The 260,109-nt window shown below is 38.0% G+C and overlaps 3 protein-coding genes across 6 annotated transcripts; 2 read left to right on the top strand and 1 right to left on the bottom strand.

The window, feature by feature from the left end:
* Positions 1-1,142: 1,142 nt before the first annotated feature.
* Positions 1,143-14,189, bottom strand: STX2 (syntaxin 2). 3 transcript variants are annotated; one of them, XM_088532489.1, is made up of 11 exons: positions 14,047-14,189; positions 9,366-9,437; positions 8,595-8,694; positions 7,869-7,943; positions 6,685-6,758; positions 6,398-6,506; positions 5,637-5,710; positions 5,402-5,539; positions 3,964-4,074; positions 2,968-3,095; positions 1,549-1,664 (listed from the first exon to the last, which is right to left on the bottom strand). In XM_088532489.1, the coding sequence occupies exons 1-10, from the start codon at positions 14,074-14,076 to the stop codon at positions 3,012-3,014; spliced, it is 867 nt and encodes a 288-aa protein (XP_088388615.1). In that variant the 5' UTR covers positions 14,077-14,189; the 3' UTR covers positions 1,549-1,664; positions 2,968-3,011. The 3 variants fall into 3 exon arrangements, with proteins under 3 accessions (XP_088388616.1, XP_088388615.1, XP_088388617.1); XM_088532491.1 differs by lacking the exon at positions 2,968-3,095 and adding an exon at positions 2,792-2,830; XM_088532490.1 differs by lacking the exon at positions 2,968-3,095 and having other exon boundaries at positions 1,143-1,664.
* Positions 14,190-16,587: 2,398 nt separating this feature from the next.
* On the top strand, positions 16,588-22,182 carry RAN (RAN, member RAS oncogene family). The gene is made up of 7 exons (XM_088532492.1): positions 16,588-16,676; positions 17,532-17,574; positions 18,418-18,502; positions 18,596-18,721; positions 20,043-20,230; positions 20,779-20,949; positions 21,053-22,182. Exons 2-7 carry the CDS (start codon positions 17,539-17,541, stop codon positions 21,095-21,097), a joined length of 651 nt encoding a protein of 216 aa, XP_088388618.1. The 5' UTR covers positions 16,588-16,676; positions 17,532-17,538; the 3' UTR covers positions 21,098-22,182.
* Positions 22,183-31,305: 9,123 nt separating this feature from the next.
* On the top strand, positions 31,306-157,139 carry ADGRD1 (adhesion G protein-coupled receptor D1). Of its 2 annotated transcripts, XM_088532493.1 has the most exons (26): positions 31,492-31,663; positions 31,760-31,796; positions 35,527-35,610; positions 38,125-38,220; positions 39,897-40,019; positions 41,260-41,439; positions 42,587-42,841; positions 44,816-44,880; positions 45,789-45,944; positions 47,589-47,648; positions 48,789-48,906; positions 49,929-50,039; positions 50,971-51,046; positions 53,772-53,913; positions 95,067-95,140; positions 97,064-97,187; positions 109,342-109,445; positions 111,675-111,786; positions 115,902-116,055; positions 122,587-122,653; positions 123,648-123,714; positions 130,776-130,867; positions 153,752-153,878; positions 154,520-154,561; positions 156,474-156,566; positions 157,040-157,139. In XM_088532493.1, exons 1-26 carry the CDS (start codon positions 31,538-31,540, stop codon positions 157,133-157,135), a joined length of 2,781 nt encoding a protein of 926 aa, XP_088388619.1. In that variant the 5' UTR covers positions 31,492-31,537; the 3' UTR covers positions 157,136-157,139. The 2 variants fall into 2 exon arrangements, with proteins under 2 accessions (XP_088388620.1, XP_088388619.1); XM_088532494.1 differs by lacking the exon at positions 38,125-38,220 and having other exon boundaries at positions 31,306-31,663.
* Positions 157,140-260,109: the final 102,970 nt, after the last annotated feature.

Genomic DNA, 260,109 nt, shown 5'->3' with positions numbered 1-260,109 from the left:
AGCTTGTATGTAAACCTACTCACAACCACTGGTGAGTGTTCCAGACTTAGAGGTAAAGAAATCTGTTCATTATAAAAGCTCATGGTTTTCCAGAGCCTTCTTATGGCTGACTTGCAAAAGATAAACAAGCTTTTTTACATATTTGACATCTTAAGAGATCCAGTATATTCACAGTATATTTGGGCAGCAAAAGCAGGAGTATCCATACACACAATATATATTGTAAACTGTGCTGAAATTCATGAAGGAAATCAGGAAGACTGAATTATATCTTAGTGAGTTACTTTGATCTCAGACACTTTCAACAAAATACATTTAAACAGAGTTACTGTAGTTAGCATTATCTATAGCTGACATAATATCTGGAAATATTGACAAGTGTAGTTTTAGACTGTTGAAAAAGGCACCCATTATACTTTCTCTCTTTGTGTAAATATATCTACATATCTACATGGATATCCTTAAACAATGAGAACCGATAAGAACAATCAAAAAAAAAATCAAAGTGACATATTTTACACAGAAGGTAAAAAACCCTGTAACATTAAATGCAGTTATTTGGTTACATTTGAAGTCTTCCAAGCTTTATAAGCTATCATTACAATAGGTATGCACTAAAACACTTCATATATGTTATATAATGCATAAGTTGAACAAGTCAGTGTCTTAGTTTACATTACATTTGGGAGATTTCTGAGGGGATTCATTTGTCCCTATGTACTCTACTCACACACTAGCATAAGCAGCCTTACGAAAATGAAATCTTGATTTGGCTTTATAGATGAAAAAGTGTGATTTCTGTCATATTCATACAAACAGTAAGGCTAAACCGATCCATCAGTTCCACTTGGAAAACAAGGATTATTTGTAAAGTTACATGCTAAAGTTCTGCGTGTTTCATTATTGTATTCTTTCACCAGAAAGCATCACAACTATTTTTCTGATTATACAGGCAAAGAAGTATTTAAAGCAGTTAACCCTAGTCATGTTGAAAAAAATACTGGAAGTGTAAAAAAAGCTTTAACAAAATAGGCAGATAATTAAATAAGTCCTTTTAGAATAAAATATTTTAGCAGTGGATGCAGAAAGATTTTTTAGGTATAAAGCTTAGACAGGTTAAGGTGACTGAATAGTTATTATATTTAAAGGCATGGCTACATCTTATAAAAATGTTCACAAGAGTGCTAAGAAAAGCAGCACTGATATGGTACTAAAATTCTTAATTAGAATTGTATTAGCAATAGAGCATAAAGCCAAACAGTCAAAATTCAATAAATTGTGTCTCAACACCCTAATTAAACTGCTTAACACTGAGATATGAAAAAAATTAAGTTACTTTAGTTCAAAGCAATTAAGAACAAGTTTCAGTCTCAAAAATGTACACTTTATGATGAAAATCCATACATATCCTCATTCACTGTGATCTTCATTTAGGAGTAAACATTAAAAGTGATTTTCTTTTCATTTTATCCATTAGTAATAGGCCATTATCATGCAACAGTATAAGGCATCTTTTACAACAAATGTTTGGTTTTACTGACAAATGAATGAGTTTCTGAAGGTTCACAACTCTCGGAATGTGCTCGTTATGATAGTGTTGTTGCTAGGATAATCCCAAGTATCAGAAGCAAGACAGTTACGCATATAATTATGTACATCATTTTCTGCAAAAAGAGAAGAAACTTTAGATTAATATATCTCAGACATAGCACTTAAATAAGAGTATACTGACAGCCAGTTAACAACGTTGGTAATCCAACCATCAGAAGTGTTTGGATTTTCTTTTTGAAGATTACTTCCTGTCATAAGTTTCTATTTGTTTGTCTTTCTTTTCTAAGGTACATGTAATGACAGTGACAAGCTACAGATATCCATGTAACACTTCTGTGTTTTGTTTTATAGAATAATTAGTAACCACATGCAACTTGTTAGTATCATTAAATAAACTGATGCAATAGTAAACATTTACTTATTAAGTTAAAATCTGAGGTTTCTTAAACAGTTTACTGCTGTTCTCTTTGAATAAATAACTGGAGCCTGCTCAAAACTTGACAGTTGTGCAGTTAGTGGTATTAAGTAACATGTCTATAAAAACACTATCCACTTAACATTTCATAAGTACTGCAAGGAAAAACAAAAAGTGTTCTATATGCAAACTCTGAAGTTAAGCCAAGTATTTCTGACTATCAGCAATACAATACAGTAAATTTTGCTATCTGTCTATAAACTTAAGATTAGCTGTGAGAGCTTAAAACTCTGATAGTAAAAATATGTTAGTAAAGACAATTGAATTTCTGATTTTCTGAAATGTCTCAACCCTTTCATCTTCTTAGCCTGACTAGATAAGGTGTTATTTTCCCCACAGGAAACTTAAGTTAGTGGAGCAAACAGGAAAACACCTGGAGAATTCTGAAATGCATACTCAGGTTATTCTCTTCCACAGACATTCTTTTTATATATACACAGTTACAGACTTTCGTAAGGTCCAGTATTAAAAAAATAAAAATAAGAAATTTTAGGATGTGCTGCAAGGTAAAAGGTTTTCAGAGTTGTAAGTATTAGGTATCTATTTTTCTTGAAAGCTTTGTTTAAAAAATGCAAATAACCTTATTTGATAAAGCTCCAAATGTACCTAATATTCCATCTTACTTCAGGTTGTTTGCAAGAGTGAAGTTTAGGTATATAAAAACACTGAATGCCTTAAGGCATTCAATGGATGTTTTGTTGCTTTCTCTTATTTGTTGGCAGGTCTTACATAACATGGTTGCATGCTGTAAGTTTATTAACTTACCACTAGATGTCAGTTTTCAATATTCACATGCACAGAACTCTAAAGTACCGATGGAGAAGACCCAATTCAAGTCCACCCCCAATGTTAACTGTAAACATACTAAGCGTTAGTAAAGGAACTGTTTTAGCAAATTGTCAGAGCAAAACACGAGCAAAATTAGTTGATTAGTTACTTACTGCCACACTGGCAGGAAGGCATGCATGCTGAAGTTATCCAAGCATCACCGAGTACCAACAGCCAAACCAATTATTAGACCAATTATGGCAAGCAACACCAATAACACAATGACAATTATCCATTTTTTCTGTCAAAAAGAAAGTTACATTTTTAAAATCAAACACATTAAGACTTGCACTAGTGTAAATTTAAAATATTCTGGTTTTAGATCTAGATATTTTTATTAAAACACACAGTATTCTCAAATTGAGCTAAGTTTTTCTGTATACTCTTGCATGCTATTTATAAACGTTTCTCTAAACAGTTTCACTCCAATTTAATACTCTTATGGGGTAAAAAATGCAGTTCTCTGTAAAAGGAATAGATTACAGATGGAATTCTAAGCAGCAATGCTGTTGCAGCAAAACTAGTGATTCTACTTTTTCAGCTAACATGACAACTTTATAGCTACACCTCCAGATAAGTTTACCAGTTTTGAAGATGCAAAGCATTTACATTTATTTAGAGCTTGAATAACTGTAGGTATCACAATAGTTCATAAAAAGAACCTGTGGAATTAGAAACTAGCACAATGCATTAACCCTTCCTTTAGGGTTTTCTACTCTGTGACCTCAACTGTTTAGTTTTTGCTCCATGTGAACTACTATCTATCTTCATTATACAAGAAACTTCTGTTCTCTATCGGTAAAACAAAGTTTTAACACTAAAACTACCACACATGAATTCAACACACTGACACGTTTATAAAAATCTGCTATAAATTAGTATATGCTATGGAAAGATTTACTAAAGCAGCCCCCCACACACACATCAAAAATAAACAAACAAAAGAAGAAAACTCATTTTCTAATCTAATTTTAAATATTATAACTAAGCAAAATACATTTATTGATTTTACTTTGTAGGACTGAGTACAAGAAAAAACATCTAAATGTGAAAGTCACTTCATATGCGAAGTTAGTATGATCATTAGCAGTTACAAAGAGATAGCATACCCTTCGTGCTTTGCTTTGATATTTAACTGCCTTTTTTGTCTCTTCTTTAGCATGCTCCACGTAATCTGTTGCATTCATAACATTCTTTTCTATATTGTTGATCATTTCACCCTTAAAATGAGATTTTTAAGAAAAAATTATTACAGGAATCCTGGAAGCTCTGTTTAAAGAAAACAGCTAAAATATCAATATTAAGAATTGTTTTAAACGCGTCAATGTTTTAAGCAGTGTGGCTGAATTTTTCTGCATTGACATGTAATGGAAAACAGGAACGGGAAGCAAGATCTTGAAGTTCTAACGCAGCAAGGAACAATCATAGGCAGGACAGGCATTTCCCCCTCTTGCAGGAAATAGCACTGATCATCTCAAACACTTCGAAGAAGGCACAGATACTGAGAAAACTAACTGGGATCTAAAAATAACACACTGAGGAGTAACTTGAGGAAGCAAGATTCCTTGCAAGTGAAGGTGTAGAATGCCAGTACATAAATCCAAAATAATTATAATGAATGAACTTCGGTAATGAAATGGAGGATTGGTGGAAAATTACAGTAGATTCGTTACCTGTGTTTCTGTCCATCAGAAGAGAAAAATCAGCAGCAGTAAACAGCAAAGCATTAAATAATGATGCACAAGTAACTTTTGTTCATTTCTAGCATCATGTGAAATATATTTACTTAATTAAAAACTGCTAGCTATTTTCCTGGGCTACAAATTTAATTTTAATGATCAAGTAACATAAAACTTCTAGAACCAACAACCAGATCGGTTGTTCTTTTCAGGACAACTCAGCCTCCACTGAACAGTTCTCTCCTGAACATTAACCTTTTCACTTCATTGCAAAAGTCAGATGATTTTAAGATCAAAAGTATTTTAGTTAGAAAACTGGTATCTGAAGTCTATAATGGCATGAACACACACCTCTTAAGATAAATCTTATAACAGACTACTTGGATGATTTATCAATCCCTTTACATTCATGTGAATTACAACAGAGATGACATCTGTGTATTGTACATGGACTGCACGCATCCCTCCTGGCACACATTTAACTCTACAGTAGTCCAATACCATGTCTGTGAGAATCCCAAACAACCTTCCATGATATCAGCTTTAGCTGACATTTGAAGAAAGAAAACTCTTTCTTAGACAAATAAAAATATATTCCCTCCCTTTCCCCCGGTAAAAGCATGTTGACCTTCTTTTCAGTTGGCGATACTTCAATTACCTGTAACATACTACCAGTACAGATAGATTGCAGTTAGTCTAAAATGGAAGAAAAAACCCTTTAATGACTTTTTTCATAAGATCTACATCACTGAGATGAGAACAAAAATCATACCTACAAACCCAATGCATTTTTTAATTACCTGAATATAATTATCTCTGCATATTTTAAAGACTAAAAAATATCCCGCTTAAAGTGCATTTCATTTACCTGAGTCTCAACAAACATTGCCATGTCCATAAACATTTCATGTAGTTCCCGTATGCTAGATTCTAGTTTCATAATATCCTTGTGTCGTGACTCGATTTCATTCAGAGCTTGTCTAGTAATTTGAGAGTCTGATATAATCTTAAAAAGTACAAGAAAGAACATCGTTATGTGCTGACATACAGCTAGGTAGCAGAAGAAACAGAATGGATGATGTTACTGGAGCAGAAATACGTACATCAGAAGTAAAAATTGAAGGATTACCACTTTCTAACATTTCTTCCAGTTCCTCATCAGTGGTAGTCTTCCCAGCTAAGATAAGAACAGCACACCATATAACATCAAGTTATTTACTACTCAACATAAAATTTTATCACAGCATAAAGAGCAACAATTTGAAGAAAATTCCTATTTTGAGTATTTTTCCAGTTAAAACAAGGTAGTCTTTTACACTAGCAAGGTATCATTTTGCCTATGAAGAGTTCGGTGCTTTTCTAGTCATGAATGGCAGAATCAGTTCATGTGAATCAGTGAACAAGTGATTAGAGCCTAACAGCAGCACCGGTGACACTATCAGATGAACTTAACAGACATTCTTATTGACATAAACAGGATAAGAATGCTGTTTAACATGTAAATTTTGGATTGGTTTTAGTAATACTTGCTACAAAATATTCTGTACGCTTAAAAAGCAGTGTCTGCATGTAAGCTTAAGGTTTCTTTTAAAGTTGCAACACAATATATCTGAAACAAAGGATATAGATATTTAATAATTTTCAACAGAAAAATTGTAAAGAAAATACAGCAAACTTACAAGTACTCTAAAGAGTAACATCAGAGTTTATGTCACCCAAAAGAATTATTTCTTTTCCCTCCTATTCACATGCTTCAAGAAAGCGTCCAAGATGTTTGATGGTTTATACCATCTTTGAGCAATGGGAAATAAAGACAGACTCCAACATAACTCAGCTTTTTATAAGTAGTATTCAGGTCACTTACTTATTTCTAATTGTCTCTGTATCCGACCTTTGCTGCGTTCTCGAAAAAGAATTTGGGTCTCATTGTATTCTGTCATGACCTCCACAAACTTCCGAGCTAACACCGAATGCTGTTTTTTAAAGATAAAGAATGTATATAACAAAAGAATTTTGAAGGAAAATAAGTTTACAACAACTGCTACTGCACAAAATTAAAAATGGTATTAATATTTGAACTCAAAACAGAATATGAAGTTCTAAAACTATCTGGTTTAGTAAAAGAATTAAAAAAGGATTACATAATTATACCTGTGTTTTTCGTATCCTGAGATCCACTGATGTCCGATTAGCATTCTCACCCTGATCAAAGCTTTGTTCAATAGCTAAGAACACAAAAATACAAGTCAATGGTCAATTATTCAATAGTGTACATCAAGGTCATTACTAATTATCACTTTTTGGATATACAATTCCCTTGCAAACAAAGTTTAATGCTTCTTGTGTTTTTTTGCTGTTTTAATTCACTAATTACTAAATTTGAAACCAGATCTTAAAACTGTAAGTGCTTAAATTACTCTTAAGAGGCAGACAGCTATCTATTAACCTTGACACATTTCAAGAGGCCTAACAAAATAGATTGCTCCTGCAATTTAAATGATAAACATCATATTCTAGTGGTTATGAAAGCATAACAGAACAAAGTATATACTGATTGTAATCTCGTTGAATTGTAATTCAAACAGTTACCATATTTTAAAGTCAACGTTGATCAATTAAGGACATGCCCACAGAGCAAAGGCACAGCAAAATTAGACGGTCTGAATTTAAAAGCAATTCCCTAGGCAGGCATTTATGCCATGCAGACTCTTTCTCCAGTTCAACTTCTTCCAAAACACAGTATGACCATAAAATGGCATTTCAGTTGCAGAATACATTTGCACACAGCAGTAGTCCTTCACAGTACAATTTTCTAGGTTATTTCTCCAAGTAAACAAGCTCTTTGTGTTGCTTCACAAACTGGGCTGTGCCGAGACCTATATTTTTTTAACCAAGAAGCATGACAAGAAGGGATTAGTTGATTGTTTCTTTTGGAAAGGTTAATTATACGACAACAGCCTTCAGCTATAATGCTTAGATAATGGGAAAGAACCTGGGGTACACAAAGGAAGCACTATAGGGAAAATAGAAGGAATACAGTAAACTTGTGATCTCTAATGGTTGATATGTTCAGAAAAAAAAAAAAACAACAAAAACAAAAGTTGAAACTTTGCATTCTAGGCTCAGTATTAAAGTTGTTAAAAGAATAAAACTTATACAGCATTTTCTTAAAATTTTGGGACTACCAGGAAAGATGCATACAATACAATTTATGCATACATAATGCAGCTGTAAAATCTCAGAATTTCAGCTACAATGCAAGGAGTATATAACATTCCTAATATCCTAAAAACATATTATGTTTAATGGCAATTTGATTTCTCCTCCCAACTTACACTTTAACCTGGCTCGGACTTTATTAGCAGTCTTCTTTATTTCTTCATTTAACTCTTCAAGTTCTTCCTTTGTCCCTTAAAAAAAAAATCAAAACTATTAGTTATTGATAAGAAATTATTACATTTCTTCTAGAAGACACTCAAAGCATCATCTCTAGACATCTACTACCTATGAGCAGAAGAAAATGAGTATTTAGTAAGCAAAATGAGTAAAAGCACTAAAAAAGATATATTTTTTAGAAATTAAGTAGCCTACCAGGGCAAAGAGAAATCTGATTTGGCTGAATGTGATTACAGGACTGCAAGGCTGAGTTGAAGACCATCCCTAGCTTGGGTTACATTCAGTTCAGTGTTCAAGTTTCAACAGCAACAGCAGCTTTTCTCCAAGTGCTAATGGTTGCACAAATTTAGGTATTGTTAAATTGATCTTTCTCTGTTCATCACAGATTGCTGAGAAAACAACAGGGGCAGCTGTAAACTAGTGAAGGCAGATCGATGTCACCGGGGAGTTAAGCCAGTGTGAAGACTAGCACTGGTGTGGACGATGCAACAAATGTTTATTCAAATGAGAATTTTCCAAAAGTAACTATTTTCATTATATTTTCATCTGAAATATTTAAAGAAATATATTGCATCTGCTCTAAAGTTCTATTCTGATCCATAGCTAAAACAAAATTAATTGCCAAATACCTACTGACACATATGGAACAAAACAGTGATACTTACTTCCTTCGGGATTTGGTGCTGACAGGATAATGCTGTGCTGCTTCTTCACTTCTTCCACATTTTGTGCTATTTTTGCTATATTATTTCTAAGTTCTTCAACCTAAAGGAAAAGAAAGATATGGCAATGAAAGCACTAGAATAATTCCTTGTGAATGACTCCTTTTTGAAAAAAGGAGTTTTGGGTAGTAAAAATTTCAAACATTTTACTGCAGCATTAGTAATTGACAGAAACCCCAGCATGTGCACAGCAGTCCTATGTTGACACTACCGTAAAAAGTAAAGCTGATAAATATTTCTAGGGCAAAATTATATAGCTACATTTCTATTAGTTATCCAATCTTCAATAATGTTTAAAATAATATGATCATTAATATTACCAGCATTGTCAGCTAAGCATATACTTTTTTTTAAGCAGGATTATTTTTAATAGCAAACAGATTCAGAATGGCCAAAAATTTAAACGATACTACTCTTTTTTTTTTCCTGCTAAGAGAGTTAAGCAAATTCCTCATAAAGAAAGCATGAAACATTTTTACGACTGCACTCAAGGCAAAAAATACCACCTCTCCGCCCCCTGCCCGTGCCTGGCCCACACCTTAAAAAAAAGCACACAAGCAAGAGTTAAAGCCTTACTAGCATTACTACAATTTGGTTTTGTATATTGCACAGAATATTACTGGCGGGTAGAAGAGTACACATAATTAAAAATATTAAGAGAAAAAAAAAAGTGCTGTAAGTCTTTAGAGTGCGGCAAAATCTACACAACTTTACCTGCTGGAAAAAGTCATCCATGAAATGGTCTTTTTCAACAACAACTGTCTCTCCATCTTCATTTCTTTTACACTGTAAAAAAAAATTTAAAAAAGTAGTGAAATAAAATTATTTTCTACTCGGAGACCACTGAGACTTCTTTCTATCAATAGTCTGCAAGGTCAAAAGGGAAGTTTTCTTCTTCTAAGAACTGTAATCTAAGGACAAATAAGAAGAGAGGTCAAAGGAAGTCAGCTGACTACCACGGAGTTGTGAATCCGAGGGCACATACTCGGTAAACAACTTTAGGACGAGAGTCACCTATTGGCGATTTTCAAGTTTCCTTTACTTGTCATAAAAAATATTAAAATACAAAATTAACACCAAAAAATAAACAAGTGTTCTCTCATAACATAAAAGATACATCCAGTTAGTTCCATGTGAACCGAAAATAACATTCAGTTTCAGCACTACCTGGACAAGGACAATAAATCAAACCTTCTTAAGGAAACACTAAGAGCTGTGCTGAGACTTTCTGACTTGTGATGTGGCGAGCCAAGCAAGCAAAGGAAACCTGCAGAACAAAAAGCTGTCAACGACTACTACTTGCTGCTCTTGGCTACTTTCAGGAATCGCATTCTGCAGTGATTTTGATATAATTTTGCTCTACTAAACTGTAGATGCCTTACATAATCTAGAGCTCCGCAGCACAGCAGCCAGCAAGACAGAAGCTCCCATGACACACACTCACTGAGAGGTTACTCTGGAGATGGGCACATTCACTGAGTCATACTTCCCTAACCCCTGAGCTAGCCCAGCAGAACAAGAGAGTCTTGACGAAGATTCAAATTTGGTAAAAGGAAAAGAGAATTAACATGCATCACACAAAAGCACAGAGTTCTAGCCTTCATGCTTTCTAACTCGCACTGTAGAACACAGGCTGTTTGAACCACACTTAAAGAAGAACAGGACAAAATATTAATTACTGCACGTTACCATACAGTCTAGGGGTTAACTGACAGAAAAGATAAGCTACAGGTTTGCTAATATTTAAAGAAACTCATGATGAAGACTTCTTTTTCTCAGAAGTCCCTCTGCCTTTGATCTCGCAACACCAAATTTCAGCTCCTATTTCTGATCCTATTATCCAATAATCCCTTTGCTTCTGGATTCATTAAATTAGATGAGGTGTGGATTATTTGCAAGACAATTCTGCAGTTTAAATCAATGCCAAAATATTTCTATTAACTAAAGACTTACGTGATAATATAAGCATGAAAATATTAGGGAGTATCCCACTTTTTCAAGAAAAAAATAATACTTAAACAGTTGTGATGTTTTTCCCCCCTCTGCAAATTTAAAAAGTCCCTGCATGATAATATTAGTGCCATAAAATATTGTAGATATTTCATATATATTGTTGCACATATATTCACACACATTAATACTTTAACTATATATATATATGTATAATATTTCATTTCATTTCAGGGGAACAATAATGCAGGAATAAATAAAAACTTTAAGATGTTATTGCCATCCTGCACCCTTCTCCAGTCATCCACAATAACAATGTCTCTCAAAAGGTTTTAGGAAGTTACTCATTTGGTAGTTACTTACGTTGAAACTCAATCATCATCATCAAAAAAAATGTTCTTAGAGGTTTTCCCAATTAATAATCCTGCTTAATGAAAATAAGTGAGGAACAAAGTGCCCAAAAATTAATCACACGATTTCTATCCATACCAGAGATTACAGTGCGAGAGAACTATCAGTTGTAATTTAATATTTAAGACGGAGCTGCACTTCAAAGAGCTTGAATTTCATTAGCTACAAAAAGACCTTCCACTTACACTTACTGAGTAAAGAACCAATCTTCCCATTATTTATAACAAAATTTTGTATTATACCATTTAACTAAAATGAAAACAATTAAAGTAGTACTAGCTATGAGATTCCACATCTGTCAGTTTTTCCTTAAGACCAAACAGCTTCATAAAATATTAAACACACTTCAGTCTTAATCGAATGAATCAATTTAAGTTCTCTGTGGAGGTAAAGCTACAACTGAGCAGTTCTGATTATGCAAAATTTCACTTTCACATTCTATTGCAGTGATACAGACGACAGATCTATTGGCTGTTAACAATTTGTTCAAAGTGTTTGTGGGCAGCCTGCATCAGCACTTGAAAGATACATGATTTGTCAACCTCTATTCCTCACATTCCTTAAGTGGCCACTGGGAAGTGATCAATTTATTATTTGCTATTTTTCAGCTTAAGCAAAGTGATACACCTTATTTGGAAGAGCACAATATTCAACCAAAATGTCACTTTTCTCATCAGCAAGTTTAGCTGAAACATAGTAATTTTTTCCTACCTCACCTTCCCAGTATGAGCAGTACCACAAACAACTTTAATAAAAGCTTTATTAAACTGTGTTGGCATTCACATGAAGCCTGTTTTGCAGGTTACCTTTTGCCTTACCTGGGCATTAAAAACTTGGGCCATAAAATTCCATATTTATAGACTTATAAAATATAGCAAGTTTCTCCAGAAGTTGGTTTATATGACAGAAGCCACAGATATTTCAAGAGCAAGCAGGTTTTGGACTAAAAACATGACTTATTTGCCCATGAAATTCCCTTTGAGTTTGGTCACTTTCAGCACTGTTCATCAGCTGTATTCCAGAGGAAATATCTGACAGGCTGCATGGATAACTGCTGATCACCATTATCCCACTGAGTCAGACCCAAACTGCTGCCAGGGCACCACGCTGTATGTGACAGCAAACCCACTGCAGAGAGAACAACAGCGCTGCCCAAGCGCTGCGGTCCCGTCCAGGCTTCACCCTGAGGAGGCAGCAGGTGCCACACTGCTGCGTGCGCGTAACAAATCTTCACACTTCCTTTAAAAAGCTCTAGAGAGCTCACAGGGCAAATAAAGTCAGCTGACAAAAAAAAAAAATACATACGCTATACGTGTGTGTATATACGTGTATACACGTGTGTATATACGTGTATACACGTGTGTATATACGTGTATACGTGTATACACACAAATATATATATACATCAAGCATCTGACACAGCTTTCCATTTTTCCCACAGGCCAACTAGATGTGTCAGGCACCAATTGCACATGTTGGTAAAATTACTCCACAACATAGTAAAGGATTGTATGGGGACCAACTATCGGAAACTGCTTTATGCTGTTATGGCATGGAAAACTTGTGGCTAATTGTCAGATGATTCTGTGCTTAAAGACTAATGTAGAAGTGATCTCAAAAGAAGCAACTCAAACCTCAAAAAAATGCATTTTGAAGCTTTGTCTTACTACTACAGTTTTACCATCTTCAGAGTTGTGACATTGTGGATCTTGATCCCACTCCTAAATTGAGCTTTTGAGACATTATGTGAATGCCCAGGAATTAGTTCACCAAAAAAAAAAAAGTTTAATGCAGTGCTGTTCAAGTTATTGTATTAAAAATAAATAAATAAAATCATATGACCAAGGAAAAAATTGTTGTCCAATGATGCAAGAACGGTGCTTTTTGTTAAAAAACACTAAAGCCAGCCTAGAAACCCCTACACACAGGGTTACTTAAAAAAGCTTATAACAATATTTAAGCGAACAATTTTTATTTTCTTTTAGTCAGGCTACTGCTGCTTCTCCACAGTCAGAGAATTGCTACAACCTGGACATGTGAAGGAACTAGGAGAAGAGACCTAAAAAGAAGATATATATATATATATGTACATATATAGTATAACCTAAGAGAAAATACAGTTTCCTTTGTCATAACTCTTTTCTACCTTTCCTGGGAAAGACACTGTAACCTAATCATGCAAAGACTTTTAAAATGTCAGCCCATCCTTTTGGAGAGGAAAGTAGAGAGACTAGGAATCCCATTGCCTAAACAAGGAGCTTCTGAAGTGTATTTTCTGAAACATAAAATAGCCCAAATAAGCCCCAAATCTGCATGTACCTCAGCATAGGCCAACCCTTTATATATGCGTATGCAGAGTCCTAAAACTAAGAGACCCCTACATGCTCTCCAGTTTAATTCATTTCCTTAAAGGAGGTCAAATATTCTTTTATTTTGGCAAAGCCACGTCCTGTTGAAAGTAAACCCAGCACCTCCTCCCTCCAACTCCTTCTTTCTAAGGGTACCGCCTTTACAGTGCGAACCAGGGGAAGGAAAAGAACGAATAAACATCTCTAGCTACCATCTTGTAAACAGGCGCAAAGCAGGATCTGCAGATAGCTTTATTTGCTGATGAACTTACTGCTGGTTAAACAGTTCCAGCGCTGGTAATTTCCCCCATACGCCGGACAGAGTTCGAAAACAAAGTTATTTCCCCTATCTTAGCCAACTTTCGAATATCAGTATTTAAAGGGTGCAGGAGGTCCGGAGAAGAGTGAAAACAGCACGGATAAGAGCAGAGGCTCCCGACGCTTCTTGGAGAAGCCCCTCCACTCAGAAGCGTCTTCCCATCCCCGGGGAGGAAGTCCTCCCTCCTCCTCCTTCTTCTCCCAGCGGAGGCCGCTGGAAAACAGCGTGCTAGGCCCGGCACCTCCGTGCCCCCAGGGCTGGGGACATGACCAGGGCCACGGCGGTGCCCTCAAGACGTTCCGCCCCGACCGTTACCTCAGAGAAGGGGGCGGCAGCCTCCGGCCCCCCGACCCGGTCCAGCCCTCACCTCCGCCAGGTCGGCCAGCCGGTCCTTCATCCCCGCGGCCGCTCGGCGCCGCCCCGAGGCGCCGCCGGCTGCTCCTCGCCCCGCGCTGTCGCCCGCTCCGCGGCCGGGCCGGCCCCGCTCCGCTCTCCTTCCGCGCTGCGAGCGGCCGCGGCCACGACCACTCCCCCGCCCCCGCCCAAAGTCACCGCGGCGGCGGCAGCGGCGGGGCCGCTCCGCGCATGCGCCGCGCGGGGAAGGCGGTGGCGGCGGCGCCGCTCCGCGCATGCGCCGCGCGGGATAGGCGGCGGCGGCAGCGGGGCGAATCGCCGGGCGCGGCCACGCGCCGCGCGGCATGGCCGGGCGCGGCACCCGTCCCCGGGGAGTGACGTCACGGCCGCTGTGTGGCGGGGTATATCACGGGCACGTGAAGCGCTCGGTGCTGCTCTTGGGTCCCGGCACGCGTGTTTGCTGAGTTGTCTTTAAGCAAATTTGCCTCGGTGGTGCATCTAGAACTTAGACCTAGATCTTTTCCTTTCCCGGGTTATCATTGTGAGCGGCTGTAGTAAATTGTTGCAACGAAAGGTTCTGCAATTGCGTTTTCTGGGGAAAAAAATAGATCTGCATCAGATCTTCTTTACTGGCTTAGTAAGTGCTTATCTTTCAGGAGTGTAAAGTTTTTTAGTTAAAGCTAGAGTCTGATGTGCTTTCATTCCTAGAATAACTATCTAATGTCTTGGCAGAAAATGTCTTTCCAATATATATAAATATTAGCTATGATTAATTTTACATATCTATGTTGAAAATGACTAATTTCATCTTTAAGTACCGTGTGTCACCTTGAACACTGGTGTGCAGAGTTCTCTGTTTCCATTTGAGCAAATATTCCAGGCGTTTCCAGTCCATGCTTTAACTGAAACAGGCCTTCATTCCTTTGCATTTCACTGCTCTCACCTCCTAGGGCTAAGCCAGCAAAGCACAAAATGCTTTGCTAATATAGCAGCTGCCTTCAAAGGCAAGGTGCTGTTTAGCTCTGTGTTTATCTCCAGAATAGCCCTTTGTACCGTTCTTCATCTACATCTTCCCTGACTTCGGAAGTTCTGCCCTTTACTTAGTACATTTATCTGGGTCAGTGAGTTGCCAAGTTTGTTCACGGTAGAGCATTTCCTACATGCAGGAAATGTAAAGGTCTTTTAAAGGTAATTATTCTACTGCCTCAATAAGGATGGACCCTAATATCTTTGTTATCTAGTGCTGTTGATGAGTGTTTGGAAGTGTTTTCTTTTGCTGAATGGGGCTATCGGGGGTAGATATTTTGTAGATCCTCTGAATACTTATTTGTTTGGCTTTAAAACATGATAACAAGCAGATCCCTTATGGTAAACTTATCTTTGCAACAACTTGTACATACTTGGCAGGAGCTCCAACCCAGTGATGGGCACCATTTAATTAGCAAGTCACTTAACTATCACACAGCATTATTGTTTTGTCTGAAGGAAAAAAAGGTGCTTTTCCTAATTAATTTGTAACAACACAAGCAGCCCCCTTTGAGACCCTGAGTGCAGGAGACCAGCTGCAGATGCGCAGCTCAAGGCTCCTACACAGCCCCGCTCACTGCTCAGACCTCGCTGTCCTTCATCCCTCTTGCTCCAGGTTTCCTTACTCAACTGAAATGAGCGTTAAGTTTAGCAGCTTCTTCCTTCTCTCGCAATGAACTTCCAGCATAGCAAGCAGATTCCTTGTACATTTGGCTGGTTTGATGAACATTTCCAATTGTAAGTAATGGTTACAAAAATATAATGGACAAGGCTTCAGAAGAAAACATACAAAGCATATAAACAAAGCACAGACAATTATAAGTAATCCATATATGATCTTAATTCAAGACCCAGACCATTTCCACAAAATCCAAGCGTCTTCTTGCTGCAGTGGCCATTTTACTTTTTTTTAATGAATTAGTCAGAGATGTAAGTGCAACATACATAAGTACAATGAGAAATAGTCTCTTTGTATGTTATCACCTCATTAAAAAAAAACCTAATTATTTTAAGCCCGAGCTCTTTTTAAAATCACATATTTATCTTGGATTAAGAGTTGCAGCAACAAATGTTACACAGCCTATAAGAAAGGAACATCCTGCCTAAATACTTACACACTTAGGTTAAAAAAAAAAAAAGGAACTTGTAAGTCAGTATGGCCCTGGGGATTTGATATTAATAATTCCATGCAAATAATCTGTTTTAATGTCATCTTAAATCGATGTTTGAGCAGCTTTTCTCTTACTGAAGTTCAGATTTGAGGGGTTAAAGAACTTTTTTTTTCTAAATCCAAGGCCTACAAACCACTAATTTTTTTATTAACAGAGGTAAAGCAGTATTTTCTTGGAGGCGGGTTGTTTTGTGAGGAAGCGACAAGCCCAGCCGCACGGAACACCTAAAGAAGGCCCCGTTGGAAGCGGCGGCTCCAGCCCCCGCCTCAGCGCCGCTAACGGCCGCGCTCTCTCCCGCCCGCCGCGCGCCACGTGACACCGCGCGCGGCCCCGCCCCGTCCCCTCGGCCGCGCGGCGTCGCTCTCCGCGTATTTGAACGGCGCTTCCGCCATCTTCCCAGCGCCCAGTCACCGCGGCGAGAGGCGCTCAGAGCAGCCCGGCGCAGGTACCGCCGCCGCGGCCGCCTTCCTCGGCCGCCGCGGAGGGCGGCGGAGGGTGTTCGTTACCGCCGGGGATCGCGGGGAGGAGGCGATGGGCTGGGTGGCGGCGCGGCCGGGCCCGAGCGGCCGTTGCTGCAGCGCTCCGCGGGCACCGCGGCTTCCTCCCGCCTTGCCTCGAGTCGGACGGGCGGCAGCGCGGGCTCCGCGCGGCGCCGCTGCGGGGCTGGATGAGGGGAAACGGGGCCGCGGGCGGGCGGGCGGGCCGGGCGGCGGCGGGGGGAGGGGAGGCGGCGCTGCTCCGTCATGGTGGCTCATGGCGGGGAGCGGCCGTTAGGCCCGTTGAGGGGGCCGGGCGGGGGCTCGCGGGCCGGGGGGGGGAGGCGGCCGGGAGCGCTCCGCGCGGGCCCCGCCGCTCCAAAGGCGGATTCCCGTGAGGAATTCCCGCTCTGGGCGGGGTGGCGCCTGGCAAGGGCGGTGGTGGCGGTGGGGGGGTGTCAGAAACTCCTTCACGGAGCGAGGAGGCTGCTGCTCGGGCTGCCGAAAGCCCCGCGCAGGCGGCGGCGGCGCCGTCCGCCCGTTGCCGCGCTCGCGGGGTGGGCGGGGAGGCGCGGCCGCCATTAGCGCGCGCGCGGCCGCCGCGTGTGCGGAGCGCGGCGGGCGCTTCCTGCCCCATGAATGGGCCCGGGCCCGCGCGCGCTGCTGCCGAGGAGGAGGCGAGACGGGGAGGCGGCGGCGGCGGCCGCGCGGAGCACGCGCCTTGGGAGGCCATTCGGGAGCTGGAAAGGGCGCCCGGCCCCTTCCGGCTGGGCCTTGAACCAGCCTGCCTGTTGTGCGCTCACATGCTTCCATTTCCCCTGCAGACCCAGCATGGCCGCCCAAGGAGAGCCCCAAGTGCAGTTTAAGGTAAGCGGCTGTGTGTTTTATATATACATTCATTCATTAGAAAACTAGCATGGGCAACTCTCTCATTCCAGTGATGGGATGTTTAATTTTGAATTGTTGATTCATCCTTAAGAGTGCGCTCAGATTATTCTAGCATAATATAAAAAAGCTTCTATTGTAATACTTGCATCATCCGTGTGCTGCTACTTGCAGTTTAATAATGCCTAATGATGCTTTGGCTATAGCTTGATTGGAAATAATGTCAAAATTGAGGTTCACAGTTAGTATCACGGGGAAAAAATGTGCTTAGAGTTTCAAAAAAGCACTATTAAAGACTGGGGCAAAGGTTAAAGAATGCAGTTTAGAACCAAGTATTTTAGGTTGTGTCTTTAATAAACACTCAGAAGTTGTTAAGACCCCTCATGAGGGGTCTCATAATCTTTTATTTGTTAGTTAGATTTACTGCAGTGCTTGGTTAACAAACAAGGTACCTGGATTCTAATTGTCCTGTAGTGTAGCTTTCCTAATTGTAAAGTTATATTAAATTTCTTCAACTAAGTTATTTTTTGGTCTCTTGAAGTATTGCCACTTTTGGGGTGAATAATCCATGTTCTCAATTCATTCATTTGCTGTTTAGCAGAAACATATACAGTGCTTCTTGGTGTTCAGCTATGCAACCGAAAAACTCGAGTTAGAAAATAATAGACTTGATAATTCAGGTCCTAGTACCTTGAGTTGCTCTTTAGACGTTTTTGGTCTCATCTCAGTCCTACAAAATGCTGTAAAGAATTTTCTGTAAGTATTTATACTGAAAGCAATGACAAGCTTCTAATGCTCTGACTGACTTGTCTTTTATGCCAACAGCTTGTCCTGGTTGGTGATGGTGGTACTGGCAAAACAACGTTTGTAAAACGTCATTTGACTGGTGAATTTGAAAAGAAGTATGTAGGTATGTCTGCGTTAGTGTCTTAGATTTAATATATTATAACTAGAAGTGGAAATCACAAGTTACTAAGGAAAAAGCTGCTTTTTCTTATTACAGCAACACTGGGTGTTGAAGTTCATCCTCTGGTGTTCCATACCAACAGAGGTCCCATTAAATTTAATGTATGGGACACAGCTGGCCAGGAGAAATTTGGTGGTCTGCGAGATGGCTATTACATTCAAGGTAAGATGTGTGTAGCTGTAGCAATATTCTGCACCTTCTACAGTCCTCCTACAGTCCTTCTGCGTTCTGTTAACGTTGGCCACTGAGGAAGCTTAGAAGAGAGATTACAGTGGTGAGCCTGGCTTCTGAGTTTATGGAACTAGAGGAAACAGCCACAAACTGAAACACCAAAAGTTCCACAGGAATTTAAGGAAAAATTTCTTAACAGTGAGGGTGACAGAGCACTGGAACAGGCTGCCCAGAGAGGTTGTGGAGTCTCCTTCTCTGGAGATCTTCCAAACCCACTTGGACGCAGTCCTGTGCCACGTGCTCTAGGTGACCCTGCGTGTGCAGGGGGTTGGACTAGATGATCTCTAGAGGTCCCTTCCAACCTTAAGCATTCTGTGATTCTATGAACTCTTGTATAGGCCTGGTATTTTTTGTTGTAAGTAGTTGTAAAGTAGGAATAATCTAAGCAGTTTTTGTATCTATATGCTAATGTAGGCTTTGATATCAGCAAAAAGTAGTAATGCGCTCTTATTTAAAAAAAAAAAAAAAAAAAAAAAGCTGCCTATCACTAAACTTGTATACTTGTATGCTTTGGTCTGCATGAACTTGCCTCTATCAACTAACTGTCTTGTGGCAAGGACTTCTAACACCAACTGTAGCATTCCAGATTTAATAAATTAAACTTTTCAAGAACACTGATGGAGATCAAATTGTAAATTTTCTCACCAGAGTGCCTTTGTCTTTCTAAAGAAGTATTGACACTGTCTCTGAATTTTGACTTGACCAGGTCCTATGCTGTGTATCCCTGAAATTCTGCAAGGGATTATTAGTTTGACAATATTGCTTTTCTTTACAAATAACAGCATCAAGTCAACCACTTGTGTTTTTTGAAAAACTCCTTTTGAACCAGGACAACCCAACACGTGGACTACAACCTCTCAGCTGGCAGTCTGGATAGGATGTCTGAGATCAGTTAAATAGGTGTTAACTAATTTCAGTCAAATACTTAGGTAAATCAAAGTTAATGTTTGTAATTTGAGTCTATTCCAACTTTGTGCAACACTGTGATATTCAATAAGACACTTGTATGAGTATAGCTAGCTCATGTTTAGTATTGGACACTAAACAAGATGGCATATAATCGTGGGCTGGATTTTGTGCCCTTCTGTGTATAGAACTTCTATACAGAAGATAGCTGCTCAGAACACCTATGCTGAGGGGAAGAGTTAAGGCAGGTATTGTAACGTAATATGGAATTGCTGTACTTCTGTGCCTTGATAACAAGGTGAGTTCTTACTGCATTGGTGTAAATTGACTGCTGTTTTTCTTACAGCTCAGTGTGCCATCATAATGTTTGATGTAACATCAAGAGTTACTTACAAGAATGTACCTAATTGGCATAGAGATCTGGTACGAGTATGTGAAAATATCCCTATAGTGTTGTGTGGCAACAAAGTGGATATTAAGGACAGAAAAGTCAAGGCAAAATCCATTGTCTTCCATAGGAAGAAGAATCTCCAGGTATGATGGCATGAATTTGTAGAAATCCGAATTACTAAACTTTAAACTACATTTGGGTTCTGTGTGATAATCTGATAATGTTTGTGTTCAGTGCTTTTCTCTATGAACTTTACATCCCGTTTGTGTCTTGAACCTAACTTCAGGGAAGGGGGAATGGGTCTTGTTGAGGATTCACTCGTAACCTTGAGGAGAAGCTATGATAAGAGATTAAAGAGTTTATATGCATTTGGCTTTTGCTGTTTAGAGTTTTATCAGGTCTTGCAGAGACCCTTCCAGATAAGCAAGTTGCAAGGAAAATTAAGTAGATGCTTTATCTCCTGGAAGTTTGATCCTTGGTCAGTTACTGTGTACTTAGTTAGTATACAGTAATTATCCACCTAAAACTGTTTCTAGATCTTAAGATCTTAACTTTTTATGACAACGTAGATGAAGATCATGCAGTGGATGAGTGGAAAGTAAAAACAGAACTGATCAAATACATACTAGTTTTAGTAATCTTAGAATTGCTGAAAATGAGATCGTGTGTCTAATATGTACTATCTTTGCAGTATTATGACATTTCAGCTAAGAGTAACTACAACTTTGAGAAGCCTTTCCTCTGGCTTGCTAGAAAGCTAATTGGAGATCCTAACTTGGAGTTTGTTGCCATGCCTGCTCTTGCACCCCCAGAAGTTGTTATGGACCCAGCACTGGCAGCACAGTATGAGCAAGACTTACAGGTAACTGAGAAATGGGCAGTCGCTTTGTGTCTGTGGCCTTTGTCTGATACTATGGGGCGAACAAGTGAAGAACAATTCTTAAATGTAGCTTTTTTTCTTTCAGATTGCTCAAACCACTGCACTGCCAGATGAAGATGATGACCTGTGAGGGATGAAGCTGGAGCCCAGCGTCAGAAGTCTAGTTTTATAGGCAACTGTCCTGTGATGTCAGTGGTGCAGCGTGTTTGCCACTTTATTATCTAGCTGAGCAGAACATGTGCTTAATCTTTGGGATGCTGAAAGAGATGAATGGGCTTCGGAGTGAATGTGGCAGTTTAAAAAACAAAACAAAAAAACTTCATATTTTGGACCTGCATATTTAGCTGTTTTTTGGACTGCAATTACTTCCCCTTTGAGTTTCAAATATAAGACTGCTGCAGTCACATCAGAGTATTAAGTGGTAAATCTTGTTTCTGTCATTCCCATTCTTTTTTTTGTTTAGATAATAAAGTTGTATTTCAAATATCTCTAAGCAAGTGAACTTTCATGCATTGTTAGGAATAATTATTCCAGAAGTGTCTTCTGTTCTTTACTTGAAGCTAATAATTCATTGTCTGTGTGTCTCCTTTCCTCTTCCACAAACCTTCTCCCCTCCCTTATGCTGCTCTTACTAAATCAGAGCTCAGTTAACCTTCCCTTTATTTCCTGGAGCCTGTAACTTCGCACCTGAGGAGAGCTGAACTGTCAGGTAAAGCTAAAGCAGTGAACGGTTGGTTGGTAAGTGTGACTGAATCAACAAGTCAGCATAAACTATCCCATATGAACGGGCATGTTTATGTAATCTGCAGGGCTCCCTGAGTAGTTCAGCTTGCATATGCTACCTTAAGATATTCTCTAAAATATAACTTGCAGTATGTTCTACAACATGCCTTGAGAGCTCTGTATTAGCCTGAAACAAACAGCATCTAAGTCTCCTAAGTGATGTAAAAGCTGTATCTTTGCATGGAATGTCATTCAGTAGAGCTATAGCTGATGAAACAAATCCTGCTCATCCTAAAACTCACTAACTAGAGAAAGTTGTAGTTGAGCTAAAAAGATCTTGGCTACAAAACGGCATATCAGCTAAAACCACACTTGTATAAATATCAAGACTTTACTGTAACTGCACCAAGTTCTTAATTTGAAACTCTAGCTTATTACAGCACAAATGGTGGAAAATGTCAACTTTTAACACTATCTTGTAGAAATTAATCTTGGTCAATATTAGTACTGCTAGTAAACAATATAAGTTTAAGATTCCATTTTTCAGTAGTGTTTGAGTACATGAAGCCTTGAACTCTTCAGTTTTGTATTTTTGGTTTCTTAATAAAGTGAAGCATTTCATTTATTCCTCTTAATTTGCATGTTTGTGTACATAACTTCTGCTACTTTGATTATTTCCTAAATAACCCTATTAGAGTTTCAGATACATGGTTGTAAAAGATAGTAAGCTATGAGAGGCTTTTTATTAAACGCTATTGTAAAGGAATCAAGCTTCTGTAGGGCAAGTTCGGCAATGCTTAACCAGTTAGTGCAAAGCTGAGTTGTGGTATTTAGAATGAAACTAATAAGAGGAGTTTTGTATGCTTTTATTTGCTGCAGTTAAAAAGACTGACTCCTGCTTGGGGAATTCAATCTTGCTCCATCACCTTGCTTGAACTTTGTATTTTGGGTTCCCTCTGTGTAGCCACTAACTTACTGTGCATACAATGGCTAATGCTGCTAGCTTGATTATTTGCTGCTGCTTTACTAGGTGCAGTAGCTTTTTCTTTAAACTGGCCTGTTTGTGAAACTGCACTGCTCTAAAAGTACAAACACTGCAGAATTATTGCAGGATACTCGAATCTGTACACTTGAAGGAGAAGAAAATGCATCTCTACACTGTTTCAGTGTGTGCATGCATGGTGTGATATCTACAGCTTGCCTGATGTACAGAGGTTTGGCTTTGTAACCTTTAATTATTCAAGTCCCCCAAAATTACTCTGATGTCGGTGGTAATACATGGTTAGCTGTTGTGTAGTCTTCAGACTTCATGATGTTTTGGGGAGTGAGATTAAAGTCCATTAGCTTACAGTTTTATATTGAAGTTGTCATATCTAGAGTTTAACTGCTGATAGAAATAAGGCAAGTTGCTTAGATGGCTCATGCAAATTCACTTCAGCTGTAGTTCCCTAACTATAATACTTAAAGGACTCGGAGCTCTAGCAGGTAGTTATTTTTTTTTATCCAGGTAAGTAATGAAAAAATAAAATAATGCGTTCCAGGTACCTCCGTCTACCAAATAGTCACATCAGTCTGTGTTAAAGTGCTGCCTTAATTGAGAGTGAACGTGAGACCTTGTCCCTTCTTCCTTGCAATACTGGCTCTACTCTGTTCCACTTTCTTGAGTGCTAGATATGTGTGTATGTTTGGCTCGGGATACATTTACAAAGATATAATGGTCTCTTGGATGAGAAAAGCACCAGGGAAATGTGTGTGTGCAGACCTGAACACAGGGTGGAGACGTTAGCTGAAGAGAGTGGTAGAGGAAATGCTGCACTATTGGAAGTATGTATTATTACTGTGCCTTTTAAAGGAAGGGCTTCCTTAAGAAAAATAAGGTGGTTCTTGGTAGATCTCTGAAGACTTCAGCAGAAAGTCTTTAAGAGGAAAAAGCTTCTAATGTTTTAGTTAAAATATACTGCTTAATATGCAGCAACTGAAGCTCCTTACAGCAGGAGGGTCAATCTGTCACTGCTGCTTTCGATATGCAAGTTATGTTACAACAAAACATATGTGGACTTCACCTCAATGTGTTCTCTTGCCCTTCTGTTATTTTGCTCTAAACTGCTGGAAACCAAGTGCTGACACAAACTTCTCTTCTGTCTTCCCCTTCCTAATGTGCAAACTTAGCTTGGTTGAAGTTAGGGGCTTTTCTGACCTGGATTAGTGGTACAAGTCCCTCTTCTCCTGCCTGGGTTTTGGCAACAGTCAAATAGGGCCTTTATAGCCTAATTTAGAGCAGGACTGTGACATCTGTTTGTAAAACAGCTGTGAGAAGCTAGATATGCTTTTTGCTTCCTTTCAAATGGGTGCTTTATAAGGTGACTTTCTTGTGCTGTAGGAGTTGCCTTTAGGGGGTGTGGGTCCCCCCTCCCCCTTTCTTTCAATTACAAGCTAGTATATAAACATGCCACGAGGGAGGCTTTCATTGCATGCATCCTGAAACGTTTTTACTGTCTCTACATAAGAGCCAAAATCATCAGCCAATTTGGACTTGACTAAACACCCCCCAGTATTGGTAGAATAATTTCAGTCTAATGCTGGGAGATCATGAATGTTCATGCTGTCCCAGTTTGGTAGCTTTAATAACTAATATTGTCTCTGACAATACCCAGACTACAGTACTAGGAACAGCTGTAGTGACTTAGTTCAGGACCATGTGGCTTTTTTATAACTGTCCCTTTGGCACGGTCTACAACCCTTTCGGCAGGGGGCAAAACACCATGTTCTGTCTGCTTCAGAGCAAACTTGGCTGAAGTCATGGAAAGCTATATGTGCAAAAGCTTTATCCTTGAGAGGAAGGCTTAATATTATAGCCATTTAGCAGGTCTGAGATAGATGAACCCACCATAGTCTTTGATTAACATCAGTACATATTTGGTTATTAGTCCTAAGTGTTTAAACCTGGTGTATGTGTCCTTTAGACCAGGGATCTAATGCAGACCCTGATTTTTCGCTTAGGTTACAGATTGGGCTTGGATGAATGCAAATATTGTGACTGGATGGTGTGAGGTGGCAGCTGGAATGAGACCAGTATAAATGAAATTACTGTTTGAGAAGTGAGACTGTCATAATCATTTAAAAAAAAAAAAAAAAAAAAAAAAAGAAAAGAAAAGAAAAAATCCTTGATCTATCATTTTCTTCCTGAGTAAGAGTTTAGCATTGTTGTGTAATGATAGTTGTGTCTTTTTTCTCGTCTACATCTTAATAAATCATAAGAATGGGAATTGGTCTCCTGATACAGCTCTTGTCATTTAAGGTTGCTATGTAAAGCTTTAAGCTAAAAATAGAAGTGAGTGACTCGCATAAAAGGTTTTTGCGTCTTTCGAGATCGCTTTAATTACAGACATTGTTCACAAGTCGGTCTTATCTGATTTGCTGGTTGAATTACATCATATTAACCAGCTCCTACTGCAGCTACTTCATGCTTGTGACTCCATGAGCAAGCAGCAATTGCTGTTGTTTTTATCTGAGTGCTTATGAGAAGTCATGATGAGAAATGAAATGTGTTTTGCGTACAGTGAAAATGAAAAGCCATTTTTTTCTTAATGGCTTATATAGTAACTTTTTAACTTCCAGTTTTCAGATTTTGCAGTGCTGGTATTCAGAGAAGGGACTCGACCCAAATGAGATTCTTTACAAATAAAGATGAGTCATAATTAAATTTAACAAATCATCTCACTTTCTGTTACTTATTGAGCATGGTAATTTGATTTTAGATCTGGTATCTTTTTATTTTGGTTCAGATGCTTTGTTTTATTTGAATGCCAAAATGAAGATCTAATTGGAAAAATTGTTCCAAACTAGCCAATGAGTACACTGAGCACACTTTTTATTCCCCCTTTCCTAAAGGGTAGGAGTAGGAGCTGTTTCAGATGTATCTTCTGCCTGAGTCAGAGATGCAGAAGATACCACTTGGTAGGAGGTTTGAGCTTGGCTAAAGAAAAACTTGGCTCACTGTCTAAGCAGTAGATCTGCTTTAAACTAGGTAGATAGCTTAAAAAAAGGAAAAAACTCATGGAGAATGAGTGGCTACTCATATGGCTACTGCATAACTTTCTTTTCTTGCTGACTATTTACAAGGGGACTATGTAGCATCCAAGGAAGAGAACTTAATTCCAGGTCTGTATGGAAGTGGCCTCTCCTAGAAAAGAAAAGAAACAGCAGTTGCTTCTGTGCTTCTAGTTTCAGCCACAGGATGGGGCACGATCTCTATGGAATTGCTTTCATCAAGCGAAACCACTAAACGAAAATACCTGTTGGGGTTGCACAAGCAGCATATATTCTACAAGAAATCATCATCGGGCTCTTCTATGATCATTAACAACAGCAAGCGCTTACACTTAATTTGTGAAAGCCCACTGTAAAATTGCTGCTTGAGACATTTATCTGCCAGGACGAGAGCGGTGCAGTAGCAGCAGTGTATATAAGTTTAAAGAGTAGATCAGGATTGTGTTCTTTGTACATTAATTCTGTTTTTTGAAAAACAAGGTAAATGGAGTTGCAATTTTTCATAGGGTTATTTCTTCCTCATAAATTAAGTCTGCTAAGACTGAAATAGACCAAGAAAATGAATTACACGAAGGTTTCTTGTCAGCCTAATGTTTTCAGCATGAAAAAGTCGGTGCTGTCATACTCTATCATTTTTTTCTATACTTCAGCAATTTAGAGATTAAAAAAAAAAACAGTTCGTAAGCACAAGTCTAAAAACTACTCTCCTGCTGGTCTAAAACTGATGGAAGAGAATACTATGTTTTTGGTTTAAGTATACTTCTTCAGTTGCTTTGTATTTTAGTTGCTCTTGCCCTCTCTGTGGATACTTGCTAGCATGAAGCTGCTAGCAGAGGGCTTTCACCTGCTCTGAGTATAGGATAGATCCTCCTTCTAAATACAAGGCATGTGTCACTTCATTGAAATGTTCACTTTTGGAATGTCCCTTTCATGTGCATTGGTTTGTGACAACAGAACTTAGTGGAGTTGTAAGCAAAGCAGCAGCAGATGTGAACATTGACATGGTGGGTATTTTCTGGCTTGATCTGTTTCTTGTTCTCTATCCTGTATGCTAGAAAGACCTAGAACCCAAGAGAAAGAAGAGATGCATTTAATGTCCTGAAAAATCAGTGTTTTTATGATTAATTAAAAGAGATCTGGAAGAGGTCATATCAGTCTTCATCAGCTGTTAAGTGACATCTTAAAATGACACAGTGATTTAAGGAGGCTATGGAAGTCACTGAGATTAGCAAGCCCTTTAGGGAGGGGGAATGTTTTTGTCTTATTTCCATATCCATTTTCATATCCAAAAATCACATGTTTTGAATGATTGGTTTCAATGTAGTTTGCATTTCTGCAGGCTGCAGAAACCTGCAGTTTGGGGGAAGCATGCAGTAGATGGGGGAAAATCAATAACTCAGATGATTCGAGGAAGCAGAAATCCTTTGAAGTAACATTTTAAGCAGCAAGTGCACTAACTGTGGTTCAAATACATTGCTTTGGACATAGATAAGTTATCATTGCTGCACTAATCTCATCTGGAAGACAACTTTTGCTGCTGCATTACACACAGTCTCTGTGCCTTCTGCAGTCTTATTTAGTTGTTCCGTAGATGCTTTAATAGCATCTATAAGGGGCTCAGATGCTCTTACTGACAATAACTTGCAAATTGACTTTGGGTGCGCACTCAGTTTGTGTGGGACTGAATGATCAGCTTATTTCACAAAGCAGTTGAGTGAAACGTTCACGGGTTGCCTGAACTCAAATGGCATGAGAGAAAGGGCATGAAAGAGCATCTGGCAACAACTTTAAAGGCAAAACACCATCACTGAGAAACACATCTGTTTAAGAAAAAATGGCTACCTGAATGATGCTCAAATACAGGCAGTGAATTTTTGGCAAACAAGGCTTAGCTTACCCATATGCTAAAATTTGATAGGATTAGCCAATTTTACATAAGCTTGGTGCTCTATTGCTAAGCATTAAGGCTCAGGTTATCAAAGATTCAATTAAATAAATCTCATTTTTACAGTTTTTTGGGATTTGCAAACACCTGAAGTATTCTTGAGGGGAGGAGAAAAAAAATAGCTTTTTGTCAGTGTCCAGAGTAAGATGCTCAAGGCATTACCACAATCCAAAAAGCCATATAATGACAGTCAATAGAAAATAAAAATAGAACTGTTAATCCAATAACTATTAGTAAGTGGGACTAAACAAGCTTAGATGCATTATATGCATTTAAATATTTGTATAAAATTTATCTATTTGCTTGGTATTTGAATCAACCTCTTGATGTTTTCATGAAGAGTTACAGGTAAATTAACCACCTTCATGTTACAACTGTGGCATGGTCTAAGTATCCATCTGTCTAATTCTAAATTTTATTGCCAAAAAAAACCTATTTTGTTTTCTGGCACCGCCGCAGTGACTTCACATTTTCTTAATTAGAAAAATATTTTTGCATGATAGCATTAGCCTTCTGATTCACTCCAAGAGTTGTTGCTTTGTTCTTCAATGCAAACTGTTTTGTTGTCCTTTTTGGTGTTGTTGGCTCAAAGGAAATCTCATGTGATATTTTTCGTAATGCAGTTTACTTTCTGATTTGTTTTTGCCAAAATGTCTTTTTTTCCTACCTGTACTGCCCCAAGCTGACTGCATTGGTAGCTTTGGTGATGCTTTGCTGTTCCGAGAAACACTCGAGTCCTCATTAGGAATGGTTCTTGTGCAGCTCCTCCTGAACGGGCTCCATCGGGTCAGGCATCTTCTGCCCCAACAGCCTGGTTGTGCTCCGGATGGTCTCAGCCTCGTGAGAAGATGCTCTCTAGCAAGAATCTCTCTGTTGTTAATCAAACTGATACAGATATAAATACATACAGATGGTTAGAAGTATTTTTCATGCAAGTAAAACATCTATCTCTCTTCTGTATCCTATCAAGGGTAGGATCAATTTTTTAAATTTAAAAATCTAGAGTATTTATTGGAGTATTAATAGAGACTGTGGTTTTTACAGAGATTTAAGGTTAAATATAACACCTAAAAATATAACACCATTTTATTTAAACTCTTCTGTCCCAATTTTGCAGTAAGTTCTCATGCTTAGACTTATTGATCCTAGTGAAAACTGGGGAAAAACCTATACAAATCTTGCCTTGGGTAGTGTAAGACAACTTCTATTGTCTCTGCTTGTACTTACACAGAGATAAAGATTTTTAAATTCAAGGTATTTCCTAGTAAACATAATTATAGTATAGTGTATGCTCAATTTCTGCTTTAATAGCATAATCATCCTTAGTGAACATGAAGTGAACTAGACAAGCTGGAGCTAAAAATCAAGTTCATTTTTTTTTCTCATCATAGTTCACTGTATTTTTAAATCAAATATTAATTTTTTAAAAACCATTTTGGTTCTTTACTGCTATGATGATATTGCAACTGAACAAAATCTCACTCACCTATGTCAGAACAATTCGTTTTTATTTTTGTTAAAGTTTATTTTGTTGTTCTGGAGTCTGGTTAGGAGGTTTCCAGCAACAACAAACTTATTTTTCCCGGTTCTGGGGCATATAAATCCCCAGATTTTAACTTGGTGCTATTAGTGATAGGCAAGTACTGTAAAGGTATTTCATCTACATGTTGCATGAACTCATGTGCAGCTTCTTCAAGAAGAATTTAACAGCTTGTTTTCCAAGGGCTGGGTTGGATGATCTGGCTTGCATGCAAGATTCCCCATGCTACCTCTGGTGTGTGGTGGGAGTCGTGTGACTTCTCAGATCAATCACATCAACCTCAGAATTTTGTTTCTGCAAGTAATCTCTGTCTGCTTGCAATTTGCTGTTTCCACAAAAAATTGCTGGCAGTGAGCATGTTTGCTTGGATTCTTGCAATTGTTTTGGTAAGTGTATTCTTTCCCTTGACAGACCTCCTTGGCACATATTTCAAATTCCTACATTTCTCTTTGTAAGTTTTAGTTTTTCTCATGGTTTTCTGCTGCAGTGCTTCAGTATTTCTAAGGCGGCCCTACCCGTTTGGGTTTGATGCAGAATTCATGGGTTTGCACGGATTTTTTTCCATTCCAAATAGTGATAAGTTTTTGCCTTATCCTAGCAATGGAAGGAGATTACCAGATCTTGGAGAAGGAGAAGTCAGGCTGGTTATAATTAAGCAGAAAACTGAATTTCATTTCCTGGAAAAGTTTGAAGTTCTCAGTTTTGTAGTATAGGTCCAAAATCAGTTTTACAATCCAAACACTCATTTTCTTCCACTATTGAACTTCTCTGATAATTCATTTTTGTAATATTGAAATATTCATGCCTCATGAATATCCTGCTGCTTTCTAAATTAAATATGTTCTCTTCAGTGCTTGGAGTCCCAAAGTCCCCCTACTTTCCAGTTATATGCACAGATTTGGATACCTGCAGACACTTCAGGTGTTCAGTGTGTGTTTGAGAAGCTGGCTGGGTAGATCAGGATACGATCACTAGGTAAACCTACTGCCATTCTTGCTATATTATCTCCTTAGAGAGTGTCAGTAGAAAATTGCTTCATCAAAGAAGCAATACTCCATTCTAGCCAAGAGCCTGCTATTAAAAAAATGCTGTGATTAAGAGGACTAGTAGTGAGCATAGAAAGAGCATTGCATGCTATTTTTTTTTTCTGTACATCAGCATCTTGTGTGTTCATGGATTTCAGGTAGAGAATGCTCTGCTGCTTCAGTAAGCATCTGGGGCTGAAAACAAGATCTAATTTATTGATATATTTCTAAACTGAAGAAATGCCGAATAAAAAGGAAGGGTAGGATGGGTTGGAGGACTTCTATGATGATAGATTACATTTGTATATCTCTTCCATCTTTTTGTTCAGCATTAGCTTGTAGGGTTCGATGGAAACGCTGCTTGCTGTTTTACTTGGTTATAATCCAATTTATGGATAGTTAGTTGCTCACTTCAGGGGAGACTCGGGTTCTACCTATTTTATTTTTTTTTCACTTTTGAACTTGACTGTGATTTCCCATTCCCATGTTTTTAGCAAAAATATTTCAAATTCAATATTTTAGCAAAAATCATCAAAAACCTTCCCCCAAAAGCTGTCCTATTCCTATGAAACTGCAATACAAACACTTGTCCCAGCTGTGTTTCTCTCCTCTGCATTCAGCTTGCTGAGCAGTCAACTCCCCCATCTGTTTGCTCAACCACGTTGATTTGTTTCCACTTGTTCCCAGCTGGCTGCTGTTAGGACCCTGCAAAGAGGCGGCAGCAGCGGGATATAAATAGAGAACCAGAATGGGACAAAGTTGGAGGAGAAAACGTGACATCATCCGGGCTTGCTCTCCACCCAAGGAGATCCGCGATGGAGCTGCAAACGTGAGCTGGCCGAGCGAGCGAGGAGTTAACAACTCATTTGAGTGCAGTTACTGAGGAAATGGGGAAGAGCTCTACGCCCTGCGCTACGAGGAAGTGCACTTTTTTTGCTAGCAAAACCTAAACTGGCTTCAGATCTCTGAGAACGTGAAGGAAGGAAACTAAGAAAGAGACAACTATAGGAAGAAAGCGGAAAGCAATCTTTTGTTTGGCATAGTTTGTAACAGAAGTTTGACAACTTTTCGTGGAACAATATGATTTGGGGATCTGATGCCTGTTTCTTATAATTTTGCTCCAATCGTGACCATTTATTTATGGATAAATGAAGAGATCAAAGTGTGAAGGAAGTGGATATTATCAAAAGAATCTGGAAGAATATTTTGCCATTCCTAAGGGAACAGACTTTTTGAACCTGCGTGGAAAATGTGCCTTTTAAAACAAAAAGGAGCAAAAGAAAACTTATGACTGAAACATTACAGGAATTTGATCTCTGTTGTACTTTTAACCTTAAAAATATCATGAAGAATCTATTATCCCTACTCTGTTATCATTATTCTTTGTTGGTTTTATTGCAGTCCAAGTATCAGGTAATATTCTGAATATGGCTAGCGTCGAGATTTATTTGGATTATTCTTAGCAAATTTTACTTCACACTGTCTGATTATGTAATGTTTTATGTGCAGGTGTATGGAAAATCTTCCCAGCTTCCCGAGCACCCAGGTAAGCAATGTTCTAGTTATATTTTATGATAATATCCTTAAATAGTCATTTTCTTTTTGGGATGTAGACTCATTTTTTTTTTCTTAGCTCCAAAGAAATAGTGGTTGTTTCAGACTTTATTACATTTTCAGTATGGAACTAGCATACGAATATATCCAACTGCTTCAGACAATTTTAATTAGATGTTTTTGCTACTAAATATTCCGCATAAAAATGTGAGTGGAGGAAAACTTGATGGTATTTGCATAGGAAAACTCAGACTTAGAAAGTGCTAGTAAGTGATCATTGTATATGCGTTCTCTGAATCAGACTTCTACACAGATGACTTTCTGTCACGATTTCATAGCGTTACACACTTGAAATTCATTGATTTGCAGTTAAATATCACAGTTTGTATGCTTTCCAGTACTTTGGCTGGCTTCAGAATATCCGCCCTTCCCCTGGCCTTCTTGCTTAACTTTAAATCAATCATACAGCATATTTGGGCTCTCATCTGTTTTCAGTGCAGCAAAACTCACCGAAAGCTCATTTGAGGTCTGTGTGTCACTGCAGAATTCTTCTGCTTGTATAAATAGTTTAACCTCAAGCCTCATGGTGGTGTACGAGTACAATTTTACTGTTTTACCATTTTACATGTTTCTTTTTGTTTTTAAGCTTTAACCATATATAATTATTTTCGTAATCAAATGCAGCAGGCTGAGGAACAGCCATGCTGTTGGCCATCGGAGCGTCTTCAGCCAGGGTAGCTTCTTTTATTCTACCTTCACTTGAAAACAATGAAAATGCAGTCTAAAAATAAATTGGGATCTCTTAATTGGTGACAGAATAAGGAAAAAAAAAAAAACGGCCTCACTTATTAAGGAGGCAAGTTGTATAACACTGACACATGCATGAGAGCACAAGGGTGAGCAATCCTTTTAGGTTCAACCTGAGCAATCAACGAGTGCCATGATTTGGCTCTAAAGAGTTACTTACTGAAAGGATATTGTAAATGGAAGTGGAATTCAAGTCAGTGGGTCCCCATTCCCTGCCTGCCTCGCCAGGGTGTTAGGACTATTCACTGTAAGCGGGATGGCAGCATGATTTGCTTTATGCAGTTCAGAACCGGCATCTAGGAAAGCCGCTTTCCATGCAGTACGGCGATAAGCAGTTCATTCCTCTTCTGTATCTCTATTTTCTTTCTCATTCTCCTTTTTTTTTTTTTTTTTATATACTTCCTTTTATTCCACCTTTTGCAGCTTTTCCATATAGGGACCTTAAAATATAGCTTTTCTTTAGGTGCTTACACAGTGCGAAGTGCATTAAGGCATAAAAGCCTTTGTTGCGATGGAACTATAACTAATAGTGTTCGCATTATGTCGTTCCATCAATTTATTTTCTTTCTAGATCTTTCTGTTTTTTTTTGTCCTCTCTATTTTACTATGTATTTTTTATCCCCTCTGTAAATTTTAACATGAAAGTGGAAGCAAGAAATATTTGTACAAAAGCATACCACAAAACTGCAGGCGTGTTCTGTGCTTAGCAAAGCAGAGCAGGTAGGCTGAGATGGACGTGTGCTAGCACAGGTTGCCCATGTGGATGCTCTTAATGAGGTAGAAATTCTTCACTTTCACTTCTGCATGTTCTTGGGAAAAAATAGAACTGAGTGCATAGCCAAGTGTAGTTTGCCTAATTGAAAATCAGCTTCTTGTACCTATACCTATTTGCATCTATATTTGCCACACTCAGGTTAGTGCAGTTTGGGTTCCCTGGGATTTTCAGATCTTTTTTTTTTTTTTTTTCCTATGTGTTGGGGTTTTTTCCTTACAATTGCTTTCTCCTTTGGTGAGCAGTTGTAGCTTTTTCTATGTTTTCCAAGTACACAAAGCACATGTCACCATAGGAGCTCATCCATGTCTCTAACCAGATCTTTCTCACTTATTTACTGTCATGCTCCCTTTCTGTGGGAGAACCTCTCTGGCAACTGCAAACATTCCTAGTTAGGGAGGCCAATAACATATTCTGGTCAATTATGAATCATTTGTCAGCTATCCTTGGGTATAATTCAGTTCAAGTTTGAGTAGGTTGTGTATCCTCAGGAGATGCACGGCTGCTTTTAGTTCTGTGCTCTCATATCTACAATTGTTTGTTGTGATGTTTAGCAATTTTATCAGCTCTGTTCTCTTATTCAGAGCATCTTAGGCTTCTTTGTCACAACTCTGAGATCACACCGAGCAGCAGAGGAGATGAGGACAGCGTGGGCTAGAGAGTTCAAGGGTGCAAAGAAAACTTTAGCCCCTCCGAGTTCAGCACAAATGACCCATCTCTGTTTTCATGACACTGGAGTGGTTATCGAATAGGCAAACTCTTTTCTATTTCTCTTAAGAAGGGTGGGATAGGCTGTAGGTATCCAGAAACACTGCTTTATACTTTGCTTTAATTTGCAGAACATTCTCATTTGCAACCGCTATAATATTTATGTCTGTGTCAGCCTTCTAAAACCTTCTTTGATGTAGGCAATTATTCAGATTCTTCCAGCACAGTGGGTTAAATTAATTTTGGGAATAAAGGGTTTCTTGCACCTAACAAGATAATAAGAAATACAGCTCATGTTTTATTACATTATTAATGATATACCCTTAAAAATAGCATTGTTATCTTAACATAAAATTTAATTGCTTTGGGTAGCCTGCTTCTGCTCAGGTTTGAAAAGTCATATCTCCCTAAAACCTCTTCTAAATTCTGTCAATTAGACTGTGTAGATAAATCTGCCAGTGGGCAGACTTATCAGATCTATCATATTTTCTGTGTTTGTCAGCTTGTCCACCTGGTGCTGAGGAGGACATTAAGAAAAAAAAAACAAAATGTTCTCATTAGCTGCATAGTTTATTGATGTAGAGAAGAAGATTGTGAACAAATAGCTAATGCAGAGTAGTGAAGTCTTCTCATATATTGTTTAATATTTTGGAACAGTCTCTTGAGAAACATGGAAATTTCTTCCATTATATGGTGTATTTCTTCTATATAGTGTAAGTTATCCTATATAATGTTTAAGATGAGAGGACTTAAGACTTGTGCAGTGATTACTAGCTGTTCAGACTCTTATGCTCTCACCCACATCACAGCTCTTCCATCACTGGGTACCACTTATGACCAGAGTGTCCCCATAGAGAAGGGGTATAAAAATGCTCAGATTAATACTCCACGTTCTGATTATACTGTTTCTCCTGTGGGTTTTGAGAAAAGAATAAGACTCCTGAGAATTTACCAGCATCTTCTATTCCCTTGAATTCTAGAGCTGGGTCCTCTAAGGAGAGGTTTCTACATGAAGAAGGAGCAGAGGAAGCAAAAAAGCCCTTCTGTGTGTGTTATAGATTTGCTGTGCTGTATCTGTTAGAATCTTACAATTATTGAACAAATACCTCAACTGCTATTTCACTGAATGCTGCCTGATACCCTAGCAGAGATTTGGTCAGAGATAACTGTACCTTTCAAATGTAGCTAGTTTTATTTTTTTAAAAAAATAAAAAAAGGATTCTTTGCAGTGGGCAACCGGGCAGAGGAGGTTAAAGTCATATATCATTTTGATTTATCGTCTGCCTTTCGTGCTTATGTTCAGTGTTTGATTTACATAAAATATCTTGTTTTACTCAACCTACTGACCTCCTTTATTGTTTTCTTCTGAGGAGGCTTGTTGCACTTGGTGTTGGACCTTACTTAAATGACCTGCTCATCTGTTTTTCCTTGAAAGGGTTCCAAGTTCTGGCATCAGCTTCCCATTACTGGCCATTGGAAGATGTGGATGGAATTCATGAGTTTCGAGATTCAAATGGAGGTAGACACAGGATTTGTTGGCAATGGCAATAACATAAGTATTTGTGGCAATAACATAAGTATTTGTGGCAGTCTGTAAGTAGTAAGGCAGCAGGAGAAATAGAGATTAGTTTTTGTACAACAGCTGTTGAAACTTTTTTGGTATTTTATTACCTGGACATCCAAGCATTACTATTGCAATTGAGTACTTTTTTTTAATATATAGCCTTCTTAGAAACTTAGAGGTGTCTATGCATTGCTAGAATTATAAAGATAAATGCTTACTTAAAGTCATGTTGCTGTTAGTTGATTTGGTGCATGTTTAACAAGCAAAAATATACTCCGTGACTTCTTTGGCTGTGCCAATAGTGAGGATGCATATTTTTGGGGGGAGTTAAATGTCCAACTACTATACACACTTTGAAAAATTGTGCATAGTTTCCATAGAAAGAGACACACAAGCTGCTGTGTAAATATTTACTGTTCATTTATATTTATTCTTGAATGATTCCTTACAACCAACATTGTAACAATACTTAAAAAAAACTTTTCAAACTAATCTAAATCATGAGAGGCTTGATAAGGCAAAACTCACTAATTTGAAAGGGAAGTTCGTAATCAGGATAACAGTTCTACAGGGAGTCATTATTCTAATTATTGCTATTTATTACTCATAAATTTGTTATATCATAAGTGGAGAAAAATACTATAAATAGCTAAAATCTCTCCTTCCAAGTATTTTGAATGTAGACTTGGACTCCTCTTTCCAGGAAGTTTCTTAAAGGAATGATATTAGATGAAATAGAAATAAGTTAGGGCACTATTCTACTCCTGTTAGAGACTGATGGCAGCACTCCTGCTGACTTCAACGGGATCGTGATTTGGCCTATAAAAAGTTACCATCTGACTACTTTAACACAGTGCTAAATAATTTTTCTTGCAGTGGGCTGCACTTAGTTTCAGCTGGAGTAAAGCACTCTATTTACCGCTCTTTTGACACTTTATTAAAAATATGTTGTTTTTCAGTACTGAAAAAGATGTATGAAACACAAAATACCACTCTTGGAAAAATTATAATTGCATAATTAAGTTACAAAGAGCTTTTTAAAATAAGATATTAAAATGGCACTGTTCAGCTGAAATTCAGAAGTCTTTTACTTTAGCATTATGGAAGAGTTATAGCAGAATATACATAGTTGCTGATTCTACAGAAATTCTTACAGGAATAGGACTGGTTCCCATCACCAATCCTCTTTGACTCCTCTTAGGTCGTTGTGTTAAAGTTATTTATAAAGGAGCCAGTGACTCAAATGCTGAAAAATGGTTTGGAGGACCTTGTCTCAGTATTGGGAGATGGTGCCAGTAGCCAAGGTCTTTCTCTGCAGTGCAGTTCTGACAATGTTGATTTTTAAAATGTGTAGTGACCAATGCAGATGCTTAGTTTTCATTTGCTTATATTATGCCTTTCTTTGTTGTTGTAATGTGATGCTGATGGCAACTTTCTTGTTTTGATACCATTCTGATTATACAGCCCTTCTTTTTATTGCTGGAGTCTTTCTTGATGTTTTTCCACTCATCATATTGTCATGCAATTATTTTCATTCCATATTTCTCCTCTTAAATCCTCGAAGCATCATAATCTGTCCGTCATGTTAATCCGTTTTATTTGTTGAAGTCATTGTGTGTGAAGCCAGATTTATATCTCTCAATGCATTTGTGTGGTGAGAGTCAGTGTCAGCAAATTATTTGTTTGGTTATGTCAGCAGTAAAGCTGGTAGGAACAATTGAAGGGACACAATCAACATAAATACAGTGAACTGAAAAAATAGAGACATGATTAAGTTTTCATCTGATCTCTAGTTTTCCATGTGTTTTGTCATGCGGTTTTATGACACTTAAGAGCATTTGCCTTTTCTTTCTGTGACCTTGACTTGGTCTAAATTCTTCATCAATCAATATGCCTCCATTTACTTTTATAGGCTTTGAATCAGACTCTATTTGCCTGCTCAGGGTAAATAGTTATAGTGTAGAAGATAATCTTAAAATATTGAAGTAACGCACCCCCCCGCCCCCCCCCCCCAAAAAAAAAAAAAAAAAAAAATTGAGTATCTAACAAGAAAGTAATTCAATGGTCTTAAACTGCTGTAGATAAAACAGTTCCAAACAAATATCTTTAAGCTGAGGCTGTCCTAGGCCTGCTTATGTTATTCAGTTGTCCTTAGACTTGAATTACCAATAGGTTTTGCACCAGTATAATGATCTTCATTATAATTGTATTGATTCCTTACTGACGTAATTATGTGAGCCCTTCATTTGAATGCAGTAGTATGGTTTTATAGTTTTTCTTCTTCAGTTCCTGTTAGAAAATACAGACTTTAGTGATACTGGATCTACTTAAAAGGTATAGGTTAATGATTCAACGTTTACACGTCCACAAGTCCTTGGTGAGAAGTGGTTGAGAGATATGAACTGGTTAATTCATTACTGGTTGTGTTTATTCATTGTTTTGCCTGTTTTCTTTTGTTGTTCCACCCAGCTCTAAGAATCCACAGCTTCACTGTGCTTCCTTCCCATAACTCTACCTTTGTATATACCAATGACTCTGCCTACTCTAACTTCTCTGCAACTGTAGGTGAGGATTTACTTTTTTTTGTTCTGCATTTGTCAAGCTTGGATGGTTCTTATGCACTGGATTCAAAGTTAAAACTGGGTTTTGGTTCAAGTGATGATGTGGTAAAATTCTGTTTGTGCTTATACTGACATAAATTAAGAAGCACTCCTCCAACATTACTTGAATTACTCTGAATTAGTTGGAAAGACATCCTCACACTCAGCATTTCATGGAAGGATGAGCAGCAGAGACTCTTCAAAAACTGTTTCTTTTAAGTTTAAACTAAATGGACACTTCGGAGAAATATATAGGAACAAAAGGCTGACCTTTTTCAAGGTTAAAAGGAAAAAAACATTTCACCAATTTATAGACTGTTGGAAGGGACTAATTAGGAAAAATAAATGCAACCAATTCTGCAAAGCCTGTAAGAGCTCTTCAATCATGACATCTTTGATTAACATATAGCAAAAACAGACACAAATCTCAGAGGTGTGCTCTTTTGATGACTTTTTAAAAATGTCAACATAAGCCAGGAGATAAAATCAAGAAAAGAAAATGACAACTCCCCAGGCAGAAACATAACAGATTGGAAACTTATTATCACTACATCAGCATAAGCTCAGAGTAATTTCATTGAAGTCATTAGGCCTGCTGTAGATTTATATAAGTGCAGCTGCAATCAACATCTGACCTGTTGTCCACCTTACAACTGAGTATCAACTTGCATTTAGTTTGTGGAAAATCTGATCTAAGGAGAAGGATGAAAATGTTACAACTGTTGTTTGGGCTGCTCGAATACTACCAGGTTTATATCAGAAGACTAAAACCAACATTCTTCTTCTCTCTAACTGTAAAAACATGTTGGCAAATCTGAACTCTATTAATAATGAACTTCAAATGACCTAATTCTTTTCAGTTCTCACTTATCTGCTTTATAGGCCATTTGCATAGTTCTCACATAATAAGATACATTCAAAATGAACATTAAAGAGTGACATCAATGGCAAAGGAAATGCTATGGAAACAGGAATGCATTACCTTATGGAGTTTATTCTGGCTCAGTTAATTTAGAATTTATGTGACTCAAAGAATTTAGAAATTTTTGCTTCGGTCTGTAATACTTAAGCTCTCAAAGTTTTTAGAGAAACTAAACCTTATCTGTCAAGTAGAGATAGATCTTTTCTCTTTGTTCAGAGAGAGAGATACCTGAAAACTGTCCAATATTTTTGGTGATATTTGGGATGAATTTTTATTAGGAGAGAACACAATAGAAAATCACAATCAGAAATCACAAGACAATTACATACTAGAAAAAGAAAAAGCCTTTGCAAATGATAATGATGGCTTACCAATGCATATCTAAAAAGGACATCAGTGCCTCTTGAATACAGCTGGTCAAATGTATTTCGCTGAAATATTTTTGATGTAAATTGGCCTTGGTCATTTTGAAAAGGAATGTGGAAAATGCTCTGTGTGGCAGAAAAATCTATTTTTTTTAATGGATTGAAGATTTTCTTGACCATCTTTAATTCTTAACAATAAGAGAAATATCCATATGAAATGTCCTGTATTCTGAATTCTGGAAAATATCATTTTTATTTGGATTATTTTGAAATAATGAAGTGTATGAATATTAAAATAATGTTTCTGTTAAGTTTTAATTGGATATGTTAGAAATTTTGCTTTTTCTTCTTTAGATATTGTAGAAGGAATGGTGAACAAAGGAATTTACGTCACTGAGGAGAAAGGGGTTACCTTTCTGTTCTTTGGAAGCTACAAAAATTCTTGCATTAGTAACCCAGAAGTCTGTGGACCAGAAGGTCAGTCAACTCAATCATTACTATTTGCTTTTATTATGCAGTTTAGCTATGTCATTAAATAACAGAGCATCATTGATTTCCTAGTGGAAATGAGCTCTCTAAAATTCTAATTTTTGACACTATCTTTTGAGACAATTGAGTGCTCATTGCTGAAAAATTAGTCTTTTCTAGCTGCAATTTACGTTAGGGCTGAAAAACAACTGCTCGACAAATAGGTAAGCTGCCTTATAGGTTTCATATTTAGGATGCTAGGTTTTCCAGTACGATCTCTTAGCAGCAATGGTAACATTACATGAAATAGGATTTATTGTGAGCTGCTGTAGTAAGAATTGTGCATTAACATTTTAAGAAAGTAAAAAAAAACAAAATGGTATACAGGTACTACATGAGAGTATTGAAGAGGTAATTGAGAATCCTCCTGCAGGCATATTTTCTTATACATATCTTTTAATATTTTTTCTATACCACCGGGAAATAAAAACATAAGTACTAATACTTCTACAGCTACAGTATAACATAATAATCAGAATAAATTATTTTTATAGTACCAGAGCTCTTCCAATACTTCACAAACAAGAACATTAAACCCATAAAACACTGAAATGTTCAACAGATAAACAGTGAAGAGACAAAATCATAAACAATGAATGCTAAATCACTGCAGCAATTAAAAAAAAAAAAAAAAACCCTCCTCCTGCCAAAAAAATCCTCACCCTCTTTCTAAGAAAAACATTTTCCTTTTATGTTACAGTCCTTTTGCATTTTAGATTACAGTCTGAATGGTCAGCAAAGGGTGCTATTTGGTAAGCATAGGCAAAGATGTCGAAAGAAGGTTTGGGTTTTGAAATAGCTAAAATCATACGAGTAAAGGAGATCCCAAGAAGGTGAAACTTGTAGCGTTATAGAGAACAGAACGACAGAGAATTGAAGGGAAGGATAAATCTGTAGGAGGTGAGGAAAGACTTCATTATTTTCGTGCTCAAGGAACATTAGTTTGAACTGAGAGGACCTACTTGGGAAGCAGTGGGTTTTACTGTGTGCTGTGACAGTGCGATGCAAATCCAAGGAATAAAAATTGATTTAGTTTAAACCGTTAGAGTGTTGTTGATTCCAAGAATGTTGTCCTTGTTTATGTGATGATCTATCCTCAAAAGCATTTCCACTCTCTAATCTACGGCATCTTTCAGTTGCACTTTTTTTCTGTTTGTTTTTTCATTTTAAATGCCCTCCTCTCCATCAGGAGTCACGTTTTCCTTTTTCTGGAAGACTCAAGACCAGCAGACCAGGTTTCCCTCTGCCTCTGGTGGACAAGTAATTTCCAGTGGTTTCAAAATCTGTTCAAATGAAGGGGAAGGCTCTGTGGAATTTTACACTCGTGGAAATGCAATGATGAAGTGGAAGGCAAGCTTTAGTCCACCAGGTAAAAGGCCACCTTTTCTTCATTTATCTCTTTGTTATTTGACTTTATTACTGTATGTTAAGATTACAACTTGAGGAAAGAGAAGTGGACTTGGGGGAGAGGAGGAAAGGAGAGGAAAAAGATGCAGCTCTGAGCCCTCCTGATGTGAGGAGGGAGAAAACGTGAATTGATGCCATTCAGTAAATATCCTTGAGCCTGTACTCCAGGTGTTCCTTAAATAGATTTCTTATTGACATCAACAGATTAACAGGTGCTTATATGGAAACAGCAGAGTGAGGAATGTGCATTAATCCCTAACAGCTCTCAGTATATTCTAACACTGGATATGTGTGTTGCTATCGTGCCTCCCAGATTTAAACCTCATTTAATAATTATCTTGCTATGTGTTTAGTGGGTTGATCATTTAATTATCTGTTAAATATCAAGGTTTTTTTATACCTCGCATGGTATTAAGAAACATTTTTCTGAATGGAAAATAGCCTCCTGCTTTTATATTTCATCTAAACTGTATACTGCTGGGAAGTGGTATTACCTGATGACTGGAAGAATTTCTTGGATTCTGATAATGCCACTGGCAATCATTACATCTTCTCTTAATTAAGTTACCTTTAAATTGGGAAAATAGATTTTTTTCCTCATAGTAACATTGTTAGACAGCTTAATAAATCAGTTTTGCAATGATATTTCAAGATAAAAGCTTAAATGGTAAGAATAATTTGCATGCATGTGGATTATTGCAAATAAAAATAAATATTTTTCATGCCTCTGAACTCTAACAAAAACAGACAACTTTTAGTTATTGTATTTGACTCTTGTTCTTGCAATTTTTATGCTTTCTTGCTGAATGGGGAGTTTTGAGTCGATATTGAAGAGACTTCAAATGTTGGCTAATAGTACCCAGCAATTGTAATTTATAAAACTTCAGTGAGCCCCAATAAAAGTTCAACGAAAAGCTAACAGGCATTCTGCTGAAGCATGAACTTTTTCATGTGTATAAAGATTAATACATAACACAAATGTTCCAGAACTGTTAGCACTTTCAATATACCCCTATGGCTTTGTAAAAGTTCGCAAAAACTTTGTGAACAGGAAAGAAGCTAAATGGAATTGATTCATGGATTTTGCTGCGGCTCTCAATATTTTGCAGGTCCTTATTGGACACACATCCTCTTCACTTGGAAATCAAGAGAAGGACTAAAAGTCTATGTGAATGGAACTCTAAACACAACTGATCCAAGTGGGAAAGTTTTCTACGATTATGGAGACCCCAGTGCCAATCTCCTGACTGGGACAGAGGGGGATCAAACTAAGCGCTATGTGAATGGGGCGTTTGATGAATTCATTATATGGGAAAGGGCTCTCACTGCCAATGAAATTGAGCAGTACTTTACAGCTGCTATAGGTGAGTATTTGCACTGTCGTTATAAGTTCTTTTCTGTAAAGATGCGGAAATATATTGTGAATGTGAAACAATGGTGATTTTAACAAAGATGTTAGAAAAAGACAATGACCAGTAAACTCCATCAGCCATCCTATGAATCCTTGTTATGAACCTTTCACCACAAGTGAGGCTTCGTTGCTATAAAATGCTTGAGTGTAAATAGCAATGAGAAAAGATCCGTTTCTGAACTATGTTTTGGAGCATCTTGACCATTTGGCTTCGCTGGCAGTTTCAGTGCTTTGTTCTATGTTTACAAGGCTTTTGAGACCTAAAGCCATTAAATCCATCACTCTTGTGCTATCTGTCACTCTTGCCCTTTGAGTCCATGGGAAACAGAACCTCTCTGTGTAACACAGAACTCTTGATGAAACCATTGAAAGGAGAATGCACACTTTTGATTTTAGGGTTTGATTACAACAACCCAATATATTTAGGATTGAATTCACTGAAAAAACCTCCAGCTGAGAGCAACCTATTTGCTTTGCAACACAAATCAGTAGTCGTCTTCAAAAAAATTTTGCCTTTTAAAAAGTGATTTTTCAGGCATCCTGGTTCAGAGAGTATTCATTCAATACTAAAAATAGTATTCTGTATTTAATATATTTAATACTGAAATAGTATTCAGTTTTCAGTGGAAATTTAAAATAAATGTCTAGATTCTTAGTTTAAAATAAAGCTTGATGTGTGTTTTCTGGAGGTTTAAAATAAAAATTTGAAGTGATTCCAGGTATATTATTTCTGCAAATTTTATGAGCTTTAAGCCAGTATTTTAAATGCTCAGACAATTTTGAGCACTTGAGAAATGCAGAATATTAACTCTTCCTTCTTCTCTCATGATGTGGACTGATCAGACTTTTCTAATTTCAATCTTGGCAGATGTAATTGGCACAATCTTGGGAAGCAAGGAATATTACTAGTAATCAACGTAGTAAACCAAAGTCATTCTTGGTTTTCATTTATTGTCCTTGGAGGGCTGAAACCAGGGATGAATCTGAGCTACTGTGGTCTGACATAAGAAATTTAACAGAACAGCTTGTTTTTAATAGAATGAATTATCATATTTCTTTTGGATGCATGAAAAAGTGACCAATGTACACCACTACTGTTTGAGTTTGTATTTCAGCACATATAAATTATTGGGAAGACATAGATTAGAAGAAAATTTTATTTTGCTATCACAAATGACCCATAAATCCCTGTGAACAGAGAGAAATCAATATATTTTAAAAGGAGCAGCTGGAAACCATCCAAAATCAAGTTTATTCTTTTTTTTTTTTTCTTGACAAATCACCCATGACATACTCATATGGTAATTTGCAGTGGATATAGTGCTAGCGGGCAACATATATTACTAAAGATAAGATAGATTAATTTAAACCTCACTGTTGCTTGAAATCAACTCAAATACCTACTATAGACATTATCTGTAATATGAAACTACCAGTGGAGGCTGTATTTTGCCTCTGAGTGCCCTTAGACTGTTTATCCTTCATAAGGCATAGGGGATTTTGAAAAGTTTGCCCTAAATAGTTTACCAAAGTGTCTGCGACAGAGCAAGAGGATGAAGTTGAATGTCAGTGATTTAATTATATAATTGTTCTTTTTTTAATAGAAAGACTTGACATGAATTACAAATAATGCTTAAATTCCTGTTTGCAAGGAAAGGTTTTAACTACATGTTTAAAAATCTGGATTAGGTTGCAAAACTCAACTGTCTAACGATGAGGAAATAAAATTGAGAAAAACAATAGAGTAAATAGTTAGAAAAATGATAGAATAAACAATACTGGAAATAAGTAAAAATACAAACAGCAAGTATGATACTTTTAGTTAGAACTGCTCCAGCCTGTATCAGGAATACAGGAACGAGTTGCTAAAAGTGTATTTCTTTCGTTTCTGGTATACATGTATTAAAGCAGCCTTTATTTTTCTCAGGTGTACAAGTTGTGCTTTCTTCAGCACTTCCAGGGTCTGTGATGACAACCACTGCAAGTCCTGTGGTAGGAAACTCCTTATAACTCCTTTCTCTAATATCAGAATGTGTATATATGACAAAAAGTTACAGATCTTCTGCAGCTTGATTTTTGTTAATGGCATTTATTTTAGTACCCCGATTATAACGTTCTTCAGATACGTATAGTGAATATTTTCAGCCACTAAGTGAAGATGGATGAACTATGGAATTACTAATAAACAGTAGAACTGACCGAGGACAGATACAAGAAATTTATGTTAAAGAAAGATATATTTTCCACTTCCAAATTTATGAAATGTTTCAGTGTCTCCTGCAAATATAGGAGGACATTCAAAATTGTGGCTTTTTTTCCTCATTTCTTTTGAAATTAGATAAACCAGTTATCAAAATAACGGAACTATTTTCATCCTTTTAGAAAATCTTTAATGAAAGAGTTTACAAATTAAATAAAGAATGAACAGTCTATGTACAATCAGTCAACCTATGTGCAGGTAGCTGTTGCAATTTATTTCCGCCGGTTTAGTATCTGCGGTGTCAAAGTTCCATCTGTCGTTATCTTGCTCAGTGACTTTCAGGAAGCCACGGCAGATATGACCTCAATTTCTGATGAAAGAAGACATGTGTTTGATCCTGATTACCATATCTATTCATCTTTCTTTTTCCTTGGTTGGCTTACATAGTCGCTTCTGCATCTTCCTAGTGGTCATACTAGGCTATGCTCTATCCAGTGAGAAGAAAAAGACTGGGTTAGGAACCTGTTTTATTTTTTCACCTTACAGGCAGAGAAGGACTTAGGACAAGTCTTGAAATTGCATTTTTTGACAATGCTGTAGGGGTGTCTCAGAGAATTTAAAACTGTCATTTAGCTCCCTTGGGCCTAAAAAACATAATAATGATTGCCTTAAATTCTGATGAGATCTTTCTCTCCTGCAGCTGTCTACGAATGCTTATCACCCCATCATTACTAATCTGACTGAGGAAAGAAGGAAGTTTCATTTCCCAGATATTATGCTGAACTACCTAGGAAACATCTCATTGAACTTGCCCAACAAATCCTTGTCAGAAAACACTGCTCTTCTCCTGACTGAGGTATCTTTCCTTCAGATCTGTGTGTGAAGCCAGGTGACCCAGAAGCTGAACCTTGGAATGCAGCTTTGAAAGCTTTATTTGAATGAAAACTATGTGGAGGATCCCATCTGAAAATGGTGTATCATCCTGTCAGATACCTTACCTGTTTCCCACAGCGTTGCAGTTGCCAGTTTGTTGCTCACTGGTTCTATCTCATGCTGCTTTGTGTGGCAGGAAAATGATGTGCAGACAGAAACAGGAGACATGATTATCTTTAGCAAGGCTATTTTGGGAAATAAACACCAAAGTCCTGATCATGCAAACGGCCACGTTTGTATGCCTGATTGATAGCTTGGCTTTGCATTGTCTGCAGCTAATTCCCTGAAAGGCAGGAACTGAGTGTGCATGCTTGTTCCTCTCGTTATCTCTGTCCTGGTTGTCATATGCCTCACAGCACAACAAAAAACTTGATTTTAAATGCTGTGCAATAATCTCTCTCATTACTGGCATGTATATACTGAATTGCTTCTGAAAAATAAACAAGTTATATTTTCTGTTATAATTCTGCTCTAGTTCTCCTACTTTCCCTCCCTTCCTAGTGGTCTATGTATCCTTTTTGGGAGGATTCTGGAGACATCCTGTAGCTTGGAAAGAAATCCTTCCCAAAGAGCCTGGACAATTGAGGATGGCTCTCGGGTTTAGCATAACGTTCATAACCTTCATGCTTGGTAGAAATGCACTGGGAAAGGAGTAGCATGGGCCCTGTAGTCCCTAAGGGTAAAGCTCATCCAACAAAACTTCAGTGCGGCCCCGTACATTACGGCTTGCAATAATGTCCTCAGAAAGCACCATTGCTACTTTGTTCTCCATTTCTCAGTGAAACTTGCTTGTATCTGTGTTGATGATTTTAAGATACCTTAACAGACAGGCATTGAAACAGGGGAGAGCGGTTCCACTTTTAGGACTCCAGTCCCTGTTTTGGCCTAGCATACACAGTTTGTGAGAGTTATGTAAGTGCCTTGCCTCCAGCTGGCAGCAGTTCTTTAGGTAGGAAATGGAGCAACTTGGCTTTTGACCCTAGTTTGACTGTAGCTACCCAGTGATTTGGGTGACAGTCACTTTCTGTGCTCCAATTTCCCCTCCTAATTGTCTTTATCAGCAAGACTTCTTAGGGCAGGGACTGCACTGTGCTGAGTGCTTGAACAGTGACTGCTGTGATGGGTCCTGACATCAAAAACAACATAATGCAAAGGTGAAGTAGAGAGTCACTTTGAAATGGTGCCCAGACGCATCCCCAGTGCTGTTGTAACATCTCTTTAATTAAAGTGGTAAATGCTAGTGTTACATGAGATTCAATAGTTTAACTTTCTCTTTGTTCACTTAGCTGCACTGTAACCACTGCATTTTTGGGAACCTCACAGGGTTGTTTGTTAACAAGCTTTTACTTTAAATATGAAATATAATGAGAGAGCTGGCAGGTAAGAAATGAATTTTTGACTTGCATGAGAACAGGTCTGTCACTAATATAAGGTCTTAAAATTAATATAAGGAAATCTAAGGATCCTTAGATTTCCTTATATTAAGCAAAGATCTGTTTTATGTGCTTCCTTGAAGATGTAGCTGATGAATAAGTAATCAAATAATACAGTTTTATCCATCTTGCAGGCTTTTTTAAATGTTGTTGAAGACTTTCTTTCATTGCCCGCCTGGACTGATAAATCAAAGGTAAGACAAACAGCTTAGGCTTGTAGGTTTTTGCACGTGCATATTATCTTATGGACAGTAATGACATTGTTTGCCTCTATTATTCTTTCTGTCATAACTTAGTGGCAGTGTGACTCATTTGTTTTCTCATAGGTCACTTTCATATTTTAATTAAAATTCCATAGACAAAGATCATTCTTTTATATTGTTTTTGAGACTTAACATAAGAGATTTTCTATGATTTTGACTCCAAATTTGGCTTTATATAATTTGAGAAACACTAGGGTGGTTTTTTTGTTTGTTTGTTTTGAAGATTCACTTTTTTCCATATATATAAAACTTACAACGCTGCTTGCTTTAGGGGACTTAAACTTTGAAAGGGGGAAGAGACTTTCATCACTTTCTAGCATCCTATCTAACCTTTTAGAATGCAAAGGAAACCATCAGGAACAATTCAGGAATTTTCTGAGATCTTTTGAAGTTTGAATGCACTTAAAGAATAGACAGCTCGTATAATGACAGAAAGGCTAAAGTAAATTAAGCTCTTAATAAATCCTAAAAGGCTTTGAAGACAGACAAATGTCTGGATTTAACTTCTTGGCATAAAATCTGTGATCATTTTTGATGCAAATAATTATTCAAACAGATTTCTGTTAAGCCAGGCATTCACTGAGATTTTTATGTATCAGGTTTCAGCCTGGACAGTTGCTTTCCAGTGGGCATACAAAAACTTTGAATATAGCTTTATGCCAGGGAGCGCTGACTTGTGTTATTAAAAATGAAACAAATGCTAAACTATAGTATGTATAAATTTATGTTCTGATGAAGATCTGATGCTAGTTTGGTGTCAGGGTGGGCTGGGTTTTTTTGGTTTTTGAATTGCTAAAATAATGTGCTCATTTCTTGACGTCATTGTGCTCAGTCCCAAATATATTTGTCAAATGATGCATGGATTGTGAAACAATCTTATGACATTGGGCTCTGTGTGGCATCAATTCATGTAACGTTTTATTCACTATGTCAAGCCTGTGGAGTAACATATCTGACAGGGCAGTCGAATGATGTCTCAAGTAGGAATTTACCACGACACCTTGTCATTTTGTGCTATGAACTTCAGTTTCTTTTGTTATAGAGCCTTCTTTTTTCCCCACTCCCCCCCAGACTGCTCCCATATTTGGAGGTTTAATTGAGACTGTTGACTGTGTGATGGTGCATGTGGCTCACCATCTAGCAGAGAACTTGTTACCTGGAACCATAGAAGGCACCTCACCTGTGGCAGGTAGGATTTGGCAGAAATGTTCTCTCTCTCTGGAATGTGTCAGTATCATAAATACTTTCGTGCTTGTTAGCACCTCTGTCAACGTAGAGGAGGAAATCAAAATAGGGCATTTTCTCTTTTAAGTGCAAAATGTTGCAGAAAAGTTACTGTACAGTTAGGCTGGAATTATCAATCTCCAACAGCATCATCAGCTTCCTGGAGGTTATTTGGGGAGGTGATCAGAGTGCAAATTTTATGAAATTAGTCCAATAGGGTGTAAGCAATTAAAGTGCTGCCTAAAACTCTTATGTGGTGTTTTGAAGTCACAAATGTCTGGGTACGACAAAGCTTTAATCTGAGGACAGGGGTTTGCACGTAATAGGACAAGTTTATACCTTTTAGCAGCACTTCCCTTCTCCTCTCTCCCTTGGCTTACTGCTGTCCTGTACACTTGTTGCTCCCCAGTTTCATCCGTGTCTTTGGATGCTACAGGTAGTGAAGGTGACTGGTCTATTCTGGCATTTTGTTCTGCCTTATGAGGTGCTATGTAATCAGGCAAATAACTTGAGGAATTATTAGTGCCATGATTCAGCCCACAGTCTCCCTCAGCTGTCCTAGGCATTCTCATTTAGCCTAAAAGTCTAAAGTAAAGCCTTAAAATGTCATCTAACAGAGTGGTATCAGTCTGGTTTACTTACTGAACTAACAAGTCACCAAGTTATCTGAGCTCATGGTGAACTGACCCATGCTATATTAACACTCTACATGCTACATTTTTCCCCTGAAAAAGGTCCTCTCTCTATATAATATATATATATATACATATATATATATATATATATATATATATATATATGCAAAGACAGTTTTCTACCTGTGGGTTTCAATCCGTTTTCTGCGAACAGCTGGACAGCTGGGGCTTTAAAGTCAAAACTTGCAATAGCTACTAGAAGTTTACCCTAGTCATATAGTAAAGTAAGTTCTAATGGTTATTGACTTCTTTCTTTCTTTCTTTTCCTTTTTTTGGGGGGGTTATCACACAGATTACTCCTTGGCAAAAATGTATCCTCAGACTCTGAATTTGTCCCACTATCGCTTTCCATCTAAAGGCCAGAGTTACATTTCCATCCCCAGTGAAGCTTTTCACAAAACAGGTAAGGAAAAAACTAACACGAGGTGCAGAATTGTAAACGGGGCATCCAGAAATAGTTCTGCTTTTGGTTTGCCTTATTTTTATAGTAATTGACTTGATCCCTGTCTGTTATGTTGGCTTAAAACAGTAACAATTTTCCTGTCATATTAATGAATGATTAATGCAGTATTCTAACATGCAGTATTCTTGAAATAATGCAAGTGATGTTTCAGATGTTCTCACCATGCAAATTTTTTTCTCAGGACAGAATTTTTTCATCCTTGGCATTTTGAAATGATTAGACATTTATCTCTTCTGAAGAGGTAGAAACCAACTAAAGCTCATGTCTGAGAAAGTTTAAGCTTCAGGCCACAATTTAACATTTTACAATTGGACTAAATTAAAGATTCATTATATCAGCTTAAACATTTGGCATCCAGGAACCCAGAAAAGGGGAAAATAAAGGACATCTGTGTCTGACACTTAAAATATGAATCTGTCTCTTCAGTCAGATGCTGGAGAACTGGAAATTCAAACACGGGCAACCAGTTAATTTGTTGTCTGCCCGATGTATTAGTTTGTGAGCTGGCAGTGAATGCCAGTGGTCAAGTAGCTTGGAGATTACTGTAACAACCCTTGAGACAGAGATTCTTATATGTCATGAGGCCATTTCTAGTGACATGTAGCTCTTGTGGGGGCTTCGCAGTTGATAACTGATTGCTCTAACAACTTGTATTTTGAAGGTATAGTTGAATCTTTCTATTTTACATTTGATGTTTCCTGTGCTGCCCTGTAAGCTGTTCGTAATTTCTATGTAATGATCAAACTCTGTTGAAAATGTGAGAATTTACAGAAATCAAGGCTCTTAATTAACAGAGAGTTTAGAGACTAGCAGAGAAATGTCTATGGGAACTGCTGCTCTAAGGAATAACCTCGGTTGCCTTTTTTTGCAGCTTGGATAACCATTGTTGGCCTGCTTTACCATAACATGCACTATTTCTTTCATAATATTGACCCTATGGATACTAAGTAAGTACCCTGGAACTCTCACGCTGCTTATTTTTTATTGCCCTGGTGATATAACTTTATAACAGTCATGTCTTTAACAACTGTAAATATATTATGAGCCATAATTCTGACTTTGCAATGCTAAGGACATTTAGTCATTAACTAGAGAGAGATTAAGGCTTATATTAGATGTTTTATTTTATGCTGCTGTAAAACAGATTCCCATAGCAACGTGTTTGTCTTTCCTTGTCACCTATTTCCATTCATCAGATTGGATATTAGAATTTTATAATTCTAATCTTTGTCTCGTAAGACCCAAATTATATCTTTTCCCGTGACATGCTTAAAGAAATGTTTTCACTTAAATGAAACAAGAAAACATAACATTCCTCCTAAGAAAGACTCTGAATCCTAATCCTATAAGCCTGTGAGATAATTTTACAACAATAAACCATGTAATACTTCAAAGACCTCTTGCTTTATATGCTGTTACTAATGAAATCATTAGCAGATAAGATAAAGTAAACGAAGAGCTGCATTCCTCTTAGCAAGATAGTTCCCCAGGGAATTTTGGAAGGCCATTTATGTAAATCATTACACTTTTATTTTAAGCTTGTATTAATTTATCTTTTTATTTAATCTCTGCTACATGATATAGATTAGGTTACATTGATTCTTAGTCTTATCTAGTCTGCAGCTTTTTGTCAGGTTGTGTGTGAGAGCAGAAAAAAGGATAGAGCATCTCAGTTCCCATGTGTTTTAGGGACTGCCTTGCAGGAAGCTATGTATAAAGAAAGGAAGGTCACAACTACACTGGAATTTACTTATGAACTCCGGAATAATGATGCCTGGTTTATGACCAGTCTAATCATGCTGAGCTAATGATATAAGTATTACTAAATAGCATTTTTAAATCAAGTAGAGAGTTGTACTCTTTTGTACTCTCAAAAAGGGGCTGTTAGCAGGTGTATGCAAAGGAACCCTATCATTAGTGTGAAGCATTTCTTACAGATGGCAAGAAATAGAGGTAATAATTTATGACAGCCTATGTTTTTCAAGCAAGAGGATTGGTGCAATTTATTAAATAGAAACTGTAATTTCCATTTCTTCTTGAGAAAAAGAGAATTAGTAGGGTCTTGATGTAAGTCAAAGTTTAGTGAGGATAAACACAGCTCTAGGAGAATGGGTGAAAAGAACCTGCATGTCAGAACACACTGCTCTAATGGGTCATCTTAGAGCTACAACTTCTGGGGCTCTGACATAGGGAACAAACACACTTGTGTCCTCTTATTCAATAATTCAGTAATTTTGTGGATGTGGAGATGTATCCCTCTTCCACAAAACTGTATAGATTTGTAGTCTTCCCATTTGAGAATGAAGGAACTGCCCCTGCTGCATGGCTAAAGAAAACACACAAAGACCAGAGCAAAAATGGCTCATAGTTTTCATTATCTGGACAGAAATCCATTTGGATTGTTTGCAGTGTATATAGCATTGGCGAACCATGTCTACATGCAGATCTGTCCAAAGTGTGTTCTAATAATAGGCACAATGTTAGCTGGGTGCTTTTCCTTTCTTGAATCAAATCCTAGGTATCTGGAAAATGTTTTAAAAATAAGTATGCATGTCTTGTATCTGTTTTGTTTGTTTCACCTAGAATAGCAATGTTCTCCAAGCTAGGAAGAAGCTTTTAGGCTGCTTCTAGCTTTGGGTCACTTGAACACCTGTAATTTGAAGTCTGCCCATTTTTGAATATAAAAAAATCATTTTCTTGTGGTTGAAAATAAATTCCTGGAACTTTCATGCTGTAGTACCAGATGAGTTTTCTATTTTCGGGCTGTGTAACCATCAGCCTCCCAGAGGGAGTTAAGTTGTGTTTTTTCCTTTAAAAAACAACAAAAAGGCTTTGAGCCCAAATCTACTCCTAGTCATTTGTTTGCATAAATGTGTAATAATCTAACTACAGGCAATAAGGTGATAGATGTGGCATTCAGGCACATAACTGTGACTGTGCCACGGTGAGAAAAGACTGACGTTAGTGAGCATGGAACATAGAAATACTATTTCCTGTGTGTGCTGAAGTTCTTTACGTGTATCCCAATTCATCTAGCTTTTTAAATACAAAGTTAAGACAGCAGATAATGAGTAAGGAAAAAAAGTGCCTCTCCTTAATCCTAAAGAAAAGAAGAATCTCAAAATTCTGGGTACTGACCTTCACATAAATCCTTCTCTAATTTTCATATGAAAGTAGCAAATTCTCCCTCTGAATGAATTCAATTTACATTCTGGTTACTGGCAGTGCAAGTAATAAAAGGATTGGAGAAAGGGAAAGGTCTGGCGGTTGGGGCTGTGCAAAATAAGTTCTGCTTTATTTGACCTTGCTGAGCAGTTGAATAAAGTTATTTTAATGTCTGACATAACATTTTTTTTTCTGCCAATGAAAGAAAAACAAGAAACCCTTGTAACAGGCTGCAGATGTAAATAAGACTTTCAATGCACTTTGTAAATCAGCTCTTTCCAGTAGCATGCTATGTTTAGAAACCCACAATGATGCTTAATTCACCATGGCTTATATTATTAATTGTAAATACTATTCATTCACATACCTGATTAAGAGGTAGATAACAGAAAACATTTTATTCATGCACAGTCTGTCACTGATAGGACAAAAAACTTTACAGCCTAAGGCATAAGTTTTAAGTGCTCTTTTACTGCTTCCTTCATCTACTGTTTCTTTCTCTCCAAGGATTCCCGAGGCTGCTGCCTACAAAGGTTATATGATCTCAGCAACCAGTTACCTTATATCCCTGAAAGTGGAACCTCCACCTACGTTGTCTCACAATCTCTCAGGATCTCCTCTTATTACCATCCACCTTACCCATAAATTGGTAAGTGAAACAGAAATTTTCAGCTTAAGCTCTTACCAGTGCTGTTCAAAACTTCAGTCTCTATGATGGCTTCTTGGTATTTTTTTGTGGGCGTTTTTAGTAGCACTTCGGACACTTGTGCCTGTCATGTTACATTTTTCCAACAATTGCATTTCAAAGTTTTGTTTTTTTCTATCACAGCAAATGGCTGATTAATGCATATGTTGAGAAAAGAAGGTAAAGCAACAAGCATAGATTTAGACCCTTCTGAATGTATCATTCTATGGATATGTTTGTGCCATGTACAAAAGGTTCGGTATGAACCACTGCTTTCTTATTAGACTTGGCGAGAAAACAAATATGCATTTATGTAAACACTTCTGAGGCTTTTGCTTTTGGTCTTACTCCACACTGGGATAAAACTGAGGTGTTTTGAATCTCTCCAGGAACAAACCCAGAGAAATAATTCCTGAAGGCAGCCAGAAGTATATTGAGTAGAGCAACCTCTTGGGGTAGGAACGGAACAGGTTCAAATCCTGGATCTAGCATGAGCTTCCCTTTCCGTACTGCAGGTTCCTTTCTGAATCTGAGAAACATGGAATGAAGTTTTATTTGACCAAATCAACTTCTGTAAGGCATTTCCAGTTTTACCAAATCAGCATAATTCAACAAGAAACTTAAAAAATACTTTTTATTTGCTCTCAGGGGAAGAGAGCCCTCTTTGGTCATGTCAGACAGTAGAGAGTAGCTCAGCTCAAACTCTGAGACAGTGTCTTGAGGAACTGTGGCAGCAACCATGACCTATCCTCTATAGTGCTGAATGGAGGTATAAAGTTTGTTTGTTTATTTTTTAATTGTACTTAGAACACCTGATGAATGATTTCTAAGAAATAGCTTTCAGTTCTTTTATCCTGTCTTCTCTCAATGGCCAATTTCCAGTCAATTTATCATTCCTATAATACTTAAGGGTACAGATGGAGGGTGGGATTTTTCCCTCATGTGTTTGTTTTCAGTAAAGTGTAGGAATGGAAATTGTTGTTTTGCTGAGTCAAAATTGTGTCACCTGGTGGGGTCTTTTCTATGTTCATTCCAGGATCTGAATTCAATAATTCAATATTATGTGGTGAGAAGACCTTCTGCATAGCTTGACTTAAAAAAAAAAAAAAAAAAAAAAAAAAAAAAACATAAAACGATTCTAGAAACTTTAACATCAAAATATTTCATTTACATTGTTGCCATATTTCATATATATTACTTTTCTATGGAAGAGTAATCTAGAGTCAGAATGTGTGTGTAGAAGCACAATTACATGTAAAAGTTTGCAAACCGAATTAATAAAGGTGTAGTCCAAGATGCGGGTAACAGCAGTACATCTGGCCATCTGCTCTGCCTTTTCTGGTGGTGCTGTATCTTTCAGTTGTTGGTGTGAATTTGAAGGAAAAAAAAAAGTTATTAATCAGTGAGTAAAAGAACTACCCCAAATACCTCTGGGTAACACCTTATATACAGAACCCAAATTCTGTGAGCAATCTTTGGGAACGAAGAAATAAGGTGGGTAGAATTTCACCAAGTATTTGTCCCTGGGGAAAAATGCATGGTAGGGTGTTGTAGGTAAAATACATGAGTGGAACTGATATATATGTTCAACTTGATGGGAAGACTGCTTGCTTGTGACACCTGTGGCTTTAGGAATATAATTTATCTTCTGCTTTTAATTAATGGATATCTCGTACTAAGGAATAGTTGACTGCAACCTCTCCTCTAACCTCTAATAGTGCACTTCTAATCTGTTCTTTTACACTATTGTAGGTTTTAAATTACTCCACAGACTTCAGTGGAGCTATTTTAAACGACTTAAACTTGCACAATTTCCTCTTGCATTTACTTAGGTGTAGCATAAATCAGCAAGTGACTGCATATCTCTGAAACTGCTGATATCACAGCAGCAGCAAACCCTTTTCCTTGTGCTACAGACTATTCTGATCTATTAAACGGTCTCGTTCTGTTCAGCATGATTGCTCATGAAATAAAGGTAGAATTTAAAATATACAAGAAACTCTGGCTGCAAGATCAAGTGTTCAAGTATGTACTTTGTTTTACAGGCTAATGGTGAAGCCATTTGCATAACCTTATGATTGAATATAATGGCTAAAGCAGGATTACAGAATCCGTCTCAGAAAAATGTTTCATCCATTACAATACAACTTACTTTCATGTAATAATGAGAGAAACATTTCAAGTGGATACCATTGGCATTCAGAGCTGCCTGTTTTGTTCCACATAATGTTCTCAGCTTAACAGAGAGAAGAGGGGAATAACAAAAGCTCAAAGGGAATAAATAACAAGTTCAGACAAATAGCTTTTCCTTGAGAAAAATACAGGGATATTAGGATACGGTTACAAAGAATAAGCCCCTGAAGTAAATACTACATTTTGAATCAGGACTAAGGAAACATTTATCATTCCATGGCCTAAATGGCTGCTAGTTAAATCTTCTTAGGCAAGGATTTTGCAGGTTTCTCTGAAGCTGTGTTTGCATTTCTGAGCTAACTTTTGGAAGCTGGCGACTTATTCTTCTGAGATGATTATTTTTCTGTTTGAAACCAAGAATTTTCACATGAGGCAATATACACTGAGACTAAACTAATGGCTTGATACCCTATGTAATAACATGGGAATACCCGTGCTAATTCTTCCTTCTGTAGGCAGTGCTATGGGACCATGGGCACTGAGCACGTGTCCTAGGGGACAGGCTAGAGCATTGGTGCTGGTGCTGGGCCTGCACTGGCCTTGCTGAGAAGTCACCTCTGTTCTGTGCTGCTGATTTTGGGTGTGCAGCCCAGTCTAGAGTGACTGGACTATAGACCTACTGGGGACTGAACTATAGACTACATCTCCTTCAGAGGGGACATTGGCAATTCCACCTTTTCTGGCCTCAAAGCTATTTCCTCTGCTGCTCTTAAGGGCCACAACTGGAGCTTGGGGAGCACCATTTCCCTTTCACCTCCAGCATAACTGCCGAACCGAGAGAGAGAGGATGTTCTAGTGTCCTGGATGTGCACCAAGAAAACACATGGTACAAGAGATAGATGCAGATGCCAGCATTTTATGCACTGGGAGACACATTGCAGATAATATTTGTTCCTCACAGGCCTGTGAAGCTGGGTAGATCATCTGTGCATTGCATGATGCTCAGACTCACAGCTGGATTCTCACAGGACCAATATTGCCAGAAGGTAGTTGATAGAAAATTTTCTCTTCAAGATTTTCTTGACGGAAAAGAGTTTTCAGCCATAAAATATTTCAGTTAAAACTGCCTTCACAGATACTTCATGGGGTAGAAATATTACTTGGTCAGTTTTCATAAACTAAAGATTCCCTTTGGATAGCTATATGTGTATTTATGATATCCATGATTTAATTATGCCTCTATTCCAGTTTATTTTCTGTTACGTGACTCCTGAAGCCACTTTGGTCACTTTTTTTTCTGCTTATGAAAATGTTAATAGCAGCTTTAGTGAAACTATTTTGCAAAGATTTCAAGGATTTAAAGTCAACTTCTTTCTGTAAGAATGTAAAGTAATTAAGACTCTTACTGTTTTCGTCATTTTTATTCACTTTCTCTATCCACAGAGTCCACATTTAAACAATAACAACAGAGGGGAGAAAAGCGTTTTTAATCTTTCCTCTCAAATATAGATAGTGTCTACTGTGGTATTGGGGATTGTTACGAGGACCTTTTTGCTTGGGGCTTCATACATACTGTATTAGAGCATCACATTTAAGGGTCTTTTTAATGACAGTTCCTTTCTGCCTGCTACTTAGAGGAGGAGATCAAAGAGTTTAGTGGCACTGCAGACCTGTAACAGATCTATTCTTGTCACTCTATTGGGCTGTTTTAGTGTTGCTCTGGTTCTAAATCTCTTCAAGAATTTTATACAGTCCTTCTAGTCAATATATACCTAAACAGAGAACAGGAAGAGCTTGCAATATACATATACATTATTTTCTTTCTACAGAATATCTCAGAAACTCTCAGACACAGGCTGTCCTGCCAGAAAATTGTTGATGGTATCTGCTTTGACAGCTAACACTGCCTGTAATTGCAGCACATTTTCAGTGTGAACTTGGATTTCCCCTCTAAACTTAGCAGCAAACCGTGAGAGACCTGCTGATTTGGCAGGGTTGTAGTATGTTGTGGGCAATGTAGCTCTTCAGAGGCTCAAAAATTTCCACCCTATCAAGGCTAATAGGAGTAAGGGAATTGGTAACAGCATCAACAGCTAAAACCAATACTCTAAACTTCTTTTTATGTGTTACAGATGTATTCCTTCAAACTCTTTCTTTATGGTAGGTTGCAGTATTTATTCTAACATGAGCATTTCTATTTATCAGCAAAACTGCCTCTAACCTGTGCTCTCTAAGATAAGAATGTGATTATCCACAATAATACCTTATGCTGGTATAATGCGATTTTTAAAGTAATGCTGCTCTGCTCATCAGCAACTTAGATGAACTACTGTCTGGCAAAGCAGATAAAAGAAATAAGCCGATCCCACCAGTGCATGTGTGGTCCTGCAAAGGCTGGTGCTAGTTTGCCTTTGAAGGTTTTACTTTGACTTGTCCAGATTTTTTTTGTTAGGAAGCAACAACACATTTTGTAAAAATGATTATCCTCAAAAAAAAAAAAAAAGAGCAGTGTAAGCTCCTGACTGCTACATTCTGGGTGAGAGATGATTAGATGCAAATAGAATTCTCAGTGTAGCTGTTCTTTTCCCACAGATGTTTAATGGTAATGCTATTTTAAAGACTTGTTTGATTCTGAAAAACAAGTGCTTGACTACGATAATGCTTGGGGAGCTGTCTGCCTCACCACGAAGTGCTAAACTTTACTACCATTTTATTAGAGTGAATCATTCAAACAGCTGCTTCTCTCCTTGTTTTTGACAAAATCCTCTTTCAATCACTTCTGCTTTTTTTTTTAAATTTTATTTCAAAAAAGAATGACTCTCATTTCCATCAGAACTCCAGGGTGGCCTGCTTCCTCTAGTCTGCTCACTTGGAGTGCTTCATCAGTGAAGCCCTATCAACTCTTCCTGTTAATCCTGTCTCATTCTATTAAGTAATCCTTGAATTTCCCAAACTAGTCATCATATGTAAAGGTGAGCATTCACTATTGTGAGCACAGTTGAAGGGCTGGCAAATGCTCTCTAGGAGCACTCCTTTGGGGATGGGAGAATGCTGGGAGAAGGCAGATGTCTTCTCTGGACTCCGCTGTTGAAAATTCCCTGCAGTTCAGGGAACATGGGATAAGATTAAGGGACAGATTCACTGAGCTTTTCATGAGGCCAAGTAACCAAATTGCATCTGAAAGTACTCAAATATGATCCTTCTGTTTCTTGCTTGGTTAAGGGTGCAGTGTTGACAACCTATTGCAATTTGTACACAAGTATTTGTGGCACCACAAAAGAGAAAGAAGTGTGGAGCCAATTTATTTTTACAGCAAGCCGTGTTGACTGACTTATGTACAGATTGAGAAAACCAAAGACTTTTGCCTGTGTCTGCTAAACTCATGTTTAATTCTTCTCTTCATGGACTTTGCCAAAAAAGTATAATTAAAACTGTACCTCTAGGTACGAGCTGCATTTAAGCAGGATGAAAAAAAAAAGGACTCCTAAGAATCAATGGATTGTTACACAAGTTAAATCTTTACCATAAAGAATCCAGAAAATCCATTGAGTTCAAATGAGAAATGAATATATTTACTTACTATTTTTCTTGCTCCTGGGCAACCTTAAAGTACCAATAGTCATTATTACGATATACGGCTTCTTTTAATCATACAGCAATAATTCTATATTGTTAATGCTATTAACAAAAACATCCTAGTAGACTTGTTTTCTCATAGGAATACATTCTAAAACCCTAGAACGGCTCTGTAACAAAAAAAAATAGATTTTTGTTAGGTACATTGAGGATTGACTATTGTAATAATGAGGATTTCATTGTAATAAGTTGTAATTCATGAAAGATTTCATTTCCACGTTAAGAGTCAATTAAGAAGACCTCAGAGGCATGACACTTTTCAGATGTTATTGTTCATTTTTCAGGAAAGGTTTCCTCAATATTTCTTTGCAAATGAGTCTTTTTTTTTTTTTTTGATGTGGATATTGTGACAGGAATGAGTAAGGGTATCATGAATTGGTTGAAAAAGATATGGGGGAATATATTTTGTACAAGTAAAGTTAATTCTTTCAATTTTAAGCTCAATGACTAACTTTTATTCATTGCATATTTGGATGATTGTATAGAACAGATACTTCTTAAAATTAATATCAGCAAATTCACTTATCTTTATTTATTTTTTTAAAAAAAGTCTTAGTGCCTGGAACCAAGTGTTATCAAGTCAAGGCAGAAAGCATCTGCTCTTCCTCTTTCCGCTTTCTGCTTGCCAAACAACAGTCCATCATCACTCACAAGTCAGTCAATACCAAGCAAGGAACTCTAGAAAAATCTTGCCGAATTATTCATCCACAACTGAGCTCCACAGTCCTCCCCTTTTGCAGAGTTGTGGTGGATTGTGCTACTTTGCTCTCTGCCTTTGATTGCAATTTTCCCTTCTCCTGTGACAGATGGTCAGCGTTGATATTGGCAGCATCAACCCTGCCCGGTGATGCTGAGTTCTGTCCTAGCCCCTCTTAAATTTTCCAACTCAATCCAGCTGCCCTTGTTTAAGTTCCTCATCAGAGACTGCTTTCTCAGAGCTGTCCTGCACATGGTAATGTCTTATTGCAGCAGTGTGAGCTAGTTGTGCTGGATTTAATGCTCTGCCAGGGTTTTCTGCTATGAAATGCTATATTTCTCTACACAACATTAATAGATATGTATGTATTAAGAATGCTATGAAGTTACTGAAGAGATGATGTAGCCAGCTTTCAGATGTTAATAACTTTGATGTTTAAGATCGTAAATAATAAAATAAGAATAACATACCACCAGCCCCTAATCCCCAATATAACCAAGTATGCTATGAAATAGGTCCTGATGAGATCAAGCTGATTTATAGCAGCAGAAGTGAACTGCAGAATTCAAATCCACCAATAGCTAGCTTGCCATTCGAAGCATCCAGATTAAATTTTATTTTAAACAAGTCAGATTTTTTTGAGATTTTCAAATGAGGCACTTTGAAAGCACACTTTCAAGTGCTCACAGAGGTAATCAGAAAGTTGGAAAGGTTGAGGGACATGAGATGTATGGCAATGCAGTCCGATGGAGCCTAAGTTTATTGCCCTGCTGCAGAAGAGAATTAGTAGGGAAATAAGTGCACAGATTTTGGTATGGATTGTGCAGTTGTTACATTCAAGTAGTGATGCACAAATATTGCAGCTGCTCAACCAGTGGTAAGAATGTCCTACACCTTTGCTTCCTTCCATGGTGTCTGTCCTTGCGAAGCCAAAAAAAGTCACCTGATACTGCCCTTATTACAGGGCAGTACAGCTAAGTATAGGTTCTGCTGCAGCAGCTTTGCCCATCTAAAATAATGATTCTCTTTAGTTCACACAGTGTATATATAAAAAAGCATTTGGCTTGGAAAATAGTATTAAATATAGCTTAGATGGCAGAGCAGTCATACTGGACAGAAATCTGTAGATTTGTAAATCTGTTGGTGTTTTCATGGGTGTTTTATTCTTTTGTTTCCCCCCCCCCTACAGCTTGTTATTTTAGAAGTTTTAACTTGACTCCCTTTGCCTAGCAACAGGTCTGGTAGATAATGATATTAACAGCTAGTAATAGGAACCTGGAGTTGTTTTTCTGCTAGGAAATATGAAACTGCTGAAGAGGGATTTTCCCCTTTTTTTTTTTATCAAAAATAAATAAATAAATAAAGCTCTTCCCAGTTTAAGAGCCTAGTGCAAGCTGGGCCAGCACCAAAATTCCCATTGGGTCACAGTGTGCCAAGAGGAACTGAAATTCAGTGACTCACTCTGAAACTAGCTCTGCAGACCTCCCTCCTCTGCAGTGATTCACAATAAATTTCAGTAATCTTGATCTGCTGAAACTATCGTTTAATGACTAACATATGCTTCTAAGAGGGACGTGCGCTCTAGACCAACACAGGGCTTATATGATACTGTTTCAGTGTGTCAACCAGAGCGGCCCAGTTTGGGAGAGACAGCAAAAAATGTAACAACATGTTTTATAGGGATTACTCAACTGATTTGAATTGAGTGCATCACTAAGTGCTTTGCTGAAGTTGGTTTTAGACAGTGTTAAGCTTGAAGAGGCAGAAGAGAAAATAATATGTTGACAAGTCCTATGAGCAAATAAAAGAAATAGCTGCATGGAAATGTAATGACTGCGTATAAATGAAACTTGGATAGGCTTAGTGTTCTGTTTCAGGATATTCACTTCTTTTAAAACAAAAGAATTAATAACATTCAATTACATTACATTCTCCTTTTTCTTTCTTTTTTTTTTTTTCCTAGGTTTATCGTATTTCTGGGCAATTCTTTGTTTGGGAATAGTTTTCCTTAGGCTATAGGATTTTAGTGTTTGGCTGTTACTTCTTCTAAGATTGAGCCTGGAGACGTTTAATGCATAGAACTAATGCAAGGAGGCTATGGGACATGCTTTATCTAAAGATTAGTTCAGAAATGCATATAGAGATGTGTAGAAGGTAATGTCTCTACAACACAGAGGAAGTAAAAGTAGACTGCAGGAACATGTGTGAGCTGAAATGAAAGATGTCCAAATTCAGTTCCTGGCAAGGATGTTATGGCAGTTCAAGAGATTTGAGAATTTAAAGCTAAGTAATTTTTATGAAAGATGTGTAAAACCAACATAAGCAAGACTTGAAATGAAATCACAGAACTAATTGTGCAATTTCTTACAAGTGGAACAGGAATAACTGCTGGAGTAATCAAGAGCTATGCTTTCTATATACACACGAGTTCAGATTTTTAACAGTATGAAAGGTGCTGCCTGATCCATTATGCAACTATAGAACTGTTAGTAAAGATCCAGTGATATTTCACAACTTCTGTCAAGAGATTAGAGGGAGTTGTTGTTCAATTTTAAATAAATTTTGCCATGCAACACCTTCCAAAGTGATTCTCATTTAGAAAATGACATCTGGCACATAAGCCAGTGCACAAACGCATATTCATCTACAGAAAAACAATAATATAGATATTTTTGATAAAACTATTGGTTGAGTTCTAACAAAGAAAAAGTTCAATTGTTTAAATTAAAATGAATTAATGAATTCTAAGAGTAAGTTTAAACTTGTCATGGTTAGGTAGTGATTTTTTTGGCCATAAGACGTATGCATGTATCTTAATTGTCATCTTTACAGCCTACTGTTTACATATTTATATATTTGGTTTATATTAGTAAACTCTATACTGCTAAGATACAGGCAAGAGCTGGAGCTCAAATTTTGAGAGGTACCAGGTGGTACCTCAGAATCGTCATTCTACATAAATAGGAGAAAGGGGAGAGATGGTATAAAACATCCTAGTGCCTTTTCTCTTTGAATTGGAGAGATTATGCTGTAACATAACAAATGTGCTGGTCCTTGTCACTTTGTGGATGAATTACGATCCCCTTTGACAGTGGTTTTTATAATAGACTTCTTTATTAGCCTAGTGTTGTTTTGAACATATCAATGATGATAACTTCAGGAGTGCCACTGTCTCTATTTTCATTCTTTGTTTCTGTCCACTGTGATAACTCATATCAAATACTGCTTGAATAATCCGTGAAGGAATAAACTTAGAGAAATCACCAGACATGCCAGGGAGTTTGTTTTTCTTAAGTCATGTTTGTAATCATTCAGCTACACTGATGAAATATTACTGATTCCCACTTGTAAGGACAGAAGTGCTGTCATCTATAATAACAAGTTGTGGAATTTGAGATTTGAAAGGAATGCATCTTCTTCCCACTCCCAATCCTGAAAATAATTTTAGGACAGATAAATGATATTTCTGCATTTTGGAGTATTACTTAAAGCCCCTCTGCTGAATTTGAATGATTTTTTTTTCTTTGAAAAGAAAATCAGGCTCGCAACTTAAATGAGACTAAGTACACGCTATAACTAATTAAAAAGCCAGAACAATACTGTATTTTCATTCTAATCTCTAATTTTTCAATCTTGCTTTATCTGTAATCATCATATCTTGATATAAAACTTTGCCTGTAGAGTTATGTCACTGCTAATATAATGCAATTAGTGGAATCTGAAATGAAATTAGTGTTGTGACAATATGATAATTCATTTGTCTAGTCCAGTTTTGTTTTCTTAATCAAACTGGAGAAAAAATTGTTACAGAAATTAACTAAATTTTAATGGAACAGATTCTCATACTGAATCAATCAGCAGGAGTTCACAGAAGTTAACAAAATTAATTCAGTTTATACTAACTGAGGGAAATCTCCCAGAAGACCTTCTCAGGCATGGCCACAGTGGAGATGTGTTGCACAGCCATCCCACTTCTAATAATCACCAAGATACACCAAGATATAAAAATGCAACTACAATGAATCTGTAAAATAGAACCATAAAAATTTAGCTGGGACCATTATATCAGAATGACATAAAAACTTTGAAACTTTGTACTAAATTTGAAGTTGTGAAGTTGTTAGCTGCATGGCAGACCGGGCTTTAGGTGAAGTCAAAATGTTTCTTTTCTTGGTCCTGCAAATGCAGTGTTCTAAGTCCTTAAATGTCACCAAGGAATTGTGACTGTTTCACACATTTCTCCCATGCAAAGCAGCATGTTGGGCACTTTGTAAAAACCTTCAAGGAGCAGAAGTATTTATGCTGCAACTCTGCTAAGGCTTAGACAAAGTGTTAGTCGGGGTAAAAGAGGTGTGGGGGAAGGAAGAAAAGCACCTAGGGAATAATTTAATATAGCAAAAGAAAACATAGCACAAACACCATTTCTAGTTCAGAGAAGGATTACTTCACTCCTGGGAAAAGTTGCCAGTGTGATACAAATGGGCAGAATTTCAGCATGCTCCAAGGGACCCAGTTCTCTTGCAAACAGGCCGATTGCTGCCAATGCTTATTCTCTTCAGAGCTCAGCAGCTGATAAGGTTAGGTTAACTTTTAATGCTTCAGGTCAAAGCTTTTGCTAAGTAAAGTTCAATTAGATGCTCAAAACCCATTTATTACTGAATTTCTAGGAAAACTGGCAGGAGCAATAAAGATGTATGTTCATACATGCTGCATTCATGCAAACCAGCACGCTGGATGCTCATAAAACCAGAGGTGCATTTCTGCTTGTAGGTATCTGAGCAAATGTCCACAGCACCAAAAAGGTCTGGTTATGAAATGTTGACCCTTAAGCCCTAAATATGGGTAGCACAAAAACGTGTCTCTACTACAGAGACTACTGCAGAGACAGAGATAAACTACAGTCTATCTCATCTGTTTGACAGTGTTCTTTATATGCCATTGCCTCATAGCTGGCTTTCTGGACAGGAAATGTATTATCGAGCTCTAGCTTGTGCTAAACTTTAAAAAAAACAAACAAAAAAAAAACACTTTTTTTTTTTTTTATCTAGGTTGTTTAATTCTTGATGAATGGATCAGGTGAACTATGATACGTATTTTTTTTATTTATTTTTTTCCCTCCAACTTAAAAGACAAGCTTACATACACACTTGATTTGCATGGGACACCACTATCAAAATGGACTTGTCTGTGCAAGGGATAGGGGACTGATAGGGGACTGACTTGTGCATTGTTGCTCTGTATATCTCCCCTTTCTGTCACAGAACTTCGGCCAACTGTCAGAAAATATGCTTAAAAAAAAGTAAACTTCAATGCTTAAAAAAAGTGGCACCTATTGATTGGAGGGGAAAAAAACCCCAAAGTAATAGGATTATTATTAATTTGCAGGATAACAAATGTGATCAACACATACTGTCTGCTGTTGCAATTTTATTATGATTCACAGGCCTTACAGGAGCTTTTCCAGTCCACCCCTCTTAAGGAGAAATAACCAGGGTGATGCTATGGATGAAGGCCAGGAAGGGAGGCAGTTGTCCATATGACTCTTTGACAACAGCGATGGTTTTGGCTGCCATCCCAGCTGGCCTGTAGCTGACATGCAGATCAGTAATTTATACCACAGTGATAATATGTTGTAGTGCCAGTAACTTTTTATAACTCTCAAAATTTCTTATTCCTGTGGGGAAACATTCTTGCAGTGTGGGCAATAAAATGATCACTTTCAGATGTTGATGTGGACTTTCACATTAGCATGTTGCCAACTATCTATTAAGGCGACCAGATTTGCTAGGCAACAAATCAAGGAGATATAGTTAAAATGGAAGGAAAAGGAATGCAGAACCCACTTGGGATATTGTATAAACCTGCAGACAGGGTCAGGAGTCCCCACCTCTTTCTCACCTCCACCCCTTACTCATCTGTTGTATCTTGAATGGCAGATGGTGATTAACTATAGCAAATGGTCATTGCAACCTGCCACGTTATTCTATTTTAAGTCATTTTGGTGTATAATTTACTCCTTCCTGCACATTCCTGCAGTATAATCTCTGGAAGCATTTTCCAGGATTCATTCTGTTCAACTGATGCCAGCTACAAAAACTCCAGGCATTTAGAAAACATTAGTAATGTGAAGGCAGCACCTTCCAACCTAGATCTGCCTGGTGGTGCTGGGTAAACCTGGGGCAGGAATGTGACCTGCCAGGCAATGGGCTTGATTTTCCTCTGGAAAATCTCTCTGGAGATGTAACTTGACTAAACTTGAACAATGCAAACATCAAATAATGTGTTACCTGCTTCAATTCCATATGTATCAGCTAGTAATGACCACCCTCAGGGGAAGACACTGATGCAGATAACTCTTTGTATCCTGCATTTTTTTCTGTCTCTTCACAGAATCTTTTGATTTCAAAGAAACCCCGTTACAGTAACAAATGTGCTTATTCCTGCAGTTAAAAAGTGAAACTTAAGAAAGATTTTTAGATAGAAAATCTCCAACAACTTAAATTTAAATATTTTATATAACCAGTGTAGCACAAGGTCATGGCCTTGCCTACAAGATTTGATCAAAGATGGTGCGTAGGTTGCAGCAGAGTTAGGGACCTTGGTATTATGGATATATAACAGTTTTTTAAAATCAGTTGAAGTTGGATTCATGAAAAAAGAATTATCTTCTGTGTATAAAACCCATTAAAGAATATGGGATTAAGAAAAGGCTTTTGTAGCATCATTTTAGTAAGCTAATAGAGAAATAATGCAGTTAGTATTTCCTTTGTTTTACTATCTGCATCAATTCTTCACAGTAAATGTAATTACAAAATACACATGGATCTTTTCCTTAGTAATACAATGGCTCATCTGTTTATGGCTTTTGAAACAGAAAAGGGCTCTAATGAAAAAGCTTATACTATACAATCTTCATTATTAAATTTTGAGCAATTTATTTCTTACAAAAGTCATGAATAAGAAAGATAGATTAGATAGGGATTAATTTGAATTAGAAATGGCATTTTTGACTTCTAGCTGTTTTAAGACTTACATGTGCATAATTCTTCACAGGATCAAGGCATAAATTGGTAATTCGTCAGATTTTTAGTAGAGAAAATGCCTAAAATCCAAAATTACTATGAAACAACATGTAGCACAATTATTGAATTAGAGCTAAGGTCTGATAGATTGAGAAGGTAACTATGGAGTGGCTTCACTTTTATTCAGAGAAATAATAATATTCCTCATATTCCATTATGATGGAATATCTAGGAGGTCAGAAAAAAAAAAAACAACTTCAGATGCGAAGAAGAGTCTTCATATTCTTTTACAAATTTTATTGCATTGATTTTTTTTTTAAGGCAACAAAACCCCAAAGTTAATATATTTTTCTGTAAATGCTATAGAATGGAACTAATCTCAGGAAACAGCATGTCCTAAGGCTGAAACTTTACTGGAAATGTCCATCACAAATAGCCTTTCTGCAATGACTGTTACTCAAACCTATGTTAAAACAAAATCTTCTTTCAGAAGTGCTCTGTCTACTAAAATACCTCATGATCAGAAATAAGATTAATATAGGAATATAGTGAAAATAACAGGTTTCTCCTGATACTGGGTGTACTGCGTTTCATATTTCTAGATGGAAAATACAACAGAGTGTGAAATTTGATTGAAAATTTGGATTGCTTGATATTTTCAGAAAAACTTTAGAACAAATATGTAAAGAAATTACTTTTGCTGTGGTCATATACTACAATATTGTAGATCTATGTAAAAGATCCAGTGGATCTTGATCTAATCACCACTTGTGTAAGGAAGTTCAAGATTTTCTCTGGTTTTGCATATGGCCAAAACACTGTTTTAAGTCTTAATCCTACAGCTACAGTCCTTAAAAAGGAGAATATCTTCTCATCAAATGTGACCACTGCTTCTTGTAAAGAAACAAAGTCTTGTAAGGTCTGTCTTTAAAAAAAAAAAAAAAAAAAAAAAAAAAAAAAAGATGGAATAGAAAAATACCTTTAAAGTTATATCAGTTGCAAAAGAAAGGAAGAAACTCCCTTCCAAGAATGTTCTAGCATTCGCCACACACTGTCAAAATACATTCTTGGAGCAGGCAGTGTAAACAGGCACTGGTGAGTCAGCTACGGGTCTGATAAACTGAATTTAGGCTCCCTTCAGCTCAAGGTGGATGTAGAAGGTTGTGCCCTGCTGCCACTTAGGAGGCATCACAGTGATTTTGCATTTGCCATCTTTGCTACAGGGCTGTAGAAGACAGAAATCAGGTCCTCAGCTGGTATATGTTGGGAAGGCACTGCTTAAAGTCAGTGAACTTTGATTTACACCATGGAGGATTAGGTCTACTGTGTTTTTAGCCTCTTTTCCAACAAATAGGGTTACACGGGGTTTTGTTGACGCTTTGCTTAATAGTTATAGCTCTCTCTTTTTTTTTTAATCTGCTCTAAAAATGAGCATATTTACCTAGTTTAGGAAAAAGATCCATTCAGACTCAGTTGCTTGAAGGGACATCAGCTTGCGGTACTGCTCTACATTATACGGACGCTTTGCAATTCCAACATCAATGTGTATTTCCTGAAATCTATTATCACCTAAAGCAAGGTGGGTGAAAGTTTGTTGTCTTTGTCTCCTGTTGGCATGACATGACATGGGTTTGGGGAGTGCAGGGATTGCATAGGAATTGGGCTTTTCGAGTTATTTTTGCAAGGAGACCTATATTGTTTGGGATAGGTTTATGAAACAAAGCACTTTTCAGTGTAATATAATCCTGAATTTCTTTATAGGTTTCTTGGGCCACCCACTATAGCTATAAAGTTAGATTCTTAGATGGTGTTTTTGGAACTGCTGTCAGAATGGACTAATACATCTGGAAAGAAAAATGCCCCAGGTTAATTATTGAACTTAAAATGATTACCTGTTCCTTATTCTTTGCTTTTTTTTTTTTTCTTTCTTTCTTTTTTTCTTTTCACCCATCTGTAAAGAGAGAGCTTCTCCCAGGTGTAAGACTTTTAAGGTTTCCAGTAGCTCAGACATTGTAGGGTGTTTCCAGGATGCTGCGTCTCAGGAGACTCTTGATTGAATGTGGGAAGGTAACAAAATTGTTTTTATTAGTTTAGGAAGGATAAGGAGGGGAATAGTTAAATACAAACCTGGGAAAATAACTAGGAGCATACAGCCTGGGTTACAGAAGCATTAGACATATGTACTGCAGTTCCTATTCAGTATCCTAGAGTATATAAATCCCCTAACTTTCCAAAGGGGCACTAAAACATCTGTTGCTTGCTTTCTCGTCATCTGTATTGTTCATCCTTCAGATACAAAGGAAATAAAGAAGGCAACTTTTCTTATCCTCTCTTCAGTATAGCCTCTTGGTCTTGCCTTTTTGAGCCACTGCAGGCATGGGCCTCTCATTCCTCTTTCCATTGCTAAGAACTGACCCTGGGATGTTACAAAGAAGTGCTCTGACTGGTTGTAACTTTGTCTAACACTCAGGCATACACTCCCCCCTTTTTGCAAAATTGTTGATGGACAACAGCATTTTTTGATGCATCGTTTATTTTTTTATCTAGGTGCCAAAGGATTGGTAGTTTTGTGTAATATGCATATTACATATCCATACCACTCTGGTTCACCTGCAGATGGGAGGCTATCCGCAGCCGAATCTTAATCTTTCTCCATAATTCAAGGCAAAATCTTTAGATTTTATGAATTTCTGCCTATCATTCATAAAATGTCCATCACCATTTTTGCTTAGGTACAACAAGATACTTAAGTAGGGGCGAGGAGGCTGTCTAAATATCCTGTTATGGGACTAAGCTCCACAGACCAGTCATGTGAAAAGGGTGCTAGGGGCCCAGGGCAAGTTAAAAAGGGAATATTAGCAAAAAAAAAAAAAAAAAGCTCTTCACACAGCCATCTATTCGCTTGTGACAGAACAGAACGCAATCTGTTTGATGCATTAGAGTGCCTGTTCCCTAGGCACCTCGTTCATTTGTTTATAACGCTGAGCACATCTGTGGAACTCTCCTGGCCCCCAGATAGGATGATTTCATCAAGAGTGGTGGATGTTGGCCAAATGGGCACTCTTGTTTTGCAGTCAGCCTGGGACTTTTCTCTTGCAGATCCGTGAATTCAGCCCTCCCAAGTAGGGTGTATGTTGCTCTTTAAGGTTTCTTATGAAATGTTTCCTATCACAACTGACCATTTTTGATTACATGTGCACTGGCTATTTAAAGAACAGTAGTAAATGCAAAGAAAAGAAGGTGCTCAGCAGAACAGTAGCCTGTCATGTGCAAAGTATCTTTACTTTTTTTATATTTTTCCATGCTTTAAAATATTTCAATGACTTCTCTCATTGCAAATGAGAGTAAATAATTTTGAATTAAGACAGGTAAATAAAGATAGAGATTTTTCAGAAAAGTTTCATATTGGCCTGATTCTGCTCAAAATTTGACCTATACAAATATAGAAAGTCCCAGTCTGGCGCAAAGTAGACAATCGGGACTGTGTTTCTGCCATTCCCATTCCTCCTTTTAAAAAGAGATAGATGGGAGAATATTTGAGAATGGTCACTGGAAAACAGCATAGCCCAGGTAGCTGAATCTTCTCATTTATCATGGAGCACTCTTGCTATCAGAAAAATTAACTTAGGGTTCAAATGGAGGATTATGATAGGGGCAAGAGATGCTAAAGCAAGAACAGATCAGAATGAGCTTGAAAAAATGAAGTGATGAGTTAAGTGGTGCAGGGAACAGGAAGGACACACCATCTCGGAGACAGTCTGCCTGTGGCCACTATAAATCCAGCAGGGATGGGCCAGTTCCAACATGAAGTTTTCCAAAGTGAAAGGGTATTCGGATCCGGTACTCCATTTCGGGCTCTAGTTGCTCCATATGACTGAATACTTGGCTCACTTAACAGACAGACTCCAGATCAGCATTGAAAAATAGCATGAACATGGACATTGTTTGTTCTGGGAACGTTCCTGGAGGGATGTAAGTAGCTCGGAAGATCTCAAAGTACTCTGTATTCCTGTTGTGCTCAACTCTATGAGACCGTAATTATTGTACAAAATATACGTAGCAAGGCAGCTAAGTGAACACCTGGTGTTAATTCACACTGAGTGGGTTTGTTTTATGAAATTGGATTGTGTTTTAATGCTTCCTCAACAATTATCCATCAATGTTAGTGATCCTGGTCAAAGTCCAGCTCTTACTTAAGTGTGAAGTTAGCTGAATAACAGACCATTTCCAATAAATCCCAGATAATTTACAAGTATGTACTTGATTCTTAGAAGTTTTCAGGCCAGGACTGCCCTACCATGTTCTCCACTTCATCTCCAGCAATAGTGTGTCTTCAGACAAGCCTCTTGTGTCAGTACAGTCTAGATCATTCAGGGACTTGGGTCAGCTTTATTGAAGAAATAATGTTTTTGCTGGTATAAATGACATCTCTGCCGGGATGTTTTTCTAGGGTCAGTATATTGGCAAACTCTTTCCAGTGCAAATGGGGCGTCATACCCAGAATTGTGTTTACTGCACTTTTCTGCATACTCAGAGGCCCGTTGAGTGAGGTACTTTACAAAACAACTTAAGAAATCTCAAGAGTGACCTTTCTGTTTTTCTCTTGCAGCTGAACTGAGATCCCTTGCTTATGCTGCCCAGCTTAAAAGTAAAATTGTACTGAAAGGAGATTTTTATTTTGCCTTTGAGGAGCACTGAGCTTGCAGCTGTGCAACTATAGCAGGCTCCAAAGATCTTTGTCATCATCCTCTGACTTTAATAACTGTAATGTGACAGGGAGAGTTTGAGAGTCACATAGTGGTGTGTTGTCCTGTACTGCCTTGCAGCAAAGGTGAGGAGAGCGTCTTGGTGTCACTGCATTCAGAGCAAAATATCCCCAGCTCCCAAGAGAGTCAGCACGAGGATGCAGAATTAATTGCACTATCTGATGAGGAAATGTTTTAACTATTGTATTATTTGCTAGAATTGTAACTTCAGATAGGCTGAATCATCTGTGAATTTGTGCTGAAAGTAGTGAATAGATGGATATTTATAAAAGCATATATTCTGATAAAAATGGAAAAAAATTCAGCATTTAAATATGATATATTTATTAAAAAAATGACTGTTGTAGAACTGTCAGTATAGGACAAGTGATGCAGGGTGAAAGCTAAGGGGAAAATATTCACTGTGCAACAGTCTATTACAGAAGATGACCCACTCGATCAGGTCTAGGTGTATGTTGTACAACCTCAGAAGGCTGGTTTAGAAATGAAGTAGGGTTGAGAAATCTTGAGCACAAGATATAGTGGGCTTCTTCCTCATCGTAAATTCACTTTCTTCTGAAGTATCATCCTGGGGATGTTTTTTTTTTTTTTTCTGATCCTCTCTAGTTTAATGGAAATGAACTCATAAACCACAGCGAAACTTGATTTGAAACAAAAGCAAACAGTAGTTGCTTAGAATATTTAGGGCTTGTCAACCTGTTCCTTCTCTGTGTCATCTCTCACTGCGCTACCCAGCAGAACCCTTGAGCAGAACTGCTCTGTCTCTCTTCTTCTGCATACTTCAATTAATAGGCAACGTTGCTTCACTTAATGGCATAGGGCGATATTATTTTTTAACAACCTTTCTTTATTGCTATCAATGCTATCTCATAGGAAATTAGTCATCTCAATTGTTTAATGGGCAACAATCATAAGGTTTTAACCGATTCAGTTCTGTTTTGGAGATAGTTTCATTCATATGTGGGAGAAGTGAGTGGCTGGCAAGGTGGGGTTGTTAAGACAGCAGCATCTATCACTGCTGTGCTCTAACAATTTTTGTTGTTAATAATTGTACATTTAAGGAAGTGCTGTTCTCTCTGTGTATATGGTCACCACCATTACTTCTCTGCATAAAGGAGGTGACTGAACTGGTTTGTTTAATTACTATCCTATTTCACTTGTCTCCAGCTTGTCCGAGGCCTTAGCACAAACTGTGCGTGAACAACATTGCATAATTGTAGAACACACCATAAAATCCTAGCTGTTGTCAAGCAGATTTTCAGCCTCTCTTTTTATAGAGCAGTGACTCCCAACATCCCAAGCAACTAAGTTATCAGTGAACAGTTTTCAGTCCTAAACACAACACAGAGGAAATATCTACTGCACGCTACAACAGAAAATTCAGATTTCCAGGGCTTACAATAGGTTTTGTTGTTGAGCTAGGGCTTTCCTGGGGGACTTAAGTGTTGTATTCTCTGTTAGGTGCAAGATATTCTTGGATCTGTAGTTTTTTGCACAAGATTAAAGCATTAAAGAATAAAAGAATAATTAAATAAATAATAATTAATAAAAAATAATTAAAGAAGAATAAAGAAGAAGAATTGAAGAATAAATAACTTTGCTTTTATGGGGCCTCTAACTGCACTGAGCAAGTTAAATGAGAATTAAGTAGTGGCTCTTGGTAAGGTGTTCTGAGAATCCTACGTAACATGATTCTGAAATATTATGAAATCAAGGAATAATTTAAACAACACTTTAAGAATCAGTGAGGAGCATTGGGAGTCGAAGTCAAGGCTTTTCTTTTCTCAGCCTTGCAGGATAGGCAAGTCCTTCTTTTCCCTCTATCTCCAGTGCACATGCTGTCAGCATTACTACATTTATGGTGCGGTGGTTTGCTCCTTAGAGACACCCTGTCCCCTCCTGCAGGGACTCATGTGGACATCAGTGAGTGCTCAGTGACACCAGCGAGTCCTACACTGTCTTATGTAGGACAAGTTGTCTTGGCTCTGGGGTGGCGAATCTCTGCAGTTTATTGACATGAGGAAGCAGCACAGGAATTGACTGTGTCAATGTAAAGATTTTGTATCACTTGATATCATTTTTAAAAAAATGTTTTTATTTAATATGAAACCATATGGCGTAGACTGGATTTCAGGAGCGTTTGGAGTGTGAAGGAGGAAATGAATGAAACTGAACTCTAAATAAGAAAGTGAGCAGAAATGTGCCTGGGCAGGGGGCTGGTTCCTGGTAAGTGCCCAACTCCCCCGTGGGAACTGTTTGGAAGAGGGAGACAGTGTCAGCCCGTTCCTCCCTGAGTCCTTGTCCTCTCTCAGGCAGTGAGTGGCTGCAGAGGATGGTCAGGAAAAGGCAGGGATTATTCTGTCTAGACGTGTGTCAGCTGTTTCCAGGACCACAGCTATTGATCCGAGGGAAATAACTTTTTTCAGGAATTGTGATAGTGTGTGATTTAAAGCATAGTTTACTCTTGTTATTGTGTGTTTTTTCTTCAAGATCTTCCAAGACCTTCAAAGACCTTCTTGCCTCTAAGCCTTAGAGGTCTTCTGTTATTGCTGCTTATAAGAATAGATATGACCCCAACCTAAGATTAGGTCTGGGAGCCTGGAATTCAGTCCCTTGCATTTCCATTTCTTGCTCTTCCTGACTGTTTCTTATCCCTAGTATATGAGTATAAAAGAGGGAATCCCTGCTTTATGTTTCAGGGTTGAAATTAACTGGTAGATCTGAAGAGGATCTTTTAAATAACCAGGTAGGGTGTGCTGTTTTTTTTTTTTTTTTTTTTTTTCTTAATAAGACAGCATTGGCTACTTATGTCATAGTATTAAAAAAAGTAAAGATCATGAAGGGGAAAAATCCCACTCATCCCAGTCTTAATTCATTTTAAACATCAAAACAAATGAAACCAAAATAAGCTCCTAAATCAGAGTGGGAACAGAGTCCAGAAAAATGTCAGCTCCAATAAAAAGTGTCAGCTCCAATAAGTATGACAAATAAAAGCATTGGCATAAACTCCAAGATCTGATACCATTGGAACCACCGTAAAGCCTTCCTCAGTGGATGTTGAGACATGACTCAAGATGTGAAGAATGAGAAGACAAATACAAATATTTTTTTTCTAAATATAGAAAGGGTTATTTTTAGCACAGTAAACAGTTCATTTCAAGTTAATGCCAATCAGTGCAATTAAAAGGTTGTCTTAGTGGGATAGCATAACCAAATGAAGTAGTCAAGACAATCTGTATTGAACCTGGCCTTGGAGATGAACAGATTATTACACTAATCAGGGTCTAATATAACCAAGAGCATGGTTCATAGTCTTCATAATCAGCTCCTGATAACAAAGACTGCACTGCTGAAATGGTGCATGTGCTGCTTTGATCTTCTGCACTGGCAACCTGACATCAATGAAAGAAAACTGGGGAAGGGCTTCACTCTGCCTGTGCTTTTCCCCGTATAACTCCATGAGTTCCAGGAGAAATATTTTTGATTTTATACCAGGGTAAATGAGATGATTCTCAGGCCTCAAAGGTGACAGGTACAGCAGCACATGCTTAGAATTATACTCATTTAAATGTCTTTCTGGCCTAAAGTATCTGAGATTTTCTTTTCTTCTTTGGTTAGATTCAGTGTTCAAATAAGAAATACTGGAAATGAAAAGATACATTTATAATCTCCACTAGAATAATTGGTCTACAGTAAAGTTGTAATTTAGTCTTTCAAATACTTTGAATGACCTGGATTGAATAAAAAAAAGGAGCTCCTTTCATTTTAGAAAATATATGTTAATTTCACATTCCACATTTTAAAAAATAATTAATCATGAAAGGTCATTTAGCTAATCTAAAAGAACTTCTGACATAGATGAAAGGAATTGGCATGTAGCATTTAGCCTATAGCTATGCACTTTCTAACACCCATGGCTGTAAATTAATCGTAGTCCCTGTGGCCTTACTTATAATGAGATTGGGACGGTATGAAAAAAGGATGCGTAGAGAAAAACCTAAAGCAAACAAAAGATCTGGCCAGTAAGTTAAATTACAAGGCTAAAGCTTCAACCCAACAGTTCCAGAAAACCTTGGAAGTTTTTCAGAACAAGCTTACTTGTGCAGTTCTGAAGGACTGAATATAAGAAGACATAGGAAATTTGAATGCAATTACTTTGGTGAGATTTCATGTAGACTTCTGTTCAAACTCTGAAGTGAGCTTTTAATGAGATTCTGAAAGACATCGTAAACTAAAAAATATAGTGTGAGAATCTGCACTTCTTGGTTTGTGTATAAACTTAACATAAACACTTTTTTTTTTTTTTTTTTTTTAAAGTCTTTTCATGTGGCATTTCTGGTTCATGGCTAGCCAGGCAGCTTTTTAAAGCTCAAGTAAGGAAGAAGGGGGCTGCAAAAGGTCTGCTTTTGGCAGAGTTCGTCTTTGCTAACTTTTATCTCTTTCCTATGATCTGCCACTCCGATTTGATATACCCCTTGTGATATAGCTCAATCAGGCTATTAAAAAAAATCTCTCTTCATCCTAAACAGGTGTTAGAATCAGGGAGTTAAAAATTCTGGTTCTGTCAGAGAAAATTGGATGGTTGGTGCCTTTCCAACTGAACACAAAGCTTCTCAGTCTCCCGGGTTTTTCCTAATTCTTTGAGGCAAAAGCACTTTCTATCAATCTAATACAGGACTGAGTTGTTTTCATTCTCCTTGCACATAGTTTTCTAGGAAGAGTGTTACTGAATTCATGTATGAATTGCTTTAGTTCAAAATTGAACCCTGAAGGTTCAAATCTGCTTTCTATAAGGGATAAATATAAAGGTGAATCTCTTTGTCCAAGAAGCTTATTTCATATTTTTTATCCTTTCTTGCCTTTTAAAAATCTTTGTGTGTGGTCCCTGGATTAGGGATGCTCTGCTATCCTCATTTTTAAGCTGTCAAACTTCAGCTGTATAACACGAGTGATTGTAATTACAAATGGAGACTGTGTTTGATACTTAAAACCAATTTTTGGAGTTGGAATTATCACCAGTTATCTCAAGGAGAATTATTCCATGATAAATCACTGCCTCAGTTTCTCCAACCATAAAATGGACATGCTCACTCTATTTTTTTAACCTTTAATTTCTGTTTTCGTATTCAGCTCTTCAGGGCTGAAACCTCATGTGTGCACAGTGCCATTTTTCCTGGCACTTAATAAGACAATTAAAGACTTGGAAGAGCAATTTTGAGGTAAATTCCAGGTGCATCCTTGATAGACATTAATAGGAAGATAATGTATCACATTGTTTGGAGAAGCCTTCCTGGTCTGCATGTATTTAAGAAAAGGCAAACATCTTGCCATCCCTTCAAAAACCAAAGCTCAGGAAAGCCACATTTTGGTCCCACTGAAAACAATGACAAAGATTGTGATTTCAAACAGACCAGGAGTTGGCTGTTTGAGTGTATATGTGTTATTTTTTTCAATAGAGCTAGCCAAAGTAACTGAAAACAATTTGGGCAGCTCTCGCATAGTTCCTGGTTCCCATATGCCGCAAATATTTTACTATTTGGTATGTGTCCATTTCTCATCGCATATTTGAATCAGCTTTTTATTATTTAGCTTGCTAGTAGAATCCTTGGAGAGGAAGCTGTTATGCAAAAAATATCAATAATTTCTGTCTAAAATTATTTCATGACATGTTTTTAGCTAGTCCTCTTTGCATAGCAAATAATGTGATAGGAGATAGCATATATCAAAGAAGTAGACTCAATTTACCCCAAGTGAATAGGCGCTTAGTTTCGATGATTCATACAGAATTCACATATGTTTTTCTTCATTATTATTATTTATTGTATCTCTGGTCTTTTGGAAAAAAACATCAGGAGAAAATTTATTCTTCTGTTGAAGGCAACGATCCAACGGAAAGATTTAAGTGACACTGGAAAAAGCATTGCACCTTTTCTCTTTCCCAACTATTATTTACCCTGATAAAGCCCTTGTATATATTTACACACAGGTGACATGTCCCTTCCTGAGTTCTCTGGAGGGAAATCTCAGAGTTATCAACCTGTGCACAACAGTCTATGACTCTCAGTGTGCCCATAGCTAAAAGCCCGAAGGGAATGCATTTTTCTCCATCACCTCAGGCTCTGGACATCTGATCATCCTTGCCACACACAGCAGTTGGCAAGGCATTCATGACCAGGAGAGGTGCGCACATTAGTTTAATTTGGTTTTATTGGAAATAATGTCCTGGCCAGCAGCTGAACCAGGAGTGGAACCCTGCTCAAATCCAACAGTTTACAACGCTTCTTATTTTAGTCCCTTTTCTGCCAGGGATAAGACTTTGACCTATAGTTTATGAGATGCTATGGGAGAAGCAGCATTGTATATAAATGAAAGATATTATTATTACTATTACAGGGTGTTCCATGACTTTTATAGTTCAGAGGCTGTCAGCATTTTCTGTAGAAAGCCTGTATTTTAGGTGTCTGAAGTTTGGCCATGAAATTATTCTCACAGTCAAAATTTGGGACACTGGAAGCAAACCCAAAGCAAAACTGTTGTTCCCCCTCTCTCCAATTTTGTCTTAAGAAAATGGAAACAAGATCTTTAGAAACCTTTAAGTACCGCCCCCCTCAAAAAAAAAGTCTTGGTCTTTAAAAAAAAAAAAAAAAAAAGGCTTTTGTTTCTCACTCTCTTTTCTTACTGTAATGAAAATTCTGGAAGTCTTTTCCCTATTGAGACAGGTCATGTAGCTTGAGGTGAATTTAGTTGGTCTGATCTTGTTACTAACAGTATTGGTGACAGAAACTGCAAAACTGGAATATTTCTAAAAGCTGCCAAACGCAGTAGGATAGTAATTATGGAAAACAAGTAAGAAGAAAAACAACATAAATATCCTTAGAAATGAGGATCATATATGTGGTTCTTCAGATTTTTTTTTAGCTTATATGGTGTGTGCAAGCAGTTCTTTTGACATACTCTGGAGTGTGATAATGTTCCCGTCTCAGTGTTCCGAGAAATAAGTGCTAGCTAGGTATACCTCTGAGATAGCAAGGTACGTTTTCTGGGCAGGAATTTATTGTCACTGTATTTCACAAATGCTATATGACATGTAGGCTGAGAAACTGGGGAATGTGAGTGCAGAGAGGGTTAAATGTTTTGAAAATTTCATGGTAATTTGGTTTCCTAATTAGGATGCAGTGTTTTATTATTTGGTTTCTTTTGAAAAATTGTACAGAAAGCATGGATTTTTTCAATATATTTCTAAATTTTCATAGTTTTTTTTTTTTTTTTGATCCCACGTTGCTTCAAAAATGGAAAACTAATCAAAATTTAAAAGCTAAAATATGTTAAGTTTCACGTAGTTTTTCAGGGAAAAAAAAAAAAAGAAAAAAATACTTCATGAATCTTTCATGAGTTTTCTGGTTGATGGATGAAGTTAGAAATGGGTAATTCCACACTACAGAAACAATTTCAGAGGCAGGTATACAGTGATTTTCTTCTTTTCCTCTTTGCTGTGTGTGTCTGTGTTTAAGAAACCAATTCAGACCTCCCCGGTAAGATTCATTTATATTTCATCAGACTCCTGATGAGATTGAGACTGTTTCTGCACGTCTCAACCTCTGTAGTTGTGACTCTTCTTTGGATGTGATCTTTTTTTATTCTCAGATAAGCTTGAGTATAATTTAATCTAATCAAAGTGAGGGTTTTTTCCATTAAAAGAGAATGTACTTCATGAGTATTTCCCTCTTCTGCATATATCTGTGTGTTGGCATAATTTCCAAGCTCAGTCAAAATGCTGCTGGAATTGTACAGAGAATATTTTTTAGTTTTTCATGCTGTGTCCCCAAACATTGTTTTTTTTAGCTGAGAACATAGTAAAAAGTAACACTAGAATTAGATGCCAATAGCTCTGTTTGAACAAAATCCACCCTATTTCAGCCTGAAATGGAAACATTTTCTAAAAGAAATTTTTGTCACTCAGCAGAGTGTGGGGAAATAATTTTCTTCTGCTTTCACCAAGTGGCCCTCCAAGAAAAGTAAGTTTAAAAGCAAGAACAAAGCAACAAGACAAAATAAGCTTTTCCTTTGTGAAGGACATTGTAAATATTACAATCAAAATGAATAGAAAAACTATTACTTTTAATTGTGGGAAATGTGAACACATTGGCTGTTTTTTCTAGGCTATTTTAGAACTTGCCTCAGTGCATGCCAGCAAACCACTGGATATAGCTTGTGTCAGAGGAGCAACATCAGTAATTGGTGCTGGGTGATTACTATGTTCGTTGACTTATGTATGTTATTAACGGCTGGATGGAATCCCCTGGTGTAGCATACATTAAAGACTGCTTGTGTTAATTACTAGGAAGAAATAGGCAGAAGTAGATGTTTTGATGTCATTTTGTATCAGATGAAGCCAAAGAATCCAAGTCCAGCCAGAGCTGCAACCTATAATATCTAGGTACCACATAGTTGTAGGCTTCAATTTGCACAACATATATAGTTGTCTACAGTAATTGTGTTCCATGGGATATGTTACTATGTATGCTGTAATTTATCTTTAGATTTTTCAATATTTTACCATGTCCCCACCGAGGCAGACCAACTGTTAGGCACGCAGACTAGAAAGGAGCCTTGCATTCCAATTCTTCTGTATGCAGTTGACTCTAAGATGCAATTTAGCTGCCATCTCATTTATATACAATAAGTCAAGGATGAGAATAGATTACTGCTGCCTGGGCTGCCAAGGCTGGAAGTTTGACTTCATTCTATTAAGTTTAAAAAAAACCATGATTGTCATTATGGTTTTAGACCTTGAGGGCAGGGAAGAAAGAAGAGCTAGAAGCAGTAGAAGTGGGATGTGGATTTAGGGGCAAAGAGGGCTTTCATAGGCTTTATTCTTAAAGCTTAAGGCATATGTCTACAGTATGGATTATATCTCATGATTCTCAATATGGTATCAAATAACTGCTCAGGACAACTGAAAGTTTACGTTTTGTCTTCAGATGTCATCTTCAGATGTTGAGATGTGCATTTTAACTTACTGTTTTGTCCTATATCTTCTTGTGATACTTAATCATCTTCTGTCTGCTAAACAGCTGTACCAGCAGCAGTGAAGATGCTTATGTCAAAGGAGACTGAAGGATGTACATAACTTTGATTGCCTGGGTAGTGCCTTCCTTTCATGGGCAGGCTCAAGTGGGAATCATACAGATGTGTTTGCCATGTAGGATCAGTCCCTTCTCTTCTGTGACCTATAATGCATAGACTCAGTGCAGGTGGTTGAAACTTTTTCCAGACGGACTTCAAATTCTTCTTTACAGAAAGGTAGACTGTATATTTGGGATAGGGATACAGCTTGAGCCCACTGCATACAACAAAATCTTTCTGTCCTGAATAAGCCTTCCCACAAATTCCTTTTTTTTTTTTTTTTTTTTAAGCACAGCAGTGCTCTCACTTTTATGCATTTGAGCGTCTAGGTAAAGCAAGAATAAACTATGAGAAAATAATGTGACCTGGAAAAGAAAGGGGGAAGACAAAGCAACACATACCCTGGAAGCAGGCCACGCCTGAGTGCTGTAAAGTGTTCCGGCTCTGGAAGAAGAGACTGGACTATTGCTGGGCTGGCAGCACCTTCGAGTAATGAAATCTGGCAGTATCTGCAGTCTCTGAGGGTGGTAATGTGGAATTTTGTTGGCTTTATAGTAGAGACTGTGACACAAAACTCCTTAAAATCCAAAGACTACAACAGGCATAAATAGGTTTGGGATCAAGCCATGAATGATGGCTTCTGTAATGATGGTCACTTTGTAGGTTTGGATATATTTGCTGATTTATGGGGAAATGAGGTGAGTAACAAAGCTTTGGTTGTTGCTGGGAGAGTCCCTTGATAAGGCACCTCTGAATGGGTCTCAGATGGAGCAGTGAAGCTGCTGGTCAGCCTGGAGGAGCAGCTCGTGCTCTACAGCACCAAGCCCTCAACAAGTAACTTCTTCAGTCCCATTCAGTGCTAAAAGCTCATGCTGAACATCTTTAATGACCAGATTTGTAAAAGCTCTTATTACAACAGCAGGCAGTGAAGTTGCATGTTCCTGGACCATTCTGATTAGCTTTAGCCACTGGCTGTGGCCTTTTGATCTCGTTGCTTCTCCCACACTCCTGAGGCACAGTGTGGAAAGATGTGGGAGAATTTGCTGAAGCAAAGAATGAGAAATGGGACCAGACTTTGGAGGTCGCTTGGATCAATATTCTGCTGAAGGGGAATAAACAGAAATGAATCACTACTATATAAAAATGAAATAAGAGGTCTTGCTGGGTTACCAGAGTCCTGTGGTGATCCTGTGAGTGCTTTGGAGATTCCCTGAGCTGTTCTCTGCCCTCCTGCGTGCATTGAGTCATCTTGCTTAAAAGGTACCTAATGTCTATGGGGTAGCACCGAGATCTGCGACTGTTGTGAGACATCAGTGTTAATCCTGTTGGCAGGGAAGGTTTCAGATGTGCTTTTGCTACTTTTGAAAGTTGTATTTTCCTTTTTCTTCACTGTAAAGCACTCTTAACTCCATGGCATGCTCATACAGTTGCACACATTTCGGAGTTCAAGAGGAAGAAAGAGGCAGATTTCGTTTGACCCTTCTTTGTCCTCTCTTTCCATTCCCTTCCCCAGGTTCTGCTGCTTGTTGATTCAGCATAGTGCTAGGAGAGCCCAGGGAAAGGCAGCCCCTAAACACAGTCATTGCATTCAAATTATATTCCTTTTTTGTGTTGACTACCAGGGCTGTTTTCATCCTGATTATTAGCGAGCATAACCTGCACTATACCCTGTTAGTGATCGTGTTCACCACTAGGTAAATTGTGGCCTGATAGTACAGTTTTATGATGCTGTTTGTGTTTTATTTTTCTGTTGATTCCAGCAAAGCCTTTTGTGTGCAGAGTATTGCAAGAATTCTAACTATTGCATTGATGCTCTTGATAACTATTACTGTGCTGAAAAAAAACAACGCACCTCCAGGGAAGGTTGTTTTTCCTATTTCTCCTATTCTCAATTTTTAAAATTACATGTTTTTGAATTACCAAAAGTGTTTGTGGAAGAACCTCTCATCTGCATATGAAAACAGGCCCAAGAAACTAACAACGCTGTTGTGATGAATGACTTTTTAAGGATTCCTAAATGAGCAGTGGATGACATGGACTTGAGATAGAAACGGGCAGCATGTGTCACTGTTGGTAATAAGCATACTGAAAGGTCTTAGTTTATAAACACCCATTGTAAAGAATCTTTAGACCTATTTGAATTCTGTGGCAAGCCATTTGTTAAAGAATACATTTATTTCTTAAGGCTGTCTAAGCCATTTATTAAAGTATTCATAAACTATAAAAAAAAGGTCTTAATTGGAAGTGTGGCCCCTTTGGATATATTCCCATGCACACTAATATGAGTGTTTCCAAAAATAAAATGTTCTGGAAAGGAAAGAAATGTCCATGCTCTATGGCATAAAGCATCCTGAACTAGCAGTCAAGAGAGTGAAATAGTTGCTGCAATGTTCTGAGACATTGTGTTCCTAAAACTGGATGCTCCTTTTTTTAACTGTTCTTATTCACAGGGGAGCAGGAATATTGTACCCTGCGCCCATTGAAGTCACTGGGAGTTTCCCTAGTATTTTAGTAAGAACAGAATAGGTGCTCTGAGTTCTTTAAAGCTGTTCTTGTGTATCAGTTTGAGGAAGGGCTTTGCTTTTTGATGTGTGATTTTTTTTCTGAATCTATATAGAATTATCCTAGTAAATTAAATTGTGCTGTCAGCCATTTCTGTTTGCCCACGATGATAGTTCTACTAGATCTAAAAGCATTTCCCCTGTTTATATAGTATACTTAAAGAGTAGACAGGAAAAGCAATGATGCTTCCCAGGGTGGCTGTGTCACAGGAGTGTGTGCGCAGTTCGGTTGTTTCACTACTGGCCTCCACCACTTGCTGAGATGCCTAAAAATCCAGGTTTCGAAACAGTGACATTTTACTGAAGTGAAAGAAAGAGAAAGGAGGGGGGTGTAACAGCATTTGCAATGAAGGAGGAACTTAACATCCCTCCGTCTCTTCCCATTTTGAACCTTTGCACTAAGGGATTGAGAAGTCAGCGGGGAGGTTTTGGGAAGGCTTTGCCAAGCTCTCACTACTGTGGCCGCATTCCTCAAGCCATTAGATCAGTTTCCAGAGGGACCCATGGCTGATTTCAGGATTCACATGGAAAAAATGAGTTCCAGGCAAACAGGATAAACTGGGAGCTGGGTGACTTGGGAGATATTCGGATTTATGGCAGGGATGCCTTGGCACTCCAGGTGCCCAGGCTGGCAGGCAGGAATATCTCCCCAGTTTTCTGTTTCTCTTCTGGCCTTGCAGAAGAGGGATTTGAGCTTGTCTGGCCTGTCGCTGCTTTGGGCAGCAAGGAAAAGCTGCTATCATTAGCAAAAAGTGGCAAAGCATTTAAAGGTTGAAAGAGGAGAAAAGGTGACTTGGCACAGGTCCAGTGGTGATGGAATGTAAGGTTATAGACATGTCGTATACAGGTTGTTTTACAGGAAAGTTTGTTAAAAAGATGTGGTTTAAAGCACCCCCTCCTTTAAATCCCGTTTCACTGCAATTAGGCTGCTGAGAAATCATGTCCTGTAAGTTTAGAGCTCTAGCCCTGAACCAGAGCTGAACCTGTGCTGTCTTTAATGCAAATCTGAAAACACAACACAAAGCCGCCTTCTGCATCTCTGCTGTCCCAGAGAAAAACCAGCCAGCACGATCGGCTGTTTGCCCTTAATTCCTGTATCAGTAACAATATCTCCATTGAGATGTACATCTCAATGTACACGTAGATATACAAAAGCTTCACTTGCGTTTTCTGATTTTAAAACTGACCTCAACAGCTTTGTCCCTTATTACTCAACTGTGTAGCTGGAGTTAATGGACCAGGCCTAATTCCTGACTGCTTCCCAAGTCGTTGCATGTGGCTGATGCACAAATCAAATAGTTCTGACACCCCAACATTTCCTGAGAATGCAAAATGACACTAAACTAAATAGCCATGTGAATTTAATCCTCATTCATGCAGCAGATGAAAGGACAACTCATATTTGGCAAATGTAGAGGAATGGGAGAAAAGATTCAAACCAGAGGAAGAAGAATGTAAATGTTATTGAGAGTTTTTTTTTTCTTTTCCACGATGAAAAGAAAAGGAAAGAAAAAAATAAAGCGATGGAAAATCATGCGCTTAATCCTCGAAAGATCTAGTCAGGAAAGCATAATATCTTAATGGGATGCTGAGGTCTGAGAATACACAGTCTTTCACACAGCCCATGACTGAGGACTGTGGGGTAAAGACACATTGCAGAGGAGGATTTTTGTCTCAGAAAGGATTAATTAACCAGTCTGCTGCAAATTGGAACTGTATCTGAGTAGTGCAATCCTGCACTCTTTGATTTGTGATCATGCTACTTAAAATGGGCTGTTTTAGCTTATTATTGTGATATAAAAATCTTGCATTTGTTGTCAGGGTTATTGTTCTATTTTCAGATTAGTTTGGCCCTGCGGTTGTATGTTTGCTAGGGCTGAAACATATGAAGCTGTGGGAGTATGTGGGCTGGAAAAGGGAAAAAAAAAACATATTTCTCTTCTAGGTGCTAGCAAGACTTACTATGCATGGGTAACATGAAACCTGCTCTCAAATGAGAACAGTTTGCACTGAACTTTATCAGTAAGATATTACAAACCCTTCAGTTTTGCCAGCTGGCTTAAGAGGAAGAGCTGAGACCCCAGCTGGAATTTTGGGGGCTGGAGGTTGGTAGGAGCAAAGCTCCCATGTTCAAGGGTGTGCAGGTGGCTCGCTTGAGTCATGCCACATGCTTCACATTCCCCTGGCAGGGGAATTCAAAAAATAGTATTGTCTTTTAAAACAGATTCTGTACTGTTTTTTACAACTGGATTCCCAGTACAGGAGGCATAACAACCTACAGGAGGTGTAGTTGCCTGTCACATTGCAGTCTGGATAGGTAGGATAACAAATGTGAAATGAAGCACAGTGATGTGAAAGAATATGAAAAAAATCACATGGTGAAAGCACATTTGGAAATAAAACCAAGTTTCCTGCACCAAATCGTTTTTTGATTACACAGAATGAATATTCCCTTATCTCACCTAGAAATGCTGAATATTTGGGGCCTGAAGCAAGCATATGCTGTTCGTAATGTTTTCCAGAGGGTTACAACAGCATTATCATAGGAGGGTTGTGTGCTGCCTCTTCCCGAGTCTTTGTCATGAGATGTGACATTACAGCTGGAATGTTTGCCGTACTCCGTCATTATTTATACCTCGTTACTTCCATTGACTGCTTGGCCCACCCACTCCCCATAGATTAGCGGAGTCAGGGAAAGGATAAGCGATGATCAGCAGCCAGGCAAGGGCTGTAAGAGCTGAAAGAGTCAATATAAAACAAAGCCTGCCACATATAATGCACAAAGAATGTGCGGCATTGCATTTCAGAGGCGATGTTTCCATGGCTAGGATTTTCGTGAGAAAGGAAAATGCTAACATAAAAACTCAATCCTGTTTAAAAAAAAAAATTAGAAGCAAGACTACTGAATGGTAAATGCTTTACCATATTTTACTAGAATCTTTTTGGTCTTAAAGTCCACACACAACTCTTGGTGCAGTAGTGTCAGCTATATGCTCACCAGGATGGAACTATGTTGCTGAGCCCTTGTTTATACAGCTGTGCTTGTTTGAACATATGTATTTGGGAGGCAGGACTGTACTTCTACAATTCCTGGACAAAATCTTGCTGATTTAACTGAGATTACAAGGCAGGCTCAGGAAACTCCACCGTGACCGGCTGCCTTGGCCCCTTGTTGTGTCCCCATTCCTGTGGTCTTTTCCTGCTCACCCGTCAGGATTTGGCCAAAGTCCAATTCTGGCAGTCCCAAAGTCACCCGCTCCCTGTAGCTAATTTTGTACTTGCCAGTGAAATGCAGGGCACTGAAGTCTTTATAAAAAGAAATATAAATACATTATTCCCAGTAATACCATAAAAAATCCATTATTCCTATTAATATCATGCAGAGAAGATGAAATTGTAATGTTTCACTGCTCTAGGCTGTCAGAGCCCTTGTGCTCTTCAAAAGTAAGGACTCAGACTTTGGTCTTTGTTGTAGAGGAAAATTATGAAGAATTTGTCATTTTCTCCTCTTCGTCTACTTAGAAAAGGCAATACATATTGATTCTTTACTTGGCAGTCTGTCTTGGGCTAACTACTACGGTTCCCTGTTTGAGAAATTACCTAAATATTCTGTAAAGCCTCTGCCATGTAAATATGAGTAAATATTGATTGAGTGCTCTTTGGATTATGGCTTTTGATCTTGTAGGTAGCAGAGATGTTTGCTAATCCAGACTTCATCTGTGAATTGGCAAAGAAGAAGTTAAAGCTGCATCCCAACGGTGCCAGCAAGCCTTGCCTCTGTTGCTGCGTTTTGCAGCTGCTCCTTGCTTTTCAGTTCAGTGCAATTTGAATTCAGTCGTAGGGATTGGCAACTATTCCTAGGGGTTTCTGCTGAGCTCTTTGTGAAATCTTCTTATCAGAAGTTCAAGCATGTCTTGTCTGGGGCATGGGTGACGTTTTCCTGCAGAAATCTGAACGATGCCTACAGGTCCAGTTAAGTTCTTCATTTCCGAGCCCTCCTAACACAGGTGGTGTGTCATGATGGTGCACAATGCATGCACCACTTAGGGCTCATGTTCTCACAATTCCTTTTTTTCCTGATTTAAATTTTGTCTGTTTCAGTGACATGGGAATTGTGAATCATGAGCACAGTTTAAATGTTAAAGCTGAGCGTCCTGAATGGTTCACATCTGATGCAAATGTTTCTCTTCTTAAAAAAAAGAAAATGCCTTAAGGAAGAGAAGTCTAAGCACTGGTTTGGAAACTCAGAATTGTGAAAATGTTACCTAATAAGAAAAGTATTTTTCAAACTAGTTCTACTCTGTACATGTCTCCATGGGATTGTGCTTTTTGCCTGCCTTCTGATCCCTGTCATATTGCTTGTCATTGCCTAGATACTACTTCCCCTTGACAGAGCATTATAATGGGCCTGGATAGTTTTATTGCAAGCAGAAATATTTCTGCCTGTATTAAAATGCTGTAGGTGTGAAGAAAAAAGTTCTGTTTACGTCTTTCATTATGGTTCTGTTGGATTAAAAAATATGTCATTTTTAAACAGTCTTTTCAATATCCATCAGACTTGTTTCCCTTTAGAGGTATTTTCACACGTCTTAAATAAAATAGAAAGAATTAAAAAGTGTGTATAGAAGGAACATCTGCTTCTCATTTTATAAAAGCAATGCATTTTTAATATAATAATGCAGAGTAGCAGAAAATGGAAGAGAAAAAGGAAATAAAAATTCTAACAAAAGAGACTGTCATCCTCTTCAGTAACTAGTGTTGGAAAATTATCATGAATGTGTACCAACATGACCACAAAATCAACTTTACTATAATATTTGTAATTAGAGTGGAGGAAGATTATTGCTATTTCATTCACCTATCCAAAAAAGCTAGTAAGCTCCCAGCAGTTTACGTGACTAGAATAGTGTAAGGGTCTTAAATGGGCTGCACAGACAGCCTTATAAATATTTGACTTTATTCACATAAAAAAATACTGTTTTCAAAGAGTGCCAAAGTAGACATGAACCACAGGAAGAACGGGACAAGCCAACCTTGGCAAGTAAAACCTCACAAGATGACTTTTTGGAAGAGCCAGGCCAAAAGCCCAGATTTGAGGTAGTTTTGTAGTTTTGGCTTTGTATTGTCTGTGCTGAAAGATTATTTCCAGCCTGGACCATTTAACTCCATTATAATAAAAAGATCACAGCGTAAAGGATACAAATGGCATCCTGATTAGCGAAGACCAGCCCCCTGGCTCTGTGTTTACTGCCTCTCAGTTGACTCCAGGTATGTCTACAAATGGAAAGAAGAAGGGATTTCCTTGTATTTTTTATGGGCCAGTCCAGCAAACTGTTACAGGGCTCCGATAGTCAAGACAGGCTCTTTTCCCCTACGCAATAAGGTTTTGGCAGCTCTGAGTGTGTGCAGCAAGAGAGGGGAGAAGGGAAGATCAGAACAGCTATACCTGAGCTATACCTTAGGTAAGGTACTTAGATAGACTTTTTCTGCAATAAGAGGTCTGTAGTAGCAGTGCATGAAAACATAATATGTTTTAAGTAATGAATAACTGCTTCAATGTGGGCACCTTGAACAAAATAACATGCATGTTAAATTACCTGATTTAAATTAGACCTGTTTGAAGCAAGATTGCTTTTGTTTTGGATGGGTAATAGCTAGTTGGAGGTGGTGTCCCTTGTTGATTCAAATCAATGTGGTGTCCCAATCATTTTGATGACCTTGGCTCTACATTAATGATTCTATTAATAATATCCAGGAAAGAAACAAGCTTATGTTTGCTCTCTCATTTGAATTGGCTTGCTGGAGCCAGTCCCAGGTGTTTCAGTATCACTGATTTAACTTTGTTATCCTTAGTTCATCCTCAGACATCTAAATAACATGTTGGGTTTGAGGGCTGAGTACTTTAAAATTTTTCACTACTTTATGGACATATTTGTTTAACTCTAAGGATATAGCAAAATCAGGTGAGTACTATATATATTACTAATTAATTGAATGACTATATTTCTAGAGAAATAAGATCAATATTTTCCTTTTCTCATTCTTTGGAATAGAGCTGTGCTTGAAGGGACATGAGAAATCATTTTCTCACTTAAACATTAAAGCAGCTTTTGATACAGATCATCAGTTCAATCTGTGTTTACTGGTACTCACATAAGTAACAGCTGCCCTGCTGAGCCCCATTTCTCACTGACTGGCATTTAAAATTTTTAAACATCAAATATTTACTGATGTACCTTGGTTGCTGCCCAAATTGAATCATAAAGGTCCTTACCCTGCAGTTTCTATTTGTGCAAGGCTTCCATGGAAGTCAGCTCTACGTATCTCTGATGAAAATGAACCATCTTCTTTCTGTGGCTGTAATTCATTCTTCCTGAGCTTTCCATTTATTACCATGATTTACAACAATATTGTGAGCATTATTAATCCAAATTGCAGTCAATGGGAGTTTGGCATGGTTTTACACTGCAGTACCGTGTCTGAAATAGTTTTGGCTGAAAGAATTTGGCATGAAACTACTTGTCACTCCCTGGTGTTAACAAATGCATGCAAAGCACTCATCATGCCCCAATGCACCCAAGTCAAGAGAAGGGAAAATGGGAGAAAGGGATCATTGCACATTTGAGATCTCTGAAATTCAGGAATGTATTAAAGCAATGTCCCCAGAGGACATTGTCCCTGTGGCTTACGAGCCTAAGGAAGGTACGCTGTGCTCGGAGGTCCTGGAGCACAGACCTCAATGCTGACCCACTGATGTTGGGCTGTGCTGACTGCCTGAGGGACCTAAGTATCTCCTATGTTAGGGTGGGGATTTTTTAGACATTAAATTAAAACCATTTGGAAGCTGTACATATGTGTTTAGGGAGGTTAAAATTATAACTCAAAGGCTGCAGTCAGTTTCCATTGCCAAAATTGCTCAACAGCTCAGCAATTTTGCTTCAGCAGTCTTGGGAAAAAATGACTTTTACGGTATTTAGCACCCAGAAGTTGGAGGAAGAACTATGGATCATGTTTTATTACTATTATTATTAATAATAATAATACTGTTATCCTTCTCCTTTCTCTCTCTCTCTCATTCTCTCTATTTCTTTGCATTTTAAGTTTAAAACTTCTAGATAATTTGAAGAAACAGATTGTATAAGAGGAAAAGGAAAGTCAAGAAATCACATGGTCCTGATTAAGTCATGCTAACAGTGAAGATGTCACTGTGAGGATAGGCAATCTTTAAATTAGAAGCATAATTTTAGTCTCTAGTTAAAGATGTGAGTTAGAATCAGACAGACTTTTGATTCATGTACCTGTAAAACCAGTTCAGTGGGGCTGTGAACCGCACAGAAGACACACGCTTACTGACAAGAGAGTTGCCTTGTCTCAGTGCCTTTTCTTGACCCCTCAGAATAATCTATGCTGTTCTTGGAAACAGAGTGAGCAGAACTTCAAAATCCCTCATTTAAACAAAATGTTGTGTTTTATAAGCAGAGACAAGACAACTCCAAACTGATATCAGCAGGGTAAATTATCAGCTTTGGAAGATCAGAAGTCCAATATCTAACTCATTAGGCTTGGACTGAGCTCCAGAGTTTACGTCAGTGGCAGATTTGGGCCACATTCTTTTTCTTCACATATGAGGAAACTATCCACTGAATTGGAAGGTGCACACCCTCCTCACTTCATGTCCACCACTATGGAGCTAAGTATTTGTTTGCTTTTTAAATTCAGGGGAGGAGAGCAGAAACAAGCTAATCTCATAAAGGTTCACCCCACCCTGTGCTTGGCTCCTCTTTCTTGGCCATTCTCCATGGTAGCAGCTGGCTGGCTGTTTTTCTTCTGCAATTGTGTTCATGACATTTCCTGCAACTAGGTTTTTCTGAAGGTTTCCAGCAGTCGTTTCAGCCTCCTGTCCCCCTTGCTTTGGTGTCCTCTGCCACTAACCATGGCCTTGTGCCTAGTTCACACAGCTAGCATATATCTCATGCCTGTGCACATACTCTATATCTTCTCAACAGATACAATGAACTTCTGGGTCTTGTTTTCTTGTTTGACAGTCTAGTTGACTTACCAAGAGCCAGTGCCTAGTGTAAGGGATGCGGAGCAGCTATGTTGCTATAAGTGATGTGAGAGCCCCAAGCTACCTGCTCTGTCAGACAGGAATGGACATGGGCAGCATTCCCGGCTGTTGCTGACCAGTATCCTGGCTCTTACTTCATTTAACACATTATAGTTTCTTGAAGAAGCAGTGTGTATCCCTCTCCATGCCAAAGAACTCGTGTAAAGAACTGAGAGAAAGGAGAATTCATATATAGATCCTAGATTACTTGGTGTGCCCGTATTTTCACTCCCTGCTGTACTAAAAACTGCGTGCACTTTCCTTTTATAAGCTTTTATAAACACCCAAGTGACTTAATCTTTTAGTGTAAAAGCCTACTTGTATATTAAGCTTTCTACTATCAATGTCATTAAATCAATACCCTCAGTGTCTAGGGGATCCATATCATAGATCAGTCTAAGTTTAAGAAATACAGTATTGAGGCACTGTAGATTGCTTTTTTTTTTGTTGTTGTTGTTGTTTGTTTGTTTGTTTTTTGTAGATCAATGAGCCACTGAAGGTCAGTGAAGGCTTATTCCCCACTGTTGCCAGTTCCTTATATATGTTGATTTCTAATTTAATGAGTTTTTAGCAAAACTTCAATGAAGTCTAAGGAGGTGAATGTTAGATGCAGTTACCATGACTGGCACTGTACAATCTTGTGGGGCCTACACTGTGTGATATTAAAATATGGAATATATTCTCTAAAGAGAACTAAATTGACAAAATGTCATTTACTCTTCTTTTATACACATTACATATCTATTACTTTCCTGTGTGGATATACACAAACTTCTGGACAGCACATAGTCCAGTGATTATAGAGCCTCACTTGGTGTACCTCCTTATCTAATGAGTGACATCTGTGTTTAGAGTTAAAGGCAGAGAAAAACAATAATTTGTCCACTGCCAGAGACATTTAATTGAGGGTAAAACATACATCTGGGTTTTATTTGTGTTAAAAGATACACAGCTGAAGTGCGCATCTCATTCCAACCTGACCCTGAAGTGCCCTTTCCATTAGCATATTAAGAATCAAGATTTGTCTAGAACTATCTTGCAAATAGGAAATGATAGTTGTTGTATGATCCTAGCTGCTATTACAGCACCTCTCTCTCTCTCTCTCTCAGCCACTGTATGTCTGTCTGTCACACAACTGAAGTAATTTGTAATACAAACTGACGGGATGAATCCTTTCAAGCGCTTTCTTCAGGAAAGCTCTAGACATGATGGGTATAACATTGTACAGCATAATAGGCTAACATTATGCTACGTGCCCTTGCTGCTGGTGAAACAAAATGAACTCTGCCAGTGAAACTGGGTTAACTGAAGTCACTGAAGGCATTTTTCCAGCCATGGGTTATGGATTAGTTTCTAAACTGGTGGTCTTCAGAGACGGTCTGAGTATCAAGAACCATGAATAAGGAAAAGAAGTCATTTCTAAAAGGTGGTTTATATTTTGTAAGAAGTTTGCAATTTGGAAGATGCGGAGAACCCCTGCTTTTATTTCCTTGTGATGTGGGACTTGAATCTTGCCTTGTTATAACTTCCTAATACAGCCCACTTGTGAGAGTAGAAAGTGAGCAGCTCTGCACCCTGCCAGCACAGGGACTGTGCGTGGCCCAGAGTTATAACACGCTGTTGTTTTTTATTCTGTTGCGCTTTTACTGCTAATATCCCCAATATATAAATTGCATTATATGCATTGAGGCTCTGTATGGATGGTAACTACTCCTCATATCAAAAAACAAGATTTAGCACTGCAAAAATTCATCCAGTGTTGATACAGCTAGGAGTTTATAAGTAACTAAGATTAATGCTAGCAGAGTTATCAATTTATTTTTCATGGTATTCTGCCATCAGACCACTGCTTTAATTAAAAACATGTACAATATAGCCAGTTAACTGCCTAAAACATGAAGGGGCCACTTTGTCTTATGATCATCTCCAAGAGACAGCAGACAGTTCTCCATCCAGCTACACTAGATTTTGGTTCCACATACTTCAGATCACTGTTTACTTGCTCTCCTCACAGAAAAAGGCCAGAGGATCTGGCTAGAACCAAAGGGGAAATAAAGACCCTTAGCACATAAGTAACAATATCATCTCTTCATTAAGCTATGCTCTGTGAGTACCTGACCTGCAATATTAGCTGTTTCTAAGATGAGAGGAAAACAAGGTATCCAGGATCAGTCAAGGAATTAGGGTTTTTTTGAAGAGATGTTGCTCAAGCAGATGATAGGAAAATTCCATTTGTATAATCCAGCGATATGAATTAATTAATAAATGGGCTTATCTCCTGCATAGCTGCTTCAAGTGTGTGGAAATCCAGTGCAAATATTCTGGGTTAGGCAGAAATGCTTTGCTATCACTAGTAAGGAGGGAGCTGAGCTACCTCGTGCCTGATACTTCACTGTTAGACCTGTGGGAGAGGAGATGGAAAAATTGCATCAAGCTTCTTATACTTCCTTGAGTTGCAGCGTGATGTGTAGCATTAGTCGTTTCCTTGTTTGTTTGCTTGTTTTCACTAAAACAGTAAGAGTGTTGGTTATATAGTGGCTTGACAGCATTGTCCTTGTGTTGTAATGGTCTAGAGGTTCTTAATTCCCCACTGATTTCTTTATGTTGAAAACTCCTGCAATTAAACAAATGGCATTATGGTAATGAGTAACACAATGTAGACTTTATATATATATATATATATATATATATATATATATATGCACACACACAGACACACACATGTATAGAAAAGAGTAGAATGGATTGTCAAAACCCTTTGGTTTTCATGTTTTAACATTTTCACTTCTGCTTTTTTACTCCAATATTATACAAATTATTTTGTCATGAAACTGGTGTAACAGCAAAGAATGGTGTGTCAGACCTTTCCGAATGGCAAAGATGGAGTTAATGGCTAAATCTGTTCATGGAAGATAAAAATGTGGTGGTCATAATCTGTTAAAATAAAATCTTGGATTATGGCATTGGTCGTTCAGTTTGATTGTATTTTTAAAGGTAATCACTATTGTAGAAAGAAAATGTTTGTGAGTGTTCTCAGTATTTTTGCTCAATATCTTTTCTTTCTTTCAGACTTCTAAACAATACAGCCTAGCAGTAAATAAGAGCAACAAGGTCCATCTTTACTGTGCATTTCTGGACTACAGGTATGTTACATAATTTGAAGTTCTTTAACTTTGTTTAAGTTGATAGCACACATTTTGTCATCCTAGATGTTACCTATTTTCTTCTTGTACTCTTTGATCATCGAAACTGTTAAATTGTTAATGAAGCCACTGGGTTTACAACAAATGCAATTCATAGTCACCATTTACTGTAAACAGGGAGTTTTTACTCAATGACTCTTTGTAAAGTACCTGATTGAGAGACTGAAAGATTTTGAAATCAATTGCAAAATGCATGATACTGATCACGCTTATAATGGTTTGTGAGTGTGTCCATTTGGGCAGAGGACTGGCTGTTTCAAATTGGCATCCCTCCAGCAGAGCCATTGTTTTCCCTGGATCTGTGCCTGATCCACAATAAAATGAGAGAGGAGAATGGGGCCCCCTTGTTTTATTTCAGAACTGTGAGTTTTTGTGCAGAAACATTATGACCCTGAATGCAAAACAGAATAAAAGGTAAATAAATATAACCCTAAATTTCACCAGAGGAAAAAAAAAGGAATTATGCAAAAACAGTAGCTATTTTTTAGCTGTGAATATATTTCATGTGTTCTTGATTTCCAAGCATGCTGCTCTTACTGATTTAATTGAAAAAGAATACAAATAGGGAATTTTGAATTTCATGAGGATTAAAAATTTCTGTAGCGGCCTAAGCTTAATCGCTGTAGAAATGGTTTGCAGTGGTGTGATCCCTCCTATCCAGCAAGCAAGGAAGGTCAGTGTAATTGTTATATTGAAGTTTTGTTTCAAGTATGTTGAACTGTCCCAGCTGCCTGAAGTTACTCGTTGTTATGGTTACTCACAAATTATGATGAATTAGAAACAGATTTTACTGAAGCTTCTTAATGTGGTTGGGGCATTGTTCCCATATCATGTTCCATTGGGGACTGAGCCCTCGAGGCTCTGCCTCAGGATAGAAACTGTAATATGAAATCTGTCCTTCCAAATGAGTGTAATTTGTGTCAAGATGCTCTTATTCCCTGCTTCGTAGTAGCTAAAGAATAAGCAATTTGTTTCTGACCTATGAAAGACTCTCTTTGGGAACTCAAGTTGGTCCCGAAGGGTGAGGTAATACCTGACTTTAAAATCAAGACACAGAAAATTACAGACCATTTGTCTAGCTGCAGGACCCAAAATAATATTAGAAGTAATAAACAGTTGTGAAGAAGTCAGGCTGAGTGGGAAACCTGTGGTACCTGAGCCCATGGAGCTCGGGCTTGAGGTTGCCTTCCACATTCCTGCTGTGTCACAGGACTCCTGTCTGGGTTGTGTCCATGCAGTATATTCCAGGAAACCCAAATTGCTGGCTCTGAAAAGAAGCGAGCCAGTGAGGGTGACATTTCTGCAGCCAGGACCAGGCCACATGGCCAGCTCAGCTATGTTCTCAGTGGTGCAGGAGCTGCTCTTTGCTGCCCTTAAGGATGAAGTGACAAAGGACAATTGACATAGACATCATGTCACTAGAAATCATGCTCAGTCTAAACTACCTGTTTTGACAGGTAAATGGGATAGCGAGTAAGACAGCAGATGTGATACTCTTTGGCTTTTGCAAGGTTATTAACTTTTCTGATACAATGTTTTCATAGACAGTTCTCAAAATATAGAAAATTTGGGGCTAGGTGAAATGCCATAAATGAGTTGCACAGTATTATCAAGAAATGTAATTATCAGTCATTAGTTATAAAGCTGGAAAGAAATCTATAGGGTCCTTTTGATAGGAGTGCACTTGGGCTCTCTTCCAGTCAACATTTTCCTTGACTATTTTTATGACGAATACATGAAAAATCTTGTGGATGTATCAACCTAAGATGGCTTTCAAGACTTAATTTTCTGCTCTATAATACAACGCGTGGCAAAAGAACCTAAACGAAACTTATCTTGATTCCATTTTTGTGTGTTTTGCAGCACAGGAATCGGTGTTTGGTCTAATGAAGGCTGCGTGCGTGAGAGTGGGGACCTCAACTACTCAGTGTGTCTCTGTAACCACCTCACTAACTTCGCCATTCTGATGCAAGTAGTCCCTCTAAAGGTGAGATTAAGGAGTAAATCTGGCCAAAAAGCATAAATACATCAGATGCATCCACAAACCACATCAGTAAATGATTGAAATTGAGCTCATTTTTGCCCAATCAAATTTATTCCATGTCTTGCTTTCTGGGGTGTTGTTTCAATACTTCTTGACTATGCATTCTAAAACTTCTGCAAATTGAAATGGAGCATGAAATGAAACACATTGGATGTAGGTGGAAATCCTGAGGCGATGGACTTTATTCTCACACTTCTGGCATGATTTTTTTTAAGTACTGAACAGGCAAAGCACTGGAAGTCATGATGGGCAGATGGTTTCAGGATAAAGGAAAGACTAGAAGATGAACTAATAAGTACCTCCCCATTCTGTCTTAAAAAATAAAAAATAAAAAACACTGAAACAGCTGAGATATGGTTGTTTAAGCCTAGATTTTAGATTTTTTGTCTACAAATTTTTTACAGTGATGTTATATTAGTTCTTTAACTTTTGAATGTTTTATTTTTCTTTTCATAAATATTTCACACATGTGAAGTTTCACACAGAATATTAGATGTGAAAAGAGAGAGTGGGAGAAATGGGTGCATCTGCCCATATTTGAATAGTTCTATTTAAACAGCTATCATATATTTGTGGCCATATAAATAGACCTGGATTAAAATTTTCCATGTGAATAGTATTTCTGATTGAACATATACTTTATGTCTACTTTCTTTTTTTCAAAAAGTGTTGTTTTTCATGGAAAATGATAGTAACTTATTGCAAATAGAATGTCTAGAAATTGGAGAGCTTATAACCAAAAACAGTATTTTGATTTAAAAAGGTGAATTTATTCTTCATGGGAATTTGTACTTGTGGTGCATTCTCCTCCTGTGGAACGTAGCATTTCCCTTTCTTTCCATCTTACTGGCAAGAACAAATGTCAGGATAAAACATACATGCAGACCTCCTCTCCAAGGGCACTATGAGAGCCATTAACATCATGCATTACTTTTTTTTAACACTAACAACAGGCAAAAGTCCTACCATGTTTTGCAGAATGGCAGGCAAATGCGTAGAGAGTATTAAACAAAAGCAGGTGGAGGATCATGGATGACTCCCAAAGATACATGAGGCAGAGCAGCTTGTATATAGTAGCTTCAGACCAGGGAAAGCATCAGAAGAAGACAGAAATGGATGTGGAAATCCATGAGTGCTGGAGAGCAGTTCATCATGGTAGGTGGTCTGACTTTCCCAGCAGAAGCTTTCCAGGAATGACACACTGCAGGTATTTCAGGAGACAGTTGCTGTTCACAACTGGAGAGCACGAGAGACTCTCCGAGTTCAGACAACACCAAGGCATTCGTAAGCAAGAAACACCGAGAGTAAGTGACGTTCCCCAGAAGCATCCTGCTGCTAAAAACATCTGGCAAGTGATTCTAATCGTCACAGTGCTGAGCTTGTAGGACAAGCGTTTTGTCAAAGTGGGGACTTTTTCTTCTGACTTAGGCTAAATTTGAGTGGGAAGTGGAATCGGCTTTGCATGAGTGAGTACTGCAAATGGTAGTGAAATTTGCCTCGTGTTCTTTCCAGGGTGCATGTGTGGAGTTCGGGGTAGCTGCAAAATGATGTTTTTGAGCTGAAGACAGAGCTGTCTTGAGGGGCAATATCTTCTAATGGGCCCATTTCCCCACTGTGGTTTCATCAATACTGTCCCTTAAAAATGTTTATTTTAGTAAAAACTGAATTAAGAAAAAGAAAAGATGCTTTTTAAAATTTCCCCCCAAGGTATATTATTGATGTTTTAGATTCCAACACAATAATAGAAAGAAAAAGACTCCCTCTTCACACATACTATAAAAGTGTTCTAGGGCTGTTCTCAGCCTTGAAAGCACATGCTTTATTCTTGGCCCTATGCAGGCTCATATTTTCTTAGTATATAAATGTTTTTAAATTATATGTTTCACTGTGACATGCCCATAGTTAGAAAAAAACTCCTTGGTTATCATCTTCTCTTTGTCCCCTGATGTGGTCAAGTCTGGCTTTTTTCACTTGTGTAAAAATAGCATGATCCAAACACTGTCACTTTTGATACACTTTGAACTGCCATAATATCTCTCTTTTTTGTTGTACTGGTCCAGATCATTTTCACCTCTTCACCAACATTCAGCCAAGGGAAATTTCTCTCTGTATATATATTTACATAGTTTGTGTCATGAACATAAATGACTTCTTATTTTCTGAAGATCTTTTATCATTGCAATTTCATAATAAGGTAAAGATCTAGGTTAATAACTTATGCATCAGGCTTGGAGAGAAATTAAAATGCCACCTATGGAATTTATTTTGCTTTAGCGTGCCTTTTATAGGAACAGTGTTATAGGATGTCAGGCATATGACAGTGCTTCCTCTTGAAAACTTGAAATATTGTGAAAGGAAGAATGCTGACAAATTGTTGCTTTTATGGGGAGACTGTCTGGTGAGCCCAAGAATAGAAACACAAGAAGGCTGATAGGAACAAGCTGTGAGTTCTTGATTTTTCTGCTCCAGCTTTACTCAAATATAGCTGCTGTTCTACTATGTGCCAGGTGTAAATAGTCTCCGGAAACTGAAGTCTGCTTAGACAGAATAGCACTTTAATTCCAATATTTCAGAAAAAGAAATTGAAAGAAAGAGATCAAAAGGAAAATGTAAATGCTGGAAGTTTAGCTTAAGGATGACAAAATGGGTATACATCTCTGTGCCCTGTACAGTGGTTTGCTGGAGAAGAAGGTCTGCGAATTCTGTGAATTAGCTAAAACTGAGCTTGAATGATAAGTGTGGCTGAAAGCTATTCAGTATTTTCTGTTTGTTTCAGCAACAGCTTGAACGCACTCAAGTCACCCTGATTGCAAAAGAGGAGTGTTAACAATACTGCTGATTAGCTTGATATCAGCATATGCAGTCTAGCTGCCTTAATTGATAAAGGGAATTTGCAGTTGTAACGAGTTTATTTCGGGAATAACAATGTTGGAAAAACTTATAACCATGTGGAGCTCAGATGTTAGACTGGCACTGATCTGTTACTCTGCCAATGAATTTGCCTTCGTGGAGCGCCAAAATTATTTGCATCTTTTTCACTCTGCTGTTATATCTGTATTTGGCTGACTCAAATTTGGGTTTGTTCACTGAGACTTATTTATCAGGCAGGTTTTAAGCTGAGGAAGGTAATAACATTTTCTTGGAGTTTTGGAGATTAGTGATTGTCAACTGATTTTATCAATTTTATCAGATCCAAGGTAAAATGCCATCAAAGATGGGCAAAGTTCTATAAGCGACAAATTCAATCCTGTAATTAAGGTCACAACAGAATCAGAATTTAAAACTTGCTTGGGAAGTCTTTTCACACAAATCTGATGAAGCTACTAAGACTTTTATATATGCACCACAACCCACCCCATTTTGCAGCAAAATGTGTCCATGGGACGTTTTGAGCAGCCGTGCAGATATTACCTAATCCATCTGGCCCTTCTTTGGGAAATTTGTTGGTCTTTCCCTTCTTTTTGCAGGGGAAACTGCACAGCAAATAAGTCATGTCTGTCTTTCCCCTTGCTTGAGATGCAAAATTACATCCTTGCTTTCATCCCCTTGGTGCTTTTTGCCAGCAGTACCTCCTGCAATACCAGCTGCCCTGCAATTTTATAATTAGGAAGACAATGGTGTATTAATATAGCTGCGGTAGGAAAAACAAATAATCCATTTAGTGTGATGTGTTTGTACTAGGTTATGTTTGTTTCTTCTGGAGCAAGCCCAAATGCAGGGCACCCAGGGTAACCTGCTCCATGGGGCGGTTTTATTGAAGTGCTACTGTACGGTACAGGCACCCAGTTTGCAGCAGGTTTGAACCCTGGGTAGGAGCAGATGAGGATTGGAGAAAAGTTCCCTTCCATATGGCTCTTTTGCATCCTCTACTCTCACACGTCTAGGGAAATCTCAACCTGCAACGCATCTTCCCAATGGTACCTTCAAGCAGCAGGGAAAGCAGTTAGTGGAGAGAGAAGGTAACTGTGCTCGAAAGTCCTTAAACACTCATTAAATCAACACGTGAGAGATGAGAAGGATGTTTCTCTGGAGTGGTCAAGTGACTTTCACAAGGAGCTTCCTAGATAGCAGCAAAAACCGGCAGAGAGGAAGCCGCATTCCAGGAGCTCTCCAAGGAAAATTCAGATGCTCGGATTTTGCTTCGGGCAGCTTTACTCCTTCTCCTCAGTCCGTGGGGCTCTGTGCTGCTGCCAGGAAGCATTCCAGCCATCTGGCAGGTTTTATTTCTATAGTGATCCAAGCACAAAGTGTGCCAGGCTATGTGTGCCATCTGCCACCTAAGGGCCATGTCAGCAAAAGGATGGTGGACACCTAGTTCAAACATATTTTTAAAGGAGAAATCACTCCCTACAGCAAAACTGAGCTTGGAGCTTGGATTTTCCTTATTTGTTCCCCAAGTGATTAATGCAAGACACAACAGTAATATTCATGGCTCTGAGACTATACGCTTAAGTTGTTTTTTCCTGAGGGACTTAGCTCTTTCTAACTCTTCCTACTGTAAAGGTGTAAAAATGGCTATTGTAAAGTTCACTTGTGGATGAACATTTCCAGAAAAGTGCTTATAAAACACATGGCTGCAGCAGAACTGCTTTGAATTCTTTGTCCTTTTAATATTTCCAGAATTTTCCCATTTTCTACCTGGAATTAGAGTCCGGAACAATGACCACAGCCCTGGTGCTTCTCCCATTGAGGCGATGGCCCATGGTGGCCCAGGGGCAGGGCCACTGGCCAGTTCTACTTGCCATGTCCAGGACTCCCTGTTAAGGAGCCATCCAAGGCAGTCATTTCTCCTGCCCATTCTCTCTTGTGGGGATTCAGCATTTCATGTTGTTCTGAAAACCCAGCAAAAACCAGGGTATCTGTAAGTAACCCAAACTAAAGGCTTGGATTAGACTATTTACTTAATTTGCAAGCATTTTGAGTAAATTCCTAATAAAACAGGACCTAGTACTGCAGCGTTGTGGCTCTTAAAAGCTAGCACAAGAGAAAAAATAAAAATGATACTACCTTATTGTACCTCCCCACCAATAAACTACTTCTAACCAGTGGACTGGGCTGAATGTCTCAGGCTATAGTCCACCAAAGGGCTTAAGCTTACATAAGCATTGCCACAAAAGTCAGACTTAAGTGATCTTGAACTGAAATCTGCACTGATTTAGTCTAGAATAGAGCCATGGTGATAGAGCTCTAAAATAGAGTCATGTAGCACAATGTGAGCTAATGCTCTGCAAATATCGTGAATCTCTTTGTGTACATGCTACCAAAATATTTATATTTTTATTGCCCCATTTTTAATTATTAAATTGCTATAGACATAGCTGATTGTTATATTTTATAAATAAAATATGTAATAGATTTTTCTTTGCAGGGTTGCTTGAATATGAAAAATAAGAAGGAACATTAAATAAAATACACATAAATCAAACTATTAAATGAACATGATAGACCTGGATCATCCTTCTGGGGTGGATTTAATTTAGTATCTTTCTGTAGATCTTTTGATCCCATGGAAAATTGCTTGGGTGCTAACTCAAAGTAATGGTGTTATACAAGCTGTAGTAGAAATGGTTCAGATTTTTAAAGACATTCTCTGAATTTCTGAAGCCAGAAATGGCTGTTTTTCTTTGTGCTTGTAGCTCTTGTTCCATAATTCAGAAAGGAGGATCAATCAATACAGTTCAAACTGCCCATCAGTAGGCTTGAAAGAACAGAAGTGGTTACAAAGGGGAAAATTTTTAAAAGCATTTATCTTGTATTTGGAGCTATAGAAACAACCCATAGTATCTTTAGGGAGCTCAGAATTTTGAAGAAGCTTTAGGTTTTAGCTGTGGAGCTTTGGAGCTCTTACAAAAGACAAGATGTCACACTATCTTTGGGGCAATATAGGTGTTTTTATTTTATTTTATTTTTCAGCTAATATAGCTGAGTGTGACAGCAAGTTTTCACAACATATAGCTGACTGAAAAAGAACAAAGTGCCTCTATTGATATTACAAAGGCTGCTTTGAAAACAACCTAACAGTCAAATGCTTCAAAAAGATGGGCCATAGGTGTGTAACTCAAAATTCGAAACACTTTCCCTGCCTCATAGACTGCAGTTATTGAACACTGCACTCAGACCATTCAAAGAGCAGCCGGAGATCAGAGCCTTTTTCTTAAACTTTTCAGCCAGCTGCAGTTCAGATTATCTACTCCAATGGGACTATGAAATGGAAATAATATGGCAATCTCCGATTTCTACTCTCTTGTAATTTTAACGTAATTATTTTTCTCAGCATGCCTTTCATTGTTGGAAGTGTTAAAAGAATAGTGAACTAGTTCAGTAATATTTCTTTTGGGCTCCATATTTAAAAATTGGATAGGCATTGCAATTCTTTAGGTCCTTGTTTATTACCACTGACAGTTTGTTTAACTGAAGAGATCTCTGCAGACAGTTCAGACAGCCCTTACCCATCAAATGAACAGAGATAAATCAGCCCATGTTTATTCTAGGGTTGTTTTGTAAACTTTCCTCTTGCTCTTTCTCACTCTCTCCATTTCTCTTTCCATTTTATCGCAGTGAATGTTGCCCCCATAGGGGACTGCCATTAAAACGACCCTGATGAAAACAAGTAGAGATGTGGAAGTTGCATTATCTCGCTGATACATTCACAGTGTGATTTTTGCATTTGTATTTCTTTTGCCTTTGCTACCCCCTTGCTCATCTTTCCTGAACATTGAACACTGATTTTGGCTTTTGATGGCAGCCGGTGTTTGTTCCTCTGCTCTCCCATGTCTGCACCAGTGCAGCTCCGTTGGTTTTGATGGCTTTCTGGTTCCGTCCTTAAATCCACAGAACATCATGGAAAAGAAGTCCAATGCTCCAGAATACCAACACCTCATATCCCTTGGAGAATTATTCAGCAATTACTGAATTTCACTCAGCACAGGAGAAAGTAAAGTTTCTTTTATCTTGGAAAAGCACAAATATCCAAGAGCAGTGTAATGTTGAAAAGAGCTCTTCCATTTGAAGAGTACTAGATTAAAAAAAATAACCCTATTTTAATCAGGATGCCTTACAAAATAACACAGGCTTTCTTTCTATGGTGAATATGAAAGCATTGAGCTGTTTGGCAGCTCAATCTTGGTCGTGAAAGAACTTCCCATACAGCATAAAAATATTATGAGAATCCACCTTTATCCTCCCATGTCTCTGCGGAGCATCATTAAATTTAATTCCTGGGTACTCGGAGTTGAGCCTGTCTCCTTGTTGGCCTTTATATACTGCTCCTCTACACCCTGGCATAGGGCAGATTCAGGTTGGGGACCCGGAGCCTGCAGCCAGCCCCTGGTCTGAGCAGAAATGGATTTTTCTGAATCAAAGCCTAAACCTGGGCTAGGGGAATTATAGTGATTTTTCACTGGATTTTCCTGGGAGCTGGGTACTTAATTATCCTCAACTGCTTTGAAAATCACAGAGTTGAGCAAGACTGTGGTTTCTCTGCCCGCCTGACCCACATGGGGTTTCTTCTCCTCTTGGCCCTTTTTGGTGGAATATTTTGATTTGTTTCATAGCTGGAGAACAGGACAGCTCTTGCTGGAACACAAAGTACAGACCAGATGTGCAAAGTTTGAGGCATATGGGCAAAAGTTAGCTCCTTCAGCTGAATAGAGGATAATTTGTTGTAAATATATTTAACGTATTATTCAGAGAACGCTGCAAGCCTTAGGCCTGAGACAAAGGCAGGAAAACACTCCACTTGCTGCCACATAAAATGGCTTAATTTGAACTGAAACCTTGCTGTGTGTGAAGTGCAAAGAGCAGATTACCTACTGTTTGATGACATTTTGCCCAGAATGATTTAAAAAGGCAGTAGAGCCTTTTAAAAATACTAATTAATGCTTTGGTAGAGGTAACTTGTAAAATTTTAATTTTTTTCATGTCACAGTGAAAAGTTTTAAATAAGCAGCCCCTGGGCTGGGCTGGCTAGAGGAAAAGCTTCCGTGGATGCATGAGAAGCCTCTTTGCTGCTGATCAGGAGGAGATGGGGATAATAGGAGATTCCCTATTAGTTCACTAGTTAATAGGGAATGGGAATTCCCTATTACAAAGGGTGTATAAAGAAGACTGTGGTGCAAAGTGTGACACTGGGGGTCTTTTTGCTCTAAATGTGTAGATTCTGATAGAAGGTGGTTGGGAAAAAGCATTCGCTGCATCAAGGTAGGCTTTTCCCTCCTGTGAGCTGTGGGGTCTGGCCCCCCAGAACCAAATGGATGGTCTCGGAGAGGAAAATCCAACCTAAACACAGATGTTAATTTGAAAGAAAACATAACACTATGTACATAACCAAGTGCTTGGCAAGCTGGAGGAAAACAGCATTTTGTATTGTTGTTATTATTTAACATATAAATAAAGGCCTCCCTGGACTGAAATTGAATTTCAGCAGCCTTTCTGGAGGCAATTAAAACCATTAGCTTCATCAGCCAAGGCCAGTGTTTTAATGTCTCTGAAACACTCCAGCTGCCAAAGTTAATTATTCATCCTTTCCTTAATTGGATTCAGACTGTATTTAAGGGTGCAGCTTCAAAAGGGCTGGCTGAGCCTTAGTTTCTCATCCCCCTCTCTCCTCCCTTCCCTCTGCCCCACCAGAAATGATTCAGAAGTTGTTTCACTGCGTTGTAGAGGAGTTTTCAAACTCATTTCAGCCTCGGATGGCCGCTGATTATCTCACAGCATCTCGGGCTTTCAGTGGGTGAATTTTGGAGCTGTTATTTAATAGACACACAAATACTTTCAGGATCAGATATGACAACCCTTGTTTCAAGTGTTATAACTCAGCTCTTCCTCTGATGTGTTGCCTCTAAGGATGGGCCCAGTGGAATATTTTGCAGTAAGTAACAAAAAATGGTTTTTTACTTCCCCACAATGCCATTTTCCTTGGAGAGAACCCAAAGTACCCCCTCCGCCAAGAAGATATGGGCTCAGCTGACTCAGAGAAAGGAGGAGAAAAGGAGCAATAGGGCAATTTTCGTGCAAACCAAGGGGTAGGTGGAAGGGGCCGTGGAGCATCGCCCCAACGCTTCGAGCTGCCCTGTTGCTGCTGCATGTTTCTATATCCCGCTCAGCTTTCTGATGGTTGTCTGTGTTGTGTGATTCATATGGCTGCCAGTTACTGTTATAGAAGTGAGTAGGTTTCCTGATCTAGCTCTGTATTAAACAGTTTTTCATGTACAACTTACTGCAAATCTTTTAGTCACAACTGACCTTTTCCAGACTCTCTAGTCATGGAAAGTACCATCCCATTATAATAATATATTTTCATCTTCTGGTGCAATATTTTTAACTGAGGAGTTAGATGTCACTCATTTCTCATCACTAAAAACATCATAAAATAAAAATATATGTTTGGAGCCTGAACTCCAGGATCATTTCTCAGGCCATCTGGTTTTGTGTTTCAAAAATTAAAATGCTGGGCAATGCACTAACTTATTTTGTGAGTGAGAACTAAGGTAAAACACTGGACTATAATATTTCAGATGAACACAGCTAATGAAACTGTCAGATTTTTGTCCATAGTATTAATGAAGTTTTCCAGGTAAAAATTGTCAAATATAAACAAAATAGGTTAGGTTTTTATCTGGAACATGAGTTTTTCTTTTGACTGTTTGTCAAAACTGGAAGCTATGAACAGTGTTCTTGACTACTGACACTAATGACTGTATGAGCCTCTTCCTCATGTTTGGTTTTGCTGCAGAGTTAAAGAATGTCCTATGCAGTTAAAGGAGCAAAGCCTTTTAGAAGTAAAGAATTATTTTTGTGGATTAGGAAAAAAGCCAGAATCGGGCTCATGAGACTACATCACAGATTGTTCAGTGTTTTATCCAATGCTCTTTAATGCTATTGTCATCACTCATAGCATTAGTGTCTGATTAGCGTTTTTGTCCTGCCTACAATGTCATCCATTTTTATAAAATTGACTTCTTGTATCAGGCCCTTAGCCTGAAAGATTTCAAAAAGACAACATGAGGTAAGAAGATTGTGGTTAAAACCCATAGAAAGAACCTTCTTAGATGCATGCTGGTAATGACAGAAATTAGTTTTGAAAGGATGCTTATGTGATTATCCTTTTTTTTTTTTTCTTTTGCCTTTTTTTTTTCTTTTCTTTTCTTTTTTTTTTCCCTCCCCTTCTTTCGGAGCTGTAAAAGCTGTAGGACTTGTAGGACTGCAAGTCACCCAGGGCAGAAGTGGCTGCATGTCTGAGCAATCAGGAAACAGGTCCAAGCTTTCTGAACATACATATCCCTGATGGAGATGAGGAAATCTCTGATCTCTAATGAGGAAATTGCTTCTAAACTGTCCAGCACATCCCACAAGTTATTTCTGTTTCAGGATTAGCCTGAAGAACAGTTATGCATGGCTTCTCCGGGGCATGACGGGAGATAAGGGCTCCGGTCCATCACACAGAACTCTTTGTCTCCGTAACTGATGCTATCCAAGTCAGTGACAAGAAATGTGTCTCTGCCTGAGAGAGAAGAAATACTAAAGAGCTGCATCATATTTCCTAGGAACGGCAATGCCATAGCAACAGTTGTCTTTCACGGCCACTGCGTTGCTTAATAGTCCTCAGATTGCTGGGAGAGCTCGAATCTCTGTGCTATAAAGCTTGCTGCACAGGGGTTGATACAGTTGGCAGATAATTGCTATAAAAATATGTGTGTACAACACAGAGTGTTACGGTCTGTATTTAAAATGATTTTTTTTGGCATGACCACATGACATTTTATTTCTCTCCTTTGAAAGGAATTTTAATTAAAGTTTATTGGTAGGGCTGGTTGGGCTTGATAATCTCTGAAATTCATTTTTTTGGGGGGGAGACTCAGTATTATTTGGGTTTGGGGAATTATATGTAAGGCAAAACTGTGAGAAAGGATTGTTTTTTATTAGCTGCAGTTATAGTAAAAAATAAAAAAAGGGGGGGGGGGGAATATGCTGTTCCTTTCAGTATTTTTTTCAGAATGAATAAATATTTTGAACAAGTTTTCAGCTAGGAATTTAATTTATAGTGAAATGAGGTTGAAATAGAAATGCAGTATTTCAGACTTATCAAAAATAAAACTTTTGATTGACCACACTTTTTTTTTTTTTTTTCCAAACGTTCAGTTTATGAAAATGTCAACTCTATCCAAATGCAAGTCAGGATAAATGTTTGAAAATACTTCCGAGATGAGAGAACTTTTCCCAGCTTAGCACTTTTCTACTTATTATATATTAATACTGCCTGGCTCACTATGTTAGGTGTGGCTTTTTTTTGTCATTCTTTAAAGGAGTGCTTGCATGGAAAGGAAAGCATACATTCTGAGTAATCCAGGATAAGCTACACCATGTCCCACCCCTTTGAGTCTATTCAGGTTTTACCATGGATTCGTTGAATGGCTGGCTCAGTGGAACTATGGATTAAATGTCTATGAAAACCAAATGACTTCTACAAAAGGTGGCTCTAGGTAAAGCCCAGGGCTGAGACCGGAGGGCCCCATTTGGCTCCTTTGTGGCAGGTCCATCCTGGTGTTTTCTACTCTACGTGTCGGTACAGCTCCTTTAACAGGCACTGCAAACATTAAATAAAAGAAATGGACTATAAATGGCCCATGACTTATGGGTTACCTTTGCCTGTCAGTCCTCACTGTTGTGAAGAACTCCTGGTATTTGCACAGTGATGTAAATTATTGCAGCCTGGCAGTGTTAGCAAAGTGCCCACTGTGCCGTAAAGCACCCAGTGCTGATGGATGCCCAACAACCTGCGCCTTTTTGTGCTATCTAATCTCAGACTTGACACTATCGGAGCAACAGGGTTGAAGTTAACTTATTTTGAGGAAACACTGACTTGTGAGATGTAAAAGAAAAGCAAAAGCACTTGGGAAGCTGAATGCCCTGGCTGCTTGACTTGCAGCTCAGAGAAGAGCCTTCATTCCCCGTGCTAGAAACAGCAACAGACGATCACTAACATCACCTTATTTATAAGGGGATGGAGGAGGAAAGTGTACGTGCAGGGTGGCATATTTGGGGCTCTGTAGTATAATAAATCAATAGGTTTTTATTTGGTTTTTCTCCCTGTGTGCAGCTAACAAGAGAACACCAGATGGCCCTCTCCTCCATCACTTACCTTGGCTGCGCTCTGTCCATCTTCTGCCTGACGATCACGCTCGTCACATTTGCTATATTGTCGTGAGTAATTTTACCTTAATACCTGCTGAGCAACTGTGGTATGGAAAGCCTAGCAGTGTATTTCAGGTCGCTGGATTGCATCTCTTCAGGTTCTCTGAATAAAGCAAAGGCTATTATTTCTAAAATCTCCCTAATTAGATTCTACACATGCATTTGTAACAGTTGGTTGGTTATTTCTAAATTACTTTAATTTCCTGAAATGGGATAGTCTTTATATAGCAAGCTATTTACGTACTATGTGGGATTTTTTAGCGATTTTTTAAAATCTCTTCCCCATAGTGCTACAGTTCAAGGATCTTGTAAGGGGGGGAGCTATAAGCGAGCTCCAGACAAATACAGTATTACAAGGACAGCAGGAGTTTGAGGCCCAGCTAGTAGGGTTTTTTTCCCTGAAAAAACTTTCATTAATTCTCTATCCAAATTAAAAAGAGAAAATCTGAAAGGAAGTGAAGGAATTTGCCCAAAGTTGCACAGCAGATTGGGACACAGCGAAGAATGCTTCCTATCTCCTGAAGCATTAAGCCATTTTCCTTATTCAAATGTCCAGGTTTTGATGTCTGTGCCCAAGCATGTCTTTTGCACATCTGCTAAGAGGCAGTTTTTTAGAAAAAGGGGCCTGCTGCAATTTGGTAAAGTAATAGCAGTGTTTGTTTCAAAAATAGGATTATTTCCAAGACTCCAGATCTGTTTTGGTCATACTTGGATTTGGTGTCATGTGTGGCAAAATCCACTCCAAACAAGTCCCAAAGTCTGCTGATGTGGCATTGGGCTAGTGGCATGTTTAGGCTACAGGGAACAATCTGCTCCATTTTTGTCCGCATGGAAAATTGCAGATGTTAGTGCTTAAAAAGGAAAGGAGCAAAGGGAGCTACAGCTGGACGGACAAACTCTCAGAGAAACTGGAGACAAACAGAAGATTTGGAAGGAGAATTTGGACAGTCACAGGACTTAGCACCCCTCATATATGTAGGGTTGATTAAACTGCCAATTAAAAAGGAAGCAAAATTTTGCAATGTGGTGTTAGAGGTCAGTGAGGTAAGTGCAGAGGAATCTGGCAATTTCTGGGCTACTCTGCAGCCTGGCAAAGGCAGCAGTTTCCAAGAGCGTGGCCCTGGTCACCTCCTGGGTACGAGTGTTCCAGTCTGTGACCGCGTGAAGCTCCGTATTAGAAAGTCATTGGCACCAGGCAGCACAACCCGTCTCTTTGAATCACTCTGAGGGCATCAGGACTTCTTGTCTTTTCATGTTCCTCTTCACTCCCTCGTAACGAGGCTCTGCTAAAGCACCGCTGGAAGAGGGAAGCTGACAGCAAGCCATCATCTGCATCAATCTGGGTCATCCTGCTGCATAGGCCACAGACGGGGTGTCAACAGCACTGGCAAAAGTCATCTCAATTTCATGAGATGCAAAGAACAGAGAGGAGTGGGTAGTGTTGTGCAGAGGAAGCCAAACAGTCCAGGCCTCCTGATAACAGGGGCTGGCAGAAAGCATGAGTTGAAACTAAAAGTCTGTGTTACTAACACTTTTCTTTTTTTTAAAGAATATAATTATGCATAAGGTCTGAAATGTTCAGATAATTCAGATAAATGTTTTTGTTTTCTGGGTGACAACAGAAGCGAAAGGTCAGAATACTCGGAGGAAAACATGTTCTTGTCTGATTTCAGCTGGTTTTTGCAAATCCAAGCGAGATAGGTTCAACGATGTTGTGCTCAAGGTAGGCACTGCACAGACCTGTAAGTTGCTCCAGTGTCTGCACTCAGAAACTGATAATAGTCAGGTCAAAATTGTAACCCGATTCTCTTCAGGTTCACTCACATCTAATATAAGCAAATGCCAACAAAACACTAAGGAATTCTGCAGTTCTGTGTGGGTTAGTTTCTGCAAGGTGCAGAATGTTTTACACAAAGTGCAGGTCTGATTTCATTGAGAGTACAGCACCGTTCAGGATCAAACCTTTTCTAATTATTCTATCCCAAGGTGCTAGCAGAGCTAGTTAATGTGTAAATCAGTCTTTCTACTGCATTCAGTACTGTGACAAACTATGCAAGAAACTGGTTAGCTAGCAAGAACCTGACTCCATCGTGGTGGCAGAAGCACTCAAGAGACTTTGTGATAGCCCCACCAAAGCAAATGAACAAACAGTTATCAAAATACTTGAAGGTAAATCATAAATATGTTAGTGCTTCTTGGAATATTGTTTTATTCATATGTCTTTTCATCTTTTGTCAGGTCTGTCAGCACCATCCGCAACCAACGCTATCACATCCATGCCAACCTCTCCTTTGCTGTCCTGGTGGCTCAGATCCTGCTTCTCATCAGTTTTCAGTTCAGCCCTGGAACAGTAAGTGCTAGAAGGAGTGACTGTGTTTTCTGGCAAGGCATCTCCATGGAATGAGTCCCACATGCTGTGTGCAAGAAAGTGTCTCCTGGAAGATCTCCCATTTGTAGTGTGTCTAAACCATAAATGCCAACCCACAACACTGGATAAAGCCTTTTGCATATCCAGTAGTTTTATCATAGTGCACAATACAAATATCGTGAAAATGAAGGCCTATTTTATGCTACAGACTTGCTTTCTAAAGTGAAACCATCCACAGAATCCATGGATATTCCAGTTCTGCCATCTCTGTAACATCATAGTTTTATGGGAACAATGCTGTGAAGATCATGAAGATGCCACTTGTTACTTTTATTATTCAATCCCTTCAGTTTGGGGTGTTTGATTCATCTTTTTGTTAGTCTTGTGTCTTCACCTCCCGCATACCAGAGTAATATAGTATAGTATAATATAGTATAGTATAAACCTACTGTGAAAACACACTAGTTTTCACAGTAGGTTTAATACCTTTGATACTTCAGTTGGTTGGATAATGATTCTTCAGTAGAGCAGGAATAATTTTTAAACTTCTAACTACAAAACTCTGAAGTTATTTCCATGAATAGGAGTAATTTCTTTCTAAGAAATACAGGAATGTCTGTTGTTTACTTTTTTAGAAAAGCTTGTCCTTTACACCTAATATCAGTACTGCTAAAACAGTAGTCCTGAATGATCACGGCACATTCCAGTAAGACAGTTATTTCTGAAACCAGGTGATTTTTCTTCTAGAAATAGAAAATATCTGCACATGCAGCATCTTTTCCTATACTGACAAGCCCATAAGACATCTTTGCAATCCAAATGCCAGTCTAATGACTTCCCTAGAGCTTTCAGCCATAAATAGATTTGTTTCTTCAGACAGATTCACGTTCTTAGTGACATTTATTTTCCTGTTTTACTATAGACCAGAGAACACTGGTTTTATTTAATGGAATATTAACAGCAGTGTGCATTTAAGAAAAGTTACCTAGCAGCATTTTATAGGCTATGAGGAAAAGCGAAGACGTGAACTTGTTTGTGAGAGAAAGTGAAGTATTAGACATAGGAAATGAAAAGTGGAATTGTTTGGGGTGTTCTGTAGCACTGTGTTTTGTTGGCAAAGTCAATGTGTCTACTCTTTGCAGTTTTGCAATTAGTTTATTGAACAGTTTCTGACTCCATGCCCCTATATGGTGCTCCCATAAATGTGGGAAGGGGAACTTACGGTTCCAGACAGAGAGACAAAATTAGCTACTATTTTAATGCTGCAAGTATCTGCAGTAATTCAAGACTGTGTCAGATCATATAGACTTAATGGGAGGACATTTTGAGAGAGCTCTGTATAATGCAGTAACATAGACACTCAAATTGAAAACACTGTTTTAAATTGAATTTAGAAAATGCATGCAAATTTACCTGCTTTAAGGCTGTCCTTAATGTATGCTATTTTCTGGGGGGTGATGCTGAGGGAGTGTGTTACTTTCTCAACAATCATTACTATGATGGGCCTTGCTAGTGGCTGCTCTGTTTTTTCCAGTTTTCACAGACTTCTGAGCAGTAGCAGTAATGAGAACTGTCTTTTTGCAAGTATCCTGCTATAAGTAGTGTGCGTTGTGCGCTACAGCAAGGGACACCAGTTTTCCTTTAATGTATCATGTCTCACATTTTCAGTGCCTTTTTCAGTGTATAATGCCTCACATTTTCAATGCCTTTTTCTGTCAGAATGTCCTCAAATTAATAGGTAAGACATTAATACAGAATTAGTAGCAACTTAGCCATTGATTCTATATAAAAATCTGCAACTCAGTATTACACAAAATTATATGCAGATCAGCCTCCTGCTATTGCACTGCATTTTATATTTCTGCTCTTTCATGATGCATGTTGTTTGACTATTCAGAAAATGGAAAGTAGCCATTTGACAAGACTAGCTTTATGCTGTATTTATATTGTATGGACTAATCTTCCTGTAGAAATCAAATGGCATCAAAATGGATTTCATGGCCTTATGATAAAATTAACTGGAATTATTTTTCCTGTTTTTGTCAATATGCAAATCTGGCTTAGTTATATGTCATTGAACATTTCAAAATTGTAAAACACTTACAGATCTTCCCTATATGAATTAAACCCCAAGTTATTGCTTTTTAATACATGTAAACACAATGGATTTGCACTGGAATGTTCCTGCACCAGCACAGAACCAGCTGAACACAATGAAAAGGTACTGGGAGGCTTTAATTTTCATTACACTACCCAGTCCCAAGGTTTTAATTTTCATTACAGGGCCAAGTCTCAAGCCATCCACGGAAAGAATAAAATGGGAACTACGAAGGGAACTACTAATTAACATTCGAAGGCACCACTGCAGCAAACTGATTCCTACTTGTAATGCCCAGAAACCCCTCAATTCCAGCTGCAGGAATACCTTAGGTGTGATTTTTCTAGATTAAGAGGAGAAATGGTGAAGGATAAAAACAAAAAGAAAGTCTTCCCATTGGTATGGTCTGCATACAAGCAACCCTTCTGAAATTGTGTGTGTCACAGAAGGACACATACAAAGCAGACTGATCACCAGCTGGGTGCGAGTTGATGCAGACCTGAGATACAGCTGCAACTTGTTCCAAGGAAGGGTTTAAAGTGGGTCTTAACTGAAAGCCAATTAAACAGTTATCTTGTGGCACGATCCCTTGCAATCACATCTTCTCAATGACTGCACAACGAGTGAAACCACTTGTGGTGAGACATCCTCAAAAAGCAATTAGTGGTAAAAGGAGAATATGCTGTGTGAATACAGGAGGTGTGGGCAAAGAGGAAGGATTAGATCTTACTGTTTGCATTAGGGAGACTTAGAAAAAAATATATAACAATTTCTTTGAGGAATAAATGGAGAGTGCTGCTATGACAGCCCTTGGGGAAAAGCCAGGCATTAAACTTAGTCATGCATTCCCTGTAGTCAGAAGGCCACAAGCATTTCTGGGGCCAGGCCTAAGCCTGACTCAGGAGGAATTTTTTCCTTCTCTCTACACTGTCTTTGTGCTGGCATTCCTTGATGTGTTGAGGCAGCGTTTATTTCACTTCAAAACATTTTTTTTTCTAACTTAAATTGAAGCAGATGTTCCAGTTCAGTTGGACTCCCTCACTGGATGGCATTTCTCTGTTGCTTGAGCTTTCTTATTAGTTTCTATTTCCAGAATTTCAACAGCTCTTTGTACAAAAAGAGACTATCAAGGAGGATTCAAATTGTCTGTAAAGAGAAGAGTTTCAGTTCTCTGCCTTAATCACTAGATATGCTCCTTTCAAGTAAGGCTTTGAATACATACTCCAGGCTATAGGAAACAGGGATTCCTAATAGGCAAACTACACAACCAACAAAAGGCAGTTAGGGCTTGAGAGCTAATTACAGCTTATAGAATTTTTTTTAAAATGGTTATATTAGTATTGCTGATGGAGAAGCAAATGAGACTTTCACTGAATTTCCTACCTGGGCAGACAGAATTGGAATACAGTAAGATTTAATTTGTGAGTGATCCTATTTTTAATCAGAGCAGCAAGTAGGGAAGCTACTGGCAAAATGAAGTTAAAGATCAAGTTAAACATGGTACCGTATTTGAAAATTTCCATTTTTTCCTCAAACTTAGGTGAAATATTGACTTTCCAGTGTTGAAAAGGTAGCTTCAACGTTTTCCCCCATCACAGAATAGGGTATGGGACAGCATCTGGACCACTTCTTGGACCGCCGCATATTTGCTGTGTACTCAGCAGCAAATAGCTGAACCTACAATTTCAAATTCTTAAATCTTTTGTAGAATCTGGTAAGAGTACTGCTTATGCACAAATAAACAACCCATTTGGCTTGTCATAGGAGGTTTAGCAATGTTTTTTGTGTTTTGATTGTGAAATGGTAAGAGAATTTGTCACTTCAAAGCTAGCTTAAAATGCTGTAGAAAAATAAACATCCTTTAGTGCTCTGTTCTTTAAGAATGTTTTACTCTAGTGCTGTAGTGTTTAGTATGTAAAAATTATTACAAAAATTGAAAAATCCTACCAAGTTGACTGCATCACAAAGAATTAACATTTATTTTTTGATTTGTGTTTAGGTGCCCTGTAAAGTCTTGGCCATTCTCCTTCACTTTTTCTTCCTGAGTGCTTTTGCATGGATGCTGGTGGAAGGATTTCATCTCTATAGTATGGTGATCAAAGTATTTGGGTCAGAAGAGAGCAAGCATTTATACTACTATGGAATTGGATGGGGTAAGCATTTAGTAGCTTGGTTTCAGGCTCCTCACCATGGGACAAGATTATATACGTAACCTAATCTCCTGTTTTTGTAGCATGCATGAAACTGAACTTCAGAATAGTTTTTAATAATGAATACAATGTGAATGTATTTGTCATGCCATGATTCCTGTCTCAGAGTTAGATCAAAATTGATCTTAATGATCATAGTTCACCTACCGAGAGTAGGTTTATTGGAGAAAAATAGGCATTTTTTGACTGTAATCAAGCTTTAAAATATATCGTTACTAAGCGTAATCCAACTGCGGTGGATTCCTTGACCTCACTAGGCCAGATCGGATCCTTGATAAGAAATTCAAGGAGTATGGAAGAGATCTCACTGCATTGATATATTTTTTCCTTTTTTCCTTTTTTCTTTTTGTTCTAACTCATAACACTGGCTTATTCTATCTGTATTCTGCAATCACTATACATACAAAATGGGCAGAGTATTTCAGGAGAGCCACAAGACTTCATTAGTTCACATTTTGTGCCTTGAAATCCCTAAGCAGAAGAGGCTGCAAAGAAGCTCAGCGTTATTATTAGGAATAAAAATGTGGTCCTACAATACAGAAATATAACAGAAAATAAGCTACAGCTTTGTAAATGCAGGAAACAAACCATATTCTCTCTTACCATCATCTAGATGTTGTCTAATTGCCTAGCTGAGCTGCAATGCCCTTTAGCCCCGAGTTAGTTTTACTGTTGATGGCAAACAATGTTTCTTATTGACCAATTTCTCTAAAAAGAAAGGTAATAACATTTTCACTCAGAACTATTGAATGGCTGATGCTCAGGGAATCTGGGCAGAGAGAGCACATTTTTAAGTTTTTCTATTCATATAATAGTTTTTGCCTTCTTTCCATTGTTCCCCTATGTCAACCCATAATCCATCTCACTCGAGCAGTAAAAAATTACTTCTGATTCAGACACTCTCACTGGAAAACAGGTTAAAAATGAACTTCACTGCACACTACCTCAGACTAATTCAGTCAGGAGACCTTGTTGGCCTTAACCAGGCACCAAGTTTGCTTTTGAGTCTGAATTTGCAAATGTGATAGAGGCTCGCAGGATAGAAGCTTCATGGGATGCGTGTTTTGGAATGTAGTAATGCATTAACCTACTAATCCTAAAACGTCAGTGCTTATAGTGTACTGATTTAACGAGTTCTCATTCCTGCTACCTTCTTTAGTTCATAAAACTTATGATCAGCCATTTTCATGTTGCCATTTTATCTATTAGAACAACTAATGTCAAATGGTGAATTGCCATAATCATACTGGACTTAAGTAAAATTCTGTACTGCTTATAGCAAATATGGTCACCTTGCTAATTTTAATGCAGTCTAAGGTTAATAAGGTGTAAGGATTAATTTAGGTAATTCTCAACAGTCCGAGGAAATGGAAGGATTAATACTTATTAAAGGATAATGTTGAATTATGACAACTAATAAATTATTTATAACTTTATGTCAACATTCTCTTATTTATACCACTTAAAAGACTTATGGAATGTGTCCTTATCCTGACTGTCCTGACTGTTTTACCTTTTCCTTTTATTTTTTTTTTTTCACTTTTTCCTTTCTTTTTTTGTCTTAAGGAATGGCCAATTTACATGCCAATAGGATGCACCTTAGAACTTCCAGGTGCTCAAAGCATTTGAAAGCTATTTTATTGTACTTTCGATACAGTAGATTTGTATAAACAATTTTGGCAAAACCAATTCAATTTTCTTTTTATGAAATCACTACTTAAAACAGCTAAAGGAAAGTTTGTTAATCCTTTATATGCATAGAGGTCCCAAAGTAAGAGAACCTGGACACGTTCAGGGCTAAAGACATTTGAGATCTGCAGATTCTTCTAGACTCAATGCTGAATTTAGAAAAAAAGCTGATTTTAGAGAAGTTTCTTGGGATGTTTTTTGAATCTAAAGCTCATGGAACACAAATCCAAGTGGATCAACTTAGTACAATGTAGGAGTGATCTACTTTCCAGTTATTAGTCTTACAAAAACTTGACAAATTGTTTTCTAAAATCCAGTTTATCTACCATGCTGCTAAGAAATAACCTCTATTGCTTTTTCCCCCCCTTTTTTTTTTCTTTCTTTTTTTTTTTTTTCTATGCAGTTCAGAGTACTTGCATTTGGGTTAAATGTTGGATTTCCTTAATCATATTTGGCATTATGTCATTGCTAGAAGTGTGTCTAAACATCACTGAAATGATTTAACTAGGCAACTGCACTCCAAAGAGTTTGTCTCTTGATAAAATAACTGCGTAACCTTCATTCATCCGGCAGTATCACAATTCACTGTCTGGCATGTAACTCTAATACGCATTGAGCTGGTATTGCATGGTGCCGCATAACAACATTTTTTAGAGACAAAAGCCACGTTGCAATCACTGCTTTAGTAGGTGCTTGGTACTGCCAAAGCCTGGGAAAGCTTAAAAGGATGCCTAGATTTGTCAGGTAGCACCTAGCAAATTCTATTGCTAGTATATTGCCACTGAAATATGAATAGAAATGTTTCAATTGAAATGTTTAATTAGAGATCCAGACTCAGGACTGCTTTCAGCAGCAGGGTGTGCTCATTTTCGAATGTGTGCAAATGAGCTGTTGCGTCGTGATCATGATGAAAATATAACAGGGAAAATTCATATGCAATGTCATAAAATTCCTTGATTAAGTCTTGCAAGTGTGGGGAAGGTGACTAAAAAGGCTTTGTCCTAAAATTACTTTTTCTGGCAGTTAGAGTGGGAGTAAGTTAGTCTTGAGTGCTGCTGTCAAAAGAAATCCAAGCATTCTTCTGCTATCCTGAGCCAATCATAGAAACGCAGTGTCCAGTGTCTAATAGAAATGGACAGTTTTGTTACAGTTTTGCTTGGCTAATTATTATACTGACTGAAAGCGATAGGCAGTGCAAGACAAGGATGTCTCATCTCATATTAGCAGGTAGCTCATTTCTTCATCCCTCACTTTTATTTGCATTCTACTTTTGCAAACTCATAGTTCCTGGAGTAATGACAAAACCCATGCATAAAAGTTTGTGGAATCTGTGTTAATGGCAAGACAGAACCTGAGGCAAGATTGGACAGTGGATGGGAAGAAGGAACTCTAGACCAAGCATCACTGATCTCGTAACTGGGATTTCTGAGAGATGCTACTGCAGTAGGATGAGTTCAGCAGTAATCAAAGACGCGGGTTACCAAATGTGCAGAGCTGATTGAAGTTCCTGTGTATTATCTTTAGTCCCAAGGGTGCCAAAATTACCTCAAAACCTGTAGTTGTCAGTAATTCAAAAGAAGAGCAACTTGAGGAAGATGATTACATCCTACTTTTAAAACTACCTTGAGACTGATTGGGAAAAGAAAAAAAAACACTTTATTGCCTTGGTGATTCAGCATAATACACAAAGATTAATGTATCAAAACTTTTCCTACCCACCCATTCGTAGGATGCTGGTGAAATAATTTCTGATACTGGAGATTTTTCTGTAGCATTAGCCTGTTTTCCTATTTCTTTTCCTTTACATACACATGCTCAGAATAGAGATTTCATTCTGAGCGGTCAAAAATCTGAACTACGTTACTTGCTGTTGTTCGATAGTCCCAGAATTCCCCATGGATATGGCATAAACCAGTAGAAAAAAAGAAAATCATCTGAAATTAACTTCTACAAAAGAAATGAGAGAATATAGTTTTCCATAATGTCAAATAGGTAGTTTTAGGTTTTATAGAGAAAAGTACTTCATTTGTGTCTAGCGCTTCACTTTTCTCTATAAATGACATCTTTAGTCTTTTAGAATTAATGTCTTAAAATTACTTGCTTTAAATTCTCTGCTAAAGAGCTTCTATAGCCTTCAGTTTCTTACTGTGCAAAGACACAGAACCTTTCAAAAGACAGCATATAGATTTACAGGTATTTTTCATTTTATTTGTCATATAGTGCCAGAAAAATTTAAAGTAGATGGATTAGATATGAAGTTAAAGGCCGAAGAAGAGGAGGGTACTAGTAATCTATCTAAAGCTTATTTAAATTTATGCCTTAGTGCCTCTAGTTGGGCTCCTGTCTGAGCAAGGATGCTCCGCTGCAGCACGTCTTGTGCTCACGTGTTCAGAGTTTGTGCCTGCTCTGCGGGTTGTATTTGATGCAGGATTCTGGAGGGATCTTGTCTTGGCTGGGAGGCCAGAGGCACTCGAGCTGCAGCAGCACAGGGCTCCCCGTGGGATGATTTACCCCATTCCAATGTGACAGTCCATTGCTCGGGGACTAGAGGGACACGGATGTCACCCGTGCCATAGCTCGGCCACCAGAATGCTCTACAAGCACATTTTCAGCTGATGCTGTGCTCTGGAAACCACAGTCTACTGCACCATAAATTTGGCGATTCGGGGTAGAGTTGGTGAGCGTATTTGTAACGTCTGCTAACTGAGAAAACATCTCAGATACAGTAAAAAATCATAATCGTATTTCTTTCATGGCTGAAGAGCAGTGCCAGCACACATTAGGATTACCTATTATGGATATAGACTAAACTTTGCAGCTCTTATGCAATTATTACTGACAAAAGATTAAGCAAGTGCATTTACTTCTGTGTATAATATATTATCCATATAAATTTTTAGTCCAGATCAAATCTAATGATGCCCTGAGGCTAAATATGTTTTTGCAACCTTTATGAAATGTATTGAACGATTGTTTCTTAGAGGAAAAACACTCCTTTTTCATTGTAACAAAACCTTGTTGCTTCAATTGCCATCTACCTTTTAATATCCTCTTAATACCAAGTGAAGACAAACACTGCACTCCGTTTTGCTTTCTCTGACTTAACATCTCTTTCTACATAGATGACTGCATTACATTTCACCTGCATAACTTTTATTATCTTCCCAAGGAACTCTCTATTTAATTTTCTTCTTGGCTGCTGTTTAAAGTTGATAAAGAGTCATGCTAAATTCTTTGCATACCCAGCATTTGATTTGGGGGAAAAAAAGGAAGGAAGAAGAGACGTATGAGAGAGGTGCAGGTATTTTTGCTTCTGTGACAGTCAGCTAGGTACAGCTCATTGCTCAGGAAGGGACCCTGCGTCCGAAGACAAACATTATTAACCAGCAAAGTTATGTCTACTCATTAACTGAAGATCAAGTTGGAAATATGCAGATGTACCTGAGTGACTGTTAGTGCAGTTAGTCACACATTCATGGCCTCAAGGGTTTCAGCAGATGGCCTTAGTTCTGCTTAATTGCTCTGTTGAATATGATTATTCTGATTTTGTTCACACGTGCATAGAATTGTCCTTTCTTTGTAAACATATGTGTTAGTAAACTAAAATGTGGCCTTTGCTTAGGTCTTACACCAATAAAACTTCTAAGGCAAACATGGGCGAGCAGAGCCAAGTTCATAGGATGTTAAACTCCAACCTGCTGAAGGAATTTCCAAATCTAACACCTAAACAACAGCTGCAATAGTGTTCAACTATTGAGTATTTTCCTCATTTATAAATGCAAACTGTTTCTAGTCACAGTCATAAAAGAATCAACAGATTTCTTCCAAAAATTGCAGTTCGCCTGTAACTCGCCATTACAGGAGAATTTTACAGAAATTTCTGAGCACGACTCTGGTTAGAGCCAGCCGAAATTAACTGTCAAAGGATTTTGTAAAAACCTCATGCAAAAAACAGTAGAATCTAAAAGAAAACTGGTACTTTGCTTTAAGCTATCACATATAATACTCTATCTGGGGCCTGGTTATTAAATTCTGTAAGATAAGTGCCCCAAACTTCAGATTTTATTAAATCATGCAGAGATTAACAGACAATCATTTAATATTAAAAAGAGATGAGGTTTTACTATGTTCAGAACTACTGGCAAGAAAAGCCTTGCTTCCTTGCCAGCTCCTGGCTTGGAAAGCTGTGCCGAAGTGGCACAACAGGGTGTCTTGGTGCTACAGGCCAGGGACATGTGGAACCGTGACCATCCGACTCGTATAACTCTCATGTAATCCCGTCCAGCATCCCTGCACCTCCCAGGATGCAGCCCCGTGGAGCTGCCAAAGCCCATCTGGAAATGCAGGCTCCTTTAGATGCAGAAATCTTGCAGGGCTATTTTATATTTGTGTTAAAATAAATCTTGTTTGTGCTTGGGGGGAATCTAAGTGCTTGGGGGGAATGGTTAAAGTAAATGAGAACGATGTTGAGCCACAGAATACCACCTCTTGAAGAACAAGAGATAAAAATTCTATTTAAAAAAAGGTTAAAATAAACCCACAGGTTCTTGATGAGATTAGGACTAATACAACTTAACTTTTTAAATTATTGCTTTATCAAAAAGTCATTTTGTTGTTTGAAGTTAATTGATTAAAACATTATATTACACAGAAGGACTCTGAGTTAGATTCAGTTCCAAAATAACTCTGAGCTGTTCTGTTGTCCTAGTGCAATTTAGCTGAACTTGCATGTTTGCTGGAAGATGCACTTTTGTTACTAATATTGCCAACTTTGACTTATTGCAGGCTGCCCAATGGTGATCTGCATAATTTCTGCAGCATCAGCCATAAACAGCTATGGCGAAAATAACAAGTGAGTATGAAAATGTCTTCATGGCAGGTATGGTGAGAATGAAAAACGTGGTGGGCAGGATCCCTCTTGCAGACCCTTCAGTAGGGCCACAGTTCAGCACCATCTTGCTGACAAGTAGCGAGACAGGCTGTCTGAAACAGAAACATGGTGTTTTGTAGACACGTTCTTATATCTAGAAGCCTCACGTTTGCTTTTTACAGCTGAAGCAACATCTGTATTTATGCACTCTAAGCTCCTGAGTTGTTCTGTCTATTTTTCCCTTTGCTGCAGAGGTGTAAGGGCACCTACAAGGACCTCTGCTTACCCCACAGGCAGAGTAAATCACAGGCTGGAACATAGCTAATGAGATGAGAATAATCTTTGATTAAAGATATCTATTCTTCTAAAAGAACTTCATTGAAACATCTGGACATTTAGAATTGGTATTGTTAAAAATTTGCGCAGAGTTCCAGTATAAACTGAAAATAAAAACCCACTGAATCTATCTGAGAATACCGTAGTATTCAATCCTACCACAGTTTAAGGAAAAGATTTGACACAGCAGTTGTTGTTTTGCTGTGTGGTAAATTAACTTTTCTAGTCACTGATGTAAGAAAGAAGGGTGAATTTTGTATCATGTTTCCAGCGAGGCAAAGAAGAAAAGTTTTAAAGCTTTCTCTTGCTACAATGGCTGTGCTCACAGCAAACAAATGAAGGCCCCCTATACAGTGCAGGACAACAGATAACAAATAACACATGGGTTTTTTTTTCTCTTTTTCCATCCCTAATGCCATGGCAAGGAATGTCAGAGCCAGCTGCACTGGCAAGACACAAAGCAGAGATTCTGCCCCTGAGTCCTTGTGGATGTGGGGGAGCAGGAAGCCCTTGCTGATGCGCTATCGGCCTCTCTTTGAAATTCATCCATGGTGTTGCATTCTCTTTTGCTCTTTTTGTTTAAGGACATGACTAATTAAATGACTGCTCGATCTAAACTCATTCTCCTTTCTGTCTGCAGCTGCTGGCTTTCACTAGAGAACGGAGCAATCTGGGCTTTTGTGGCACCGGCACTGTTTGTAATTCTGGTAGGTGACCCTGCTCCTACAGGGCTGACTTGAAGGTTTCACGTCAGTTTTTGTGCCAGGCCATTGAACTTGATTGAACTACAGAGACGAATGGTTCTGAACTATTTTGTTTATTTTCCAGTTTTAGTGTTTTGCATGACTGTATTCATCTGTGCATATTAATTCTCACACTATTCATTCCACTGATCCAAATACAGCCCAAAATTCTGGGACAATGCTTCTTGGAAACAAGCTTATTGGGATCATTAACTAGACAGAACTGACTGAGCTTGGGGGTTTTGCTGGTTCTGAGAAAGGACCCTGAAAGGAACAAATTCTGCAGTTTGTGTTTTATATAGGACATTAAAAGTTGAAAGGCCAGTTCTGTCCCACTGGTATTTGAGGCCACCTCGGACACCGATGTCACTTATAAGGACGGACCTTTCCCAAGGAGGGTGCGGGTTCATGACTCACATACTGATACACTCATACCCTACAGCAGTTTAATTATGCCCACGCATTAAACTACAGCGAATTGTTCCCTGATGACTTAGGGAGGCAAGGTTGTTTGCAGGGATTACGTGGGCGATTACCCCTCTACTGCATTTCCAATCCTGTAATTGATCAAGTGATATGTTATTTTTGCCGTGGGCTGTAATGTCAGAGAAGTAGACTCGTTAATTAGTTGAACTGTATTTTCTTTAAAGCTTTACTTAAGATTTTAAGGACATGAGCCCAAATCTGGAGCAAAGTCTGCGCCTACTCTGCCAGTTAAGGAAGTGCAGGTCAAAACGAGAGCCCAATTACCCGCTTGGAGAAGCAGCAGCAGGAAGCCAATGACTCCGGCTTTTACTTCCCCGAGAAAGGCAGAATTCCTAAGGAAAGCCCAGGGACATCCCCAGCTCCTTCAGACAGAGAAATCCCCCAGATTCTCCTCAAAACGACCCCCCTCACAAGCCACAGGGAGGAGGGAGAGCTCTACATATGGCCAGTGCCTCTAGGCCATCAGTGTTTGCTATAGCGTATTCCTATAGCCTTTTGGCAAGCAGGATGTGGCTGCTGGGATCACCTTTGGGATCACAGGCAATTTTCAGCTCAATGGATACCCTAGAATAATTAGCCTCAGAGACAGCTAAATCAGCACTGGTCATAGGCAGCCCAGCATCTCTTCCAGTCTGGCTACAGGTGCTGAAAACAGGCTATACAAACTTGTTTTTTTTTTTGTTTTTTATTTTTTGTATTTAAGTTGGCATATTGATGTTGCAGAAATTGCTTCATGCTAGGCTGTTCATCAGATGATTAACAGCAGCACTGGAAAATCGCTCTGCAGTTAGGACAGAATATCTTTCACCTAGGTGAAAGGTAAAATAAATAAGAAATGTTGATCACTGGGTTAGAATTGACCAAACAGCTCTGGACCGTACTCCACCAAGCTTAATTTCTTGCCTTCTGTATGTAATCCTGTATTCAAAGGCATGTAGGTATTGATGACTGGAGAACATTTAAAATAACGTAATATTCAAACGTCTTCTTATCGTATCTACACTTGCTTTATGGCCGTTGTTTAGCTACAGCAGAGGAAATGAGATGCAACCAGTAAAATCAAACCTTTCTCAGCTCCTGTCCAAAGATGGTTTTAATCAAAACATGTCAAATAGTAAAGCACGTACTAGCCTGAGTGAGCACAGGCTTCAACAGTTTTCGTGCGTAGCTGCTTGCCATAAAAGCAAGGGTTTAAGTCTCTGGCTATCACTTATGATATATAATATCTGACAGTTCAAGTTATATTCTTGTAGGGATACAAATATTTTGAGAAAGATAAAGACTGAGCTCACGAGCTTGATCCACGTAGAACAATTTGTTGAATAGTCTAAACCCAGCTCTGCCCAAAATAGCAGCAAGCTGGTTGACAAATTATTCTCTCTGGGCATTGAATATGCTCGCTGAAAAATGTGTTAGTGCCTATAGGGAAATAACAAGGTTAAACACTATTTTGTGTGTGCATGTGCGCCTGAGTTCTCTAAATAGCAAATTAGCCACTCGTTGCAGGAACTAGTGTTCTGCTCCAAAAATACATCTTACAAAGAAATTTTTGACTACTTTAATCCATAATTTCTCCCTGCCAAGAAAAAGGATTATGCTGGGAGGGGAACAGGGGGAATTGCTTTTTTCAACTCCCACTCGCCAGGGTCGAGGCAGACACATTCTCCTTTCGTCCTGCCACAGCCCCACAGTCAATATAGACTTGGTGGAGCCTTCAACAGGATGATGTGTGATTCTGGGAAAAAGAATTCTCACGCATACTTCTCTAGGGAGTAGTTCACAGAACATCCCAGCCCTACATGGATTCCCATATTCAAAGGGCACTTTTCTTGGGGTTTAAGTAATGTAAGGAAAGAAACAATTCCCTCTACATGTGTATATTTTGGCTTCTAAAGATCACGTTCCATTGACCCCACACCTGCAAAAAACACCAAAGCCCAGACCTCAACAACATCCTCTCAAGGCAACTTTGCAAGAAAATTGTTGCAATTAACTTGAAACCAAATTAATCTCAGTTGAAGTTGGCCTGAGAAAACATGTCTTCAAAGGCACATCTTAGACAAAGCATCTGAATTTTTGGAACAAGATACTCAAACCTTATGGCAGAAGACTTTGTTTGTTATCAAACATCTGCTACCTTGGTGCATTTCCATAGATAGGGCAAAATTAAGGTAATTCTCCAGAAAGTGTCTGTGTCTATGGAGCAATGGATATGCTAAAGACATAAACCAGTTGATTGTGGGATACGAAAATCCTCAGCTGCAGCGGCAAGTTCTTTCTATTGCTTTCCTTGTAGTTATTTTCCTGGTGTTTTTTATTTTTTTGGAAAAATATTTCTAGCAAGCAGCAATTTTGTGGAGCTGAATGATCTCCTTAGCGTGTTGCTAACACAATTCAGTGCTTGCAGGGTCATCAGCTTTGTAATCAATAACTTCATATAACACTCCTGGGAACCTGGGGGTGCAGATTGCCATCACTGTCTGCCACACAGGACAAGATGCTCTCCCCTTATACTTGCTAATCATACATGATTTAGTAAGTTCTATTGGCTTCATGGTAATTATTCCTAGCTTTATGAGTAGCAGTGTAGAATTAGGCTCATTTTCCTATGCTGAATAGCAGCTCACTCTGCAAGTAGGTCCACAAATTTAAAAGTGACAACTTGTGTCCCTTATTAGGCATCACTCATCATGATAAAAGGCAACTGAATTGGACTCTTGATGTTCAAAGGCCTTGAAAGGAGTAGGATTCTTCAGAGTTGTTGAACCTGAGCACATACTCAAGTGCTGGGGTGGATTACAGCATAAATTAACAGATCACAAGAGATAAACTCTTAATTTTTTAGAACAAGGGAATAGATTGTAAGAAATTTAAAATGAAAGATTGATGTTAGAACAAAGGAGAAATCGGAGATCTACTTCACCTTTTATTTAGTATTCCTCTTGTGCGTTTCCTTTCGAGACTTAATGGCTTACTTTGATTTTCAGCTCTGAAGCCTGTAACATTGCATGTATTAACACTAAGTAAAAGTTGTGTACACACAAATTCAAAATAACATAATTTGGTCTATTCTTTCTGGTCTGGTTTAGCTAAGGGTGCGATCAGGCTTTCTAAAATCATTCCCAGTTTTGAACTAACTCCACCAAATAGCTTTGTATGGAAATGTATAATGCCCAGTAATGATTCGTGATGCGACCTAGCCATGGGCAGCACTGCAATAACTCACAGCATTAGTGTGCAACTAATGATGGGATAAGAAGCAAGTTAACTGATGCCATCGGAGCAGGTTACAGCTTGGATTGGAAGGGCCTGTTGTAACTCTCTGCACCGTTGCCTGAAACTGAAGTGGAGCCTAAAATAGTTTGTGGTTTTAGGAAAGCCGGTCAATGGATTTAATTAAGGCAATATGCTTTTTATCCATATTTTTAGTTCCTCTGTGCTGCCAAGCTTTTTCCTGGCTAGGACACAACACGTCAGATCAGAGGGTTTTACTCGTGGGATTTCTGCACCGCACTAAAGAAGCAATAAAAATCTCATGAGATCCAGAGAAAATCTGGATGAAACCCCTGCAAGGAAACTTAAGTGAAGGAAAGAATCTGTCTCACTGTATTTCTGTCCGAGCTCTGTAAAGGTCTGTAAAATAGGGAAACGGCTCTTTGAAAAGCAAGCCACCCTGACATGGGAGTTCAAGCTGCATTTCTGCCCCTCTGGCTTCGGTGACAAAACTACCCCTGAGTGCCTTTGTGCTGCTCTTGCAGCTAGACCTCCACAACGCCCTGCTGGACTGTTGGCAAAGGGCTGCAGCATTAAGTGTCACTACTGCTCATTCTTGTAGGTCCGAGCACATTCTCCTTTTCATGTCTGTTCCTGTAAGCAGGACTGCATCATCAAGAACACAAGGTTTGGCTCATGCACTTTGTGTTTTCCCCTGTCCAAAAAGCTGATCTGAAGGAATATTGATGAGGAAAGATAATATATAAAGGTATCTTTTATTACACATTAAGCTCTAGTCTTGATCAGACAACTTTTAGGCAGGTGAAGCTGCTGCTAGGATGAGCCAGATCCCGCTGAGGTGCTGGGCTCTTTCCATGGGCTCCGGAGGGCTTGGGATGAAGCCTGCGGTTAAGGAGAACTGGCAGCTCCCGTGGATTGCACCGAGCGTGGAGAGCGCCCGGGCTGCGTTAGCCTTGAAAGGAGCCCTGGGCACTAACACAGATGCTGTTGCAGCGAGCTGCATTCTTTGAAAAAACAGAATGTGGTCAGTGCCTGCAAGCAAGTAAAGTCTAAGTCTGTGGGTAATTTCAAGGCAAAATAACTGCAACTGCCAGGCAATCTGGCCTTTCAGAGAAGTAAGAAATAAGGGCTATTTGTCTTATCTAAATGTTTATGCTCCTAGATTGAATGTTGTGATAAAGGTTAAAATACAGTGTTTCATCAACTAAGCATCTCCTGTTCAAATCATTGGCACAGTATTTGTGCCAGATGCAAAAAAAAAAAAAAAAATCCAAGGAAACAATTCAGTGGCTGTATTTTGGTTTCCCATTATAATGACTGTGGAAATACCTCCATGATTTGCTTACTGAAACACTACCAAAGGAAGACATCCACAGCTAATCTGCTTACTTAGGAGTAATTTAGAAATTACTCTAATTTCTCATAATACTAAAACAAAAATTTTCAAGTGTTTCAAGAGATTTAAGTATAGAATTTGGGGACTTGAGTATAACAGCTCAAGGCTTATTTTACAAGTACTTTTTTTTTTTAAATTTGAAATAACACTACAGTGTTTCATTCTCAGCTGATAAATATTGTATTGATGCTTCCCAAAAGGGATGCACTGGCTGGACAACAGGAGGATCTCAAAGTATTTGTAAAGCTCCATTTTGTAAAACTCAAAATTATTTTTGCATAATCTGCATATTTTAAAAATGCTATGCAGAAAGCAAAATATAGCAGTGTCTGACGAGTCAATGGAAGAACTGTTAGGGAGATATCCACAGGGAAATGTTAGACGGGGATGCTAGCATTTTCGATAAAAAATGAATGAGGTTGCTGAAAAATATTAGCAAGGTGAGGGGTACGGAGAGGCCTTTCCTGCGAATTTCCCCTGGGAAGTTGGAGCAGTGAGGATGGTTGCTTAGTGGACATGCAGCAGAAATGACTGGAGAGTTTGGGGAAGAGAGGAAGAAAACAGAAAGTGTAACTTTTATACGTTCATGGTTTGCTGCTTCTATCAGCCTACATATTTAGCATACAAGTGAGTAGCTCAAAAATGCCCATTACTGCTTTGTAGAAGTCCGAAAAAGTATTTTCAGAATATGATTTGGTGGGAAAAGGAAAAATGACCCCAGTGCCATTGAGCATTGAAACTGTTATTCACCTTTGTAAAGCTGAACGAACAATGAGTTCACTTGTAATTAAAAGGCTGTCAGCTCCCACGGGGAACATCTTGAGCTGGATCTGAAGCCTTGGCAGGAGGGAATTCTTGCAGCTCTGCTCATGTTTACACCAGGTGATGATCAGCCTTGATGTAGCCGAAATTTAAGGAGTGGACAGATGTTTTGACATATATCAAGGAAATTATTATCATCAAATGTAAACAATTTTTAATTCAACCCCTCATCCCTCAACATTAAAATATTTATTTCAATATAGATTATGGTTATTGAGTTTTAACTAAGTAAAAGCGCCACTCAGAACTGTTCTCTTTCTTTTTGTTCTACAGTTAAAAGCTAGATTTGTTCTTTTCTTGTTCTTAACTTCATGCTAAATATTCTGCTTTGTAGCCAATATGTAACTTTGGACAGGAAGGGGGGAAATATGTCTTTCACCTTCACATTCTGTTCCTTTCTCTTTTTCTTTTTTCTTTCAACCCAAGGTCTTTTCACAACAAGACAGTGTTTGCCACATCTCCTTTAAATGGTAAAGATTCCTTTCTTTCTTCACCTCTGACTCCAGAGCAAACTTTCTTTTGTTGCATCTTTTTAGCATTAGTCTTTTCAAAATTTCCTAGATCTCTGGTGGGGATTCTTTTCATTTTATGGATGTTTCTGCTGGGTCGGGCATCAAAAAAGAGTACGTCCTTTGAAGAAGAGAGTTCAAGCCTAACATGTTTTCTTTATTGCTAGTTTAAAATATATCTCGTTTGCAAGCAAACTTTGGGAAGGAACCAGAATTATACACCATAAAGTCTAGAGAGAAAGGTGCTTTCTGAAGTATGTGTGTGTATAAGCAGAAGGGAACACCCCCATGCCTCCAGTTCATTGAAGTTTCTGTCTAATTTGCCAGATGGTGATAGATTATTGGGGTAGATTATTTGCAGAATAGGGATCCTTATCACTTCTTAATTGCTGCAAGACCTATTCAGTGCATGGGAGAATGAATCCAGTGGCAGTGAAGTCAAACAACAGCCTAAAAGCAGAAAACAGGCAAAGTCCCTATTTCCTGCTTTATTTGTACAATCCACCCTTAGGATACTTTGTACCTCTCACTTGTGCAGTACTTATTTTCCTGATCGAGTCTTTTTTGTTCCTCCTCAGGTCAATATTGGTATTCTCATTGCTGTGACAAGAGTTATCTCACGAATCAGCGCAGACAACTATAAGGTCCATGGAGATGCCAATGCATTCAAGTAAGTTTTTCTCATTCAAACTGTGCTCCAACAAGTTAATAATCTGAAACTCAATGTCATATTAAAAAGGCAGGTATCTCATCCAAGAACTTATGCAGTATCATTCTTTCTTTAGAAGAAATCAAATAGTGCCATATTATTCTCTTGAATAACTCAATGAACCTTTTTTTTTTGAAAGCTGAATGCTGCACAGGATGAAGCCAGTGGTTCTGCACAAGCTAAGGGGTTTTCCTGTCTTTTAGAGACTCCAGTTTTCACCGATTTACAGTTTCCATTTTTATTAATGGAGAGGTTCCTCTTCCTGCTATATTCAAAGATAAATCTCACAAAGTATCATCAGTATAGGGTATTACGACAATTCTACTCCTTCAGAGGATAAACCTTGTTTCTAGCCCCAAGTCAGCATAATATTTAGGCATGTACTTATCTTTAAGACCCTCTTGATACTGCAAAGCACACAGACTTATGCTGGATTTAAATGTGTACTTAAATCCAAGTATTTCTTTGTATCATAGTGCTTTGAGCCTCTTGGGATGCTGGTGTTTCTGAGTGTATCATGTTTAAATACTGTGCTGGAGAGGTGACAGGGGAAATGTGCAGTCGGCATGTAGCTGCAGCAGAACACTCAAGGACAAATTCCTTTTTCTAAAATCCAGAGAATTGCGTATGTGTAGCTAAGAGGATAATATACGGAGTTTCAAGTAAGATGCTGAATATGGCATTTCCTACCTTCTAAAGGTGCTTTATTCAAAATATAAAAAGGACAATGTGTATAACTCAAGGAATATGTAACTTAAAATGTGATGATGGTTTATGTTTTATGATTCTGAGTTGCAGGCCGTTGTGTGATAGGGATCTGTAATCTGTCACAGTCCTGAAATGGTGGCATAAAGAATCATTTCTATGCTTGGATTACTTATGTAATTTTTAAAATGCCATTAAGTTTTCAATGTTTGTGATACTTTTCTAATTGGAGTTATTTTAGTTATTGTATATTTATTCAGCAGGAATAGAAAAACAGTAAATAAGTTTACACAAAAATCTATAAGATAATTACTTTCTAGTGAAATGAAAACATTGGGAATTAAAATGGCTGTTGAATCAGGCTTGGCTGAGTACCTGTGACCTTCAGAAATACAGAGGAAATATAGAACCTTAGGAGGCAAATAACTGTATTGTCAATGCCAATTTGTATAGTCTATTAGAGTTATGAAAACAAAGGAACAATCTCCATTAAACAGAAGAGGAACTACAAAGATAGCTCTGTGTACTTAGACATTTCATTACTTGCACTCTAAAGACTTGATTCAATACACACTGTACCCTGCATACTGATACATAGATAGATGTCTTAATACAGCTATATATGTGTATATATATAGAGAAAATTTATGAGTAGTTGAGATAGAATAAGAAGAAAAGCATTTTATCAGGGCTTAATATTCTTTGTCTAAATAACAGAGCTTTAGATTTGCTGTGTCAGAGCACTGTTGAAAATGTGATTTCTGTAGAAACCCTGAGCCAAAAGATCCTTGTTCCAAATATTTTTTTTTGAAATCCAGTTTTAGAGTTTTACCTAACAAACAAAATCAAGGTAGCGGAGAAAAGTAATAAGTCGTGGGAAGATATGTATGAAACCATTCAATCATGAAATTATTGGTTAGCAGAAATATGCTTTGGTAGGACAGCTTTACTCATAGGATTAAATTAATTCAATTAAACATAATTAAAGGTAAACAGAAGATAAACAATAGCTCTTTTGTGAATATTATTACAGAAATGTGTCCTCAGGAGAAATTTGAAATGAGTAGGGAATAAATAGCTTTCCAAATCAGATCTTAGAAAGTATTTATACCCTAATTCAATATAGTACTGAAGCATGAAAAAAATTAGATTTTCATCTACAGAAGTTGTCACAGAAAATAACTGGCCTTATTGTTGGAAACAAAAGAGAAAAATAAGGCCTTTGTAAAACTGATTTCTTTTTCTTGTCACTAGTATTGCTTACAGAGTTGAGAAGTTTATATGTCTAGTATAAAGTGGTATATCATTTGGTCTGTAGTAGTTTTTCCAAAAAAAGACAAGAAAGAAGCATAAGAGGATTCTGTTCTGACAGCAACATGGGAAATGCTATTCCCAATAAACCTAAATGCCTCCAGCCCCTCAAAGCTCCGAGATGCCGATTAGATCGTGTTAATGTGCACGAGCAGATGCACAAAATGAAGCCGTGGCACGAGGTACACAGGAATCGCACAAGCGCAGTAAGCTCTGCAGGTCCCATCAAGTCACTCCTGGCAAAGGCTACAAGGCAGTTTTGGGATCAACAAGTTCAATTTAGCTTGGGGAGAAATCACCGTAACTGCAAAACGCTCTGTGTAATGTGAGCCCTAAATAAAGGAGCTGTCAGGCATCCATCTCGGTAGGGCAGTTCACTTGACATTAGCTATGGGGGAAAGCGGAATAGGAAAGAATTTATCAAACACTTCCTAGAAATGCTCTGAATTAAAATGGCACAGCATGATTTCAGGGAGACAAGAAATATATGTTGTTGCAGGGTGTTTTTTTTTTTTTTTTTTTAATCCCCTGCAGTAAAGTAGCAGATAGGCCTTTTTTTTTTTTTTTTTTCCCTTCCCTGTATTCATGGTTTCAGAAAGTAAAGACTAAAGAAAATAAGAGCCAAGAATATAAAGAAAATAAGATCCACCAGGCAAGGAGATAGAGAGGCCTGCTCAATGCTATAATCTTGAGGGGCCGGGGTGGGGGGGGCGGGTAGAAAAAAAAGCAAGGATTTCTGTGCTGTATTTTCAAGCAGGGATGAAATTTAAGTGGGAAGCACTAAGTTGTTGCCTGGGACAATTTGTTCGTAAATGGCAGCTGTAGATACTGGAGTCTAAGAAGCTGAAGCCTGTTTTGCTGAAGGGCTCCTCACGGCCTGCACCCCCTGGGCAGGCCTTGCGGCCATTAAGTCTCAAGATGAAGCCCCTTCTTCCCCTTCCACCAACGTCCAGGGAGCAGACGGAGAAAGGCCAACTTCGGCCACACAGTTCATCTCGGCCAGCTGTGACGCTTGCCCTAAAAGTGCTGATTTCTCCCCAAAAGCTCCAAGGAGGCCCCGATCACTGAGGAAGCACCGAGTGCTCTGGTGCCACCTGAAGCTGGGGGAGGTACTGAGGCCAGGAGGGGTGGCGCCCACATTGAACGAGGATTAACCCAGGGAACTGCCCCAAAAAGAGGCTTTCAGAGCCATAACAATATGGGTGAGGGAAGATATTTATCGTTAGAGGCGCGCGAGGCCTGCAGCGTGTTTAGTTTCCCCACAGATTAAGTTACTTGGCAACGCAAATGGATATTGCCAACAAGGCCTTGTTTCTCTTGGCAACAGACGGCAATAAAGTGATGTAATTATTTAGAGTCCTCATTCCTCGTTTTTCCAGATGGCAACAGGTCTTCCCGTCGCGCTGACTCAGGCGGGACTACGAGGTGTGCAGGGAACAAGCCTGACCAGGCCCCGGGTGCCTCTGCAGCGAGCGTCTGCGCGGCCGCCATGGCCTCCTGCAAGTAAAATACCCCATGCAGGAGTCCTAAATGTGCTTCAAGAGGATTTTTTAATCCGTTTTTCTCAGTTATTTTACTTTTAAAAACTTCCTTTATTTCCCAAAAGCCCAAACTTGGTCCTTAAAAGCAAAATTAAAAGAGGAAATGTTTTAGAAAATTCGTTTTTTTAATCATAAAATTTATTCATTCAAAATCTGCCCCACTTGCATTCCCTCCAGGATGAAATGCAGTACATTAGGGGATGAGTGACCTTTTCAGGTTCAGATGTTGCTTGTCACGATGAATATTTCAGATAGCACTTTGCTGATCATCTGGTTTTAGAGACATAGGAGTGGTCTTTTTCTTTGGGAGGGAGGGTACTAAATAATAATAGCCCCTAAAATAAAATATTCCAGAAGCTGAAGCACAGAAGAGTATATCTTTAATGGATATGATACATGTACTAGAGAAAAAATAGTTTAACATACAACCAATTATTTATTCAAATTAATTTCATTAATTAGTACCAGAACAGAGATATTAAATGATAAATAATGGACTCCTATGTGTGACTGCCTGGATACTAAAACATTTGGTAGATGCAGGGTTTTTTTTCTGTGCACGAAAATGTTTGCTTTTTAGCATTTTAGCATCTTCTTTAAGAACTGAAGCATATGAGCCATGTCAGTTGTGACTGATTGTATTTAACACTTTATTAGAGGAGAAGCTATCAACTCTCAGCAAAATAATTAATATATATTAATTCAGCTGCCGATTTTTGAGGATGTTTTGCATCCAGGAAACACCTTTTCCACCAAAAACCTTGTTTGAATGTTTTTTCTTTATAGAATGCTGAAGCAGATACCTTGAAACGTTTAAATGTGTATATATTTGTTTACATTATCCGTCCTTCTTCACTAGGCCCTCAGTTAGGGGGATAATTAAACATATGTTTGCATTTAAGCATATGAGTAGCCTCTCTCTGAATTTAATGCAATTAAAGCAGATTAATGGAATTGCTCATGTGCTCAAAGAGGCACATGATTACATTCCTGAGTTATGGACTATTTGAAATTTTTTTTTCCCACTTATTCCTGCTGCATCTAAATTCCTAATTCGTATGCACTCACTCTATCTTACTAGGAAATAAATAGCTTTTCTCTTGCTGGTTTATCCCTTCAAAGTCTCATTGCTGTGGTTACTTGGGAAGGAGAAAGTAGCTGGTACTTTGAGAAAGGGCCTCTATGTGACCACATGTTGCCAGCATGTGTATTTAACTGTACAGGAAGGGAACTCTTCCCCAGTTAAGTCTATCAGAGGTAGTTGTTGGACTGCATGAGTTACATGGCTCCTGGTTACTAGCCTTAAAGTATAATGCAATTTTCAGAGGCCTTAGTATTGCCCTGAGGATAACAGGAATTGTGACAGAGGAAGAAATGCAAAGGTACCATGCTTAGCACTACCACTGTGCTTCCACAGCTTATTCACTTTTGAATCATATTTGTCCAGAAAAGACAAGGTTTCATTAACTTAGATCTCGATTAAATTGCCAAGTCCACCTCTTACGGAACACTTTCTCACTGCTTGCTCTGAAATGGCCCAATGAGTTGGAAAAAGTCTGTATCATTTTTATAAAGTGTACACTTCAGAAGGTGGCGAACCAGAAGTGATAGCTATCATAACCATCCGTGGAGAAAGCAATTACAACATAATTAGAAATATTTCTTAGCTTCCCCCCCATTCTTTGTTTCATTTTACTCATTTCCTTTGTCAAAGCTCAGTATTCACTCAGCAAAATTATGAAACAGTCTCTTAGCTCTCTACTGAGAGAAAGCAATAACATTTTTTTCTGTTAAGTTAAATTAATGACTGAAAAATGGAATGAAAGGCGGTAGCTTCAGTGCATGAGAACAAAACAGGATTTCAAGAAAAGCTCAACAGAGCTCGACCAAGTAGTGTAAGCTGTTGTATCACTCTTTCCTTGTTTCTGAATACAGCATAAATCACTTTATATGATGCTGAAAAGATAACAGGGTGCATAGGTTTAATGCAAAGCCATTCCTTGTTTTGGTTATTTATTTGAGGTTGAGGGAAGGGAAGAGCTGTACAGAAAGATTTTCCTTCTGACAGATACGACCATGAGCATGCTCTCCTCCGACAGCTCATGATGCTGCAAACATCTGCACAGTTTAACCATGTAATTGGCCATTCCAAACCGCTTTACAAAGCCATCCATTACATCCCTGTAGCACGCCAAACACACTATAGCAAATTGCTCATCTATTTAATCACTGATCCATTCCATGTCATGGCTGCGTATCAGTATTTCCCGTTGTTTATAAATATACCATCTGCTTTTCAGGATGATCCACTTTTGTCCCAGATTAAAATAGTGCATACCACACCTCCAGAATTTAGTTTACTAGCTTTTAGTTTGGTGCTTTTATTGTCAACCATTACTCTGCAACGTGCTGCGCATTTGTTGCACTCTGTTCCTGTGATTCAATGCCTGTTTCATGCCATTTGGAACACAGACACATCTCTTTCTAAGGATTATTTCCAGCTGTTTGTTTTCACAGAACGCATTTGTCAATCACAGCACTGGCTTGAAGCAAGCTTTAGAAATACTTCTACCAAAGGAGACAGTACTACCTCGCGCCATAACTATATTCCAGTTTTTTATAACATTAGCAAATTTATTTTTTCCTTTTTTTTTTTTCTCCTCCCTGCACAGACAATCTGCAGCCAAACTTTTTTGAAGGTTCGTGCGGATTTACAATCCACAGCACTAGCAAATACGTTCTGTGCCTTGCTGGGTGACAGATGCTATAGCTGCAACCCTTAGAGACACTTAAATGTTCCAAGTGCCTGCTTTTCTGTGCTCTGTGCAGAAAGAAAACATCTTTTCACATTTGCTGAAGGAGAGCCATCCATTAGAAGGAGCAATCTGTCAAGTCATAGATGCTGTCAGCAATTCTTTTTCTTGACAAATTCTAATTGTGTGTAAGGAATCATGTTCCTTGAACATGGCTTCAAATAGCATGAGCTATGTACCTCAAGGAAACCCTTGGAAGGAAGGGAGTGACTGGCAATAAGGGAAATAATTAAAATGAAAATATTAAGCAGTGACAATTACTGAGATGAAGTGCTACTGCAAAAGATAATGTCTTAAGTCTAATTAAATTTTTGGCTCATTGAATATGACAGATACAAATGCAGTTGGGTATCTCCTTATTAAACTGAGGGGTTTAGACTAAAAATGCATGGGCTTGAACGCAGGCAATAGTGCATTAATGAGGAGTGCTAATCTTTTAGGAACCATAATGATAGAAACAGTAGTGCTGTCTTCACTGTAGAAGCTAACAGCTTGGGAGGAAGGCTCCAGTCCACATAAGAGTGCCAGACACATTTTGGGCACTGTCCTGTGACTGCAAGGTGGCCTCATTACCCTCTCAGGCAGCAATACTGATCATTCTTTTAGGCTGGCCACATCCTTATTTTAGATTCTTTAGTTATTCAAAGTAATCCTTATATAATACACTCTACTGAATTTTCCACATATCTCTAGGTTTTCTCCAGCAAAAACTCAAAAGTCTAAGCAACAAAATAAGACTGAATTCTAGGGCGGTGGGTTGTACCATAGCAGAGAGATGTGATCATCTCCTACAGAAATTGTTTTCCATCAGTGTCTCTCTTTAAACTTCTCAAGGATGGCAAAACCCTACTTCAAAAGACCAAGTAACTCATGTTTAGTCCTTTTTCTGTTAGGAAAGACACTAAGACACAACCTTAATCAGCCGGTGGAGAGAAGAGGATCCTGCCCCTCTGCTCAGCTCTGGTGAGGCCGCACCTGGAATGTTGTGTGCAGTTCTGAGCTCCCCAGGACAAGAGAGACATTGAGCTTGTAGAGAAGGTCCAGCATAGAGTGACAAAGACGATTAAAGGACTAGAGCATCCATCATATGAAGAAAGACTAAGCGAGTTGGGCCTATTTAGTCTGGAGAAGAGAAGACTGAGAGGAGATTTGGTCACCATGTTCAAGTACCCGAGGAGTAAATGTAGGGAGGATGGGGCCAGGCTCTTCTCCATGGTGGCCAGTGACAGGACAAGGGCTAATGGATGCAAGCTGAAACACAGGAAGTTTAATCAGCATGTGAGGAAGAACTGTGAGGGTGACAGTGCATGGAACAGTCTGCCCAGAGAGGCTGTGGAGGCTCCTTCTCTGGAGATCTTCCAAACCGCTTGGATTCCACCCTGTGCCACGTGCTCTAGGTGTCCCTGCTTGAGCAGGGCGGGTGGACTAGATGATCTCTAAAAGTCCCTTCCAACCTTAACCATCCTGTGTGATTCTGTGATTAACAGTGACCTAAAAAAACAAAGCCATACGACCTCCTGACAGTTTAGCCAGCCTGCAGACTGCCGATACCCCTATCTCTGAGAGCCTGAGTGCCTCTGAGACCTGGGAGAAGAATGACAGCAATAGGTTTCACTGTATAGAGCTGGGATTTCTGGAGTGCCCACCTTGTACCAGAAACCGAGCCAACTCCAGATGGTAATTCTAGCAGACCTCTTTGAAAAGACTACCTTTAATGCTTTAAAATGTTTCTGAGTGAAGGGAGGGTGTATGTGTGTGTATGAGCCTGTGCACATCGATTCAGGAGGGTTTTGGTTCAGCTGTTGTGAGTCTCAATTCTTTATGGCTGCTGCATGTGACACAGCAACAGCAGCAGAAGATAAATGGCCCCTTCAGCTCCATTCTGTAGGACATGGCTTGAGACATTATAAAAAAGAAGCCGCTATAATACAGTGGCTGTCATTCTTTTTTGAGACAGCATGTATTTCATGTTTGCAGTTTTAATACCTTCAACCTAGATGATTAAAATGAGTATTTGAGGCTAAGCAAATATATTTTGTATAAAAATATATTTCACATAAGAGGGTCTGCAGTGTACACCCCTAGGTACAAAATATACCATCAAAATTTGATGTTTAAGAGGTGCTGGATTGCTGTAATATAAACAGAGTCCTTTTCATTAAAGATGGTTAGGACGTATCTGTTTTTATATCTGAATGTCAAGGAGAAATGAGTTTTATAATAATGTGCTCAAATAAATCACTACGATGAAACCTTGCTAGGAGCACAAAACTGGTGCAAGGCAGCTGCTGTGGGAATTGATCTGGCAGGGACAAGCTGAGCTTATGAAAAGCCTGAGGAAGGCTGCAGAAGCCAGGTGGGATGTGCAGGATTGCTCTTAGCATCCGAATGCGATAGCAGAATCAGCAGTGGAAGGAGAGAAGGTGCCCTACCAAGCCACCGCTCAGCTATTCCTCACCTCCGGTAACTAGCAACCTGCTTTGGGCTTATTGATTCGTGGTGGGACCCATCTTCTGAAGCCACCTATCAGTCCCTGATAAATGGTAAAAGCTGTTGCTGGAGGCGAAGACGTTTCTCTGCGGGAGAACGTTTCTAGTGCAGGCTGCACTAGATAGAAGGTGGCCTTGTTTCAATCACCTCCCATCAGGCTTTATATGACATTTAATGGGAACAGATCTCTGCTGGCCCCATGCCTGAGGTCCCAGAGCACCCCGAAAGAGTTCCTGAAGAGTCCTTTGCACACACAGGAGTCAGCTCAGAGCTGCTGTTACAGGTTGACACTGTGACATATAGGAACAAAGCAGGCATTCCTTTTTCCAACATTATCTAAAAAGAATGTGACTTCTTTATGTAGTCTGAAGATTTGACATATTCAAAGCTTTATCTTTAATTCTGCACATACTTAGCTGCTAGCATAAAGGCCCTGTTCTCTCTCTTTCTCTCTCTTTTTTTTTTTTTTCCTCTTGATTGAAGATACTCATGCTGATTTATGGGCATATCTTCCTATACTTTCATGTGTGTATTTTTTTTTTCCCCCCTTCATTCCATTGAAAAGATCAGTGGTTCACCAAGCATCTCATTTATAAATAGCTTGGTGTTTTTTAGAGGAACTAATGCATTAGAACAAATTCTCTCCTGGATCTGAAAACTCAATTTTCTTGATGAAAACTGCAATTATTGCAGTTAAAATAATCTGTCTGGCATATCAATCATTAATAAACTATTATAATACCCTCATGAGAATTAATTCTCTGGAAGCATGGATATCTATAAAGGCTGCTCCAGGAGCCTACTTGAACATCTGTTCATTCTGAAATGTCTTTTTCAGAGCAATGCCATTTACAGAGCTGGATGGTTTGGAGGACATTGCCTGATGCTCCAGAGAAAACAAGTGTCTGCTGCTGACTTGTTGTGTGACCACTGGAAAGGCATTTAAACACCTTTCTCCTTCCCTGCTCCCCAATCTCTCTCTCTCTCTTTCCTCCATTCCTCTCTCTGGCTCTTTTTTTTTTTTTTTTTTTTTTTTTTTTTTTTAAATCATGCTCTGCTTTGTAAATCATGTCTCTTAGGATTTAGGGCCTCCATTCATTAGGAGTCTAAGATGACATCAATGAGGTTTAACTCTTCCTTTGTACCGATATGGATTTAGGCTCCTGTGCCTCTTAAAATAACAGAAATCCTTCTTCAGGTTTTGAAATCTACAGTGAAGAGACAGACCTTGGAAACTTACATTCTATTGTTTTTTAAAATGCCCTAATTTGTCAAAAGCCCTAATTACTTTTAGGCTTCAGTCCTTCCGTATCTGATTTGGAGATGCAAAATGCCAGTGGGAAGAGGACCGTGTTGTATGAGACACAGCTTTATGCCTGGTACCAAAGTAACAATTAATTGCTGATCGTTCATCATGAAAGGGCACAATTCACTGCGAACAGCAATAACTAAGAATTTGCTTGAAGTGCTGCATCTACATCCTTGATCCATTTGTAATCCTAAAACTTCTGTCAGCCTTATGCAGAATAATAAGACAAATATTACAGTTATGCCAATGCATAAAGTAAATGCTTATTTTAACAAGCACCTTGTGCAGAGCTGTTGGCAACTATGTAAATCACTATCCAGCCTGACAGAGCTCTTAGCTAAGTAATTTATATATTTTCCTCAGAATGCTCTCTCCAAATAAAGTAAATGAAAAGTACAAGTAATTACAATAGAAAAAAGGTCTTATTTTACTATCTAAAAGCTTGATAAGATTTTTGATTCTATCTTCAGAAAACTAAATTAAAAAAGTAATTAACTCTACCAATGTTATAGATGTCTTGGAAGTGGAAATTGCAAATTACACACAATTCTTTTCAAGTGAAAAAGAAGTGAGGCAAGGACATACACATCAGTAGAAATGGAATGAAAAGCACTTTTAATTTCAACTGATATTAAAGATAATCAAAAGGGCAGTTAATTCAGACCCTAATTAGGAGCACAAAGTTGTCACAAATAGTGAGATTTCCAAAGCGAGACATTGTAATCACCTTAGAAAGAATCACCCATGTTCTTTGATTCTACACTGTTTTATTATCCCCAGTGAGTCTTACACACACCTCCTTCAGGAGCCCTCTCAAGTTCAATGCCTTGTTTTAATAAAGGTATTAAAAAAACCCTAAGGAATATCCAATATATGGTAACAGAACAAAGAAACCCTGGCGGTTCTCATATAACCAATGATATTAATAATAATAATAATAATGACTGAGATTGCTTGTTCAAAAAGGTTAGCAGCATAAGAAAGACAAAAATATGTATGGAAGAGAATAAAGGAGGCTTGTTGTGAGCTGTTGTTCGAGCTCATATATGGAACAGGAGAATTGGCAAATTCTCAGTAGATTCAAAAGCTAGGAAATTAAAGAAAAAACACACAGCATCTAATTTCAATTTCATAACATATCCAAAACTGCGACTGTACTCAATATTGAGCACTCATAGGGAGATGTGTGAAATCAAGCCACTTCGTGAAGTCCTTCATTTTGACAAATCGGAAAACGCTCTGTTGGAAATTTCCCGTTTTTTTGCTGGGCATTTCTGTAAGTGAAGTAGCTTCAGCAGGGACATTAACTTTGCTAACCATGAGGAATGTTGTATGTTGCTGGATTTCTTTAAAATCAGCTTAAAAAGAAATCCAGTTCCTGGCATTGCAGTAGGGCTTAACTGGATTCTGCTCTGCAATTTGTGTCCTCCAGATGCACCAGGCACCAGCAGTTTTGCTAAACCAGGGAGCAACGCAGTATGACTGTCATTGTATTGTAGCAATTCTTTTTTCCCTCTTCTCTCCTTATGTACATTTGAGATAGGCAATCAAGCAAGTATATGGCTATTTATTTTCCAGTACTGCAGTTAAGGCTCATATGAACCATTACACAGAAAATTACTTTCTTTCTCGGTTTGTATGCCTGACCTTGGTAGCTTTGCCATTCACTCGTACGGTTGCCATGGAAATGGGAGAACGATCTTTCTGTTGATATCAATGCATAATTAAGGGTCACTGAGATCATTCAGGTCAAGAGATCATTTTCTGAGTTCAGCTCCTCTGGGGCAGGAATGTTATTCTACAGAAATTTTATGTACGGGCTGATGTGATTGTTAATCTGTCATCCTAAATTAAACTATGAGCCCCAACGACTTCAAGATAAGAGAGTGAAATATTTGCCAAATCTACAGCTTTCCAATAAACAGCACCTCTGCGAGGCTGCTTGCTTGGTGTGTACATAGCTATACAAAACTACCAAGCTATGAGATAGCAGCTGAAGAGTGGTAACTGCCTATGTGATTGCTCTTGCCTATTTCAAATTGTGTGTAAAATATAATCATTTATATCGATAAAAGCCACCAGTGACAAATATTTTCATCTCCCCAAGGTGTAGCTATTTCAGAGCCTTTTTACATAACGGCTACTCTTGCAGAGCCTAATATTTCTACAAAGGCTGTTTAAAGAAGGACGAATAGCACCCTGTCCTTTCTCCCATGAGCATGGGCAGGTTCTTTCTTTCTCCACTGAAGCAAACTTATATATCCAAAACCTGTCCCTTTCGTTGTGGGCCGTGCTTTCCTCCACACTGTTTCCAGCAAGACCACATTTTTCTTATAAATACGATACTTCATCCCAAAACCTCCAGCTCAGGCATGACCAGCGTAGAGCACAGGGCAGGATGCTCTTCATGTTTTTAAAATAGGATGTCCCTGCTTTGACATCCCAGAGCAGTAAGACTTTTTTTTTTTTTTTTTGCAAAGGGTTTACATCACTGATTGCGGTTTTATAAACTTAGTCTCTATTTCATTATTAATTGAGGCACACTTGCTGTGCTTTGGCCAGTTCTTTCATTGCTTAGGGAAAACATCCCGTCCACCCAATTCCACCCCCAGGGTGGTGGCCCCATCCACTCTGTCTTCCTAGTTTAGTAAGTCAAAAAAAGACATGAAAAATAATCTTGTTCCCTTTTTTCTTTTTTTGCCTTTTTTCGCACACAGATTTTCAGAAGGTCTGTCTGGGTGTCGTTTCTGGCTCTCTGAGCAGATCTACATTTTTGACGCACTTTTCTCCCCCCGTGTGTCCTTTCTGAACAAATTGTGCCCTTTCATATCAGTATTCCAGTCCTGTGAATTCTTCCATCAGCTCTCTATTATGGTGAACGCTATGGGGTCCTTTTCATAACTTCTGTAATTTGGCAATCCCCTCTTTATTAGCACAGGGTCTGTCAACTTGGTTTGCTACTGGGAAAACAAAAAGTTGCACTGCATGATATAACTGCACATTAAAAAAAAAAAAAAAGTCGGATGGCTGTAAATAGCACAATAAGACTAATTTCACTATATTGCTTCAAGATGACTCATGGAGTTTTAGCTGATTAAAAGTACAAAGGGTTGGGCTAATGTAGTCTAATATTCACGCTGAGAATATACCTCCAGGTATAGGGAAAGCTCTCAGGAGATGGAAGTCCTGTTTTGGGCTCTTTCAAACTGGATAAAACAATGGAGTCTATCCTAGAAGAAATAATTAGGTGCAAATGCTGGAGAAAAGTAGTAACCACACATATAGCCTGGGCCATCCAGCACTCACAGACTGGATCTAGCCCATAGGGACATTTCCATTGCCTTGTCCTTGGAAAAGGCAGGTAATGAGTTTTCTGGCAACAAGATTCTGTAACAAATTGCTGCTCTTGGGGTGAGTCCAAAACAGAGCTGGGCACTAGGTCCATGTTAGAAGAAGGACAGAATCTGAAGGAACATCTGTTTTCACATATACAGAACCTCCACAGCAACCAAGGTTAGATTATCCTATTAACTATATCCCATTAATATCTTATTAACTCTTCTAACTAACATTATGATCAAGTTTTATGAATTAATTATTTGATATCTTTTGCTAGTCTCCCCGAGCAGCATAATTCCAAAACCTTTTCCATCCCAGAACTACTTGATCACCAAATATACATGTTTTTTTTTTTTTTTTTAAAAAAAAAGCCCTACTTTTTTTTGGTGTCTGGTGAGGCAAAAAGTAATCTGAAAACAAAAAAACAAGCAAACTGACTCCTAATAATGGCATACTATTTAAAAAAAAAAAAAGATCCATTAAAGTAATATGATTTATTTTCTTATTAAAAATAACAAACTGATCCTTCCCGACTCCCCAGTCAATCTACATTTTTGAGACTATTGAAGAATCCCTAAAGTGAAAGTGTTTTTTTCCCCCTCTTACCCACTCAGAAGTAACTCCAGAATCAACTATTAAAGAAGAACCAAACATTGAAAGAGATAGATAAATGAATAATTTGTGTTTAAGAATACGGTAAGGATCAGTACCTTTATTTTTTTTAAATAATTTTTTTCATTTTCACCATGGGTTTCTGATTTTTTTTTTTTTTTGGAGGGGGCAGGGAGCTTCTGGCCATAGTTATCAATACCAGATGCTGGAAAATATATTCTCCTGCCACCCAGTATCAAGTTTTCCAATAACCTTTTACAACAGATGCATTAGTTTTCAAAAAAAAAAGGAAGAAAATTAACTTGTGACTGCAATAGACAGTCAACTGTCTATTTTGGTTTTAAGGGAATGGACCACTTATTGCCCATTTATTATAAATGATTGTACATTAAAAGACTATCACTGCTAGCCTATGATGGTACTGGACAGATCTTAATTGTTCCTCTAATGCAAATATTTATGTTGCTTGTTCTTTTGGAAATTATTATGGGAACAGAGAAAATACATCTTCAGTTACACTTGGGCAATTCTAGAGGGTCAAGAGGTTCTTCTACAGCAGCAGAGCATGATGGGCAGCACAGGGAGATTCAAATACATATTTTTGCTTCACAAATATACATCAAGAGCATTAACCAGCTAGAGCTCCCACAACACAACACATTTCCACGAGACACCCAAAGCTTCCCTATTGCTAGTGAAGTCTTACGTTCTATGGGATAAGTAGACTTAAACGGCAGGTCCTGTCTTTATCTCCTCATCCAAAGCAGCAATAAACACTCCTTAGGTGAATGCAAAGCACTTCTGTTGCGAGAATAAACTCTTACTTTGTTCACTCAATAGTGAAATTTGGTGGAAAATTAGCTTTAACCTTGGGCTTGGGGACTGAGAAGGAGGGAAGATGTCTCAGCACCCAGGCAATGAGGCTGTGTTGGAAAGAACAGAATTTCTAGAGAGTGAATGGAAGAAATCTCTCTGCAAATACAGTCTCCCTGGGCAAATCCTAGCTCCCAGAAATCCACTTTACAGGACATTACCAGTGAATTCTTTATATTCTTTTAATGGCTTGAGCTAAAGGAAATGGAAAGGACTTGTTTTAGTTAAGCCCTTACTACTTTCTTTGGAAAGTTTTCTTTCTGGTGCGATTTTAGGATTATGAGGTGATTCAGGAGACATGGGACTTGATCTGTGAGAGGACTCACAAGCCATGTGTTCTTAAATCCCCTGCTAGGTGCTAAAGTCAAAAGTCAGTGCTGCCAGTCCCTGGAACTGTCTTCTCAACATTAAAATTCTTCAGGTACCTCCACTTCTGGTCATGCCCTAAGTTTGTCAGGCTTCATGGGCTTTAGAAGGAAGACTTGGATTGCATTCCCCGCTCTATTGAATACTTAATATAAAATAGGAAATATTAATAAAGCAGGAATTAGATGAGACCCTTCTTTCCCAGGAGAGTGCACTCACAACTGATTTGTGGCATGACGCTTTCTCTCTGACCCAATGAATATTCAGTTATTCTATAATAGTGGAAGAGGTTCAATAGGGGAGATTGACCATCAAGCAGGGGATGAAAATGCTCATATGGAGGTTGAAAACTGCAATCACATAGGCAGAAGAATGTGTTTTAACACAGATCTCCTATATTCGGGGAAAATGCTTTATCTCCTGGAAATTTAATCAACCCAGTGATTATAAATACCTACAAATACATTTTAGTCTGTACTCTTACTTAAATAGATTTCTTATTAATGAGATATCAAATTGTTTTTCATTAGCAAATCAAAATTAGTGTTCCTTTTCCCCACAAAGCATGTTATATCACACACCAGCAAACTAGAACCTACTTGAGTTTAATTCCAGAGCTGCAGACTGGAGCAGCAGCTTGTTCATAGATCAGCCACCTTCAAATCTGAGCACTGCATCTCCTACCAGCCAGACGGTGGGTGCGCAGAGGAGGCTTTCTTATTTTCCCTGCTTATGGGATGTTAAGGCAGTTCCAGCTTTCAGGATGACTTATGAGATGTGCTATTGCTTCAGGAGTATCTGCCTTCCTGCGAGCTGGTTATTGCGCATAGAGCTTAATGGAAAAGGAAAAACCTCCTTTCCACTCTCAAAATAAAAAACAATCTGAAATTAGGTGCTGGAACAACCTAGGTTTTCCCCCATCACTACAATACTTTTCACTAACAGCATCTTTCCCAGGTTATAAGTGGCACCCACAAAAATAAACAAACAAAAAACCTCTGCAGTGTTCATGAGCATTTCTTACTCTGCCTTGCAACATCACTGTGATACTTGCACGGAAACACAACATGGATTGGTTGCTAAATTAGGTTGGGAGCTGAGATATTTTGACCCTCAGCCCTGTGCTGAGATTCTTGCAGAGCTAATCACATCGCAGAGAGAGGCCTTTCTCCTTGGGGATGAAGAAGGGACGAGTGGGGAACAAGTGCTCTCTGCAGTCACAAATGCCATGGGATCAAGAACTGCCCTTCCTCAGCCCTTGCCAGGAACAAAATCCCAAAGGTGGGTCAGAAGGGATATAAAAGCTGTGTTAGAAACACTGCTGAATTGAATGAAAAGATTTTTCATAAGCACAATTGCTAAGCATGGTTTCACAGCAGTTGTGCAGCTTTTAGGTTACTGAATGTTACTTGTAGCAAATTGGAAAAAGAGGCTAAAAATCACTTTTCATGGTATTAATCTGAGATTTTTGTTATAGGCTTTTCTGTTTGTTTTTAAATTACAACAGGTAATGTTGATAGTGCCTTGTGAAGGGTTGAAGAACCAATAGAGAAATTTCAGTCAAGTGGCCTATTTGTCAGGGTAACAATTTTGATGAATTGCGAAGGAATTTTGCTTCTATAGACAGTATTTCCTCCAACCATTATATAATCTTGACCTGTGGGTCTGAATTTAGATGTTACTTCAGCAGGCATCATGACTGAAAAGTAGATTTCAGAAGTCTTCAAAGGATTAGTGCTCCGTATATAACCAATAAAATTGATTTGTGAATGAGGGTCTCCTTTACAGAAGTAATAACATTTTCTTTCTGCAAGCAATGAAATTTCTTGTGGCTGCCAGTGTAGTTATCCTACATCAGTATAAGATATTGACAGTGTGCTCAGGGCAATAGCAGAATAGGGCAGAGATTAAATAAGAGGACAGGAGTAAGCTCAGACAGTTCTCAGCCAATTGCAAATACAATAAAACTATAAGACCCAAGTTGGCTTTTAGAAAAATGTTCCTGGTAACTGTATAACAGTCCAATAATTTTATATGATGTTAGTGATAAAAATTTGTCTCAGAAGCTCTGAAACTTGTGCTTCTTACACACCAGGATTTCAATGCAACTATGATAATTATCCAGCTCAGAAAATTTCCTTCCTCTGTTAATTGATTAGTGCGCAGACCTTGGATTCCATCTCAGACTAAGCAAGATGCACAGAAATACCAAAAATCTGCACTGCATTGAGTCCTGAAGCAACAAAACAAAACAAACAAAAAAGTCAAATGAAGAAGTTCAGAGTAGATAGTCTCTGGTGGGTAAGGTTTACTTCTAGAGCATAAGAACAGGAAAAATGGGAAGCTTTTTTCCAGCATGAGACATAAGGTACATGCAAGCTAGATGGACAGATTGGGTAAGATGTAATGAAGAAAGTTAATGCTGTTCTTGCAGATAGTGTATGTGAAGAATTTCCAGATCTCCTCCACTCCCAGCTGGCTTCACAAGTAGGTGCTCAACTGAAGCAGGACTACACACTTCTAAGGAACAGTAATGGGTGTATGGAGCAGCCTGGGCACATCTGACAGTGGGATTTTGCCACTGTGCGGTATCAACTCATTGCTGCTGTCACTGGGGTAGAGAAACAGCCCTAGCTGCAGTCTGAATTGATACCTACACCCAATACTATTTCAAAGGCTGTGTATTCCATATACAGAGTGATCACGGAATCACACAGGTTGGAAGGGACCTTTGGTTATCACCTAGTTCAACCCATCTGCACAAGCAGGAGCATACACAGAATATAAAGATGCAGTGAGACTTGAGATAGCATATTTCCAGAAGCTGCCGGTATTCTAAAGTAATAATAAGCACATACTTAAATATGGCAAAAAGAAACAATAGAAAGGAGATGCTTTTCGTTCATTCCGGGTCTGATAATTCAGCGTACAGCATTAAGGCACAGAACTTAATGCTATTAGGATGCAGAGGAGTAGCAGTGTTACCAGAGTGGGTGTAAAATGGGCTGCTGGGTTGCTTCCCATTCCAAAAGCCAGAGCACAAAAAGAAGTATACAGGAGATGTTTACAGGGGCCTCTGCAAGGCAATGGCCATTTTTTTTTCCTGTTTTCTGTTATATGAGAACAGAAGGACACACAAAGATTTTAGCAAGGTTTGGAAAGTTCTGGTGGGGACCACACTGGCCTCACTATCTCCACAGTAAGAGGTGCCCCTGCCTAGAAGCATTACTTCGTTGTGACACCAATATCATTGACAGCAAAAATGTCACTATAAACCCTTGGGTTTAAGGGTCACAAAGTCATCTGCATTTCTTATCCCAAAGCAACATGTACTTGATTCCTTTCTGCACATTGGTGTACTGTAACTAATCAACCAAAATATTCAAGCAGCAAAAATGTGAAAATAAAAAAAAAAAGTATGATATGCAGTGTGGTGGAATTAATGTGCCTAATGGAACATTAACTTTTGTATTTCTAAGGGTTTTTTTGTGTGTGAATTTTAACCATCGTTAATGGTGCTCTGACATAGCATTTTATATTTAATATTTTTCTTTTTTTTTTTCTTCTCCAAAGTTCAAAGACAAAAATGAAATGAGGAAGGGAAGGGAAAGGAAGGGGCTAAATGGAAGAAAAAAGGACAAGGAAACAAGAGAGCCGAGTCCTCTGCTCAGTGCAGAGAGCTCATAAACACCTTGAAGCAATAATTTCAAACATAGGGTGAAGCTCACAGCAGGCAGGCATAAAAAGCCATGGAATAATTAAGCAAAAGAAGGCATAATGGAATTTAAGTGATACACAGAGTTGACCCCTAGTTGTCTGAAGGGAATTTCACCCCCATCTGGGTTCTCTTTTAGATGGATGTGCACTTAAAGAGGCACACAAAGGTGCAAGAAAAGTCCCATGCATCTCCATTTTGTCTTCATTTTTAGCTGTGTATTTCTGCTGTATATGCTGTGGACCCTGTGTTTAAAAATTAATTGTCTTCATTAAGACTTTTTTTTTTGGTAATGTAAACAGTAAGGAAGATTTTTAAAACATTGAAATTAAATATCTAACCCCTTTCTGTCCAAGATCACAAGCTACAAAGCTTCTTCACTGAGATTTGAAAACATAGTTAAAGCTTATTTTTGGCAACAAACCATCGAGAGAAAATAATATTCCAAGCTTCAAGGTCTCTGGAAATTGAGAGTGTGTGAGATCAAGAGAAGAGGAGGGGAAGGAGGATTTACACAATTCTCTCTGGGATACCAATTGCAGGTTGTGTAAGGCTAGAGGGACCATCCTGACCATCATGTAAACTCGATGTACCTAATCCATCTGCAGTGGGTCCGTGGGTCCTTCCCCATCCTGCCCTGATGGATTTTCCTGGAGCCCCTCGGGCTCTGTACAGGTCCCCAGGCACAGAGCGCAGTGTCAGATCTGCTCTGCTGAGGGCTCCCAAAGGCAATATCCGCCTTACAATTACAGATGAGAACAACCACTTCCATCTTAATAGGAAAAAGAACAAAACCAAAAAGACCTACTGTCCTCGATTCATGAAAGTAAATTGGTATCACTTAGTTGCTCTAGAATGGTAACCTTTTAAATATATATTATAACTCAATAACAGCACTCAAGCTTTATTTCTTCATATTCTGGTTAAACAAATCCTTTGTAGAATTAAATTGTGTAAAAATATGCATGGTCAAGGGACATTAAGTCACTTATCAACCTGGGGGCAAGGGAACCCTGACTCCAGCTGTCTTCCCTGTCACAGATTTTCCAATAAACCTGAAGACTATGCAGTATTTCAACAAACACTTTTAATCAAGGGTATAATGAACTGTGTGCTTAGGTCGCTGAAAAGAACACAATGTCTTGGATCGAAGTATTTATTTAATATGTTTTGTTGTTGTTGAATTATATCGTACAACAACCTCATTTGCCTCAAGTTTGCTGTAATTATAGTGGTCTCTGTCTCTTCTCTACCTGTACTTTATCCCAGATGAGAGGGTAAGAGGAACAAGTGAGACATTAGTCTCCTTAGGACAGCTTTATTTCTTGTATGGTTTCCTGCTCAAAAAGAGAGATCCGTGTTTCCGAGAAATACAGTTCTTGCAAGCATGGTCTGTCCTTCAGTTTTGCGCTACCTACGGTCCCTTTACTGCCCTCTTGGCTTTTTTATCTCCAGTTGTACCATAAGACAGAATTCACTGAAATAGTTTAAGCATAGATTTAAGTGTAATTACGTGCTTAAATCCTGCAGGCTCAGCCAGAGGTCGGCATACATTTATGTAACAGGGATTATATCTACCTGGCTTGCAGATTCGGGATGTCTCTAGGCAGGGGCAGCTCCCTTCCTTCTGCTTCCTGTTTTGTTTCACCAGTGCTATTCTCAGCTGCCAAAGAGGACAAGTTTGTCCTTTGCAATCTGTCACTGAAAACGTGATGCCCGTGTGTGCAAAGCATCAACATCTATTCAGTTTTGACAGGCAAAATTGCCCCAGGCTCCCTAGTCAGTGGCGTTTTGACAGCACAAGCGTTTTGCCCTGCGGGATTCCTGGGATGCTCTAGGTGGTAACTGGATGGACAGACACCCCAGATGCTTTCTCCTTGTCCATTGTGAGCTCTGTGTGCAGCCAGGATCACTTACTGGGAGAGAGCGAGCGATGACTTTGTAATGTCATCTCCATCTCTTGGCCACCTGTCCCAGTTCTCTTATTCCTGCCTTTACCAGGTCAAACTGATGTGAAAAAATGAACCAGTGAAGCTTTCATTGCTTTAATCAAAAAACAGATGGATTAGGCTAAGTACAAAAGAACTGGTCCATCTGGCCCAGTATCCTTAATGTAAAAGGCCATGCAGATTTATTCTTGTCCAAATACCTGCTCAACCTGAAAGCTGGGACTTTAGGCATCAGTGAATGCACCTGGATTGTCACATTTAACAGACCATAGTAGAACTGTCTTCCATGACTCTAGTGAACCCCTTTTTACATCTTCAAAACATCCCAAGCCAAAGACTTCCACAATGTAAACATATTGCCTTCATATATTTTTTCCCTACGATTACGCTAATGACACTCTATAGGACTATTACTACAATACTATTGCAGTCAACGCTACAGGGCGTAAGCACACACAAAAGTACAATTCTTTAGTACTACTCAGCAGTACAAGAAAGATCTTTCAAGACAGTAAAGAGAAAAATGCCCTGAGGATTCCATAAGATAGTTGTGTAAGATAAACAATAATCTCCAAGATAAATTTTGTCCGACTTGCCTGCCTTTCAAGAAAGTGGTTGATTGGTATTTCAGTTGCAGAAATCATCATTATTTAAATAAAAGCAGGAAATGGACCCAACACCTATCAGTAACTATTGTCCAGCATCCAGGGTGCTTTCACTGACATTCAGGTGCTCTTAATTCCTTAGACAAAGGAGATGCATCTTCTATAAGAGGTTCATAGTTCCTTGGGTCTTTAATGTAGAAAGCTATGGAGATATGTAAGCTACATTTTTTCACTTTTTTCTAAATAAATTTCCTTTGTTTTCTCTATGGTTTTCTTTTACTTTTTGTATAGAATTTGATCCACAGAATTCAATTGTTGTAGAAAACTGATCATCTAATTTCCTAGTACAATACTGAAATTTCTTTTCCACTGCAACAAGCACCCTGCACATAGCTCATAATGACAGATACAGGATTTTCGCAATACTATTAGCTTTTCAGTTGTCATATCACTTAACTGAAATTCTGCCAGTACTGCAAGCTGAACAGAGTGAACATGTATCAGGAAGGACCTCCAAGACACACAAGTCACTTCAGGAGCTGGCAGACTTTTCTCTGAATCAACTTTGAAAAAGCACAGTGGTAGCAGAATAATAATGTGGTGTTAGAGGACCTGCATTTGGCAATAGGAGTAGACCAAGTTTCTTCCTATTTTCACTGATTAAAGATCCCTAGTCACTTTAACAGAAATACCACATTGCCTTGACCCAATTATTGCACTAAGCAAATATATTTTGCACACACTGTAGAGTGGTTTTCATTTTTTTCCATGCAACAGTCCCTTTGTTCTCTGCTTCTGCCCTTGACTTTCTACCCTCTCATTGTTATGCTTTAGTGAAGAATTTATTATACTTTGATACCAGCTAAAGATACATGAGCAACTTTCCTGCTCCTTCCCCACTACCCTGGTTACTGACTGTCTCGATCCGTAGTTATCCCATTTAACAGCAAAGTTCTGTTATCCCCATTTTTATAGATGAAGAATATGAAACTTAAAGATTTTACTATAAAATTATGTGGTGTTTATGGGAAAGAGCATCACTGACTTACTCAATTGTAATTAAAGCCACCATGCTTTTTTATCAACCTCCTGCTTACATTTATAGGCACACCATGCACTGACTTGGTGCCAGGAAATAATTGATAAGGAAGCTGTGTGCTATATTGCCTGAAATTTGCCTTTTTCATCATATTTCCTGTCTTTGTTTTCTCTTTCAGACTAACTGCCAAAGCAGTTGCTGTACTGTTACCCATCCTGGGAAGCTCATGGATCTTTGGTGTTCTAAGTGTCAATGACCATGCACTAGTATTTCAGTATATGTTTGCTGTATTCAATTCACTACAAGTAAGTACCTGCTATGAAAGTATACAGCTACCAAACTGCTGCTTAGACCCAGCAAATGGATCATTAGAAATGTTTCCACATGCTCATATTTATTGGATTTTTCCAATGTTCTCTCATGTGTCTTTTCAGTCTGTGATGACAATACAGAACAGCCAATGGTTAGTCTCTTTGAACAGAGTTTTGTTCCCCTCCTTAGTGTTTTCAGTAGCAATAATGAGACATAAGCTCAGGAAGTGCTGCTGGAAGAATGAATTTCAACCTACACTGTCTGTTTGAGGCCTGAGACTAAGTGAAAACCAAAGTTGTTGGGACCAACACAACTTAAGGAACACTCCTAAGGATCCTTTCTCCTGCTTTTATCTTTGGGAACACAGAGAGAGTGTTTCCTTCTAGCTAATGAAAACAGTTGGCTTCCTTTTCAACCAACCTTTCTCCTTGAAAATCCTAAGGTTTAGGGGGTGCAGGTTCACGGGAGAAGGTTCAGACAAGCCTCATTATAAAATGTGGCAATCTCCAATTTAACAGAATTTTTTTTATAGATCTCGATCTACTTGATATATACTTTTATGTCAATTACTTTATATTATACATTACTGTAAGGAATAGCTTCAGTCTTCATCCTTCTCTCTATCTGTTTTCAGGGATTTTTCATCTTCCTGTTTCACTGTCTTCTGAATTCAGAGGTATGTTTCCCTCAATCTATACCTTGAATGAGATTTTCGTAGTAGCAGTAGTAATAAAAGTAGAAACAGGACTGGAAATTTTGTAGCAGTGCAAGTGCCTTAAAATAATCTGAAAGTGATGTTTGGTATTTAGAGAGTTGTTGTTTAATGCTGCTGATTTGTGTATTACCCTTGTCCCTCAGTCACAACTTCTCAGTAACATATGTTATTTCTATGTAGCTATCTCTACGATTCATGCAGAAGGTAGGAGCTTTACCAAATTCAAGAGTGGAAAACAAAAACTTCCCCGCTGCTTCTTGCATCAATGAGTTGTTTTATTTTTATATTTGCACATAGCTATCATTTATTTTATATAGCATAAGAAAGGAGGTTCGCGTGCACGGCAGGGGCACAGGACCAGATGGGAACTCCACACTAAAGACAGAAGAGCTCCTTGGTGTTGAGGGAGCCTGGCCAAGCACAGGCTACGCTGTTAAGCAAGAGAGATTAAATTGCGGCAGAATTCACTCTGGCAGCCCCTGTTGCTAGGCCTCTGCTATTATTATATCTGGAGAGGAAAATAAATATTAATCTCAGCAAAACATACTTTTGAAGATTGCTCATGCATTTCTTTATGAGAAACCAAACAGAGTAGAACATATTCCAGGTATTTTGCTTGGCAGGAAGGGAAGGTTTTCACAAGGCAGCAAGAGGAATCTCTGCACACTCAGAGCAGCTGGAGTGAAGCCAAAGCCAGGCCCCGAGCAGGCAGCATCCTCTCCTCCCTAGACTAGAAAATGCCCAGAAGTACACATTATCCATCAAACCTTCTGCTGAAAGCCTTTGCCAATGTGCTGATAGTGAGGCACAGATCAGTGAAAACCTACATACCTTAATTTTTTCCAGGTATCTTAGAATATATGCTCAGGTCTCATAATATATACACACACACTAATAGCTCTGCTCCATAGTCTGTTTCTTCTCCCAGCACATCAGAAGCTCTCTGGCACTCTACAGAACATGGGTCCTGACAGTCCTTTCATTCATAAGCTGCTATTTATTAAGGTTTCCTAAGCCATCCAATATTAGGGTATCAATTGGATCTTTCCTGCAGTCAGTCCAGAGTGAGGGCTTGCTGTTAAAGTCTTGAACTTGATGGGACTCAGTTAAAGTTAAGCAGGCAGGTTCAACTCAAGGAAGAAAGATATTTCCTTATCCTATTTTCCTCCAGGCTCAGAAAGCCTTGTTTCTTCTGTCAAGCAGCTTAGGCTAACATCAAGTACAAATATATGAATGGTTGCCATTTTTCCATGAATGATGAGAAATGAAATTCATACATTTTTTCTGCAAAGATGCAGAATTTGCATCTTGGTCAACCAGTTTATGTATAGCTAATGTGAAAATCACCTTTGGAGAGTAGCTCATACAGGCTCTCCTGTGTGCTAGACATGCAAATCTTTGATAGCGCTTCAGGTAAACTTTTGCTATAAAGCAAAATCCATAAATATTTCCAAGTAGTTGGGGAAAACAAAATCTCATTCCTAGTGGTCCTGGGCAAGAAATACCTCGATATGATAAAGGACTATAAGTAGATAGGGCTGATGACTTGAGAGGGTACCTACCCCCATGCACGGTATGACATACTGCATCACCTTGGTAACATGAATAACCCTAAGATAACATGAATATACTGCTGGTGAAGTGAGGCAGGAGCGAGACTGTAGAACACTTTGTATTTAATGCATGTTACTTGAAAAGTGAGGCTGCAACTTGAGATCATAAGTATAAAAATAATGCAGGGGTTTTTGTTGTTTTTGGTATGGTGAGGTTAACATTGAGATAGGATAACAGGAAAATTACTCTAGGCTGAACTTGAGAAAACACAATTGTATTGAATGATACTTTCTATTTGTTTTTATTTTTTTTTCTTAAGGTCAGAGCTGCCTTTAAGCACAAAACCAAGGTCTGGTCCCTCACCAGTAGTTCAATTCGCAACGTGAATGTGAAGCCCTTCAACTCAGACATCGTAAGCAATCCCATCCCTACACTGTGTACTTGAAGGTTTTCTACAGGAAATTCAGTTAGAAAGGGCAGGACCCAAGGAAGCACCTGAGTTTTACATGGTACCTAACTTATCAGGGGTCAGCAAGTACCATATCCAAGCTACAACATTTTTCAGAAAGCAAAGGGCTAAATCCTGCTTTCTACATTGAATCAACACTTGCATGCATCATATGTCTTCCTATCTCTCCTCAAATTTTCTTGAGATGAAAAACATTTGTTTATCTAAAGAACCAGTCTTCTGAAATGATAGATATTAAGTGATCGCTGCCAATCACCTTAGAACCTGCAATAACTGTTAAAAGTCCTTTATGGCATATACCCTCAAGACTGACAGAGCAGTTGTTGAAATAAAAGCCTGAAAGCTACTGTTGACTCCAGACAAGAAGAGTTTAGCAAAACAAATTAATCTACTTCCAATGTTATTTTGTCTTCTAGATGACTGGGAACAGGCCAGGCACAAACCCCACAAAGCTGAACACCTGGGATAAGAGCACTAATTCAGCTAATCGCATTGATTTATCAGCAGTCTGACAGTGATACAGCCTCTCAGTGGAGAGAAAGAAAAAGGAAAAAGAAAAAGAAAAATCAAGCCATACTTTAAGGACTTCTGACACAGCGTCCATCAGTATTTTCTCACTGTTAAAGCCAGTAGAAAACTGCCATTTTTAATCACTGCCTAATAAATTGGCAAATGGCATATTGTTTTGTTGAGTGACTAAGTCCTCATCTGCTTGCCTTCAAAACTGTAACACAATCTACCACTTTGTTATTAGCGATATCTGTAAAAGTAAGCAGTGCAAATATACACTGGATGGTTTTGTCAGTTGTGATGAAAACACTAGGTATGTAAAATGGCTTATTGCTGGTTGAATCACTCCCAGCTTATAGAACGAAGGAAAGGCAACATGGATTTTTATATTCTAAAATGAAATGATTCTCACTGTGATGTTGTAATGGGGCTACTCTGGTCTTGCTGTGCACTCTGTTTACATTTAATAACTAACAGAATCCAATTATTCAAGTGCAACAGATCCACAGAGCCAACAGGTGATTAATTTAAATATGCCAAGGAAGCCAGAACTTAAGAAAGAACCAGGTTCCAGCTATTCGGCTCCCAGCTCTTTGCTGTGGAAAGAGCAAAGCTGATATACATGTCTCTGCACATAAACAGCATATGTAACATATAATAGTCGTATACATGGCCTGTGAATATTTTAGATATTCTTCTTTACATTGTAGCTGTACTTCTGTCAGAGTTGTGCCTGCAGTTGTATCATAGAGCAAAGCACCCATGCTGCTTTGTCCCCAGCTTTTGGGTGCAATCAACAGCCATCCATCAAGTGCATTTCACAACATAGTGACTTTTGGAAACCAAAACCTGGCACTGTGACTTACCTTCCTCCTTTTACAGCTCAGACTGAGACACTGAATTCCAAATAAAACCATAAGCCAACTATATACTGTGAAGACAGTCAAATTACAAATAAGTCTACATATTATTACCTACAGACATCTTTTAAATAGGTCTCTGCTGAGTATTTTGTGGTTTTAAACTGTGCTCAGCATTTAATAGCTTCTCCTTTATGCTGCTATGAAGTATCTTTAAGGGTCAGGGGGGAATACTGTAATTTTTCCTTTGACCATTGTGTTCTAGGCTCTCAGAAAGATATTTGGAGCACAAGGGGGTGAAATCTCTGCAGCACAAATGCAGCAAGAGCCCTCCAAAACCATTTTCAAAGTTAAGGCCTTACAAGAAGGTCTTTGCAGCCTTCTCCTGTAATTCACAGGTGTTGATTGTTTCCAGTAGCAGTTTCTCTAAGGCCCCTGGTATACCTCTTCACAGGAATTACCAAGGCAATTATATTGGTTTTGCTAGTACACAGGTCTACAAAAATATCACAACAAAGACAGAGTTAAGCAAATCTTCACTCCTCCATTTGCCCCTAAACTCTCCAAGAGTTGTATTTTTAATTTAAGGTTTGTATCTTTAACATCTTGGACCACCTCTGGTCCTAGTCAAACTAGGAAGACATCTGCAATTGATTTCTAAGGGAAAGGTATCTGCCTCCTAATACATGTGGTGAAAATTGCTCATTGGATAGTAAATCTGAAAAGAAAAAAAGTGTTTGAGGTTTAGGGAACAGGAGGTATTAGGACTGAATTTAATGAAGTGTGTCATTCGAAGGAAGTGGAGTTGAAAGTTCAGAAAACATCATTTCATTTTTGATCAACCCAAAACAAGTTTTCTCTATGCTTGTCTCCCAAGAAAATAATAATAATAATAGTTTCAGTTCGGACCAAGCTTTTCCATTTCCCTTGCCTTCTCCCCGCCCTGGCCAAGATTTGTTGGATTGTCACCAAAGTGAAAAATCCACAGATCACCTCAGTCTATCTGTGACTAGAAACAGAAATTAGTTTAGATTCACCAAACATGTGCTAAATTTACACAATTCTAACAGGGCAGCATGTGACACATTGCATATCATACATATATATTCATACAATAGATATGCTTCTAATCTTATGTTTGCTATGTTGCTAAATAATTCTTAAGCTGTTGACAGCTAACCATAAAAAGAAAGGTCAGTAAATATCTAAATGGCTATGTCTTTCTTTTGGCTTTTGTGTATGCCTTTTTTCTAGCCCTTTGAACATTAAACTGTCTTACAGCTGTGCAAACATATCTGCTTTTCTTAGCTTGAGAAATTTTTTTTTCCTCCTCAAAAGATACAACAGAAGGAGCCCTAAGAATGTATAGAGGCAGATTCCAACAGAACAGTACTGTGATAACAGAGCTCAAAGTGTCTGTATTGTGTGCAGACAACATATATAAGCATATTTTTTGATACTGGAGCACTTTTTTTTAAAAACACTGTGACCATGGATATAGCTTTAAACCCTCTGCGATAACTTCTCTTATAATCACTGTGTTGTAGTATGAACAGTTCTGTGAATGAACCAGAGAAAATAAAACTTTTTTTAAAAAAAATCTTAAAGTATATTCCTCTCTACACCCTATTTGTTGTATGCATTTCCTCCTATGCTGACTGCATATTGATCACACATGCAACTGCCCAAGGCCTTTTTGAAAATAACACGCAATATTCAAGTGATAGTATCCAGTATAAAGGGTTAAATATGTCTTTATCCAGGTATAATATATTAAAATTGATCACCAAAAATAAGTAAAGCATGAAATTTTTTATTTTATACTTTAGAATGTGACATGGATGTATTCTATATTGAGGGAGCATTTATTACTCTGCATCTACTGAGATTCACTGCAAGTACAACAGCTTTTTCTTCAGTGAATAACCTGTGACCCAGGCTTTAACATTTGCACACTACTTGTAATGAAACAATAAATCTTGTTAATGTCACTTGAGGTTAAGAGTTAGAACACTGTATTTATGACATTAGTTTAGGGATGGTGTTTCTTCTGGTTTTGACAAACTAGTAAAAACCAACAAAAAACATTTCTCATTTCCATCTACGTCTGTTCTTTTTGTTTGATTTCAATGTGTGCTTGTTGTTACTGAATGCAGTAAGTGTATTGAATAAGAAATGCTCAAATGAATCTTTAAACAATCTCTTCCTGTCCTCGTCTTTTGACATCTGAAAGTCTTTCAGTTTATTTATGGGCTTGTATATAGCAGCTTTTGCAATGTTTTTTCAGGACAGTATCATTTTGTCAATGGTATGAAATCTTAATTGAATGAGATGCGAGTTTAAAGTAGATAATGTAGCAAGAATGACTTTGCTAGTAAGTAGTGAAGTAATTTAGTTTTGTTGTTTTCCCTCCAAATAAATAAGAAATCTTAATTTCCTAAAAGGACTTTGTATTTGTTCAAATTATTTTGACATGTGTTATAAACCACATTAAAGTTATACCCTGTGAATACTAATGTTATGCTTAAGCAAGCAGATCTTTACTTGAATTAGAAGTCCTATTGAATTCTTGCATTACATGGCCTAATGCAGCCCAGGTAATGTGCAAACAATATATTTGTTTTAAAGTCTATGCCCAACAAATATTCTGGGGAAAGTCATTCCCTCCCACATCTACTCTCCACTGGATCCCGTCACAAAAGAGAGTACCTGTTAGTCGCAGTGTAAGGACACAGATTCCTCAGTCTATTTTAAATATATAGAAGTCCTCTCCATGTGTGTCAAAGCCAAGGAAGATCCATGCATGAATCGGGGATCTTGGGCCATCCTGCTCCATGTACAGCAAGAGCAGGGAATGACTCTCATGACACCAGAGTCCCCCAATAGGCAGGACACTTCAATCCCTTTGAGGGAGAGTAAATTCACAAGAATTATTTCCCTCTCCCCCGCCACCCCATCCCTTTCCATGTTACGTTCTTGCCTACTTCACTTTTATTTTAAAATGACAACATGCACACAGAAATGTTGCCTCTCAAAGCCATCTCTATCATCCCACTGTGATCATGTTTTCAAGGTTAAAGCTAGTTCTATTACAATTAGCAGGCTGCCCATAGCCTCCTCTGCCTCTCATAGCTGTGTGGACATGGGGCTGTGGTGATGGGAAGTTAAAGTGGAGGGAAATTGTGTGATGAGGAATTACCAGAGCAATTATATGCTGAAAAATTAAAGATTGAAATTTAGATGAGAAGGCTGTTTCATCAACACTCAATAGCTATTATCAAGAAACCTTTCTCCCTTTGTAAAAATTCAAATCACATAGCAATGAATATGTAGAAGAACACTTTCACTATTGTGTGAAATGGAGGGTTTATTTTTATTAAACTTTTATCATTCATGACAGAATAATAGATTAGATAATTTTGGCATTGGCTAACACCATGTTTACCTTTAAAATATTCATTCTCTCTAGGTTATGCTTGGATGACTCAGTGAAGTCTTTGCCATGGATAGTTATTGCCATAATTGCCCTTGTTCACACTATTTTCTTGCTCAATAATACCATATGTTCTTGGAATACGAAGACCATATTTCATCTTGTCAAGGATGATTACAAGACTAAGTGTACCACTGACATCTGCATATTCACCAGCTGTTGACACACAACACAGAGCTATAGAGATGGCTATCCTGCACTATTCTCAGTTTCTCTTTATCAAGCACTTTCCTTGACCAAATGCTAGTTTGCCAAGGTTAAATTCCAGCCCAGCAGTTGCAGCTGTCTGACCTACCTAGAACAAAGACAAGTGAAGTTTTCCCTCTCTGTACTTCATTTTTCTAGGGTTGCTGGACACGAGCAGGCTCATCTGAGCAGTCCGTGCATTGCATTTAATCAAGTATTTGCTTATTTCTACTTATAAATGTGAAATAACGCATACAAAATTCATACTACTTGGATCATACTGAGCAACTCTGCCAGGTTTTAGCTTGTGCTCAAAATATTTTAGGGGAAAGTTAAACAATACCAAGCTAAACTTTTACTCTTATAAAAGGCTTTAACTTAATAGCAAACATCAGATATTACATTTAAAATCTTGGCCCTATAAAAACTATTTGGACAACCTAAAATTACGTTATGGGAACTATAGCATGTCTCATTCTGGCACTGTAGTTTCAGATTCTACACTGCTCTGCCAAAATCATTTTCTCATTTTCACATTTTCTCACTAATTCAGCCACATATACTAACTTGATAGATTTTGCCTCTGAAGAAAACCAATCACATGCACATGTATGTGCTTATGGAGGGGAAAAGGGAAAAACTCAGCTCACACACTGACCATGGGGGGGTCTCACACACTGGTGATGCCTGCGTGGGAGGTGTCAGACTGCAGACCAGGAGGCTTCGCACTGGCAATATTTGCACAGCTTTTGCAGCAGAAATAAAGAGCGTAGCTTTTAAAACACACCTTGGCTGTGGACTCCAATTCACACTCAGTAAAACTAAATTTTGTCCCTTTCAACTAAATATTGTGCTCTAAAGTCTCAAAAATGTAGCTGATCGAATACAGTACAAGTTGTATATTAACTCCACCATTTAGAGATATTCCATAGATTTTTCTTTCTTTCCTCAGAAGCCTTCCTTCCACATTCTCAAAATTTTCAGGAAAAGGGAGAAACAGAGCCAGACACAATGCAAACTTATCAAAAGAGCTTACAGAGAGAAACAGAACAAGCAAATTACTTAAATACCTTATACTGAACTGTCTCAGGGTATTACAGAATTTTGGTGTTTTTTTGCATTTGTTATATGCCTTGATTTCCATTAGTTAATTGCTTCATTCATGACTTTTCTTATTTGGCACCTCCTTCCTGTCCAATGGCTCACCACTGAAATTCATGACTAAGCTTTCTTATCACAGAAATGCTTTGCATTGCATTTGGCAGCATCCTGAAGTTGCCTTGCTGCTCTGAGATGAAAGTTTCCCCAGTGTTACAGTAAAAAAATAACAAGATACTGCATGGCCAGTTCAGGCTTTGTTATGCACTGCTTTGAATAGATACCACTGGTCAACATGCATTTTATATCTAATGAAAGCATTGAATTTTATTATTTCTGAGATTGTAGGTTATTTCGGAATGTTTTATATAAACACTTACACCTACAGACCTATTGGGACATCAACTCTGGTGGCACCCAGCAGAAGCCAGGTTAACACTGGTAGCTTTATAAGCAACTTGCTTATTTTTTTCCTGTTACTTGTAGCTCTGGAGCAGCGTTTATTTCCAGCTTTAAATAGCAGGTTTCATAACGGCTTTGATTAACTTATGCACATAGGGCAAATTGCACACAGGGAAGCAGCACAATGCAGAAGGCCCCCGCAGTACAAAAAGGAAAACAGCTCCTTTCAGCTCAATGTTACCCGATAACACTAACATTTACTGTTATAACACAGGCAGCAAAGATGAAACCACACTGGTGTGTATCTAGGGGTACCTATTACATTCAGGGCAATGTCCATCCTTCCTTCACTGCCTCTGTTGTCTGGCAGCAGCCCTATCATCCTCCAGCTCAAGATTCATTCCCTCTCCCACAAACCTATTAAGGAAAATGCAGACTCACAAAAATAGTCGAGTCAATGCATTTGTCAGAGGCAAACAGCATCCCAGCAGAGAAGCAATGGAGCATTTCCCACAGCACAGGGAGCGGGAACCATCCAGGGTGTCACAAACCCAGATTTTCATACTCTGCTCTACAACATTGCCAGAAAAAAAACTTGTGAAATCAGTTCCCTACTTGCCTAAAGGGTCTCTTGCATCCACAGCATTTCTGTCCGAACCAGTTATTATCCAACCTAGTGAATTGCCCATCTCAACTCTCCACACAAGCCCCGTCTGTGCTGCAAAGCAGTCGCGCCGCGCTCTGCCATGGTAGAAGTAACACTGGCTTGGAGGGCAGCTGCCACTTCAAAGGGTTTTAGCGCAGGGTGAAGGGTCGAATCTGTGCCATGCCCTCAAGAAAGCCACTGCTTTCACATTCAGCGGTGGTTAAAATCAAAGGAACTTCTGAAATCCAAAACACATTCTAGCTTCTTGAGGGACAAGACTCAGCGAAGGGACCTGCACAGCAGGGCAGCCCCGGGGATGCTGCAGCCTGGCACCCACAGCAGCCGTCTTGACTCAGTCAATACCTCTGGAGTGGTCAGCAGCACCCAGGGACCACGTCTGTGCCTCAGGGAACCCAATCAAGGCTGCAAACCATGGGCCAAAGGAGACAGAACCTCCCCTGCACCAGCACCTCAGCATCCTCTCCTCCCCATCCTGCATGCACTCACCATGATGCTGCCACAACACATCTCCTTCCACTGCTGCCTTCCTCTTCCTCAGAGCCTAGGGAAGCTCTAGCCACCAAAGACGGCCCTTTATAGAGGGGACAGACACACAGCTGAGGTCACTTCAGGTGCAGCAAGGGGGATGCAGCTGCTTGACCCTTCAGCAGATCTCATGCAGCTGTGCAGAGCAAACTCAGTGCAATAATCGTGTTTTGTTTTCCCCTTCTCTTGCATCAGCCATAACTTGTCAAGCCAAAAGGCCGTGTATTCTGTAGTGCAATTTTTAACAACATCTTCACTTTAAGGGAATGTATTTGGTCCTGTGAACAACTGTTCGTTCCGCTAGAAAAACACAGGCGCTCCTGGATGTACAACAGTACAATAATTTCCCATGGAAAGAAACATCAGATTATTTTCTTCCCACGTATCACAGCTTTTCACTTAATAGAACTGTTTTTCAGATAATAGCTTGAGTAATGGCACTGGGGGAAGTGTTGCTTGGGAAGCTCAAAGCAGATAAACTCTAGCTAAGCTCTTTACTCAGATGAAATTCAGCTTCTGTGTATTATATTTTGGGAATACTTAGTACTTCTCAAGCAGAGCCAGTATGAGTTTCAAGGCTCAGTTAAGAAAAACAAAGATCATCAGCTCCTATCATGGCCCGAAATGCTCTACTCTCTCAAGTTATTTATGACAGCAAAAAACAAAACTCTCGTGGGCAACAGCAATGATAGCAAAGCCCAATAATGAGTCATCTGTATAACTAAGACCTATGGTCTCTCGTCTGAATAAGACACAAGCGTGCTATCATCCATGCTATTTTATGTCCATTATTGATAAATTCCCAGACTAGTAGCGTTCTCCTCTCCACTGCTGACTCCAGGCGAGTTGAAGATTATCTAAAATTAATAAGCTGGGTTTCTTGTGCCAGTGAAGTTGCAAGTCATACTAAGCCACAGTTGTTTGAGCAACCCTCAAGAGTGAGTGCTGCTGAAGACCTAGTACTTCTGTAGTTTGAGAACTACATTTTTTCAGAAAAAAAACCCAAAATGTGCTGTGTGCTTCAGGCTAATTCAGTTGTTCCTCATAGGTATATTATTTTGCTTAGCTCTGTATATTTTTGCAAAGCATGAGGGCTGGTCCAAGGTTATGGTCCTTTGCTTCAATTGCACTTAACTCTTGGTTTTGAGCAATTTAAAACCTAATTTTCGAATCTGAACATTATTAACACTGATAAACATACTATTTTGGCCACTTGTGTAATTCCTCCCACAGCTCTTGTATTTCACTTATCTGATATTATCCGTTCAAATGAACCTGGGGCAAATGTCACAGAAATTATAGGTATTTATTTCCTCTATAGCCCATATGGACTGCTGCTACTGTAATATTGATTTTGGGACTAGCACAGGGAAGAGGTTGAACTGAGCCTGCTTCTACCTTCTGCTTTTTATTCCTACAGATGGTGGGTTTTATACAACAAAATTAATTACAAGTCAAACTGTATTTGTCTAGAATGTACAAGACAGCTGGTCTCTGTTTATGGTAATGAAATTATTCACAGGTCTTCTCTCTTCATGCTTCCAAGCTGGTTACTTTCCTTTCTAAATATACACCTCTTCAGGCAACTCCTTCTCAGGCATTTCTTACTTGTTCATACCAGCACACTCACCCGATAGCGTAAATGGTCATTTTACTCTTTTCCTTTAAAGTGGCGCATCTGCCACCTTCACCTGACACTGCTTTTTCTGACTGGAGAAAATGAAGTTATGTGATAAAAACATATTTGAGCCTATAAATCCCAGGTAGTAAGTGCCTTAATTGTAAATATTCATTTACAAAAATCACTAGTTGGCCAAAAGTGTGTGGGAAAATATCCTTTTGAAGAAGTCTCTTTGAAGCAGATCCTGAAGTGAATTGACTTCACTTAAGTTACAACCACTTTCACCTAGCTAACCTAATGAATAACGAGTTCTGCATTCTTTTCAAGGGACAAGGGGTTAGGTGAGGAAAGCTGAGTCCCCAAATGAAGGAGATTTTCCCCTTTATCATTCAATAACACAGCAAGTGTGGCCTCTTTTGGGCCCTCCTTTACATCTGCAAATTGAATGAGTCTCTGCTTGAAGCATTTCTCACAGTGGCTCTTTGGTTTAGTTTCTTTCCTTGCTACCTGATAGCCTGCAAGGGCATAGCAAAAGAAGGATTTATCTGAAGGCAAAACCCATTGATTTTGCCCCGAGATTCATGACATTGTGATTTAGCCTGCGTCAGATATGCAAAGCTGTAATTTGCTGTATTTTCATCCAACTCACAGAACATGCTCCCTGTGTCTGGCTTGCTTTAAGAGCAGGTCAGCAGTCTCCATGGAAACCCAAACTGGGAGCAGCACTTAAAATTGATCTTCTTATTAATAATTTCACTGGCATTCTAGAGAAATAAAAAGGCCCCTTACTGAAGGCTCAGGGTTCCTCTGACATAAGCTACAGGAAAAGCACCTTTTAATTAGCAGCTTGCCCCAAGCCAGCAATACTCCAAATCTTATCACTGGCAGGATTCAGTCACCTCCAATTGCTAGTAGAGAACTTGACTTTCCCAATCTCATCATCGTCCTCCAGGTCTACTCCATGGGCCCCAGACTACAAGGTATTGAGGTTCAGGGCTTTAGGAGCATAGCAATAAGCATTACAAAAACGCCTTGATGGAGCCGCAGGGTAGTGAAGGCAATTAAATCTGTGGCATCTCGGTCAGAAGTTCACTCACTTCTCTTTAGTAATCCAGCAGGTATCAGGAGTTAATGCCAGCGCACTAAACTGTGCTAGAATCTACGTGAAACACTCTCTTGACCAGATTAATGCGCTGTGCTTAGTTGTTCTTTATTATTATTATTAATACAAATAATAATGTTTAAGAGAGCAGCATTTAGAGCCAGCAAGACACATGGTTGCATAAACACAAAATAATAGCTAAGCTCTTCTGAAAAGCCAGTACGTAGGATGGATACAGAAGTGCAGCACTCAAATGAACACTGTTCGATAAAAAAGATTTGAGCCTCTTCTTTTGGAGGCTCTTCTTAAGTAGAAACCTCAGTGAAGACCTGGAGCTCTGACTGTGCTGTAAGATTTCAGACGTGAGCTAAAGCCAATGGAAGATGACAGAAAATTTTCACTTTATCTGCAGTAAAATTTGATCAGGGTTTGATTCGGTATCACTGAGAAAAGACCTCTCTAGTTTTTAATAAGGAAAGGAAAGACAAAGCACTAAAGCAACCAGACAGAGCAATCAGAAATGAAGAGAATTAAAAGCTTTTGTTTCTCCTTTTTCAATACAATTTCATACAACATGAATAGATTCCAAAACTGTTTTGAAAGAACAAAATAACTCAGAACAAAAAAAAATATTGAAAAATACCCCCATAATCTACCAGTCATTATATTATTCAGTGTTCTTGGAAGAAGACAGTCCTGGTTTATGATCCAAATTACAGATAAGAGCTAGCAACAAAGTAAATAGAATAAAAAATGTTCTTTCATATGAAGAAAGTGGAAGAAAAAAACATGTGTTTGTTATCTTGCTGAGAGCAGCCCAGTTCTCTGTCAGAAAAGGTGGCATTTACAATCAACTTTATGAAGAAAAGTAGATAAAATAAAAATATCAGATGAAAAGTGACTGAGGCAAAAAAAAAGAAGAATTTTTTTTCCCTTCTTTTCTTGTTAGAAGGCCAAACCAAGGGAAGCAGCCGTTCTGTGCTTCGCATATGTTTTATTTTATGGGAATACAGGTTCAGATCCCATAATGCTGGAGCAAACACATGCAGCCCAGCTCCATGGTCCCTCTCTTCAAACATATGTCTGAATCCTTATGAAGTTAAGATGCTAAAGCAATGCAAAATAAAGCCCTGCCTATCTGCAATAACAAATACCTACCTCCTAGCATCTGAATATATAAAAGTATGGAAAGTATTTAACATTAGGTAAATGTGTGAACACTTTGCCATTATTGAGACTGTAGGATAAGACTGATTTCCTTCAGGCAAAATTAAACCTATTTGTATTACTCACTGGAAGCTCTGACTGCATCAAAACATTTATGCTTGTATTGATCTTGAGCAAGATACTGCTATTTTTCTCTGCAGCTCCTTCTACTCAGCCCAATAAGGCCAACAGAGAGGTGCCCATTTATTCATCCTTTTTCAAGCACTGCAACCAGCACAGCCAGGCAGTTACAGACTCCTCTTGCAGAAATACACCAAATGGGCAGAAGTCACCACCTTCTTCTCCTCCAGATAATTAAATTCTATAAGAAAAATGGATTGTAATAACTTACATATCTAGTATTATTACACTGGTTCCCTTTTTGTCCCTGTTATATTTATTCCTAATAAAATTGCAACGTTTTTTCTAATTTTCTGATTGCCGTCAGCTATAAAATGATAGATATTCCATTCTTAGAACCAGCAGTCTTAGAGTATTTGTTGCTGATGATGCCCCTTTCCCTTACAGTTAAGAAGTAGAATTAAGGACCTGAATCCAGCTGAACATAAATGAGTCACCGATGAGCCATTGCTGTCAGAGCCTGTCTAAGGAGTGATTTGTGACTTGCCTCTCATTCAGGCAGAAATCCTTAGAAAAGATTTAGTCAGGAAAGAGTAATGAACCTGATAGGAGCTCACCAGACAAATGAGAGAATCACTTGACTTCTGTGAAAAGATGCTAGATTTTTAAATTAGACCATACGTTTTTGTTAATATAAACTCAGATGTCGATTTCTGCTGAACTCCTGTTTCCGAACTAATTCTTTAGATCTCTCTGTGTAATGTATGGAGATAAATACATTTAAACTTGTAGATTTTAAAATCTGAGTGATTTTCATTCTAATACCAGATTTTTTAATCTGAAATATGTAGCTTGCTGCAAATAAATCTACAAGAGCCAACTTTGCCATGATGCCTATCACAAAGCTACCATCTCTCGGGCAACAGTAGCTTTTTCAGGGAAACCATTGTGAGGCTGAGAAACAACTCAAACAACATAAATCAGCAAAATACGACAGTGCAGAATGGATAGTATATGTACCCGAAAGAACCCTGGACACACAGTTCTTGGACACACAAAATGGCATCAGCTGGAGCGACCGAGCACCAGGTCGATGAGGCCACATAGGTGGACCAGGTTGTGCTGAATGACCACAAAGTTTCCGAAATGCCAAATATTATTCAGAAAAGTCCAGCAGAGATATCTTACAGCTAATTTCATGTGGAGTAGGAATGTGGTCAGAAACTGACCATTTATCCCTGAAATGAAAAGCCCTTTATTTTATCTGAGAATTCACTCTGTTGCACATCACAGAATAGGCTTAAAACCAGGTTGAAAACAACTTTCAATGCCTGTGCATCTCAATGCCTCATGGACATAAACACACTCTGTGCTCTTATAACATTCTCTCTCTGGCTTTTGTGCACCAATTAGGAAGCATACTGTCCAATTAAGTATTCAGGAAGGAGCATTTGATAGGTGAATGAAGAATAATTTGGCTGCCAGTTAATTTACCCTCCCACTCCATTTGTTTTTATGAAATGGGACGTAAAAAGACATAGGCTTTGTTTGCTTCCACCTCATTACTACATTAGCAACTTATGCCTGGTGCAATCATTTCAGATCACAACAGAAATTCAGCACTTAATATTTTGTAGTGAAAAAAAAGAAACAGAAACTAAAAAATCCTTTTGAGAAACAATAGCAAGAAATTTGGATTCAATTAAAATGTTGCAATGGAGTGACAGAAGCTATTCCATCCTAACTTACTTTGAATAGTCAGAAAAATGGAGGCATCCAATGCTACTCTTGCAGAGCAGTGCAGATTTAAAAACTAGCAATTTTTATACGACCACTTATACAGAATTAGGATCAGAAACATGAGATTGCTAAATAATGGCCACTTATAGGGAACTTGATATCTTCTGCGTTTCTTCTTCTGGATGGTCCGTAGATTTCTGGAAATCTTGATGATAATATTCTTACAAGCACGTTGAAGTTATTGTATCGCATCGGAGAAATGTCCTATAGAATAAAATATATCAATAGATTTGCCCCAAAAATCTTCTTAAGCTAGGTTAGAATTATCATCCTGCATTTGCATTACTTTTAGTTTTCTTTGTATTCTTTTCCAGTTCAACAAAGGAAGGTGAAACAGAAAAACAATAGGTTGCCATAGACTGTGATAATTTAGACTGGCTGTTTCCAGTACTGGAAATTTTGGAACAGAATTATATTGAACATAGAGAGGGTAAAGACATTTTGGATAAGGATCTTACCTGTGACATTACTTGAAGATCAGGAAAAAGAATACCCTCCAAATAATAAAAATAACTGAATACCATAGCATCCCATTTTAGTTCATAAACCTTACAATTTGAAATGTAATAGAGTCAATGGAAAGATTTCCAACTATTTCAGTAGGACTTTGTGTAAATCTCTTTTCCTGGAACTGGATGAGTCATTGACATTTTATAACTGCTTCACAATGACTACTGTTCTGCATACGGTTTGCTAAAGTTTGTCACAAATGTCTACAATTTGCCAATCACAAAGCATTTTTAGTCATATGGATCAGGTCTACTTGTTTGTAAGTGACTAATATGAAAAAAGTGGAATATGTACAAAAATGGAATATGACAATAAAATATACATTGTGCCAGTTAGAGAATACTTAGTCACTCACTCTGTTTTCCCATACAATGAAACATGCAATTAAATAGAAAGGCACTTATCAAACTTTGCTTTGCATGAAAATCCAAACATTATCATTAACCCCTATATATATTGTACTTAGGTCAAACATTTGAAGCTTTGTGGAAAAAATAACATGCAAAGAACTCACTTGAACCGAAGTTTATTTCTGAGGTCAAGTAAATAATGTGCTAATCTTTTGTTTTCATTATTCATCTCACTGTATACTTGCGGTTCACTAGTCACCAGCACGGAGTCCAGAGCAAGTCATTATTGTTAAAGAAAGACATCAATTTCGAGGTTGTGCCATTGCACTTAAAAAGAAAAATACAGAGCCTTTATACTGAAGTGCAATTTCCAAATGGCAATGTAAGGGGAGGAAGAACAATATTAGCAGAAAGCAAGTACAGATGTTGTGTCTTCGGAGTATTTCCATTCTATACATGAAAAGAATTTCTTCCTCCATCTCAATATTGTGTTTTTTGCATCTCCTGATGTGAATCTTATTCTAGCTTGGTGCCATGCCCATTCATTCACTCTGTATTGAATACATTAGGGACATTACCAAGCAATCAGGAAATTCTGAGTTGAAGAAAAAGCAACTCTGTTGCAGCAATGTATTTATTCTCTAATGTGCAACTTCTCCCTCACGTTGCATTTTATCAAGAAGAAATTATCCTTCAGGAACAAGGCCTTATCTTTTCAGGAAGAAGAGTTACAGAGCAGTCCATCACTTTATATCATTTACCCTGATGAATCTGTCCTGAGAACTGTTCAAGTTAAATGCTTCCAAGAGAAACGTGAAGGGTATGGGTAAAAGGCAGGACTCAAGGACGGTATTAGCAAGGTCATTCCTGCCTCTGTTCTCACCAGGCTCAGGGTAGACCAAAGAAAACTGAACATGCACTATCATGGAAAAATGGTCTGGCAAAATGAATTGCACTGTTCCATGTTCACATTAATTCTGATGTAAAATAATCATTTTTGCTAATTTTTAAAAATTCAACAGATGCTTTCTATCAAAATCGGTGTGCCTTCAGTTGTCTTATACATGCCATGGGGCAAGAAAATACACACAGGCATCACAGTAATGAAATTAAACTGAGGTAGCAATGCATAATTTGGGATGGTTTATGGATGAAAATAGTTAAGAGGTGATAGGAAGAGATGCTATTCATAGCATCTTTTGCCTGGTGTATTTATCTGAAGAGTATTTTGAGACAGGAAATGTCTACCCTTGCCCATTTTTAGAGCACAATCCTTTCATTTGTGAGCACCTGTGAGCTGCGGTGGATCATAATAATATGCTCCATAATAATGCTAACTTCCACAGCCATTGCAATAATCCTACTCTTCATCTTTCAGAAGAGCATCTCAATGCATGATAAATGCATGAATTTATCATTGACTGCACTAGCAACAGCATTGACCCTTGATTATATGTCCACAAGAACTTTTGCACAAGATTATTTTTCTGTATTTTAAAACAGGCTAATGCATTATAAATTCATGTTCTAGGATCTTTTGCTAATAACATACGAATATTAGCCCTCCTTACCTTATTTTACAGGGACTTCCTTAAGACATTTTTGCTCCTCTAATCAGGTCCTGTCAAATGGTATGAGTCTTTTGTATTTCCAAGGTGGACCAGAAAAAAGTAGCAATATCCAGACAAGATGTCATGAACTAAATACACTGTATATCTGCCTCACCCAGGACATCTGAGACAAAAAACAGACAGCTTGCAGTCAAGAACTGTAAAAACAGGTGAAGATACCTCTCACTCCTTCAAAACTCATTCAAAAACCTATCCAGCAAAAGCAGGAGTCTCTAAATAGATGTATGTTAACAGAATCATCTGAAATCTATTTATTACTGGGCAGCACTTCCTCATGGACTTGCTTGAAACCCTTCTACCAGTACCAGGTAGACACAACCTAGCAAGAATACAAACACCAACGTGCAAAGCTGGAGAACCTTCCAGCTTTGAGTCTCTCTTTGCTTCTGAAAGCAGGGCAGTTGCCCACAGCAGAACGTTATCTATTCAGTCTGGACTATTTTCTTTTTCTGTAAGTAGTTTTCTGCATTTATATCCGCATTTCAGTGAATATAAAAGTAATGACTCATTCTTCATTTGCAGAAGGATGAAGGCATTTGATCACTATCTTCATATACTGATTTGACAGTATTCAATAAATAGCATAGTCACATTTGCGGTTTTTGTTTAAACTGAATTCAACATTAACCTCTGCAGGCACTTTATAATGTGCCACTAAGTGCTTAGTTGTGTTATTTAAGCAACTTTTTTTTTTTTTCATATCACAAAGTCTAAAGAATTTGAACAGCTAGATGCCAATTTGTAAGTGACTAATCAACTGAAACACAAAAAGCAAAAGGCACTGAAGATGCCTTAATGTTTAAATCACAGACACAGACATAAAAAACACATTTAACTCCTCAAATACATACTGATACCTAGGTAAAATGTTCAAAAAGGAGCTATAGCCTGACTTCTATTTTCTAAAGATGTTTTTGATGTTTTTGTGTGATTTTAGCCCCATGTCACTTTAAAGATACGACTTGGATTTGTAAAACAGGTTAGAAACTACAAAAATGCTTCCTAATATCAAATCTATAAAATAAAATATTAATTTATAATAGTATTTGAGGGAAGTTCTTTCGAATCCTTCCCATAACAGGTGTTGCTTATTTAAACTTAGTCTTTTAATGTATTGTGTTTTTACACAGTTACGTACAGCTGTAAGTAAGTACCAGAAAAAAATGAGTTCACTTTATCAGAGATTTTGGTGCAGTATTTATTTTGCATGTTATTGCATTTGAATTTTAGTCTCTAAACCAGCAGCTGCATTTCTTTCAGTATTCTTGCATCTTCACAAAAGGAAATCACATTCAAGTGAAAACATTTTTATTTCCCATTGATCTGTGTTGTAACCAGAATCCTCAACAACTGATTTCCCAGATTAAACTGGGAAATAAAATTAAATAAATTGAGATAACATCACTAGAATCTTGACTATTACAAAAATACGCACTGGTGGGGAGAGAGAGAGACTTACTGAGATGTAAAAAAAAATGTCCATTTTAGTTACCTTGTCATAGCTTTTTTGGTCAGGATGAGCTGACAGTTATAAGAATCCAAGATAAAGATATATGATATTTAGAAATGGCATCTAAGTTATTATTCGAGAGAATGAGTAGAGTGAGTTATCAATCCTGGGTTCTTAGCCCAGCTTGCTGTCAGTAAGACAGAAATTATTTATATAACTTCTTTACACTGCGTAGCTAAAGAATTCTAATTATTTATTTCTCTGTTGGTACGTGGAATAAATTCAGTAATTACTTTTTGCTAAAATACATTGTATAAGGGTACAGTTACTTGGTGAGATTGTACTCTATGTTTGGCAGAGTGTTTTAAATAAAAGCACTAGTTACCAGCCAGCTGCTGTTAATAAGAATTAATCTCTTGCTGGCATAAATGGGGCAAGACAGGAATATATAAAGCTGTTCTATTTAGTATATTGTAAACTAGGAGGGATAGCTTTGATTTTAAATCAGAACGAAAATCATGGGTTAATCTGAGAGTCAGAAAGAAACTTGGATTAATTTGACAGTGAGGAAACCTTGGCAAATTTTCCTGATTTCTCCATCACTCCTGCATCACTTGGTCCAAGTCTGCCAGGAGCCTCCCAAGCCTTCTGGGTCACTCTGCTTTCCTGGGAGAGGTGAGTGCTCAGCACCGAGCAGCGTCCTGGGCAAGGAGAAATGAGATGTCATCTAAAAGGTCCATTTCACAAGGACTCCCATCTGACACCACTAACCCTGCTTTTTTTGGTGGGCTTGTCTCTTCTTTCTCCATGTTCATCTCATTCTTCAGCAGTCTTTCTAATTAACATCAGGTCACTGAGCAGCCCAGCTCCTCCAGGACAACCTGACTACTTGAAGTGGATGTAGAGAGGTTGTATTTAGACATGACAGTGTTTGGGCTCCATCTCCCCTGGCCTGTTACAAAGCTGCTGGCAAGGCTGTGGAAGCTGAATCCTCTTTTGCTTGAGAAATTTTCTCAAAACTTGGATCTCTTTCACCAAATTCTCCCAAAGAGCCAGCTGAGGCCTGTGCCCTGGCACCCAGTGGGCCTGAGGGGAGTCCGGGCCGCCTCAAAGTCTGCAGCTCCTTCCCAAGCCACCAAGGAGATCACTGGACACGTGGGCAGCTTGGCGTCCAGCCAGAGCCAGGAGGCCTCTCCTTCCTTTGCTTCTCCAAGTTTGCTCCTAATTCATCTTTTTGCAGATTCCCTAGTTGACAGGTTGTCTTTCTGGGTCAGAGATGCCTGGTCTTCTGTTCTGAGGTAACTCAAGTCCACTAAATACCTAATATATTATGAATAAGGACCAGAAATAAATAAAGAGCCCACGTGGCACATATAACCTCCTGCCATATAACCATAGTGCAATATAACAGCTTCTCTTTTTCTGAAGCAAGAGACTTCAGTGATGTTGTAGTCTTCACATTATGTGTGTAAATCTAAGGTCCCATGAGATGAAGTGAGAAAACATAATCTGCAGGCGATGAAAGTGTGGAACAAAACAGTCACAGGGCCAACCCCATACTGAAGCAGGGCAAAAACACCTATTGGATAAGCTGAAATCTCTCAGGGCATATTTCAACACATTTTTTTTTCCAGGAAATTAGTATACATACAATAAAATTGTTTTGCAAATTTGACTGTAGCAGTTACTGTCACCTACTTTTGCAGTTGCAATGTCTTGGCCAAGACTGGAGCTAGTTCCAACCAGCATGGGTGGATTTTCTGTCTCTGCTGACTTCCTACCAGCAGCAGCCAGAACAATCCTGAAAAATTTCTAAATCTGACAAATTTTGTGTGCATAGGATAAAAATCCTTGCATTGTGCAAGAATTAATTGTCTGTACTATTCACCACAGATCTCTCTGCAAACCAGAGTGTGCAAAATAGCAAGGAAAATAACAGGATTATATATATGTATGTGTAATTTAACATAATATCAGATATTTGAACATAGTGAAATCACTATTTTCACTGAAGGAGGTGAAAACAGCTGTGTTATTACTGCTTACCTGCCCATATACCCTCAGGTACATATATATGCACGTTACATGTTCTCCATGAACATATACCATGGAAAAAGGCAGTGGTTGTACAACAGGTATGTTTAAGAGAAATATTGACTTGACTCTTCTCCTGCTCTTTATGAAAAAATGCCAGAAACATCCTAGAAGTCTTCCAAAATTTGATAATTTCTACAGTAAGGCCTTCCATTTGCTTCTGTTTTGCTACTCCTCGGGAAGAAAGTCCTACAAGGCCGTAGTTGTACTCTGCAACCATGGAAGCCGTTTTTGAGATAGGATTTAGGAAACCAGCAGCATCTGTAGCATGTCATCTACATCTAATTAGGGAATTTAGTTGTGGCAGTGAACAAATAATAACTTGACAGAACTTAGAAAATGAGTAACTCTGTTTTGTGCAAAACCGCATGTCTCTCAAACATTTAACATTATGTACTTTTCATTTACATTTAAATTACAGTGAAGTCATTCAGTTTCGAGGCAAATATCCATGCAAGTTGTTGAAAGAGCTTGCAGCATTTCCAAATGCAAGATAATAATAATATTGTCTTGCAGAAGTACTATATGTTCCTGGAAATGGCGAGTGATTGTGAATTCTTTAGTGATCTAATTGATATGCCATTGCCTCCATTATTTCATTTTGCTCACTATGAGTAGAAACAGCTGCTGGGTTTTCAGAAAAGAAAAATTATGCATCAAATCTGTGAAAGTGAAGGGCTGGAAACACGCTAAAGCAAATCCCACAAGAACTGAGAGCGTTCAGACCAGAAAAAAAGGAGGGAAAGTTCAATGAGACATGTAAAATTCTTGTCCTTCAGACAGAGCGCAAGCCTTGGGAACCACAAAAAGCCCAGTAAGCACTGACTTGGATTTAAGATTCACTACAAAGTGGAAACTCAAAAGAGGTTAAAAATAAGAAGTAGTGGTTATTATGCATAGTGGAAAACAGAATAATCAACTTATAAGAAGGATGGCCCAGCCTACCTGCTTCTTAGAGCAAGGGACTGCAGACAGACAGGTCACGGGGGCTGCTTTTATCTTAATGCTCATAGTCTTTAATGTCACTGAAGCAACCTACATTACCTCAGGCTGTACAGTTAATTTAACTCAAATTTTATTTTCCTTCCCTTGCTATGGCATCAGTCCCTATTGTTCTTCTGTGTCGTCTGCAAGTAGAAAAGAAACATTATTTTGTCTCAATTTTACTGATTACTAGAATGAGCACAATTCTAGTAGATATTCTGGCAAAAATTCAGCGCTCTGCAGAGGGCCAGAACAACACATATGCCCAAATTAAATTCTGTTTAAGCTTGGAAAAGTTTTAAATGGTATTTAACTGTGGCAGGGACCGTCTGCTATCCCCTCTATTCAGGATGGATTTCCTTCAATGCAGAGTGCACAGGATTATCAGTTGCTGCCCAAAGTGTATTTCCTATCTGCCAGAATGGATCCGTCTGTATATGCAAGGTACCTGCTGTCACATCATAAACTCCAAAAAAAGTCAGTTATGCAAAAAGCCAAAAAATTTTGGCGACTCAGCTACCCTGTCCCTGCACTGAAGGATAAATATAAGCTGAGTCTGTGTAGATGCAGGAGACTGGCACAGCACTGATGTGAGTATTAGGGGGTGCTGGTCATCCTTGCGGTGTCATCAAAATGAGAACTGCTTCACACCAGATGTGAAGGCATACAATTGAAAGAAAGGTATTTTGGGGCCTCTGTTGTGTTTTGCATGATTTTCTTAATGGGAATTCTTAGTTCTTAGTCCTGCCATTCTAAATGCATGCCAACACTGCTCTGTGCAGCTTTCTCACCACCTTCTAGCTAAAAATCAGGTTCATACAGGGAAGTCAAGCTAAGTCCATGCTACTTCTTCACTGAACTTGTCTCTTGTATATTTACACCCGAGATGAACATGCTTTCCTTAAGAAAAATCTAGAGATTTTATGAAGATTTTTATTCAAATCATATAAGACAAAGCTACCCAAACAAGAAATAAGACCTGATGATAGATGAAAAATTTGGCATGTGCCACATCATGTAAACTAGCATGATTAGCAAGTAAATCAATATACAAATCAAGGTGTGCTTTCAGAGAGCTTGCCAAGGGCTAAAAATATCCAAGGCTGATCTGCTTCCAAGCTTTTGGCAAAGACCATTAGCACACTCTCCTCCCTGAACTCTTTTAGTCGTCAGTCCTGAAGCTCTTTTCTTTCCAAATCTAATTCTTATACTTGTAAGGGTCCCCTCTGACTCTCATGTGCAATTACAGGGCAATAAAACTTATAAAATCAGTACCAAGACACATACCTTCCCTGGAACGACGAAAGGGAAGCAGTCGTGTTATTCGTGCTGTATCTGCTGCTGCTCAGTGCCTGGAGGCACCCATGGCACAGATCTTCTAAGGTGAGGCCTGAAACTTTAGCGGATAATATTATCACAGTATGGAAAATTAAACAGATTAGAACCCAGCTTACATTCCCAAGGGAGGCAGCTAGCCATAGCTGTTCAAGGAAGAGAATACTTGGACTAGCGAATTGGATTAAAATATATACCCAAGCCATTTGCCATTGGTTTGATATATGGTTTCAGATGAAAATCTGCACAGCAGATGCTGTTTAAGAAGAATAAGGTTTCTGATCACATTTCAGGCATTTGATGCAGTCAATAGTATGTAAATATTCTCTCCCCAGCAAAAAAATAGAGTTAAAAAAAAAGGAAAGACACCCTCATGATATTGCACAAGACACCATTTCTTTGGAGAAAAATACTGGCACTTAGGCCACAAAAAAAGTACCAGGGGCTTGTAGGGTTCAGCCACACGGCTGGATAATTCAGTCCAGCGCAAATAGCACTGGAAGTAAACTATAGGAACTATTATATTATTTGTGCTAGATAAGGCTGAAAGTCCAAGCAAAACTTCTCTGGGGTGAAAAGTTGAGATATTTGCTGCTGGAAAAACAGGATGGTAAGGAATAGCTTTCAGAGTAGAGCATGACATTTTCCAATCAGATTCATTTTGACAGAGGAGAGGCAAAGGATGTAGCCATATGCCAAGGACAGATGAGGGGATAGAGGTGGATGCTGCAGTGAGGAAATTTGGGGCTCGCTAAAAGCCCAGGCTTATACTGGTTTGAAAACTATGTCTTCTGTAGGCTAATACAGTAATGGAAAACATGACAGTACGTACTCAGCATTGCCTTATAATTTATTTAGCAAAATTATGTCTTTATAAGTTGTCTCATAATGAAAAAAGAAGCTACCTAGATGTCTGTAAAATAAGAGCTTTGGAAGAATTGATGATGCATCCAAGAAAAAAATCAGGCAAGAAAAAGAAACAAAAAAAGGTTTTTAATGAACAAAAAGACAATGTTTCATTTCTAGCATTTCCCCCCACTTTCAGTTATGCTTAATCTCTTCCCACCCTCTTTGAGATGAACGAGAGTTTTTGATTTTACAAAGCTTTATTTTTATACTCAGTCTCCATTAAAAGAAGGCACCTGTAGTCCTGACAAACACCTTCAGGCCTCACTAATCAGCACTTTTGTTTTCTTTAAAGAAAATTTAATACCCAGGTCAAAGCAAGAGTTGTTGAGACTGATGACCTCCATTTAATGGCAAATAAGAACAGCATCAGTAGTAGCAATAAAAACTGCCTCTCAACAACATGCTTTAAGCCCAGCTGAGATGGATGATTTGTAAGGGTGAGAGGTGAATTCAGCTTTCATGTCTACTTAGTCTTTGATGCCTCTACCTTGACTAAAAACACAGGCTCTAATTAGTGACATCAATCATCCGTCCCGCTATTATTGTTTCACAGCCACCACCTCATTTTTGATAAACTACAGAAAGGTCCCAGATGGTAGCAAGTAGACTGTCCTTTTCACATTTGGGAGCATGACTTCAAAATAGTGTTTGTTGTTGCCAATAGTCAGTTTTGACAGATACACCAGATAAATGGCCAGGAAAAAAAAGAAGATTCAGCTGTTGGGAATAGAGTGCTGGCACATAACAATTAAAATGAGCCTTGATGGATATATTTATTATCTGTCAAACAAGAATGCATAATAAGACATTATTAAAATATGATGAACACTAACCTATAAAACTGAAAGGCCAATAAAATGACAGCTGGATTTTTAAGGACTGAGCACTTTTTGTTATGAGTATAGTTACTAAGGATGCTGGAGAACGACACTGAAGTTTTAATACCCTGTGCATATTCATCAGATGTTTTTTGCAAACCTTCCGCTTAATTTACAGCACAAACATTTGTGTTTACTTTTAACAAGCATCATAGAAGTCCATATCTTTCTTCTCTTCTTCCCTTGCCTTTCCTCCAAAATTTAACTGGCACATGTTATCTAATAACAGATACTGTTTATGTGATAAAATATCCAATAAGTTACAGAGGATTTTATTACACTAATGTTATTTTCAATCTGTTAAAAAATACACAAGAAATGAAGTCCTTGGTTCAGACTCCAATCTCATTTGCACTCCCCAGAATCACTTACGTAACAGAAAAGCCTACACAAAACTGAAAATATGTTATTTAGTCAGAAAGTAATTTTTTTTAACGTGGGAAATCAGTAAGAACAAGCATCACAGTCACTCTGCAGTAACTCCAGACCAAACACAAAACTATGCAAAGTGCACAGCAGAGAGCCCCCACTGGAAGCTAATGAGCTTGCATGTTGCTGTAAATTCACACTGTCACACTTCTTTAGACCAGCCAGAAGAAACACTTGAAGACGTTGACTCATAATAAGATGACCTACCATGATCATTGAAAACTTAAAAAATTCTGAAATCGCAAGAGTGCAGATTACCTGAAAAAATGAGCTCAACATTTTATCAAAAAGCAGTGGGATGTGCGCTCTCCAGATCTTGGAGTATGTTCCAAAACGTTCCCCCACACTATTTAATTTGGAGACAAGGGGTGAGACTAGCCTAAAAACATAATGCAGATCTCATCTATGGGCAGGGGAGAGCACCCCTCAGCTCTGTGATGGGGTGGGCCCCTCATCTTTCCTTTTTGCTACTACTAATAATAATGATAACAACAACAATATTAACCACAATAATAATTCTTAGGGCATCTGGCTGCTACAAGATACAATGCCTGGGAAATGCCAGATGATGTCCCTGCTGCTTACTCACTCTTAACCTTCAAGTCTCCTGCACTCCTTCCTTCACATGGAGGAATCCAGCCAGGAATCCTGGGTTGAAGCTGCGACTGAGGATGTCCATTAGAAAGCACAAACCACCATTCACTGCTGCATATCATCTATTGGTGTCTAATGCAAACGAGTCCCCAAAGATTTATTTACTGAGAGAGACAGCTGTACAGGAAAAGAAAAGGCAGCTTGTGGATTCTGCCCGTAGGTGATGGCAAAAATGAGTTGCTACTTGCAATTATAGTAGTAGAGGTTTAAAAGAAAGAGGGGGGAGAAAAAAAAAAAGGAAGAAAAAGAAATTGCTCTTTGCTGAGGTTTAAAACCAGAGATTTAAAATCCTTTCCCATCATGATACTTGGCAATAAGCCAGGCGGACCTGAAGTGGTACTCAATTCATTTGTAATGCCAGCCCATACCAATGGCATTTCTTTTAAAAATCAAGAGTCGTCAAAATGCAGTTCATCAAAGCTCTAATTAAAAAATAGCAAAACATTATAACCCATTATCTGAAAAGTGGTTAGAGCTGTACGCCCAGAACGCAGCTTTTTGGCAGAGCAAATAGCACACAAACAGCACGGGGTCATGCTCCCCATGCATTATTTTCATGCACTCCGTGGTGTTACAACGCTTAGCGAACCTCCCAAAAGCTGTTTTCTTGAGCCACTTTCCATGACCCAAACGAAGCATAAGGAAGTGTACTGGGCTTAAAGTCTTTAAGTGTTCATGCAGGGACCACTTTTTTGTGCCCTGTATCACTATACTTGACCCGTATCACCAGGCTCAGAGGGATAAATGCTGTAGCTCCGTTTCAGAGCTGCAGCTACAGTCTGGTGACATGTAGCTCACAGGACATGAATTAGGCCTCACAGACAGATTAAAGTTTATAATAGAAGAAAAGTCATACTGGAGATAAACTTTGAAGTGTAAAACTCAGTGCAAAATATAAGGATTGCCAGTTAAAAAGTTGCACACATCATTGCTTTAACACAAATATAATGATCATAAATTATTTTAACTTATCTTTCAGAAGTGCTTCTCATCTTCACTGCTCCTGAAGTGTTTTATGATCGCTGATTGTGATTCTGATTTTATGAAGCACTTGAACGATGCTCAGCTTTTAGCACATTTCCGCTCACCTTAAGTCAGCATAGCCATTTAGAACATAGTTAATTCTCACAGAGGTTGATGCCTTGCTGAATTACCCTAGACTTTCAGTGCTTGAGATCATTCAACCACTTCTAAAATGCTGAGTGTAATAAGCAGGAGGCGAGACAAAGCACGGAGAATGAATGATGCAGAGAACTGGCTAACGCTCTGCACGTGGCTTCTTTCCATGTGGATTTTCTACATAAATTCCCACTCCTCTGAAGCTATTCTTTGCAGAAACATGAAGAGATTAATTGCTTATTCAAATGCATGGCTTCCAGCATATCTGGGACCAACCATTTTGAAAGCTGCTAGACTTATAAACTGTAGAAGAACAAATGCAAGAAGTAAAAATAAATAATAAGAATACAATATTATAAATTAATTGAGAGGAAAAAAATGAAAAAGGTATTATTTAACATAAGTATTTAACTTCCTTAGCATACCAGTGTCATCGTTCATCCTTATTTTGCTTTTTCCTTTAAATCTTATGGCTTCGAGTTCTAGAGGCCAATTTGGTGGGAGATTCAGAATGGAGAATAAAGGTGCAACCTCTTCATTCCAAAATCAGCTTTATGTAGTGATTTTTAATATATGTTGTAGAAACACATTCTCTGAAGTACCTCTGTGACTAGTTCCCATCAGGATCTGCTGCAGTTCTCCTGAGATCACTAGCACAAAAGCCCAGGTGGTTCAAATTGCTGGGTGGCAATTTTGGCAGTCCTGGTCTCTGGCTATACCAAGTGCTAAGCAGCAGATCCTTTCTGTATAGGTAGTGGATGAGAAACATCGCTCATGAAGCTAAGAGGAAACCTGAGGAAACCCTGAAGATATTTTTAAATAAGTTTTGCTGATTGGTGTCTCTAAGACAGATGTCCCACTTTGGCACCCTGAACTATACAGATGGTGATTAAAGCCATCAGGAATCATTTCTTCAGCAATGTAGTGCTAGACATCAAATTATACCCTTATCTACAATATAAGTAAATGTCTTCTCAAAACAATCAGAGGAAGCTGGATGTAACTTACTGTAGAAATAAATGGTATGTGTTGTAAACAACAACAACAACAACAACCATTTAATTATTTTTTTCATCATTTATATTTTCATTATTCACATATTGAGGAATGCTTCATTTTGGCTTCAAACATATCTGCAGCCCACATTAGTCTCGTGTGCTCTCACCTCTATTGCTGAAACGTAGATACACCAGAAATACCCAAGAAACTGAATCCTGTATGTTTTGAGTCCATGAAGACACTCGTGACCAGAACACGGAGAACTTTATCTACTGGAGATGACTCTGTTTTGTAAATCTGATATGGAAGCACCTGCTGAATTTAAACATTTGCCATGCAAGGATGAGCATCTGAATTTGTGGTTCTGATTTCATTTACAGCTAGGGGAGAGAAAGCAGCATTTTTATCTCTGTCCCACAAGACCTCTGACAGAGGCCGGGGAATCAGGCATGAGGAATACCTCTCTCCGATGACTACTCATTTAGATGACTAGTTCAGAGGCAGAAACTCAGTGTCACACATTTGTAATTAGGTGAAATGCAGCCTTCCAGGGAGTCTGCAGACAGAATTATTCAAGAACAGTTCTGTCTTGATGAGAGATGCTGAAGGCAGACGAGTCCCAAGATTGGGAATAGTCAGAGAAGGGATTGCCCTCATACAAAATCTGTGCCAAGTATTTCATTATTTATATTTATGCTTCTGTTACACTCTGGGAGTTCTGAGGTACATCTTGTATCTGCAGTGGCATAAATCCATGCTCAGATGAATACACAGGAAATTTTTGATGTGTTTTATGGTCTCTACATGACTACATGGCTGAGGAAAATTGTTTGGAGCAAGGTCTTCATTTCTGCTCTGAGCTGGAAGGGCCACTCACAGGATAATCTTGGGGACAGCAGGGTCGACCCTCAAATAATTCCATTCAGAATGAGATCTTCTAGCATATAATATGTTACTTAAGAAAAATATGTGCGAGCTTTTCAATCATATCCATATTGGACTAAACTTTTTATTATCTCTTTAGGGACATGTAGAAAGTAACTGTCTCTTATACAAAATCCCTTTCTCACTATGTTGGTAGTTTAAGGGGATCTGAAGAAAGCAGCAAATCATTTATTCCAGTCTTAATGCTCCTTTAAATGGCCAGAAAAGAGGATCAGTGAAAACTACAGACAGATCTATTGCTTGTACCCAGCAGCCCATCATGATAGAAGATATAGCTAAGATTAAAAATAATAATCACAGAAATCATCTATGGAAAAGAAATCATCTAAAGTTGTTATTCAGTGGCTGGCACAGAAAACACATTCTCTACCTGAGATTAGTAATGAGTCATCTGCACAATGTGAAAGGAAAAGCATACAGAAGGGATATTGAAAAAGATTGAATTTAGAAACCAAAAATAAATAAAGCAAACTCCAGGCAGGTAAATACTTCAGTAGGTTACTGAAAAAGATGGGATTAATGTCAGCCTTATCTCCAAAGCAGAGAAGTTAAAAGTACATCTGGCAATCTACTGGTGTTACCAGTATGAATAAAATTTGTGCTAAATGACAGACAGGGGATACAAAGCAGACTTTTTTCCTCAGATAAAGAGTCTGAAAATAAGCAACAAAAACTCAGCGTGTGAAAACACAGTCTGGCAGAAAGGATAAAATAAAGAACGGAATCCGGTCTCCTTTAAAAAAATTAAATCTATGCACAAGCTTCATTTCACGCATAGTTTTAGAAATTAAGTTCTGAAGTGCAGGACGCAGGTCACAGCGTTCTGGGGGCTCTGAAGGTAGGCACTGAGTTACGTTGAAGGTCAGATTTCTCCAGAGGCAGGAGGGAAAGTCAGAAAATGTAAAAGGACACAGGAGAACTACAGGGTAAAAAAAAAAAATCGTGTTGGCTTGCCAAAAAATAAAAATAAAAGTGAAACAGAAGAGGGTGTTGAGAGAATATTAATGTGTGTGTGCTAGAGCCTGTGCGACAGAGCGCTGCAGAAGGCAGTGCTAATAGTTAGCCAAAACCAGATGCAGATTCAGATCTGTTCTGAACAGGCCACATGTCTCTTCTGTGGTTTGCAGGGCTGTAGCTAGAAGATCCTGAGTTGGTCCGTTAGAGTCCAGGGTTTAGGTAAGTCCTCCAGGCAAAATCCAAGTCCGGATCTCAAATGTCATTGACATCCAGCCCATGGTTCAGGACACATGTTGAAGGAAGCAGGAAAAGTTACCTGATCACCAGAAAATTCATCATCAAGAGAAAAACCAATGGGTTGCAGCAAGCTGCTTTTGCACGATCCCACAAGAAAGAAAGGCTGTAATTTCATCCCACTGTTGCATTAGGGGACAGCCAAGAGGAAATTCAGAAGTGACCAAGAAAAGCAGTGTTTCTGGAGGCTTCCAGTCCACACAGATCATGTTTGGGCACATCTGATAAATCAAACCCAAGACTGGGGACTCACTAGAGGAAAATCTGAATGAATTGCTATGGTCTGCAAAACACAGTTGTTCAGTTACGCTAATTTAATTTAGTTCATCTCACTGTCTCAGAATTAAGAGCGACTGACTTGCACATGAGAAATATTATGGAATGGAAATACAAGAATAAAACATTCCCGAATTATATTTTTCTCAGTTTTCAATTCTTGCACAATATTTTTGAACAAACACTAGGGGCCAGATTTACAACGCTTTGGATAACATAAGTGTGTGAACATACATGTACAGCAAATTGGGACCAAGAGTAGGAAATGCATCCTAAAATAAGAATTTCAGCAGAAGTGCTTCTAATCAAGTTTCAAATCTGTGCACATGAAGTATCCTTGAAGAATTTAATGTGCTTCTTGTACTAATGATATTTTTTTCTGTAAGGTTAGTGTAGTAATTTTGGCATCATTTTAATGTATTGCTACTGTTCATTAAAGCAAAGATTAAGCTGCCAGATGACAGCATGCTATTAACTAGAGAAAAAAATAAAGAAGAAGAAAAGAAATCAATTGTTTTAACACTAACTAGGTATAATTAATGGCCACCTGAGTTGGTTTCTGAAGCAGTTTCCTGTACTAGTACACAGCTTATTAACAGGATAACAAGAAATTTTATGAGAACAAATACATCAAATTACATTTGAAGCTCATTAGAAATTTTATATAAAGTATATGCAATAATTAGGTGATGGACATTTAAACGCAGCTCCTGTGACTGCTCTATGATATATGCTTATGCATCAACTGAAGTAGTAAACCACTGCTACAGTTTGCTCAGCAATATGGAAAAGGAAAATAAATTCTAGCTAACCCTTGCCCATCTGAAAAAAGGAGCAGGGTGAAACTTTTCTCAAAAGATTTTACAGTGTACTTTTGTAAAAAGAGACTCGTTTTCTTAACATACAACATATGAACATTATTTTGAGGATCTTTATCAGTGATAGGGTTTAAAACTATCATAACTTGAAAGCTTATGTAACTTTAAAAGGTGCCCTGTGGTATCCAATTCCCATCAAATTTAAGTTTTTCCCCAAACTATTTTTAAAGGATTACAAAAGGATTGTTGCCCAAAATGACATGGGAGGGTAGGAGAGGAAAAACAAAACAAAACACATTGTTTCATGGAAGATGAGAGCTTGTGAAAAAAGCCCTTTCCTTAAAAAAGGGAGAAATCAGTAAGTGCTTCCATGTCTTCTAGTTACAGATATAATTCAATAGGTCACTGAATAAAAGCAATGACGACTAAAATTTTGTGTGTGTGCGTGCAAAAAGGCAGAGATAAAAGAAAGTACAAAGCTCTCTAATACATTAGATTTGTTAATCACCTAGAGAACATAATTTCCATACCACCTATTGTACCCTATGTAAAGAGCAACTTGCTTCCTTTTATGTAAATGAGACATGATTTTAGAGTTATAAAGACTATCTTCTCGTCACCAGAGGGATTTGGCTAATTATTATAACTACTCAAGCTGGTAATACTAATGAATCCAGACCTGCCTGCCACTATAATTGCCCTGGGCTATCTGACAACATAGTACAGACACTCTGCGCATTGCTCGAGGAACCCATTTCTTCATATTCTCAACATAAAGATGAAAAGATGGGGCTCTTCTTAGTGATCTGGAGAAAAATATGGTTTTATATTTTAATGGAAACAAAAGCCTTCTTCCATTCACTCTCATTCTGAACACTCTTCCTTTAGTAGGGAAAATGCTGGGTTGATTCAGAGGCAAAGATATTTTTATAGGAAAAGAGACACTTCTGCCTATATTTTAGTACTAATTATTTGTATGCAGCTGACTGTTACTGCTTTGGATTCAAAGGATAGATTATTATAAAGCGATTTATATAGAAACATAGTTAGAAATGGATGCCTATTTCAAAAGGAACAAGAAGGACAGACCTGTGTGAGATCTATAGTGGAGCTGAGGTCATTTCCCTGCTTCCCATGCAGCTGTTCTTTATCTCACTTCCCTCCAGTGAAATAACTTTTTTTCTAGCTGATTTCTTCTTCTTAAATAGGAACTGCAAATACTTTGGGATGGCAATAAGTATATACACTTCTTAGTAGAGCTAGCACTTGCCTTTTCACAGATCTCTTTACCACCTCAGTATAGTAAGTAATAACCACCTACTACAGCTTTGAGATACCTGGACACACTTGGAGGGACTAAGAATATCTAACCATAAAATGTTTTTAGATACAACTCTGCAACAGTGAAATTCCCTTTAGAAACGATGAGGAGAAAATAATGCTATAGCTACTATAGTTAATATGCTTTCTTTGCTAGAAGACAGGAAAACGAAAATGTAAGTACAAACCGAGCCCAGCCCACAGAAATTTCTGTTACACTCACTGAGCCACCAAGTCTAAACATTAAAGCTGATCTCCAGACTCTGTTAAACACTATGTCTGTATTCATGGCGGTTATTAAAAAAGGATAGCTTAATCAGTATGCAGTATATCTCAATTTCAGTAAAGTATCTGATCTGCATCCTAGCAAAGAAGCTATATAAACAGAAACTATCTTTTGTGGAAGATTAAGGAATGAGTTGAGAGATGAAAAAAGATACTGGCAATTTTGAGATATGTAACTTTAGAGTTAGCATTTAATGAACATGCAATACTTGAAGTCCAGGGGAATTTTGATCAGTTGAGCATATTTCTCTAGATAATTATGATTCAGAATTCATTTTTTGTTTTTTGTTTTTTTTTTAAAAAGGTATTATGGAAAACACATCTTGGGTTTTTGTGTGTGTGTGTTTAGGTCTCCTGTCAATATGGAATTCACACTCTTAAATGAAAGCTTCAAATTCTTTTTCTTTTTTTTTTGTAAATTTGCCATATAATTTAACTGGAAGGCAAATAGTTCTGTCAGGCTCTCAAGAAATCAGGGGTCTGGTTGCACAGAGTTCCAGGTCCCGTAAAGTATACAGATAGTTCTGTAACTATTTACATTCGCAATCTCATGGAATCCAGCATATCCAGAAATTTTCATATGATTTGGACCTACATTTTACTCCTAATAAATACGAAATCTTGAAACAAAAATAGCAATTGAAAAAAATATTGTTTTAAGTTATGGGACTTTTTAGCTTTCATTATATTTTAAATGACAAGGGGGTTGAATGTTCGTTTATACTTCTTATCCTCTCTGCACTTATTATGGTTGTTTAATTCTTACGAATCGCAAGGGTCTGTAGCTTTAAATCAAACTCTGACAATGATTTAATAAGTTGTTAAACAGAAAGTTCTTCATAAATGGATTTTGTGAATATCTTTCAAATATCTTTTACTATATAAACAAATATACCAACAAATTCTAGTAAATGCAGAATAGCAGAACAAAGCACTCTAATAATAAATAAAAAAAAGGATTATCTTACAGAATTTAGAACTGTCCCAAAATGCTGCATATTTACAAAGATATATACATTTTACATCCCTAATATATTATGCTTATTGCCATTTGTTTCTTTTCAGTTTAAAATAAATATATAGCCAGTTGGAGAGCACTCTGTCAGTTCTTTTCAATTCAACAGAAAAATGCAAACTATAACAAATTAATCCCTTTACACTGGGGAAGATTTGAAGAAAAACAAACAGCTAGAACATCAGTGATCTCTGACTTTCTTCAGAAAAAGAGGAACCAGCATGATCTTAAAACAGCCCCTTACTTATCTAGGGTAAATACATTTTTGCTGCTGCTGTAATAATGCAGATAACAAAATTAATTAATTCAGCTATAATTGGAAGAGCTGAATTTTTATACAAGTGAGCCCTGTGATTAATTTGTTCATGTCACTTTTCATGGCTAATTTTTTGTTTATAAATTCAGATAACATTCTAGCTTCCTTTAAAAAAATAGTTTCCTTCATAAGTTTGACCAAAGATAAGTTGAGGACGATGCACAAAAAGCTGCACTGAATACTGGGAAAATGTTGCACTGCACTGAATCACATAGGCACTTGGATATAGCACCCTACTACCAAAATTAAATCACCTATTTTATCTCTTTAGGACAATATTTTACATTTTTATGTTGGTTTTGACAGAAGAAGGACATGCAGACATACAACCCAAATTGGCAGGCTACATCATACATCCTTGCTCATAAGCATCCCTCGAGAAACCACGATGATTAAAATTTTGGACTGACAGTAATATGTGCAAGAGGGGGGCAAGTTATGGTCACATATGTCCTCAGTAACTTACAGGGTTAAAGATGATGACTTTTTCAAGCAAAGTCAAGTGGATTCACAGCGGAAAAAGATAGCTATGAAAGTCTGTTAAAGAAAAAAAAGTTTCTGGGATAGCAAATGCCTCAACTCCACAGCAACATTTATTAACTGCAAAGAGCCTTTTATGGTTATGTAGACTGCATCATCAAAATTACTGATGTACACTGAATACATGTATATAAAATAAATAGTCCCATTATAATTCTATAAATCATTACATCTTATTGCACTAGAACAGAGTGGAAATCTCTGTAAATTGAACTACAGGAATGGCACTTTCTAGTTAAAAGTAAATTGGGAAAGGAAATACTCTAACCATAAACATCTCCAAACACCAACGAAATCCTGAGAAAGAGAAGAAAGGACCTTTTTATTTGTCTTGCTGGACTCATATTTTGTCCTTCATCAAAATACAAAGCAGACTGACCTTCATCTATTACTCTCTTTACTGGATAAAGGAGGAAAAAAAAAAAAAAAAAGAAAGAAAGAAAAGAGACCTCCAAGCTTTTCACTAAAAACACCTGAAATCTGCATTCACTTCAAATGGAAAACATTACAACCCCTGACCTGTTTAAAACATCCAGACCATTACTGTCCAATTTCCTTATTCTTTCCAGATTCTATCGTATTTTTCTCGCCAACGGCCCTGATATATATGTTTTTATGCCTCATTTTATATCTTCCTTCAGATGCACTTCTTCTGTTAGCTGGTTTCCCAGTGTCCCCCTGCTTGCAAATTTAGCTGATACCACTTTTTTTTTTCCTTTTTTTAATATAACTCCAATCTTTTTGCAGTATGTTGTTTTTCAATTTTTAAATTACTTCCTATATGACATTTCCAGATCATCCATTTGGCTAGCAGTAAGATGTGTTTTTCAATAATAGCACAGAAAACAACCCCTCCTTAGGGAGCAGTGAGGGAGAGAAGGGATTGCTTTGGCTTAAGCAGTGACCAATGGGCAGGTGCTACACTATTTTAATCAGACTCTGTCTCCTAAAATACCCCTTTTGAGTCAGTATCAGTTGCTCGATATTATCAACTCTTTCTAATTGTAATATATATATATTTTTCGCTTTGTTATGATCACTGCCTGCACTAAGCAAATACCATTAATAGAAAGAGGTCTGAGTGGACACTACTGAGTCACCAATACATTTATGTCACTTCAATCACTTCACTACGTCAATCTCACTTATGCAGTACAAAAAAACTGGAAAACTTCATTCTGTGATTGTGAAAGTTTATAAAAAAGACATAGCTTGTAGTTCAGGTTAGGACTGTGTCTGCCAGAAGCCAGAAATCCTGAGAAATCTCTTAGAAAATTCATGCTTTGTACTGACACAGTTAATTTGTCCTTCCTCAAATACACGTCTCATTTCCGTGGGACAGGAGGTCAGATGGGTGGCTTCAAAGAACATAAAACACTTTGGATCTACCTCTTCACACCCGAGATTGAGACTATACTACTAGTAACAGATCAATGACCTTGTTGCAAAGCTTCCAAATTTTGGAGTGATCTAGCTGCACACTTTTTTTTTTCCTCCATACCACAACAGGACTGAAAAGACATGAAGTCTCTGCGTATTTTCACATCTTTATAGTGCAAAAGCTTATAATATAGACAGTTAGGGGACAGAGGTATGGATGACAGATATTTCTGCTCAGTTTGGACCTGGGATGAATGGAAATAACTCATTCCAAGTCATACTGAATCCTGATGTGGATGTGAGAGCCTGCACTTCAGCAGAGTCCTTAAACACAAGATTATGTACTGCAGTAAAAATGCTAAGAAAGTCTTGCCCTTGATAGTCTTGCTGGTTGGCAGCTACATTGCAATGTCAGTCCCATTTAATCCAGCTTAAAGTATTGCTCAAGACACATGTAAAAATATGTTTATAAATGATTAAAAAATTGAGAGTTAAGATTTGAATAAGAGGTGGCATCAAGACTGCGCTTAAGACATCTTGTAAGTGTTTTGTTGAACTGAGGTCTCAATAAAAGGAATTGCAGAACCATGTTGCTCATTTTCTCTCCTAGGCATGCTTAAATTCTCTTAAAAGGACTGGCGATCATTCCCATAGCATCACCAAAAGGTACTGCCTGCATTTATAAATGTATAGATATTTCTACTAGATTTTATTATCCAACCATTCATAATTAAATTTTAAAGGTCTATTTTCATCTGAGCTTGGACATTTGCTTTCGTTCAGTGGCTACTAATTTCAATACTTACTAATTTCAATCCTCTCCTGCTACACATAAGCATCTTTGGCAAATTTCACACACACACACACACCCCAAATAAAGAATTTAAAGCCTTAATTTTTTCATGTCCTACAGATTTCTGCCAGCTTCCAAAACACACGATCTGCCATCAATCTCTGAAGTCCTGTCAAAAAGACTCCAAATCTTACTGTTATTTCTTCTCTGCTCCTTCAAACCTTTATTTTATAAGATATTCCACACTTAGTAAGGAATTTGGTCTCGCATTTCTCCAAAACAAGCTCTTATGAAAGATCCTTTTCAACCAAGAAAATGGTCTTGTAGAGACAGTTTCTGCAGAGGAGATAGCAATGTTGTAACTGCATAACCCTGCCTCATCAAACTGGTATTAACAAATAATATCCTAGATATCAGACTTCCTGAGACCTTTAGTCGTCGATTGCTGGGCAGTTTTTAACATCCTTTATTTCCTTGCAATCCTTTTTTTTTCCTTTTTAATCTTCGTTATTCTCAAGTATCTTTCTCTAGATTCCTTCAGTCCCTCACCATTTTTCATCTAACATCTTGTCAAATATTGGGAATAATTACTTTATATGAAAATACACAACAATTTGCCTAATTTGGTTTTACAGTGTTAACCACTGCAAAATAGCCTGTTTGACAGCCAAGTCCCCAATAAATAAGTTGATTTCAGTCCCTCTGTGTTTGAATATATTGATTCTCAAAAAACAGCCTAATTAATTTATCAGGGATTCAAAATCTTTGTGGATGTCAAATCGCCTTGCAAAATAGTCTACATGTTTCCATAAACAGTTGTAAAAACAAACTGCAATTTCTACCCATATCTCTTACAGTGCCACAGTGAGAAGAATACAAATGGCAAGTAATTCATAAATATCTGCAAATTATGAGATATTTATCTGTGAAGCTTACAGGAAAATGGATAAAGGAGAGGAAATAGAGCAGAAAAAGATCAGAAGAAAAAAAGGGTACATCAAAAACAACTTCCTGAAATCAAGACTTCTTAATAAAAGAAATTATCTCTAAACTGGCAGATACTGTTTTTTAACCAGGGAACTCAAAGTGCAGAAGAAAAGACAGTTAATGATCTGTTCCCATAGTGGAGCACCTACAGTGCAGAGGAGCAAAGTGACCTGCCCTAAGATCAGATCTCAGGGGAGCAGCAAAGCACCAAGATTTTGTTTTCCCTTCTTCAAAACCTTCCCTACAGACGTAGGTATCTCTCTCATATAGAGATATAGATTGCACATAGCTACATGAGTGGAGAATATCTGACCATATTTTCCAAATTATCATCAAACCATATTTAATTGAAATGCACTCTCACATCTTCATTTTCAGTTCTGTTTTACAGAGCAACCATAATAAAAGTGCCCTATTTCAGTGACTATGAAAGTGCCTTATATCGCCAGAAAAATATTGTTGCTACATGGAGGACAGGATTTTTCTTTTAACAGACCCATAATCAAGTCATAAGAGATTATAGTCTTTTGAAGTAGAAGAAATCTTTTGTACTTGAGATCACTACACTGGAGTGCAGTGAAGAGCTGAAGTGCATCATCGACCTGGCGACAACCAAGAGATTCCTTCCGACCACAAGGAAAACCAGATCATTTCTCACAATATCAAAGCACCCATGAATGATATCAAAATATCAGAAACTGCAGACAAGGAGAGCACTTCAGCTCTGCTGGGAAGGTGGTTGGCAAATACTTCCACAGCCCAGTGCTGCAGGAAGCGCAGAAAGAAAGATCAAGGGGCAAAAACAAACCCCAAGATTTAATAAAAATATATCTTTTCTATTTTTATATTATCCAGAACTATAATAAGGCTCTAAGTCTGTGTCTGTGTAAATATATGGACCATTAGCTAGAGAATCAGACTTCTGTTTCTTTCACATTAAGGAATATATACTTTGGCAGGACATCATTAGGAATAATTAATTAATTAATAAGAAAATACACAACAATTTGCCTAATTTGGTTTTACAGTGTTAACCACTGCAAAATAGCATTTAATACATAAATTAAAGTGTTTAATTGCAGCTGCAATAGTCATTTTTTGAAAGCAAATTAAAATGTTTACAAGGTCAATGGAGTCCGAGATAGCTCAGTGAGAAAGTGAAGCTTTAAAGTACTCAGGAGGTTGAAGGGAATTATGTATACATATCCACATACACATAAGCTTTGTAACTCAAGATGCTTAGGGACTCAATTTTTCTAAAGAGCAACGTCAGCTGCCATTACAAGTAGTATCGAAGTCATAGCAAATTCAAAAGCAATTTTGATTTTCTTTTCTCGAGTGACACCATGTAGCTTTGGGATAAATTACTTTCAGATGCTTTAAATGTAATTTAAAACATACAACTCACAATAAACAAAACATTATTGTTTATGAATGTTTTATAATAATATTATGGAAAAATCCATTCTCGCTCCGATGATGGCAAAAAGAGAAAGATTGCAAAAATCTTTGTAACATAATGCTTGCTATGTTACCCACATTAGGTCAGGAGATTACAACAATCATTTTTACTTATAGCCCAGAAATACAGCAGTGAAAACAGCATGAACTTAAAATATATTTAACTTTAAAAATTACTCTTTTTTTTATTAAAATATCAATAATTAAAACTGACTTAGGAAGATAGATTAAACGCTATTTGCATATCTGCTGTACAACCTGTAGAAGCTGGGAACAGAGAATAAACCACTGTGCAAAGAAATTAGATTTAATAAACTTTGTGTCCTTTTTTTTTTTTTTTTTTTTTTTGCCTTCCTAGGGATACCAATGACACACGAGTAAATTATGAATATTTAAACCAATTTCCTGGAATAGCATGAAATAGTCTACTTGGGGGAGCTCTCTCCCCTCTCTCCTCTTTCACAGTGATCTTCTGGGAAATATTTTCAAGGAAGGAAAATGAGGAATGGCCTGACTATTGAGAGCCTTAAGGGAGCACGATGCGAAGTCCATTGCCCCGAGTGTTTATCAGCTTTGCAGCCCTGGCTTCTTGGAAGAGACGTAGCATTAGTTTTAATTTGATTTTCTTAGCGTACACACCCAAGTGAAAAAGGCTTGTTTTTAAAACCCAGTGAAAAGCAGCACGTCTTCCAGGTCCCCAGAGCACATCCAAGCAGTCTGCCTCTTTTCACAAGGAGGAATTACACAGCATTTGTTTACAACACGGTAATTCCCCGTCTTGCTCTTGTGCTCCTTTTCCTAAGTTGTCATTGGATTCTCAAAACCTCTCTCTCCAGAAGATGCCCTTCCCCTCCTCTGCTCAGCATTAGAAAGGCATTAGATCTCAGCAGACAATCTCTTTGTTTTAGAAAGCATTACCATGATGCAGAAAATCATCACTAAGTAAGAGTAAGACTGATAAAATTTCTGTATGCCGGCAAGTTCTCCTAGGATGCGACGGATGCTGCTATTTCAGCCCTGGTGCTGTGGCCGGTCTTGGACCTGCAGCTCTGCCCCATGAAGAGGCTGAGGTCAGGGCACTGCTGCCAGTTCTCCCCTCACCTAAGGGACTGCCTTGAAAAATTAGTTCCCCCAAGAAGCAGTACTGCTCTTGGAATGATCTGGGGCAAAACACAAGGTTTTCGTTGCTTTTCCCCAGCCCTTCTACTCCAATCTTGCCTCGGGTGGCAGCAGCAGAGCTTTTGGGGCAGGCCTTGCCAGGCAGAGACATCAAGGAAATGGGGATGGAGGGGCAGAAATTATAAAATAAGGAGTTTCATGCTTTTCAGAAGAGCAGAAATGCTCCTCATCCTGGAGAGGAACCACGCCACCACCAAGGGCACAACGCAGCACCATCCATCCTCTGTTCTTCACAGGAGCGAATGGGAAACTCTTCTGATTAGAGAGGCCGCTGGATGCTTTATGACTCTGCTCTTCATTTCTTTCTTCCATCTGAACTTACGGATAAATTCAAACTCGCTCCAGGTGGCATTGGGGCAATCCCAGGAACACCAGGGAACTGAAGCAGCCATGTGACATAATCCAACGGCTCCAGCAGCCGGAGCACTGCGGGAGGGCGAGCACGGACACGGCCCATGGAATCCCCAGGGAACCAAAGCACTGATGGCTGCACTGATGGCACATTACATCGAAAATGTCTTGTTTTCATTCTAGTTGAGGAGGCACACAGAGAAGTCACTGACTTATTAGACTTTTTTTTTTTTTTTTCCAAATTGACTGATGTTTTCAGTGATTGCCAGAATTTGGGGTAAATGCTACATGGCTGAGTAGCAAAAAATAAAAAATAAATACACAAATCCGGTCACCAGATGTCACTGTCTCTTCATTCGAACATAGGCGAAAATATACAAAACCATCTGCAGAAAACAAACAAACAAACCACCGCACACAAACAAGTGGCAGAGGAAAACTGGAACGTGAAGGAAAGACGGGCTCCTCACAAACCAGCGGAGCAGGAAGAACAAGAGTGCCTGATGTATGTGACTTAACAAGCCTTTAATAAGTTCACTGATTCATTACTAGGATTCATTTTTCAACCAAGGGGCCAGAGAATGAGGAAACCAAGACAGTGGCTTGGGCCCATGGCCTGTTGCAGTGCTGGTATTCGGTGCATTTAATGAAAGGAGCATTTTGTGCAATATTGACAACCTGGTGACCAATATACACAGCGATGGTGTCGGCACCTGCAGCTGATGAGCAGCTTCTCTCTCATGTTCTCTACTTGCATTCTGGAAACAGTTGGCCAGGGTGTTTGGAAATAAAAACCCTGTAATTTCTGATCTCAGTGTTATGATGACACTTGAAGCAACTTGATGCCTAACAAGAAAGTTAACAGATGACCATTGATTTATTACAATAATTCCTTTTTTTTCTTTTTCTTGGTAGATGTCACCTATTGCTTTACAGTTATAGAAACCTTAAGAGACCTAAGGACTCCAACTGCAACACACTTCCCGGGAAGCCAGACATGGCTTCACCATTCAGACTGCAGGAACCAGGCTAAAACCAGGCTGGCTGCACTTCTGAGTAGCTTCTTCCCCTGCACATCTCTCAGGAAAATTCCAGTTCTATGAATACATATATTCACAGGCCAGTAGCTCCTTGTTAGAAAGCATGGCATTTTTAAGTTATTTTACAACTTACATATTTCTTTACTCCAAGTTGCCAACAGAAGAGATGGTTACACAATTACAAGGCTTATCTGGGGCAAGCTATGATGAGCATGACAGGTTGCTCTGGGCAAGGGCAGAGATCTCAGAGGTTTCAACACCCTATTGCCGTCTATTAAAAGGATTTTTTACATGCTAGAATCAAAGATCCAGGTGTGTATCCTTGAGCTCTTACATATTCTTTGCACCATTTTGGAAATTGTTACATAATGCTCTCAAAAGCACAGGGGATGGTATAACTAGGACTAACAGACTGAAATCAGCAGCCTAGAAGTTGAGTGCATGGATATCTGTGGTTGCTTTTATATTAGTTAACATGGTTATACTCACACTGAGAATTTCTAAAGTATCTCTTCAGACAGCAAGCTCTCTGGGGACAGGAAATGCTGCTTTTCCTTGTTTAAGAGCCTCATGCACCACAACCCTTTCCCCACAAATGAAATGACGCATTTTATTTCAGCTAATAATACAGTTTCTACATAATTCTTATTTCAGATAGGGGGCCTCTTTATGCTTAGTTCTTTACCAATGCGTGCTAAAGACAGTCTCTCTGATGAGTACTTTGACAAGAAAAGCAAGTAGGAAAGAAGTTTTATTCTCTTCATAAGAATCAAAAAAACGCAGCACAGAAATACAGCAGAGTGTCCATGTTTCCAAAAGGCATCATCACTTAAACAGTCCTATTTCCTATTCCTTTTAAATACCTGTCCTCTAGCAACTTGGCCAAAATAGTGGAGCAATTCCCCATTAAAACAAACATGCTTGAATGGGAATTCCAAGTCAATCCAATAATGTCATGTACCTTTCATATTCGGCACTCTCTGTTGATCTCCATGAACATTCCCGTCACACTCCTTAGTTTGCTCTAGTAAAACAGCTGTTCCAAGGGAAACTAAACACTCCTTAAGTGGATCAGAGACTTGGTGGCATGCATTTTGAAAGACACAACTTGGCTCAGTATAGAGATAAGTCTTCCTAAAGCTGACAGATCTACTGCTAAGGACTGCTGTATTTATCTATTTTCAACTGATGCCTTAAAAATTGCCTTAATTTCTCTTGTCACCTGGAGAGTAAATATATGTAATTAACTCAGATGAGTAGGAGGGAATCTGTCTTAGACACGTGGTCTAAACTTGTCAAAAACATCCATGAAAATGGATTGCATACCTTTTTACATAGCACCAATATTGTATGTCTGTGTGATGTTACTTTTCCCAATCTTTTAACTTGATTATTAATTTCCAGGATAAAAAACTCTCCTGGCTGTTACAGGAAGTAAGGATTGCAGCATCAAGGCTGTATAACTCAACACTGATAGTAGTGATTCTGCCAGATTTCCTCATGGCGTCTGTGCAAGATATCTGCTGCCACTAATAAACAATTGCAAGTTAAGTTGTCTTGCTTAGCACAGGTAACAGTCAAGTACTTTTCTAAGGTATTTTATGTTATGGTGATTCATAGGAGCTCAGGCTGACTCAGAGTAGAAGACTCTTTAAAAAGCTGAGAAAAAACTTGTTCTACTTATTTATTTACGTTCTTATTCTGGGACATACAGTAAAAGCTTTCGGACTTATAATTGTTACACAAATGCATACAGTTATTAGGGCTTTTTCATGACAGCTTTGCTTCCATTAAATCCCCGAGAAAATTGTTAATATTTGCTAAATGGAAAAGGCTGAAATGCTAGAGATAAATATATTGAGTACTTTTATAATTATGAAGGGAGAAAAGGCACAAAGCTCTTCTAGATATTTAACAGTCAGATCTTATAGTAACACTTAAATATTCCCACCCTAGCATTGTCTAGTAATATAGTAAATGACAACTCCTATCCCAAAGAGATCAGCATATTAATATCATCTGATTTAGGAGATGCAACAATTACATTAAGTATAAAATTTGCCCTTCATGCAGCCAAGATCTATGCACTGATTTGCCGTGAATAAAATTCAGTGCTCATGTTGAGTATCACCTTCTCTATTGACTGCATTTGTCAGCTGAGGAGATTCAGGGCAGTTCCCAAATTTATTTCACGTGACTCATCTTACTTGTTTTTAACAAAACAAAAATGAAGTAGAGTTTATTTAAACAAACTCATCTGGGCTGAGCCCCTTTTTTTGCTAGTAAGACCAGCCAGAAAAATCTAGTGTCCCTAGGGTTCTTAAAGTGGTTTTGCACAGCCCAATGTAAGCATCATTAAAATCTAATTGAGAGCAATTAGACTGAATTATCTGACATAGAATCTTAACTGAATAAATAGAATGCCTAAAAAAAAAAAATAGGTATAGCTGAGCACTAATATTACTCATTAGAAGTGTAAGGTCCATGGCAAGGGAAATTTCCTATTAATATGTCACTTGGAGTCACAAAGAAAAAGAACAAACCAAAAATTATAATGACAAATACTTTAGAGGAACTCTTGAATCTATTCAGCAGGCTTTTAAAGAGTGGTTAGTGTTTGTCTCAGGTCCACTGGGTCCAATAAAACTCTCACCATTGTCAACGGAAATAGATGTATCCCAAGTTAACTACCCTTTAAACTTCTTTTCCAAGTATAAATGATTGAAAAAAAAATTACTGAAAACCATAGAATCAACTGCAGAAAGCAGCTAGATGGAGAAATGCATGCAATGTTCCCAGCCTGACTTTTGCTGTTAATGATGCTTAGGCTCTTTGTATAATGAGCAATGATGCTAGCCCCAGATTTCAGGCTTTTCAGAATCCTACACAAAGACTTTTCACTCTTGCCCTCTCCTATCCATCTTTTTTTAAGTTCAGAGAAGCAGTGGATCAGTGCTGGGAGAGCCACCATCTGCTCCACAAATTATTAATGAGAGTGTGGGAGTCAAATGGGTTGGAGTAGACAAGAGACAAGATGATGAGCCAGTGAGCTCAGCTCAAGATAGGATATTCCTCACTTCCACAGGACTTCAGAATTTGCTTAAATGCATTGTTGCCTTCAGGCAAAAGTGAAATACATGGCAGGAAGGGACTGCCTCTATCAAAAGGTTGAATCCTCTCCTGCCACAGGCCCACTAATCCTCTATGTCAGGGCACTAAGGTCTGGGCTCTTTTCTCTTCTTATTCTGATGGGATGGCTCCTGCTGAAATTCAGCGCTCTGATGGATGAGAACCTGCTTCTCATCTGCTAGCCTAAATGTATTCATTACTTGTTTATATCTATTTGTTCTCATGTCTCCATTATTCTTCTCCTTCCCTGCAATTTTATTTATATATAGCAAACAGGTTTTGTTCTGTGAAACTGAGTAAGACAACTTCTAGTTTCCTTCTGCATGATAAACTTGCCTTTCCCCCCCATTATATCAGCAAAGCCTTATTGCTCCTTTCTGATTTCATCTCATCTTTCTTGAACATAAATAAGTAAAATTCTGAATGTATTTCATAGGAGGTAATACCAGTGCATTCGTCAGTAGCTTAGAAATTCCTTTATCTGATGGAATTGCCATTTCTCTGTTCCATATTAAGTGTTTAATGTATTTATTCCAGATCTGCATAATGCTGAAAGGAAGCTTGTGCCTTTCAAATCAGGAAGATTGAAATCAGTACTTGCAGCAGAATCCAGATATGAAAATTGGATTTAATGTGCACTACATTTTCACCTTAACTGCTGCTCTCGGAAAGAACTCAATCATTAATGAAGAATAAAGCATACAGGCAATAGGAGGGGAACTAGGTGAATTCTGGTGTTATTTAGAAGCACACTGAAGAACACAGGCTAAAATGCCATAACATATTCATTAATGCCATTAAAAATTCTAAGAATTCAATCAACATAGTCATTGTAATTACATATTTAAAACTCAGAATGGAATAGTATAATTGCTGTTTTATGACTATCATTACATAATGAGCAGTTATATAACAGTTTCAGCTAACTCTACTTTTGGGTAAATTAAAGAAGTTTCTGATTTCCACAGTACCATGAATAATTTTAGTCCAGAACACTTTAAAAAAAAAAAAAAAGAAGAGATATGTTAGAATTTTTGTTTTGGGTTCATTTTCTTCTTCTAAAAGTTTTGAAGAACAGGATTCAATCAAAGCTTAAAAACTCAAAAAGTGTAAAGTGGATTTATTTTAGTGGCATAAACAGACAGTTTTGAACTGATAAAATAATACAAATGTTCAAAGTAATTTTTAATGAAGACAATAAACCCCAGAAAATAACAGCTTATGGGCAATATATAACAACTTAAATCAGCAGCTCAATCATGGAGCCTCTGCCTCCCACACACGGGCTTACGTGCTGTGCATTGCAAGACACAAAGCACAAAGACACAGCCCAAAGAGAAAGAACAACAACAACAAAATTATTTCAAATGTTGGCTTACTCTGAGAGACTTTTTACTATACACTTGCCTCTGCTAACTGCCTGGGAGATGCTCTGCAAATCAGAGCTGCTGCTTCTCCCAGTTTTGTCCTGCCCCTAATCCAGACCTACCACATACTAGTGCAGTGTCCAGTGCTGTATCAGGCCTATGCTGTTCTTAATCTGGACCAGTTAGTCCCTGGGGTCATAGATCTGCATCTTGTTTAAGATTGCATAAAGGACTCTGACATAAATGGTAGAAATCAAGTGCAACATACAGAATCTTAAGACAGCATTTGTCAGCATCACAACAGAAAACACAACTGCCACTTTCCATTAGCTCCCATATGAACAAATTCACATGAATATCTCCACATTATACAGCAATCTACATGCAACTGCTGCCGGTTTAGGTGAACTAGAGCTGTCTTAGGACAACATAACTGCACATGACAAAAAGGGCAGATCTCATTACAGGCTACATCATCTGTGAAGGTGGGTAGGTTTTGGGGATGTTAATCTGACAATCTTTCATCAATTCCCAGCCCAGGGTGGGTAAAGCCAGCTAACGTGTCTGCAAAAGCTTCAGACAAGACCTTCGAGCAATAAGCATATGTACTTCTGGATCACATCTTTTACTGTTAATTACCAAAAAACATAAGTTAAGGTTGCATTAAAATCTAATCAATACTTCAGGTTACTCTGCTGGCAGAATTTGTTTTTAATTTATTATAATTAGAGAGAAACAAATTTATAGGCATCAACCAAACAAAAAAAAAATGCCCAGCATTCATTGATAACATTGTAATCTGAATACTTCTATTTCCATTCTTTAGCAAAGATACTACTAACAAAACCACTAACATCAATTGCAAAGCAATGTACTCTGGATTAGCTAAAGTAAAATTCCAAGGCACAAGCAAGACACAGAGGAGTTACCTGTTTGTCTAGATGATTGCATATCTTCCATTTTCTAAATAAACCATGAAAATTTCCTCTAAATGCAAAATTATTGTATTTCTTTATTCTCCACCTCTCATAGCCTTTAGCATTACTAAAGAAAAGTTTCTTTGATCTACAGCAGTGCATGGTGAATGATTACTTACAGTATGACTGTAAACTAAAAGCACCACCATCTTCAGAGCATATGACCTTTGCAATTAAAACAAGCTGATTAAGGTTAATGAGCCAATTAATTTTGCACCTGGTATCATGACTGGGGGTAACATTCTGCACTTTTTGTCCTCTGTAAGTACAAACAATTCAAGACATTCATAAAAAAAAAAAACAAAGGTTGAGAAAGGGTGGTTTGGATTTAAAAAAAAAATCCCGTCTGTATCTCCTAAGCCTTGAATGGAATCAAAACCAATGAAATATTCACATAGTCTTTTTTCACCATTGTTAGAACATTGATTTTTTTTTCAAAAGGATCATTAAGGGTTTAGGTGCATGTCTAATACCTGAGGTACTTACTGAATTAGGCTGTGTTGTGTTCATGAATCATTCATAATTGTCACCATTAGGACAGATGGAAAAGGACATCTTCATTTCATTGACACAGGTGCAATTCACCCAGTTGTCAATCTGTATTTGCTAATAGTAGCAGTTTTAAAGTACCAATATCAAAAGGTTCAGGACTAACTAAATCAATACAACAGTTTTAATTTGATTCACATTGAATAAATTCTCCATTTTGTGGCCATGTGAAGTCTGAAGTTCTTGCTTCATTTGTTCTTTTATTACCTAATGTTACAATATTTGATGGATATTCATTCAGGAATGAACTTTTGGTCCTTTAAGTAAAGAGTAAGATTAATTTGTACAGGCCTCTTGTATTCAATAGCATCATTTATTTGCAACTCTGATTCTTAAATGCACTCAGAAAAGATGTCTTAGGAGTTACTTTATTTTAAATGAAAGATTCAAACCTGCAGAATTGTGCAAATATCATCAGATTGTTTCATGTTCATCCCTAAGCAGAGTTTGCCTGATCTCACAGCCAGTAAGACGTGTTAAACCTATAATCTCATATTGAAATTTGACTTTCATTATCTCATCCATTATAAACAGTTGCCTCTTGGCTACATGTTATGTTAAAATAGTATTTCAAAAGACTCTATATTGGTATTTAAAATGAGAAATCCTTCTCAGTATAAAGATGCAACTTATACAATTCATCCTAATATTGATAAAATGATACATTGGTCTTCAGAACAGGCTAGTTCTCCTCGTGCTAGCACTGCTTACCTATCAAGAGAGATTTGTCAAACAAAAATACTCAGCAATAAGCCACCACTTCATTAAAGAGTTTGTCTTTCAGTTATGCCTTGAGAAGTGAGATATGGAGCTTCTTTGTATATCTGTAGTGCACTTCCCTTTCTTCTTAGTTAGATTTATGCCATATAATGCACAACATATGAATTCTTTGCTTCTTTCTGATAGGAAATTGAAATAAAGAGAACTATACAACATTTCAAAGCCAGAATACTTCCTGGAAATTCCCCAAGTTTAAGTTAGCCACCAATAATATCATTCGACTTTTCTATTTAAGTTACGTAATGAAGTTCATGCAATATGACTATGAATGCATACACCCTGAGAACAAATTAAAACTCAATTTCTGTCCACAGGACCAAGCTGAGAGAGCTAAAAAACTGAAGCTCAAAAGCCATATTCTACCAAGTCTCTGACATTTATGGAAACAGATGCAAAGAACAGATACCACAATTGAATCCAAACATGATGTAGCTCAAATTCAATGACTGAAATTGGCTCCTGAACAAAGCAAAGATCTATACTGTAAGGATCTATACTCAGCATATTTTCCTGTTCTATTGCTGGACTGCAGGTAGTGCCTTAATTTATCCTAAAGTGACCTAGCTGGAACCACTAATTGATCTCACTGTTCAGAGGCATAAAAATCTACTCCTTCTCTGGATTTGATATTCTGTCTTTTGTTTCTTCCTTGTTCTCAAGAGAAAGAAAAGCAATGACTTTTGCATAGTAAGCAGTGTGAGAATTCCTCAGCAAATAATTCTTTTTGTATTGCCCTCACGTGCCCCTGCTCAAATGTGAATGCACCAGTGCCTGGAGGTCTCTTTCCATGTACCTTTTCTAGCATTTAAGAGCTTACTTCTGAGCAGAGATACTCTACTTCGTTCGGAGCCAAAAAGTACATTAGTGAATTCATCTAAGGGAAGTGTGTTGTTAAATAATAATATGTAGACTAATTAATGTAAATGCAGTGGCAAGAACACACTGACATTGTTAAAGTTAATGACCCAGCTGTGTTACCATTTCCATCATTGTAATATTGAGAAAACCAAAGAACTTTTGGTTGGATGCCCTCTGTATCCTAGAACTGAATTTTCACTCTGTTTCTTGCAGAACCAGTTAAACTCTTTCCAAATTTCAGCAAAGACAACTGCACAATTTTAGCATGAAATCTGGGACAATAGTTTAGCTTTACTTACAACCTCCAGTAAAACATGACACAAAGGTTTTGTTATCTTCCAAATATTTTCCAAAGGCCCTGTCATTCACTGTCAAGCACTCAGAAGCCTTATTCTTATCCTCATTTCTTTGTCCCTTCGCTGGCATGGCTGACCTTTGTCACTGGCTCCAGGAATTTTTAAAATCCTCTCTGATGAATGAGGGTGATAAAGCCAGCATCTGACCACTTTCCATGCTTCAGCTCCTCTCAAGTATGCAACATTCATTTGCTAGAAAAATGATTTTTAAAAGTGCATAGCTTTGGTCAAAGGTTGTTATGGTCTATATGGAAACATGTTTTTTTTGTCTTGTTGCACAACTCAGAAGTTCCACCTCCCTTATTGTTTCATTCAATCACAACAAATAGTTGCAATGTGGATGCTCAAATGTTTAAATAATATAGGGGAGAAATGGCGCATTTTTTATAAAGCTAAATTCAAACTTCATTTTAACATTGTAAAATTCCAGTAATTTCAACAATTTCAGGAATTTCAATAGAGTGTTGTTGTTTCACGGCTCACTTGAGCTAGACTCACTGAAATTCAGAGATATTGACTGGCATCAAGGTGAACATAGTAATGTACGGCAGATGTTTCTTGAAAGCAAGAGATAACCCTTTTGAAAGCATTTAGGCATCTTCACTTGCAACTAAGACTTTCAAATGTAGGCACTGGAATCAGCAGGAAGTCAGCATCTAAAAATTTTTAAAGCCTGATAGACACTTGATACTCTGAGTCAATTGCTAAAAACCTTTGATAACTGTCCTATAAGAACCTAGAGCATCTTTGATTTTCAATAAAAAATAGGGTCAGAAGTGTAAAAATCTCCTTTGAAAAAGGACCCTGACACTCAAAAACCCTTTAGAGCAATGAAGTGCAATGAAGAGACACTGAACCACTAGACAGGCTGGTAGTGGAAACGGATTAGCTTAGCACTGCACTGGCATGATAAGCTGAGAGGATGTTTAGTTTGTGCATAGCACCACAATGACTTCCAGTCATAATTTGGGACATCTGGTATCTCAAAAGAGCAGTGTGTGCTGCTATAAGGTCCACTAGCCTGGGCTGGTGCTTCCTTTAGCATCTCAGCTCCTGTCTTTCCCTGATGCATGGTGCAAATTTGCCCATAAAGACTTTTGAAAAGCTTGGACCTATTCTCTTTAGCTAATGCTACAATTCCCTCAGCTGTTCCCTCTTGATCTGTGAAGAGCAAAAATCTTTTTCAAAATAAATATTACTCCTTTTACATTAAGCAGCACTTATATCCTTTCTTTATAATTACACTTCAAGATAAACAAAACTTAAAAAAAGCAGACCTAGAAATATGAATAAATATCAAGCATAAATTCTACATGGAACAATGACACTTTTAGTCCTTTTGTGTATATATGTGGCAACGAAGTATGCTTTTGAAAATCACGAATTTGCATCAGCAAGACACAATGCTCTTGAAGAAAATGAATAAATAATGTAATGTTGTAAAGAACAGAACAGCTGGTGTGATTTGGTGATTTGGTCCATTTCAGCACACGTATTTCCATTTCAAATTGATATGCCTCAGAATCATGGGCAGTACTTTATAAAGCACAGAGAACTATGCTGAAAACTAGAGGGCACAAATCTATCGTGTCATTAACTCATACTTCCCAAGTCACATATCTCTCGCCTGTTATCTAAACAAGGCTTGTTTTCATTGTGGAAGTGAAGTTCATGAGTTCGGGCCACTGTCTTTTGTAGTCCTTGTGCAATCTGGTATGATTCATTTTTGCCATTTTAAGATTTCCTTCCAGCTCCAAGTTCAGCAAAGCGACTGCTACATCGAAAGAAGAAAAAAATGGCAAGAACATCTGGCCCTCTTGCCTAAAGGCCCTTGCTCACAGCATTTGTTTGAAATCACAGCAACATGGATTGCATTGCCTGAGTGACCGAAACATGTGTCAAAGCCCTCTGAGTGCAACCAGACAGTTACTGTGAAGATGATATTCTAGAGATGTATTTTCTAGATATCTCAGCTGTCATCTAAATTCTGAACTAAATGTAGAGATTCTAGAAAGGGCCCAGTGGTGGGAAAATACCAAATACCAGATAAAACATTGAAATAAATCCTCACATTTTAGAAGAATATAAAAAAAGTAGAACTATTATTTCTCTGCAGTTTTCCATTCCTTTTTACTTTTGCTTTCACTGAGAAAGTCTGGCATTCAAATAGACTTGGGAACTGAGTGACCTTCATAGTCGGCACCCCTTCAGTGTTGATCTACACCAGTGAAAATGGAGAGATCAAGAATATACCTTATACCTTGCAATCTAGCCTTTCAACAGAGTGTATTTGGTTACATAAAAATAGCAATTTTAAAATTTCTAGTGAAAAATAACAATATTTGAAAATGATGTTGCCTTACGCCTACTTCTTGTCAGCTGGGCAGGAATCCCTGCTATGACTGTATTTCACATGGTGCATCACACCCAGGAGCTCTTATGAAACACCACAGTGATTCAGTAAGAGGAAATAACTTTACGTGACTTGGAATATACAGCCAAGCCAGTAAAGGGGTTTTGAAATTTGCAGCACTCAGAATGCCACAAATCGGATTTGCATTTATGCATCTTTTCAGCTGAGAGATCAAAAAGAAAACAACATTTGCATTTGCTAGCCAACTCAGCTGCACTTATGCAGCGTGTGTAAGAATAGAGGAGAAGTGTTAAATATATTTACTGTAGGGAATTGCTCTATGTAACAAAGCAAACACAGGCCCTAACTGCCATTTCATGTAACTCTCTCAAAGGGTGAGAAAAAAAGAATACAAAAAAAAAAAGTGAATTTATTCAGTCATATAAATACAGGGGAAAAAAAAATAAAAAAGGAAAGACTTCAGCGTAGGTGCAAACACTTTTATAGATACAGGTAATTTTCTGCACAGTGCTCAGTTACCATAGTGATGGGCATGAATTAGATTAGATAATTTCTCTACACAAGAAAACCTTCTACTGAAGTCATTGGCAGTTTTTCCAGTTGATCTGCAGTGTTAGGCCTGTGTTTATTATTTTTTTCCTCTACAGAACAGATCATATGAAAGTTTAAATGGCAATGTGTGCACATGATAACATTATCTAAAGTAAAGATAAGAAGACAGTTCAGACGTTAGTCACAGACTGCTCCAAAGCTCGCTCTAATCAATTAGAAAACCTCTTAATCTCAGATAACTTTTAGCAAAGCTCCATGAAACAGAAAAATCCTAGAGGGGAAAAAATGGATTTTATAAGAAAGTGGAGGAAACTCCTTTGACATGTGAGTATGGCCAGGTGATTACAGGATAAAGGATATCCTCGGTGAAGATAAAATGTGGGTTTTACTTTATTCCAGGCACAAAGCCCTAACACAGTTTTGCTGCTCTCCTGAGAGTGAACATGCAAAGAATCTGTGGTTAACTACACAGCAGTTAATTGGAGAACACCAGCATATCATAATATTTCTCCCGAGATGTTTTGAGCTGACCCTTTCTTGCATCTTCTGATCTCTTAAAAGCTCCTGTTACTCCAGCCCTGGCAGGAAATTGCCTTTAGTGGATGAGTGTTGCTATGTGATGCTCTGAGCATTCAATAGCCTTTGGAAACACATTCCCATGGTAACACTCCAAGCCCTTATAGCTACAGCATTTCAGCACAGCAAAGCTTCATGTCAGATGCTTGGGCCATCTGTCTTGCTCCTCAATTAACATAGCTAGCTACAGAAACTTGAGAAATTATGGATATCATTGAAATCTCATTGCCATCAAGGAGTAAATCCACAATACAATCAAGGAGTAAATCCACAATACAAAACAGGACAGAGGGAACCCTAAAGCAATATCGAAACAGAGCTAGTATGAGCGAAAACAGAAGGAGGAGCATCTCATCCAGAATTAAGTGGAAATTAGAACTTAATTTGGCCCCTAATTCTTGCCTTGAGTACTCATTTTGACAGAGGAGCAGTTGGAATTCTATCGCCATTTGTGTTCATGACTAGATGCGGTGCAAGGAAACAGAAAATCCAGCTCAGCATTTGCTGCCTCTCTAAGAGGCTTAAGAGAAATACTTTGAGTCTGAGATGAAATTACACCAAGTAGGCCATGAGTGGAGCCATGAGAAGGAAAATTTCATTTTCTTTTAGGTTTGGATCTGAGCTAAACCCTGCACAGTCATCTAGATTTAATAAAAGCAAGGTAAATAAAATGACTCTATATCGAGCACTATAAAATCCAGAAAACGTATCACATCACATGGATTCCTCAATGAGCTTAGCCTCCTGACCATGGATAATGAGGTAGAAATCATTGGATTAAAGCAAGCAAACAAGAGCTATGAAGACATAACAAACAATCTCTGCAAAAAGACCCTTTCAGTGACAGCCAAAGCTGCTCCACGTGCGATGTGATGTACAGCAGTAATGAACTGATGGGTACCCAGAGCAGAAGGTCCAGCAAACGGACACGTGGGCAGGAGCAGCGCGATGGGGCTGTGGGCACACGCTGGGTGACAGTGCGGTGACAGCGCCCTGCGCGCGGCTCCGTTGTTCCTTTCTTTCCATTTCCCCTGGAACAGGACTCTTCTCACCTCCCTACAGATGTCTAAATTCAGATGTCTCCAAGTAGTTATCTACCCATCTTAATAGTCCTTAGAGAGACCTAAGCATTTCTAAAGCATGACTTATATGGCACTTCGGACATTTACTGTAGAATAGGACAAATCATTCCCTATCTCTCTCCATGGGCTATAAAAGGACTCTCTGCCTGGCTCAGCTAGAGATGTCTGCACTGCAGATGTCTAAATTAAGGCAGCCAAGTCTTACCACTGGTTATTGCACTTTGAGAAACAACTGCTTCCCTACCTTATAGGGGTTCTTGGTTGATTGCCATCCATCACATTATGGAGGAAAAAAATGCTCTTTTGCACTCCAGCTGTGGGTCTGCCCTGTTTAGTCCTGGTTAAGACCACTACAGAAGAAGATTTTGTCCTGTTTGAGACACTGTTCCATTCTCACACGCCAGCTCAAGACAGTCTTCTTTCAGCTTGCAGGAACTGAGAAAATACATTCCCAGTGATAAAAAAACTGCATGAAATATAAAATAAAGATATATATATATATATATATAAATCTCAAAAGACATTATGAACATGTCAGCAAAAGAAAGGCACAAATGAAGATATTTGTAGTGGTTTGTCCCCTCACAACAGACACTGCTGCACATCATTTCATCTTTCAGATCATACTGTTCTTGCTATTTAAGCAGTGCGGGTAGCCTGAACTATTTCAGATAGCTTTTCTATTTTTTCCACTGATTTTATTAAGGGAACCAAAGGTGCCCAGTCAGCATTCCCACATGACTCAGTGCCTTTGCAGGCTTATATCTCCAGAGCCTTCTGCACCTCCGGAGGAAGAGCAACTCGCTCTGCAGAAGTGTTTAAGGGTCTCCCCTCTTTCTTCCTCATGGGTCACCCTCTTCTTTTCCTGCTCTACAAATAGCCTTTCCTGTGCCCATTGGTCTCTCTGTAGATATAGCTCTCTACATCCTCTCCGCTCAGAGACATGACCGCTGCAATGGTGAATTAACACTTGTGCTGAAAGGAATTGGCAGTGGAAGGTCCTTTACGCCGCAGCCTGAGAGCCTGGCCAGCTGCGGCGAGCTCCCCGCAGCCGGACCTCAGCGCTTCGGCTGCGGGCGGTTTGCCTCCGCATTGGCTTTTCCCAGGCAGCTTCAGCTCCTGTCCAGGAGGCAGAGAGCTGGTTGTAACAAGTCGGATTCCAACCCCAAATTTGTCACCTGGCTGGTTCTCCCCTGGATATTTATCTATTTATAGATGCTACTCTGAAGAGCGCATGGTGGAGGAAGACCTGGTTCTGCAGTGTCAGGATGCTCTTTTCTTCCTGCTTTTCACTTCCATCTCTTAAGCGAAAACTTCTTACAACAGGCATTTTTCTAGTTAGACTTTTTCACAGTATAGCATGCGTTTTCCCTCATTTTGTATGAATATGTCAATACAACAGCTAGAACCTTTAGAGGGTTTTCCTGCTGTTCCATTCAGGTAGTTTGAATAGTATTGCCATGTAATGCGAAGCTATTAGCTGCGTCCTAATAGCTATCAGCCAGTGATGTGTGACAGAAAACCATGGAACCATCCCAAAGGGAAAACTCAAAATATGTAAACATAGTTTACTGATTCCGATAATTATGATGTTTTTAATAACGTTTAAATGCAACATTCAGATTAAGAAGTTAGAGCTGCATACCCATTCATCCACTGGCTTCCCACTTATTACAAAAAAATAGGAATTACAACATTCTTTTCATTACTTAACTGTACATGAGCTGTAGGTGTCAGACTGACCTTTTGTCTCTATTTATGATCTAAAGCCTGAATAGTTAGTCTATAAAATCTATTTAATGCTGACATAAAACTGTCCAGAAATATTTCCTATATTTTAATCCTATGTATCACCAATATTGGTGACTCTGCTATTCAGAGAGAGTATTCAGAAATAAAAACCAGCTATTGCATATTTTTGTAGATATCATGGAAGGGACTTTGCTAACATTACTCTTCATTCTTGCTGGCCAAATCTGCAATACTGTAGCACCCTAAACTCCTGCCAACACCAGCCACATATGTTTCTAACTGAGAGAAAGAATTTGCAAGGACAACCTGAATATAGTAGAGGCTCAGTCACCTGGTCCCAGGATTAGCTTTCCCTCTGAGTGCTTTCTGTGATGGCATCTTCCCTAGGGAGAAATCTATGGGGCTTCACAAGGAGGCAAAAAACCTGAGTTACTGTATCCTGCAAATCAGTTATAATTCTCCTAGGTCTTGTGAGACACAGACACATTAATACTAAATATCTCTTAAGTCTCAATATATTTATCAATGCATGATTTAAATAATATTTTCCTTTGAATTTTCAGTGAGTGACAATCACACAGTGAGCAGCCACAATGAAACAGAAGAGTATTGAGTTGTTAATGCAACATCTCCCTGTCTGTGCCCGCTCAGTGCTTCACCTTCCTATTTATTTCTCAGCAGATTGTTATTAAATTAGACTCATATATGCATACATTAACTACTTGAATGACCTAGTATAGCCTTAGGAACTACACCATAAACCAACCCATACATAAGTTTTATAACTCATTACCAGGAAGCCTGCAGGTTTTTCATGATCAGCACTATAGAAGGTAGAGATTTTTAACTCTTCCATTGTCACACAGCACAAAAATAAGAGTATAATTAGGCCCATAATTTCAGGTTTCAAATTAACTCAGCCTGTACCATTAAACTGTAGAAATATTTATTTTGATTGGTATTAGTCCATAGTAGAAGCTCTACCGTTAATTTTTTAAAGACTGTTTTAGTACTTCAGGATGGTTGCCCAGTCTTAGAACTTCAGAGGAAGTCTCCTATAACATACTAAGCTTTCAAAAATAATGGTATTTTTGAAAATATTAGTCTTAAGGAAAAAAAAAGAGGATTTAAGTTTTCATGTAAGTAGAAATAAAATGCTGAAATGTAATAAAAGAGTTTTTTATTTACTTTCAATTTCATGATTTGCAAATCTTAACCATAAATTTAGAACTCTTGGGGTTCCCAATCCTATTTCAACCTCTGCATTGCATGGAAATCACAAATCTTTCTAGAGAGACACAAACACTGTGTCAGCACCCAACCATCACCTGAAAAATTTTCTCTTATCACTCAGCTGAAATGATATTCTATGTGCTCCTAATCAGACTGAGCATTTAACTTGGATGGCAAGTGCGGAAAAAGCACTAAACATTGCACTTCCTATAGCTCACCTGGTACCTCCATATACGTGTACTATAAAATGCTGTTCTTTCTTGCAGTCTCTCTCCTTTATCTCCTTAGCTTGTCATCTAATCTTTGCTATCTTTTCCAAAATGCCTGTACTTCGGACAAAAGTTAGGAAAAAAAAAAAAAGGTTGGAAAAAAAAGCCATTATAAATATGCTGACACCAATGGCCCTACATGTCAGGACAATCTATCACATTCATTGTCTGAATAAAATTGCTGATGTGGACAGAATATAAATTCTGTTACAGCAGGAGAGGCAACTGAGCACCTGTTTAGCATACTAGATATCTAGGGATCGTAATCACAGGATAAATAAGACCATTTCGAGGGTAATATTGATTGTGCTGCCCAAAATTTGTGAATAAAACCTCTCCGTGCCTGAAAGCCACAGGACCTTGGAAAGAAGCTTCCACAAAGAGCTCTAGTGTGAACTGTTTTATAACGAGCGCTCAGGCGAGAAGTGAAAATGCAAGAAAATGTTAACGCAAGAGTAGGTGAGGCTGTTAGGAACCCTGCTAAGCTAAAAAACTATCGACACAATAAGTGCATCCAAGTTCTCTTCCAAATCCCACAAAGATGGCATGATGCAAGCAGAGAAATGAGATGAATTAGAGCTTATCTACATGAGAAAATTTTACTGCTTCAATTAATCCAAAAATACAGTTAAAGCTGTGAAATCTTTCCTGTGTGGATGCAAAATGAACAAGCACTTAGAGCTTATTATGTTTCAGACACATCATTTACCAATATGACTGCACCCATACTCTGGCATATTTTAATACACCAGAGCTTCTTCCATACTGGCTCTGGCTACGCATCCTGACTTCCTATAGAAGTATTTAACTCTTACAGACCTCCAAAGAGGCAGGACTAGGCCAATGAGATTTTGGAGATGCCCACGTCAGATCAAACATACACATGCACTGCTTGTTCTTTGAAGTGAGTGTCATGTGCTTAAAACAGTCATTCCCAGTTGAATGCTCTCCTATTGCTCTCATTTGTCTTCTTAGGTGTCTAAGCACACCACTACCTAGCAGAGTAGACCCTGATCTGAAGGCCTCTAATAGTTTCTCTAATACAATTAAATAAATCTGGTGAATAATCTCTAATCACACTGGGTTTAAATTCCCATAAAACACATGCTCTTTATGACACAGCCACAGAGTCATAATTACAGAAACGCACCATATACTTTAGAGGTAACATGAAACAATGTTTTCTGGTAGAATAGAAGAAGGTCATATGCTAAACATGTTAAGAGTTTTAAGCGCAACTGCTTGGAATATTTTTCAGAAATTGTTTTCACGGCATCATTTCAAAAGTTGTCATTCCCTAATGGATAACATACAGCTCAAGCTTACATATCACGTATCATCTCTGGCAATAAAGACACTGAAAAATTTTTCACTTAAGCATGTTCCTTTGATGTGGGAATTATCATTTTCTACAGCACAGAAATTTGACTCTCTTTGCTTGTGTATAAAAAGGGAAAGATTAAAAGTGGGACATGTTTTGAATGTTGATCTCATACACAGATAACTCTCATGTGGAGCATACAAAAAGCAGTCATGTTATTGCAATAGAATATCTGAAAAGTAGTAAATTCTGAAGATAAAAGACTTGCAATTAAATGATTTTTTCCACTAAACTTTATCTAGACTATACAAAACAGAACACAAAATCAAATACGTAAAATAAATACTTAAAAATCATATTCCATATTGCCATTGACTTAATGAAAAACTAGGTTGTACCTGTATGCTGTTATGTTGTTTTCTATTTTCTCCTGAAGAACCTTGCAAGTGGTTGACAGCTTGGTCTGCAGGCAGGAAAACTATTATGGCTGGAAGGCCTGGAGCTTCTTTCTGTATGCATCAGAAAACCAAGATATCATATCTTCATATCTTTATGCCTCTATCCTTCTCCTAGTTGTTATTGCCATAGTCATTAAGTTCTTATTAGCTGGACCACTCTCACCCATTCTTTGCTCAAGACTTTTATCAAAATATAATTGTATTTACTCATATTGCAGTCACCATTGCCCATCTCTCTTCCTAGCCAGCTCATCAGCATTCTGCTGTGACTGCCTGTTAATTTGTAAGTTGGACATGAACCTGCAATATTTGGCATTTTCTTCACTGAGAAATGTATGAATAACTAACTGATTGAAAATTACACTATTAGTCACCATTTATATCATGAATTCTAAGAACAAAGCAAGATATACTGAAAAGTGGTAGGTATAGTTTGTTATAAGTGTGAATTTGGCATATTTCACTGTACATTTTAATCCACTACAGGAATCAAGTGTTCTCCAAAACTGAGAAGTCCAAGATGAAAGAAAACATGGAACAGTTCTGAAACCATAGATGTTCTTTAGAGGATCAAGAGGGAAAACATTATTATAATTTACAATTTTTACAGCTGCATTAATGCCATTCAGAATATGGTAATTTGTAAGGATTTCTTCCTTTTCCACAACATACAAATATTCAGATTTTTTTTCTTCTGCCAAGTGTTAAGGTACTGAACACAGTAGTGAATATATTGACACTAACAGGAACATTGGCATGCACACAAGAGTCACAAAGCATTTTCTGTTGCTGCTGTTAAATTTAGCAGAAATTCTTCTGGCTTCTGCTTTCCAGCTGATCTGTTTCAAATTACATACCAGATCTTTCTCGCTGTCCCCATCCACAAAATGAGTATACAAAGCAAAAATACAATCACCTGTCTCTTTTTCCTCCTTACCAAGATGGGAAACAGAAAAGATGATGTTTTTAACTTCTCCCCTTGCACTGCTATAGTACCTGGCTGATGACAGCACTTATTAAGGACTAGATGAAGCACAGAGACGTTGAGAACAGGGCGGTTTCCTTCAGCTATGCATGTAGGAAAGTAAATTTAGGTATGTAAATAAGTGACCTGCTGCAGAGGATGGGTGAATGCCTAAGGTGAGACAATGACGCCTATAGGTACCTTTCCCCAGTACAGGCACACCAGCTTCCCCTGGTAATTTCTTCCTGGAAGGCAAAACAAAAGAGGGTGTAGGATAAACAGGATCTTCTGATCTTAAGTGTTCTGTGTTTTATTGTTATATATTTTAAGGAAATGCAGAATAAACGGGCAGTTCCAGGGAGGATTCAGGGTTCTTTGAGTGGCCTCATTATTCAGTCAGCAATGAAGGAAGTATTCCAGGGAAAACCCCACAGCAGATATCTGAGAAAAGACTGAATGCAAAATGGGCATTTGCACTGAAAAGGACCTTGGAAGAGCATAAGATGTAGGGATACCTACTTTTTTACCCTGGCATGGAGCCATCAAAGAGGTAACATGCTTCTAGCACATGGCACAAGGGAGTATATGACAGTAAGTTATGAATATTCCTGGTTAACTTGCTGGGAAAAGTGCCTGCTCTTATTGAACAACTAGTATATCTGTACTGTCTGCACAAAGCACACAGTTCATTTAAGGTTTTATCTAAGGGAGGCACATGGCTTTTAATTTATCTACCACTGCAGAGATAAAGGCCATGTCATCTGTGATAGGATTTTAAGCTGCTATTTTGGGAAACCTAAGTAACACAAACCAAAAACACACTGTTAAATCCAGGCGTTGGATGAAAAGAATAGTCAATTACACATCTTATATAGAAAAAAAATGCTGTGAGTTTTTTTTTAACCCCAGTGATGACTGTATGGATAATACTACTTAGCTTTTCAGATTTGAGAGAGATACTTAACTTTTGTTCAGGACCTTTTATTCCTACAAAAAGGAAGGAGAGGAATAATTTACACTGCAGCTTCCTTCAGACAGGAGTATGAGCATTAACAAATCTTCGTTATGCCTAGTCCAGTGCACTGTATATAAATCCATCTCCATTTTACAGAAGAGGGTAGTGGAGGCAGGAGGTATAATTGTTTGCCCAAGGCCACGGAGCAAGTTAACAAGGTAAGAGCTCAGGTTTCAGAGCTCTCAGCAGGTGCTCATATGAACCAAGAACCTCAGGAAGGTTTCATTCTAACCCCTGAGCTCAATTCTAGAGGTAGATCAGTTTCTTTTTCTTCTTCCTAAGAAACTGCAGATATTTTTAATCAAGTAAGGAGTGCTTGGCAGATAAAGTCAAATGATTTGTCAAAAGTCATTTGTCTTTTAAATTAAATGAAGTATCATTTGAGCTAACTGAATATCTCCTTGCACAAACTCCTTTGCTAGTTTCACAAAAGATACATGATTTTATGAATAATGTCATAATTTTTGTTTGCAAGGTAATCATAATCTTTAAATCCTTATTTATTGTTTTAGCATAAACAGTTACTTTCCAATACTACTTCTAGGTCCTATTTTACTGAGAGCATCCTACTGTGCAGAGGTTGTAGCTCATAAGGGTTGGTTCTCCAAAAAATCTTGTTTCAAATGGGTACAATATGCTGAAAGTAGGATTGGAACATGATTTCTATCATGGAAATAATCAACTGCAGTTACATTCAGGGTCATTTGTAATTGAGTTTGTTTAACTCAAAAAAAAAAAAAAAAAAAAAACTTTGACAAAACATCAGTATTGAAGTAGACGTATTTGTACGTTTTCTTCCCCCAAGACATTACACAATCTGAATTTCACACAATATACTTAGAAACATGTCAAAATTCAGTTATGAGGGGTTCCCTTTTATTCTGTTGAATTAAGTACTTTTTAAAAAGTATATCTCCTAATGTATACAAATGTATAGACAAACGGATGAACACTCTTCAGCTGATGTGCTCTTCAAAGAAGGAGCACAAAGCAGTGCTTTTGTAAAGTGTCATCTACAATTTATAATCCATGGAAATCTATGCTGCTAATTAGACATCATTAATAGCTTTGTTTGAAATATCTCTAAGGAAATTAAAAGATTTTTCTTTTTTTTTTTCTTTTTTCTTTTTCTTTTTTTTTTAATGAAGGCAGACAACATTCAGTGTTCTAACTAGGCTAATTGAAAGAAAGGACAGACCATTTCTCAATTCCAGTATAACTTTCTATATTCCATGGAATAGATTTCTGTAGAGATATTTCTATAGTCACAGAGCTTATTGCTACAGCTCAATACATTTAGCAACTGGAAGCTATAAACAGAGTATACTAAGAATCGATGTATAGATTGTCACCAACAACCATGTAGAGATAGCAATTCAATAAGAATCTGAGTAGCATCCTAGGATTTGTATGTGTATATTGCCTGAATCAAAATCAGAATTACAATTCCATTAGTATTATAAAGATCTCTTGGCAAGCTAAATAGCCTCCAACTGTTTAAAATGAAACCAAATGAAAATGAAATGAGATGTACAAACTGAACGTACAAACCTTGGTTCGGAGTTGGTTTTGATCCCACCTTACGCAAAGACAAACTTCACTATTGCAATAACTTCACTATTGCACAGCTATGAACACATGCACTCCTATGAACAACGTACACACAACTTCACTACAAGTGTTTTTCCTGACTGATGTGGCCATTCTGCCTTTTCTGAAAATAATGTATTAATCTATAAAACCACTCTACAATGTAGCTGTGTTCAGCTACACAAATGAATTATACGTGTTATTCTGACCTCCTTTCTAAAACTGTGTTGAAGAAGTTACTGGAGATTTATAGTGAGATCGGAAACTATCATAAAATGAGAACTATGATGAAATTCTTTTCCTGTAGGAGAAAGAGATTATAAAATGTCTAACTCAAAAGCAACTCAGTTCCTCTCAATACTTGTTGCGGAGGCACTGGAGTTTCATTTTAAAAAAAATCATATGTATATTACAAAATAAAGGCATTTCTAATTGAAGAATCTAAATACTTCACTCTGAAGTGAGAAAAAAGGATACGGTTGAGACTTGGTTTTGAAAAAAAAAATGCATCCCTGCTATTTTGCTACTCATATGATAGAACTTGATAGAAGAGGCTTTCTTACAGTTCTATCAGAATTTAGTTGTTTAGCCTCATTTTATACAGTCTCCTAGAATAGTGACAAAATCAAATATATACTGTCACAAAATGGGATATAGATGCCATCATTTGCATATTTCATGCAAGACTACTTGAATACTTCAGAGCATAAATAGACTCTTCTCATGGTTATCAACAGATGACTCACAATATAAGAACACGATTCATTTTACCCTTGCTTAATTTTTTCCATGTATTTTCCAGTCTAGTTCCAAAAATCTTGTTCCAAGGTTGGAATAGGTCAAAGTGATTACATCAATTTATGTTCCTAAAAATATGATATGATTCAGCAAAGCCATTAAATGTGATTAAAGAGAGAGGCATATTAGTAGAACCACCACCTTCAATGAGAATGCAAGCAAATGCTTGAATCTGAGCGTGCACATACATGCTTGGCTTCTTATAGTGGGCCCAGTTATAATACCCACTGTCCACCAAAGCAGAACTTCAGCTCAGATTTTAGCAAGTTCCTCATTATTCAGTGAGAGCAAAGTTAATTGGCAAACAGTTCCATTCTCATGAGATGAACTTCCAAAAAAACTTTCTTTTCCATGTTATAACAAAACCAAAGATTTATATGGATGGATAATGAAAGGTTGAACAGAAGGAAGAAAAGTCCAGTCTGAGTAATGAGTGTCCAAGATTTAAGGCCATGCCATGTCTGCTTCAGATCAGTTTCCTCAAATAGCTGATTTACTACCAATTTGGCAGAGATCTCTGTTTTTCACCAGAAATTCCATTCTTGAATGGATAACTTTTTCTGATTTAAAAGTTTGGACAATATGGATACATTCCCACAGCTGAGAAGCTAAAAACCTCCATATCAACCTGTAAGTGTGAAATATATCACAATTTGGAGTATCAGGATTAGAAAAATTGTTGCTTTTATTTTCATAGTCTCCAAAAATAACCTGCATTACGTGTTTCATCAGTGAAAGCTAAAAGAAACAGCAGAGTTGTGAACAGTTAAGCTGTAAATTAATAAACTTCTTCCTAGTTCCCTGTGAGCAATCAGTTAAAGCTGCTATCAGGCTAATATTTCCCTTGTTCTGTGCTCATAGATTGCAATAGATGAAGAATGAAAATACCAAAGATACCAAACAGAGCATATGGACCCAGTGTTTAAGTTTCCATTAAAAGAGCAATAATAAACAAATGTTTCTGAGACTTTTAAGGCTACACATCGCCTCATCTGATGTAGTGTTGACAGCTCTAAGTACTGCACAAGGCACAAAATACATATTATATATAACATACGTAGATACATCAGTAGAGAGAATCCGGTCAGAGACTATTTAGTTATGACAAAGAGATGTGAAGAATAGAAATATGACAGGACAGGGAAAACTGCTCTTAATTAAGTCAGGCAGTGCTAAACTTCAAAATGCTATAATCTTGTATCAGAAGCAACATCTCGAGCAAGAAAGACCCTTTAAAAAGTTCTTAGAAGACTATGTGGGAAAGAACTGAAATACTCATTGCACAACAGTCACCAGTCTTAAAGTGTGCTGCAGCTTCTGATATAAATGTACCAGGTTGTGGGGCTGCACAAGAATTTCTAACATTTAATTCAATTTTTTATTGAAATTTAATAAAACATGTGTCTCCCTCTGTAGTCAAGAAATAAAGATACATATTGTAGTCTCACCAAATTCCAACAGTCATCTCAGAAATCAATCCTCTCGATTTTCTTGCTAGGTTTTGGTTGAATTATATTCAAGGAAGAAATTGAAACAGAATAATAAAATATTGCAGAAAATGAGAGAGGAGGTGCCATCAGGTCGCACATTTTATCGTCTTTCACAAAGGGGCTTAGCAGTTTCCTGAGACAAGTTTTTAAAGGATTTATTTTACGAAAGTCTACAATGCAAATTTTACTTTCTTCCTACCTCATCTAGTACAGTATTTTTCTTTAACTGATAAGCCAAGAGAGACATCTGAAGCATCTTATACCACTTCACTTAGGTAGCTCCCCAAAACAATGAAAAAGCTTCATAAAATTCAACCCTCTTTATCTCTTCTCTGTCCTGCATGCATAAATCTAAGAGACAAAGGCAAATAGTGAGGCTTTGTTATGCATACAAGAGGAAGTTAGGCACCTTTTATCTTAAAAGCATTATTGGAATTTAGGATGATAATCCTAGAAAAGTACTTTGAAAACCCGAAAGTAAAAGAACAAGAGTTTCCTGTTCATTAAAAGGCCCAGTCATTTTTATACTATCAACTGTGCATTAACTTAATCCATATACTTACATTTGATGGGAATTTGCTAAATACTTATTTAACTGCTAAGTATGGATGGTTCCAGAGGCATCAAGGAGTAGTTCAGCTGAACGTTGCAGGCAAAGCTGCCCGGTAGAACAACTCTGCTTTGCAATGGAGAGGGCACAGACAAAAGGCTAATCACATGAAACACTAAATCACAAAAGTCCAATAAGCCAATGAGCTCTAATAATCTAAAGTTGCTCAAGAAGAGTTTAAACAGGAGAACAAGGTGGAATTGCATAGCTGAGGATTAATCACTCATGCAAGGTATTATAAAAACTGCTGTTTCACATGAAACTAGTTCTGTCCCACAAAGCTTTCTTGTATATGTTCTAATATGAGGGTGAGTTTTAATTTTCTTTATAGCCTTATCCTATAGGGTTTATCTGGATTTAGTTACATTTGTTGACTTACTGACATCAGTGTGGTTTTTTTTTTTGAGCTTGTTTATTTATTCAGCACATCCTTGCATATATTCCTATTTCTGCAACACTTTCTTATATACTCAAGACCTTACCCATTGAATTGTTTTCTTACGAGCAATTTAAACAAAGCATAAAGACAATATAAGTCTTTATCTATCTGTTTTCCACTCTGGCCCAAACTATGAACCCCAATGCCCATATTTGCATTGGTAATGCAATGGCGGGAAATGAACTAGTGTTAACAATAAATTATCCTGAAAGCAATGAGTTAGAGGTCAATTCCCAAACCTTTTGAACTCCATCACAGAATTCTCATTTAGTTTCATGGGAATAGAATTTGGCCCCAATCACTGCCAAAATGGGATTAAATTTCTGGCTTTCTTCCCAGAACCTGGAATGACACCTATGAAAATACTGCCATATAACACAGCTTGCCAAAGAAGGAAAAGCCTTCTACACAGTTTGATGAACTGGATTTTCAGTTCCTTAGACTCCCACCTTCAGCATGAGCTAGCCCATTCTGTCATTCATAAATTAATTAAAATGCCTCAAGTCAGAAGCAATTTCTTGAACTTGCTTTGATTCTGTGGGCTTTCCACATTTAAACATTTTTCAGTATGCATTTTAAATTGAAGAGTGAGTATGAGCAGCTATCATTTCTGTAATACTATAATAAAGGTCAAACATTCGTTAGATTGAAAGTGACATTAATTCCTTCTGAATTCTTATTAGAGAAGGTCCATCATAGTATCATTTTCTTGGAGAGTAATAGGTCAGCTGTCAAATCTATCACCCTGTCTGTCTCTATTTTCCTACTTTCAAGCTAGGACCAAGCAGAGTAGAAGGGAATAAAAGAAATATACTTCTCAAAAGCAGCGATTTGACAACTTTAATTAAAGTAACAAGTTCAAGCATATGGTAATTCATTACCTGGAAATTCTGCAGAAATCCTAGAGCTGATTTTTCATGGTACACTGATCTAAGGAAATTAAACATGAAGCCACAAGTGCAAAAGCAGTATTATTATGTAACCACCAATTCAAGAAATCTGAATGATTAAAAAAAAAAGGAAAAGAAAAAAAGAAAAAAAAAAAGATTACATTGCAAGTGGGTCTGACTTCTTCCTCAAGAGAATTAAGTCACCTTTGCCTAACTCTGCAGACTACTCTAGACTTGGATTCAGCAGAACATAGAGAGGAGTTACACTTCCACCTCCCTGCTTGAACCATTTGAGCCATGGGAGGATGAGTAATAAGCAGGAGTCTGGCTTCATTTCACTTTCACATTTACTGATTAGAGAGCTGGAGCCAAGTGAGAGGCCGACTATCTCCCCTACGCCCTGCACAATAAGGAAGCTGGGAGCTTAAAGCTCTCTGTAGACCTGGGATTTACCATTTGCATCACAAATGCTCAGTAAAGGCTGAGTCAAGGATCAGGTGTCAGTAAAAATGCTGAATATTATTCAAAGACACATTCTATCTCCCCGCAAAACAGATCAGTAGCTTACATAAATTGATTTAATTCCTCACAGGAATCTTGGGCTACACCTACTGTAAGACTTGGGCATTTCAAACACTCAATATATAGCTTAGTACATTTTCTTAAAGTGTTTACAATATAAGAGAAGGAATAAAATTGAAAATGCAGTGAAAAAAGATGTATTTTACATAATGCAGCCATACTTCTAGTTTTGAATGTCAATGAGAGCTGGCCAAGTTACTTGTGCTTTATGCACTTGTGCATGTTGGTTTACGAAGAACATAAAATTACGTAAGTGGAAAATATATTACTTTAGACAAGTCAAGTGAGAGAAGGAAAGAAACTGGAGGAAACTCCTCCTGGGTTGTTTTTTATTCAGAAAAAAATGCATGTCTTTTACCAGTCCAAGATTCAAAGAATCTTGCAAGAACATTCATTATTAAAAAGAAAGATAAGAGAGATAGAGGGAGGTATCAAAATATATAAAATTAGACAAAGATTATTAGTGTAGTCAGAGCAAATCTGGAAAAAAATCCAGTAAGGCTACTCCAGCTTTTTTACCCATGCTACTCCAGTGAAAATATGAGCCACAGAGATGAAGCTATGAATGTGAAAGTGATAAAAACAGGATATCCAGGAAAATAACCATGTTGTATCAACAGGCCTCTCCCTTCTACAAGAAAAACACAAACAAAATTAGAAAACATCATGCAATTTCTCCAAGATAGCTTATGTCTAGTAATTATGAAAGAAGCAGAAAAATGTAAAGTTTAAAAAAATTTAGAATCTATCCTTTTCTGTCTTTGCCATTTTTGCGTTGCGTGCAAGCATGAGAAAGAAAGATTGGGGGAGAGAAAAAAATCAGCTTCCATTTGTGTCTAACCATCTTGAAAAGATGTAACTCAGAGTTCTTTTCTGTGCAAAAAATCTCCATTGCTGTAATGACTTCAGCAGAATAACATTTTTTTTTTTAAATCACCTGGCAGCAGAGAGAGGTTTCTTTCTGTAAGAGAATCAAACAAAGCTCCTTCCTCTGAACTCCCAATCCAAACACAGGTGTCAAGGGTTTTTTCGTGTTTTTTGTTTGCAGACATTTTTAGCAGTGAGCATTCCAAACTCCTCAGTATAAAATTATTTGATAAAATCCAGATTTATGAGATACTATGAATATATAAATATATATATTCTGCGTCTCTTCGCACTTTCCAGACTGAAGGGTAAAAGTTAAAAACTTCTCAGAGAATAGCTCTTTTTAAAAGAAGTTTGCGTGGGAAGGGCAGAAAAAGGGATTTTCTTTATATTTTAACTAATTTTGATAAAACACTCTTCCCAACATAGTACAATGCTGAACTGAGATCAGATAAGGCATTGGAACAAATTTATTAGAGTGATTCACAGCATGCGCAACTGATTTATATCACCAGGTAATCACATGAATGAATTCTTTATTGAAATAAATGAAAACTCTAAAAACACAGAGAATGTCTTCATTACTTAGGTCTGAATACATAGGATTTGTTCCTGATCTGAATAATTTCTAGAACTAGTCTAAAAGAGACTGGTGTGAATTAAACTTCCATAAGTCTTTCACAGTAGGTTCTTCAAACGCCACAAGGAAAATGGACATGATGGAACTACAGTAAAACAGACCAATCAAAACAAACAAACAAAACAAAATTAAACAAAGAAAATAGGCAATTCAAGCAGTGTATATATATATAGTTGTAAAAGTATTTGCTTCTCTGAAACAACCTTCCTGCTCGTATCCATATATCACCCAAGGAGAAAAGAATATATATATATTTATATAATTTTAAGTTGTTGGATGTAGCAGTTGCAGGTTTAATCCAATGCTGGAAGGCACTACTAAATTTCTACATCAGATACAATTTAATATTATTCAGGAAGAAGGAAGATTTTTCCCTGGTTTTAGCAGACTACTGAAAGATTGTAGAAGACTGTACAGTGTGTTTAAAAATCCATTATAAGTAGCATATTAGCATTTGGAGTCTCTCAGGAGGTACATGTTGTTGCAGGTTACCCACAAAGAATCTGCTTTGAGTAATGAGGAAAGGAACTCTGACATCTGTCACTGAGAGAGTTCTCCTGTTTGGTAAATATTGATCAAACAATCATGGCTAATGATACAACTCTGTAAGTGAATTAGACAAATGTTCCCACATGGCTATCAATTTAATTTCCCAGACTAAATTAGCTTCTTTTGTAAAGCAAAACCCTTTTAAGGAAGATAAATTGTTCCGTGACATCAATGTCCATTTCAATTACTGCTTTATTCTGGTAGCAGCTGCTGTACATAATACACCTGCTCTTTGCCTGGTTGTTTTATAAAAACATACAGTGGGAAACACATGACACTAACCTTGGACATTTATATTCCATTCCTTTAAAATCTGTGATAGATGATGCAAATGGTGCCCAAATAAGGATTTTTCTTTTTGTATCAGCCTAAATATAGCAAGCTGAGCTGAAAACACTCTTGCTAGAAAATGCACTGATTGAATTCACCTGGGCACGGCCGTGGCTCAGAGCATCTCAGCATAAGCAAGAATGGGGAGTTGGAACACACCAGAAGGATTCTTTACTCCTGGGCAGAGAAGAGATCTTATAAGCAGAGTGATTACCTCTCCAGAGCAATCCAGGCCTCACTCCATCGTGTGCTTCCATAGAAGCAAACCTGCCTGGTGATAATTTTAACCTCTATAAAGCAAAACAGGGAGCGGGAAGGGTTCCAGCCACTGCCATATAAAGAACGAGGGAGCCCTTTACTCCCAAGCCTGCTGTCCCTTCGGAGCTGAAGCAGTGCTTGCTGTAGTTAGGAGGAGCTCTCCACTGAGACACATCTGTTATGGCTTTCTGTTTCTCCATCTTATCCTTTTTTTCCACATTTTTTTTTTTTTTTTTTACAAAAATTTATGAGTTTTAGAAGAGCAGGAACGGTCCTTATAATGAATCTTCCTCACAAGATCATTTATCTGCACACAGCTTATTTATAACATTTTTTTTTCTCTCTCTCCTTTTCATCATTAAATCTTAAACTCGAATTTGTGACAAAATGGATATTAACCCTTTCTCCCAAGAGAATCCTTTACTTCATGCATTACAATTGGTATGAAGTCAGTAGAAGGAAACTTTTGAGTAGGCTTTTATTTAAAGATATAATTAATCTGCCTTTTTCCATGAAAAGAATGATATCTGCTGTTTAAATGATGTACATGAGGAAAGGAAAAGCTCTATCACTGTTCTGCAATGTCAACATATATATAGGCTGCTCAACAGACACAGAGCCAAGCAACTAGCTCAAAGCCCTATACTTACATTATGGAGATGATAGAAAAGGTTAGAGAGGACATCTGCATGTTGCACTTACAGTCTGATGAAACCTTTTTTGCAGAGAGAGGCTTTTTCAGGATATTTAGGCAGCTAACTAAATAGGAGTAAAGAGTCTAAATGGCTTTAAAATATCTTATACAGACAGTTTTAATAATTTAATTTCAAGAACTATAATGTTATTGAAACAATGAAATACCTCATATTATAAACAAAGCTTTTTTCATAGTTTATTTTCTCCAATTGCCACATGTCTTGGTGTATATTTGACCCCATTTTGAAAAAGGGCCAATCCATGGATCTGTGTAAACACAGAAGCATTGACTGGAGAGAGTTTGCTGCATAAATGCTGGAAACCCTGCTGAAGAAAATCTGCCAGTCATTTGTTTAATTTACAATTTTATCCAAGACCAGTGCTACTGGGTTACTCCTGACTGTCCCATAGCCACTTGGATCTTACTTATGTGCGTTATGTGTCTGACAGTCTATGTAGCATCCTTTTCCCTCCTGACTCATTGATTACTGTAATCTGTTACTATTTTTGACAGAACAATTGAACTATCCACTTGGAATGACCAAGACTTCTCTTAATAAGAGATCTCATGCTAAGGGCCATCATCTGAGACTGTGCCATGCATCAGCTGAGTCCATGGCTATTCTGTTCACAGTTCGTTCTTCTGCTTTCCCTGAGCAAATCAAATTGCATCTGCTTTTCCTTTCTATTTATTATAGATACCTCCATCAAAATTGCAGTGTTATTGTAAGAAAAACATATGAGGAGTTATAAAATGTTATTGTGAATCATTGATGAAAACCCCAGGGCTGGCCAGGAAATGGAATGTCTCCTCCACAATTAATTCCAACATTTATTTTCATTCTGAATCCCCATGAAAGTCGATGTATCAAAATGAATTGTACAAATTCATGTAAACTTTTCCTCATAATAAATATTATCCTATGAATCATTTAAATGAAAGCATTTCCAGCAAAAGATTGATCTTTTGTAGCCAGTTGTTATCTGGGAGAAAAAGACAACAGCAAGTGGGAAGGTTGATTTATGATCCCATGCAATCAGATCATGGAGAACTGGATGAAACAGTTGCCTTTCCAGAGTGCTTGTCTAATTATTTAAATGTGACATTATGCGCTCTGTAGCTTCCACATCGTTTATTTTTCATTTTTGCCAACCACCAGCAGTGAAGCCCCTGTTCCCATCCGCACATGCTGCCTTCTACCAGCCAGTTAGTATTGCTTTTTGACCAGCTAAACGTTTGAGATATACACCACAGAATGATTTTTTTCCTTTAATATCACACAGAAATTAATTTCAACATCATTTTTCTTTTCATGTTTTTAACTCTCCATTCTGCCAAAATAGTTTTGGATATGTGGATATGCTAATATCTCTAAAATTGAGATAGTGCTGTCTGCTCCTGACAGCATTGCTAGAATCTAATCAGATACCTAAACCCAAAGCTTGATTTAATAGCGGATATAAGAAATAAAAAGATCTTGATTTGCCCCCATCAAACTGGGTCGATATTTGCCTTAGTTCTTCTGAAATCTGACCTATTTTTCTTTTATTAGTTCTCCAGCACTTCTCAAACAACAGGATGGAAGTGGTCCAAATAGCTTTTAAAATTATGGCAATAATTTGGCAGGAACAACTAAATTAAGTTTCACAGTATAAAAACAGAACAGAAAGCTATAGACAAAGCTTGGCGGGAAAAATTCAAAAGATGTGTCTCATATAGTTAGATTTCTTACAATATCTGGGTACATCATGGAACAGCTGGCATAAAACCCCACCATTTTCTTTAGGCATCTTATTAGTATATTTAAGATCCTGGAAACATCCATAAGCTTCTTTTTTGTATCAAATTGCCTTATCACTTCCATTTGTCAGACTGCAAGGAATACATGAGAAATAGTAGCCTGGCATTCACTGTACTACAACTATGGTCAAAAACAAAGCAAGCTACTAATATTCTGAGTATTAAAAACTGAGTGCTGCTGTTAATGCACCAGCTTTTGTTATAATATCATTACTGAATAGGGGGCTGAACATTAAATTTTAATTAAAATGCCAAAACAAAACCAGGATGATAGAACAAACTGAAAAGGCAAGATAACAGCAGTTATTCATTAACATGGACAAGACCTTGCCGTTTCCTTTTTTCAGGCCTGTTGCACTTAACAGAGATTAGCTGCCCATTCATTAAGTTTTATGTCTGAGCTTATCCAAGTTTTCTGACAGCCATCATTGAAAATATATAAAAATACATAATTACAAAGCACATCAGGATCTTATGAAGTGCATTATATGAGGCTTTTTTTTTTTTCCTTACTTCAATGAACATATAGGCCAATTCTGAGTGCTTTTGAGACAGCTGTCATGGGGTAAACATCCCTTTTTAAGTTCCACCATGACATTTACAAGTGGTGCTTTTAAGAATTAAACTTCTTGTACTGAGCCCATTAGTTAGATATACTTGTAAGCAAGACATCTGAGTCACTGAAAAAAAACAATAATAAAAAAGACTATGCAATACAATAATAAAAAAAAAATCCCTGTTCGTGGAAAAAAAGAAATGTTGGGTTTAGATCTAGGAAATGATGCAGCCATAAGGGTTAGTTTCTAGAACTTTTAGTCCAGAGAATTCAAGATATCGTTCAGTATCTTTTCTATTTTCTTTTCTTAAAGGCCTTTAGTTTTTGCAGCAATCTCATTTACAGACATTTGTCTCAAAGCTATAGTATCAGGTTCACTTCTAGAGTAAATTCAAATAACATCAGCCAGATGAGTCAACCGCAGTCAAATGAGGTATCTATCTTCTACCAGACACTCCTCTCCCTGGAGACACTGTAATAATAAATGCTCTTTTCTGCTTCCAGACCTTTTATTATCTGATTCAATTTGAGAAAGAGACACAATTGTACAGATTGAAAGCTTCACAAATGTGCTAAGCAAATCTGGAAATGGGTGCTCATTGCAATTATTTTTTTCTCAAATATATAAAGTCATATCTCCAGCTCTAGCAAAGGCCCAATTACAAATAGAAACACTTTTATTTACAGAACCTCCATTCCTTACAGGCAAAGGTCTGCTGCTAAGCTTCCAGTAGTCAGAGTTAAGCAACTTTTAAATTTTTTAAGTTGTCTTAGCAACAGACATTAATTTCAGCAACAGTTTCATTTTAACTAGCATTCAGAATTAAGAAAAAATATATATATTTTGCTGTTCTTCTATCAGTTAAACTCTGCAGGTGCTGACGTGTTTCTAGAGAGTTAACCCAGTAAAGACAACAAAGATTTGGTGTTTGTAACTGCGTACTATGGGCATAGTCACAGATATAAGACCAAATACCCCAAATAGGTACCATTTAATATTTTTAGCACTGAAGGGACTGTAACATTTTCAGAATTTGGATAGGAATCTAAGTCGTGGTTTCTGACCTTAATTACAGTAATGGAACAAATTAAAAATCCACATCCAAACATCTGCAGCTCCTCAAGCCATGACCTAATGAACTGCAAATATTCAGCAGGTCCTGGCAGAATCATAAGCTCTGAATAACTGAGGGCTCTGCAGAGACCCAGAGTTATTTTACTTTTTAAATAGATGGCTTAATCTTTTTTCACAGCAACTAAGAGCGTAAAAGTGCAGCCGGAGTGATATGAACAATATTAATATTTTTAAAAGGACTGATAAATCATGCTGTAATATTAATTGGTGATTAATGAAATAAATTCACTATTGGCTAGGAGTACAAACATAAAATGTAAATAGTGGAGAATGGATGGACCCAAGAAGCAGAGAAAACAATACAAGGAAAGTATCCATTGTTTGGCATCTTATGTGATTTTTGGCCACAGCAGAAAGCTTTTTTAAGGCATTTTAATGATTTCCCACAATTTGAGCAGAAAACAAAAGAAAGCTCAAAGACACTGTAGAGCAATTGGAAAATTTATCTGAATTCCTCTTGGTGTATCTGATCATGAAGATTCAGAAAAGATTGGATAAAAGCAGTTATGACAAATCTCAGCTTTAATAATCTAGACTAAATGGGAATTCTCAAGTATGCCTCACAGAAAATCTTGGGTTAAAGATGATGGGCCTGCATAAGAGCTAATTAAGGAGAAGAATTTAAAACAAAGCAGATATAAAGTCAAAATGTTTGCAAGCAAGTTTAGCCTAGCGAAATTGTTCAGATCTTTAAGGTATTTGTTCAAAATGAAATATCCAGCCTTGAGATCTTCAGCGTCCTATGATTTAGGGAAATAACCAAATTGACTGGAGAGACTGTTCAGCTCTGGAGCTGAACAAGGGCAGCAGGGATCATGACATCACAGTTAGGGATTTTTTTTGTAGTAATTCGTATTTCATTCCCCTGGTGAAACAATTACTACGGCAGCTGCTGCACTTGCCTCCAAGAAATATTAGAAATGCCACCACAGTCATTAAGAAAAGTTCAGGAATTAATGATGTATCATTTTATAGCAACATCTGTTTTGGGGAGCAACTGGGGGGGAGTGATGGAGGGGCAAAATCAAGAGAGCTACATCTCATATATATGTAATAAATTTCCACTGCAAAAGCGATTTTTACAGTCACTGAGAAAGCTAGACTAGCAATGAATGTCACAGTATGAAATATAGCTCCAAGGTGATGCTGCATGATTTACAAGCTCGTGGTCCTCAGAACAACTCCAGATTGTATAGCCTAAAATCTTTTAAAACAAATGTGTGAAAATGTACTCAGCAGATGAAGAAACTGGGGAATATGTACTGCCCATATGTGCAATGCTCAGAACTGCCTGGTGGAAAAGAGTAAGCACCATGACACTGAAAGCAAGATCCTGGCTACCAGAACTGACCTGAAGCAGAAATCCCTTTGAAAACTCACATTTTCACACATTTGTGAAACTTTCCATGTTATTTGTTTACTTGAGTAAGCAGCGCTACAACTCAAGCTATCCTCTAGATTCCCAAAACTCACCGGGATATCCCTGAAGCTTTTCCCAATGCCCTTTTAGGTTATCTAGGGGACCAATCCAGAGGACAAACTGCACGGCTGCAGAACAAGGGTCCAGCTTTCAATGACAGCATCTCAGCAAATGGAAAATGCAGTTGATATAGATTGCATCTTTGTCCTGTGCAACAATCTATCAGGCCTGCATTTTGGTCATTAAAGATCTTTATAAGAGAAACAAGTTTAAAAAAATAGTTAAATGTGCTGTCTACCCAATGACTTTAACAAAAGGAGGTTTTATATACTTTAAGTTACTAATAAAAACTTTCACTACACAAGGTTTCACAGTGTTATGTATTTAGAAATAAAGATACAGAAATAAATTAGTTATTTCTCAGAGATTTTTTTTCTACTGACTTTCAGGGAAAATCCTAGAAAAGAGAAGTTCTCTGCCACACTACCTACTTCACTGCTGCTTCACTCTCTCTCTTAAAGCACAGGAAGAAAATAGAAAGCAAGTACTAAGCTGAAATATAACTTTTTGATCTCTACTGAGTAGATTCTAGTAGACTACATCTTACGTGATAGAAAGGCTTCTCTCTCTGTCTAGTCAACAATTTTGTTTTAATTTTGATACGATTTTTTCTTTCCTTTTCAAAGTTTCCGGTGCAAAAATCATGTCCTGGATCACTCTGAAAACAATGACAGACTCATTATCTCAGGAGAATCTTTAATGTGTCTATCTTTTTGAGATTTAAAATAGTATCTAAACTACATATTCTCTTTTCATCCAATCTTGAAAAGCAGAAATGAACTGGCCTATTTCTCCTGGGGTTGAAATAACGTGTGCATCCAACCTCACATAAATAAGAACAGAGAGAGAGAGACAAACGCAAAGAACATAGCTCTGAAAAATCCTGAGCACATCATTCCTAGCAATTCTCCTGAGCTTCTGAGAACTGAAAACATGGAGCTGACAACGAACATTGCACTTACACAACAAGAGCATTTGTCAGAATACTCTTTTTCCTCAGCAGTTGTGAGAAAAGTCATTTTGTATTCCAAGTTTCTGCAAACCAACTTGCACCAGGGCAGTGTATTGCAACACTGTATTGTCTTCTTCCTCCTGCCTCCCCATATTTCCATTTATTAGACAGGAAGACTCACCTGGGCCCCAGCCCTCCGGCCAGCATGGGACGCAAATTCCAAAGCACTTGGACTGCTCCTGCATGGAAGTTGCTGCCAAAGGACCGTTCATGAGGCTGGGGTACTTGGGTTGCTTGTGACTGGGTTCTCTGCACCCCTGAACACGATTGTGGCCCCTGCCACTTCCCACCCTTGTGTTGCTGTAGGGACATGAGCATTTCCCAAGGGAAACGGGAGAAGGGAGATATTAGCGTGAGCAGGTGAGGAGATGTTAGCCAAAGCATTTGCCACCTGAGAGAAAGCCAGTGCATGTCTCCGAGTGGGCTCACAGAGGATGTAAGCAAAGAACATCTTGGACTCTTACCTAGGTATCTTGCATAGTGCTGTTCTGAAAGAGAAGGAAAAAAAAATCAATGTTAATTGCATATGTTTTCAAAAATACTCCCAATTAGTCTATTAAGAAGCAAAACAAAACACATGCCTGAGGAAATAGTAGATCTTGTTCTATGTATTAATAGAGTTCTATGCCCAAGAGAACTCCTGTGTGTTTATTAAATCTTTTTTTTCCTCCACTGAAGTCTCTGCACTGGCTCTTTGAATGGAGGTTGACCACATGGACTCATATTCTGTGATGCTCGTCATTCCATCCATGTAACTGTCACTGCTGTGGTTATTTGTTCAATATTTCTATAGCTCCTCCTACACTAAAGAGGAGGAAAAAAATAAAAAAGGAGTAAAAATACAGCACGATGAGGTCTCCCATCATTGCCAGCGCTCCTGAAGGCCAGTGGCATAAAACGACTTTTTGATCTAATGGTAACATTAGATCCTCGATACTCCTGAGGAGTTGGAATGGTCAGAACCAGAATCTGCCTTACAAAGTGAAATTTTTAAGCTAAATAGTTTCAGAACTCTAGGATTCACTTAAGGTGGAATCTAGGACAAGACAACCACTGATACAAGCCACTTCCCTCTCCTTCATTATTAAGGAAAGCAGGCACTGTCTCCAGTCAAACGTGTTTCTGAGCAAGCCCTGTGGAGTCGCAGAGCAAGGAGAATAAAAGAAGGCAATTCCAGTTTATCATTTTTTTGCTGAAAATGCCAAAAGAAGAACACATAAACATTCAGGGTGGCCCATCCACAAATGAAAAAAAATAAAAATAAAAATAAAGCTGCTGTTAATGGCAGAAAAATATATGCATATGTTAACTACACTGGAGAGAATAATAAAACCCAGCAGAATAGAAATAACTGTAATGATTATAATTTTAAATGCCTCAAAACCATTTTTTTTTTGAAATTGCCTAGGCACATACTATGTCTTCCTTGTCTCTGTTTGTCCAAAAGAATTGCACTTTTTTCTGCAAGTTTCTGTAATGCGATGCGTGTAAAAGAATATCTTAATACAATCATAAACAGTGCCATTTTAAAGCACCAAACATATATTTCACCTGATCCCATCCCTGCTTTAAAATTCACCAAATTAGTCCCAAAGATACAATCTTAGGTATTTCATCTGAACAAAATTAGCAGTCACAAAAAGTCAAGGACATCAGAGTAGAAATAAATGCACCCAATGTCTGACACAAACTGCATCCTTTGGATCCTTGCTTAGGACCGACTAAATCGTGCTGAATTTTTACATCAGAAAATCTGTTCAATGTCATTAAGAAGCAGAGACAGTGATTGCAATGGTGTCCTGGGCACTGCTTTGCCTCGAGGTTTGCAAGGATCAAAGTGAGCAGAGTTGGCTGGGGAGAAACATTAGAGAGAAGCTCCAATTAGCGAGGCCAGAGCTGGGCTAGAGGCTCCTGCCCGTGGGCCACCCCACGACGGCCAGTGGCCTCCAATGCTCCCGGCTCATCTAGGAGGGCAGCAAGGGCTGGAAAGGAACAGGCTAGTTTTCCAGGAAAAGCTAGGTCAATAAAACCTCAAATGCAGAAGTGCAGGATGGCACTTGTCTTCTCATTTCCTCCTGGAGCATAAAGGTTTGAAAGGGAGAGAAAAAATGGACAAAATAAGCTCATCTGCCAGGAAGAGAAAGAAGAAATGGAAACACCTGCTTATGGGGAGAAAAAGAAAGTAAATGGATTTGGGGGGAAAACAAAAGCTGGAAAAGAGCTTGACTTGTGTCAAAAAATGATAATAATCAAAAGGACATTTAGGGAAAAAAAGCACTGAAGAGAGAGCACATCGCATGCAATTCAAAATGTAAAATCCCTGCAAATCAAGAAAACCCTGCAGATATTCCAAAGGGAATCAGAGAGCAAATCAAAAATGGAAAATACCAGAGAACCTTGTGGGTTCGGAATATCTACACACAAGATAACAACTAAATACCCTTGACTATCTGTCTTCTAAGGACAAAATGAGGTGGAAGCAAGTTTTGTAGAGCAGTTCTTGGAGGCAGTGAGGCAACTTTTGAACCTTTTTATGTTCCATTGTGAACAAATTACAGTTCATAATTCTCTGAAGTGCCAAATTACATGTACAAAAGCAAGCACAAGCAATGCTAATTTATGGGTGTGCTTCAAAAATAATTCATTCCACAGTGTTGCCCCCTCCCATCTAATATTAAATTGATTAAACTATCTGCAGGTGACACGATTCATTAGATTAATTGCTCGACTTAGCTGTTTTACTGTATTCAACACTGTAAATTGTGTAAAAGAACAGCATAATTGCCATGTCTGCAAAGCTCAGTTTTCCTGGCATAAAAAAGCCCTCAGCATGAAGCTATCATAGAACTACCACTCCTTTTCTCTCTATAGACTTTAGCTGAGCTTCAGGCCTATGTAGGAGAGAAGTAAAAGGGTTTGAGTAAGAGTTCTCAGAACACTAGGTAGAGCTGAACTAGTGTGGATAAAATGGACTGACAAACAATGATTCCTGCAAAAAAAAGAGACTGCTGGGTTTCTTAATTATTTTTACCACTGATCCACTCCAACACAGCTACAACTTTTTCCTAAATTAGGATCTCATATTTAACTTCTTAAATACATCTTTCCATATACTGGGGAGGGAGGAAAATAAAAGGGAGACTAGAAGGGACTGGAAATTAAAAATCTTTAAAATAATAAAAAAAAGCAGAAAAGAAAACCAAGTGGATGTGGAGCTGAACACAAGATAGCTCTTCTAGGATTAAGTATTAAGACAAAGGCTGCAAGCAGACTGACAGCTGTTTAGCATCCAACACTAAGCATTGCATCCATGACAAGATTTGTGATTATTTCCCTCCTTCTGTCCTCTCTAGATGGGTGATGATCTGACCCTGGGAGCTGCAGCCCTGCAGTCTATTTTCTCTCTTTCCAATCAGTCAGTGGCTGCGAGAAGCAAGGCTAGGAATACATTACTCGCATCTAGAGAGCTTAGTAACTGAATAAACAACATATATCACTATTATCTAAACCTGTCAGAAGAAAAAAAAAGAGTAGTATAGAGTTATGCATATATGTTATAAGTTTGTGGAGAGGAAAATTGTTCATACAAACACCTTTCTATAGGTAATCTGATTCCACTGCCGTGCCCCGCCCCCCCAAAAAAAAAGAAAATAAAAAGACACTATAAAAGCCACTTTGTTCTTCAGCAAAGATTTAAAAAAATGCAAAAGTGAAACTATGAATTAAGTTATATCAAAATCTATTTAAAAGGAACATAAGTAACTGCTAAAAAGTAAACTGGAGCTACATAAACATGAATAAAAAACATCTTGTCACTAAAATACTGGGCTGGAATTAAGAAGACTTAAAGCAACTCGCAGATCCTCCACAGGCACCAAGAATGACCTTTGGAAAATCACTACATTTCAATTCTCTTTTATGAAGTGGAGATGGCAATAACACTGCCTCCCTCCTGCTTTTAGGCTGCCTTGTCTATTTAATTGCAAGAACACTGAGTGAGAGATGATTCATCCTTTGCAAATCTAGCCCCAAGCATTTTCCTCTTTCTCCAAAACATTTAAAAACAATATGATGGAATGGGTCTCATGAAGAACATGTTATCGGCATCTGCAGAGTGAGGCAAATCAAGCTCTTGTTGACTAATTAATAAATGAATCCAAGGAGAGCTTTGTATTCTACTACCAAGCTATATCTTGAAAAGCTTTTGAAAACATGCCGAGTGCTTATTCTGCTTATTCAACATCAGGGAAATAGAAAGTTCTTTTCGGATAAAAAGAAAGTGGCATAGGCAAGGGTTATTTAATAGAAAAAGAGCAAATTAGGAAAGAGAGACAAGGCTGAATAATTTGATATATTTACTGTCTCATTTTTCCCCCTAAAGACCCAGATATTCTATGTCCTGATTTCTGCAACATCACAGGAAACATACACATATCCAGGCCCACCCACATGAGCAGATCCAGAAGAAATCCATTCTCAGGTAGCTCAGGAACTAGTCAAAGTAGTGTTAAAAAAAGTAGAAATTATTTGTGATGATGTGTGGAGGGCCGATAAGATCCTGACAATATGAAGGAACTTAAATGCAGAATCTATCTGGTGATACATGAAAGCCCAGGTTGTTACTACTCAGTTCATGTTTGGGGTGAAGCTGTCAAACGGGACTACCTGTAGTATAAAGTGATACTCAACATCTAAGCAAGAGCATCAAAACCTGTCCTAAAAAATACATAGGATGAGCAGATAAAGATCAGCTTTTTCCACACCACAAAACAAATATCTTATCTGATAATAGTTACCAAAGACGACATGGGAGAGATCAGTAGCAGCATGTTTCAAAATTACCATTCACAGAGCAGCCAGGCAATCCATGTGTTTAAATGATCGTACAAGTACTTCAAAATAAACTCATATCATTCAGGAACTAGCACACCAATCTAACACTTGATCATAAATTCAAAGTTAAAAGAAATACTCAGTATTTTACATTTAGATAAAAATTGCCTTCTGAGGCAGAGTCCAGTAACATCTGATCTTCTAAGTAAGGGAAGTTGACAAAATCTTTTGCATGGACTCATGCATAAAAAGAATTGTATTGGAATATAAGACCCATTCCTACTCCTCATTTTGATTCTGAATATTTGCACAGTTTATCTAGGCTTAAAAAACAGGTTAAGACTTGAGTCACTTCATTGTTTAGATGAATTTAGCAAGCCTGGCTATTTGGTGTTATCTAATAGATGTTTCACCATCTATTTTTAAGTACAAATCAAATTTCAGAAAGCTTAAGTCCCTAGACACCTGATTTTGTCTGCAGACAACAAGGAAGTGAGAGAGGCTAACTCAGCAGGAGGCTGTTTCTGTGCAAGGAACATGGAAACGACTCTTTGATGTCTCACTGGATAAAATTAGATTTTCTCAGTACCTCACACAACCTTCATCACATGCTACTGCTTGTAGATAGAAATTACAACCTCTCTTGACACAGTCCAAGTCATGGAAATACTCTCTGTTCGTTTTGATGTGGTTGCACTACTTTAAAGCCATAGGACAACTTTTTGACAAAAGATGCATTTTAAATTGCTTGACTTATTATGAAGTCAGAGAAACAACTGACCATCAGAGCAGAAACACAGTAAGTCATTACTGAAAGACAAAATAAATAAAAACCTTTTAGCTATTTATTTGGTTTTTATATTCCTAGCTCTACTAAAGTTTTAATGGTGGAATCTTAGTGGTTGTCCAGGGATACCTCTCTCTCTCTCTCTTTTTTTTTTTTTTTAATTAGGGCTCAGGCTTTTGAGAAGTCAGACTTTTCCAGATTTTTGTTTAGCTACAGTAACAATAAGTATTAAGGGATAAGAGCTTTTACTCATTTTTTTTTCTCTAATGGAACAAGATAGAAGATCATACATCTTTTGTTCACAGTAATCCTTTTAAGACAGTAGAAATACACATATGCTTAAAGGCACTAAGTGCTTGCTAAATTAAACGGATGGTTTACATTTACTACTATTAGACTGTTGGTCTCCTGTTAGTTTGGCCCCTGCAGATGCTCAGGAGAGGTCTTGGCAACAGTCGCTGCCCAATCTGAAGCAGACTGAAAATTCAATAATTCTATGGGATATTGCTTCTTTCAATCAGTTACTCCAGGGAATAATTCCTACTACAAGACAGTAACAAAGTATGTCTTTGTCAGCTTTACCGCCAGTTAGGGAGAGAAACATGCATCAAGAAAATGGTGTAATTATATCAAGTGATAAAAATATAAAGCTGTTTCTCCCTTTCATTATCTGTGTTCTAATAACTCGAACGTTGTCAGTTAATAAACTAGGGACCTATATCCGTCCCATTTACTGCTAATTCTTTCGTCAGAGAAAACTCATGGTAATCAATAAGATTATTTTGATTGTGCACACGTGGTTGGAGAGGAGTTGGCAACAGGCAGCAGCCCACCAAAACAGACCCCCCAATGCTTTACAAACAATTAAAAACATAATCTAGCATCCCATCTTATACATTAACTATATGACAATTTGTGCATTTGTCATCACACAGTTTTCTCAAAGTTATCATCACTTACCAGTTACAGAATTAGCAGTAATTTGGACATGTCTGTGCCTTATTTCATGAGCCATGAACATAATAACATAATTCATCACAGATGAAGCAGCACAGAGTACTGAACATGACTCTGGAACTGAAACCTGTAAGAAAGAAAACACCACCAACAATACTGCATGCTTTTCTTTACCTGTTTGCATGATATATTTTTTTTACTTCCACCTGTAAACCTCCAGGCACAGTATCTTGGTGCACTCTCTAAATATCATTGGAATATAAGTGAAAACTCAGGACTTAATATTGTAAATGCGATTTCATTAGATTTATCACATAGAAGAATAATTATCTAGATTCAGCAGAAAACAGCTGCTCCATAAGAATATCTTATCATGCTAATGGTCTCAAGTTCTTTTTTAAGAGGTTTGACACAGATTTTGATTTTTATTAAGGAAATAACTAGTCTATTAAAGAGTATTGCTTTTTTACAATCAAAATTACTTGGTTTGCAGGGAGAGGTGTTTTGAGGGGGGGTGTTCATCTTGTTTTGCTTTTCTTTTTGCTTTTAAAGAAACCTATCATATAATTGCAACTTAGCCCTTTTTCCCTGGAAAAAAAGAATTGAAAAATAAAATAGTTTTAGCAACACCATTCCAACTGCCAGTTGACAGCCAGACACCATCACTCCCTTAACTCTGCACTGGGACATTCACTCAACAAGACAATATATGGCAAAGCCAGAGATAAATGTGTGACCCTAAGAATTTATAGCCACCAAAATTCCGCCAATATGGGGATGGGCAGAGGGTTGGGTGGTGCAGCATGTGCTTTATTTTTACCTCTATTACTGCACCTGTAACCAGCAGTTGTCCTTTGACCATAAGATCTAGTATACTATTTTCCTTGATAATCCTGTCCCTGCAATTAATTAAATTTTAGAGATTCCAGCTTCATTTAAAATAGACTTCTAGCTCTTAAAAGGCTGATTTGAATGCACCTTAAGAATTGAGAAATTAAATATTAGTTAGAATGTGCCCAATATTTACCTGTAAAATTCCTTGTGATTTCTGAGGGGACTATATGCTGTTTCAAGGCTCAAGGCCAACACTACATAAATCAAAAACTTTCTGTTCAGTCTTCCATATTTGCACACTGGAGGTAGGGAAAGTAAGGAGAAAATTGTACCTAGAAATATGTATGACTCATAGTGCCTTGGGCCAAGAGGTACAATTTATTCTCTATGTCCTACATAGCCTAGCCTACAGGCTGTGCATAGCACTTTGATGAAGATTTAATTTAACTCCAGTAGCAATAGCATAGTCTGTCAGATCGGAATTTAAGCACATTAAACAGCAATACCATAAAACTTCTCATTTTCATTTGTAAGACAGAAATAACTGTCAGAGGTTATAAAAAAAAAAAGGCATCTGAAATAGGTTCTCGTCTTCTGAGACAGCCCTCTTTCACAGAATCACAGAATAGTTGAGGTTGGAAGGGACCTCTAGAGGTCATCTAGTCCAACCCCCCTGCTCAAGCAGGGACACCTAGAGCACGGGACACAGGGTGGCATCCAGGTGAGTTTGGAAGATCGCCAGAGGAGGAGACTCCACAACCTCTCTGGGCAGCCTGTGCCAGGGCTCTGACCCCCTCACAATGAAGTTCTACCTCATATGGAGATGGAACTTTCTATGTTTCAATTTGTACCCCTTACCCCTTGTTCTGTCACTGGGCCACCACCGAGGAGAGTTTGGCCCCATCCTCCCTACATCCTCCCCTTAGGTACTTATACATATTGATCAGATCTCCTCTCAGTCTTCTCTAGGATAAACAGGCTCAGCTCACTTAGTCTTTCCTTATAAAAGAGATGCTCCAGTCCCTTAATCATCTTTGTCACTCTACGCTGGATGCTCTCTAGAAGTTCCACATCCTTCTTGTACTGGGGAGCCCAGAACTGCACCCAACATTCCAGGTGCAGCCTCAACCAGAGCTGAGTAGAGGAGGAGGATCATCTCCACCTGCTGGCAACGCTCCTCCTGATGCAGCCAGGATCCCATTGGCCTTCTTGGCCATGAGGGCACGTTGCTGACTCATGGTTAACTTGTTGTCAACCAGGACTCCCAAATCTCTCCCCTCAGAGCTACTTTCCAGCAGTTCAACCCCTAATCTGTTTTGGTGACTGGGGTTATTTCTCTCCAGGTGCAGGTTCTCCTTGTTGAACCTCATGAGGTTCCTCTCTTCCCAGCTCTCCAAACTGTCTAGGTCCCTCTGAATGGCAGCACAGCCCTCTGCAGTGTCGGCAGCTTTCGACTGGCAGCTCTACCTTACCAGTTAGAGAAATTGTCTATGTACTCTGAGATTAGCATATGCAAAATACCTTAAATAAGAGATGACAGACCCACATAGGTTCAATAGGATTATACTGTGCAAGCTCATCTCTCTTGCCCAGAGCTCCATACAGGGACTGATGCATGTGTATCAGTCTTAATCATGCCATAGAGTTTAGAGATGAACTTCCCAAGTCATGTGAGTTCAGTTGTAAGTAAACCTGTGTACGCTGTTTTGTTTCTCCATGACACAGACAAAAGAGTTAGCTAGGACGGCTTGCTTCTCAGCTCCTGTTTTCTGTGAAATCTCCATCTTGTTTATCAAGAGCTAATTCTTCAACAAGAGTTAAGTATTCCTGATAGGAATGCTCATTTGGGCTGAAAAAAACTCTCAGTGGAAGATCTTCTGAATGTTGTTAAAGTAAAATCTGAAGAAGCAAAAATATACGAGATAAAATCGGACTTCTCTAATTTCTCTAGAGCTTTTTCTGTAAGTTATTTTTGTGGTACTTTGTACACAAAGATCATTTTCATAAATATTTTTTTTCCTAAGACTTCAGGTCAAAGGAAGAAACAAATTAAATACATTTGAAGATTTAATTAGAATTGCTGCTGTCATGTCACTTCCTTAGAGTTTTATGAAAAACCATAAAAGTGAATGTTTTGATGCAGCTATACACATGGAAATCCATGTCCTTATGATAAAGCCTTTATAATTTATTTCTCTATTTCCATTAAAAAAAAAGGAACTTAGGTAGTTGAAGGGATTCATAAGAATTTCTTCAATAACAGAAGTGGGTATCTACAATAAAAGAGAACAAAAGGTTTCTATTTAGGGCGTGTGGCGTGTTGGGATTAGATGTTGTTGGGATTAGATGTTGTTGGGATTAGATGTTGTTGGGATTAGATGTTGTTGGGATTTGCTTGGGAGAAGATTGCCCCTTCTCAGATTCCCGGGACATCTTCTTAGAAGAGTGCATCACATGAAAATACACTTTTCCACTATCAGTTTCTGGTTCATACACCGGTAATGCTAATTCTCAGTGCAATGTTCTTAGTCACTTTGTAAATTAATTCAAATTACTGCTAAGTCACTACAATGAGAAATCAGCAGTAAGGAGGAAAATATCTTTTTTTTATCCTATTTCTTCACTTTCCTAAATTCCATTCTTAAAGCAAAACAAATAGTGGCAGTTCTTGATGTTAGTTGACAGCCAGCACTGTCCCAAGTGAGCATTAAAAAAAACGATAGCCATAAAGTAAAAAGTCACTATGAACAAAGCTGAGAAGCAAGAGACACAAGTCTGTCTGTTGGAACTGAGCTATGTAAACTAAAAATAACTTTTCTACTCTGGGAAGAGAGATGTACAGGATGAAATAATAATGCGTTAAAGGGAAAAGAAAAACACATCAGCTCCTTTGCTCAGGCTTTCCAGATTTTTCTAAAGGCAAGGAAACCTCCTTCCATTTTCAACATCTCCAACACACACCTCTAGAAAGCCTAGCCAGAGTCCCAGTGTATATTTCTTTCCTAAGCCTCTTTATGAAGTTTACAAATGGGATATATATTTTTTTCTTTGAACAATCTATAAGAAGTCTTGCTCAATCATGCTCTTGAATCAACATTTTTCACGTGGTCTCAAAAGCAGCCCATAATGCATTAAATCCTGCAGACATCACCCAGACTTGTAATAGAAAGAGCAACTCAAGCTAGGAGATGTGGCCACAAAACAGGAAGAGTGAACACAACTTTTCCATACTGACTGCCTCAAATACCTCAAGTATTAAGTTATAAAATTTGGCAGGGAGTGAAAGTGCAGTTATCAAGTTCAACTATTATTGAAAGGCAGCTACTAAAATATCCCAGGAAAAATATTGTAGAATGACTTGAGGTAACTGAGTGTATAACACTCAAAAATCTCTTGTAACACCATGACAAAATCATACCTTTGCACTGCACTAATTTGCTGTTAGTTGGAAATATTTTGTTAAAAGAAGTACACAGCAAAGCTCTTTCAGAGGCTACAGTTAAAAAGAGGATCTCAAGTATTAGCTGCATTCAGTTGACATTCAAACAAATGACATCTTATGAAGAGGAAAATTGAAAACATCAAATTACTACTTTGGAATTTCCTTAACTCTGAACATTTGTAGCATACATGGCAATTTCCTTCAATTTTCCATGCTAAAGACCAGCTATAAACTGTGTCATGCTATATCTACGAGGGAAATCCTATTTTAATGGTGCAGATCCAAAAAAAAAGAAAAAAATTTAGGTGTCATAGCAACAGAAACTCTACAGATATTTTATCTTCAGTTGAGTTACATTAGTTTTAAGAGTTTGCAATTTATGTTTCTGTTCCTAATGTAAGTAACTGGTGTCTCCTTGCCTGAATGAAGCATTTCTCTCTAATCACAATGCAGTTCCTAAAACCCATTAAAATCAGAGACAGTGTTAAAATGTCAAGTGTGTAATTGATGTGTGAAATAAATGGACTCTCGGGGCTATGCAAAGGGTGAACAGGCACTCTGAAGGATACTCCAAACGAACGCAGTAGTATTGTCTGTTCAAGTATAACAGACAGGAACACTTTAAACCAGCTTTAGCAACTGCCCTTCACTTCTCTTCCCTGACAACATCAGCAAACAAAAATTTAATGGATACAGTAGATAACCTGGCAAAAATTCTACTCCAAATCTCCTTTTTTTTTTTTTTTTTTTTTTTTCCCCCCCTGAAATGAATGTAAAGTGAGAAAGATTCAGAAGCTGGGCGTGCAGCCAGCCTGGATTTTCTTTTCCTGACCATTGCAGATGACACTGAAGTTGGGTTCTGCCCATTTTCATGGTGCAGTGAGAGACCAGCAACAACCAGCACCCACTGCAGCCCTGAGCAAAAGCTGCAAGAGGGGGATGCTGCAGATAGCTAAAAGATAGCTCTGGAGAAAGGTAGCTTGGACCTAGCTCTCTATTTCTAGAGTCAGTAACACTGCTCTTCACAGTGAGAAACCATTTAACGTTGTGATTGTGTGAAAAACAGCACTTCTACATTTGAGAGATATAAAAATCAAGTTGGATGCTTATGTAAATATCTATTGATACATATTCATTTTTAAAAGTTTTTTTCCATTTGTACTATGACAAAAAAAATCTACAATTCAAGGGCACAGATGAACACCTTTGAAAGATCTAAAGACGACAGATAGCTACAGGGATAGATGTATAGATGATGGCAATTAATAGAGCCTAACCTTATTCTAATCAGTTTGAAGATTTTAATTTCCATTGCTACCAGCCAAATTTAAATGTGTATTTAATTGCATAAGTATTGCCAAGTATCATGCTATATATCTCTATGGTCCTTATGAATATTCATATAAAAGTAATGATTGCAAATAGCTTGTCAATAGAGCAGATAGTCTGAAATACTTAATAATAATCATCATTATAGTAATCGGCCCTCATATAGCATTTCCCATTCAAAGTATAGAATGACCCTTTCCCTTCAATTAACAAAACTTAATTAGAATACATTCCAGTTGCCTAGGGAGACTACATAGTGACTGAGGAAAATGAGAAAAAAAAAATGGTCTACGAGAAAGTAGGCTGGTCTTGTAGAGACCAAGGACAACTGGGAATGAAGAGAGGGCACTGCTGCTTGTGCCAAGCACTGACCTTGGGCTGAAGAGTCTCTGTGTGCGTTTGTAAATATGGGTAATGGGGCTTCCTTTCCCACTTCTTGACCATCGTGACTATTTGGACTGTAAGTATTGGGAGAGCAGGGTTTATCACTTGATCCAACTGCACAAGACCAACCAAGCGCACAGGAGCCATTATCCTGGTGCTGTTGTGGGTCTACAGGAATGATTGTAATATGAACAAATAACATTAAAAATAAATAGTACTATTTATCATCCATTCTGGGTGATACCTATTCTCCTGGGTTGGTAAATGCCATACATTTCCTCCTCAAAATAACATTACAGCCTCCAAAGTCAAATTTTTAGATGACAAAGGAAATTTTCTCTGGGATATAATAAAATATAAATACCTCTCTGACACCAAAAACAGTCATTAAAGTCCACAAATAGTTTGGGTTTAAAAGATATTCATTATTTTTGTTCATTTGATGTAGTAAAAATGATAATCTTGCATACTATTATTAGAGATTTCATACTATTTCACTGTGAAGAAGCAGCTGTTATGGGTACACATAATTTCTTCTAATAATTTGTTAGAAACAATAAATTGATCTCTCTTCTCTGCATTTGTATTTTCTGCCCAGAGATGAAAGTAAGTAAAAGACCAAAGACTAATGAAAGTCAAGGATCTGTTATGGATGTCTGAGGTCCCAAGCATCAGACATTCAGATCCACACTGAGTGCACAGTGGCCTTGCATTCCCAAATCTTTCAAAGCTGATGCCCACATCCTTGATTTGGTAATTATTTCTGGTTCTGATAATGATTACTCTTATAAATCATGCTAAATGTTTTAATCTTAGAGGGTCAGATGGTTAGAAATGACAGACCTCAGACAATTTAAGTTATCATTCCTCACATGAGATGAAGATGCTGACCTAGTTCGCCTTTGCATCACGTTGCACATCAAAATATGTCTTAGCTTAAGCCTCTAGGAGAGCAGGAACTTACAAAGCCACTCACTGGAATCACTTGCAATTGTGTGATCATTGCCTCTCATCCTGGGCAGGATCTGCAACCCTCTTCCAAAGCTGCCATGCAAACTTGAATTGCCAAGGGAGACACATTTCCCCATGAAGAATACCACAAGGTTTTTGCATTACCTTAAAACTGGGTTTTAGCTTAGTCTATGCGAAACAACCGTCAAGCAGTAACTATCACTTGCAGCACCATTTCCTTAGATCATCTTACATAATTCTGCCTGTCAGTTCAATGAGAGAAGTTCAAACGCTCCCTGCCTCCAGTAAAAGAGTCTATAGCCTCAGGCAGAGCTGTTTGTTAGAAAAGTGGCATTACTCTGATAGTCATTTTCCATTAAACAGTAATTGATTTTTGTTGTTGCCTTCTAATGAAACTTAAAATTAGCATGTTATTTTTCTTAAAAAACAACAACACACAACAAAAAGCAGCTATTCAATTCACCTGCATTTCCTCTGCAAAAGCTGAATGAAAAGCTTTGCACGCACAGCCTTACCAGCGCAACCTTTCTGAGCAGTACTTTCTTTCTCCCTGGTGCAGATACACATGCACATCACCATGTTAATTTTCCTTAATTTCTTAGCGACAAATCTGGGTTTGTTTCAAGAAGACACATTTTAGTTAAAATTATCTCTGCCTTTTTAGAAGCGATTCTCTTCTATAGAAAGCATTCCTTCCTCGGGTAGACTCAACCTGTAGGGTATAGATTCTCTCTGGTATAAATCATCAGGAATTGACTGACTTGAAAAGAGCAGGATTGAAATATAACAGCTCAGGACTTGCCAGTGAGCGTCTGAAATACCAACAATTCCATTTTGATTTTTCGATTTTTCTTTTTTTCTTTAAGGCATTCTATTCTTATTATGCTTTGAAAGGAACTCCGAAGTGTTTACTTGTCAAGAAGATAAAATATTTTCCGGAAGAAATGACCACATTTATTCCCTTGAGTTTGAAGCTATTGGCAGCATTGCAGGGTTGTCCTGCTGCCCACACCAAAGAGCACTACCGACATGGAGGAAAAACAGGATGCATGTGCCCTTATACTTCCATTAAACAAGGAGATAGCCAATAGATAATTAAAGTAATCCTTTGTTATATTACCCTTATATTACCCGAAAGCAATTACCCATCCCTCAAGACTGCAGTAGAGCTACATAAGCATAGCCCCAGAGATGAGGGCACCTAGGACACAAACAGAATATTTTTCTCTTGTATGCATATCAATATGCAAAAATGACCCCCAAATCGAAAACATTTCAGAATTTTTACTTTGTGTTTACAGTTTATATTATTAACAACATGTGTATTTTAATCTTTATTTTGAAAAGAATTTTCAAGACTGGAGTTCTTAAAATTTCAATCTTCCACTATTTTCAGTGTAACAACATTCTTTTAGAGAAAAATACATTAAATACTGCTCTAAACTGAAGCTCCCTCTAGCACCGAACCAACATAGCTCATGCAAAGAACTGTATAAGGTTGAGGGCTGGAAAATAAAAGCACTTTAGGCCCTGCCAGCTCTCCATATGCCAGATCCTTCGTTTTGAAGGAGCAAGGGACCGATGCCTAATTTTTCTATGGAGAGCAGCAACAATGAGGAATGCCTATTGCAATCCCTCACGGAGTCAATAATACCGCAGGTGGCAGAATGCAGGACTGCTGCAACACAAACTGTGCTCACACCTGGGAAACCAACACGTTCAGACATCTCCGTGACAGGGAATTTTAACAATGCGTCTACAGGCTAATAGTAATGTATGAATATCCACATGGAAAGATATATACACTCATACATAGAGACATACACATATAGACAGCAGATATTTCAAATCAGAAAATGCTGTATGGAGGGAAATCAAGTTTAATGGTCTGTCAACTCAGGCATTTATCTCCTGAATGCAGATACAGCAGTGTAATGATGAATACTAAGATTTGTAAATATGCAGGACTCGACACCATTTAACTTTTCAGCAAAACCTGTATTGAGCTCGCCAAGTATCTTTTATCCTATGGCTTTGAGCACCCTGGCTCTCTAGCACAATGCTTTGAAATATGGCAGTACAACTGCCCCTGTTCTGCAGAGGAGGGACAGAAATTCATCAGAAACCATTGCTGTTTTCAAAATCATGGAAGAAAAGAATGGCAAAGCAGACAGATGAACACAGGTTTTCCAATTCTGTTTGAGTATACTGTAAGCATATGTGGTCCTAAACACCTATAGTAAATCTATCATTTAACATCCTTTGCTTTATGCAATTTGTGGGAGGGATAAAGATTAGAACAGCAATATTGCTTCTCAGAAACAGTATTTTAGGAAGGAGAATTAATCTACTAATGTTCATTAAAGGAAGGATCTCAGAAATCAGTGATGTATTTTTTTTTTCTTTTTTAATTTTTGCCTTCGATGAAATGCAAATATGTAGTACGAAGTGCAAATATAGCCCAAGGGATTTCTGTAGTTAGGTATTTTTGGTGTGGACCAGGAAAACATCATTTAGCTTTACTGAAAAAATATTGAGCTTGTTTGCTTTGTTAAACTGAACAAGTCAACTGCCACCTGATTGCTGGCAACTATTGAGCTACTCCATGAAGTGTGATCTCCTGGATCTACTACTCCTTTCTACTGCAGCACACGGCATGTGCAACTAGAATAGCTTATCCTGACAAAACAGAAGGAAATTCCATCTCCCTGACAAAGAGTTTACTAGGAGATGAGAATTTCTAAAAGATCCCTCTCCCTTTCCCATATCTTCCTCAAAGATATGCAGCTCATCACCAAAAGGTCAGTAAAATTTTTATTTTTTGAGAAACAGTCAACTCAAGGCTCCATACAATTGAATGCAACAGTGTGCACTCCCGAAACCAATGGGACTATAAAAAGAGTTACTGTCTCCTAAAACACTTGCAGAATTACAACTGAATACTTGCATGATTAATGATGTGAATCACTGTTTGCCTACTCTGAATTGTCAGCAGCTGACACACATTTATGTACTAGCATTAACAGGATTTGAAGCTTATCTGAAATTCCAAGCTTATATAATATATGCCGAAACTTTACAGTTATAAATTCAGCTTTCTTTCAAATATAAGTGCTTCTAAATTTGCAAGGACATATCCATAGCTGATAATAAAAACTCAGGAAAACCTAAATGCTTTTTAAGATTCTTTTTTTCACATTCTTCAAATACTATTCGGACTTTGGATGATCCTCTTGCCCCATTTTTGAAGAACTCTGAGACCTTTGGAGGTTTCTTCTGAAAGTCAACAGTCTTTATGATTTAACTTATATACATGTTGGGTCAAGGAAAATCAGATTCATATTCATTTATTTATACAGAATACAATAATCTCAAAAGAAGAAAATGAAAAAGAGACTAACTGTCCCACTTTGACAACATTCAGATTGGAGGGAACTCATCCCTCATTCTTTCCTTATCACAGAATATAATTAATAATACTTTTGGCAAGTTCTCTACCATCTCGATGAAGGAAGTGTATTTTAATGATGCTTGGAGATTGCCAAACAAGATTAAAGCCTCCCCCCCCAAAAAAAAAACAAAAAATAACAACACAGACAGAATAAATAGGCTGATTATTTGAAGTAACTTGTTAATAGCTTTAGTCATGCAGGCAAAAGCTAATGTATCCTGTATAATGCTGTATTGTGGTCTCTGTTTCTTATCACCATCTTTAAGGACTTCAGTGTAAGATACAAACTGCCATCAAGCATCACAAATTAGACTAAAAACAGAGTCAATAATTTCCATCTTAGTCCCTACGTAGGGTGTATCTAGACTGAATCATTCAGGAAAAGGTTGTATAGGAAGATAAACAACCAGGCCATGCTCCAGGACATGGCTCTGCCAATGCACAGTCGCTCTGATTTGTAACAGCAATTCCCAGGTTCAGATGAGGCCTCCCAACACCTCTGTCCCCTGGAATTACTCTGCCAATCTCACCCTCAATCTACAGTTCTGGTGGTAGCCTGCTGATTACTCTGCTCTGTCAAAATTTGTGGTAGTTTTGTGAAAGGACAGGCAGTTACAAAGGCAAAATTTCCATCCTGCAGAAATGTCTCATTTTCCAAACTGCAGTAGGGAGGATGTGAAGCTGGTTTTGGTTCGGTGTCACAAGTAAATCTCAGCAACAAGAAGTTTTCAACAGAGAAACAAGCAAACAAACCAACAACAACAACACACCTTTGGAAGAATGTAAATAGAGATTTGTGACTCTTTCTGGGATAGCGAGGAGGGAGAGGGGTCCCATAGTCATGCTAAGGGGGCTGACAGTCCCAGCTACCAGCTGAGCCGTCCAGAGCAAAAATCCTGCATAGGGTTAGGGGCTGAGTCTGCATTCTTCCAGCAGACTTGAGCTAAGTTCAGTTTCACTAAATATGCATTTAAAAAAAAAAAACAAAAAAAAAAAAAACACACACCTCTATGAAAAATTCCAGCTGGCTTTAAATACTTATTCACCACATAGCCCCTTTGCTGTTTTGACTTTCAAGCATCAGCATTTGCAGCACTTCCCATTTTGCTTATATTGTATAGTCTATTACAAAGCTGCCTAAAACTACCTTTTCATCTGAGGTTGGTGAGCTTCACAGAACAAGCCGGGGGCAGCAGAGCTCGTGTGAAGGGAGCCAAAGCTTCGCTGCCTCCTGGCCCATTCCGAGTGCAGCACGTTTACTCTTACCCTGTTCTAGCTGTTTGCTCCCAGCTGTTATTCGGCATGTGAAGACACACACTAACAGCCCATTATGAGATATGAAGAAAAAAAAAATTTAGTGATGGGTTGTTTTTATTCTGGGTGCGTTCAGAGCACAGAATGGTATAATATGGTTATATTCTATGCATCCCAATGCAACGGAGGCAGGTTGCTTTTCTTGCATTTGTATTTCCATATCAGTTATTTTTTGGCTTTGTTTGTAAACCGCTATTGGAAATAATTCAATAGTGAAGTGTTGCATACAAGCAGAAGAGAAAAAACAGATTTAATGCAAATATCCTGATGAACAAAGATCATATGAAGTAAAAAGCTATAGCTAGCTACATGACACTTCTATTCTCCAGAACTGACCTTCAAATTTTAGACATTTTTAACATCATTAAAGATCTAACCATTGCAGTGCTATTCTTGATTTCTGGTGTTCCAAAATCCTTGACAGTTGAGTTTTCAAAGGTATTTTAAACTTTTAGTTAACATCTTTTCCAGCAGAAATGGCAGTAAACTACAACAGTGCTAAGGAGCAACAGAACAAGACAGATCTATTGCCTAACAGGATACTCTGATTAAACAATTATTGAATTGATGTCCTTAGTGTATTTTTCTTCATTTCTGTTGTTAACTGTTAAAATAGAATGAAAATGCATTTGTTTTAAGGGCATTCAATTTTCTTCACCAAAGTAAATAAATAAAGTAGCAAATACATTTGTTACATCTCGCTCGTACATCTGTACTGAGATCAGACATTTCTATTAAAAATGTTAGTTAGGCTGAACAGTTACGCAATCTATCAATTTCTAATATAGTTTGACAAATCATTTGCAGTTTTGTTGAAGAAATCTATTTACAAAATAAAATAACTCCCAATTCTGATATTTTAAGCTACAGAAGTTAATAGAATAAATTGTATAGATTACCTATTTTTAATACATATTTTAATGATTTAGTAAGTTCAGAGGCTGGAGCAGTAATTGTTCCCTAAGAAAATAAATAAATAATGCACTAGAGAGAAAAAATGCAAATTACTAAAGAGGCCTCTTTCAATAAATACAGAAAAGCATAACGATATAAGTGGTATTTAATAAGAAACAGATCTATATGTAATATATTTATATTTGTCATGATTGAAATTTAAGAGTTTGGAGATAATTTAGAAAAATGACAATAAAATGTTATTAAGAGCAAGAGATCACTTAAACTGTGCTTAACAGAAACTGCATCTATTTAATTCTACTGAAATTTCACTCACCACAGCAGTACAGAAAAACAAAATGACTGTACTATTAAAATATTTTCTTCATTGGCCCAAAAAAAAAAAAAAATCATAGAAGAGTCGAGACAACAGTTTTCTACAAATACACCCTGCTATAGAAACATTTTTCTCACACTGAAACACCCCAATGTATGCACGTCAACAAGAAAACACATCAACACTCCTGACCAACTTCTAATCGCCTTTTCCCAAGGCTGGCATCAATGTAATTCATACAGGATAACTCTCTAACACAAGACAGCTCTAATTAGAGAGGAAACATTTTCATCTTTGATATATTGGAATAGCCCCTCACCTGACCATCTGCCTCAGCCCTGGCAAACGTTCAACACCACCAGACTGCAGCTAAGGGTGTTTGACAATCTGAAGCAGCAACCTCTTGCAAGGAGTCTCACATTTGAAAGTCTTTTCTAGATGACATCTCCCTCAGTGTAAATTACACCAATCACCGCCTATTCTATGCTTAGAAAAAAAAAAAAAAAAAAAAAGAAGTCTCCTTCCCTTTTAGTTTCCTAGATCTTTGAAGGCTGTTGTCAGATCAGCCCTCAATGTTCCCTTTATTTTATTGAGTAGATCTAGTGCTAATAGTCCATGGTTTTGCTTTATTGTTTTTCTTGTTTTGCATGATTCGTTATTAAAAGTATTGCTCAAAATTAGCAACCAATAGAATATGATTAATCTGCTAATGGAATTCTAGCAAAACACAACAAAATTGTTATAGATTTTATCCTTTAAGCTATTTTAGATTACTACCTGTAATGTACCACATTGTGGAAAGATTACTCTGTAATCTGTAAGAACATCTTTACTCGCTTGAAGGTAGGCTTTTATTACACACAACTTTTAGCCTTCCTTCAATAATTTAAATCTGGACATCAATTATTATGGGGGATATTTTAGCCACAGAGTTTTCAAGAAAACTATTAATTGGATAAATTATGCCTTTAAAGTGTCAGAGAAGTAACATTCAGTAAGCGACCTTCTATCAGATGCATGGCTCTGCAAGCAGATAAATATTTGTTTGACAAATATATGTTAACAAAAACTTTAAAAGGAATTGCATTGTCTAAGGTTTAATGAAATCTTTTAAATTGAGGTCTAAAGATCATCACAATTATTCCCCATCATCTATTTTCACTAGAGCTGCAAAGTCAAAACAGAACGATAGGAGCTTATCACACAATTAACCTTTTGTACTAAACAGTGTTAAAAGTCTACAGAAAGGAGAAAATTCCTTCATAAGCATTCTGGGAACATTTACGTCACCCTCTGTGTCTAACAGGGTTGTTCTTCTGTTTCTCTGAAGGACACAATACTGCAATGAGACATCCACCAGGCAGTGTGATGGGCAAAGGCTGCTGCGACTGTTCTACATGCTCTAGCATGGAGAAAAATAACACAGTTTTTATAATGCCTTTTTTTTTTTAAAAAAAAAAAAAAAAAAAGACACTGACTTTTGACTCAGAAGCAACTTAGGAAACTTAAGGAAAAATTTCTTAACAGTGAGGGTGACAGAGCACTGGAACAGGCTGCCCAGAGAGGTTGTAGAGTCTCCTTCTCTGGAGATCTTCAAAACCCGCTTGGACACAGTCCTGTGCCACGTGCTCTAGGTGACCCTGCGTGTGCAGGGGGTTGGACTAGATGATCTCTAGAGGTCCCTTCCAACCCTAAGCATTCTATGATTCTATGATTCTATGAACTTTCAACTTTTAAAATTCTTGTGACCCATGGAAGAACTTGTTAATTGTTGTCACTAGCATTACCAGACTCCTTTGATCTTAGGTAGAGAGAAAAATATCAAGAAATGTTCATGCTGCTACCTTTGATAGCCTTACAAATTAAGCAGAGATATGAGGAAAGTGATGCAAAATGTGTTTTAGAAGTCCAAAGTGTTGTTTCCACACAGAAACGATGCAAGAGGTAAATGTTCATTAAAATCAGAAATCTCTTTCAATGTTGTTTTACAACAGTTACAGCCAAGAGAGTATAAACTCTAAGAAAATAAAACATTTTGTTAAAAAAATACATAGTAAACCTAAAAGAAAAGACTTCTGTGCCAGAGCAAGTCTCAGGAGGGAGGCAAATCCACTCAGTGAGTTTTCAAAAGACTCCTCTGTTGGCCAAGAACTAGCACAACCCATACAAATACAGAGGTAAATTTATCTCCCTTCAAATCAAGGGTAACAGATGATAAATAAATAAAATAATAATAATAATAAAAGGTCTTTGTGAGGCTCTGCTGAGGCTCTAATGAGCCTGGCTGTTTTGTTCTCTTCTTGTCAGAAATCATAAGGCAGATGTGAGGCACCTCACCCATGTTCACTCTCATCTGCTCCTTGATCATGCTCTAAGGGGTGATTTTCCTCCCTGGTTGACCAACAGTTTCATTAATCAACACTCTAACCAAACAAAATAATAGAATGGATTACAATTCTTTGCTAAACTTGTACCATCAATAAATGATCAGTGAACACGATAATTTTGAATTTAACCCTGATTTGTTCTTGCACTTAGTATTTAATTAATACTTAGCCTCTGAAGGATTCCATTCAATTAACTTCTATAACCTAATGTATTAGCAAACTAAATAAACAAAAGCATATTTATTCTACTGGATTGTTGTACTTTCCCAAAGCAAGGAAATACATAGGTTTATTTCTGATATGTGTAGCCTGAGTCCTATACATCTGCATGCCATGGTCTACTTTTAAAGGCAGAGAATCCTCCATTATTAAGGCTGCCTCACTAGTATCTCTGCAGAGACAAGAGAGCTTTGAACAGAGACTGACTTTTCCTAGCTGTTTGACACTCAAAAGTGTCAGACAGAAATAGTGTCAGAGCAGAGGAACGCTTGATGAAAAGATGCACTTTCATGTAACAGGTTGCTGTGCTGTTGTAATCATTGTTAGGATACTCATTGCTTTTTTGAGCCTGCACATACACTTTTCCAGCAAGGACTTGAGAGGGGCCAACAAGGCCTGTGGACACAGTGTCTGAGACATCCTTCATCTACACTTCAAAATGCTTTCTGCCCCTGAAGATGTTTTGCTATGGCAATCTAGCAATTAATCATTGATTCCAGGGAGCTTTAAACAAGGCTTACGGCCAATCCACAAAGCCGTTCAGGTATCAAATCCCCAGAGAGAGGAATAAGAGCTGAGGGCCAAAGCGGTCTCACTGGCCACGTGTTTGACTGATTGAAGATACTTGGAACTAAAACGTAATTCAAACATAACTATTTACAAGACTTTGGGTTCAATATAGGAACAACATGTTTTCTAGAAGACGCATATAAAGGTAGGAATATTCTTCTGAAGAAAATATCCCCTAATATATGCAATAAACAGTCAAAGAGCATTTTGGTATTTCACATTGCATTATGTTCAGAAGCACAGGTATGTTCATTTGCAATAAAATTAAAACACTAAAAAATATGTCCAGAATTATAGTCCTCTTTATGGCATTATATTAATGTAATAAGGAACAGAACATAAGCAGTCATCTCCTGACAGTCAGTTTTCCTTAGTTAATTGTATTTTCATCATCTCTGCAGACTATCTGCATAACATGCTTTTTTTTTTTTATAGCCATTTACATGATTTTAATTTTATAGCCATCTATCTACACAATTTTAATTTTTATACATATCCACTTTAGCTCTATGCGACAATTAACAACACTGTTCCTTCTACCATTCTCAACATGTGGAAGGAATAAAAAAGGAAGGAGCTAGCGGAAAGGAAGAGCAAGAATACCAAGAAAGAATCCAACAAAGAGAAAGCAGCAAAGAACCGAGTCCTTCATCTCAGCACCTCACGTATCATGAAGTATTACTTTCTTAGTTCCTCACACATCACTGATGCTATAATGAAATCCATGCCACTGTTTTCTGTATTGCTTCTGTTCTGGTATACAATTCTGTATTGTATATAGGAGACGTTCACATGCTGATACTTTTAATAGATCAGGTTAACTTTTTTCAGGACGATAGTCTCATTTACATGACATTGTCATGATATTCAGCCATTCCCTGGAAGTGATTCTTGCCTTTTAACTCAGATTTAAGATACACCCTTACACTTATTTGCATCCTAATCAGTTAGTCTTTTAATTCGCAGCTGGAATTTATTGCCATCCTTTACCCCTACTGCAACTTATCACTTTTCACATATCGAGAATGATATTCTCCTTCAAATTCCTTTTTACCTAACTTGTTTGCACTGAGTTCCTCACAAATCATCACAGCTGACCTGAGTGGAAGCTCCACCAGCCATGGTGATTCTCCTGCCTTTGGGTTTAGTCAAAGCTCATGAGGAACAGAGGAAAGGACATGGTTTTCAAAAGTTCCTAGTGACCCCAGCATTCAGTGTTAAAAGGCCTGATTTTCAGAAAGCTCTTAGCCATTACTCTCTGATAACTCACTTTGGTTACATATCAAGCTGATTGTTTCATATTTTGAAATCTAAACTAGATTTTAAATAAAGCTTTAGCTGTGAAAAAAATTACTCTGCTGTGTGTCATGAAAAAAATATACCAAGTTCCTCTCCATAGATTAGTGAAACCAAGAACAACAGCACAAAGCATTAAAAAAAAAGAGACACTCTCCTTTACAATAGTATGGGGAAAATATTCTTCACTCTCATGCCAATGAGCAACACAGAATAAACTCCTAGGTACCTGATGTTTTCCTGCTGAGTTCTAGGACATATTAACTGACAATGGATCACTTTGGTTCTGCAAAAGCAATTTTCAGCTAGTCAGCAGTATTGACTCATTGTTTAAAAAAATAGCTTCACTGGGTTGATGTTTGATCATTCAAGATATTAACACTATAGCCATCAAGATCTGTCATCCCACTGCTCCTTTAATAGAATTCACACATCCACTATACTCATTACCAGGAAGAGCGATCAATCTGAAGGGCATAGTAATCTTTTATGCTTCTATTAGAAAATTAGTTCCATAAACTAAATATACAGAAATGGCCCAAATCAAAACATGTTATGAGCAGATCTCACTATAAAATATGTTACCAAATTTATTCTGCAAATAAAGATAAGAATATGTGCCCAGATTTTCCACGTTGATCTGCTTTTACCTCATCAAGTCCACTCATTTCAGTGAGTTATTTCCCTATGTAGACACAGATAAGTGTCTACAAAAAAAGAATTAGGACCCTGTTACCTCTTTTAAGGCCTTCACAATATTTTTTAAATCAATTATCTAGACATAAATATACACAGGAAGACGTAGAGGAAAGACACATAGAAATGAAGCTCTGTGAGGCATTAAAGATTCACAGATATAATAGCTAAGGCAAGGACACATGGAATTACAGTAACAATATTTCACACCTGTAGTTCTAAGTTTAGGTGTTTTGCAGGTACTTCACTACTGACAAGGGCTCGAAATTATAACAAATACCTTAGCAAATATTATGAAGTTGGTGGTCAAAGGTGAAGGTTCTCTGCTGACTAAATCCAGAAGTATTTGATTTTCTGTCTTTTCACTGTTTAACTGGCGTAAGTGTAAAAGTCCAAACTCCTTTGGAGCACAAAGTCCTTACAAAAGATATGAGTTCTATTGCACTCACTATTATAATGGTCATGGCTCAAGTTCCTCTAAATTGGCTTTCTGGAGCTACCAAGAACATCCTGGACTTAAGCTCTGGTCTTGGGGCTTTGAAAGGACTCCTAGAAGTCATGTGTTGTGCTGCTACCCAGTTTCAGCACTACAGGGGCCCTCAACCGTTCAGTCCTTTGGATAATGCCAGGAGAATTCCAGACGTCACCACCACTCACCTCAGCTGCCCTGGTGACATCCATTGACAAAGCAACAAGCTCAAATGGAAATCTGAAGAGGGAAAAACTGTGCTAATGAGAAGATAAAACAGACCTCCAGAAGTACCTAAAGCAGCATCACTTCCTGGGGCTAAAAACAAAAACCACACACACACACACACGTTAAGTCAACTATTGTATTCTACATCAACATAGAAACAACTCAGTGTGCAGTTTGTGCTGGAGACAGGGGAATTTCAACTAGGAAGACCTGCAGGACAACTTGGATTATGCATCCCAATATATAGCTTGCATATTTACCCACTGTCAGAAAGAGAACATTAAATTAAGCGTTTGCAGCTCATGAGGAAGTGCAAAGGACTCAGTTACACAGCAATCGTTACCAAGCAATACTGAGGTCACATTACCAAATGCTATTCAGAATTTCTCTGAATGCTGCTGAGAAGCAGTCAAATAAACTTGTGTTATCTCTCTCCAGGTATTGGTTTCTGGGAAGGTGTGAGAAGGATACTTCATTCATGATCTTAAGCAAAAACAAGAGTGGCTGCTATCAGCACTAGCTGCAGTAACAAAGCCACAATGACTTAAAAATAATTTCAGTTATAATGTTTCCTTTCTGGTGGTGTCCTACTAACCTTTAAGGAAAATACACATTTGAAAAAAAGAAGAAGAAATGGCTTGAGGAAAGCCATGGCTTTATGAATTATTTATGCATACATCTCTCAAACTGGAAAAATTAACATGTTTTCTGCCTGAGGTTTTTCCTCAACAGAACATGTTTAGTAATACCCACCAGTAGCATATGACTCAACTTATCCCTGTTTGTTTAGGGGGGAAATCTCTGAATGAATATTTATATAAAAAGCAAGATTGAAATATTTTACCGTAAAACATCCTGACGAAGCTTGACAGAGATAGGAGCAGTATTTGGGAAAACCTTTCATGTGCCCCTGCACTTGGGCAGAGGTAGTTCTGAATGTCAGCCCTGTTCTGTGCACGCATGGAAAGCAAAGCAGGGAAAACCACATTGCAAAATGCCTTTTAAGCATCAAGTTCTCATTGTTTTTTTTTTTTTTTTTTTTTTTTTTAACTGCAATAAATTGCTTAAGCACATTTGTGGATCTGGGATATTCACATATGGCCCAACAAGGTGGATCAAACCCATCAAACCCATCATTCAAAAGACCAGAACACTGTTTACAAGTATAGGCTACAGATGCTACTACTACATTTACCTCAGAAAGCTGTAAGAAGGGGTAAAAATCACTGACCAAAGAAACAGGCATCAGCAATAAGGAAAGCTAACATTATTGATGGTGACCTTTCAGCAATAAAAAGCAGTTTTTCATCATCTTTCAGTGTGCCTTTGGCTTCCTGCTGGAAGCATAGGAAGGAAAGGCCAGCAAACTTTTATTGCTATTTCAAACAATACATTTAATTTCAGCTGGAAACAGTGAGAAACCCTGAAAGAAATCACAGTTACCCCTTCTAGTAATGGCCATTTTTGCTATCTAATAGAGAGCAATGTAAATGATGGCTATGGTCTAAACAGCTGAAGCATAAAAGAATTCAGTCTCAGGAAAGGATATTTTTTGCCTATATGAAACATTCCTGGGAGCATCATCGAAAAGGAAATGTACATCTATTACACAAAATATCACAGCTGGAACCTTCTTTTGCAAGGGCCCGGAGGAAAACCATGCCAGAATACAGTATTATATTTCCTGAAGGTCTTTTCCAGTCGAAGATTAAATATTATGAGAAACTCAAAAGTCTTCAGTGGCAGTGTCCTCACTGCTGCTTTTATACTGTGATCACTACACCACATTTTTACATTTATTTCTTCTAGACAAAAAAAAACCCATTTACTTCAATATCCTCAGCACGATGCTATGAATTCTCAGACATATGTCTTCTCAGTATATTCTAAATATATATATTT

Source organism: Tinamus guttatus, unplaced genomic scaffold (genome assembly GCF_059628265.1).
Source record: "Tinamus guttatus ecotype Peru unplaced genomic scaffold, ASM5962826v1 Tinamus_guttatus_pri_ptg000459l, whole genome shotgun sequence".
NCBI classification, from domain to species: domain Eukaryota; kingdom Metazoa; phylum Chordata; class Aves; order Tinamiformes; family Tinamidae; genus Tinamus; species Tinamus guttatus.
The sequence above is the reverse complement of the archived record's forward strand: the minus strand, read 5'-3'. Positions and strand labels throughout refer to the sequence as shown.

What these genes read in the sequence shown, in the direction of transcription:
- RAN (XM_088532492.1), top strand. Translation starts at nt 17,539, where the DNA reads ATGGCCGCCCAAGGAGAGCCCCAAGTGCAGTTTAAG. An exon ending in ATTTGAAAAGAAGTATGTAG is followed by an intron (nt 18,503 to 18,595) that starts GTATGTCTGCGT and finishes TTCTTATTACAG; the next exon opens with CAACACTGGGTGTTGAAGTT. An exon ending in AGATGGCTATTACATTCAAG is followed by an intron (nt 18,722 to 20,042) that starts GTAAGATGTGTG and finishes TTTTTCTTACAG; the next exon opens with CTCAGTGTGCCATCATAATG.
- ADGRD1 (XM_088532493.1), top strand. Translation starts at nt 31,538, where the DNA reads ATGACTGAAACATTACAGGAATTTGATCTCTGTTGTACTTTTAACCTT. An exon ending in TAACTTCTCTGCAACTGTAG is followed by an intron (nt 38,221 to 39,896) that starts GTGAGGATTTAC and finishes TTTCTTCTTTAG; the next exon opens with ATATTGTAGAAGGAATGGTG. An exon ending in CCTGGACTGATAAATCAAAG is followed by an intron (nt 47,649 to 48,788) that starts GTAAGACAAACA and finishes ACTCCCCCCCAG; the next exon opens with ACTGCTCCCATATTTGGAGG.
- STX2 (XM_088532489.1), bottom strand. Translation starts at nt 14,076, where the DNA reads ATGAAGGACCGGCTGGCCGACCTGGCGGAG. An exon ending in GGCTGGCCGACCTGGCGGAG is followed by an intron (nt 9,438 to 14,046) that starts GTGAGGGCTGGA and finishes TTTTTTTTACAG; the next exon opens with TGTAAAAGAAATGAAGATGG. An exon ending in TGGATGACTTTTTCCAGCAG is followed by an intron (nt 8,695 to 9,365) that starts GTAAAGTTGTGT and finishes CTTTTCCTTTAG; the next exon opens with GTTGAAGAACTTAGAAATAA.